Source organism: Neoarius graeffei, chromosome 12 (genome assembly GCF_027579695.1).
Source record: "Neoarius graeffei isolate fNeoGra1 chromosome 12, fNeoGra1.pri, whole genome shotgun sequence".
NCBI lineage: Eukaryota > Metazoa > Chordata > Actinopteri > Siluriformes > Ariidae > Neoarius > Neoarius graeffei.
Window position 1 is genome coordinate 15,228,260 of NC_083580.1, and position 249,732 is coordinate 15,477,991.

The 249,732-nt window shown below is 41.2% G+C and overlaps 6 protein-coding genes across 7 annotated transcripts; 4 read left to right on the forward strand and 2 right to left on the reverse strand.

Annotated features, from left to right (window-relative positions):
• Window positions 1-409: 409 nt before the first annotated feature.
• Window positions 410-102,864, reverse strand: scarb2c (scavenger receptor class B, member 2c). The gene is made up of 12 exons (XM_060935577.1): window positions 102,682-102,864; window positions 101,541-101,698; window positions 74,666-74,810; window positions 72,555-72,743; window positions 67,191-67,282; window positions 65,383-65,502; window positions 41,886-42,061; window positions 39,465-39,583; window positions 34,345-34,418; window positions 23,646-23,697; window positions 4,349-4,492; window positions 410-1,740 (listed from the first exon to the last, which is right to left on the reverse strand). The coding sequence occupies exons 1-12, from the start codon at window positions 102,796-102,798 to the stop codon at window positions 1,699-1,701; spliced, it is 1,428 nt and encodes a 475-aa protein (XP_060791560.1). The 5' UTR covers window positions 102,799-102,864; the 3' UTR covers window positions 410-1,698.
• Window positions 102,865-102,911: 47 nt separating this feature from the next.
• Window positions 102,912-104,942, forward strand: LOC132895780 (centrosomal protein of 135 kDa-like). The gene is made up of 4 exons (XM_060936613.1): window positions 102,912-102,915; window positions 103,970-104,129; window positions 104,399-104,572; window positions 104,738-104,942. Exons 1-4 carry the CDS (start codon window positions 102,912-102,914, stop codon window positions 104,940-104,942), a joined length of 543 nt encoding a protein of 180 aa, XP_060792596.1.
• Window positions 104,943-114,198: 9,256 nt separating this feature from the next.
• Window positions 114,199-144,344, forward strand: c12h18orf54 (chromosome 12 C18orf54 homolog). The gene is made up of 8 exons (XM_060935578.1): window positions 114,199-114,307; window positions 128,793-129,088; window positions 130,311-130,916; window positions 131,029-131,185; window positions 133,821-133,896; window positions 134,481-134,672; window positions 139,090-139,148; window positions 143,159-144,344. The coding sequence occupies exons 2-8, from the start codon at window positions 128,827-128,829 to the stop codon at window positions 143,232-143,234; spliced, it is 1,428 nt and encodes a 475-aa protein (XP_060791561.1). The 5' UTR covers window positions 114,199-114,307; window positions 128,793-128,826; the 3' UTR covers window positions 143,235-144,344.
• An 871-nt stretch (window positions 144,345-145,215) lies between these two features.
• On the forward strand, window positions 145,216-150,751 carry LOC132894871 (vitelline membrane outer layer protein 1-like). The gene is made up of 4 exons (XM_060934994.1): window positions 145,216-145,413; window positions 147,217-147,350; window positions 149,916-150,032; window positions 150,568-150,751. Exons 1-4 carry the CDS (start codon window positions 145,216-145,218, stop codon window positions 150,749-150,751), a joined length of 633 nt encoding a protein of 210 aa, XP_060790977.1.
• A 7,256-nt stretch (window positions 150,752-158,007) lies between these two features.
• Window positions 158,008-167,781, forward strand: LOC132895781 (vitelline membrane outer layer protein 1-like). Its single transcript, XM_060936614.1, has 5 exons — window positions 158,008-158,151; window positions 161,913-162,053; window positions 163,568-163,689; window positions 167,023-167,136; window positions 167,601-167,781. Exons 1-5 carry the CDS (start codon window positions 158,008-158,010, stop codon window positions 167,779-167,781), a joined length of 702 nt encoding a protein of 233 aa, XP_060792597.1.
• A 22,023-nt stretch (window positions 167,782-189,804) lies between these two features.
• On the reverse strand, window positions 189,805-244,771 carry wdr91 (WD repeat domain 91). 2 transcript variants are annotated; one of them, XM_060935579.1, is made up of 16 exons: window positions 244,696-244,771; window positions 241,654-241,784; window positions 239,547-239,726; window positions 229,725-229,932; window positions 227,176-227,258; window positions 217,227-217,333; window positions 214,985-215,150; window positions 214,614-214,760; window positions 214,281-214,468; window positions 207,916-208,066; window positions 205,726-205,820; window positions 200,239-200,398; window positions 198,566-198,674; window positions 197,122-197,234; window positions 193,734-193,931; window positions 189,805-190,557 (listed from the first exon to the last, which is right to left on the reverse strand). In XM_060935579.1, exons 2-16 carry the CDS (start codon window positions 241,774-241,776, stop codon window positions 190,393-190,395), a joined length of 2,193 nt encoding a protein of 730 aa, XP_060791562.1. In that variant the 5' UTR covers window positions 241,777-241,784; window positions 244,696-244,771; the 3' UTR covers window positions 189,805-190,392. The 2 variants fall into 2 exon arrangements, with proteins under 2 accessions (XP_060791562.1, XP_060791563.1); XM_060935580.1 differs by lacking the exons at window positions 227,176-227,258; window positions 229,725-229,932.
• Between the last annotated feature and the right edge of the window lie 4,961 nt (window positions 244,772-249,732).

A 249,732-nucleotide genomic window follows, 5' to 3' on the forward strand; every position in this document is an offset into this window, starting at 1 on the left:
GGCTCCAGCTTGCCTGCGACCCTGTAGAACAGATAATGAGATGAGATTCACTTCACCTTCGACGAATAATTAATCTCATCTCATTATCTCTAGCCGCTTTATCCTGTTCTACAGGGTCGCAGGCAAGCTGGAGCCTATCCCAGCTGACTACGGGCGAAAGGCGGGGTACAAACTGGACAAGTCGCCAGGTCATCACAGGGCTGACACATAGACACAGACAACCATTCACACTCACATTCACACCTACGGTCAATTTAGAGTCACCAGTTAACCTAACCTGCATGTCTTTGGACTGTGGGGGAAACCGGAGCACCCGGAGGAAACCCACGCGGACACGGGGAGAACATGCAAACTCCGCACAGAAAGGCCCTCGCCGGCCGCTGGGTTCGAACCCAGAACCTTCTTGCTGCGAGGCGACAGCGCTAACCACTACACCACCGTGCCGCCCGGTGAAGTGAATATCAGTGATTATTATACATACAGGACACTTTCAATGCAATAAAAACACGCGTTCTATTCCCTTTTAGCGGGTTTCGTTCGTGTGGTTTGATAGCATGCGATATTGTTAGCATATCGCTTATCCTACATGTATTACGTCACTCTACCCAATGGAAAATGAGCGTTGAATATGGTTTACGATATTGCATGGTTGTCCAGACGACATGATGTCATACATCGGAGATGTTTCCATCTTGCACTAGCGAGCGACTGTGAATTTGTAAACAAACATGGCCGGCAGGTTTGCTTCGTTAAATACGGAAGATTGAGAGAATTTTGAAACAGAACGACGCGCTGAACACCTGAAAGGAATGTGTATGTAGAATAACTCGTCTTCAACTCGTTCGGTATCATGCTAGCTGAATGGAATATATCTGATGTACCACTCAACGCAAGCTGATATTATTTAAATATTCACTGAGCCTGAGACGGATAATTGTTTTAGTATAAATATGCAGGTGATTATTATTTTTTTAAAAATGTATTTCAAACTTCAAAAGCGGCACGCAAACGTAATAATGTTGCGACGCAGACTTGCGTCACTTATCTACGCCGACACATAAAATACTTAGTTTTGAAATCGCTAAAATAAATCACAATTCCACCTTACCTTTGAATAGTTTTAGACCAAACTTCGTAGCATCTTTAGTGCTTTTAGGAACAGCGTTTTCTTTCATCATTTGCAATTCTTCCTCACTTACGGTGACGAAGCGATTGGCCGCCGTTTTGCCGAGTCGCTCGAAGTGATTATTGAAAAATAGTCCGAAACTTCTCAACCAATCAGTGCGCACGATTTCCTGATAATCACGTGTGTATTTATACTAAACACAATTATTTACATTAACATAAGTACTCAAGGAATTAATGCTATTACTATACTGGAAATGTATGACATATTAGAGTTTTACGACTATCAATATAGCCTTCATGGAAAGTCTAAGTGACTGTAAGCGATTGTATTATGGCAGTGCATGCAAACATTTCCTGACTAAAACATACATTAAAGCTATTTCTGCTTGGCTTAGTTGCCCGTTATTTAGTTTCAAAAATATTAAGTCAAAGTCTTTCTACTGTGACCCACAGGAGTGAACAATACTGCATTCGCTTGCATTACTGAAGGGTTTCATGATCGGTTCAGTGCGAAGCTACTTTCCGCTCACACTGCATTGACATCTGGAAAAACATCCACTTCCTGTTGTGTTACGAGCTCAGCAAAGGCTGGCGTTCATCAGGAGTGCTCCGCTGTGCGAGACACACAAAGACAAGAACAGTTCAGAATGACAGTGCGGTGCAAGGTGAGAAAAATCGGACAAGGGGTCGGTTTTTCTGTAGAAAAAGCCACAAATGTGATGGAGTAACATTCAATGATTTGAATGTGTTAACCCACAGGAAGCAAGTTTATAATTGTTTATTCATTTGTTTTTAAGTGAAATATGGAACACACTCCTCATCTGCCTGATTGTCAATGCAAAATGCTACAATTTATGTGGATTAATTTTTTTTAAAGAGATTTTTAACAATTTATATTTGAATCTTGCAACTTTTCTACAACCAACGTTACCTGATCAAAAACAGATGAAATGCTGTTACGAGTAATAATGAGTTTAAAAAAATGCTCAAGTAAGAAAGATGATTCCCCCCCCCTTTTTTGTATTAATTATACCAATTATATATACACACTATATTAAAAGGTTTATAGGCTGCAAGTCAATATTAATTTAAAAAAAAACAGAAAAACAAAAACAAGAAGACAGAGTCATCTCTATCCTCCGCCTTATATACCAAATATATACCAGGTTTCGAGATATTATTTGTCACATTTTTCAAGTTTTGCTGCAGGAAACCAACCCTACCACTTTAAGCCTCGGTCACAACCGGCTGTACGTGCTCCTACAGCCGGTCTACGTGCAAAAAACGCAAGAAACGCATGGAGGGCGCGCGTGTGACGTGCTGATTTTCGAGCCGTAGACTGGCCGCAGACCGGCTGCAGAGGTTCTTTGTCATGTCAAACAAACTCTACGGGCGCTTACGTTTTTTTCAGGTTGCAAGACAAACTTACGGCCAACGTGCGTCTTTCTCCACGAAAAAACCCCCCAAAAAACGTAGCGATTTGGGAAACGCCAAAAATCGCACGGCCAAAAAATCGTACGTCCGGTTGTGACCTAGGCTTTACACTGACCTCAGCAGCCCATGGGATAAACCCACCGGACCTTTGGTCCAGGTGAGCTAAAAATAAAAATTTCTTAGTATAAAAAGGCACATATACCAACTTTCAAGACCATACCACTCATAGTTTTCAAGTTCTGCTCCGGAAACAAAACCTTCCCCTAAGACTAACCTAAGAGACTAAGTCTGACATTGTTTCCATGGAAACATGAAAAATTTTAATTTCTCAAATTTCTTAGTATGAAAAGGCACATCTACGGTACATCACCTTGTTAAGATGTATACCAAGTTTCAAATCCATATCAGGAATAGTTTTGGATATATGCTCCGGAAACAAACATTGCTATTAGAAACTAATTCAAAATCTATTTATGTAAAAATTTGAAATATATATATATATATATATATATATATATATATATATATATATATATATATATATTTTTTTTTTTTTACAAAGTTTTATGAAGATATCTTCAGTAGTTTTAAAGATATCGCCTGGAAACAAAAACGTGACCGGACGGACGGATCACCCACCAAACTTCGTTTGGGCTGGGGATTAAAACCCCCAAGCACAGTGTAATTACTTCCAGTCATACTTTGTTTTTGTGGCTACTGCCTCATAGTGGCAGAGCCACTGCGTCATCGTGCTGTAAGAATGAGCGTAACACTAGCAAAACTTCGTAACCAATCAGCACTGCTTCTGATCGAGTTTGATTACCCGTTCTACTTCTTGATAAACTTCGGAACCAATCAGAACCAGAAACGAAATAAGAGAAACCTCGTTATAACTTTGTAGTATCGGAAGATAATCGGCAGATAAAAAGATAAACGAAATTCACCTCGTGGTTCGCCAAGGCTATTGATTCGATATCGAGTAAGTGGCGTTTATTTTAAGAAGATTTATCTTTTAATTATCACAGCTTTTGTTTGGTCCTTCTGAAAGGTCTTGTAAGTAGTTTTGAGCTTTTGGGCAGATATTTACGCCAAGAATTCCAGCCATTCAACAAAAACTCAAGAAGGCAGCGAAGACAAATCTTTTGAGCGATCCGTTCGGTTTGGTTTACACTTACAAAAGTCCCACGTGGGAATAAATCCACTCTTTCGTAGAAAATAAGAGTAAGAGTATAATTGGTCAAACTTCTGCTATTCTCTTTAATTTTTTTTTGTGTGTGTCTTTATAATACACTTGTGAAACAAAACGTGCTCATTAGTCCTAAATAATGCTTCTAAGACCATTCATGAACAAGTGCTTTCTTACTATTTTGAAAACGGATCTAGTTCACAGCACTGTGTTCTGAACAAAACACAGTCATCAAAATACTCCAAGCCCTGATGCTGCTCACAGCTTGGTGACGCTTGCAAGTGATGAGGCGAGTATCACTGATAACATGTACTGTATATACGCTATATTTACTGTAAGGACATGGGATCAGAAAACTATTTTATTTATAAGCAGGAGCCACATGGACCCATAGGGTACCTATTTTTAACACACAGTGCCACCAATGATTATTTAAGCTGCATTTTAAATCTATGAGGATCTATATGCTCGAAGTTATTATTACTGTTATTTTTTTCCCCAGTTAGTAGAAATCAGATATTTACATTTAGATTTTTTTTTTTACATTACAAATTATATATCTTATTTGTTGCACATATCGTAATGCACTTTATTTCTTACCTCCTGACGACACATGAATATGATGAAGACGGCACCTAATAAGATGCCGAGACCAATAATGAAGAAAGGCACGTTAATCACGACGTCGGCCTGGGTGACCATGCTTCGAAGCTTTTTGGCTGAATCTTCATCGATTAGGATGCTCTGATAAGTGGAAAGAAAAGGTGTGGGTCATAACTCTGAGATTTCTGAGGTCACAAATCAAGGATTCACTCTGAAAACAGACTGAGATAACACTGGGTGGAGAATGTACAATTAAAAAAAAATATATATTTTTTTGAAAACTATTTCTTTGCAGCATTTCAATCAGTTCACGCCACTACAGAATTAATTGTGCTTAAGTAAATAACAGGTGACTAACTGCAATACAACATTACTAACTACTTATTAACTGAGCGCGAAGTCTTGACAGTCTACAAAAAGACCTTGGTCTGATATTTTCTCATAAAGACCGAGCAAGCGAGGTTAATAATGAGTTTATTATACAGCTTTTTTTTTTCTAAGATTAAATAGACGGTCATTATAATGAGGCATGATGCTGCTTTCAGTCACGTCATATTCGTAACGTAGTTGAGTCACGCATGCAGAATAAACGACTTGTGGTTTCAAAACTGGATTTCTGTTAGCAGTTAGCGGTTTCTGAATGCTCTTTGATGCTCATTTTTTTAATAACTTAGTGACTCTTGTTTGTGTTTTAGCCGTTTTTAATTTCCAATTAATTAATCTTTTTTTTTTTTGTCATTTTGCTTTTTTGCAACACTGACAGCCGGCACCTTGGAAAGAAAGTCCGTAATCGCCCACAGGCATTACGGGAAAGTTCTGCCTGCCAAGGAACCAATCAGAACGCACGGTTTTACCTGAAGTAGCTCATGCCATATAATAATAATAATAATAATAATAATAATAGACATTTATCAGATAATCCATCACACCATCAGAATATTATCAAGTGCTTATGGGAACCAAATGAGACACCGAAACTAATGCAAGGTGATTATATTCTGTACGTTTTTACCGGTTCTGCACACTTCTTTTACAGCTATATGTCTTCTCTGCATTTCAGCAAGACCTCACTTCATCTCATTTCCAACTGGATAAATTCAAATAAATGCCAAATATCTGCTGGCTGTCTTGCAAAGTGAAACACTACACTGCAAAAAATTGAAAACGGAATTTGAGGAGAAACTTACTTAACACTTGTGAAATCTTGCTGCATGGACAGATATTTTTACTTGATAAGACATCTTCGAATAAGTTGGTTGCAATCTAGAACTAGGTTCAATAATCTCAGGAATGGTGTCTTGTTTTCTTCGAAGAGGAAATGCTAGATCGTTTCAACTATTTTCACTTGCTAAGAGATCATTATTTACAGTGTATGATTCAAAAATTTACTTTGCATGACTTTGTGTGCAAGGTGAATCATTTGTGTGGAATCGACTCCAAAGCTTTGGGGATGACTCTTAATTTTCAGTGCCTGGAATCAGTGAATCGACTTCGATGTGAACTGAAAGTAGGATGGAGACGTGTTGACACAAAATGTTTATTAAACATAGACTATATCTATCTATCTCTCTCTCTCTTTCATTTAAATGTTTCCCTTTAAACCACTCCAGTGTAGCTTTAGCAGTATGTTCAGGGTCATTGTCCTGCTAGACTGTGAACCTTCATCCCAGTCTGAAACCTCTGGCCAACTCAAACAGGTTTTCCTCCAGAATTGCCCTGTATTTAGTGCCATCCATCTTTCCTTCAGCCCTGACCAGCTTTCTTGTTCCTGCAGATGAAAAATCTCCCCACAGCATGATGCTGCCACCACCATGCTTCATTGTAGGGATGGTGTTCTCAGAGTGTTGGGTTTACGCCACACATGGCGTTTCCCATGATGGCCAAAAAGTTCAATTTTTGTCTCATTTGACCAGAGAATCTTCTTCTATGTGTTTGGGGAGTCTGCCACATGCTGATGGGCAAACTCCAAATGTGATTTTTTTTTTTTTAAGCAATGACTTTTTCCTGGCCACTCCTCCATAAAGCCCCATTCTATGGAGTGTACAGCTTAAAGTGGTCCTATGGACAGATACTCCCATCTCCGCTGTGGATCTTTGCAGCTCCTTCAACGTTATCATTGGTATCTTTGTTGCATCTCTGATTAATGCTCTCCTTGCCCGGTCTGTGAGTTTTGGTGGGCAGCCTTCTCTTGTTAGGTTTGTAGTGGTGCCATATTCTTTCCATTTTGCTATAATGGATTTAATGGTGCTCTGTGGGATATTCAAAGTTTGGGATATTTTTTATAACCCAACCCTGATCTATACTTCTCCACAACTTTGTCTCTGACCTGTTTGGAGGCTCCTTGGTTTTCATGTTGCTTGCTTAGTAGTGTTGCAGAGTCAGGGTCCTTCCAGAACAGGTTGATTTATACAGACATCATGTGACTGATCATGTGACACTTTGATTGCACACAGATGGATCTTGAATCAACTAATTATGTGACTTATGAAGTGAACTGGTTGGACCAGCTCTTATTTAGGGGTTTCATACGAAAGGGGGTGAATACCTATGCACACTCCAGGTTTCTGTTTTTTCATCTTAATTATTGTTTGTGTCACAATAAAACAACAATGTGCACCTTTAAAGTGGTCGGCATGTTGTGTAAATCAAATGGTGCTAACCCTCCAAAAATCCATTTTAATTCCAGCTTGCAATGCAACAAAACAGGACAAACACCAAGGGGGATGAATACTTTTGCAAGGCACTGTATTATTTAAATGAGAAAATGTTCGTTTGGTAGACGAATCCGTCATTGAGCACCATGATCGTTTTCAACCCATGAAGCTGTCATACAAATGACCAACTTTTGTTCCAACGTATCATGAGATAATGCTTTCTGACAGGGCAGGAAATACCGGTATAGATAAATATAATCATAAATGTGTGATGCAGCTGGAAAACCAGATAAGACAGGACAAATCAATATGCCACGGTTAATAAACATGGTTCAACCAAGGACACTGCACTTTCACTGTTTCTCACATTCCCACAAATGATTATAAAATGAAAATATGACTCACATGAAAACACAATTTACAGTCTCTCATAATGTAATGTAATGTACAGAGCTCCCATACTTTACAGAAGGTTGTAGCAGTTTCCAATCAAATCTCCATCAAACCCCACAACGTGCTTCATACAGTCCAACTAATTGATAATCAAATTTGTTGCCGATTGTTTTTACTTGAGAATTTTAATCAATCAATGAGTTGTTGCAGTAATAATCTTAACTAGACTGCATTTCCGCAGAGAAAATGCAAAGTGTGCTTGCTGAGCTGTAGCAGAACAGCTATCATGCTGGCATGCCAACATGCTAACAACTAGCATACTAACATGCTAACAGTTAGCATACTAACATGCGAAAAGCTAGCATGTTAACATTCTAATGCTAACATGCTAATAGATAACATGCTAACAGCTAGCATTCTAACATGCTAATGATTAACATGCTATTTGTTAAAATTCTAATACTAAGGCTAATACAGCTATCATGCTAACAGGCTAACATGCTAATGGCTAGTATGCTAACTTTTAGCATGCTAACACGCTGAGAGTGACATGCTAACAGTCAGCATGCTAACATGCTCAGGCGAACTCGCTAACAGCAAACATGCGAACTCTGCATGCTACCATGCTAATCCTAACATGTTAACAGCTCTCATGATAACATGCTAATGGTGAACATGCTAACAACTCGCGAGCTAACAGCAGCCATGATATCGTAATGGGTAACATGCTAACAGCTAGCATGGTAACACGTGAATGCTTATATGCTAATTGCTTGTGTGCGCGCGCGTGTAAGTATTCCTAATAAAGTGGCCATTGAGCTGAAGTTGATTTGCTGTCAAAGTCTCAAATGAGCAGATCCTCGCCAAATGCATCATCACCTATGGGGGAAGGGAGGAATGACTCAGTCAAGCTTCCATTGATTAGCGGCAAAATGGAGAAAAATGGACGGATGAAAGGCAAGACAAAGACGAGTGCGGGTCAGAACCGATATCGTGCGTGTGATGGTGATTTGGCCTGAGGTGCCGTATGAAGTTTGGTGGATGTGTGGTGAAGTGTTACTGAGCAAAACTCCATTCATTTGAATGGGGCCAAAAATCAATGGAAGCCTATGGAGGTAAAAAGAGATGCGTGAAAACCAAGGAAAAGACGAGTGCAGGTCTCAGATGAGGGGATGGATCTGTGCGGGGACTTGGCCTGAGGCATCAAGTGAAGTTTCTTGAAGTTTGGTCACTTGGTTAAAAAAATTGATGGAGAGTGACAGCTTTTCTCCTGAAACACCATTCATTTTCAATGGGGCCAAAAATCAATGCAAGCCTATGGAGGAAAAAGGGATGAGCAAAAAGAAAGGAAAAATATGAGAGCGGGTCAGAACCGATTGCATGTATGTGTCGGGGGAGTTGGCCTGAAGTATCACATGAGGTTTGGTGCATTTGCGATGGAGCGTGTCCGAGTAGGACGATTCGATTCATGAGCCCTATTCATTCTCTATGGGAAAAAACAAAAGAAAAATGACAAGAACAAGAGAACGGGCGCGTTGATCCAAAAGCTGTATACAAGCACACTACACCACTTCGGGCCAGACATCTCAGAGTTGGAACAGTGTCTCTATCTCGAACGCCCTAGGAGGAGGAGTGGATCCAAAAAACGTGTTGGAATAAGGCAGCAAAAGTAAACTTAAGAAGAATAGTGTGCTTGCCAGGCAAGCTGGAGCCTATCCCAGCTGACTACGGGCGAAAAGCGGGGTACACCCTGGACAAGTCACCAGGTCATCACAGGGCTGACACATAGACAAAGACGACCATTCACACCTACGGTCAATTTAGAGTCACCAGTTAACCTAACCTGCATGTCTTTGGACTGTGGGGGAAACCGGAGCACCCGGAGGAAACCCACGCGGACACGGGGAGAGCATGCAAACTCCACACAGAAAGGCCCGCGCCGGCCACGGGGCTCGAACCCGGACCTTCTTGCTGTGAGGCGACAGCACTAACCACTACATCACCGGGCAAGCACACTAATAATCAAAATTTTGAAGTCATAAATCTTACTGATGTACCGTTCACTCATTTCCTTATAGACTCAATTACCGGTTTTATTCACTCCTAATGAAACATTTACCACCCCAAATCGGAAAAAGTTGGGACAGTATGTCAAAACTGAAATTAAAACTGAAAAAAAAAAAGTTTGTAAACAATAACAATGACTTTATTTATCACACATACGCTTAAGTACAGTGAAATTCCTCTCCGCATTTAACCCATCTGAAGCAGTAAACACACACGTGAGCAATGAGCACACACGCATACCCAGAGCAGTGGGCAGCTATGCTACTACAGCGCCCGGGGAGCAGTTGGGTGTTCGGTGCCTTGTTCAAGGGCACTTCAGCCCAAGGCTGCTCCATGTTAACCTAACCACATGGCTTTGGACTGTGGGGGAAACCGGAGACACGGGGGAGAACATGCAAACAGAAAGGATGAAGCCCCCCGTCGACCACTGGGCTCAAACCCAGAACCTTCTTGCTGTGAGGCGACAGTGGTAACCACTACACCACCATCTCATAATCTCTAGCCGCTTTATCCTGTTCTACAGGGTCACAGGCAAGCTGAAGCCTATCCCAGCTGACTACGGGCGAAAGGCGGGGTACACCCTGGACAAGTCGCCAGGTCATCACAGGGCTGACACATAGACACAGACAACCATTCACATTCACACCTACGGTCAATTTAGAGTCACCAGTTAACCTTTGAATTTCTCGTTCAAATTTTGAGGAATAAATCTTATATTGCTCAACATTAAGCCTGTTCAGTTTCATTTACCTAGATTATGTAGTTTCTGGGATATTTACATCTCAAATAATATATATATATTTTTTAAACACCCTGTACATTACACACAGAGATGAATGGCTTTACACAATGATATCAGCAGTGTTGCTTTAGAACAGTAAAACCATGAAGAACTTAAAGAGAGTGTTAAAAAAGCAAAACCCAGCAGCTCTGGTATGTAGCATCAAACCAAAAAAGACATGCCCACACACATGCACACAAAAAGCTGGATGATTTTTCAGCATGTCAGTGTTATTATTATTATTATAACTGTTAGACGCTGTGGATAAGGGGATCCACCAAATGGCAATGTAAATATAAATGAGAAAGATTTCCACTTCTAGTCATACTTGAATGAATACTGCAGTCCTTAACTTTTCGTGTAAACCTCTTCAGTTACTGAGGTTCACCAAGTTCAATCAATTTATCATCAATTAAAGTGTCATTAAAATGAAGTGAGCCTTACCCTTAAAGCTCAGTGTAATTATGACTTTTCATTCCTGTACACACCGGTCTGAATAGCAAACAATAAATCCAGATATTCATCTCATCTCATTATCTCTATCCGCTTTATCCTGTTCTACAGGGTCGCAGGCAAGCTGGAGCCTATCCCAGCTGACTACGGGCGAAAGGCGGGGTACACCCTGGACAAGTCGCCAGGTCATCACAGGACTGACACATAGACACAGACAACCATTCACACTCACATTCACACCTACGGTCAATTTAGAGTCACCAGTTAACCTAACCTGCATGTCTTTGGACTGTGGGGGAAACCGGAGCACCCGGAGGAAACCCACGCGGACACGGGGAGAACATGCAAACTCCACACAGAAAGGCTCTTGCCGGCCACGGGGCTCGAACCCGGACCTTCTTGCTGTGAGGCAACAGCACTAACCACTACACCACCATGCCGCCCCGCTTTACCTCATTACTCAGTCTACATTGCCCCGCCCAAATGTCTCGTCTCATCTCATCTCATTATCTGTAGCCGCTTTATCCTGTTCTACAGGGTCGCAGGCAAGCTGGAGCCTATCCCAGCTGACTATGGGCGAAAGGCGGGGTACACCCTGGACAAGTCGCCAGGTCATCACAGGGCTGACACATAGACACAGACAACCATTCACACTCACATTCACACCTACGGTCAATTTAGAGTCACCAGTTAACCTAACCTGCATGTCTTTGGACTGTGGGGGAAACCGGAGCACCCGGAGGAAACCCACGCGGACACAGGGAGAACATGCAAACTCCGTACAGAAAGGCCCTCGCCGGCCACAGGGCTCGAACCCAGAACCTTCTTGCTGTGAGGCGACAGCGCTAACCACTACACCACCGTGCCGCCCCCGCCCAAATGTATTTATTTTTATTTTTTGAAATGTGTTGCAGGCCTAAAACGCAGGAATGGATGTATATTAACAAATGAAATGAAGTTGACCAGATAAAACATGAAATATCTTGGGCTCATACTGTCTGCACTGAAATACAAGTCAAAGTAAATTTAGAAAATCACAGCATTTTTTTTTTAAATTTGTATTTTCCCTACCATCCCAACATTTTTTCCCCTCAGATTTGGGGTTGTTGTTCAGTAATGATAGTTGTGCTGTGTCTTACTCCACCAAATTGACAGCTTCTTACTAAAAGTGCCAAATAATATACTTTGAATGGAGATTCAGGTCTACACCCCAAACTGCATCTGACACACCAAGCAGAATGGTGTTTAAATAGCAGTGATACCATTGGTGTACTAAAATACCATATTTCATCCGACAACAGAGCAATGAACCAAAGCACTGCTCCAAATATGCAAGACCTATATTTAAACCAAAAGCAGTCAGCTGGAATTCTGTCATGGATTAGCTAGTTCATCACCTGATCTCAACCCGACGGAGCTGTTGTGGGGGCAGCTTGACTGTATGGTACAAAAAACTTCACCCATCAATCTAATCTGACTCATAGGAGTTGCTTCAGGAAGCGTTGTGCAAAATTTCAGAGGGAGATTACCTCAGCAAACTGGCAGCTAGAATGCCAAAACGTCTGCAAGGCTGTAACTCCTACCAATGGAGGACTCTTTGATAAAAGCACCAAATTGTTAATATGAATAGAAACCATCATCATTTCTAAGCTTTTCAATGTCTAGACTACATTTTTTATTCATTGTGCAACTTATTTAAATGTTTTAACTTTTGATCAGTAGTGCATCTAATCTGAATGGTGTCAGGTCGCCAATTCCAACCTGACACCATTACACCAGTTCTGACTCCAAATACTGACTTTCTATTAAATAAATGTCACGGCGACATACGGTATTATACAGTATTTTATTTCTTCATTTTTTAACAACAGAAACATTTTTCTACAATCGTTTTAAAGAAGAACTGAAGGCAAATTTTTTATCATCAAAATTCTATTTCTCATTTTATTAAATATAAGAGGGCGGCACGGTGGTGTAGTGGTTAGCGCTGTCGCCTCACAACAAGAAGGTCCGGGTTCGAGCCCCGTGGCCGGCGAGGGCCTTTCTGTGCGGAGTTTGCATGTTCTCCCCGTGGGTTTCCTCCGGGTGCTCCGGTTTCCCCCACGGTCCAAAGACATGCAGGTTCGGTTAACTGGTGACTCTAAATTGACCGTAGGTGTGAATGTGAGTGTGAATGGTTGTCTGTGTCTATGTGTCAGCCCTGTGATGACCTGGCGACTTGTCCAGGGTGTACCCCGCCTTTCGCCCGTAGTCAGATGGGATAGGCTCCAGCTTGCCTGCGACCCTGTAGAACAGGATAAAGCGGCTAGAGATAATGAGATGAGATTTTGTCACTGTTATAGCAAGTTATGAGTGTTTGAAATATGCTATGTAATATATCAGTCCATATGTCAAAGCAATGGCCGTAAACGAGATGCGTTGAGACCTGTGTGAGACATCGTAGGACAGAAGTAAAACGTACAGCAAAAATCCAAGTGACCAACATCTGCCAGTGTTGTCAAAAGACGCGTGCGCCCTCTTTCGAATGCTGATGTAATCAAGCTGGAAGTTTTGTTTGTTTTGATAGCAATCAGGAAAGTTTGAAAAAAGTAGGCAGTAATCGTCATTTAAACTCGTTTTTGTGCAATATTTCGTTCGGAAAACAGTTTTCAAAATGGCGGCACTGACACCTGGTTGACACTTCACGTTTCGAAGTCTCACACAAGTCTTAAAGATCGTGCGGATAAGCGACGCCTGCCGTGGACCAAACGAACTAAATTCAACATGGCTAAAAACCGAATAGGGCGAAAAGTATAATATTTAATTGCAATTAGTTGCCAATACAAGTCACGATATAAGGTTACTAAAACCGAAAACGTAACTGACGAAAACATAATGACAATGCTTGTTTTTTTCCAGGACACTTTTTATGCACACACTTTTCAACCACATGTGAAGCTCTGCTGCAAATGCATCTGCTTCAAGTACTGTTTTTTTTTTCCTGAACATATTTCTTGAACATACAGTGGTGCTTGAAAGTTTGTGAACCCTTTAGAATTTTCTATATTTCTGCATAAATATGACCTAAAACATCATTAGATTTTCACACAAGTCCTAAAAGTAGATAAAGAGAACCCAGTTAAACAAATGAGACAAAAATATTATACTTGGTAATTTATTTATTGAGGAAAATGATCCAATATTACATATCTGTGAGTGGCAAAAGTATGTGAACCTTTGCTTTCAGTATCTGGTGTGACCCCCTTGTGCAGCAATAACTGCAACTAAACATTTCCGGTAACTGTTGATCAGTCCTGCACACTGGCTTGGAGGAATTTTAGCCCATTCCTCCATACAGAACAGCTTCAACTCTGGGATGTTGGTGGGTTTCCTCACATGAACTGCTCGCTTCAGGTCCTTCCACAACATTTCGATTGGATTAAGGTCAGGACTTTGACTTGGCCATTCCAAAACATTAACTTTATTCTTCTTTAACCATTCTTTGGTAGAACGACTTGTGTGCTTAGGGTCGTTGACTTGCTGCATGACCCACCTTCTCTTGAGATTCAGTTCATGGCCAGATGTCCTGACATTTTCCTTTAGAATTTGCTGGTATAATTCAGAATTCATTGTTCCATCAATGATGGCAAGCTGTCCTGGCCCAGATGCAGCAAAATAGGCCCAAACCACAATACTACCACCACCATGTTTCACAGATGGGATAAGGTTCTTATGCTGGAATGCAGTGTTTTCTTTTCTCCAAACATGATGCTTCTCATTTAAACCAAAAAGTTCTATTTTGGTCTCATCCATCCACAAAATATTTTTCCAATAGCCTTCTGGCTTGTCCACGTGATCTTTAGCAAACTGCAGACGAGCAGCAATGTTCTTTTTGGAGAGCAGTGGCTTTCTCCTTGCAACCCTGCCATGCACACCATTGTTGTTCGGTCTTATCCTGATGCTGGACTCATGAACATTAACCAATGTGAGAGAGGCCTTCAGTTGCTTAGAAGTTACCCTGGGGTCCTTTATGACCTGGCCGACTATTACACGCCTTGCTCTTGGAGTGATCTTTGTTGGTTGACCACTCCTGGGGAGGGTAACAATGGTCTTGAATTTCCTCCATTTGTACACAATCTGTCTGACTGTGGATTGGTGGAGTCCAAACTCTTTAGAGATGGCTTTGTAACCTTTTCCAGCCTGATGAACATCAACAACACTTTTTCTGAGGTCCTCAGAAATCTCCTTTGTTCGTGCCATGATCCACTTCCACAAATGTGTGTTGTGAAGATCAGACTTTGATAGAACCCTGTTCTTTAAATAAAACAGGGTGCCCACTCACACCTGATTTTCATCCCACTGATTGAAAACACCTGACTCTAATTTCACCTTCAAATTAACTGCTAATCCTAGAGGTTCACATACTTTTGCCACTCACAGATATGTAATATTGGATCATTTTTCTCAATAAATAAATGACCAAGTATAATATTTTTGTCTCATTTGTTTAACTGGGTTCTCTTTATCTATTTTTAGGACTTGTGTGAAAATCTGATGATGTTTTAGGTCATATTTATGCAGAAATATAGAAAATCTTAAAGGGTTCACAAACTTTCAAGCACCACTGTATTTATAAGAATGTATAAGAGACATTACTGCTGTAGGTAGGGCTGGAGCGTCCCTGTAAAATAAGGTATTAGAAACTCCAGCACACACACATACATACAGTGCCTTGTAAAAGTATTCATACCCCTTGAACTTTTTCACATTTTTCCACCCACGAACTTAAAATTTTTTTATTGAGATTTTATGTGATAGACCAACACAGAGTAGCACATAATTGTGAAGTGAAACGAAAATGATAAATGGTCTTCAAAATTTTAAACAAATAAAAATCTGAAAAATGTGATGTGCATTAGTATTCAGCCCCTCTGCGTCAATACTTTGTAGAGCCACCTTTTGCTGCAATTACAGCTGCAAGTCTTTTGTGGTATGTCTCTACCAGCTTTGCACATCTAGACACTGAAATTTTTGCCCATTCTTCTTTGCAAAATAGCTCAAGCTCAGCCAGATTGGATGGAGAGCGTCTGTGAACAGCAATTTTCAAGTCTTGCCACAGATGCTCAATGAGTTTTAGGTCTGGACTTTGACTGGGCCATTCTAACACATGAATAGTCTTTGATCTAAACCATTCCATTGTAGCTCTGGCTGTATGTTTAGGGTCATTGTCTTGCTGGAAGGTGAATCTCCTTCCCAGTCTCAAGTCTTTTGCAGCCTCCAACAGGTTTTCTTCCAGGATTGCCCTGTATTTAGCTCCATCCATCTTCCCATCAACTCTGACCAGCTTCCCTGTCCCTGCTGAAGAAAAGCATCCCCATAGCATGATGCTGCCACCACCATGTTTCACAGTGGGGATGGTGTGTGCAGGGTGATGAGCAGTGTTAGTTTTCCGCCACACATAGCGCTTTGCATTTAGGCCAAAAAGTTCAACTTTGGTCTCATCTGACCAAAGCACCTTCTTCCACATGTTTGCTGTGTCCCCTACATGGCTTCTTATGCCTGTCTTTCAACAATGGCTTTCTTCTTGCCACTCTTCCAAAAAGGCCAGATTTGTGGAGTGTACGACTTATAGTTGTCCTGTGCATAGATTCTCCCACCTGAGCTGTGGATTTCTGCAGCTCCTCCAGAGTGATCATGGGCCTCTTGGCTGCTTCTCCGACCAGTGCTCTCCTTGCTCGCTCTGTCAGTTTAGGTGGACGGCCATGTCTTGGTAGGTTTGCAGTTGTGCCATACTTTTTCCAGTTTTGAATGATGGATTGAACAGTGCTTCTTGAGATGTTCAGAGCTTGGGATATTTTTTTATAACCTAACCCTGCTTTAAACTTCTCCAGAACTTTATCCCTGACCTGTCTGGTGAGTTCTTTGGTCTTCATGATGCTGTTTGTTCTTCAGTGTTCTCTAACAAACCACTGAGGTCTTCACAGAACAAGTGTATTTATGCTGAGAGTAAATTACACACAGTAGGACTCTATTAACTAATTAGATGACTTCTGAAGGCAATTGATTGCACTGGATTGTATTTAAAGGTATCAGAGGACAGGGGGCTGAATACTAATGCACACCACATTTTTCAGATTTTTATTTGTTTAAAATTTTGAAGACCATTTATCATTTTCGTTTCACTTCACAATTATGTGCTACTCTGTGTTGGTCTATCACATAAAATCTCAATAAAAGACTTTTAAGTTTGTGGTTGTAAGGTGGAAAAATGTGAAAAAGTTCAAGGGGTATGAATACTTTTGCAAGGCACTGTACATACATACATACACACACACACACACACACACACACTCTGGACCTAGTTGATGTTGTTCCAAAAGACAAACCATGATTGTGAAACAGCCGATAAAACAGAAAGCGCTTTCAACTAACAGATCTTATTTAGATATTTTGCCAAATTAAACGTTCACTTTCACGGTCCTATGTATTAAATAAGCATGTGGATATGCTGATTATGACCATAAGAAAGGAGATAAATCATCAGGTTTATGATGGTATATAACATCTTTGTCCTGTGTAAATAGTCAGTTCTGGATTTGTTGACTTTCTATGCACAATTTTAACCTTGATGCACTTGGCAGTAAAGGTAAATTGTGACCTTGATGGGTCCAAATGCCTGGAAGAGCCCACCCTGTTCTCTCTGAAATACCTCAAACACTCCAGACAAGGAAGTGATGCCGGAAAGCCTGGACTTTCTGTATAATACAAAAACAGCTGCCTGAGTGTCTGATGGTGCAAGACAATTGACAGCACACAGGGTAAAAGACACATGTCCTTGAGCTTAGTACATAAACACTACAGGTATTTGTGAACAATTCTTTTTCAGAGAATTCAAAAAGGAAGTGCAAGCAGCTGGATCCAAAAAAAAAAAAAAAAAAACCCCACTACCAAAAAAAAATAATAATAATTTTTCAGGCAGTGAAACTAATACATTCTACTCAACCGATGCTTATAATTAAAGAATACATCATTTAAAGGTGATCCAAATCTTTTATAGCCATTTGAGAAATCTGGATCAAGTAGGGAATGAATCCAAATACAACACAACCCCCAATGGCGTCCATAAAACTCAATATGCTTCTGCAAGTGACTGCTTGGGGCATGATCTACGACAACATTTTTCAAATCGGGAATTTCTTCACCATAGTTGATAGCTTTGGTTTTGTAAAATAAGTCAAGGCAAGTTAAGATAAGATACTCTGATGATATTTGGCACTGTTCTAAATACTAAAACAAGCTCGCTAGCTCTACTGAGCCAGCTAGCTTACTAACTTCTGTTATATAATGTTCGATGCCATCCCTGCTTTCAGGTTTGGAAGGCGTCTCCAAATTAACATGATTAGGAAATGAACTGGATGAATATTCGGCACTGACCCATGAAAATATACACAGTGGTGCTTGAAAGTTTGCGAACCCTTTAGAATTTTCTATATTTCTGCATAAATATGACCTAAAACATCATCAGATTTTCACACAAGTCCTAAAAGTAGATAAAGAGAACCCAGTGAAAGAAATGAGACAAAAATATTATACTTGGTCATTTATTTGTTGAGGAAAATGATCCAATATTACATATCTGCGAGTGGAAAAAGTATGTGAACCTTTGCTTTCAGTATCTGGTGTGACCCCCTTGTGCAGCAATAACTGCAACTAAACATTTCCGGTAACTGTTGATCAGTCCTGCACACCAGCTTGGAGGAATTTTAGCCCGTTCCTCCGTACAGAACAGCTTCAACTCTGGGATGTTGGTGGGTTTCCTCACATGAACTGCTCGCTTCAGGTCCTTCCACAACATTTCCATTGGATTAAGGTCAGGACTTTGACTTGGCCATTCCAAAACATTAACTTTATTCTTCTTTAACCATTCTTTGGTAGAACGACTTGTGTGCTTAAGGTCGTTGTCTTGCTGCATGACCCACCTTCTCTTGAGATTCAGTTCATGGACAGATGTCCTGACATTTTCCTTTAGAATTTGCTGGTATAATTCAGAATTCATTGTTCCATCAATGATGGCAAGCCGTCCTGGCCCAGATGCAGCAAAACAGGCCCAAATCATGATACTACCACCACCATGTTTCACAGATGGGATAAGGTTCTTATGCTGGAATGCAGTGTTTTCCTTTCTCCAAACATAACGCTTCTCATTTAAACCAAAAAGCTCTATTTTAGTCTCATCCGTCCACAAAACATTTTTCCAATAGACTTCTGGCTTGTCCACGTGATCTTTAGCGAACTGCAGACAAGCAGCAATATTCTTTTTGGAGAGCAGTGGCTTTCTTCTTGCAACCCTGCCATGCACACCATTGTTGTTCAGTGTTCTCCTGATGGTGGACTCATGAACATTAACATTAGCCAATGTGAGAGAGACCTTCAGTTGCTTAGAAGTTACCCTGGGGTCCTTTGTGACCTCACCGACTATTACACGCCATGCTCTTGGATTGATCTTTGTTGGTCAACCACTCCTGGGGAGGGTAACAGTGGTCTTGAATTTCCTCCATTTGTACACAATCTGTCTGACTGTGGATTGGTGGAGTCCAAACTCTTTAGAGATGGTTTTGTAACCTTTTCCAGCCTGATGAGCATCAACAATGCTTTTTCTGAGGTCCTCAGAAATCTCCTTTGTTCGTGCCATGTTACACTTCCACAAACATGTGTTGTGAAGCTCAGACTTTGATAGATCCCTGTTCTTTAAATAAAACAGGGTGCCCACTCACACCTGATTGTCATCCCATTGATTGAAAACACCTCACGCTAACCTCACCTTCCAATTAACTGCTAATCCTAGAGGTTCACATACTTTTGCCACTCACAGATATGTAATATTGGATCATTTCTCTCAATAAATAAATGACCAAGTATAATATTTTTGTCTCATTTGTTTAACTGGGTTCTCTTTATCTACGTTTAGGACTTGTGTGAAAATCTGACGATGTTTTAGGTCATATTTACACAGAAATATAGAAAATTCTAAAGGGTTCACAAACTTTCAAGCACCACTGTCTATACGTTATGAACCAGCTCCAACTAAATCCAGTAAATTCACTAGTTTATACTGTGCCTTATTTTGCCAGTCACATTCTTGACAAGTGATCATATGTGCAAAATATGTGCCAAAGCATACATTTTAGGTTAAGTGCAGAATCGTTAGGTATGGGAGACTGGTCTCTGTTCACACAGCATTTTAAGTCATAAATTGCAACACTGCTTTATGTATAAATGTATAATCAACATGGTTCCCTCTGGGAAGTCGTGACCTAATGGTTAGAGAAGCAGCTTTGGGACCAAAAGGTCACTGATTCGATTCCCTGGACCTGCAGGAATAGCTGAAGTGCCCTTGAACAAGGCACCTAATCCCAGGCTGCTCTGGGTATGTTGTACGTCACTCTGGATAAGAGCGTCTGCTAAATGCCGTGAACGTAATGTAATGTTTCAAGCAATGGGCACATCTTTGGATGTCTATTCATGAAGAACAGCTGTAACTTCAATTTAATTTGACATACTAATCTCAAACGCGATAAAGTATAAACAGCTGACAATCATAATTCACAGACCAATGAGAGTAGAAAAAACCCAGAGAACATAAGATAAACAGTGAGGTTAAGCACATAAGCAGCTGTTTAGATTGTGGCATGATTAATTGCAAGGTTAATGACTTCTTGACCATCTAAAAAAACGCATTCACAGGCTATCAACTGAGCTGGCCTACAGCGTGTGGCCACCACAGTACAGCTACATCGTGTCTCGTTATTGTTTTAGGTGGTTAAATAGTTAAAATATTAATCTGGAGCAAATAAAAGTGCATCATTCCTTTAAGAAAAAATTAAAACGAAAAATAAATAAATTCCCATCCCATCCGTTTGTTTTGAGGAAATCTGTTTCATCTTTGTACTTCTGGCTTTATCTTGGTGAGACACAAGTGCATGTTTCCTGATTTTAAGTGGCTATTGTACTATATTTATAATCATTTATAATCAATCACAGTGTTGTTAAGAGTTAAACAGTTTGTTCCTCTGTACAGAAAAAAAAGAGAAAAAAAATCCATGAAAGGAACTGCATTTTATTTTAACAAAACTTCACTGTAACTCATACACTACCGTTCAAAAGTTTGGGGTCACTTTGAAATGTCCTTATTTTTGAAAGAAAAGCACTGTTCTTTTCAATGAAGATCACTTTAAACTAATCAGAAATCCACTCTATACATTGCTAATGTGGTAAATGACTATTCTAGCTGCAAATGTCTGGTTTTTGGTGCAATATCTACATAGGTGTATGGAGCACTTGCATGTGACGTCACAGCCGATCCAGATTGTGACAGACGCCATCTTGTCGGTCAAACGCCATATTTCCGCCTTCTACTTCTACCTTTTCTTCTGGAAAACCCTACTATATACCATTCTACTACAACAGCTGCGGCTACAAGCTCTCCCTACCTGTGCACGTTTTTTATGTTTCTTGTGTGTATTTTTGCGTGTTGTTCATCTGTACTGGACTTCAATATCCACTACAACTGTATGGACTTACTGGACATTGGTTTCCAGCAGAAAATGACGGTTTGTAGGGATTTCCATCGCATGCACAACATTCCGGACGAGGAAAAAAAAAACATTCCGGACGAGATAGTGAGACCAGCGGGGTCTCCGTGGATTGTTATCGGAAGCAAAGCGAAGGAGGCGGCGCCGGGAGCGGAAGCAAAAGCGAGGCTGCAGAGCCGGCCTGTTGACTAAGCTCAGAAAACAGCTACTCAAACCTCCACTGCTAAGCCTCTATCTCTCCAATGCCAGATCCATGGTAAACAAAACGGACGATTTGGAATTACAGCTGGAATTACCTTATTCTATTCTATAATCGGCTGGTCAGTGCAGTACTAGTAATACTTAAGTGACTTACCCATCCAGTGAGGATTATTTTCTTGTTTATAAGATGACAAATCCTGAATTTCTGTAAAGATAACTGTCCAGAGATTTATAAGCAAGCAGTGCTTCACCACTGAACAGCGAGGGAAAGTTGATGAGGTAATTATACACGTCTGGGTATTCCGCTGGCAGTTCAACATCCACTGACACGGTCGTGAAAACTCCGTCCGGTAAGCCATAAGGGTCACTAATCTGTAGATAATTTATTTTAGACATATATCTAGTTATCCGTTCATTAGAAAAATGAGCCGTGTAGTCTGTCGGTTGAAATTGATCCATTCTGTACACGAGTGCAGCAGTATTCAGCGGTGTTCTTTACCGACAAGATGGCGTCTGTGTACTTTCCGGTCACGTGACTGCAAGATCTCTATAGAGGCCCATTTCCAGCAACTCTCACTCCAGTGTTCTAATGGTACAATGTGTTTGCTCATTGCCTCAGAAGGCTAATGGATGATTAGAAAACCCTTGTACAATCATGTTAGCACAGCTGAAAACAGTTTAGCTCTTTAGAGAAGCTATAAAACTGACCTTCCTTTGAGCAGATTGAGAGGCTGTCCACACGGCAATGGATTCAGGTGAATATGATAAAATTGTTTATCGTTTCGGCCTGGCGTCCACACGGCACCGGCGTTTTGGGTGCCCCAAAACGATATTTTTTGAGAACGGGTTCCAGAGTGGAAAAATCTGGCAACGGCGCCGTTGCGAAGTCGTCTGGATGAGTAGAACGGATTTGTTTACGATGACGTCACAACCACATGACTAGAACAAGCAGCACTCTCGCTGTTTTGTATGAACCACTGCATTGCATTCACTTTTGTATACAGCTTTTCTTTTAAATAAACAAGTAACTGAACCATTTCTTGAATTTCTTTTTTTTTATTGGATAAGACTGCTTTTCAAAATGTTCACACACAATATAAAAAGTTATATAAATTTTATAAAAATGCTTTTCAAAATGTTCACACACAATAAGAAAATTAAGTTATATAAAACTATGCACACTAATAAAACTAATTTGTACACACAGAAGGCACGATTTCCTCGCGTAGTCGCAGCCATCTTCTTCTTGTTGTTGTGTGTTTGTTCCTGTGAGTGCTTCACGCCGGGTAGAAGAAGGGGTTTATGCGCATGCGTCCTACTCCTTCTATTGTTCTGGTGTCTCCGATGGGACCGTCTTACAGCACACGTAGAGGTGTGGCATGTGTATTGCATCATTTTCAGCAAGCGTTGCGTTGCCATATGTACCAGATATTTTACTGATCCGTTGCCCATGTGGACGCGATATTTTTTTAAATAAAATCTCGTTGCCGTTGTCGTGTGGATGTAGCCTGAGTTTCTGGAGCATCACATTTGTGGGGTCGATTAAATGCTCAAAATGGCCAGAAAAATGTCTTGACTATATTTTCTATTCATTTTACAACTTATGGTGGTAAATAAAAGTGTGACTTTTCATGGAAAACACAAAATTGTCTGGGTGACCCCAAACTTTTGAACGGTAGTGTACACACACACACACACACACACACTATATGACCAAAAGTTTGTGGACACCTGACCATCACACCCACGTGTGTTGATGGGGCTGAGGTCAGGGCTCTGTGTGATCCACTCAAGTTTCTCCCCTTCAGCCTTGACAAACCATGTCATCATGGAGCTTTGTGCACAGAGGCATTGTCAGGCTGGAATATGTTTGGGCCCCTTAGTTCCACTGAAAATAAACTAATTCGACAGCATACAAAGACATCCCTATCCAGCTGTGTGCTTCCAAATGTGTACGTTGCAACAGTTTGAGAAAGACCAACATATGGGTGTATTAGTCAACTGTCCAAATTCTTTTGGCCAAACAAACAGTGTATACAAAACACCTAACCTTTGGAATAGTTCAACTGCTAAAATAAAGATTAATGTACATAATAAAATCAATCAATTACTAAAAACATTGCTAGACATTAGTCGGTTATAAAAGTCTATTACAAATATTCTGAAAATTTTACCTCATTAATGTACATCACAGGATAAACCAAAGTCCTGACATCACCAGTTTGGCTGTAAGGAGAAAAAGAAAGTGTTTTTGTTTACCACATAATTTCATATATGTTCCATGTGTTGTTTCATAGTTTTGATGTCTTCAGCTTTGTTCTACAATGTAGAAAATACTCAAAATACAGAAAAACCTACGCAGGGGTAGGTGTCCAAACTTTTGATTGGTACTGTATATAAACCTGTTATGTTACAACCAGAACTACAATTATAAAAATTAATCAATTGCTGGGTTTCACATGACGTCACATCTGCCTCATTAGTTATTCAGAACCTTAGCTGGTGGTCTAACAAAGCTCAGTTGACAAAGCGTTTGTACGGAGAAGATGCATTGGTTGCATGAAAAACTCCTTACGCTTGCGTTGTTTTACGTTGCTCGAATCGATCAAACCATGAAAGTGATAAAAGTTTCTTCAGGGTTCACCGTGAACGAATAAAAAAGGGTGAACGAACACAGGATTTCACAAAAAGACGTCGAGAAAGGTGGCTTTTGAACCTCTCACTGAAATCGAAGGGAGCCGAGTCGAAGCATGCTCGAGTTTGCAGTGATCACTTGGTGAAAGGTTTGTATCTCCCTCTCAGCTACGTCCTTAGTGTTTTCCAAGTACTTTTCTTGCTATGTGTCGTTACTTTACGGTACTTTTTTATGCGCTAAAGTCCCCAGCTGTTTCTTTGTTTCCTCTTCACAAAGTCCATATGCATGAAGCTCGCGACAAAATTCTTACCCAGCCATACAGTTACAACGCGCCGTGATCACTTCTTCTCCGTCTTGTTTAACTAAGCTCCAGGTCTTTAAAGGGGTTTCTGATGATCTTTGTGAACAATTTACGTGAGAGATAAGAGCCAACACAAGTGGGAATCAAGCGACCTGTTGTTTGTTTACACTTCAACTTGCAGCACTTTGTTGTAAAGACGCAAACGAAAAGCTTAAAAAAAAAAGGAAAAATACTTACACTTGGAAAAACAATACAGGATTCATTCGGCAGCGACTTGATACTGAGGTCCTTTACCCAGCCACGTACAAAAAAGTTGTAAGCCTCCATACTCTTCCACGCTTTCATCTGTTTTGCGGTGTAGAAGGACGTCTGCAACACCAGATAGTTCGAGATGTTGGGGAACTCGACTGAAGGGTAGTTTTCGAGATCGTATGATAAATCCTTCTTTCCCAGACTGTAGGGGTCGATTCCATTGCACATAGCAATCTTCTGAATAGATCTAAAGCCAGCAGTGGCTTTGAGATCATGAGCATACTCTGATAACTTATCGCTAGTGGTTTGCACTACAGCAGCTGTTTAGACCACCAGCTATTTCGCTTCCGGTAAAACCACCAAGATATATATATAAAAAAAAAAAGTCACGTGACTGAAACCCAGCAATACCTTCTGATACGAGAATTGAACTGCACTGTGGTTAAATTAATTAACTGCATTAGCAAATTGTATGTATTAAATAGATTATTAGTGAATTATCTGCAAAAACAGCATTTCAGGATAAAATACTGATGGAACAAAAACAACTATACCAGAACAACTAAAATTTGGTTCATTTCTAACAATGCTTCGTAAGAAGCATTATGTTCTGTGAACAATTGCACGCTTTTTTTAAACCATATAGGATACTGTTATTTATTTGAAGCAAGTTATTAATAAAGTCACACTTTTATTTGTCATCACCCAAATGAGGATGGGTTCCCTTTTTTGTCTGGTTCATCTCAAGGTTTCTTCCTCATATTGTCTGAGGGAGTTTTCCCTTGCCGTTACCTTCCTTGCTCATTAGGGTTAAAGTTTATAAATTCATACTTTTAAATTTTACAGTACTGTGCAAAAGTCTTAGGCACCCTATTTTTTTTCCCCATACAAACTTTGCTATAGATTTCTATTTTATGACTTCTACATTATCGAGTCAGTACAAAAAATATTTTCGAGTTCCAAACGTTTGTTTTTCAGCACAAAATTAAATGTTACGGGGAAAAAAAAAAAGTTTGTATGTGAGAAGCATATTACATAAGAGACCACTTTTCAGATTAAAGGAAAACTGAAGGCAAATTTATCATAATCAAAATTCTATTTATCTCATTTTATTAAATTTAGGAATGCACTTTTGATCGCCATTTTGTAACTGCTATGGCAAGTTATGAGTGTTTGAAATATGCTATGTAATACATCAGTCCATTGTGACCCCTCACCGGATCCAGGGACACATGTCGGCCGAAACGAATCCAAGATAATCGCAAAAGAAGCTTTTTTTTTTTTTTTTGAAATTTGTGATTTTTGTTTTTTTCCATCATGTGCAAGTTGAGATCTTGAAGAATGCAATCAGTATTTCAGATAATAGATTGTTTTGTTGGAAAAGCATACATTTTTTGTTGCAAATTGTCTTGTTTTTGTCAGGACTGTAGCCTGCTGGGGGGTGTGGGTAAATTACCATATGGGCCATTCACATGATGATTTAAGTCTTTTGTTTTGTTTTTTCGCGAATCAGCTGTATGATCTGAGCTGAGCGCATGGCTACTTAACTGCATACAGGCATGTAATTTCACTATGGAATGAGTTACTAAACAGAGCGCAGAGGAGCCCCGCGAAGCAAACAGACGCACGTTATTTACATCGGAGATAACCATTTCTAGCAAAAAAAAACGCAACCTCGTTTTCCAGATTGAATGGAATACTTGAATGATCGGATGATACACGGACCGTTCTAGGATTACATTCCATCGGAGGCATTGGTGTGTGCAAGGCGCCGTTTCTCTTTCTGATGGGGTAAGTTTATTAATCTAAGGCTGTGTGGTTATTTTTGCATGTAACGGAGAGTGTTGTGGTTTGGTTAAGCCTAGGTCACAACCGGACGTACGATTTATTGGCCGTGTGATTTTTGGCGTTTCCCAAATCGCTGCGTTTTTTTTTGTTCATGGAGAAAGACGCGCGTTGGCCGTAAGTTTGTCTTGCAACCTGAAAAAAACGTAAGCGCCCGTAGAGTTTGTTTGACATGACAAAGAACCTCTGCGGCCGGTCTGCGGCTCGAAAATCAGCACATCACACACGCGCTCTCGTGCTTTTCACACGCGCGCTGTCGTGCGTTTCATGCGCGCTCTCCATGTGTTTCTTGCGTTTTTTGCATGTAGACCGGCCGTAGGAGCACGTACGGCCGGTTGTGACCGAGGCTTTACATGAAACTAGCATTGTGTTAGTTGTGTCATCATTGTGCTATCTTTCTTTCTTACGGTGTGAGTAATTTTTCAACCACAAAACGTTAAAGTATACTTTAGGACTTATTTTTGTACTTCATAATTGTGTTGGGCATACTTTGCATGGAAGGAAAATTGACGTGGTGATCTTTGTTTACATGAAAGTAGTATCGTGCTAGCTAGTAGGGGGTAGGGCTTTCCTTAATATCATGCAAATGAGCACCATTATGTGCCCGCCCTGCACCCAGAGTAGCTGAGATGAAAAACTTTGAGGGCGATTTTCTCCCTTTTCTGTTTTAAGAAGTATATATTTTCAAAAGGCCACACATTCTTCAACTATTGTCAGATCTCCACATGGAAGGCATCATTGGAAAGCTTAGAAACTGTACTTTCTGAATCTGTCAATAACTCAAAATGCCCCCGGGCAGACACGTGTCCCTGGATTCTGTGATCTGCCACGGTATGTCAAAGCGATGGCCATAAACGAGATGCGTTGAGACCTGTGCAAGACATCGTAGGACGGAAGTAAAGCGTACAGGCGGAAATCAAAGTGACCAACATCTGCCAACGTTGTCAAAAGACGCGCGCGCCCTCTTTCGAATGCTGATGTAATCAAGCCAGAAGTTTTGTTTGTTTTGATAGCAATCAGGAAAGTTTGAAAAAAGTAGGCAGTAATCGTCATTTAAACTCGTTTTTGTGCAATATTTCGTTCGGAAAACAGTTTTCAAAATGGCGGCACTGACACCTGGCTGACACTTCACGTTTCGAAGTCTCGCACAAGTCTCGTGAAGATCGCGCGGATAAGCGACGCCTGCCGTGGACCAAACGAACTAAATTCAACATGGCTAAAAACCGAATAGGCCGATAAGTATAATATTTAATTGCAATTAGTTGCTGATACGAGTCACGATATAAAGGTTACTAAAACCTAATTGAATAACACGTTAATTAAGAAATAAAGCAAGTTTAAAAATGACTTCAGTTCTCCTTTAAAAAAGAAAACATAATGAAGACTGCTGGGTTTTGGTGCAAAATTAAGACGCGAGTGTGACAAAGTGTCCAGAAGAACTGTGGCTGGTTCTGTAAGACGCTCAGTAAAACCTACAGCTCATTTCCTTATCAAACTGCACCCAAGACTACTATTTTTTTTTTTTTTTAAGCGAAGGGTCATCTTAAGGGACTTTTGCACAAAACTGTATACCTTTCTGTCAAGCTGCTTTTAAGCCGATGTCTATTGTTAAACACTATACAAATAAAATTCACTGACTATAGTGAAACTGTTGCAGTTACATGACCCTCTAGGAATTTGTATACTGGACATCGGGTCTATTTTCAGACATCAAACCCTGAGCTCGAGTAAGGGTTCGGGTTAAACACAACATTATGGGATATATTTAATCCTTGTTTGTGGTTAAACTTCTCTTCGCTGCTTTGTTTGCAGCAACACACTGAGCTGGTAATCCTTTGGGGGATTTCTTTTCATGAACACACACCTGAAGACTGGGTATTTTAAAAACTTCTGAAGTGAAATCAAACAGATGATCTCACATGTGTGGGCTATGCATGTGATATCATATAGCTCACAACAATGTTATGCAGGATATGGACGACCCACTTCCTGCGCACTTCCTCCCATTTGTTCTTTCGAATGCATGTTGTTGTTACAACATGCCTATATTCTCATTTTCGTTCTCTCCCACCCATACACACACCTTACAAAAACATGATATCCCTCACCCCACACACACACTCCTATACAGTAGCCCAGCAGTCTTTAAATATACTACTCAACACTTTCACTCCTTAAAAATCAGAGGTGGACAAAGTACCCAACTTCATTACTGAAGTCAAAGTACAGACCCCACTGGTCAAATGTTACTCCAATACAAGTGAAAGTTGTCCAGTCAATTTTTTACTCAAGTACCAAAGTACTCGCTTTTAAAAATATTTAAGTATTAAAAGTACATTTTCTGTCAACGCATTGTTGTATTATTGCCACAACGCTTACAAAACCTAATACTGTTACCAAAGACAAAAATGTGAATTCACAAAATGAACGCATGCCGTGCATCATGGTGGTTTAACGTTAAGCTAGCTAGTCAGTGAAACCCCACCTGACATGCTAGCAAACTCTTTTCAAACTCGAAATCATATTGGGTAGCTAATGTTCCTAGAAAAGAAAGATTTCTACATTTCGTTTATTTGGCAAGATTATGCTAAAACATATTTCTGAAAGGACTTCAGATAAGTTAACGTTATTCATGTTAGCGTAACTCCGTTTTTACATGCTAACTAAGAGTGTCCAAGTTAACTAGCTGTGTGTTAACGTTAGCCGTGGACAAGGCTATGGCAACTTGGCGGGAAAATCCATAGAAAGTCATTTGACTAACCAGACTGCATAGCTATTGCAACGTTATCACTCGTTCTAAAAGCACAGACAACTTTGTTGCAAGCTTTATCTTGGAATAAAACGTTTATATACCTCAATATGCTTCCGCAGGTTGAATGGCGAGTTTTTGTAGGCCATGATGTGGTTCGTTTTCGGCAAACATTTAAAACAAAATGAATCTTTAATCATATACATGTTAATTATATGTAGTAATCCTGTTATATTGTCACAAATTACATTGATTGAATGAAGTCTGAGGTATTATTCACATGTATTCTGTGTCTGAGTCGGAAATCTCGCCTTCTGCAGGCAAATCGTCCAGATACGGCTCAAAACGATAAGGCAAAATGCTTTGTCTTCATGTAATCCGACATGTCCAGTGTCAACCTCAAAAAGGGCCTCAGTTTCTGAAGACTGGTCAGAAAATCACTCTGTTTCGTCGGCCATAGCTGCATAGAAGGCCGAGCAATCGTTCTGCATGTGACGTCACGGCAAATATGGCGGCCACTGACAGCGGTTTGGTGCTTGGCCAGATTGATGCAGCTGCGCACAAAGAGTTTCGTTCTGTTGGTGGTTAGTTCGATCATCAAAGTGATCAGTGGTGTTTGTAGTTTTATTACAGAAACCTATTTTAGAACATAATTTTGCTGTCAGGTGCACTTTAAGAAAAACATTTAAGATAGAAGATTTCTACTATCGTTTTCTCTGCATCATGGCAAAATGATACTTTTTGAAGTATGAATTTCAAGACAGAGGAAGGAGAGAGAGCTTCAATAAGGAACGACTGTTTATAGCTATTACAGCAGAAGTGATTACCGGAACTGACTTGTTTCACAACATGTATTTTCAACATCAGCAATTAAACAGAATGAGGTCATTCATTAAAAACGCAATCTGGTACATGAGCTCATATATTTAGTTTCTCTTAACCAGTATTAATGCAGTCAAATATATAACTAGCTGAGCGTAGGTCATTTTATTACATTAGCTAGAGCCTTTTATTCTTGTCAATTAGGTCATACACTGGTGCTTGAAAGTTTGTGAACCCTTTAGAATTTTCTATATTTCTGCATAAATATGACCTAAAACATCATCAGATTTTCACACAAGTCCTAAAAGTAGATAAAGAGAACCCAGTTAAACAAATGAGACAAAAATATTATACTTGGTCATTTATTTATTGAGGAAAATGATCCAATATTACATATCTGTGAGTGGCAAAAGTATATGAACCTTTGCTTTCAGTATCTGGTGTGACCCCCTTGTACAGCAATAACTGCAACTAAACGTTTCCGGTAATTGTTGATCAGTCCTGCACACCGGCTTGGAGGAATTTTAGCCCGTTCCTCCGTACAGAACAGCTTCAACTCTGGGATGTTGGTGGGTTTCCTCACATGAACTGCTCGCTTCAGGTCCTTCCACAACATTTCGATTGGATTAAGGTCAGGACTTTGACTTGGCCATTCCAGAACATTAACTTTATTCTTCTTTAACCATTCTTTGGTAGAACGACTTGTGTGCTTTGGGTCGTTGTTTTGCTGCATGACCCACCTTCTCTTGAAATTCAGTTCATGGACAGATGTCCTGACATTTTCCTTTAGAATTCGCTGGTATAATTCAGAATTCATTGTTCCATCAATGATGGCAAGCCATCCTGGCCCAGATGCAGCAAAACGGGCCTAAAGCATGATACTACCACCACCATGTTTCACAGATGGGATAAGGTTCTTATGCTGGAATGCAGCGTTTTCCTTTCTCCAAACATAACACTTCTCATTTAAACCAAAAAGTTCTATTTTGGTCTCATCTGTCCACAAAACATTTTTCCAATAGCCTTCTGGCTTGTCCACGTGATCTTTAACAAACTGAAGATGAGCAGCAATGTTCTTTTTGGAGAGCAGTGGCTTTCTCCTTGCAACCCTGCCATGCACACCATTGTTGTTCAGTGTTCTCCTGATGGTGGACTCATGAACATTAACATTAGCCAATGTGAGAGAGGCCTTCAGTTGCTTAGAAGTTACCCTGGGGTCCTTTGTGACCTTGCCGACTATTACACGCCTTGCTCTTGGAGTGATCTTTGTTGGTCGACCACTCCTGGGGAGGGTAACAATGGTCTAGAATTTCCTTGATTTGTACACAATCTGTCTGACTGTGGATTGGTGAAGTCCAAACTCTTCAGAGATGGTTTTGTAACCTTTTCCAGCCTGATGAGCATCAACAATGCTTCCACAAACATGTGTTGTAAAGATCAGACTTTGATAGATCCCTGTTCTTTAAATCAAACAGGGTGCCCACTCACACCTGATTGTCATCCCATTGATTGAAAACACCTCACGCTAACCTCACCTTCCAATTAACTGCTAATCCTAGAGGTTCACATACTTTTGCCACTCACAGATATGTAATACTGGATCATTTTCCTCAATAAATAAACGACCAAGTATAATATTTTTGTCTTATTTGTTTAACTGGGTTCTCTTTATCTACTTTTAGGACTTGTGTGAAAATCTGACGATGTTTTAGGTCATATTTGTGCAGAAATATAGAAAATTCTAAAGGGTTCACAAACCTTCAAGCACCACTGTAAAACTCTGCTGCAAAGTCGTACATCATATTAATATGATTCAAGAATCTTTTTTTTTTTTAAAGCAAGACCGCTACGAAGAAAAAAAAACCTGTATGAAACTGAAATATCTCTGAATAATACTTGGTTTTTATTCTTCAAATTGTTGTAAATATATATTTCATACTCAAGCTAGTGTAGTTTCAGAAATTATTCTCAGCGTGAAATTTTGCATTTGGTAAAAACATCTCTCTTGGTTCACCAGATAGGGATGAAAGGGTTTGTGTTAATTCCCTCATTCATTTTAACTTGTACTGGAACTTATAATAGGCTAAGCCGTGTCAGATTCATCAAATCTCATTTACATCTTAATTTCATACAAATGTAATGTTCCTCGTTTTATTCTTTGACCTTGTGAATATACAAGTTCATATATTTGCATAACTGATGGAGTTATACAGTTCTTAGTAGAACACTCAAATAAGCAGGGATTATTTATTGGACTGCATTGGTCTGGATGTTGATCCACAACCCCAAGTTTAGTGTGCTGTAAATCATCAACTGTTTGAAGTTGTTCTGCCTTTCAGACCCTGGTTTATCACTGTAATGGTGTTCAGCAGTGGCTCTGATAAAATGCTCGTTGCACATTTCTGGCATGTCCGACTCCAGCATGGAAAATGACCTTCGACTTCTTCGACACCCAAATAAAACAGAGTGGCAGTGGTATGTGGGCGTTCGTGGTAGCTGGAAGCTGACTAGTCAGCACTGGGTCACATGCAAAAGCAGGTTTGACTGGAGAATTGGAAACACCAATCGTTTGGCTTATATGCATACCGCATACTGTATAACCCCGATTCCAAAAAAGTTGGGACAAAGTACAAATTGTAAATAAAAACGGAATGCAGTGATGTGGAAGTTTCAAAATTCCATATTTTATTCAGAATAGAACATAGACGACATATCAAATGTTTAAACTGAGAAAATGTATCATTTAAAGAGAAAAATTAGGTGATTTTAAATTTCATGACAACAACACATCTCAAAAAAGTTGGGACAAGGCCATGTTTACCACTGTGAGACATCCCCTTTTCTCTTTACAACAGTCTGTAAATGTCTGGGGACTGAGGAGACAAGTTGCTCAAGTTTAGGGATAGGAATGTTAACCCATTCTTGTCTAATGTAGGATTCTACTTGCTCAACTGTCTTAGGTCTTTTTTGTCGTATCTTCCGTTTTATGATGCGCCAGATGTTTTCTATGAGTGAAAGATCTGGACTGCAGGCTGGCCAGTTCAGTACCCGGACCCTTCTTCTACGCAGCCATGATGCTGTAATTGATGCAGTATGTGGTTTGGCATTGTCATGTTGGAAAATGCAAGGTCTTCCCTGAAAGAGACGTCGTCTGGATGGGAGCATATGTTGCTCTAGAACCTGGATATACCTTTCAGCATTGATGGTGTCTTTCCAGATGTGTAAGCTGCCCATGCCACATGCACTAATGCAACCCCATACCATCAGAGATGCAGGCTTCTGAACTGAGCGCTGATGACAACTTGGGTCGTCCTTCTCCTCTTTAGTCCGAATGACACGGCGTCCCTGATTTCCATAAAGAACTTCAAATTTTGATTCGTCTGACCACAGAACAGTTTTCCACTTTGCCACAGTCCATTTTAAATGAGCCTTGGCCCAGAGAAGACGTCTGCGCTTCTGGATCATGTTTAGATACGGCTTCTTCTTTAAACTATAGAGTTTTAGCTGGCAACGGTGGATGGCACGGTGAATTGTGTTCACAGATAATGTTCTCTGGAAATATTCCTGAGCCCATTTTGTGATTTCCAATACAGAAGCATGCCTGTATGTGATGCAGTGCCGTCTAAGCGCCTGAAGATCACGGGCACCCAGTATGGTTTTCTGGCCTTGACCCTTACGCACAGAGATTCTTCCAGATTCTCTGAATCTTTTGATGATATTATGCACTGTAGATGATGATATGTTCAAACTCTTTGCAATTTTACACTGTCGAACTCCTTTCTGATATTGCTCCACTATTTGTTGGCACAGAATTAGGGGGATTGGTGATCCTCTTCCCATCTTTACTTCTGAGAGCCGCTGCCACTCCAAGATGCTCTTTTTATACCCAGTCATGTTAATGACCTATTGCCAATTGACCTAATGAGTTGCAATTTGGTCCTCCAGCTGTTCCTTTTTTGTACCTTTAACTTTTCCAGCCTCTGATTGCCCCTGTCCCAACTTTTTTGAGATGTGTTGCTGTCATGAAATTTCAAATGAGTCAATATTTGGCATGAAATTTCAAAATGTCTCACTTTCGACATTTGATATGTTGTCTATGTTCTATTGTGAATACAATATCAGTTTTTGCGATTTGTAAATTATTGCATTCCATTTTTATTTACAATTTGTACTTTGTCCCAACTTTTTTGGAATCGGGGTTGTACATATAAAACACAAACAACACCCCCACCCCACATATAAAAAAACCACACAAACACACACACATACCTGAAGGCGGGAAGTTTCTCAATGAAGACGTTCACCTGAAGACGTTTTGCTGCTTGCACAACAAATCCAGTCAGCTTTGGAAAGAAAATTGATGCATGCATTAATAAATTTTTAGCAAGCGGTGACTACTTTCAAGAATCCAAGATGTAAAACATTTTGCTTTCTTTACACCTTTTTTTTTGCTTGCTGCATAATTCCACGTGTTATTTCATACTTTTGATGCCTTCAGCATCGTTCGACAATGTAGAAAAGAATAAAAAATAAATAAAACCATTAAGAAAGTGTATCCAAACGGCAGAAAATTTTTTCGAGACACCTTCTAATTCAATGATTTTTCTTTATTTTCATTAATTAAAAGACAATTCGTGTCTTAAAGTCTAGTCATGATGGACTGTCGTTTCTCTTTACTTACTGGAGCAGTTCTTGGCATAAAATTACTACAGGTGTCGAATACGGCTATTTTTATCGTTTACTATTTACTGATTGATGGTGATGCTGCCTTCCATAAATTTCAAATAAACATTCACTATGTCAACTTTTTCACGTGTGCCAAAATCGCTATCCGGGGCGAACAGGCCGAAAATTACCAATCCAAGATGGCTGCCGGTGGCCATATTGAAAATATTAATTTTTGAACTGCTCACCACAGAAGTATGTGCAATACCTCATTTTATGGGTTTTTGGGTATGGGGACCCGAGGTGGACAAAGTACCCAACTTCATTACTTAAGTCAAAGTACAGACCCCACTGGTCAAATGTTACTCCGATACAAGTGAAAGTTGTCCAGTCAAATTTTTCCTTAAGTACTGAAGTACTTGCTTTTAAAAATATTTAAGTATTAAAAGTACATTTTCTATCAACGCATCGTTGTATTATTGCCACAACGCTTACAAAACCTAATGCCGTTACCAAAGATAGAAATGTGAATTCACAAAATGAATGCATGCTGTGTATCATGGCGGTTTAATGTTAAGCTAGCTAGTCAGTGAAACTCCACCTGACATGCTAGCAAACTCTTTTCAAACTCAAAATCATATTGGGTAGCTAACGCTACTAGAAAAGAAAGATTTCTACATTGTTTTTTTGGCAAGATTATGCTAAAACATTTATGAAAGGACTTCAGATAAGTTAACGTTAGCGTAACTCCGTTTTTACATGCTAACTAACAGTGTCCAAGTTAACTAGCTATGTGTAAGCGTTAGCTGTGGACAAGGCGATGGCAACTTGGTGGACAAATCCATAGAAAGTCATTTGACTAACCAGACTGCATAGGTATTGCAACATTATCACTAGCTGTAAAAGCACAGACAACTTCGTTGCAAGCTTTCTCTTGGAATAAAACGTTTATATACCTCAATAAGCTTCCGCAGGTCAGACGGCAAGTTTTTGTAGGTCGTGATGTGGTTCGTTTTCAGCAAACATTTAAAACAAAACGAATCTTTATTCCATTCAGAAAACTGAACCATGGGTGCTAGCTATAGCCATGGGTGTTTGTGCATTCCTCAGAAGAACCGCCTCCTTCCATTCTGCCATCAACTGATCGTGTTAAATAACGCTGCTGAGAAATTATCGAACTTGATTTTATACAGTCTATGGACGTGACCCTAGTGATTACTGATAGGCTGTCTCAGTGTCACCTGCGAAAAACACCAATCACGTTTTAGAAAAGAAAAGAAAACAACATCCACTTTCAAAGCCGCTTCGTAGTCACGAGTAACGAGGACCTTGACAGAAATGTAGTGGAGTGAAACGTACAATATTTGCCTTTCAAATGTCGTGAAGTTAAAGTCATAAGTTGCCAAAAATAATAATACTCAAGTAAAGTACAGATACTCAAAAAGTGTACTTAAGTACAGTACTCAAGTAAATGTACTTCGTTACTGTCCACCTCTGATGGGGAATCCATTAGTGACAATATTTTCATGACTGAAGGAAAAAAGGGCACAAGCTATGGTCAAGGGTAAGGTAAAAAAAAAATAATAATAATAAAAAAAACACGCCAAAAATTGCAGTTTCACAGAAAACATGAGAAAAACAGAATAACCCTCATGATTTCAAACATGAAATCATGGAATTGGGAGACCTATGCACATAATTTAGGAGAGTATAAGAAAGCAAGCATTTGATTAATATAAAGAAATTGTATCTTCAGTCATACTATTATGATCAATGGAATGTCAAAGTGAAAAATGCAAAATAAAACTTATTTTAGTAGGTAGCAATATCCTGAGAGCCGAAATGTTTAACAGCCAACAAGACAACTTTTAACACCACATTATTACTGTTTGTGTGTCACATAAACCAGAGTCAGGAACATGAAAAATAACACAATAATAATAATAATAATAATACTGGCGGCCATCTTGGATTGGTAATTTTCAGGCTGTTCGCCCCGGATAGCAATTTTGGCACACATCCTAAGTTATTCCTTGGGGTCAAATGAGCCTATAACAGTTGAGTTATCCTCTTCTAAATGATGTGCATACACGTCTAAGCCAGGTCCTAGACTATGATTATCTATTCTTATTTTTTGAAGTAACATTTTGAAAATATTTGTTAAACTGTGTACCATACAAGCCCCTGTAAATTAGTCGTTATATTTACTTTTATTAAGTGAAATGAATGGAAGTGAATTAATTACTATAGAAATAATAAACATATTAGAGCAAACAATTATTATTATTATTATTCTTTTGGCTGCTCCCGTTAGGGGTCACCACAGCAGATCTGTTCCGCATATTTGATTTGGCATAGGTTTTACAGCGGATGTCTTTCCTGACCATCTATCCGGGCTTGGGACGGGCACCAAGTATGCACTGGCTTGTACAATCTCAGTGGCTGGGTATTTTATCTAACCTGCATGTATTTGAACTGTGGGGGACACCAGAGCAGAAACACGGGGAGAACATGCAAACTCCACACAGAAAGGCCCCCATCGGCCATCAGGTTCGAACCTGGAACCTTCTTGCTGTGAGTCGACAGCGCCGTGTCGCCCATTAGAGCAAAGACGGTAATATTGTGCATTTACAGTTTTAACTTTATGAATGAATGGCATCATACTTTTAAATACAAGCGTGTTCTTGTTACGTTGTATTAGCTATAAATAACTGTTCCTTCAACAGGCTTTCTTTTTTCATCCGTCTTGAAGTCTTTAAAAAAGCCTGCATTTTGTCATGATACAGAAATGATAAGGAGTGCATTAATTTACAGTCGACCTATGATTCTTCTTGCAGCCGGAACTACTACAGTAGTTCAGAACTACTGTCGGAACTACTATCAAACTAATTATTACATATGCTTATATATGATATTGAATGTCATTCCACTATTGTGCTCTTAGAACACTGTTAATATTTAACTACTAAACACACCTAAACAAGGATTGGTTACTAGGACAGCTGATAGCTTATTCTTATCACCTTGAGGTCCGTCTAAACTTGACAACAACCCGTCGACGGTTATGTTGACCATGTCAGTGCTTTTCATAAATCGGTACGTAAACAACCAAACATATCTGTGATTCCAAAGCCAAATACGGTATATTCCAGTTGAAATGACAGATAACCCACATTAGTAATACAAAACTGTAAGTACTTCCTGACAGTCGGTGATAAAATCCTATCTTCTTTCCTGTACACTGTAATGTAAAATACCATAATGACATGGCACACTGAGTGCTGATAAAAGTTAAATTGACGTAATATACTGACCAATCTCAAGACACAATAAAACAATTTTTCACACCAAGGTTCCTGTAATATTAAATAAAAAAAAAAATTAATATATTGCCAAGCTGGAACATGGTGGAGTTACTGAACAGTTTTGTGCACCAGCACATCAGATTAGGAAGAAGATTAAGATGACGATATATATATTATTTACCAGCTGAAGGTCGGTCTGTATCGTGAAATACCGTGACCGAGGCCTCTGGGCCGAGGTAAGTATTTAAGGCCAAGCTGGTAAATAATATTTATTTTTAAGCTGGTAAATAATATATTTATTTTTTTCTTTACCAAATTCTAACAGAAAATGAGAGCGCCTGAAAGGGAAACCATAGTCAGAACAAACCTGCTACAAGCTCGTTTTCGGCTTTCTCCTGAAATGCTTTCTTTTTTTTCGTCTTCATCGGGGTAGTAAAACTTGCTTCCGCTGTGAACACTGTCGTTATCGCTATCCATGCTGTAAAATTAATGCTATTATACCGAGAAATGCAAAAATAAATGCTGACAAAAAAAATTGCTACTATATTTGTTGTTGTTGTGAACGAGCGAGTTGCCAAAAGTCCGTAACCGGGGTACGGATCATAGGATTCCGGACCGCTCGCGAGCCAATCAGAGCGCACGATTTGATGGAAACCGGGCCGCGAAAAAAATAAACCATATTATGCTGGATTTAATTATTGGGTAATAATTTAGGTTTATGAATACTGGGGTGCAAAACAGTGCCAACAGTCTCATATTCAATGTTTCTTTTAAAATCTAATCTGATGAGTACAAAAGGGTACAAAACAAGGGGAAAAAAAATAATAATTGTAAAGCCTTTCTGTCAATTTCAATTTGTATCTCGAATGCTGCAAGAACATGCACATAATTATATACCGCCCTCTTGTGCTCAAAAAACGATGTACATTAGCTGTAGAACAGTAAAACGTTTGATGGAATGAAAATCTCTCTTAGGTCCCGATTTACTAAGATCGAAAATGAACAAGTGCTCGTTTGCATCCTGAAGTGATGAATCGTGTGCAGGCTGATTTGAAGCGGGACACGCCTACTGAAGCCATTTGTAGTGTCGCAATCTGAGCTGACGAATACGGTTTCCTTAAAAGCGCCTCATACTCATAAACGGCCAAGTTCAAGTATACTGAGTAATGTTAAATTTGAACTCAAATTATATAAAAGAGGTTAGAGTCTCGCTGTGACGCATAAGCTTTAGGACGCAGCATCTAGGTTTGCTCACAAAGCATGACAAGACACGGTGCTAATGTTAGAAAGCGGAGGTTGTGCAATGTACTAAATGCAGGGGTGCCAAAAAATGTTATACTTTTTTTTTTTTTAAAAAGGGGACAATTTTTCATAACCCGGTTTACCAAAAGATGCCAGTATCATAATACATGTACGTACTGGGTTAATGTCAATGGCTGTCTCATGCTCCTTTTTTGTGGGTCGCAACCCAATTATATCATCAGCAAACTTCTCATCAGCTTGATAGAAATGAGGAGAGGACATGATGATTGGCGCACCTGTGGAAAACAAGAAAGATAAAGACAGGCAAATGGAATAAGCGATAAATAAGAGATAGCCAAAAATGTCCTACATGCAAGTTTTTAAAAAATAAATAAATAAAAACCCACACTGTAGTGTCTTTGACATTGTTAATGGGTAAATGGCGTACAAGTGTAATATTTTTCTGTATAATGATTTTAAATATGTACTTATTTGTAACAATTATGCTATGTAATAATTTTATGTAATAATTTTAAATGACATCACATTAACCTACAGTATGCGCGTTAGGCCACACCAGTTTAATTAGTTGGTGCTCGGATTTTTTCAGGAAAAATATGAAGCGCGCGGGCGAAATAAAAATAAAATTTAAAAAAATGCTCTGATGGTAAAATTAGCGGTGGAAATAGACCAAACAATACAGGCAAACCAGTAAACAGAATTTCAACATACCTGTCAAAGATTTTACGCTTCTGTTCGCTGAATATCCTAACAATCACAAAACACAGGCTTTGCAGGATTCCCCTCCACAGGCATGCTTCTTCCACAAGTCTTTATCTAACGTGAAAGGGGCGATTTGATTGGTTTTCGGTGTCATGTGACCTTTTCTGTTGGCGGGAGTTTGATTTCGATTTTTTTTTTTTCATTTTGCATTTTTTTTTTCAAACGGCGATTCCGAGAACCAACTAATTAAATTGGTGTGGCCTTATGTGAATATATTTGTGCAGCAAAATACAATGAATTTTTCCACATGCACATTAACTAAACTCTTCTAAAAGCTACTTTGGTTAAGTTTAACCCCAATTCCAAAAAAAGTTGGGACACTGTTAAAAACAATGAATTATTTGCAAATCGTGAAAACATTATATTTAACTGAAAATAGTAAAAAAAGACATCATATCAAATGTCGAAACTAGAAATCTTATTGTTTTTTGAAAATGTATGTTCATTTTGAATTTAATGACAGCAATACATTTTTAAAAAATTGGGACGGGGCAACAAAAGACTGGAAAAGGTATGTAATGTTTAACTAAAAAAAAAAATTTAAACAACTAATTTGGTTAATTGGCAACAAGTCAGTAACATGACTGGGGATAAAAAGAACATCCCAGAAAGACTGAGTCTCTCAGAAGTAAAGATGAGAAGAGGGACCATCTGGCTTATCATCAGTGCACAGTTCAAAAGCCAGCATCTGTGATGATATGGGGTTGCATTAGTGCATGGGAAGCTACCATTAGCGCTGAACGATATACACAGGTTTTGGAGCAACATTCTGCCATCCAGGTGACACTTTTTTCAGGGAAGGCCTTACTTATTTCAGCAAGACAATGCCAAACTGCATTCTGAGCATATTACAACTGCATGGCTCCATAGTTAGAGTCCAGGGGCTAGACTGGCCTGCCTGCTTTCCAGATCTGTCTCCCATTGAAAACATTTGGTGCATTATGAAGCGCAAAATACGACAAAGGAGACCTCGAATTGTTGAACAAATGAAATTTTGTATCAGGTAAGAATGGGACAACGTTTCTCTTTCAAAACTATAGCAATTGGTCTCCTTAGTTCCCAAACATTTAGAGTATTGTTAAAAATAGAGGTGATATAACACAGTAGTAAACATGCCCCTGTCCCAATTTTTTTGAAATGTGTTGCTGATATCAAAATTCAAAATGAGCATATATTTTCCAAAAAAACAATAAAATTTCTCTTCGACATTTGATATGCTGTCTTTGTACTATTTCTAATCAAATATAGTGTTTCCACGATTTACAAATCATTGCATTCTGTTTTTATTGATATTTTAGCCAGCGGTCCAACTTTTTTGGAAATGGGATTGTATAATTAAAGAAAATATTTGGGCATGATTTTGTGTTTACGTTCATAAAACGTTGCAAAATAGGATTGCTTTAAAATGATTCAGCTCTTTGAAAAAACTTTCATCGATATATTCTGGTTTCTTCAAATGTGACGGGGCATTTGAAGACCCCAAATGTACCTTAATGACGCAATGACAAAAAGTCAGTATGCTCTTCATAAATATTGAAAGAAATTATTGATTTTGAGCCATGGATACTCTGGTTCAGTTTACCAATTGAGACTTTAATGTAATTGCATGGAAAATTCTTTAAAAAAAATTTTAATGGGGGAAAAAAAAAAAGGCTGATTGTACAACAGTGACTAATCGTACATGAATGCGTGGGGCTGTTTTCTGGTCAGTGGAAAAGGGCCATCTTTGGCACACATGTACAACAGTGACTAATCGTACATGAATGCGTGGGGCTGTTTTCTGGTCAGTGGAAAAGGGCCATCTTTGACACACACCTTGTTTGCAGCTGCTGACATTTAGCAGACCTGAAGCGAGACATTTTCCTCCCACGCAGAATCCAGCATTATCTGGATTAACTGTAATATTTGCAAAAACTTCACTGGGAGGGACAAAGCGGTAAGCAGGAACTCCCTTGACACTCCGCTCCAACTCAAACGTAGCATAGATTGACCTGAAAACCACATACACAACTCTGTTAATCATGTTATAATGAACTGAAGATAAACCTGCTTTTAAATGTCAATAACCAAAGTTATTCATGTGATAGAATCATACTTGATCCAATTAACTTAAAATAAATCGTACTGTGTTGTATCCTCGTTCATCAACGTTTCATTGTTATTTCTAAAAAAGCCGAGGTGTTTTCTCAGACTCAGTGCACACATTTACACAAATATCTTTCTGCATTTTCTTCATGCTCTTTGTAACGTGATATAGCGGCTCACGCATAGGCTGAAGTGTTAACTTTGCTGTAGCACTGCGTTTCTTTATTGAGTAAAGAACTTGAGTGATTTAAAAAAAAACACTGATCTATACAAAGTTAGTTTGCCTAATAATGAACAGATAGTAAAGAAAATAACCGGATATTCGTGAGAGATCGAGCTAACTGTGCAAACACCAAATAAAAACAGAATGTGATGATTTGCGAATCATGGAAACCTTGTATATGACAATCCTATACAGGGCTCGACATTAACTTTTAAACCCTGGAGGCAGTGGGGGTTAATTTCCACTTTCTCCCCAATATTATCACTTTCCCTCTATTTTGCAAGTACTACTTTTTTTTTCTTTAGGAAAACCATAGAATAGTTGTGAATTGCAACATAAAATGAAGATCACACATTGAGTTTAAGTTTGGCTATTGGTTACTTTTACTTGTAACAGACAACAATTTTATCCAAAATAGTTTTTCCTGCCTTAGTCGATTTTTCATTTCACTTGCGTGCAGCTGTTGTAAAGTTAAGTGTGTTTGTGTAGAACTCTCTCAGCTGTCTCTAGCGCTGTTGCCTCACAGCAAGAAGGTCCGGGTTTGAGCCCCGTGGCCGGCGAGGGCCTTTCTGTGTGGAGTTTGCATGTTCTCCCCGTGTCCGTGTGGGTTTCCTCCGGGTGCTCCGGTTTCCCCCACAGTCCAAAGACATGCAGGTTAGGTTAACTGGTGACTCTAAATTGACCGTAGGTGTGAATGTGAGTGTGAATGGTTGTCTGTGTCTATGTGGCAGCCCTGTGATGACCTGGCGACTTCTCCAGGGTGTACCCCGCCTTTTGCCCGTAGTCAGCTGGGATAGGCTCCAGCTTGCCTGTGACCCTGTAGAACAGGATAAAGCGGCTAGAGATAATGAGATGAGATAAATCTATAACAAAGTTTGTATGAAGAAAACAATAGGGTGCCAAGACTTTTGAACAGTTCTGCATTTGAGAATATTTATATATTTTTTTTGTTCTATCATCCACCTCTAGATTTAAAAAAAAAAAAAAAACACGTGCTGCGTTATGACAGGCAAGATAATGTTTGAGTTTAAAATTATTGTTTAGTGTGAAGGTTGTGCATGTTTTATACAGACCTGGCAATCTGCAACTGAATCAGTGCAGCTGGTCTGTCATGACGCAGCGCAGGTTTTTTTTTTTTTTTAAATAAACTACTTTGCACAGGGGAGCGGTCACGTGACCCGACGAAGATGGCAGCTTAGAAGTGAGGCTCTGATCATCCCTGCACAAAAATCTGTTTATTCCCCGGACAGTGGCTTGGAATTCAGATTCTCCACTCAGAGTTAAATATGTCGACATCTCACGCAACTAAGGAATGTGACATTTTGACCAGAGCTTGAAAACCAACCGCTCAAAACAAGAAAACGGCCCCGTCACCCGAGCAAGCAGATGCTAGTAACATGGCCGACATAGCGGATGTGCTAAGAGAGCTAAAGTCGCTCCGCTCCGAGTTCAGACTAAAACTGGATGGCATTAATACCCGCCTCGGAGAGGTAACCAATGCTATAACTGCATTAGAAGGCAAAGTGACTAAAGTTAAACAAGACGTGTCGGAGCACACTAAACGCATTCGAGAAGTGGAGGACCGGGTGATGGCGGCTGAGGAGGAACTTGAGTGTGCGGGTGGAGTTGGCTTCAACTGTAAAAAGGCTGTCATATTTGGAGATGAAGACCGACGACTTGGAGAACCGAGGCAGGAGGAAGAATCTGCGTTTGTTTGGTCTCAAGGAGGGTGCCGAAGGTATGTGACCTTTGCTGGATTTTATCCGAGAAATGTTACCGAAGTGGCTGGAGCTCACTGCGGAACAGACCCCGGTGTTGGAGCGGGTGCATTGCACCTTGGCGCTGGCAAAGCCTAACCAGCACAGAGCCGTCCTTATACGCTTCTGGAAATTTCAGGATAGACAGACTGTTTATCGTCTTTCATTACAGAAAAATATTCTACACGATGGAACTAAGCTCACTCTGGTACAGGACTTTTCAGCAGAAATGATGTGGAAACGTTGGGAATTCAACACGGTCAGAAAGTTGTACAGTGAGATGGGGGAATTTCGAGGATTCCAGTTAAATCCCTGCAAGATGAGAGTGGTTCATGACAGGAAGGTGTTCCTCTTCTCTTCACCGCGTGAAGCAGAGGAATTTCACCATGAAATTCAGCCTAAAGATGACCTCTTTCCTTCATAGTCAGCCTCTGATGACAGGTAACACCAGTAAGAGGTACAGTAACAGTGAGACGGACTAACGGGACTGGCAATAGGAATGTTATAAATGACCCGGCACTTTTTTTTTGGTTTACTAATGAAGGTATAAGTTCATTGTAAATTGTTTAAAATGAATAATCCATACGGAGTGTGAACCGGGTAAGGTCTTATTGAGCCCCCCCGTTTATTTTTTCCTTTCTTCTCAACTAAAGTTGTTAGTCTCATTGTGACAAAGACCAAGTTACTTTTTCTTCTTTTTTCTTACTTTGCTATTGAAGCTCATTTATGCAAAATGATTGCTGGAATGGGGGGGTAGGTAAGGGAGTAAATTTAATTTCAATTTATAATTTTTTTTTATATATAGACAAATCCGTCCCTTTGTGAACATCTGGGGAAAAACTATAATTTTGATTGTTGTAAGCGTTGTGCAGGGTTGGTGACGAGCTTAAAGACACACATTGACTAATTAACTGCTCCTCATGTAAATGTGGATCAGTCAGTGCGTTTACATGCACACAGAGAAAATCGAATTTCTGCCGTTGCTTGACTGAAATCGAAGTTCTAAATGGCATGGAAACACCTTAGCTCGGCTGAAATCGAACCGAACTTGATTTCTCGTAATCGAGCTACGCGACCTAGATTATGCGATTGTAGCCGAGCTACTTAGACTACGTTCAGACTGCACCCTGAAACGACCCATATCCGACTTTTTTGCCCATATGCGACCTGTATCCGATTTTTTCCACATGCGACCCAGGCCGCTTGGATATGTGGTCCTAATTCCGATGCATATCCAATATTTTCACATGCGACTGCAGTCTGACCGGACAGGTCGCATTCATGCGACCTACACGTCATCAACAAGAGACAAACGTCACTATTCTGCGTTGGCTAATCCCGCCTCTTTGGTGGAAAACAACAACATTTGTACAGTTTTCAGAATTTAAATAGACTTTTATAGAATTGATCAAGCTAATGGTGGATTTGGTAGGGACCTGGATGTTGATCTGTTAGCCTGATTAAATAAAACAGTTTCTATAACTGATTTATAACTCAAACCATCCTGTACCACATCGCCAGGTCTCGCCTCATCTCCATAGCAAACTGCACTGGTGTTTATGCACCTTGAGCCAGCGCTGAGAGAAGTTGCAGAATTCAGCTGGCTATACACAATCTAAATAAATATTTATAAAAATGTAGAAAAAGTTTATTAATATGACGAAATAAATATGTGCAAATTATTAAGCCTGAATTAAGAGTTTGGTAATACAGCGGCCGTATCCCAAATGACTGCCTACTGAAGCTCGAGTGCACTATATAGAGTTTAAAAATCCATTACTTCCTAGTAACATGTAGTGCACTTATATAGAAATTAGAGAGACATTTAGGAGTCAACCCTCGTTACCAGGCTACACGTTTTCATTTCAGTTCAGAAACAAAAACACACACGAGACCTCACACTTTAACACTAACCAGATAATTAAACAAACAAACAAACAAACAAACAAACAAGAAAATCATTAAAATTGAAGAGTGCGCTTTTTTTTTGTTTACGTATTAAGTAGATGTGCTTATTACGTGTCAATTTGCGCATGCGGGACACTTTTGGGTCGTTTTCCGTTCATATTGGAGATCGCATACAAGTCTCATATAATTGGTAATGTGAACGGCCTAACAAAAAAATCGGATTTCACAACAAATCGGATATGGGTCGTTTCAGGTTGCAGTCTGAACGTAGTGTATGTGCATGTATACCCTATCGAGCTACGTAGTCGAGCTACTTACTTCAGCACTGCCCCTTACGGAAGTGACGAGTGACGAGACCGCAAGCGGGAAACACGACAGCCTCGGTCGGCATGACAACAGTAGTAGCGAGCAGCAGAAGAGGTCAGGAGGAACAAACGAAGAAGAGAAAATGGCGAGCAGAAACGTGCACTTCTGGAGCAATGAGGAGACAGAGTTCATGCTCATTCAGCTTAAGGAGTTGAATATATTAAAATTCATGGACGGGAGAAAAACAAGCAATGGAGAACATGGAACTGATAACTTTGTTTATACTCTTGAATAGCTCTTCTTCATGACGACAACCGGAAGTGTACCAACACGATGGGGCGTGTAGCGCCACCTGTGGCTCGGGTGCACAATGTACCTCACACAATAGCTCGATTCCCTTGTGTGCATGTAGGATTGGATTTCTCTGGCACCCCTGCTGGGACCCTTAGCTCGATTACCGACAGTAGCTCGATTTGGATGTGCATGTAAACATACTGAGTGCTTCTCATTCATTTAGCAAAGATGGGAATGACGGGAACAATGTTCAGTGTTCCGATCTTAAAACACTTCAGTTGGGGAAGTGTGGGGGCGGGAAGTTGGGATATCTGGCATGGTATGCGGTTTGTTTTTTTTGTTTTTTGTTGTTTGTTTTCTTTTGTTTTGTTTTTTACACACTATCAAGGCTCCTATCAGCAGTGTCTTTGTTTACTTATTTACTCTAATTGGCAGGACAGAACTACATCTTGCTCATGAGACTAAAATACTAATATGTCTGAAATAAAAATTACTAATTGGAATGTTAGGGGGCTGAGAGAAATGACTAAATTGAAGCAAGTCTTAAACAGAATTAAACAACTTAAGTCCCAAATAGTTTTCTTGCAGGAGATACATTTAAGGGCAACAGAAATTGATAGATTAAAAAAAAAAAAAAAAAGAGAGAGATGGCCAGGTCAGGTCTTGTGTGCTCCATATAGTAATCATGCTAGGGGTGTACTTATACATAAATCTCTACCATTCCAAACCACTAATGTTATTTGTGATCAATATGGCAGGTACAGTGCAATGCAATAATGAGTACACCCCCTCTGAAAAACGACATTTTTCACAGTATTAAAATGAACACAAACAATATGTCCCAAACAGTTCCTTGATGATGTTTATTGCACTATGTTCTTACATTATAACTCAAGCAGAAAGGTGAAAAGATGCCTTAAATTACATATTTTTCTGTTTCCGTGAAAGTGGGGTGGAGCAAAAGTGAGTACACCCCACAACAAACTCAATTACATCCAGTACATTTAGTACTTTGTATGGCCTCCATTATTTGCAATGACAGCCCCAAGTCTCCTTGGCATGGAGTGCACAAGTTGACAACATTTGGCTACATCAATCTTTTTCCATTCTTCAAGGATGACATCTTTCAGAGCCTGGATGTTGGATGGAGAGTGAAGCTCAACCTGCCTCTTCAGTATTCCCCAAAGATGCTCTATAGGGTTCAGATCAGGTGACATACTTGGCCATGGAATCACTCTCACCCTGTTCCTCTTCAGAAAGTCAGCAGTGGCCTTAGATGTGTGTTTTGGGTCATTGTCATGTTGAAAAATGGCACGACGACCAACGGCCCGAAGTGATGGAAGCATCTTGGCTTTCAGTATAGAGCAGTACATTTGAGAATTCATGATGCCATCAATGAAATGCAGTTCTCCAACACCCGCAGCACTCATGCAACCCCACATAAGAACCCCCTCCATGTTTCACTGTGGGCACCATGCATTTTTCCTTGTACTCCTCACCCTTGCGACGCCAGACTGTTTTGAAGCCATCAGTTCCAAAAAGATTGATTTTGGTCTCATCACTCCAGAGTATAGAGTCCCAGTAGCCTTCATCCTTTTCAGCATGTGCCCTGGCGAACTCTAGACGGGCTTTTTTGTGACTGGGCTTTAGGAGAGGCTTCCTTCGGGGACGACACCCATGCATGCCATTCCGCTGCACTGTACGGCATATTGTGTCACGTGACACATTCACTCCAATTTCAGTCTCTACTTCCTTAGATACCTGTTGTGCACTTGCATGCCGATTTTCCTCAACTTTTCTCATTACAAGCCGCTCCTGCCTGGGTGTTAATTTTCTTGGCCGGCCTGTACGTCTCTGTACTTTGGCTGCAGTTCCATCTGTCTTGAATTTTTGGATCACTTTTGCAACCATGTTCTTACTGATAAGTAAGGCTTTACTGATCTTCTTGTAGCCCTCACCTCTCTTGTGTAAAGCAATAATCCGCTTTCTCAGATCCAGAGACATTTCCTGGCCATGAGGTGCCATTGCTGACAGCAGGAAATGGGAAAGGGTGGTTTGCTTTAGGTAACAGCCTTTTGTAGCCAACTGCCTAATTAACACCTGTGTAATGACTAATTAGACTCACCTGTGGTTAATTGTTTGTTCAGGTCCACATTGGTAGCCTAAAAAGCTGCTTTACTCAGAGCCCTTCAGTGGGGTGTACTCATTTCTGCACCACACAAATTTCACTAAAACTGAAATAAAAATCATTTAAGTTATATTATTAGCCTTTGTTTTGAGTTCAAAAGCTCAACAGAACCTGTGTTTAACTTAGTCTGGGAACATTTTGGAAATATATCTTTGTGTTCCTTGTCATATTGTGTGAAATGTTACTTTTCAAAGAGTGTGTACTCATTATTGCATTGCACTGTATATCATTATTCAAGGTAACGTATCCACATGTGGAATAAATTCGGTATGCATCTACGGTCCGAATGATGATATTCCAACATTTTTTCAGAATCTCTTCCTCACTCTGTCCACCTTGCAAGGTATGTACATTATCGGTGGTGATTTTAATTGTACTTTAGTACCCACAAAAGATCGCTCTACTAATCTTGACTCTACTCATGTACGAACAAGGAAAATATTATTGCAGTCTTGTAAAGATTTGAATCTGGTTGAAGTATGGAGGGAACTACACCCAGATGAAGTTGAATACTCCTGTTATTCGAGTACACATGGCACCCACTCGCGAATCGACTATTTTTTGGTCTCATTTGGACTTCTTTCAAAAATTAAAGGATGCTGGTATGATAGCATTGTCATTAGTGATCATGCAGCTGTATCATTAAACCTACATATAGATACATTTATCCATATCCCTAAGAGATGGAGATTTCCTGTTGAGTTACTGCAGGATGCAAAGTTTATAAAATTTGCTGAAGAACGCATTAACAATTACTTTGAAATCAGTCACGACCAGACTGACGCTTGTGTTAGATGGGAGGCATTCAAAGCATATATCAGAGGGGAAATTATTAGCTTTACGAAATCTAAAGCGAAACAACAACGTATGGAAATGGAGACAATTGAAAATCAAATTAGACTGTTGGAACAGGAATTGTATAATAATTACAGCCCGCAGAAAGCAAAGGACTTACAAATTATTAGAGCCAAATATAACAAATTATCCATAGAAAAAGTCGGAAAAAATTGAATGTGGCTTAAACAGTCTTACTATGATCAGGAAGAAAAATGTGGTAAACTGTTGGCTTGGCAACTTAAAAAAAAAAAAAAAGCAGTTGGACAGAGCAATCAACAGCGTCAAGACGCCAGGCGATGTGGCCTCAGAACCAGTGGAGATCAATAACATTTTTAGGGATTTCTATGAGGCCTTGTATACATCAGAGCGTTTAGATGATTTACACCGTCAAAATTCTTTTTTAGATCAATTGACGTTTCGGACTCTGTCAGAAAATGAGCGAAAGGAGTTGGATTGTAGTCTAACAACAAAGGAATTAGCAGAAGCCATCCAAAGTATGCAGAGTGGGAAAGCACCAGGGCCGGACGGCTTTCCAATTGAATTTTACAAGAGATTTGGGGAGAAACTTCTGGTCCCATTATCGGACATGTATAAGGAATCCTATATAGACCCCTTGCACTGACGTCACCCGAAACCGGAAGTAAACAAACCCTGCGCCATATTGGAAGACCAACAAACTCGTGATTAGGGGGAAATAACGGCAGCGGTATGTGAACCCACGAGAATAAAGTGGAGTGGCAAACGACTTAAACAAACAAATCTGAGCTGTTTTATTTATGATTTATTGGCCCAACAGTAGACTTGAAAGAAACCTGTGTGAGACTTGGCAAAAAACTGTGGATATAATGGATAAGTCTGTGCATGATCTGTGGACATGGCAGATTATTTCAAAACCCTGAAGCCTGCTGAAAGGAAGCGATATGTTGAGAAACTGACTCTGATTGATGGTTTTGTCCCTTGGCTGCGTTTATTACAGCCAGCCACTGACACATTTAGTGTGTCTAATGACTCGGGTGTTTTCGTTAGAATTTCATGCGCTTGGTTCATCAAACAACCTACAATGGTAAACTTTTGTGCTGTGTTAGGGTGTTCTACCAAAGCTGATGGGAAAGGTGAAAAGAAGTCTTTCTACAGAATACCAGCTGTGATTGAGACACAAGGGGAGCAAACCAAGGAGCTTTCTGCCAGGAGACAGAGAGAGTATTTAGCTGCTTTATGCAGAGCTGATCTGAATACTTCAAATCTACAACAGTAAAGAATACGTTCAGACCATTTTGTTACTGGTAAGTCACTAGGCTAGAGTGTTGTAGAACATTTTTTTAAATGTTTACTGAATAAAAACATCCTTAATTTTATCACATTTATGTTATATATTTCATTTCTTTCTTTTGTTTTAATTTTCCTCCCTCCATCCCTCTTTGGATTTTAAATATAGTTTTTCCCCATGTCCAAATAATTCAAAGATATATAAATAAAAACAGATAAGTAGTAAAAAAACTCTCGCTCGTAGTTTGTTTTATATTGTGAGTGAGTATGTATGTATGTATCCATGTATGTATGTACTTGAGGTCTTCCAATATGGCGCCCTAACAAAATCTCGCGGTACGGTGACGTCACGCGGTAGCCCTCTATAAAGGGAATACTCCCTCCGTCTTTGAGACTTGTGATAATAACTTTAATCCTGAAACCAAACAAACCACCAAATGAATGCTCCTCTTTCATGCCTATTAGTTTGATGGGGTGTGACATTAAAATACTTTGCAAGGCCTTGGCCAGAAGACTGGAGTCTTATCTACCCCATTTTGTTGACAATGATCAAAATGGCTTTGTCAAAAATAGACATGGATTTCGTAATATTCGGCGTGTTCTGAACATATTGTATGAAAAACACAACTCTAGAGATACAGCTGTGTTATCCTCAGACGCGCGTCAAGCCTTTGATAGGATCGAGTGGGGTTTCCTTTTTAATGTGCTCCCGCGGTTTGGAATTGGTGCTAATTTCCTGAGATGGATAAAGCTCTTGTATACAAGCCCAACTGCTGAAATATTGACCAATAATAATGTCTCTAAGCCATTTGCTCTCCATCGATCAACGCGACAAGGGTGTCCATTATCGCCTTTGCTATTTGTGTTGGCTACTGAGCCCTTGGCCATGGCCATAAGAGCTCATAAAGACATCACGGGTATAAGTATTGGAGGATATGAGCATCGCATAGCTTTATATGCGGATGACATGATTCTTTTTTTAACAAACTTAAAAGATAGTATTCCCCAATTATTACATTTGATGGAGACATTTGGAAACATATCAGGGTATGAAATAAATAATTCCAAATCTGCATTAATGTTCATCTCATCTTATTATCTCTAGCCGCTTTATCCTGTTCTACAGGGTCGCAGGCGAGCTGGAGCCTATCCCAGCTGACTACGGGCGAAAGGTGGGGTACACCCTGGACAAGTCGCCAGGTCATCACAGGGCTGACACATAGACACAGACAACCATTCACACTCACATTCACACCTACGGTCAATTTAGAGTCACCAGTTAACCTAACCTGCATGTCTTTGGACTGTGGGGGAAACCGGAGCACCCGGAGGAAACCCACGCGGACACGGGGAGAACATGCAAACTCTGCACAGAAAGGCCCTCGCTGGCCACAGGGCTCGAACCCGGACCTTCTTGCTGTGAGGCGACAGCGCTAACCACTACACCACTGTGCCGCCCCTGCATTAATGTTTTTGAATGAAAATGAAAGACTGCAACCTATTATAGATACACCGTTCACAGCCACTAAAGAAGGCTTTACATATTTGGGGATTAAAATCAGTCCTGATGTGAAACAAATAGTTTCTTTAAAATTATGACCCCCTGATGGACGGGGTGAGGGAGATGTTAAATCGCTGGACCAGGATGCCTATAACTATGATTGGTCGCATAAACATAATTAAAATGTTGGTCTTACCAAAGTTTCTATATCTATTTCAATCACTTCCGCTTCCTTTACCCAAAATCTTTTTTCTTAACATTATTAATATACTGAATCAATTTATCTGGAATGGTAAAAAGGCCAGGCTACAATTAAAACTATTATATTTACCATATGAAAGAGGTGGGCTTCAGCTCCCCAATTTAAAACCATTTCAGTGGGGTACTCTGCACTAGAGCCCTGCACTCCCGCAGGAGTCCCGCGGGACCCGACGCAAAGCAGTGCGGCGCGGGACAAATTTTGAAAGCTCATTGCGGGCGCGAGACGTGATAAGCTGCAGTCCCGCTAACTAAAAACGTGTTTAAAACAAAATTTATAAATTATTAATTTATGTCTATCATATATAATTTGTGCTGGATATTTTATTTGGCATTAATAAAAACATTTTAAGATGCCTAAATTTGCGGATGTGGTCTAATCTCGCATACGTTTCCGATTCCTTTCCGCTCTTCCGTGTTTGAGATCTCCGATCATGGCAGAAGAGCAGAGCTCCTCTAGTGAAGCTCACAGTGCTTCAGAAGTAAGTGCTGCTTTAAAAAGAGGTGCCTGGCAACGCCCACCCACGCTACATGCGCTAGGTGAAGGATCGGTCAGTGGAGAGCTCAGCTAAGCTCAGCATGTTTAATTCCCCAAGCCAATGACAAGAACTTTCGTGAGAAATAAAGCGAACGTCTGCATCATGCGGGATTTGCGGGCGGGAGCGGGACAAAATATGGCAGGCGCGGGTGGGAGCGGGACTGAAAATCATAATTCTTTGTGGGAGTGGGCGGGAGCGGGACTGCACAATGCGGGAGCGGGCGAGAGCGGGACTGAAAATTCTGTCCCGCGCAGACTTCTACTCTGCACACCAACAGGTTGTAGACACACCAACATTATCACAGTTTTCCCCTATATGGGGCAATAATTGTTTTACACCAGGGAGAGCAGATGGTGGATTTAGGATGTGGTTGAACAAAGGTGTTGCAAAATTTTTGGATTTATACACTACCGTTCAAAAGTTTGGGGTCACTTTGAAATGTCCTTATTTTTGAAAGAAAAGCACTGTTCTTTTCAATGAAGATCACTTTAAACTAATCAGAAATCCACTCTATACATTGCTAATGTGGTAAATGACTATTCTAGCTGCAAATGTCTGGTTTTTGGTGCAATATCTCCATAGGTGTATAGAGGCCCATTTCCAGCAACTCTCACTCCAGTGTTCTAATGGTACAATGTGTTTGCTCATTGCCTCAGAAGGCTAATGGATGATTAGAAAACCCTTGTACAATCATGTTAGCACAGCTGAAAACAGTTTCGCTCTTTAGAGAAGCTATAAAACTGACCTTCCTTTGAGCAGATTGAGTTTCTGGAGCATCACATTTGTGGGGTCGACTAAATGCTCAAAATGGCCAGAAAAATGTCTTGACTATATTTTCTATTCATTTTACAACTTATGGTGGCAAATAAAAGTGTGACTTTTCATGGAAAACACTAAATTGTCTGGGTGACCCCAAACTTTTGAACGGTAGTGTACGCAGAAGGTAGCTTGTTGTCATAATTAACTGTGTGAGAAATATGATATTCCAAGAAAGCACTTCTTTAAATACCTCCAACTGAAACGTTTTATTTTATCCACACATAAGCAATTGTCTGTAACCCCACTATCTAAAATCGAGGACTTGACTCTATCCCACATGGAGGGTAGAGGACAAATTTCACTGTTTTATGATTTACTGTTACAACATTCAAAAGAGTCATCTTGTAAAAAGCTGGAGGCATGGATAACTGATTTAAAGGAGGATATCCAGGAAATTGACTGGGAAAAGGCTTGTTTTAAGGCTCAGACCCAGTCGGTTAACACCAGATATAAGCTGCTACAATATAAGTGGTTAATGCACACTTATCTTACACCTTGCAGGTTGAATCATATATACCCTAATGTACCTGATATTTGTGTGAAATGCAGAGAAAAGGGTACGTTAATTCATTGCTTGTGGGAATGTTCAAAGATACACCAATTCTGGAAAAACGTATTACATTGCATCAGTCTCATAGCTGGTAGGGAAGTTCCGTTGCGAACCAAAATATGTTTACTGGGAATATACTCAGAGAACTTTGTTGTGTCCCAACGGCAATCCCTGCTCATTGACTTTGGACTCTTGCAAGCCAGGAGGATAACTGCATTATTGTGGAAAAGTACGGACGCACCTTCTATTGGAATGTGGACAAAAGAACTGATGTTCTGTCTCGCTTTGGAGAGACTTACATCTCATCTCATTATCTCTAGCCGCTTTATCCTGTTCTACAGGGTCGCAGGCAAGCTGGAGCCTATCCCAGCTGACTACGGGCGAAAGGCGGGGTACACCCTGGACAAATCGTCAGGTCATCACAGGGCTGACACATAGACACAGACAACCATTCACACTCACATTCACACCTACGGTCAATTTAGCGTCACCAGTTAACCTAACCTGCATGTCTTTGGACTGTGGGGGAAACCGGAGCACCCGGAGGAAACCCACGCGGACACGGGGAGAACATGCAAACTCCACACAGAAAGGCCCTCACCGGCCACGGGGCTCGAACCCAGACCTTCTTGCTGTGAGGCGACAGCGCTAACCACTACACCACCGTGCCGCCTAGAGACTTAGGCCCTGTCCACACGGCAACGGATTCAGGTGACTCCGATACAATTGCTTATCGTTTAGGCCTGGCGTCCACACGGCACCGGCGTTTTGGGTGCCCAAAACGCAATCTTTTTGAGAACGGGTTCCAGAGTGGAAAGATCTGGCAACGTTGCCGTTGTGAAGTCGTCTGGATGAGTAAAACGGATTTGTTTACGATGACGTCACAACCACATGACTGTGAGTGCTTCACGCCGGGTAGAAGTGTAACGAATATCACCAGGAAAAAGCCTTACAGAGCACTAGTGAGAGTGAAACACGAGCTTAGATATTATTATTATTATTATGTTCAGTGTTAGTTCACAGTAGTAATGCAAGAAGCAGAATAGTGACAGTAATAGTGAAGCAAAAACATGCAATTGTACAAACACTGCAGCTCTACAGCAAAATATTCATTTATGAAATGGTCTGATTCTTAACACCAGTAGTGCCAATGATCTTCTCATTGTGATGCGAGTTGTCAACAAATCCTATAACTTGGTTCATGAAACGCACTTACAAAATATTTTCACTGTGAATATTTATTGTGTAATGGTGCAAAGTGAGAGAGAGAGAGAGAGTCAATCCCGCCAGCAAAAATAGAGAAAAAAAGAGCAATCTCACCTCTTCAGATGTGGGTTTAAGTCCTACAATACATTCCTCAAAAAGGGCGTAGAAGAGCAAATTAATCATTATTTAATTAGCATTCAATTTATTCCGGACCATTAAAGACACCGCCTTCCGTGTAGAATCATAGGTCATCCTCGCCGCCATTTTGGAGAGGTCAAAGCGGAGAATAAAGATTAGCTGCGTTTAACTGTACCAACAGGTTTGCCATCCAAACGAGATCACATGAGATTACCTTTCACAGGTGAGACTGGAAAAATACTTTTCATTGTATTTTGTCATTATAATGTAATTTTACAAACAGATTTTCCTGACTTTGTGGCTAATATGCATCCTTACTTCTTCTATTGTTCTGGTGTCTCCGAAGGGACCGTCTTACAGCGCCCCTAGAGGTGTGGCATGTGTATTGCATCGTTTTCAGCAAGCGTTGCGTTGCCATATGGACCTGATATTTTACTGATTGTTGCCCATTTGGACGCGATATATTTTTAAATAACATCTCGTTGCCGTTGTCGTGTGGATGTAGCCTTACATATATTGTAAAAAAAAAAAAAAAGAATTTTGCTCACTTATGGAGACCTTATATGGACTTTCTGGAGACTCACAACCTTGAATTGTGATTAATTGCATAAGTTCTGCAATTTGTGCACTGCTGTGACCCTACTGAAATGTATTTTTGTTTTATTAATTATTATTACTTATTTACATTCATATAATTTTGTTTGTTTTATTTAATGTTTATCTGTTTTTTTTTTTGTTTTTTTCCTTTCTCTTATTATTATTATTGCCAGATTGGGGTATAATGTTTATGTTTAAATGTCAATGTGTAAATCAATGGAAAATCATAATTAAAAAATTTAATAAATAAATAAATAAATAAATAAGTGCTGTCAAGCGATTAAAATATTTAATCGCGATTAATGTCGCGACAGTCATAGTTAACTCGCGATTAATCGCAATTTAATCGCACATTTTTGTCACATAAAAGACCATTGTAATTCTCTTATCAGCATAAAAAAGTGAATGGGCTTGCTTTGTACCAATGTTTTGTTTTTTTATTACAAAGCATAACATGTCTTGACACAGCCACTGCAAAGTGAAACCTAAGCCGAGCACCGGCACGGGGCTAGCAAAAGAACCATGAGTGAAATGATCTACTGTTTGAGTTAGTCTACAACTTTTAATCAGAGAGACAGGTTACACAGTGACGGTAGGCTTGACATGCTTGATTATAATATAAAGTACACTATTATATTAAGTTTAAGTTGTTCGTTGATAAATATTGCATTGAATCTGATCTTTACTGTTTCAGCTCACTTAACACATTTTGTACTTTTACACTTTCTGCCTGTTGATGCGTCGCGCTGTCCAATCAGAGGCGGCCAAATTTGCATATTACAGGAAGGATTTCTGGGATAGCATTGAGTTTACAGTTCAGAGGGATCTGGCTTCTTTAGACGCTGTCTTCTTAAAACTGAATAAATATTTAAAAAGAGCCAAATGAGCCAGTCTTTTGAACGGCTCTTTTCAAAGAACGGATCACAAAGATTCAGATCCCATCAAAGAGCCATCAATCCCATCTCGACTAGCGCGCCCTGCCCGCGCTGATTCTCGGGGGGGGGGGGCAGAGGACTCTGGCTGTGCGGGGCATTACAGTCTAGCTGCTATCGTTTTGTCTCAGTTCCAAGTTCCTGGCAGTTTCAAAAGCTTATGAAAAACCTACATGTCACAGAGCGTTAATCTCGCGATAAAAAAAATTATCGCCGTTAAAATTGAGTCAAGTTAACGCGTTAATAACGCGACATTTTTGACAGCACTAATATAAATACTTTGCACAGGACTATGTTCCTCTGATAACAGAAACAAAGCTCCAGCTCTCTCTGCTCTTAATCTGTTCTGTTCTTTCAGGATTTATCGCGCATGTCGCTCTTTGTTGAGTTTTTTATGCCCGAGCTGTTTGAAACCAATCTGGTTTTTTTGGTGTCGAATAAGGAAGCGGCTTCAGCTGTAAGAAAATCAAAACACTTTCATGAAGGAGCTAACTTGAATGCGAGCAGAAAAAAAAAAAAAAACGAGATTCTTAAGCAAACTCTTCCATTTGTTTTTGGAAAATACATTTTAAATACAATCGTGAATTTCTCTGGAGTTTTCAGGCTGAGCTCCTCTCGTTGTATTCTGTAATCACTCATTTCCTCGTTGTTCTTGAAGCATTTGCTTCTATTTGTTAACATTTTTCTTGATAGCGGGGAGACGGTAATGCCTTTTATCTCTTTCTCTGTTTGAACAAGCAAAAACAGCGCAAAAATGAGCCATATTGAAGACAGATTAAGCCTTGCTTGCGTGAAAGACGGTGTCTGTCTGACCCCAGCTGTAATTATCACATGATGCATGACGTCATGCGCAAGGGATCTATAAACAGTAGGCGTACCATACAACAACAGCGGGGGTATATAAAATAACTTGCAAAGCAGTACATGAAACCGAGACTAAGGAAAATAGCCAAGACATAATGGCAGATACGTAGTGAGGCACGCTTTTAGGAACTGAAATAAAAGATCAAAAAGCCTCATTTTTGTGGTGCTAGTATGTAATATACGCTCATTCCAACTTGCCCCGTCGGGCACATCAGGGACATATCCCACTTGCCCGAATGCGTGTTTCACTTGCCCCAGGCAATCGGGCAGTCCTTAATGTCGAGCCCTGCCTATATTTAAGTGAAAATAGTTTGCAAATCACATTCTATTTTCATTTACAGTTGACACAGTGTCCCAAATTTTTTTTGGAAATGAGGGTGTAAATAAATAGGCCACAACTATCAAAAATAACCAGGGCTGTGATCATGTCTGCCACCTCGACTTGTCTGTGGGTTAGAGGTTGGTATTTTAGATACGATTTACTGAGTACATCAACGATTTGCAAATCAAACAGCAAAGCTGGAGTATTTTTTGTGAAATCAATACAGTAAACGGTAAATGCTTCTGAAATTAACACAGCACACTACCTGTACTCTACGCAGATCCTGTTATGCGTCAGTGACTGCTTTATTCACTCTCATACATGGTATGAGTGTGGCATATACATGGTATGGCATGGGAACTAAAGGCAAATTTTTTATCATCAAAATTCTATTTCTCATTTTATAAAATGTAAGAATGCATTTCTGACAGCCATTTTGTCATTGCTATAGCAAGTTATGAGTGTTTGAAATATGCTATGTCAGGGCTTTTCAAAGTGTGGGGCGCGCCTCCCCTGGGGGGTGCCAGAGTTCTTCAGGGGGGGTGCAACGTGAGGAAAAATAAACCAGAATAAGTTACTATTGCGGACATTTAGCGAACTTCAGCTAGCCTTTACCAGAGACAAAATGGATCGATTTTTAGTACCTAAAGCTACAGTGAGTGAGGAGACAGTCTGGGCCAAGCAAAAAAACAGAGCCTCCAGGATGTTGTGATTTGCAACTTCAGCGCAAATTCAACCAATCCCCGCGAATTCAGGGCGGTGTTGCAATTATATCCAATCACCGCAACTTTCCCGCAAATTTGACCAATCGTTGGCGTCGTCTTGAGGTGACGTCGACAAACTACCTTCCGCCTTACTTCTGTGTATACGTTCAAGAGAAACAGCATGCGCACAGTGTTGCCAGATTGGGCGGTTTCAAGTGCATTTTGGCGGGTTTTGAACATATTTTGGACTGGAAAACGTCAGCAGTATCTGGCAACACAGCATGTGTGAGTCAGTGTTTATATAGGCTTAAATTCTGTTATTGAAAGTGTGTTTTGTTTACAGTGAAGGACTGTGTGCACTTTACATTTTTTTTTTTACTTAATACAAGAAATTAATGGATGCCAACATTTTTGCCAAAATGGTATTTTATTTTCCATTGTTTAGGCAGCTTCAGCATCATACTGTGAGATTCTGTTCAAATTGTTTTTTTTCTTCTATGAAGCCTGAGCCATTTATTTTATTAGTTTATAATTATTGTTTAATTTAGTCTTCAGGAGAGACTGCCTGCACACAGTACTAGTATTAATAGTTTTTTTTCTTACATGAAAGCTGAGGCATTTATATTATATTTTAAAGTAACTTCATGTTGTGCTGTGAGGTTCTATGCACTTTAACTTTTGAACCAACAGGTGCATTTGGATCAGTAAAGCTTATTTTTCTGCATTTTTGTAGTCCTGGTAATCTTTTGTATTGGTAAAGTTGTTTATGGGACCATTTCTCAGTGTCTTTGTTTTTTTTATCAATAGTTTTTCAGTAATAACTTAATATTTAACATATCACTCAATTTTAATCACAAAAAGAGAAAACTGCAACAATTTCTCGCAACTTTCACTTCCTCCCGCAATGTAATCGCAACAAAAACCTAAAAAACACCGCAACTTTCAGCGCAATTTTTTGGAAAACCCCTGCAACATCAGACATTTTAGCCCGCAACAATCATAAAAAAGGCCCGTGAAATCCTGGAGGTACTGAAAAAAGAAGGAAGTATGACCATGATTATTTAAAGTTTGGATTTTCATGGACTGGATCTGAAGATGCTCCACTACCACAGTGTGTTGTCTGCCAAGAGGTGCTAGCTAACAATGCTATGAGATGTTTAAAATGTGTAAAACAAGATGTTTTAAAAAGCACAGATGTTTAAAATGTGAAAAAGAAAAAAAAATGTGTACAACAACCATTTTAAGTATAGCAACAACAAAAATTATAGGGGGGGGGGCGCTGTTGTTTATTTGCCCTCCGAGGGGGGGCTGACTCTCCCACACTTTGAAAACCCCTGCGCTATGTAATACATCAGTCCACATGTCAAAGCGATGGCCGTAAACGAGATTCGCTGAGACCTGTGCAAGACTTCATAGGACGGAAGTAAAACGTACAGCGGAAATCAAAGTGACCGACATCTGCCAACGTTGTCAAAAGACGTGCGCGCCCTCTTTCGAATGCTGATGTAACCAAGCCAGAAGTTTTCCTGTGTCCGAAATCGCTCCCTATTCACTATATAGTGAGGACGCCATTTTGTAGTGCTGTCCGAAACCTTAGTGAGGATTATTTACACCCTATATAGTGCACTCAAAATATCCCACAATGCATCACGAAAAGTAGTGTACAACCGATGGTCACTAACCAAAGCAATATATCCCATCATGCATTGTGGTCGCACTGAAAGAAATCAAATTAAAAGTCTTGAATTTGATTTAATAAAAGGCAGCAGCAAAGAAGAAAGGATTCAGCCTTGACTTAAAAGAACTGAAAGCTGCAGGTACTTTGTATTGATTAATGTGGGAAATGCGCTTAGTATAATATGGATTTATCACAAAAACACATACATGTATTTATTATTTTGAAACCCACCAGCCGACTGATCCGGCACGTTTTAATTATGCGACAGTAATGACATGAATACCAGCACGACGGACTAGTGTCCGAAAGCGTTTTTTTTTTCATTTAACCAAGGGTTCGAAGTCGTATGGAATAATCTCCATCACTGATGAAGCTGGCAAATCTCAAAATTAATCTAAATTGGAACGATATGGCGATCTGGCCACTGTGTAAACAGTTTTCAAAATGGCGGCGCTGACACTTTGCGTTTGAAGTCTCGCACAAGTCTCGGGAAGATCGCGTGGATAAGCGACGCCTGCCGTGGACCATACGAACTACATTCAACATGGCTAAAAACCGAAAAGGCCGATAAGTGTAATATATGCCAATACGAGTCACGATATAAGGTTAATAAAACCGAAAACGTAATTGAATAACACGTTAATTAAGAAATAAAGCAAGTTTAAAAATGACTTCAGGTCTCCTTTAACGAACGACAATATATGTAATCATGAGATCGTTTTCAAAGCTGATGGAAGAGCTAGAATGTAAAGTGTTTAATTTTTAATGCCATGCCCGCATCAAGAGCTATATTCACGGCACGAATAAGGTTATAAATAATGAAGGAATAAAAATGTATAAATGAATATATGAGTAGATAAACAGAAGAGGAGGCACACAAAACTAAACCAGCAAACAAATAAATTAACACAACTGAATAGGAGATATTTTAAAAAAGTACAAATTTAAATGCGTAAAATATTTCACAATGAGCAAGGTAAGTAGTAACATGGATTGTTTGAAAATAATTTGGGATTTAAAAAAAATAATCTAAAAAACTCTTTCTTGGGTGACCTTATCAAATACCACCTTCCCAAAAAACCTTTACTAAGTAATACCTTTGTTTGATGATATTAAAAGGTTTAATAAAAGAACAGTTCATGATTATTATTATTATTATTACAAATTTTTCATGTAAAGAAATATACTGTGGAATGTTACTTTGGAAATATTGCTGTTATCCTATCAACATTTTATTCTATCCACATTCACTGGATACGAGCAATCGTGCGCTCTGATTGGCTACTCTACTATTTAGTCTAGGACCTGGCTTAGACATGTATGCATATCATTTAGGAGAGGATAACTCAACTGTTATAGGCTCATTTGACCCCAAGGAATAACTTGGGACGTGTGCCAAAATCGCTATCCGGGGCGAACAGCCTGAAAATTACCAATCCAAGATGGCCACCAGTACTACGGTATTATTATCTCTCATCGCATTATCTCTAGCCGCTTTATCCTGTTCTACAGGGTCGCAGGCAAGCTGGAGCCTATCCCAGCTGACTACGGGCGAAAGGCGGGGTACACCCTGGACAAGTCGCCAGGTCATCACAAGGCTGACACATAGACACAGACAACCATTCACACTCACATTCACACCTACGGTCAATTTAGAGTCACCAGTTAACCTAACCTGCATGTCTTTGGACTGTGGGGGAAACCAGAGCACCTGGAGGAAACCCACGCGGACACGGGGAGAACATGCAAACTCCACACAGAAAGGCCCTCGCCGGCCACGGGGCTCGAACCCAGATCTTCTTGCTGTGAGGCGACAGCGCTAACCACTACGCTACCGTGCCACCATTATTATTTTTATTATTATTGTGTTACTCTTCATGTTCCTGACTCTGGTTTATGTGACACACAAACAGTAATAATGTGGTGTTAAAAGTTGTCTTGTTGGCTGTTAAACATTTAGGCTCTCAAGATATTGCTACCTACTAAAATAATAAGATTTATTTTGTATTTTTCACTTTAATCCAGCCACTGGGGGTGCATAAGCGTACGCTTGGTGCCAGTCCCAACCCCGGATAAATGGAGAGGGTTGCGTCAGGAAGGGCATCCGACGTAAAACTGTGCCAAATCTAACATGCGGATTGAAAAGATCCCCCCCCCCCCCCCCAAATCTGTCCCTCTGAGTTACGATGCTGACCTCTTCTGCTCCTCGGACCTGCCTGATCCATCCTGATGCCCTATGTCTGGCTGGAGTCTCATCACATCGCTCCTGTGGAAGACGGCCCCATATGGACAGTTGAAAGTCACACTTGGAAGACGCTCTAGACACTTACAGTAATGCTTTTATGGCTGAGGACTACAGTTGACTTGCTAACTTTAGGACTGCAGTTGTCATGAACAGTTTTGCGCTCAAGTTTCCATCAATGACGAGTTTATAACATCAACAAAACAGACTTCGTGTTAAAACTGTTAATGTTATAGTCATGTCTGTTGTTGCCCAAATGACAATGGGTTCCCTTTTGAGTCTAGTTCCTCTCGAGGTTTCTTCCTCATGTCGTCTGAGGGAGTTTTTCCTTGCCACCGTCACCACAGGCTTGCTCATTGGGGATAGATTAAGGATAAAATTAGCTCGTGTTTAAAGTCGTTCAAATTCTGTAAAGCTGCTATAAGCGGCAAGTTTGTTAAAAGCGCTATACAAACAAACTTGACTTTAAGTTAACATTCCATTGATCGTAATAGTATGACTGAAGATACAATTTCTTCATATTAATCAAATGCTTGATTCTTATACTCTCCTAAATTACGTGCATAGGTCTCCCAATTCCATGATTTCATGTCTGAAATCATGAGGGTTATTCTGGTTTTCTCATGTTTTCCGTGAAACTGCAATTTTGGCCAGTTTTTAGTGCGTTTTTTTTTTTAAATCTTGCCCTTGACCATAGCTTGTTCCCTTTTTCTTCAATCATGAAAATGATATCACTAATGGATTCCCCATACCCAAAAACCCATAAAATGAGGTATTGTACATACTTCTGCGGTGAGTGGTTCAAAATTTGATATTTTCAATATGACTACCGGCTGCCATCTTGGATTGGTAATTTTCAGCCTGTTTGCCCCGGATAGCGATTCTGGCACACATCCCAAGTTGTTCCTTGGGTTCAAATTAGCCTACAACAGTTGAGTTACCCTCTCTTAAATGATGTGCATACATACCTAACCCAGGTCCACTACTAATTAGGCTATCAGCTCATATACCGTGAGTAGAGAAAAACAAAATGGCAGCGCATGTTGCTGAACCAACCGAGAATGAAATAAAAACTCTACTCGAAAACAAAACACCAAAAAAGCAACAAAATAAAAGTATTTGATGGTAAAAACATATCTTTTTTTATTTTTCAAGAATTATTAGAGCATTTTTCATTTTTCATTTAGAGCCTGTTTGCCCCGGATAGCGATTCTGGCACACATCCCAAGTTGTTCCTTGGGTTCAAATTAGCCTACAACAGTTGAGTTACCCTCTCTTAAATGATGTGCATACATACCTAACCCAGGTCCACTACTAATTAGGCTATCAGCTCATATACCGTGAGTAGAGAAAAACAAAATGGCAGCGCATGTTGCTGAACCAACCGAGAATGAAATAAAAACTCTACTCGAAAACAAAACACCAAAAAAGCAACAAAATAAAAGTATTTGATGGTAAGAACATATCTTTTTTTTTTTATTTTTCAAGAATTATTGGAGCATTTTTCACAAATTGCTCCTGTCGTTTCACCGGTTTGTTTACATTCTAAGCGGAAATGATTTTGTCGGAAGTTTTGTATGAGGTTTTTATTTATCGAATTTGCTAAAAATAAAAACGCTCCGTTTCTCAAACTCCAGTGAATGTGGATAGAATAAAACAGTTATTCCACTCAATCTCATCATACACGGCCTCGTCGGCTATCAGCTCACGTACGACTTGATTTCATGGAATAACTTAAATATAATGCTAGTATAGATAATGGCATCATTAAAAAAAAAAATAGTACGTCCGCATGTTACTTGAAATGTGCGACAAGATCTTTAAAAGCTCATGATCCACGTTTAACAGAAATCTGTGACATTCCAAGGTGTCAAACGGTCACGTGATAATTACTTCTTTTAGAAAATGTGTACTCGTCTCACTTTATCTACGTATTTATTTATAAAGACGCCAACTTGTACACCTCGCACAAGCCCAAAACACAATGTTTTTGTTCTTTTATGACTTGCTCTCGCTTGTCTCTGGATTTACAAATTTAAACAGGTAGATATAAACTGCACTAGAGACGTGAAGACGATTATTACGCTTCAGTCTTCACCTGCAGAGATCGGATGAAAACATGTAGAGCTTCTCCGTCTTGGTGATGATCGGATGAAAGGTTGCGCCATTGGTCCCATTGATCATGTTGCACTCGTCTGTGGTCCACCAATCAAGAGAACTGCAAAGAGAGAAACAAGAAACACACAAGCAACAAATCAATCAGTGAATGCTTAGAAAACACACACACAGAAGCACTGGATTGGAATTAGTACAGCTGACTAAGAAAATTTGTGACCCCTCACCGAATCCAGGGACACATGTCAGCCGAAACGAATCCAAGATAATCGCAAAAGAAGCATTTTTTTTTTAAATTTGTGATTTTTGTTTTTTTCCATCATGTGCAAGTTGAGATCTTGAAGAATGCAATCAGTATTTCAGATAATAGATTGTTTTGTTGGAAAAGCATACATTTTTTGTTGCAAATTGTCTCGTTTTTGTCAGGACTGTAGCCTGCTGGGGGGTGTGGGTAAATTACCATATGGGCCATTCACATGATGATTTAAGTCTTTTGTTTTTTCGCAAATCAGCTGTATGATACGAGCTGAGCTCGTGGCTACTTAACCTGCATACAGGCGTGTAATTTCACTATGGAATGAGCAAGCTAAACAGAGCGCAGAGGAGCTGAAACACCGCGAAGCAAACAGACACATGGTATTTACATCGGAGATAACCATTTCTAGCAAAAAAAACGCAACCTCGTTTTCCAGATTGAATGGAATACTTGAATGATCAGATGATACACGATCAGATGATACACATCAGATGATAGAAGTTCTAGGATTACATTCCATCGGAGGCATTGGTGTGTGCAGGCGCCATTTCTCTTTCTGATGGGGTAAGTTTATTAATCTAAGGCTGTGTGGTTATTTTTGCATGTAACGGAGAGTGTTGTGGTTTGGTTAAGCCTAGGTCACAACCGGACGTACGATTTTTTGGCCGTGCGATTTTTGGCGTTTCCCAAATCGCTGCGGTTTTTTTTTTGTTCACGGAGAAAGATGCGCGTTGGCCGTAAGTTTGTCTTGCAACCTGAAAAAAATGTAAGCGCCTGTAGAGTTTGTTTGACATGACAACGAACCTCTGCGGCCGGTCTGCGGCTCGAAAATCAGCACGTCACACGCGCACTCTCGTGCATTTCATGCGCGCCCTCCGTGCGTTTCTTGCATTTTTTGCATGTAGACCGGCCGTAGGAGCACGTACGGCCGGTTGTGACCGAGGCTTTACATGAAACTAGCATTGTGTTAGTTGTGTCATCATCGTGCTATCTTTCTTTCTTACGGTGTGAGTAATTTTTCCAACCACAAAACGTTAAAGTATACTTTAGGACTTATTTTTGTACTTCATAATTGTGTTGGGCATACTTTGCATGGAAGGAAAATTGACGTGGTGATCTTTGTTTACATGAAAGTAGCATCGTGCTAGCTCGTAGGGGGTAGAGCTTTCCTTAATGTCATGCAAATGAGCACCATTATGTGCCCGCCCTGCACCCAGAGTAGCTGAGATGGAAAACTTTGAGGGCGATTTTCTCCCTTTTCTGTTTTAAGAAGTATACACTTTCAAAAGGCCACACATTCTTCAAATATTGTCAGATCTCCACATGGAAGGCATCATTGGAAAGCTTAGAAACTGTACTTTCTGAATCTGTCAATAACTCAAAATGCCCCCGGGTGGACATGTGTCCCTGGATTCCGTTATCTGACACATTTGATTAAAAAAAAACTTGAGTAGAAAAGCAGATCAAATCTTATTAAATTGTGGTTTTGTTTTGTGTTTTTTTTTTCATTTATTTGTAATTCTAGATAAGTTTACCTCTGGCCTCTCCATAAATCCACTCGAGCAAAGTCCTGATAGTTCTGTTTACCGGTATAAAACACATATTCGCCGTCGTCTGTGCCATTCATCTGAAGTTAAACACAAGTAAATCCAAATATTTTTGCAGCCAGTTTAACAAATGCAGTGTTAAAACAGTCAGTCGATCTGCTTAAAAATGTCTTACACCTTGCTCACACAGTGATCAAGTCGCTAGATAGTTACATGCCAAAAGTTTGGACACACCTATTCATACATGGGTTTTTCTGTATTTTTAATATTTTCTACATTGTAGAACAATACTGAAATAACATATGGAACACGTATGCAATTATGTGGTTAAAAAACAAAGTTTAATATTTTAGATTCTTCAAAGTAGCCAGCGTTTATCTTGATGATGCTTTGCACACAATTGGCAGTATCTTAACCAGCTTCATGAGGTAATCATCTGGAATGCCTCGTGAAAGTTAATTAGTGCCTTGTTAAATTTAATTAGCGTCGAATGAAGAACTCTATAGATAGACGGGCTGCTACAACATCATACAGGAAATTAAGCGCCGTCGCCTGAAATGCTTGGGACACGTTTTAAGAATGGAGCAGGGGCACATACCAAAGGCATCGCTACAGTGGACCCCTGCTGGGAGGCGTAGGCCTGGACGACCCAAAACAACCCGGCGAAGAACAGTCCAGACCGAACGTGAAGAGATGGGCCTTACATGGGGCGAAGCCCAAAAAGTAGCGAAGGATCGCCAAGAATGGCATCACCAGGTCGGGGCCTTATTTCCCACCAGGGAAGAAGAGGATAAGTAAGTAAGTAAATTTAATTAGTGCAATTTCTTGCCTTGTTAATGCATTTGAGAACAAACTGTAAATAATAAATAATAATACAGTAAATAGCCCTATCCCACAACCGCGAGTTGGCCTGGTGGTTAGCGTGTCCGCCTCTCGATCGGGAGATCGCAAGTTCTACTCACGGTCGGGTCATACCAAAGACCATCATAAAAATGGTACCTGCTGCCATCTGGCAAGGCACGCTGCAATACAGATGCGAGTGGGGAGTCAAACTCTCGCAGTTACCGGAGGACCCGCCCCCCGCTGTAACCCTAGCTATGTAATAGGCGAGAGGCCGAAGGCTACGGAAACGGAGATTGCCACCGCCCTATGCGCCACATGGCGTGGGAAGGGACTTTGACTTGACACAACTGCAGTAATCCATATTATGTCAAGCACCGCTCAACTAAGTAAAAAGAAACAACATCCATCATTACTTCAACACAGGAAGTGTCTTTTAATTAATAAAAACATTCAATCAGAAGGTGTGTCCAAACTTTTGACTGGTACTGTATATATACACACTGTAGCTCTGACATTATACAGTATAATATAACACAGACTTTCCTATACTAACATCCTGAAGTAATGTTCTACCACTAAGATCATTTTTACTGATTCCATACACACATGATCCATAAATAAAACACAAATCAACATTGAGATTTTCCAACCTTAGCCAGCGTGACCTTTAAAATACAGGCATTAGCACTTTTCTGACTATTAACTAACTTCTGCTTAGTAATATTTCTGCTTTTCAAAACATGCACCCTCACATGCACATGTTCTACAAGCACAAACTGTGTTTGCATTTATTTGCCTATATTAAAAAAAAAGAAGAACAATTTATACAACCCCGATTCTAAAAAAGATGGGACAAAGTACAAATTGTAAATAAAAACAGAATGCAATAATTTACAAATCTCAAAAACTGATATTGTATTCACAATAGAACATAGACAACATATCAAATGTCGAAAGTGAGACATTTTGAAATGTCATGCCAAATATTGACTCATTTGAAATTTCATGACAGCAACACATCTCAAAAAAGTTGGGACGGGCAGTCAGAGGCTGGAAAAGTTAAAGGTACAAAAAAGGAACAGCTGGAGGACCAAATTGCAACTCATTAGGTCAATTGGCAATAGGTCATTAACATGACTGGGTATAAAAAGAGCATCTTGGAGTGGCAGAGGCTCTCAGAAGTAAAGATGGGAAGAGGATCACCAATCCCCCTAATTCTGCGCCGACAAATAGTGGAGCAATATCAGAAAGGAGTTCGACAGTGTAAAATTGCAAAGAGTTTGAACATATCATCATCTAGAGTGCATAATATCATCAAAAGATTCAGAGAATCTGGAAGAATCTCTGTGCGTAAGGGTCAAGGCCGGAAAACCCTACTGGGTGCCCGTGATCTTCAGGCCCTTAGACGGCACTGCATCACATACAGGCATGCTTCTGTATTGGAAATCACAAAATGGGCTCAGGAATATTTCCAGAGAACATTATCTGTGAACACAATTCACCATGCCATCTGCAGTTGCCAGCTAAAACTCTATAGTTCAAAGAAGAAGCCGTATCTAAACATGATCCAGAAGCGCAGACGTCTTCTCTGGGCCAAGGCTCATTTAAAATGGACTGTGGCAAAGTGGAAAACTGTTCTGTGGTCAGACGAATCAAAATTTGAAGTTCTTTATGGAAATCAGGGACGCCGTGTCATTCGGACTAAAGAGGAGAAGGACGACCCAAGTTATCATCAGCGCTCAGTTCAGAAGCCTGCATCTCTGATGGTATTGGGGTTGCATTAGTGCATGTGGCATGGGCAGCTTACACATCTGGAAAGACACCATCAATGCTGAAAGGTATATCCAGGTTCTAGAGCAACATATGCTCCCATCCAGACGACGTCGCTTTCAGGGAAGACCTTGCATTTTCCAACATGACAATGCCAAACCACATACTGCATCAATTACAGCATCATGGCTGCGTAGAAGAAGGGTCCGGGTACTGAACTGGCCAGCCTGCAGTCCAGATCTTTCACCCATAGAAAACATTTGGCGCATCATAAAACGGAAGATACGACAAAAAAGACCTAAGACAGTTGAGCAACTAGAATCCTACATTAGACAAGAATGGGTTAACATTCCTATCCCTAAACTTGAGCAACTTGTCTCCTCAGTCCCCAGACGTTTACAGACTGTTGTAAAGAGAAAAGGGGATGTCTCACAGTGGTAAACATGGCCTTGTCCCAACTTTGAGACGTGTTGTTGTCATGAAATGTAAAAATCACCTAATTTTTCTCTTTAAATTATACATTTTCTCAGTTTAAACATTTGATATGTCATCTATGTTCTATTCTGAATAAAATATGGAATTTTGAAACTTCCACATCATTGCATTCCGTTTTTATTTACAATTTGTACTTTGTCCCAACTTTTTTGGAATTGGGGTTGTATGTATATGCGGTTATAATGTCAATATGCCACTGCTCTATGGTAGAAAAGGCTAAACTAGCTACATGGCGAAAAGATTTAAGAAAATCCGAATATTTCCGTATACTTCATTGTATTGTTGTCTTAACCCTTTGATGACTGACCCCTTGAAAATGGTTCCTCCAGGAACGATGATGTTTCATTTGTCAAGACAACGGAAAAACTAAAATACAAAAACAGAAAGATATGTCACAATGCTCTTGTGCACAAAACAAAATGCTCTTGTATTTGTATTTTAGTTTTTCCGTTGTCTTGACAACTGAAATGTCATGGTTCCTGGAGGAACCATTTTCAAGGGGTCAGTCACCAAAGGGTTAAACACTACATGACATTTACAACCTCATTTCCAAAAAAGTTAGGACGCTGGTTAAAAAAAATATATATATATATATACTGTATATATATATATATATATATATATATATATATATATTTTTTTTTTTTTTTTTTTTTTTTTTTAAATAGTACAAAGACAACATATCAAATGTTGAAACAGGAATCTTATGGTTGTTTGAAAAATATATGCTCATTCTGAATTTGATACCAATTTGACACGTTTGAAAAAAGCTGGGACAGAGGAATGTTTACCACCGTGTTGTATCACCTCTTCTTTTAACAACACTGTAAACGTTTGGGAACTGAGGAGACCGATTGCTGTCGTTTTGAAAGTGAAATGTTGGCCTATGTTTGCCTCTTATAGTATTCCAGCTTCTCAACAGATCGAGGTCTTTTTTGTCATATTTTTCCATTTCATAATGTGCCAAATCTGGACTGCAGGCAGGCCAGTTTAGCACCTGGACTCTTACTATGGAGCCATGCAGGTGTAATGCGTGTAGAATGCAGTTTTGCATTGTCTTGCTGAAATAAGTAAACCCTTCCCGAAAAAAGATGTTGTCTCGATGGCAGCATATGTTGCTCCAAAAGCTACCCATGTCATGTGCATTAACGCCCCCCCAATACCATCACGGATGCTGACTTGTGAACTGTGTTTCTACTTTTGATTCGTCAGACCTCAAGACACTTTTCCACTTCACCTCAGTCCATCATAAATAAGCTCAGGGCTCAGAGAAGCCAGTGGTATTTCTAGATATTGTTTATTTATTAGTTTTAACTTGTATTTGTGGATGCAGTGATGAACTGTGTTCGCGGATGATGGTTTTCGGAAGTGTTTCCGAACCCATACAGCGATTTCTATTACAGAATCATGTCCGTTTTCAACGCAGCGTTGCCGGAGGGCCTGTAGATCACAGGTATCCAATCTTGGTTTTCAGCCTTGTCTCTTAAGTAGAGATTTTTCCGGATTCTCTGAATCTTTTCATGATATTATCTGCTGTAGATGATGTGATCCCCACATTCTTTGCAATTTATGTTGAACATTATTCTCAATTTTTTTTTGCACTGTTTGCCCATGAAGTGTTTCACAGAGCAGTGAACCCATCCCCATCTTTACTTCTGAGAGACTCCGCCTCTCTGGGATGCTCTTTTTATACCCGATCATGTTACTGACCTGTTGCTAATTAACCTAATTAGTTGAGAGGTTTCACCAAATGTTTTGTTGTTGCTGCTGTGTTTTTTAGCATGACAACTTTCCCAGTCTTTTGTTGCCCCTGTCCCAACTTTTTTGGAAATGTGTCGGTGGCATGAACGTCAAAACAAAATAAATATCTTCAGTTTCAATATTTGATACGAAATATAGGGTCTCCATGATTTGCAAAGCATCACATTCTGTTTTTATTTAGATTTTACACAGGATCCCAACTTTTTTGGAAACGGGGTTATACCGTACCTTCAGAAACATTTCTGTCTTGCATCGAACTAAACAAAAACTCTAATTACTGGAAAAAAGTAGTTCAAATTCAAAAATTTCCTAATAATAATGTCTGTTAATACGGTTAACATTACATTACAGCTGGAAAAAAAAATTCTTGCAAGCATGGTTTGTCACTTAACAGGATTGTGAAAATCATGTTCCCATGTTGCTGTGATAAAATTAATTAATAAACCTTCAGTAGTTTATCATACCGTCAGTTTATCACAATACCTTGTAAAATAGCCCGAAGTTGGGGTCCAGAGAAAGATCAAACGTCTTAAGTTCTTTGAGTAACGGGTCCTCATAGCCCCAGAGCAGCTGTCCCACTTTCCATGTCCCAAAAAGTCTCTCATTTTTACTTTTCATCAAATCAGAGATTATACGGCTGAAGATGGAATTTTGAAACTTCTCCATCACTGTCTGGAAGAAAAATCACGCACACACCAAATACACAGTAACTGTGGTTTAATACAAACTGAGACCTCTGTTGGGTTGGAATTTGTGATTCATAATGAACATGAAGATATTGAGATCTACACTACTATACACTTTATTAGGAACACCTGTAGCTGTAAACCTGCTCATTCATGCAATTATCCAATCAGCCAATCATGTCGCAGTGGCGCAATGTCATGTTAATGTTCACGTCAAATGACCAAATGAGGAAAAATGTGATCTCAGGAACCATGGCATAGATTTTGGGACTAGATGGGATAGTTCATATATTTCAGAAACTGCTGATCTCCTGGGATTTTCACATAAAGCGGTCTCTAGAGTTTAGACAGAATGGTGGGGGGGGGGGGGGGGGGGGGGGCAAGAGTGCTCCGAGAGCACAATATCCCTCGGCCATAATTCTGCCATAACCCTGGCAAAATGCAAATGAATTGAACAAAATTGCAATATGCGTATTACCGACATATGACAAAGAACCTGGTCAAATTTCATGAAATTCCTCCAAAAAAATGTGAGAGGAGTTGATTTCAGAAGCCGAGTACCCTTCCCGGGACAGATGGACATCACCACGACATAATCCCCTTTCAGGCCTTTCGGCCAGCGGGGGATAATAAAAATTGAGAGGGAAGTTGATTTCAGAAAACAAGAACACCTTGATGAAATTGCCAAAGTACAAGTTTGTTAATAATCAAGGGCATAACTCTGGGAAAATTTGCCCAAATTAAATGAAATTTCAATATGTGTATAACCGTCATATAACAAAGCCTTTTGCCAAGTTTGGTGAAATTCCTCCACAAATTGTGAGAGGAGTTGATTTCAGAAGAACGTAGACCCTCATGAAATTGTCAAAGTACAAGTTATTTAAATCAAGGGTCAAAACTCTGGGAAAATTTTCACAAACTAAATTAAATCATCATATGCGTATTACCGTCATATAACAAGGCCTTCTGCCAAGCTTCGAGAAATTCGTCCAAAAATTGTGAGAGGAGTTGATGTCAGAAGGCGAGCACACCTTCATGAAATTGTGAAAGTACAAGGTTGTTAATCAAGGGCTGTAACTCTGGTTAAACGTGACCGAATTTAACGAAATTGCAATATGCGTACTAACAACATATAACAATGCCTTTTGCCAAGTTTGGTGAAATTCCTCCACAAATTGTGAGAGGAGTTGATTTCAGAAGGTGAGCACCCTTCCCGGGACGGACGGATGGACGGACATAATCCCCCTTCGGGCCTTTCGGCCAGCGGGGGGATAAAAAGCATTCAGTGAGCAGCAGTTCAGGAGGAAACACTGTGATTAAAGAGGTCGGAGGAGGTTGGCCTGACTGGGGTCAAAGGTCTACGGTAAATCAGATAAGCACTCTTTACAACAGTGGTGAGCAGAAAAGCATCTCAGAACATTGAACCTTCAGGTGGATGGGCTACAACAGCAGAAGACCACATAAGGTTCACTCCAGTCAGCCAAGAACAGGATTCTGAGGCTAGGAACAGGAGTTTCTCTCATCTTCAGCTGTACAAAAAGGCGTTTACAGATTTTATGTACTATTTTCCATAACCTCCTAACCTTTTCTGATTTGGGGTTGTGTATATAAATGCCAAATTGGGGGGGAAAAAAGTTCAAAATCAAAAGTTGTACAAAATCACAGTGTAATGATAGCTAGATTCATACAAACTAGTCTTAAACCCTAATCTTAACCCTAAAGAGACACTGAACTGAGCTCATAATACAGCTCAATCATCACTCGTTTCTTTTTTTAAAATTCTAGATTGTGATAAAACCACATCAAATATAGATTTACGGTTACACAGTTATCAACATGTGATAATGTAATAGCAACAGATGACTAAGCGTGAACTAAGCGGCATTTCGGACACTGCCAGTGTCTCACCACTGCTGGGATGTTGACAGTCCTGATGATGTCATCTTCTGATCCTCGGGACATGTTGGGCTCGAAAATGTATGTTTTTGGGTTAACTGCAGCTACTCTGGTGCCATTGTACATAAAGTTCACTCCTTCCATAGGTCGATACTCTCTTGGGTGAGGGGGAAGAAAAAGAAAAAGAAAAAAAAAGCAAGTCAAAACCAGAACACAGCACATTGTAACCTTAAAGTCAGCTTCAGCAACTTGGCATGTGATTTGGTGTTGATGATTTAAAATGTTTAACCTTTAACAGAGCTTCCACAAAAATCATTTTTTAATTAGAGAGAGAGAGAGAGAGAGAGAGAGAGAGAGAGAGAGAGAGAGAGAGAGAACACCATGAAATTACATAAGTGTATGTAAATTTTTTACCTTTGCTGACTTCAGAAAACAAAATAAATTAAGACTTGTGGAGCAAATTCTTGTTTTTTTTTCTATTAATGATGTATGTTGTACAATCATTCTTCAGTTCAAAGACACCACTGAAAGACCAATATTGCTGTGTATGCAAACTTCTGACCACAACTGCATGCGCACGCACACACGTGTGTTCACACTTACACACAGCGCCCTCCACAATTATTGGCACCCCTCATTAAGATATGTTCTTAGGCTTCTAATAAATTCTTTTATTTTTTTAATAATGTAGGACAACAATGCAAAAAAAAAAAAAAAAAGAAAAATCCAACCTTTAATTCAAGTGCATTTATTCAGTGGGGAAAAAAAATCCCACATTAAGAAATAATTATTGGGGGCGTTGTGGCTCAGGTGGATAAGGCGCCATACCATAAATCTGGGGACCCGGGTTCGATTCCGACCTGAGGTCATTTCCCGATCCCTCCCCGTCTCTCTCTCCCACTCATTTCCTGTCCTGTCTCTACACTGTCCTATCCAATAAAGGTGAAAAAAGCCCCAAAAATATCTTTAAAAAAATAATAATTATTATTATTTTACATGAAATCATGTGTGCCACAATCATTAGCACCCTTATGTTAATACTTTGTACAACCCCCTTTTGCCAACAAGACAGCACTTAGGTGGGGTTTACATTAGACCGTATCAGCGGATCATCAGATTAACATTTTTAAAACGATTAGCGTGCACACAGCAACGCCAATACACGATTCGCGTGCACACAGCAACGCCAATACACGGATACGCTCGGCTCCGCAGGCATCCTGCGCTCCAAAATCACTCCGCCCTGAACAGCGAGTGCCCTCTGGAGGGTGCGCACTCCGGCCCTGCGCAGCTCACAGAGCGCGCGAGTGAAGCGCATGAGCAGTGATTCGGGACTGAGCCGCTGTGTGTGTGATCCTAGTGCATATCGGGTATGCGCGTCACTTACCACTTGCAAGTGGAAGGATGGCAAGCCTAAAGACAATCATAACTACACAATGGGCAGTATTTGCATCAGTATTTGCAGTATTTTCATACTTTTATACTCTTTAATGAAAGGTGATACAAGGCGGAAGTCCACGCCGTTTTTCAGCAGTCGCGTCACATGACCAACGCCAGCAAATCAGGAAGGTGGATGTCACAGTGACGTTTCCAATGACGACGCCAGCTAGAGCTCAGCACAGCGTATCCGCGTATTCTCAATGTTTACACAGCACCGGACCAGACACGATCTGGATTGAATACGTGGACCCTGGCGGATTCCCGTTTCCCGGCGTTTCCAGGCGTTTTAATGTAAACGGACAGTGCATCCGCGAAGAAAACGAGAGAGATACGGTCTAATGTAAACTTGGCCTTAATCTTCTCCTATAACATTTCACAAGATGGGAGAATACAGAGAGAGGGATCTTCGGCCATTCCTCTTTACACAATCTCTCTAAATCGTCCAGAGTCCTGGGTCCTCTCCTATGCACTCTCCTCTTCAGCTCACCCCACAGGTTTTCAGTTGGGTTGAGGTCTGGGGACTGAGATGGCCATGGGAGGAGCTTGATTTTGTGTCTGGTGAACCATTTTTGTGTAGATTTGGCCACATGTTTAGGGTCATTATCTTGCTGAAAGACCCAGTGATGACCCATCTTCAGCTTTCGGGCAGAGGCCAACAGATTTTGATTTTAAAATGTCCTGGTATTTCAAAGAGTTCATGATGCCATGCACCCTAACAAGGTACCTTTGGAAGAGAAACAGGCCCACAGCATCACCGATCCTCCCCCATACTTCACAGTGGGCATGAGGTGCTTTTCCACATACTCATCTTGTGTGTTACGCCAGACCCACTTAGAGTGTTTGTTGCCAAAAAGCTCTATCTTGGTCTCATCTGACCAAAGCACACGGTCCCAGTTGAAGTCCCAGTACCGCTTAGCGAACTCCAGACGTTTACGTTTATGCTTGTAAGTGAGAAAAGGCTTTTTCCGTGCATGCCTCCCAAACAGCTTGTTGGCATGTAGATAGCGCCTGATGGTTGTTACGGAGACTTTGTGACCCCAAGACGCTACTCTTTGATGCAGTTCTCTAACAGTGAGCTTTGGAGAACTTTTTACTTCTCTTACCATCCTCCTCACTGTGCGTGCAAGATAATCTTGCATCCTCGTCCAGGCTTGTTTACCACTGTTCCAGATGTTGTAAACTTCTTGATTCCTCTGACTGTAGATTTGGGCAGGTGTAGGCGAGTGGCTATTTTCTTGTAGCCATTGCCTGACTTACGAAGGTCGACACATATCTGCCTTACTTGAACGGTGTGTTCTCTTGTCTTTCCCATGTTGAAGAGTGGATAAGAGAAATAGGCCTCTGTGTCACATCATATTTATACCTCAGAGAAACAGGATGTGATGAATTACTAATTAAAGGTTCCTAGATTAGAGGTGGGCAAACTACGGCCCGCGGGCCACATCCGGCCCGTTGGCGTTTTCTATAAGATCTATATTTAATTTTCTATAAGATCTTATTTCTATAAGATCTATATTTAATATATATAAGCTTCAGTGTTATCACGTAGACAAGTGTTCTAGAGATCCGTCTTTCCAGTCAGTCGTATTCATGCGAGATTACATTTGCAGAGTGGTGCAGCGCGTGCCATGGAAGTCATTCTGGCGCCCGTGCCACTGATGATCTCGAGAACACAGGATAAAACTTTACAGTGAGTGGTCCTAAAAAAAGAAAAGTGGACAGTGAGTGCAGGGTGTTCAATAAAGAATGGACAACTAAATATTTTTTTGCTGAAGTCCGATCAAAGGCTGTATGCCTTATTTGCAAAGAAACCATTGCAGTTTTAAAGGAATATAACATCCAACCGCACTTTTCCTCCAAGCATGCTAATTATGCTAACAACCAGTCAGCGCAAGAACGGACGAATACAGCTCAGCGGTTGCTAGCTGGTTTGCAGGCTCAGCAAAACACCTTCATCCGACAAACTGCCATTCAAGAATCAAGCACAAAGGCAAATTATTTACTCGCATTTAAATTGGCCAAATCCAGCAAGCCTTTCTCCGAAGGGGAGTTTATTAAAGAATGTATGATCGAGACAGCAGGCATCTTGTGTCCTGAGAGCAAGGACAAATTTGAAAAAATCAGTTTATCACGCAGGACAGTGACTCGCCGCATTGAACAGATTGACGATGACTTGGCTAGCATGCTGAATAAGAAAGCGGAGTCATTCACATTATATTCCCTGGCCTTAGACGAGAGCAATGACGTGAGAGACACCGCTCAGTTGTTAGTTTTCATCAGAGGGACTGACGACCAGTTTGAGATTACAGAAGAGTTTTTGGCCATGGAATCGCTAAAAGGGACAATGCGAGGAGAGGACCTGTATGGCAGTGTGTCGGGGGTCATCGAAAGGCTCAAGCTACCATGGAGTAAGCTCGCCGACGTTACCACAGACGGATCACCAAACCTAACGGGAAAAAACACAGGACTGCTAAAAAGAATTCAGGACAAAGTAAAAGCGGATAATCCTGAGCAAGAAGTTATTTTCCTTCATTGCATTATCCACCAGGAAGCATTGTGTAAATCTGTACTGCAGCTTGACCACGTAGTGAAGCCAGTTGTCAAACTTGTCAACTTCATTCGAGCGAGGGGACTTCGGCATCGTCAGTTCATTGCGTTTCTGGAAGCAACTGACGCCGATCACCAGGATTTGCTGTACCACTCCAACGTCCGCTGGTTAAGTTTGGGGAAGGTATGCCAACGTGTATGGGAGCTCAAACAGGAGATCATCTCGTTTTTGGAGCTGCATGGGAATTCTGACAACTTTCCTGAGCTGAGTGACACAGCTTGGCTTTGTGATTTCGCTTTTGCTGTGGACATACTGACTCACATGAATGACCTGAACGTGAAGCTACAAGGGAAAGAGCAGTTTGTTCATGAAATGCACCAAAACGTCATAGCCTTCAAAACCAAGCTTGGTTTATTCTCAAAACAAATGTCAAAGAAGTCATTCACTCATTTCCCCACACTGGCTACGTTGACAGAGGCCCCTCGACGTGTGAAGAAATACACGGGATTACTGGACGACCTGCATAAAGAATTCTGTCGTCGGTTCTCTGACTTCAACAAAATTGACAAGTCGCTTCAGATGGTGTCATGTCCCTTCACACAGAACCCCGAAACGGCGTCACAGGAGTTACATTGATCTTCAGAGCGACCCCGTCTTGAAAGAAAAGTTCAACTCAGTTACACTGCGTGAGTTTATGCTTCACTGAGTGCAGACACATTTCCAAACATCCTAAGGATGGCGCAGAGGATGCTGGTGTTGTTTGGCTCCACATACGTGTGTGAGCAAACTTTCAGTGTGATGAACATAAACAAAGCACCCCACAGATCCCAGCTGAGTGATGAACACCTCAGATCTGTTCTGAGACTTCCCACAACAAAACTAACACCAGACTTTGATGCGCTGGCAAAGAAGGGCGATCAACAACACTGCTCCAACTAAAAGTGAATGTGAGTTTTAACACTTTCTCTTTTTAAAACTATGTTGGAGCTGTAATAAGATGGTACTCACATGTTTACAGACATAATAATATAAAAAGTATAATTCTTAGTAATTTTGGTTGTTGTGGGTGGCTGCTGTAGTGCTGGTGTTTGTTTTTAAGTACAACCCTGATTCCAAAAAAGTTGGGACAAAGTACAAGTTGTAAATAAAAATGGAATGCAATAATTTACAAATCTCAAAAACTGATATTGTATTCACAGTAGAACATAGACAACATATCAAATGTCGAAAGTGAGACATTTTGAAATTTCATGCCAAATATTGGCTCATTTGAAATTTAATGACAGCAACACATCTCAAAAAAGTTGGGACAGGGGCAATCAGAGGCTGGAAAAGTTAAAGGTACAAAAAAGGAACAGCTGGAGGACCAAATTGCAACTCATTAGGTCCATTGGCAATAGGTCATTAACATGACTGGGTATAAAAAGAGCATCTTGGAGTGGCAGCGGCTCTCAGAAGTAAAGATGGGAAGAGGATCACCAATCCCCCTAATTCTGCGCCGACAAATAGTGGAGCAATATCAGAAAGGAGTTCGACAGTGTAAAATTGCAAAGAGTTTGAACATATCATCATCTACAGTGCATATCATCATCAAAAGATTCAGAGAATCTGGAAGAATCTCTGTGCGTAAGGGTCAAGGCCAGAAAACCATACTGGGTGCCCGTGATCTTCGGGCCCTTAGACGGCACTGCATCACATACAGGCATGCTTCTGTATTGGAAATCACAAAATGGACTCAGGAATATTGCCAGAGAACATTATCTGTGAACACAATTCACTGTGCTATCCGCCATTGCCAGCTAAAACTCTATAGTTCAAAGAAGAAGCCGTATCTAAACATGATCCAGAAGCGCAGACGTCTTCTCTGGGCCAAGGCTCATTTAAAATGGACTGTGGCAAAGTGGAAAACTGTTCTGTGGTCAGACGAATCAAAATTTGAAGTTCTTTATGGAAATCAGGGACGCCGTGTCATTCGGACTAAAGAGGAGAAGGACGACCCAAGTTGTTATCAGCGCTCAGTTCAGAAGCCTGCATCTCTGATGGTATGGGGTTGCATTAGTGCATGTGGCATGGGCAGCTTACACATCTGGAAAGACACCATCAATGCTGAAAGGTACATCCAGGTTCTAGAGCAACATATGCTCCCATCCAGACGACGTCTCTTTCAGGGAAGACCTTGCATTTTCCAACATGACAATGCCAAACCACATACTGCATCAATTACAGCATCATGGCTGCATAGAAGAAGGGTCCGGGTACTGAACTGGCCAGCCTGCAGTCCAGATCTTTCACCCATAGAAAACATTTGGTGCATCATAAAACGGAAGATACGACAAAAAAGACCTAAGACAGTTGAGCAACTAGAATCCTACATTAGACAAGAATGGGTTAACATTCCTATCCCTAAACTTGAGCAACTTGTCTCCTCAGTCCCCAGACGTTTACAGACTGTTGTAAAGAGAAAAGGGGATGTCTCACAGTGGTAAACATGGCCTTGTCCCAACTTTGAGATGTGTTGTTGTCATGAAATTTAAAATCACCTAATTTTTCTCTTTAAATGATACATTTTCTCAGTTTAAACATTTGATATGTCATCTATGTTCTATTCTGAATAAAATATGGAATTTTGAAACTTCCACATCATTGCATTCCGTTTTTATTTACAATTTGTACTTTGTCCCAACTTTTTTGGAATCGGGGTTGTACCATGTGCTTTTGGGTGTCTGCTCCGCCCCTCATTTATGTCCCTGTCTGCTATTATAGGTGTATTATGAGCAGCTGACCTTACTTCTGCTTATATCTGTTCCTGGACTTTTGCCTGTGGAGGTTACTCTGATCTATGAGTGGCCTTTTGGAATATGAAAACCTGTTTGGAACCTGTGTTTTGATTTTTTGAGGACTGGAAATATTTCAGTGAGTGACTTTGAACCTGAAAACCAGTTTGGAGTTTTTTGCTTTCTTGAGCTGTTTTGTTTGATGTTGTGGGCTGGATGGATCCAGTGCCAAACCATTGAACTGCAAACATGTTGGCATGGTGTGGTACCCAAACTGTTGAACTGCAAACATTTTGGAATGGTGTGGTACCTCTCCTACTAATGGTGGTTGGTTGTACTGGCAGGCTGGAAGTGGATGGTTAAAAAAACCACTCAGGTGTAAATCTACGAGTTCAGTGAAATGTACAAAAATGATATGTACTGATATGTAATTTAGTTCAATTTAATGATATGCAATTTAGTTGTATGTATAAAATGATACAAATATACAAATACACTGGCATCCTACTCATCCTGGCAGCTCAAAGATGTAATTTAAGAATTAAGTGTGCTACTTTTCTTACTGTCACGTGTGTGTGTGTGTGTGTGTGTGTGTGTGTGTGGATTACTTTTCTGGATGGATCCAGTGCCAATCTATTGAACTGCAAACATTTTTCTGCTCCGCCTTTGTTGACTGAGAACTAAAATAAATGTCAATCTGATCTGCATTTGGGTCTCTGTCAGTGAAGGCCTTACAACAACACTAAAGCTTTTCCAGTTTATGTTCGATATGTATGAATTTGGTGCTGGCCCGGCCCGCCTGGCAAATTTCAAAAGTCAATGTGGCCCCTGAGCCAAAAAGTTTGCCCACCCCTGTCCTAGATACTCTGATCAACTTTATAAACTACAGTAGAAATGACAGAAATGCTTCAATTACATTTATTTTCTAGGAATTGTTTTGGTGCCAATAATTGTGGAACAGGTGATTTTATGAAAAATAATTATTTCTTAGTCAGGGATTTTTTTCATTTTTTTTTTAAATTCACTTGAGTTAAGGGTTAAATTTTCCTCCAATTTTCAGTGTGAGATTATGCTTCTGCAATAAAAATTGAATTTATTTTAAGGCTTTTAACACATCTTAACCAGGGGTGCCAATAATTGTGGAGGGCGCTGTATATACACAGAAACAAATTTTTGAAAAGCTGAAAACCTGAGAAGCTGGTATTCTACACTGTTTCGTTAAACTCCCGAAGGCTAAAAAGTCAAGCAAATTTAAATACACATGATCTTAAAGGTAGACTGCCTTTCATATTCTTCAACTGTAGGTCAGAAAAATTAATTTTCCCCGACACCCAAGTATTTTTGTTTAGTGGACTGAAAGCTACTGAATTCGAATCACAGACTTTCAATTTTATTAGTTTTCTTTTAAAATAGAACAATTAATGAATTTAGCGCCACGTGGCCCTAAATTCTCCACTATTTTTTCCTGCTTCACCATGACCCGATACAAGATACTACCATAAGTCATGCATGACGTGGTGGGCTTTCCCCGTTCACGCAAGGCATTGTGGGATACAAATTTGAAACAGGAGAGAAAAATGCAGGACGTGAGTGTGCGAATGAAACGTGAAAGACCGACTACAGTAACAGAAAGTGAGAAGAAAAGATGTTATGTTATATACGAAGGAAAGGAAACACAGGACCAAACTAATAAATATCAGCGGTCAGCGAGCACCTCGGTGTGATCAGCTGTTCGTTTAGCAACAGAATGATGGAATTGTCAGTGCACGCTCAAAGGTAAACCTGTCTGCAACACTGTGGATGCCAGCTGCTGTAAAACCCCAAAGAAGAAGATAAACCTGCACATGTGCACACGGACTTCCTCTGTCTGCTTGACTGCACAAAGCAAGCGATTTCATGCACATTATTTACTCAGGATTCAATTTAAATTAAATAACTTCCCAGCCACAGAATGGCCTGGTTTTGTTTTGGGTTTTTTAGATACTGTATTACAGAAATAAACATATATCACAATGACCAAATTTCAGAAGGAACTAAATTTCATCGATTTTATGAAATTAAAAGTCCGTCTTGCTTTAACTCTTATGTTGAACATGTTTGCTTCAATAAATAAATAAATAATAAATCAACATTTCATTTTTTGGTGGTATAAACACACAGGGGGCGGCACGGTGGTGTAGTGGTTAGCGCTGTCGCCTCACAACAAGAAGGTCCAGGTTCGAGCCCCGGGGCCGGCGAGGGCCTTTCTGTGCGGAGTTTGCATGTTCTCCCCGTGTCCGCGTGGGTTTCCTCCGGGTGCTCCGGTTTCCCCCACAGTCCAAAGACATGCAGGTTAGGTTAACTGGTGACTCTAAATTGACCGTAGGTGTGAATGTGAGTGTGAATGGTTGTCTGCGTCTATGTGTCAGCCCTGTGATGACCTGGCGACTTGTCCAGGGTGTACCCCGCCTTTCGCCCGTAGTCAGCTGGGATAGGCTCCAGCTTGCCTGCGACCCTGTAGAACAGGATAAAGCGGCTAGAGATAACGAGATGAGATAAACACACAGGTATGGTACATTCAATGATATAAAGAAGAAACCAAAAGAGAATTTAAAAACAGGTTTCTATTGCAGTCGCAAATACAAGATGTGACTTGCTGCAAAAATGTTACACATGCAGCTGAGATCCAGCTCCTCTCTGAGGCTGGCTCTTATTCGGTTCCGTTTTCATTGCTGAAGACGGAAAGTAAGAGAGAGCAATATTCTTTAACGAGTGTGTGTTAACACTTTCTCAAACACATTGAACATTTGAAGTCTAGCACCAAACAACAAAAATCTTTTCTAGTCATGTCGCTTTAATTTTGATTATTGATTTTTTTTTAATTCACATGCATCATTTATTCATTGAGCGTGTAGCTTCATTTCTGTACTTTCTTACCATGAACAAGTATTTCCTATTTGGTTTGGTTTCACACTGCGAATAATTAAACAAACCAAAAAGCAAACAAAATAACATCGATGGAACTCTTTTGTAAATTACGCCAAGTGTACAAAGAAATTTAAAGAGACATCACGTCAGCATGGAGAACACTGATTCAGCCCTCAATAATTTACTGGATAATTAGAAAAATACCAGGTTTAAAAACTGTGTATAGAATCCAACATTTATTTTCTCTTTTTTTGCTCATCAGTCCAAATATCCAGAGCTCCCTGCATTTCTGCAGAGCTACAGCTCTGTCCTTTGGCTCAGTTTAGCAGCTCAGATCTATTAAAAATTGCTGCCTGCTACCCAAAATTCACAAGACTGAGAACATTGAGCTTTCTGCTGTTAGACCGGGTCTGCTTTCTAACCGGACTGAGACCGTGTCGCTCAGATGCTCTCAGATTGCTTTACCCAAGTGTAAACATTAAAAGCTAGACGGCCTTTCGATTTCATAAAAGCGGTGAAATTTAGTTCCCTCTGAAATTTGGTCATTCTGATATGTTTATTTCTGTAATATCTAAAAATAAATAAATAAATAAATAAAATGCCAGACCATTCTGTGGCTGGTAAGTTATTTAATTTAACTTGATTCCCGAGCAAATAACGTGCATGAAATCGCTCACTTCGCGCAGTCGAACAAACAGAGGAAGTCCGTGTGCGCATGCGCAGGTTTACCTTTGAGCGTGCACTGACAGTTCCATCATTCTGTCGCTAAACGAATAGCTGATCGCACCGAGGTGCTCGCTGACCGCCGATATTTATTAGTTTGGTCCTGCGTTTCCTTTCCTTCATATATAACATAACGTCTTTTCTTCTCGCTTTCCGTTACTGTAGTCGGTCTTTCACGTTTCATTCACGTCCTCCGTTTTTCTCTCCTGTTTCAAATTTGTATCCCATAATGCCTTGCGTGAACAGGGAAAGCCCACCACGTCACGTATGATGTAGTATCTTGAACTGGGTCATGGTGAAGCAGGAAAAAAAAAAAAAAAAAAAAAGAGTGGAGAATTTAGGAGAATTTACAGCCACGTGGCCCTAAATTCATTAATTGTTCTATTTTTAAAAAAACTACCAAAACTGGAAGTCTGTGATTTGAATTCAGTAGCTTTCGGTCCACTAAACAAAAATAATTGGGTGTCGGGAAAAGTTATTTTTATGACCTACACTTGAAACATCTGAAAGTCAGATCTTTAAGTTGCCGAAACAAACCGAACCAAAGAGGAACCCGGGTTTGATTCAAAAGAAATGCATGAAAAGGAGCCTTATACATGTTAAAACTGCTCAAGGAATTAAGTTTTATGTGTACAAAGCTGCCTTCCACGGGTCATGTTTAAAAGAAGTGTTTATTAAAGTGAAGCTGCTTACCAGATCTGTGAGGGTCCCCCCCACACACACTACTAATGGCCCTTTTCCACTACCCTTTTCAGCTCACTTCAGCTCACTTCAGCCCGACACGGCTCGCGTTTCGACTATCTCAAAACAGCACGACTCGGCTCACTTCAGCCCTGCTTAGCACCCAAAACTCGCACGGTTTTGGAGTGGGGCTGAAGCGAGCCAAACCGAGCTGAGTGAGGCTGGGGGCGTGAGCAGACACTCCCCTGTGCACCGATTGGTGAGGAGGAGTGTCCTCACATGCCCACACACGCCCCGCGAGTGCGCTGGGATCTGTAAACACCGTAAACCCGGAAGAAGGAGAATTACGAATTACGAGAATTTCTGAAGCCTTATGCACCTCGCCTCATCTATACGCTCTTGCCAGTATCTGTTGGCGTTGTCGGTGACAACAAGCCACAGCACCAAGACCAGCAACACTAACGACTCCATGTCCTCCATGTTTATTGTTTACTATCCGGGTTGTGAGACTACCGCTTAAAAGATCACTGATGTCACTGTTTGCGCCGCTTAACGACATCACGTGACGTCCACCCACTTTCGCTAACTCCACCCAATGTGTCCACCCACTTCCAGCCAGCACGGTTCAGCGCGGTTGTAGTCGAAATGCAACTCCAACAGCCCCACTCAGCTCGACTCAGCACGGCACGGCTCAGCCCGACTCAGCCGCGTTTGTAGTGGAAAAGCGGCATAACACACAACATCAAGGGTCATTTATATGCAACAGTATGAATAAAAACGAAGGGACAAGCCAGAAAAACACACAGGCTGTGTTACAGAGCTACCAATAAAAAGGGGTAATAAAGGGTTGTATAAAGCCGAGATAGTTGATCGGCAACTGAAGAACTCAAGGAGCCTTTATTTTTGTCCATCAAGACAAGTAAATAGACAGTAAACAGAACATCGTCTTTATGTCATAATGTCCAGAGGATGGTGGGGTAAAAGAAGTTTGACCATGGTCAGGCATAAACAACAACCAGTTCAATTTATATAGCATCTTTTACCAACCCAATTCCACTGCTTGGGTTCTGCAACCCTAAATGCCCTGGAACCCATGGTGGAGAGTTTAAATTTGGGGATGGACAACAGAGCAGAAGATGAAGATCTGAGACTGCGAATGGTAGAGTAGGGTTGAAGGATTTCCATTAGATATTGAGGAGTGTAACCATGGAGTGCTTTAAAAGTGAACGGAATAATTTTATCCTGAATGCGATATAGAACAGGAGTGATGGAGGTTCTGGAGGACAGGGGCGATGTGTGCCGAGTGTTTAGTGTGGCTGAGGACTCTGGCTGCAGAGTTTTAAGTATAATAAAGCCAAACAATGGACTTGGCTAAAAGCATTACAATAATCTAATCACCATGTAATAAAAGCGTGGATGTGTGTTTCAGCATCCTTGGTGCTGAGTGCAGGACGGAGACATGCAATGTAGCGAAGGTTAAACCAAGATCAACTGTGAGCTGCTGCTGCTCATTTACGTATCCCCCCGCTCTCGCTTAGATCAGAATGCAAGCAATGGAGCACTTGCATGTGACGTCACAGCCGATCCAGATTGTGACAGACGCCATCTTGTCGGTCAAACGCCATATTTCCGCCTTCTACTTCTGGTTCTGCTTCTACTTCTACCTTTTCTTCTGGAAAACCCTACTATATACAATTCTACTACAACGGCTGCGGCTACAAGCTCTCCCTACCTGTGCACGTTTTTTATGTTTTTTGTGTGTATTTTTGCGTGTTGTTCGTCTGTACCGGACTTCAATATCCACTACAACCGTATGGACTTACTGGACATTGGTTTCCAGCAGAAAATGACGGTTTGTAGCGATTTCCATCGCATGCACAACATTCCGGACGAGATAGCGAGACCAGCGGGGTCTCCGTGGATTATTATCGGAAGCAAAGCGAAGGAGGCGGCGCCGGGAGCGGAAGCAAAAGCGAGGCTGCAGAGCCGGCCTGTTGACTAAGCTCAGAAAACAGCCACTCAAATCTCCACTGCTAAGCCTCTATCTCTCCAACGCCAGATCCATGTTAAACAAGATGGACGATTTGGAATTACAGCTGGAATTACCTTATTCTATTCTATAATCGGCTGGTCAGTGCTATACTCAATACTTAAGTGACTTACCCATCCAATGAGGATTGTTATTTTCTTGTTTACAAGATGCCACATCTGAGTCGCTGACAAATCCTGAATTTCTGTAAAGATAACTGTCCAGAGATTTATAAGCACGCAGTGCTTCACCACTGAACAGCGAGGGAAAGTTAATGAGGTAATTATACACATCCGGGTATTCCGCTGGCAGTTCAACATCCACTGACACGGTCGTGAAAACTCCGTCCGGTAAGCCATAAGGGTCACTAATCTGTAGGTTGTTTATTTTAGACATATATCTAGTTATCTGTTCATTAGAAAAATGAGCTGTGTAGTCCGTCGGTTGAAATTGATCCATTCTGTACACGAGTGCAGCAGTATTCAGCTGTGTTTTTTACGGACAAGATGGCGGCTGTGTACTTTCCGGTCACGTGACTGCAAGATCTCTATAGGACACTGTGGGTGGTAGAAAAGGGCAACTGGACTTGCTTGAAGATTCTTGAAAACGTTTCACCTCTCGTCCGAAAGGCTTCCTCAGTTCTGTCTGACTAATAGGGATATCGTATCAAGAAAGCACTTCAGAATTGCGGTTATCCCAACTGGGCTTTCCTAAAGAGCATAAAAAGGAACATAACTGACAAGAACGATAACAGGAACAAACGCAAGAACATTGTCATTCCCTACATTTCTGGTCTATCCGAGAAACTCAGGAGGATCTTCTACAAACACAACATTCCGGTACATTTCAGACCCAGTAACACCCTGAAGCAGAAACTGGTCCACCCTAAGGACAGAATACCCAGACACAAACAGGACAACCTAGTGTATGCAATTCAGTGCAGTGATGATTGCACGGACTCCTATATTGGGGAGACAAAACAACCGCTATACAGGCGCTTGGCTCAACACAGGAGAGCCAGCTCCTCAGGCCAGGACTCGGCTGTCTACATTCATCTTAACAACAAAGGACACTCATTTCAGGATTGTAACGTACGTATTTTAGCCAGAGAGGATCGTTGGTATGAGCGAGGAGTTAAAGAAGCCATTTTTGTCAACCTGGAACGGCCATCACTGAACAGAGGTGGGGGTCTAAGACATCATTTATCAACCATCTACAATGCGGTCTTGGACACTCTTCCCAGACGGCTGGGTGTACGCCAGGACCCAGCTGTTTTCGGTGACTCACAGGAGGATAGAGAGAGTCAGATTTCCATTGATCACCCTAACGGGCAATCCTTTGATCACCCTAATGACTCGCTGTTCACACCCAGCCTCCAGTCAGTGCGTTTACATGCACATCCAAATCGAGCTACTGTCGGCAATCGAGCTAAGGGTCCCAGCAGGGGTGGCAGAGAAATCCAATCCTACATGCACACAAGTTAATCGAGCTATTGTGTGAGGTACATTGTGCACCCGAGCCGCAGGTGGCGCTACACGCCCCATCGTGTTGGTACACTTCCGGTTGTCGTCATGAAGAAGAGCTATTCAAGAGTATAAACAAAGTTATCAGCAGTGTTGCCAGATACTGCTGACGTTTTCCAGCCCAAAACATGTTCAAATCCGCCAAAATGCACTTAAAACCGCCCAATCTGGCAACACTGGCAGTTCCGTGTTCACAAGTTCCGTGCTCAAGCTGTTAGGCTTGCTGTAACAGACTGTATGGCTACAAACTGTCCTGCGCAGACCACTGTTTTGTAAGACAACTTATTTTGCACAATTGTATATTTTTCTAAAGTCCATTTTTTGCTTACAAAAAAATTTTTTTTTTTTGCTTACAAAAAATATTTTTCTAAAGTCCATTTTTTGCTTACAATTTAACTTATGTCTTAATAAACACACAAAAAGTTCAATTGTTTTGTTTTTAAAAGTGGAACGAAGTCTCGCTACCACAAGATAACACGCGATTTCATAAGACTCTTTACTGGCTGTGTGTGGTGTACAGTACGTTTGTAAATGTTATGCGTTCTTTTATCATCGTGGGAATTGATTATAGCTCTAAATAAATATTGAAGTTTTTTTTTAAAGAATCCGTATAACTTTATTTATACGCCCGTATACTACGTTTATTGAATCAAATCCGTATAAAATACGGACATTCCGTACACTGTAAAAAAAGAATAGTCGAGAATACTTGAAATTTCAAGGCAACAGTCTGCATTAAGAATTTTATGTTTTGCCAACGATGTATGCCAATGATAATCCAAACTATGATAACACTTATCTTTATTAAGAATTCTTAATTAAGTCAATTTTAAATTCCTCATTCTGCCAACATAGATTTCTCTTTTTGCTGAACAGTGGCATTCCCAGTAGTACAAAAAGGCAATTGAGGTTATCACAATTTTTTGGGGGGCTTTTTTTACCTTTATTTGGATAGGACAGTGTAGAGACAGGAAATGAGCAGGAGAGAGAGAAGGATCAGGAAATTACCTCAGGTCGGAATCGAACCCGGGTCCCCGGACTTATGGTATGGCGCCTTATCCACCTGAGCCACGACAACATGAGCTTCAACCGGAGAGAGAACCACATTGCCCAGCCCTTGCATTTGTGAGAGGAAACCCCGTGTCTTGGTCATTAAGAGCATGTGCTGAATAAACACCTGTGGCAATTATGTATTTTCAATTCAGATTATTCACTATTGCATATTTACACATCATTGAGGTGCACCCTATCAGTTTGATGTGGATTTTTCTGTTCGTTAATAATTATTCATATTTTCTTGTCCATTCAATTGTGAACATGGAATTACTTGAACAAAGCATAATTCTATTTTTTAGAATTATTCACATCAAGAAAAATCCACATCAAACTGATAGGGTGCACCTCAATGATGTGTAAATATACAATAGTGAATAATCTGAATTGAAAATACATAATTGTCACAGGTGTTTATTCAGCGCATGCTCTGAATGACCAAGACACGGGGTTTCCTCTCACAAATGCAAGGGCTGGGCAATGTGGTTCTCTCTCCGGTTGAAGTTCATGTTGTTGTGGCTCAGGTGGATAAGGTGCCATACCATAAATCTGGGGGCCTGGGTTTGATTCCGACCTGAGGTCATTTCCTGATCTCTCTCTCCTGCTCATTTCCTGTCTCTACACTGTCCTATCCAAATAAAGGTGAAAAAAGCCCAAAAAAAAATTGTGATAACCTCAATTGCCTTTTTGTACTACTGTGAATGCCACTGTTCAGCAAAAAGAGAAATCTATGTTGGCAGAATGAGGAATTGAAAATTGACTTGATTAAGAATTCTTAATAAAGATAACAGTGTTATCATAGTTTGGATTATCATGGGCACATCGTTGGCAAAACATAAAATTATTAATGCAGACTGTTGCCTTGAAATTTCAAGTATTCTCAACTATTCTTTTTTACAGTGTATAGGTTGACATGTATGTGTACAGATGTATTTGGTGATACAGTAAGTGAGCTAAATTTTAACAGTGCAAACAATGCCACAAAAAGAAAAGATTCATGCCGTTGTCATGCCGACCGAGGCTGTTGTGTTTCCCGATTGTGGTCTCGTCACTCGTCACTTCCTGAAGGGGCAGTGCTGAAGTAAGTAGCTCGAATACGTAGCTCAATAGGGTATACATGCACTAAGTAGCTCGGCAGAAATCGCATAATCTAGGTCGTGTAGCTCGATTACGAGAAATCAAGTTCGGTTCAATTTCAGCCGAATTAAGGTGTATACATGGCATTTTGAACTTCGATTTCAGTCGAGCAACGGCAGAAATTCGATTCTCTCTATGTGCATGTAAACGCACTGACAGACCCACACCAACATGATGCCTCAATGACACCTTAGATGAGCTGGTCATCAGAATTCTGATTCTGATTCTGATCCAGGAGAGGATAAATATCTGATACTCCCTATTAGTCAGACAGAACTGAGGAAGCCTTTCGGACGAGAGGTGAAACGTTTTCAAGAATCTTCAAGCAAGTCCAGTTGCCCTTTTCTACCACCCACAGTTTACTATGACCTGGATGATTGAGAATCTTCACAGACAAGCAATAGGACACTTATTAGGAATATTGACTTCAACAAATAAACCCTGAAACAAGTAAGTAAAGAGCTGTGTTCTCTCCTCAGGGATTTCAAATAGCATCCTGGTAAACGGTCATTTTGAAATCGTATTTTGCTTCTTGAAATGGCGTCAAAATCCACCCTGTATGTTTCGTAAATACATTCAGTCGGTAAACAGGAAGTCGATGTGCAACAGACCTGAAAACGGTATGTATGGCATAGAACCCTCAAGCTGAAGCTCGATACCAAATATCAAGCAGTTGTGATTTGTAGTTGCTGAGAAAAAGGTTATGAAAAATTTGTAAATCCACCCTATATGTTTCGTAAATAAAGTCAGTAAACAGGAAGTCGATGTGCGACAGACCTGAAAACGGTATACATGGTATAGAACCCCAAGCTGAAGTTTGGGACCAAGTGGCTACGATTTGTGGTTGCTGAGAAAAAGGATGTTTCGGACGGACGGAGATACGGACAGACAGAGGTAAACCAGTATAAACCGGGGCGGGGATATAATAAAAAAAAAGACCATTTTAGACAGGGAGTTTATGTGATTTTCAAAAGAGAGGGCAGGATCAAAGATAACACTGAGGTTATGTATAGTGGGTGAAGGTTTAATGACAGTGCCATCAATGACCAGATTAAAACTACTATTGGAGGAGGTGATTGATTTGGAACCTACCAGTATTAAGTTTTAAAAAAAGTTAGCATTCACTCACAGCTCGAGAATGAGGGAGGCAGGGCAGATGTAGAAGGGCTGCAGCTGATGGAAATTTGCACATCATTTGCATATCAATGAAAATTCAAACCACGACATGATCATCTGGCCCAGGGGTAGCACATAGATAGTGAACAGAAGAGGACCTAAGACTGAACCCTGTGGGACACCACAATTGACTGATACTATCAAAGATTTGTACTTGGCACTGGAAATAAACTGCTGTCTATCTGTGAGCAGGGTTTCCCCAGGTTTGACCACCATAAATTTAAGACTTTAAGACCTTTTTAAGACCACTTAAATGAGAATTAAGACCTACATCGCACCCATTACGCGGTCGTAGAACACCAGATCAAATTCCCAATAATGACAAATGTTTCAAGTAAAAATACTTTTATTATAAAAGTTAGATACTTAAAAGTCATTATGTGCATTGCTTGTCGAATCTTCACATTCAAGACAAAAAAAATAAGTCTAAACCTGGAAGAAAGGAGCACAACGTAGGGTCCAAGTCCATGGCCTTAAAGGTACACAAAAATGCAATTGAGGTATTTCACCTGACGTCACAGGGTCACGTGACGCCCCGGTGTCCGCCATTTTGAACGTCAAGCTACATACTAACGCTGCAGACAGAGAGGGAGAACCAGCTTATAAAAAAACACGTTACAGACACCTAGAATAGATTAATTTGTCAGTAAGCACTCTATAAATAACCATGGTGTTTGCTTGTTGTGCTGTGGGCTGCCACAACAGACAGGGACAGCGTGCAGGACGCTCCTTTTACCGGTTTCTAGTGATGGGAATTTCGGCTCTTTTTCGGGAGCCGGCTCTTTTGGCTCTTCTTACTATAAGGAGCCGGCTCTTTCGGCTCCCAAATGGCTCCTGAGATTTTATTTTTGATTTAATTGCTGCAATTAACTAGTTAATTAATTACATTATTATTTATATTTTATCAATAGGATGTTTTCCATTTTATTTTTTAGTTTTTGTAGCCATTGTAAAGCTTTGTAAAGTATAGCAGTGTAACAACGTTCTAGCTATAGAAATAAAACTAACTTACCAATTAATAAATTATTTTCTCACAAACATAATGCAAAACCGTGTTATATTACCAATATAGAATACACAGCTGATTTTCCCCTCCTCAGGTGCCTCACAGACTCCTCTCCCCTGCGCTCCACAGCTTTAAGCATTACACCAATTTTCGTATTTTCGCAGCTGTGAATGACATCAACCCCCCCAACCAAAAAAAAGTAGGCGTACACCATGCTACTTTTTTTCCTTTGAATGGTAATAGACAACACAAAGACGCAATCGGACAGCAACTTTTTTTGTGAAAGTCTCTCTCTGAGGCACCTAAGGACAAAAAACTAATTCGGCTCCCCAACTCGGCTCCCACCGAAGAGCCGGCTCCCGTCGTTCACTTCAAAGAGCCGGCTCTTTGAACCGGATCGTTCGCGACCGACACATCACTACCGGTTTCCTACTGACCCGGACAAGAGGGCCAAATGGATTGCAGCTGTGAAGAGACAGGATTGGGAGCCAACAGAGTACTCCAGACTTTGCAGTGATCATTTCATTTCAGGTTAGTTTATCAGTTAACGCAATTTTGATAAAATATATAGCAAAAAGTAAATGGGTCAGTGTTTGTTAACCCATCTGAGCAGTGAAACAAGGCAGTGTTAATTTGTCTAGGGTTGCATGTAGCAGACATCAGACATAAAACGCAATAACAGAGGCTAGAAAGAAACGGGACACAGAAATAGACAAACAGGGCTCCATACCAAGGCTGGGTACAGTGTTTGTGATAAAAGACAGATCCAATTTAACACGAATCACAGCTTACTTTCTTGTTAAAATGTGCAAAGGTCTCCACCATCTCATACCGCCTTGCACTGAAGGACTTAAGCGTGCCGTCCAAAATGGCTGCGTCACGTGACTTGGTCACGTGGGTGAAATACCTCAATAGGCATACCAACACATTAATGCCAAAGGTGTGCACTCACCAGTCAAAAAGCCAAACTGAGGGCCTAACTCGAGGCCTAAAGAACTGTCTCTGAACTAATTATGACCATGCACCCAGAGATGATACTTAAAATAAAAGTGATGTGGGTGTATTTTTTTTTTAAATAAAATATCAAAACATTCACAACACTCTAAACAGACAAACTCTTTGTCTTATGCCATGTACACACGTAGCCGGGTATTTTTAAAACCGAACATTTTCCTCCCCTCCGTTTATAAAAATGTTTTATCCACACCACCTCGTCTTCGAAAAAAATCCCTTCCACACATAACCGAACATCTGCGTTTTCAATCACATTCATAAGCATTCCAAACCTGTAGATGGCATTATTTCCCCAAATCTTACCCCCTAATCACATCGCCTGTGCTCTTGGAGCAGTAGTTGGGCTTCTAAAATTAAACATGTAAATAGCACCTGCACAATAATTAACGCTTTCAAGGCACTACTCCGATCCATTACTCTTTAGCTAGCCGCACACTACGCCGATTTTCAGCGTACCGAGCCAACTGAAGTCGTGAGTCAGGCGTAATGACTAGTTTTCGATGGTACCGACTCATCTCACAGCCGATTCGAAAAACTAATCGGGAGCCAGACTGATCGGCGAGAGTCGCTAGCAATAGCCAATCATATCTTTCGCATATAACACGTGACATCATTAAACACAATTTCTAGCGCGAGAAATACGTGTTGGTAGCACCTAATGCAGGTATATACTGTAATTCCATAGACTGAAGCTTTATCCATAGACACAGTGGGCTGGAAAGCCACTCTGCTCAAGTTGTGTGGCTGAATTCCAAATCGCTTTAACTCCCCTATATAAGTGCACTATTTAAGGTTGGAAATAATAGCTCATGCAGCCTAGATAGTGCGCTACATATTCCATGTTGTGTCATTTGTAATTCAGCCTGTAGCATCTTCAAGTGTTGGATTTAACAGTAACTATATCCAACAGCCAGTCACAAAGCTATTAAGTTGTCACGTGTCGCTTCAATCGTGACTGCACTCGTCAACAGTCGGGGGATATGTGTGTGCCTTGTCGGGAGTCGGCTCTGAAATGGGTCGGTTCGGTACCGCGTGGATCGCCGTGGTGTGCGGCTAGCTTAAGTCCATGCTTAATCTGGCTTCTGCAGTAAACAAAGGTTGCACGTTTGACGTCAGGGCAGATTTGTTGTCATTTTTTTGGCGCAGATTGTGACGTTCTAAAACGCAAAACTCCGGTTATCTCTGTCTACATGAAAAGGCATACACGGAGTTTTCAAAAATCTTCACTTTGCCCGGAGTTTTTTTAAATATTCGTTTTTGATGTGTTTTCATGTGGATGACAGGCCAAAACGTAGAAAAATATCTTCGATTTAGCAGATACCCGGCTACGTGTGGACGGGGTCTTAGTTTCCCAGCACTTACTTCAACCATTTTACATTTTGTACCCTTGTAAACAAGGGAGGGAGAGAGATACAGAGGGGCATAGATAGATAAGAAACGAGGGAGATAGATGGGGAGAGAGATAGATAGATGGATAGAAAAGAGGTAAGCCTAAAGTCTCTTAAAGGTGCACAAAAATGCAATTGGCGTACCAATACATTGGTACAAAGGTGTGCACTCACCAGTCAAAAAGCCAAATTGAGGGCCCAACTCAAGGCCTAAAGAACGGTCTCTAAACTAATTATGACCATGCACCCAGAGATGATAAACAGACGAACTCTTTTGGCCCTTTTCCACTACCCTTTTTCAGCTCACTTCAGCTCGCTTCAGCCCGACACGGCTCGCGTTTCGACTACCAAAAACCAGCACGACTCAGCTCGTTTCAGCCCTGCTTAGCCCCTAAAACTCGCACCGTTTTGGAGTGGGGCTGAAGCGAGCCAAACCGTGCCGAGTGAGGTTGGGGGCGTGAGCAGACACTCCCCTGTGCACTGATTGGTGAGGAGGAGTGTCCTCACACGCCCACACACGCCCCGCGAGCGCACTGGGATCTGTAAACACCGCAAACCCGGAAGGAGAAGAATTACGAATTACGAGAATTTCTGAAGCCTTATGTGCCTCGCCTCATCTATACGCTCTTGCCAGTATCTGTCCGCGTTGTCGGTGACAACAAGCCACAGCACCAAGACCAGCAACACTAACGACTCCATGTCCTCCATGTTTATTGTTTACTATTCGGGTCGTGAGACTACCGCTTAAAAGCTCACTGAATCAGTGACATACAGAGCATCGTGGACGAGTTCGCGGAGCGCAAGGCTCGTCGTATGCCCTTCAAATAATGCGCGCAGTAGGCTATTGATGTTTTATTATGAGCCATGTACAGTATGTCGCCTAATGTTTTTTTGTTTCTGAGTTACATGTTCGTTTGAAGGACTTAATGTACAAAATAACATAGTTGCACCCCGTAGTGTTGAAATTGGTAAACACAGTGCATTCAGTGAGGTTTGCACCGCCCTCCTTTTATTTCTGACTCTTCCTGTCACCGTTGCAACCTCTGAGCGCTCATTCGTATGCCCTTCAAATAATGTGCGCAGTATAGGCTATTGATGTTTTATTATGAGCCATGTACAGTATCCTAATGTTTTTTGTTTCTGAGTTACATGTTCGTTTGAAGGACTTGATGTACTAAATAACATAGTTGCACCCGGTAGTGTTGAAATTGGTAAACACCGCAGCTGCGGACATTTTGTAGCCTAAAATGATGTTATGATAAGCTTTAATAAAGGGCCCGGTCATTTGCCCCGCCCCCGGCCCGGCTCTGACTTGTTCCGCCACTGTCACTGATGTCACTGTTTGCGCTGCTTAACGACATCACGTGACGTCCACCCACTTTCGCTAACTCCACCCAATGTGTCCACCCACTTCCAGCCAGCACGGTTCAGCGCGGTTGTAGTCGAAATGCAACTCCAACAGCTCCGCTCAGCTCGACTCAGCTCGGCACGGCTCAGCCGCGTTTGTAGTGGAAAAGCGGCATAAGTCTTAGTTTCCCAGCATTCAACTTGCTTCAACCATTTTACATTTTGAAGAATAAAAAGAAATGTAAATACTCCTAGTAAACAAGGGAGGGAGGGAAGACATAGATGTGGAGGTGGATAGATAAGAGACACAATGAGATAAATAGATAGATAGGAAAGAGGTATACAGATGGATAAGAGATTGATAGGAGAGAGCGATAGACATAATATAGATAGATAACACAGTGGTAGACAGACATAAGAGATAGATGGGGAGAGGAGAGGAAAGATAAAAAGATATAGATAGAATAGTGAGATATATAGATGGATAGGACAGACAGAGTGGTAGACAGTTAAGAGAGAGAGACAGACCGACAGATAGATAGGAGATAGACAGACAGGAGAGAGCGAGCGATAGATATATATGAGAGAGAGAGGGATAGAGACAGATAGATAGGAGAGTGGTCCATTTGTTTACTTTTCGTCGTCTTGTTTAGACTTTCGTCGAACATTATGACGAATCCACCACTTGCCTCGTTAACGTCTTTGACCAACTCCTTCGTTATATAAGGAGCAAGACCGAATTTTGTTATGCAAGACGTTTTGTTTTTTCCACAGGAGAATGTTGTAGTGACTTCTGAGCCTTAAAGAGTTCGCTTATGCCCTCATTCGAGCTGTACGAGTGGTGTTCCGTAATTGTTTTTAAAATCCAGAGCACCTCTGCCCGAAGTGTCGGGGCTCCACCGACACCCATCATGCCACTGCTCGGCCCTTGTGTTGTTGCTAGCCTTGCCGATGATGTCTGGCTTGGCTGATGCTGCTGACGTTCGACAGTGGTGCTCGTGCCAACTCCAGGTGCATTCGGAGATTGAACCGTGCAGAACTGAGCGATGGGCTGGTGGCGGTGGAGGGCAGATGCAATGTGCTTTGAGCTCTTCATGTGAGACTCTAAAGCAAAATGACCTATAGTGGACAACTTGAAGGTCTTTCGACAAACACAGCATCTTGCTTCAACGCCGCTTCCAGGAACCTCTCTCACCCAATCACGATATCTTTCATCTGAAAGCCACTGCTGACCAGTGTTGGGCACGTTACTTTCAAAAAGTAATTAGTTAAAGTTACTAGTTACTTTTCCCAAAAAGTAACTGAGTTAGTAACGGAGTTACTTTGTCATTAAAGTAACTAATTACCAGGGAAAGTAATTATTCCGTTACATTTTGTTACCCCCCCCAAAAAAAAATCAATCAAATTCAATTAATCATAATAAAAGTGAATGTTAAATGTGTTTAATGACTGAAATGGACACTTAACAGAACTAATCAGTAACATTATCTACACTATATTAATATTTTTATGGGACAATGTGAGAAGACATCTATCAAATTTAATATTTTTTTGTAGTTATTAAAATTGTTACTAATTACTGGCCACTGACGAGGACAAACGCTTTGTTCCTCGACGTAATGTGCATTGCACGTACACATTTTTGCCTTTTATTTCAAGTAATGAAAAGCAATGGCTGTATTTCCAATTTGAAAGCGCAGTCTTGGGCTGACCGCTCGCCATCGCCGTGTCTTCTGATTGAAATTGTGCGCAGTAGTGCAGTAGGCGTGGCCTACCTACGTATGTTGTCCAAATCTACTCTGATTGGCTTACTGTGCCGTTGTCTCGTGTCTCCCCGCCCCACACTAAAGCAGAGTAAAGAAAGGCTGAACGAGCAGCGTGCCAGATGAAAACAGCTTTAATAAAGTAACGCATAGTATTTTATTGTAAGTAACGGGAACGGCGTTATAACGATGTAAAAAGTCATTAGTTAGATTACTCGTTACTAAAAAAAGTAACGCCGTTAGTAACGCCGTTTATTTCTAACGCCGTTATTCCCATCACTGCTGCTGATTAAAACGACACTTCCCCATGCTGCGATTCGCAGTCTCCTCTCCACCACGGACTCCGACGATTGCGCTGGCGCGAAAATGTATCAATATTGTTTCTTCCTTTGCGCATACTCCAAGAAATTCACTGATGTTACGCAAAACCCACGTTTTCACATTGTAGAATAGTATGAGTAAATTTAAGACCTTTGTTTAAAAAATTAAGACTAGTGGCCCTTTTCCACTACCCTTTTTCAGCTCACTTCAGCTCGCTTCAGCCCGACACGGCTCGCGTTTCGACTACCAAAAACCAGCACGACTCAGCTCGCTTCAGCCCTGCTTAGCCCCTAAAACTCGCACCGTTTTGGAGTAGGGCTGAAGCGAGCCGAGTGAGGCTGGGGGCGTGAGCAGACACTCCCCTGTGCACTGATTGGTGAGGAGGAGTGTCCTCACATGCCCACACACGCCCCGCGAGCGCACTGGGATCTGTAAACACCGCAAACCCGGAAGGAGAAGAATTACGAATTACGAGAATTTCTGAAGCTTTATGCGCCTCGCCTCATCTATACGCTCTTGCCAGTATCTGTCCGCATTGTCGGTGACAACAAGCCACAGCACCAAGACCAGCAACACTAACGACTCCATGTCCTCCATGTTTATTGTTTACTATTCGGGTCGTGAGACTACCGCTTAAAAGCTCACTGATGTCACTGTTTGCGCTGCTTAACGACATCACCTGATGTCCACCCACTTTCGCTAACTCCACCCAATGTGTCCACCCACTTCCAGCCAGCACAGTTCAGCGCGGTTGTAGTCGAAATGCAACTCCAACAGCCCCGCTCAGCCCGACTCAGCACGGCACGGCTCAGCCCGACTCAGCACGGCACGGCTCAGCCCGACTCAGCCGCGTTTGTAGTGGAAAAGCGGCATTGGACAAAGCAATTTAAGACTTTTTAAGGCCTTAATTTTGGAATATTAAATTTAAGACTTTTTTAAGACTTTTAAGACCCCGCGGCTACCATGGTGAGATAGGATTTTAACCAAAAGGTCCAAAAGAAGGAGTATAAAAGAAGGAGCCCAAGCATCAGCAGAGGAAAAGAGGTCATTAACTACCCTAAGAAGCACAGACTCAGTACTGCGAGATGAGGGAAAACCAGACTGATATAGTTCATAAAGATTATTAGTAGCAAGATGTGACTGTAGCTGTGTGGCAACAACCCTTTCAAGAAGTTTTGTAGTATATGGTAGAACAACAGAATGACAACAGAAGAGTCATCTTTTTATTTTAGCAATTTCCATTAACAAATTATTTAACTCAGTGGTATATTACATTTAAGTTCATCTTTTTGGATGGTGTGAAATCCTAATTAACGGTTATTCCACAAAATCGAGTCGTACATGAGCTGATAGCTGATGAGGCGTGTAGCGCCAGGTTGGCTATAAGCCATGTACAACGAGATTGAGTGGAATAACTGTTTTATTCTATCCACATTCACTGGATTTTGAGAAACGGAGCATTTTTATTTTTTTTGCAAATTCGATAAATAAAAACTTGATACAAAACATCCGACAAAATCATTTCCGCTTCGAAAGTAAACAAACAGGCGAAATGACAGTAGCGATTTGTGAAAAATGCTATAATAATAATAATAATTCTTAGAAAAAGATTCATTCTTCCATCAAATATTTTTATTGCATATTTTGTTGCGCCTTTTTTTTGTATTTTCTGGGGTTTTGTTTTCGAGTAGAGTTTTTATTTCATCCTCGGTTGGTTCAGCAAAACGCTCTGCCATTTTGTTTTTCTCTACTCACGGTATATGAGCTGACAGCCTAGTAGTAGAGTAGCCAATCAGAGTGTGTGATTGCTCATATCCAGTGAATGTGGATAGAATAATAACTATGATACTGCTTTAAGTTTCAATGTTACATACCAATTGCAGAGTCAAGGCAATAAACACTACTCCTACTCACACTGCTCTACGTCAAATACTAATAAAAGTCTCTCATATTGTGTCATTTAGTACACGGCTGTAAAAAAAAGTACAAACAGTCAAGATTTTATTTCCAACAAGTGGAAAAGCTCATCACGTGTAACACCCATGACTACTCATTACCTGTACGTGTACGGCCCGAGCTCAATCACTACAGGTCTGTCTCCGGACAGCACTTCCTCAGGATTGCTCAGATTGAAGAAGTAAAACTGCATGTACACAGGCGGAGGTGGATCATGCCACACCGCAAAGGCCTCTGTCCCGTTTTCCAGCACCACTTCCTGTAGGTGAAAAGTCAGCAAACTTTTATGCACGTGATTAATATAATGAATTGTCAGCAGAGAAAGCACGGCACACCAGCAAACAGACACTAAAAATATAATACTAAGAAAATATTAACCACGTACGGTATCTTTCATTCATGATGGAAGATATTAACATTCATCAACAACTCTGATATTACAATCCTAGTTAAAATCTCATCTCATTATCTCTAGCCGCTTTATCCTTCTACAGGGTCGCAGGCAAGCTGGAGCCTATCCCAGCTGACTACGGGCGAAAGGTGGGGTACACCCTGGACAAGTCGCCAGGTCATCACAGGGCTGACACATAGACACAGACAACCATTCACACTCACATTCACACCTACGGTCAATTTAGAGTCACCAGTTAACCTAACTGCATGTCTTTGGACTGTGGAGGAAACCGGAGCACCCGGAGGAAACCCACGCGGACACGGGGAGAACATGCAAACTCCGCACAGAAAGGCCCTCACCGGCCATGGGGCTCGAACCCAGGACCTTCTTGCTGTGAGGCGGCACGGTGGTGTAGTGGTTAGCGCTGTCGCCTCACATAAAATATAAAATATAAAACATCAAATATTACGCCAAATCCTCTCTGCTTCTGAAAAACAGACTTGCTTAAGGATCTGATTTTAACAGTTTAAATGAATAAAGGTAAATAGTGTATATAGTGCCCTACTTGTGTAACAGATATTACACAATAGCTATGGAGAAGCATAAAGGTTAGAAGAGCAGCTTTGAGATCAAAAGGTCACAGGTTCGAGTCCCTGGACCAGCAGGAATGGCTGGATAAGAGCTTCTGCTAAATGCCTGTAATGTAATATTTGATATTCAGTTACACGTGCTGTGATATATTCAATCAAGTTGATGTTAATCTACAAATGGATTTATTTATTACACAATGAATACCAAGTGCTATAACAAACTAAACACTACAATCCCTATAGCTGTGATTTACTTACCCTTTTTATCTTGTTGTACAATAGGTTTTGGAAAACCTGAGCCAAAACCATAGCAATTCCAGCAATTAATATAAGAATAGCGAGCACCCCGGTGCTGTAGAGGCAACAAGACTTCATAATTATTGCAAGGTTTACAAACAGTATCAGCTCAAACACCCTGTCTGTTGTTTCGGTTCAGCAAACACTGGTCACAGCCTAATCCTTACTGCGCATGCGCACCATTTACACGCATGCGTATTGAGGCGCTCATCTAGCTCAGGACAGCGGCCATGATCATAAGGTCAATAGGATAAGCTAAACGTCCACAATATCTATCGCAGAAAAATATAAAAATGACACAAAACAATTAAGTTTAAACTCTGAATGCAGCCGTATTTAGCGATGATCAGTGCATTACTGTCTGAATTATGGGTGGACGTCATAACAGGCATTCAAAAATGAAACCAAAATGTCTGAGGCCCTTCCGGAACAGGCTCATTTAACTTTTGTGTCCTCCCTGTCATTACTAATAGGAGTTATTTGATGATTGTTAAAAAGAGAGTGATTGATGAGGTGATTCACACTTGGGTTGGGCTCGAAATGATAGTCGTGCCTCATACATTACATTGCACACATATATATATTTTTTTTCAATACAGACATATAGTAACAGCCCTGTGATGACCTGGTGACTCTAAATTGACCGTAGGTGTGAATGTGAGTGTGAATGGTTGTCTGTGTCTATGTGTCAGCCCTGTGATGACCTGGCGACTTGTCCAGGGTGTACCCCGCCTTTCGCCCGTAGTCAGCTGGGATAGGCTCCAGCTTGCCTGCGACCCTGTAGAACAGGATAAAGCGGCTAGAGATGATGAGATGAGATGAGATGAGACATACAGTAACAGCCCTGTGATGACCTGGCGACTTGTCCAGGGTGTACCCCGCCTTTCGCCCGTAGTCAGCTGGGATAGGCTCCAGCTTGCCTGCGACCCTGTAGAACAGGATAAAGCGGCTAGAGATAATGAGATGAGATGAGAGACATACAGTAACTGCCAACTTTAGATTTACAGTGTGTACAGCTTTACCAGTTCTGTGAACAAGTGGATTGGAGTGAAATATTCAGTTTGTTGACATTAAAATTTCAATCTAAAGAGGGAGCTTGAGCCAATTAATAATAAATATTATAAATATATTTATTAGCATGATATAATTGGGGATATTTTTTATGAAGATCAATAGTTACACCAGGGTCCAGCTTCTGAACAATTGATGTACAAATGTTAAATTATTACATTACCGAATATCTTTCTAGCTACAGGAATCAACTGTGCAGGGAATAAATGTTATAGACTGACTGCAGTTTGTCTACTGCTGACTGCAGTCACAGTGCTGTGGATCAAAGTCACCATCCTAACTACAAACACCAACCAACTACAGACCAGTTACAACACCCTGATTATAGAGAGAGACCAGTTACAACACCCTGACTATAAAGAGAGACCAGTTACAACAACCTGACAATAGATAGAGACCAGTTACAGACCAGATACAACACCCTGACTATAGAGAGAGACCAGTTACAGACCAGATACAGTACAACACTTTGACTATAGAGAGAGACCAGTTACAGACCAAATACAACACCCTGACTACAGAGAGAGACCAGTTACAGACCAGATAAAACACCTTGACGATAGAGAGACCAGTTACAAACTAGATACAACACCCTGATTATAAAGAGAGACCAGTTACAGACCAGATACAACACCCTGACTATAGAAAGAGACCAGTTACAGACCAGATACAACACCCTGACTATAGAAAGAGACCAGTTACAGACCAGATACAACACCTTGACAATAGAGAGAGACCAGTTACAGACCAGATACAACACCCTGACTATAGAGAGAGACCAGTTACAGACCAGATACAGTACAACACTTTGACTATAGAGAGAGACCAGTTACAGACCAAATACAACACCCTGACTACAGAGAGAGACCAGTTACAGACCAGATAAAACACCTTGACGATAGAGAGACCAGTTACAAACTAGATACAACACCCTGATTATAAAGAGAGACCAGTTACAGACCAGATACAACACCCTGACTATAGAAAGAGACCAGTTACAGACCAGATACAACACCCTGACTATAGAAAGAGACCAGTTACAGACCAGATACAACACCTTGACAATAGAGAGAGACCAGTTACAGACCAGATACAACACCCTGACTATAGAGAGAGACCAGTTACAGACCAGATACAGTACAACACTTTGACTATAGAGAGAGACCAGTTACAGACCAAATACAACACCCTGACTACAGAGAGAGTGTTAGGACTTGGACTGTTTTGGCCTCTAGAGGCCGCTGTTATTTCCTTTTCGTGTCTTGTTTATTTTGGCCTCTAGAGGCCGCCACTGTTCCTGTGTTTTGTGTTTTTGTTAATTGCCTGTTAGTCCTAATTATCTTCACCTGTGTCCTTAATTAGTTTGTGTATTTATACCCCTGAGTTCAGTCCTCTTGTCACGGAGTCTTTGTGCTGTTATGTTTATCTCCAGTTTCCTTTGTACTGTGTTTTGTGGATCTTCTGAGCTTTTGCATTTTTGCCTTTTTCTTTTTGAATTATACTCTTTGTTTTTGTTTTTTGTTTTTGTTTTGCCCTGGATTGTATATAGTGTACATAGTATAAATAAACCTTTTGTTACTTTTTCTACTTCCGCCTCACGCCTCTGCATTTGAGTCATTCCCCTGGTGGCCTAGTGGGGGTTTGCTGGATCATCACACCAACGAACCAGGTTCGAATCCCAGCAAAACCCTAACAGAAAGACTCCGTCATGACCGACTCAGCAGAGGCTGCTTCAACTGTCTACCCGGCCAACCTTCAGGGAATTATGGCAGCTCCGACACGCTTCGGAGCGACCATGGACGCTCATGGACGTACGCTCACCAGCCAACGTGAGGCCCTTGCTCGCCACGAGGAACTGCTTCAGCAAATTGGGAAAACCCTGGCACAGCTGACATCTCTGCCTGCATCTCCTGCTCCTGATCCTGATCCAGCTCCCACTCCTGCTCCAGTGCCTCCTGCCATGCTGCCTTCTTCACCTCGCGAACCCAGCCTTCCTGCACCACAGAGGTATGACGGCAAGCACAGTGAGTGCCGAGAGTTCCTTACCCAGTGTCAACTCACCTTTGAGCTTCAGCCTACCACCTACACTACGGATCGCCGCAAGATTGCCTTTGTGATCACCTTATTAGCTGGTAAGGCGCGAGCCTGGGCTACTGCTATCTGGCAAAGACAGGGACCTGAGTGCTTTGATTTCCAGCTGTTTTCTGAAGAGATGCTTCGGGTCTTCGATCAGGCAGACATCAGTACCGACGCAGCCCGAAAGCTCATGTCCATCCGGCAAGGAGGAAGCGTCGCAGATTACGCCATCTCGTTCCGAACACTCGCAGCAGTAAGTGGATGGAACGAGACTGCCCTGGTGTCAGCCTTCCACCATGGTCTGTCTGACCCCATCAAGGACGGTCTGGCCTCTATTGGATGCCCAAGTGACCTCGAAACCCTCATCTCACATGCTATTCGTCTGGACAACAGGATGAGAGAACGCCACCAAGCCTTGAGCCCCCCCAGCCTCCCTACCTCTACCTGGAGACCATCTACCTCCTTCAGTGACTGTCCAGAACCCATGCAAGTGGGTCGTACTCGCCTCTCCGCATCTGAGAGGGAGCGCAGAAGGAGGGACAAGTGCTGCATCTACTGTGGCAAGCCTGGTCACTTCCGAGCATCATGTCCCGAACTCTTGGGAAAAGGACCGCCCCGTCCAGCCGAGGGAGGGTTGTGACGGGGCCTACCCTCTCTCCCGGACTCCCTGGTCAAGGAATCTACATCCCGGTCTCCATCTCCTGGGGTGAGTCTGTCCACTCTTGTCAAGCTTTGATAGACTCAGGGGCGGCTGGGAACTTTATGGATATTCACTTCGCCCAAAGCATCAATATACCTACTGCACCTCTTGAAGTCCCTCTGTCTGTGTCTGCCATCGATGGCCAAGCGTTAGGTGATGGAAGAGTCACCCAAGTTACTTCTCCAGTCTTCCTCCAGTCTCAAGGTCACAAGGAAGAAATATCCCTGCACCTGATTCCTTCACCTGAGTTCCCAGTTATTCTAGGCCTTCCTTGGCTTATTCGCCACAACCCTCGCATAGACTGGGTAACAAGCCAGGTTGTGGAATGGGGCCCTGCATGCCATGCCTCTTGTCTGCTCTCTAGCTCTCCTGTGTCTCCTGCCGAGCCCCCTGATCTCACCGAGTTATCTCAAGTTCCCACAGAGTACTGGGATCTCAAGGAAGTATTCAGCAAGAGCAGGGCCGCCGTTCTTCCTCCGCACCGGGCCTACGACTGTGCCATCGACTTGCTCCCTGGGACTACCCCTCCTCGTGGCAGACTGTTTTCCCTCTCTCAGCCAGAATGCAAGGCTATGGAGGAATACCTCAAAGACGCCCTGGTCTCTGGGTTCATTCGACCCTCCACCTCACCTGCTGGTGCCGGCTTCTTCTTTGTCGGCAAGAAGGATGGGGGGCTTCGACCATGTATTGACTACAGGGGCCTGAACAAGATCACTGTGCGCAACCGATATCCCCTTCCGCTGATGTCCACTGCTTTCGACCTGCTCCAAGGCGCCACCGTCTTCACCAAGTTGGACCTACGGAACGCATACCACCTCATCCGTATCCGACAGGGAGACGAGTGGAAGACTGCCTTTAACACCCCGTCTGGGCACTACGAATACCAGGTGATGCCCTTCGGACTCACCAACGCACCAGCTGTTTTTCAGGCCCTAATCAACGACGTCTTAAGGGACATGATTAACCTGTACGTCTTTGTCTACCTCGATGACATCCTTATCTTTTCCAAGACCATGCAGGAGCACCGCCACCATGTCCGCCAGGTTCTCCAGAGGCTGCTACAGAACAATCTGTTCGCCAAGGCCCAGAAATGCGAATTTCATGTTCCCGAGGTCTCCTTTCTGGGATTTATTGTACGGACAGGCCAACTCCAAATGGACCCTGCCAAGACCCTGGCCGTCCGGGACTGGCCTACTCCCAAGTCCGTTAAGGAGGTTCAGCGGTTCTTAGGATTCGCTAACTTCTACCGCAAGTTCATCAGGAACTTCAGTTCTGTGGCAGCACCCATGTCAGACCTCACCAAAGGGACAGGTGGATCTTATGGCTGGTCTCCTCAGGCAGAAAAGGCGTTCAAAGACCTCAAGGCCCGCTTCTGCACGGCACCCATTCTGGTCCTCCCGGACACCTCCCAACCATTCATCGTGGAGGTGGACGCCTCGGACGGTGGTGTCGGCGCGGTACTCTCTCAACGTTCGGAAGGAAAGCTGCACCCCTGCGCTTACTTCTCCCACCGCCTGAGTCCTGCGGAGTCCCGGTACGATGTGGGGGATCGAGAACTGTTAGCGGTCAAACTGGCCCTTGAGGAGTGGAGGCACTGGCTGGAGGGAGCGCAACATCCATTCCTGGTTTGGACTGACCACAAGAACCTGGAGTACCTCCAGCAAGCCAAGAGACTGAACCCTCGACAGGCTAGGTGGGCCCTGTTTTTCAGTCGGTTTGACTTCACCCTCTCGTACCGTCCCGGCTCCAAGAACACCAAACCTGACGCACTGTCCAGGCTGTTCTCTGCCACTAACAGGGAGAATGAAGTTGGGCCTATTATCCCGGTGTCCCGGATTGTGGCCCCTGTCCGCTGGGGTATTGAGGAGGCTGTTCGACGAGCCCAACGCCAGGACCCCGGTCCTGGGACGGGGCCACCGGGCCTCTTGTACGTCCCACATCAAGCCCGGGCCAAGGTTCTCCAGTGGGGTCACTCTTCCCCTCTCACCGCCCACCCGGGAGCTCGGAGGACCCTGGACTTCCTGAAAAGACGCTTCTGGTGGCCTAACATGGAGCAGGAAGTAAGGTCATTTGTCCTGTCCTGTGAGGTTTGCACCAGAACCAAGAACCCACGACAGCGTCCCCAGGGTCTCCTGCATCCTCTGACCATTCCCCGGCGTCCCTGGTCCCACGTGGCAGTCGACTTCATCACGGGTCTCCCTGAGTCACAAGGTAACATGGTCATTTTGGTCATTGTTGACAGATTCTCCAAGGCCTGCCGCTTCATACCTCTGTGCAAACTCCCCTCTGCTCTTGAAACAGCGAAACTTATATCTAATCATGTCTTCCGAGTCTTTGGTCTTCCACAGGACATCGTCTCAGACTGAGGGCCCCAGTTCTCCTCCCGAGTGTGGCACGGGTTCTGCAAGGTCATCGGAGCCACTGCCAGCCTCTCCTCTGGGTTTCACCCACAGTCCAATGGTCAGACGGAGAGGCTCAACCAGGACCTGGAAACCACCCTGCGAGGCCTGGCTATGGATAACCCGACATCGTGGAGCACCTGGCTGCCATGGGCAGAGTACGCCCACAACACCCTGCAGTCATCGGCCACCAAGCTGTCGCCATTCCAGTGCCAATTCGGGTTCCAGCCACCTCTGTTCCTGGACCAGGAGGAGGACGCGGGGGTGCCCTCGGTCAACCAATATGTGAGACGGTGTCGCAAGACCTGGAGCAAGGTCAGGAAGACCCTCATACAGACCTCCAGAACCAACCAGACTCAGGCCAACCGCCACAGAAGACCTGCACACACTTTCCGCCCTGGGCAGCGGGTTTGGCTGTCCACTAAGGACCTTCCGCTGCGGGTGGAGAACCGCAAGCTTGCTCCTCGCTACATTGGCCCCTTCAAGGTGGTGTGCAGGGTGAACCCTGTCTCCTACCGGCTCCAGTTGCCCCGGACTCTGAGGATCAACCCCACTTTCCATGTTTCCCTGTTGCGGCCTGTACTGACGTCTACGTATGCCCCTGCCCCTAGGAACCCCCCACCCCCCCGCATCTTCCAGGGGCAGACTGTGTTCACTGTGCATCGCCTGCTTGACTCCCGCCGGGTCCGCGGCGGGTTGCAATATCTGGTGGACTGGGAGGGCTATGGTCCTGAGGAGCGCTGCTGGGTTCCTGCTCGGGATGTCCTAGATAAAGAACTGTGTCGGTCCTGTGGGTCCTGTTAGGACTTGGACTGTTTTGGCCTCTAGAGGCCGCTGTTATTTCCTTTTCGTGTCTTGTTTATTTTGGCCTCTAGAGGCCGCCACTGTTCCTGTGTTTTGTGTTTTTGTTAATTGCCTGTTAGTCCTAATTATCTTCACCTGTGTCCTTAATTAGTTTGTGTATTTATACCCCTGAGTTCAGTCCTCTTGTCACAGAGTCTTTGTGCTGTTATGTTTATCTCCAGTTTCCTTTGTACTGTGTTTTGTGGATCTTCTGAGCTTTTGCATTTTTGCCTTTTTCTTTTTGAATTATACTCTTTGTTTTTTTTTGTTTTTTTTTTTTGCCCTGGATTGTATATAGTGTACATAGTATAAATAAACCTTTTGTTACTTTTTCTACTTCCGCCTCACGCCTCTGCATTTGAGTCATTCCCCTGGTGGCCTAGTGGGGGTTTGCTAGATCATCACACCAACGAACCAGGTTCGAATCCCAGCAAAACCCTAACAGAGAGACCACACTGTAAAAAATGATTTGTTGTTTTAACTTAAAGTTAGTGCAAGGGTTGCCTTAAGGGCTGACTTAAAATTTTGAGTTCACTGAAATTAATATAGTAAGTTCACAACAATTTAACTTACTATGTGAATTCCTGTGAACTCAAAATTTTAAGTCAGCCCTTGCACTAACTTTTTTAAGTTAAAACAACAAATATTTTTTTTACAGTGCAGTTACAGACCAGATAAAACACCTTGACGATAGAGAGACCAGTTACAAACTAGATACAACACCCTGACTATAAAGAGATACCAGTTACAAACCAGATATAACACCCTGACTACAGAGAGAGACTAGTTACAGACCAGATAAAACACGATAGAGAGACCAGTTACAAACTAGATACAACACCCTGACTATAAAGAGATACCAGTTACAGACCAGATATAACACCCTAACTATAGAGAGAGACCAGTTACAGGCCAGTTACAACAACCTGAATATAGAGACCAGTTACAGACCAGTTACAACACACTGACTACAGAGAAAGACCAGTTACAGACCAGATACAACACCTTGACAATGGATAGAGACCAGTTACAGACCAGATATAACACCCTGACTATAGAGAGAGACCAGTTACAGACCAGATACAACACCCTGAGTACAAAGAGAGATGTATCATGGACAGGCAGTCAACTGACTTCATTTTATTGCCACATAACATTGCTGAGTCTAGACCTGACCAACTGAAGCAACTCCAGATCATAACACTGTGTAAAAACCAGTGGGTGTGGAAATGCTCTTGCCTTCATGATTAAACATAGTCATGAGTTCTGCAGTTGATTTTTAAAAATACACTTTGACTTCACCAAGCATTTAAGTTATTTCTGATTACGGTCAGTCAAGATTTTTTCCGACCACATTTCTTTCTTGAAGTTGATGGTTCACCACTGCCCTTCCAGGTTTTAAGAATGTGTTGGACAGTTCTTAACCCAATTCCAGTAATTTCAACAATCTGTTTAGTAGTTGTTGTTTTTTAATTTCTTGATACAGGCCAATAATTTGACCCTTCTGAAACACAGTAATGATCTTTTCCATGAGCACGGGATCCATCTTCCAACATGGCTGTTAAAGAAATGAGAAGCTACTCATTGCATCAGTTAGGGTTAAAACAATTGTTTCCAGCTGACACTTATTAGTCACTGCAGTAATTATCCAATCAAAGGCCCTTAAATATTTGCTTATTTAAATCCAAATGGCAATTCTTTTTTGAACAGGCAGTGTATTTACATAGAACTGTATGTTATTCACTGGGCTTTTATTCATTTACTCAGTTTGTCCATTGCAATATACTTCTGTGTTTTTTCAGGTACTGGTCATGTGGAAATGCTTTTTAGATATTGAGGACTGTTGTAAACAAGTATGCTGGAAATGATGGATGGTTTGACAGAAACTTATGACTGAATCAATGAATAACTGGCCTTCAGTAACAACATGACTTTCATTACAATTACACATTTACACATACACCAACGGTAGCCATGCTATTGCATTCATTATTGTTTTATGAGTAAAACAAATGTATGTATTATCTCCTTTGCAAAATAAATCCAGTCACCTCCAGAATTATTGGCACCCACCATGAAGAAAAGGTTGTGAAAAAAACTGTCAAAAAAAAAAGTGGATCAAACTCACACTAGAAACATGAGTGAAATCTAATATTTAACCCTCCACTGTATGAATTATGGGCAGCATGGCGGCTTAGTGGTTAGCATTGTCGCCTCACAGCAAGAGTGGCCTGTAGTTCGAGCTCAGTGGCCGGCGAGGGCCTTTCAGTGTGGAGTTTGCATGTTCTCTCCATGTCTGTGTGGGTTTCCTCCAGGTGCTCTGGTTTCCCCAACAGTCCAAAGACATGTAGGTTAGGCTAATTGGTGGCTCTAAATTGACCGTAGGTGTGAATGTGAGTGTAAATGGTTGTTTGTCTCTGTATCAGCCCTGCAATGACCTGGTGATTTGTCCAGGGTGTACCCCACCTCTCGCCCATAGTCAGCTGGGATAGGCTCCAGCTTTCCTGCGACCCTGGAAAACAGGATAAGCGGCTACAGATAATGGATGGATGAATTATTACCAATACATTAAAATGTTTTAATGTATTTTTATTACTTAATATGGTTTAAATAAAGGTAATTTTGAAACTGGGGTGGTACGGTGGTGTAGCAGTTAGCCCTATCTGGGTTCGAGCCCAGCGGCCGACAGCGACCTTTCTGTGTAGAGTTTGCATGTTTTCCCCATGTCTGCATGGGTTTCCTCCAGGTGCTCCAGTTTCCCCCACAGTCCAAAGACATGCAGTTAGGCTAACTGGCTTCTCTAAATTGTCCATAGGTGTGAATGTGTGTGTTTCCCAAACCCAGAAATGGGAGGGTGGTGGCAGGGAGGGCATCCGGCGTAAAATTATCTCATCTCATCTCATCTCATCTCATCTCATCTCATCTCATCTCATCTCATTATCTCTACACTGTAAAAAATGACTTTGGGGTGTTGTAAATAAGCTATAGTTAAATGTGTATAGTATACATAAAATTACAACATTCTGTCAGCTTCACTATAATATTACATAAACTACACTCAGTTGCCTAATTTTATTATGTAAAACATACTTGGAACGACACACGTTATTTATCATTAAATTCCTTGCAAGTTATATGCAGAATGTTAAGTATCCGGTGAAATGTATCCTAAATTTATATGTAATCAGTAGACATGCGCATTTGGCATGAACTAACGTTAGGCCCAGCACTCAAGTTCTCTGACTGAATCGAGAGAATTGAAGCCAAAGAGCAAGAGCTGTCACCGAATCATCATGTCATGTCATGTCATGTCATGTCATGTCATCGTGTCATGTTATTACATTACTGTATTGTTATTATAAATTCATGTTGAAAAAATTTGAAGCATGTTAGGTTTGAGAACAGGGAAAGATTAGTAGAAAAAAACATAATTTTAAAGGATTCATTAACATTCAGAAAGCTAGAAAAATGTATGTAAAAAACATTCGTAAGCTTTACATAAAATATTATAGTAAAGGATATTTGGAAAACAAACGTAAGATTTACATAAGAAAATTACGTGGAAATTGTTGCCACAATTTTTTTGCGTAAATAAGGTCATTTATTTTTTAGAGTGTAGCCACTTTATCCTGTTCTACAGGGTCGCAGGCAAGCTGGAGCCTATCCCAGCTGACTATGGGCGAAAGGCGGGGTACACCCTGGACAAGTCGCCAGGTCATCACAGGGCTGACACATAGACACAGACAACCATTCACACTCACACCTACGGTCAATTTAGAGTCACCAGTTAACCTAACCTGCATGTCTTTGGACTGTGGGAGAAACCGGAGCACCCGGAGGAAACCCACGCGGACACGGGCTCGAACCCGGACCTTCTTGCTGTGAGGCGACAGCGCTAACCACTACACCACTGTGCCACCCGAAAGGACATTTCAAATATATTAATTAAAAACACAACTTTTTTCTTGAGAAATCTTAATAAAATTCATACCCAAATATATACACTGCTAAAATAATATAAATCCAACTGTAATTTGGCTGTATGGTAAAAATAACATGGTAGTGACACAGTTCCAATTACTACCATATTTCACAAATATTTATGTGCAAGCTGGCAGAAATTACAAATACAAATATAAATAGTTGTTTTTTTACTTCAAAATTATGAAAAGTTATAAATATATTTTTAAAGTGTCCAATTTCATGGAAACCAATGGACACACTTCGGGTAGGTACATAGGTATTTACACGTTGTTGCCATGGAACTGAAGAAAATAAATACAATCCAGGAAAATTCTAGAAATTATTTTTTATTGAGAACGTGCGTGTACGGTGCGTCACGTGACCTTAGCGCATGCGCGTTAAGGCGCGGTAAACTCAGCTGATTCGATTTTTACTAGCAGTTTTGCAAACAAGGCTGTTGCTAAGCGAGCTAACTTTTGACACTTGTTTTTTTTACGTGCAAATAAACTTTGTAATACTTTACACAGGACTAAAGGTAAGCTCTGTCCAAAATATTCATAATTCGTATTACAGTTTAAAGTGTGTAATAACACCTTAATTAGGGCCTTAAAAGCCGTTAGCCTGACAACCACAGAGCAAAACAGTCGGATTAAAGATGCTAACTGTGTGAACTGAGACATTCATTAACCAGGTAATAATAACAGTACAGACTTTGTATCGAGTATTAATCATACAACCCCGATTCCAAAAAAGTTGGGACAAAGTACAAATTGTAAATAAAAACGGAATGCAATGATGTGGAACTTTCAAAATTCCATATTTTATTCAGAATAAAACATAGATGACATATCAAATGTTTAAACTGAGAAAATGTATCATTTAAAGAGAAAAATTAGGTGATTTTAAATTTCATGACAACAACACATCTCAAAAAAGTTGGGACAAGGCCATGTTTACCACTGTGAGACATCCCCTTTTCTCTTTACAACAGTCTGTAAACGTCTGGGGACTGAGGAGACAAGTTGCTCAAGTTTAGGGATAGGAATGTTAGCCCATTCTTGTCTAATGTAGGATTCTAGTTGCTCAACTGTCTTGGGTCTTTTTTGCCGTATCTTCCGTTTTATGATGCGCCAAATGTTTTCTATGGGTGAAAGATCTGGACTGCAGGCTGGCCAGTTCAGTACCCGGACCCTTCTTCTACGCAGCCATGATGCTGTAATTGATGCAGTATGTGGTTTGGCATCGTCATGTTGGAAAATGCAAGGTCTTCCCTGAAAGAGACGTCGTCTGGATGGGAGCATATGTTGCTCTAGAACCTGGATATACCTTTCAGCATTGATGGTGTCTTTCCAGATGTGTAAGCTGCCCATGCCACATGCACTAATGCAACCTCATACCATCAGAGATGCAGGCTTCTGAACTGAGTGCTGATAAGAACTTGGGTCGTCCTTCTCCTCTTTAGTCCAAATGACACGGTGTCCCTGATTTCCATAAAGAACTTCAAATTTTGATTCGTCTGACCACAGAACAGTTTTCCACTTTGCCACAGTCCACTTTAAATGAGCCTTGGCCCAGAGAAGACGTCTGCGCTTCAGCATCATGTTTAGATACGGCTTCTTCTTTGAACTATAGAGTTTTAGCTGGCAATGGCGGATGGCACGGTGAATTGTGTTCACAGATAATGTTCTCTGGAAATATTCCTGAGCCCATTTTGTGATTTCCAATACAGAAGCATGCCTGTATGTGATGCAGTGCCGTCTAAGGGCCCGAAGATCACGGGCACCCAGTATGGTTTTCCGGCCTTGACCCTTACGCACAGAGATTCTTCCAGATTCTCTGAATCTTTTGATGATATTATGCACTGTAGATGATCATATGTTCAAACTCTTTGCAATTTTGCACTGTCGAACTCCTTTCTGATATTGCTCCACTATTTGTCGGCGCAGAATTAGGGGGATTGGTGATCCTCTTCCCATCTTTACTTCTGAGAGCCGCTGCCACTCCAAGATGCTCTTTTTATACCCAGTCATGTTAATGACCTATTGCCTATTGACCTCATGAGTTGCAATTTGGTCCTCCAGCTGTTTCTTTTTTTGTACCTTTAACTAGAGCTGTGCAATATATCGTATTTTTATCACGATATCGATATTGGTGTCAAACGATATCAAAATTCATAATATCGATATGAAACGATTTTTTGTCATTTGTCGAAAGGGACGTGCACAATATTTCTACAATGGCAATAAAACAACAATAACATTGACGTGACAGTAAGGTAAAACGAACCCTTCTGTCCCCTAAGGCACACCGTAGCCTTGCATACGTCATCCATTCTACTCCCGCGATATCTCCGCAACAGTAAAAAATCAGTTCTTCTGTTTTCATGCGTGTCGGGTGATTTGATATATTGATTTGTTAATATGTTGTTTGATTTGCTTGCTAATAGTTATAATAATACAATTAACATTATATTTACGTCATATTTTTGGATGTGGGACTGGGTAATGTAAAAATGGCATCTACGGAAGAAAACAAGCACAACAATATTAGCACATATCCAGCTTGCTAGCTGTGTTAGATGTGTTAAACCATGTGGATTTAAGTGGAATAATTGCGAGTCGTCCTGTGGTCAAGGCAGCGTTTTAAGGTAAGGCAGTTTGGTTATTAATGTTGCCCGCCGCGGCATGTTTACTTGGGTTCATTTGATTTTGACTTGTGCATCTGCAGCTAGCATCATGCTTTGAAGTAGGTTCTGCTAAGGACGGGTTTATTGCGCGATGTAGACGGACTCAGATGTAATTACATTGTTTTTAAAATTCCGTGCGCTTAAAACGGTGTCCCCCTGCTAATCATGTAGCCCTAATCATGTGTTGCTTTTACTTTTCGAGTGAAATATCTCTGCAAATGGTATTTCAATGCTGACATGCCAAAAAGATAGCGGAGTCCACATTTGGAAGATGAAGGAAGAGAAGCCTGATGCTTGAAAATAGATCGCTTAATCCACAACGCATATCTGTATTTGAGACATAACCTGCAACTAGTGGGGATGTTTTGGAATGACTGTGCATAGGGTGTTTTTGGCCACAGAACACTAACCCACAGTAGTAGGAGGACTACTGGGTTCGTGGATTTTGTCTGTTGACTGAGCGAAGCATGGTGTTTGCCTTGTGCCATTTCACGTAGCATCTAGCCGCAGTGCCACCTACACTTTCAGGGAATGTTTACATGCCGCTGAGCTATTTTCATGTATGTTAATTCTTAAGGACTTGTCTCTATATTGTGCGTGTTCACACACGGACTGGCCATCGGGAGTAGCGGGAGTTTTCCCGGTGGTTCAGTGTGGGCCGGCGGAGAAAAAAACAAAACAGTTGCGCGCTGGCCTTTAATATGATAAGCAATGTTAAGTTTCTTAAAGAAACTGTTAACATTGCTTATCATATTAAAGGCCAGCGCGCAACTTTTTTTTTTTTTTCTCCGCCGGCCCACAAACTCCCGCTACTCCCGATGGCCAGTCCGTGTGTGTGCGTGTTTAATGTTGGTGTCTTAACAACACACAAGCTTACGTTGTAGTGTGTGTGTGTGAGAGAGAGATTTTATCCTTGGTTGGCTACGAGCCAGTGTGGACGTTACGCAGTAATCACTGGTAATACCAGCGCTGGCTCCATCCTCTGTGATCGGAAATGTTGAGTGAGGAGAACGTGAGCCTTGTGCAGGCTATAGGACCTATGCAAAGTACGCGCTTGCACAGTAAATAGTTTAAGTAAAAGGCGTTTCAGGGTACAACGGGAAGGATTGACAGGTAGCCTATGAGGCCTGTACTATAAAAATGTGGCCCGGTGCCTCAGGTGTTGATGATCAGGGCTTTAAAAAAAGGTGTATAAATATCGTTTTAAAAATCGCGATATCGATATTTACTGAAAAAATCGTGATATTGATTTTTTCCAATATCGAGCAGCCCTACCTTTAACTTTTCCAGCCTCTTATTGCCCCTGTCCCAACTTTTTTGAGATGTGTTGCTGTCATGAAATTTCAAATGAGCCAATATTTGGCATGAAATTTCAAAATGTCTCACTTTCGACATTTGATATGTTGTCTATGTTCTATTGTGAATACAATATCAGTTTTTGAGATTTGTAAATTATTGCATTCCGTTTTTATTTACAATTTGTAGTTTGTCCCAACTTTTTTGGAATCGGGGTTGTACTATAAAGAGCAATAAACCGTAATAAATAAAACAAAGTCAATATTTGGTCTGAGACAACCCTTTGCTTTAAAAAAAAAAATAGTAGTCTGAGGTACAATCAGTGCAGTTTGATAAGGAAATGAGGAACTGTAGGTTTTACTGAGCATCTTACAGAACCAGCTACAGTTCTTCTGGACACTCTGACTGTCACACTCGCTTCTTCATTTTGCACCAAAACCCAGTAGCCTTCATTATGGGTTTTGTTTTGTTTTGTTGTATGAAGTGTCTCTTATGTAGGGGCAGCACGATGGTGTAGTGGTTAACACTGTCACCTCACAGCAAGAAGGTTCTGGGCTCGAGCCCAGTGGCCAACGGGGACCTTTCTGTGTGGAGTTTGCATGTTCTCCCCGTGTCTGCGTGGGTTTGCTCCGGTTTCCCCCATAGTCCAGAGACATGCAGGTTAGGCTAATTGGTGGCTCGAAATTGACCGTAGGTGTGAATGTGAGTAGTGTAAATGGTTGTTTATCTCTATATTGGTTGCCCTGTGATGATCTGGCGACTTGTCCAGGGTGTACCCCGCCTCTCGTCCATAGTCAGCTGGGATAAGCGCCAGCTTGCCCGTGACCCTGTACAGGATAACAGGGCTCGACATTAACTTTTAAACCCCCCCCCCAATATTATCACTTGCCCCCTATTTTGCGAGTACTACTTTTTTTTTTCTTTTTTTTTTTTTAGGAAAACCATAGAATAGTTGTGAATTGCAACATAAAATGACGATCACACATTGAGTTGAAGTTTGGTTATTGATTAAGTTTATTATTAAGTTTGGTCATTGGTTATTTTTACAACCCCGATTCCAAAAAAGTTGGGACAAAGTACAAATTGTAAATAAAAATGGAATGCAATAATTTACAAATCTCAAAAACCGATATTGTATTCACAATAGAACATAGACAACATATCAAATGTCGAAAGTGAGACATTTTGAAATTTCATGCCAAATATTGGCTCATTTGAAATTTCATGACAGCAACACATCTCAAAAAAGTTGGGATGGGGCAATAAGAGGCTGGAAAAGTTAAAGGTACAAAAAAGGAACAGCTGGAGGACCAAATTGCAACTCATTAGGTCAATTGGCAATAGGTCATTAAGGCTACGTTCACACTGCAGGCTGAAGTGACTCAAATCCGATTTTTTCGCCCATATGTGACCTGTATCCGATCTTTTATTGACAATATGAACGACACAGATCCGATTTTTTTCAAATCCGACCCAGGCCGTTTGGATATGTGGTCCTAATTCCGATCCCTATCCGCTCTTTTCATATGCGACTTTAGTCTGAACCGCCAGGTCGCATTCATCCGACTTACACGTCATCAACAAGCCACAAACGTCACTATTCTGCGCTGAAGTAGGCGGCGGGTCTCTCAAAAAAAGTTACAACAACATGGCGCATAATCACGGGCGCAGATAGAGGGTGGGACTCGTCCCACCCAGATTTAAATTCACCTCGTTCGGTCCCCTCCACTTATAGGGAGGAAAAAACGTCTATGCCGTCTTTCTTTGCATAAGGCAAACCTCACGGAAAAATCAAAAGACTAATTACCATTCGGTTTATTGAGGTGCACAGCAGTGTATACATACTTGCAACAACTCACATAAAACAAAGACTGATATTCGGTTGGTTGAGCTGCGCAGACTGCACAGGTTGCGAGCTCGAGCTTGGTTGCTATGGTAACCCACAACAAGTTTGACAGGCATATCGAGGTTGGGGTTGGTTTGCTGGCAGCTTTGTCCCCCCCAGTTTTTTGTCCCCCCCAGTTCAAAAAACGTATCTGCGCCCCTGCGCATGACATCAATGCGAGGGACGCTTCGGGCTGTGAAGGTTCTGAATCTTCTCAATGGAAGGACGCAGAGGTTAGGGAGCTGATTTCCATTTGGGGGGATACAGCTATTCAAGCTAGATTGGATGGGTCATACCGCAACCGGGCGGTTTTACTTCCGTAAACACTGGCCATGCTCACTGCGTGTGACGTCGTCGTATCCTGCAATGCGCATGCGGAACACTTTTAGGTCGCTTTTCGTTCATACTGAGGATCACATACAAGTCGCATATATTTGTTAATGTGAACGACCTCACAAAAAAATCGGATTTCACAAAAAAATCGGAATTGAGCATTAAGCCTTGCAGTGTGAACGTAGCGTATGAGGATGTCTCACAGTGGTAAACATGGCCTTGTCCCAACTTTTTTGAGATGTGTTGTTGTCATGAAATTTAAAATCACCTAATTTTTCTCTTTAAATTATCCATTTTCTCAGTTTAAACATTTGATATGTCATCTATGTTCTGTTCTGAATAAAATATGGAATTTTGAAACTTCCACATCATTGCATTCCGTTTTTATTTACAATTTGTACTTTGTCCCAACTTTTTTGGAATCGGGGTTGTACTTGTGACGGACAATAACAATTTTATAATTGTTTTTCTTTTTAAGCAAACTCTTCCATCCTCACTTCCGACTTTCTGTTTTTGTAAAATACATTTTAAATACAATCGTGAATTTATCTGGAGTTTTCAGGCTGAGCTCCTCTCATTGTATTCTGTAATCACTCATTTCCTCGTTGTTCTTGAAGCATTTGCTTCCATTTGTTAACATTTTTCTTGATAGCGGGGAGACGGTAATGCCTTATCTATTTCTCTGTTTGAACAAGCAAAAACAGCGCAAAAATTAGCCATATTGAAGACAGATTAAGCCTTGCTTGCTGGGGTATATAAAATAACTTTCAAAGCAGTAAATGAGACCGAGACTAAGAAAACAGCCAAGGCATAATGGCGGATATGTAGTGAGAGACGCTTTTAGGAACTGAAATAAAAGATCAAAAAGCCTCATTTTTGTGGTGCTAGTTCGTAATATACGCTCATTCCAACTTGCCCAGTCAGGCATGTCGGGGACATATCCCACTTGCACGAATGCGTGTTTCACTTGCCCCGGACAATCAGGGCGTCCTTAATGTCGAGCCCTGGATAAGCGGTTACAGATAATGGATGGATGGATTATATGGACACCAGAATCAGAATCAAGTTTATTGCCAAGTACATTCTCACATACAAGGAATTTGCTTTGGTGATTGGTGCTTGAACAGATAAAATAGAATAAGTTAGCAAAGACAAAAGTAGCTATCTACATAGTATAAAAATAGAAGAATCTGAAATATACAAATTTGAGAAGTGAACATATTTAGGGGTGTGTGCATGAGTTGTTGAAGTCCAAGCTGTACAGTATGTCCAGAATATGCAAAAATAGGTCACATGATGAAGATAGAGAAAAGACATGTTCAGAGTGCATGAGAGGAAAAGAATATGTGCAGTGGGTTAAATAAATAAATAGCCAAGCTGTACAGTGCGTGCCGGAATGTGCAATAAAGTTTCACAGAATGAAGTTGTATGACACGACCTTGAAATGTGCAGAGACGAAGTGCATTAAGACAAAAGAACTGGTGGTGGACTTTCGCCGGCGCAGAGCCCCTCCCATTGTACCCTTGAATATTCAGGGTGTAGAAATTGAGATTGTGGACTCTTATAAATACCTGGGTTTCCACCTCAACAAGAAACTTGACTGGACTGCTAACACACAGGCACTTTACAAGAAGGGTCCGAGCAGACTCCACCTGCTACAGAGGCTGAGGTCTTTTGGGGTGCAGGACACCCTTCTGAGGACCTTCTATGACTGTTGTCGCATCTGGTATCATGTATGGTGTGGTGTGTTGGTGCAGTAGCATTACAATGGCAGAGGCAAAGAAATTAAACAAACTGGTCAAGAGAGCTGGCTCTGTCCTGGGCTGTGGCCTTGACCCTGTGGAAGTGGTGGGGGACAGGAGGATGATGACAAAACTGTCGTCAATCCTGGGTAATGTCCACCACCCCTTGCATGGCGCAATGGCAGCCCTGGAGAGCCCACTGAGCAGCAGCAGGCTTATCCACCCACATTGTAAGACTGAGAGGTACCGCAGGTCTTTTCTTCCTTCTGCGGTTAGACTGTTTAACAACTCTTTGCGGTAGCCATGGTGATGATGATGCTGTGGGGGGGTTGGGTGGTAGGGGTGAGGGGGTTTGTGATGAGGGTGATGATGATGATCTTGTGCTGTTAGGATTTTTTATCCCCTCTTATGCTGCTATATGACTGCACTGTCTGTGTATTTTTTACTTTTTATTTATGTACTTATTTATTTATTTATTTATTTATTTATTTATTTAGTCGATTAGTAATAACACTTTTACTTTCATAACATCCCCCCTCTTGTATTTATCTTGTATATATCCTTTTAGTTTTAACTTTGGTCCTGTGTTTGTACGTATGTTGTCTATCCTTGGATACATGTTGATTGTGTGATGTACTGCTGCGACACATGAATTTCCCCACTGTGGGATAATAAAGGGCATACTTACTTACTTACTTAATGTTACAGATTGAAAGTGTGAGGTTAGTCAGTGGGAGTCTCTGACCTTATTGGTGAGACCAGCTGCAGTGGGGGAAAAGCTGGCCTTATGGCGTGAGGTTTTGGGTCTAATGGACCGCAGCCTCCTACCAGAGGGGAGTGATTCGAAAAGTTTGTTTCCGGGTCGAGAGAGGTCAGCCACAATCCTTTCTGCTCTCCTCAGGGACTCGTACAGGTCCTGAAGAGACGGAAGGTCCCAGCCAATCGTCCTCTCAGCAGAGCGAATGATGCATTGCAGTCTGCTCTTGTCCCTGGCAGTGGTAGCAGCATACCAGACAGTGATGGAGGAAGTGAGGATAGACTCGAAGATGGTGGTGTATTAGTCTGGCTAACGCGACTTCAAAGCTCTGCGAGCATTTGGTCTGGCAAAGATATTAAGCCCAACCGTTTCCCAAAGGCGTGGTTGACTCGCCTCCCTGAAATGCCTCAGTTTGCTACTGGTCGAAGCCAGAAAAGGCTGTGACGAAGCTTAAACCAATCACATCACTCTTTCCTCTGACGTATGTGACGCGACGGAAACTGCTTGAGTAACAGGAAGAAGATAAATACCTCCAGGGCTGCTCTTTGCTCCGTTTTCAATGAGAACTTCCCGTTGAATGCTTTCAATACAGCATCTACCGCTGTGTCAAAGGCTTGCCCCTGCTCCATGTTCGTAATGTTTCTAGTGAATGAAGCGTTTCCGGCATAGATTCTGTAAACAATCTATGGCTTCCGGTCGCAGTTCTACTACGTCACTGCCTTGAACACGCCTCTACCCAGGGCCGTTAGAGATGCTCAAAGTTGATTGGCTCCCGATTTTTCGGGAGCTTGGAAGAGCTGGAGATAGCTTGCCTTGCCAGACTAAGCTCGCAACAGACCCTCGTGTTGTGTCACACTTAGGATGGGCGGGCCCAGGCTAGTGGTGTATAAGTGCACCATCATTGTCTTTGGCAGGTCGAACTTTTTTAACTGCCGCGGGAAGTACAGTGGATGTAAAAAGTGTACACACCCTGTTAAAATGGCAGGTTTCTCTCATCTCATTCTCATCTCATTATCTGTAGCCGCTTTATCCTGTTCTACAGGGTCGCAGGCAAGCTGGAGCCTATCCCAGCTGACTACGGGCGAAAGGCGGGGTACACCCTGGACAAGTCGCCAGGTCATCACAGGGCTGACACATAGACACAGACAACCATTCACACTCACATTCACACCTACGGTCAATTTAGAGTCACCAGTTAACCTAACCTGCATGTCTTTGGACTGTGGGGGAAACCGGAGCACCCAGAGGAAACCCACAGGGAGAACATGCAAACTCTGCACAGAAAGGCCCTCGCCGGCCACGGGGCTTGAAGCCGGACCTTCTTGCTGTGAGGCGACAGCACTAACCACTACACCTCCGTGCCGCCCACAGGTTTTTCTGATGTAAAAAAAAAATGAGACCACGATAAATAATTTCAAAACTTTTCCCACCTTTTAATGTGACCTATAACCTGGACAATTCAATTGAAAAACAAACAAATCTGTTCGGGGGGGAAAAAACATGAAAAATTAAAAAAAACATACAATAAGCCGGTTGCATAAGTGTGCACACCCTTAAACTAATACTTTCTTGAAGCACCTTTTAATTTAATTACAGCATTCAGTCTTTTTGGGTTCACACTTGCCATCAATTAAAATGACTCTGATTCATGCCAAATAAAGTTCAGACATTTACTCAGTTGCATCCTCCAGCAAAAGCCAGCGTTCACAGAGAGCTTACAAAGCATCAAAGGGATCTCGTTGTTGAAAGGTATCAGTCAGGAGAAGGGTACAAAAACATTTCCACGGCATTAGATATACCATGGAGCACAGTGAAGACCGTCATCAAGAAGTGGAGGAAATATGGGACAACAGTGACATTACCGGGAACTGGACGTCCCTCCAAAACTGATGAAAAGACAAGACGAAAACTGGTCAGGGAGGCTGCCGAGAGGCCTACAGTAACACTGAAGGAGCTGCAGGAATTTCTGGCAAGTACTGGTTGTGTACTACATGTCACAACAATCTCCTGTATTCTCCGTATGTCTGGACTATGAGGTAGGGTCAAAGAAAAACATCCAGGCCCGGCTAGATTTTGCAAAAAAAAAAAACATCAACTCTCCCAAAAGCATGTGGGAAAATGTGTTATGGTCTGATGAAACCAAGGTTGAACTTTTTGGCCACAATTCCAAAAGGTATGTTTGGTGCAAAAACAACACTGCACATCACCAGAAGAACCCCATACCCACGGTGAAGCATGGTGGTGGCAGCATCATGTTTTTGGGTTGCTTTTCTTTGGCTGGAACAGGGGCTTTAGTCAAGGTGGAGAGAATTACAGTATGAACAGTTCTAAATACCAGTCAATTTTGGCCCAGAACCTTCAGGTGTCTGCTAGAAAGTTGAAGATGAAGAGGAATTTTATCTTTCAGCATGACAATGACCCCAAAAAAGTTTTGGAATGGCCCAGCCAGAGCCCAGGCCTAAATCCAATTGAAAATCTGTGGGGTGACCTGAAGAGGGCTGTGCACAAGAGACGCCCTCGTAATCTGACAGATTCGGAGCGCTTTTGCAAGGAAGAGTGGGCAAATATTGCCAAGTCTAGATGTGGCAGGCTGATAGACTCCGACCCAAAAAGACTGAATGCTGTAATTAAATCAAAAGGTGCTTCAACAAAGTATTAGTTTAAGGGTGTGCACACTTATGCAGCCAGCTTATTGTATGTTTTTTATGCTCCCCCCCCCCAACAGATTTGTTTGTTTTTCAATTGAATTGTCCAGGTTATAGGTCACATTAAAGGTGGGAAAAGTTTCAAAATTATTTTATGTGGTCTCAGGTTTTTCTGATGTAAAAAAAAATCATTTTAACGGGGTGTGTACACTTTTTTTTTTTTATATCCACTGTACATCCTCTCCTGTGTTTTCTTGGTGAGAGAGCAGATGTCTCCCACTTAAGGTCCTGAGTGATTATAGTGCCCAGGAAGCGGAAATACTCCACAGAGGTTACTGAACATATTGGCTGGCTTATTTTCTTCTATATCAGATATATTTCATTCAGCTAGCATTATATTGAACGAGTCGAAGACTATTCTTTTTCAAAATTCTCTCAAAATCTTCCGTATTTAACGAAGCAAACCTGGCAGCCATGTTTGTTTACAGATTGTCACAGTCACTTGCTAGCGTAGAAGTTTTACATCTCTGACGTGTCGTCATGTCTTGACAACCATGCAATATCATAAACCATATTCAACGCTCATTCTCCATTGGGCAGAGTGACATAATACACATAGGATAAGCAATATGCGAACAATATTGCATGCTATCAAACCAAATGAATTAAACCTGCTGGAAGGGAATAGAACACGTTTTTATTCCATTGAAAAAGTGTCCTGTATGTATAATAATTCCCGATATTTCACCCCGATGACATCACTCCCAGTGTTTTTTCCCACTAACTAGACGCATGTTGTCAAAATGGTGAACCGGTTCAAAATTAAAATTCTTTTTGATTAACTTGCGTGTTATTATTTTTTTGGATGTATCCATATAATATAAAGAATGTTACACGGTGGTGCAAAGATATGAAATTTGTCTTCTCATGTTGAAAATATATTTACTCGTTCGCTTCACTCACTTGTGAATATGTTCACCATACGAAGATAAACTTCATATCTTCATGCAACCATGTAATATCCTCTATATATTGACCTGATAATGTAGAAGTCACTGAACACATGCGCACAACAACTTTATTATAATATGTAGTACTGCATGCTGATGAAATTTGCATCATGCACACTATGTGTGGACCATGTCCGCAGAAGTACACTTCAGCCTGAAGACTTTCACACAGCACTGTACATTGGTGGTTAGTGGTGATACAACCCCGATTCCAAAAAAGTTGGGACAAAGTACAAATTATAAATAAAAACGGAATGCAATAATTTACAAATCTCAAAAACTGATATTGTATTCACAATAGAACATAGACAACATATCAAATGTCGAAAGTGAGACATTTTGAAATTTCATGCCAAATATTGGCTCATTTGAAATTTCATGACAGCAACACCTCTCAAAAAAGTTGGGACAGGGGCAATAAGAGGCTGGAAAAGTTAAAGGTACAAAAAAGGAACAGCTGGAGGACCAAATTGCAACTCATTAGGTCAATTGGCAATAGGTCATTAACATGACTGGGTATAAAAAGAGCATCTTGGAGTGGCAGCGGCTCTCAGAAGTAAAGATGGGAAGAGGATCACCAATCCCCCTAATTCTGCGCCGACAAATAGTGGAGCAATATCAGAAAGGAGTTCGACAGTGTAAAATTGCAAAGAGTTTGAACATATCATCATCTACAGTGCATAATATCATCAAAAGATTCAGAGAATCTAGAAGAATCTCTGTGCGTAAGGGTCAAGGCCGGAAAACCATACTGGGTGCCCGTGATCTTCGGGCCCTTAGACGGCACTGCATCAAATTCAGGCATGCTTCTGTATTGGACATCACAAAATGGGCTCAGGAATATTTCCAGAGAACATTATCTGTGAACACAATTCACCATGCCATCCGCCATTGCCAGCTAAAACTCTATAGTTCAAAGAAGAAGCCGTATCTAAACACGATCCAGAAGCGCAGACGTCTTCTCTGGGCCAAGGCTCATTTAAAATGGACTGTGGCAAAGTGGAAAACTGTTCTGTGGTCAGACGAATCAAAATCTGAAGTTCTTTATGGAAATCAGGGACACCGTGTCATTCGGACTAAAGAGGAGAAAGACGACCCAAGTTCTTATCAGCACTCAGTTCAGAAGCCTGCGTCTCTGATGGTATGAGGTTGCATTAGTGCATGTGGCATGGGCAGCTTACACATCTGGAAAGACACCATCAATGCTGAAAGGTATATCCAGGTTCTAGAGCAACATATGCTCCCATCCAGACGACGTCTCTTTCAGGGAAGACCTTGCATTTTCCAACATGACGATGCCAAACCACATACTGCATCAATTACAGCATCATGGCTGCGTAGAAGAAGGGTCCGGGTACTGAACTGGCCAGCCTGCAGTCCAGATCTTTCACCCATAGAAAACATTTGGCGCATCATAAAACAGAAAATACGACAAAAAAGACCTAAGACAGTTGAGCAACTAGAATCCTACATTAGACAAGAATGGGTTAACATTCCTATCCCTAAACTTGAGCAACTTGTCTCCTCAGTCCCCAGACGTTTACAGACTGTTGTAAAGAGAAAAGGGGATGTCTCACAGTGGTAAACATGACCTTGTCCCAACTTTTTTGAGATGTGTTGTTGTCATGAAATTTAAAATCACCTAATTTTTCTCTTTAAATGATACATTTTCTCAGTTTAAACATTTGATGTCATCTATGTTCTATTCTGAATAAAATATGGAATTTTGAAACTTCCACATCATTGCATTCCGTTTTTATTTACAATTTGTACTTTGTCCCAACTTTTTTGGAATCGGGGTTGTAGATGTAAGGGTTAAAATCTAATAAATAATCAAATCACTAGCTTGATAATGGAACTGTTAGGGTCGAGCAATGCATTAAATCACTCGGTCTTATCAATGGCATGATAAGAAGGATAATATAATGAGCTGTTACACACACACACACACACACTTGAAAGCAGATAGTCAACTGTATTCATAATTTTTTTTTTTTTTTATAATTTCAAGTCCGGCGGCATGGTGGTGTAGTGGTTAGCGCTGTCGCCTCACAGCAAGAAGGTCCGGGTTCGAGCCCCATGGCCGACGAGGGCCTTTCTGTGCGGAGTTTGCGTGTTCTCCCCGTGTCCGCATGGGTTTCCTCCGGGTGCTCCGGTTTCCCCCACAGTCCAAAGACATGCAGGTTAGGTTAACTGGTGACTCTAAATTGACCGTAGGTGTGAATGTGAGTGTGAATGGTTGTCTGTGTCTATGTGTCAGCCCTGTGATGACCTGGCGACTTGTCCAGGGTGTACCCCGCCTTTCGCCCGTAGTCAGCTGGGATAGGCTCCAGCTTGCCTGCGACCATGTAGAACAGGATAAAGCGGCTACAGATAATGAGATGAGATGAGAAATGAAATCTAAGGGGTGTTTTACTCTTTATAATCAGCTGACATGACTGTCACTGATGAGCCCGTGTGAATAACCATCTCTGAAAGAAAATATACATAAAAACACTTGAAGCCCAGTGTAAAAATTTATTGTTCAAAGAACGCCACTGTGTCAGACCTTCTACCTTAAAATCATTTTAATTCAGAATTAATTTTTCTCTCTAATTTCCTGTGGTAATACAGTCAAACCACAAAAATGAACTTATAATTTGAATTTTGTTTTGTTTGGTTGTTAGAGAATCCGGATAATGGTGATACACTGCATGGATCATGGCGTCTGTAGATGGTGTCCCATCTCCGGAGTCGACGGTCACTTCGTTGATGGCCAGTTCAGGACGACTGAGAAGCTCTTTGCACCCCGAGCCACTTCACACTATCAAATACAAAGACAGGCGTTACGAGTCGGCCTCTGATGCTCTGGATGCTTACATCGCTGATTTTCAATCATCTGTGTCCCCAGTGGGGCAGCTAGAGCTTCCGAAGGAACAGAACACACCTCGCCTGCTGAGCTCAGGATATAGAAACCGAGATGGTGGAGTAGATTATTGAATACTCAGAATTATTCATTATTTTTTTTTTTTTGTAAAAGCAGTGTGTTATATACAGTATGTTAAAGCTAGACGGCCTTTCGATTTCATAAAAGCGGTGAAATTTAGTTCCCTCTGAAATTTGGTCATTGTAATATGTTTATTTCTGTAATATCTAAAAAAAAAAAAATCAGGCCATTCTGTGGCTGGGAAGTTATTTAATTTGAAGGGATTCCCGAGCAAATAATGTGCATGAAATCGCTCACTTCACGCAGTCAAGCAGACAGAGGAAGTCCATGTGCGCATGCGCAGGTTTACCTTTGAGCGTGCACTGACAGTTATATCATTCTGTCACTAAACGAACAGCTGATCACACCGAGGTGCTCACTGACCGCCGATATTTATTAGTTTGGTCCTGCGTTTCCTTTCCTTCATATATAACATAACGTCTTTTCTTCTCGCTTTCCGTTACTGTAGTCGGTCTTTCACGTTTCATTCGCGTCCTTCATTTTTCTCTCCTGTTTCAGATTTGTATCCCACAATGCCTTGCGTGAACAGGGAAAGCCCACCACGTGATCTTGTATTGCGTCATGGTGAAGCAGGAAAAAGTAGCTGAGAATTTGGGGCCACATGGCTCTAAATTCATTAATTGTTCTGTTTTTAAAAGAAAACTAATAAAATTGGAAGTCTGTGATTCAGTAGCTTTCGGTCCACTAAACAAAAATAACCGGGTGGAAAATTCTTTTTATGACCTACACTTGAAAAATCTGAAAGGCAGTACAGCTTTAAATATGTTTTGTTACTTATATCATAAGTTATACAATAGTGACATGAGCTTTGTCAGTGAAGCTGCGCAAGATCTGATGAACTTTGTGGTATTTTCTATTCATAATTTTGTGAGATTTTATCATATAAATGTAAAACTCATGATCAGAAACTAATGAGATGTGTATGTTTTCGTCCCTTTTTACCTTACTAATTACATAAGTGAGATTATCTCGTATGAAGTCCAGCCACTCTGCTATTTCTCATTCTTTTCATCGCTTAGAAATTAGTGAATTAAAAATACTCACTATTACCACATGTAAACTACTGATGCTACACTAAAATGATGTATATAAAATACTAAAAAAAAGGAAGGCTGAGAGAAAAGGAAAGAAAGGTGCTATATAAAGGAGTGACATTGCTACTCGAATGTTTTTAATAGTTTTCTTGTTTTCTTTACAGTGCTAAGAGAAAGTCTTACAGACCAAGAGTTGTACTTCTTGAAGCTTCCCACTGCTTCAAAACGCAGGGAATCGGACCCTATCAGCATGACCACCGATGATCTGCTGCTACTTCCCGTTGACGGTTCTCTTCCTGTGACCCGCACTTCAGCTTTTCTCTCCCGATTAGAAAGTTCCAGGCTTGGGAAAAGCACTAACTCGAGTGCCTGGTCTCGATCCAGGCCTGCTGAAGCCCCAAATAAGTCATCAACTTGTTCTTCTGCATCAAGAACTCTGTGTGTGGACGATTTACTGATGGGAAGTTTGAAATTTAAGCATGAACCTCTCCACTCCAACTCTTTTATGTCCACAAAAACAAAGAAACAGCACTCTATTTCATCCCATCACCTTCCAAGATGGATGACCAGTTGCAAGTCAGAGATGGAATGTTCTGGCTTGACTAGCATTCCTGATCTGAAGTACCCAGCCTGGTTGGATGAATATGACGTTGATGTTAGGGCTCAGTGGGTAAACAAGCTGGAGCAGGACACTGGTGAAAGTCACGAGGAGCTGAAAAATCAAGAGAACCTCATAGGTCAAACTGGTGAAAATGGAGAGCCTTTTAGAGGTCTGTGAGATGAGGTGTTTTCATAATTAAAAACTATTTATTTGCCAAATGTAAAGTGCAAAATGTTTTGTCTTCTTTGTTTTTCTAATGAAATCTCTGCGCCTCTTCTCAGGCGATAAGATCGGCTCACTTATTCAAAGGGCGGAAGATGTGTTGAAGTCCCCTTCTTTGGGTTTCTACGGTTCAGATAAAGAGCAGCATGGCAGTCCAGGAAACACAGAGGAGCTTTTAGAGGCTGAGCGCTCATGGGACAATCTTCCAGTCACGTTGTAGGTCAATTTACACTGTCTTTTCAAAACATATGGTAATATATTATATGGAAATGGGTGTTTTACTGGGAAATACACCACTCGTATTTTAGTTCAATATCATGCTAGTTGAATGGAATATATCTGATATACCATGACAAAAAGCCAGTCGATAATATTATTATTATTATTATTATTATTATACATTCCTTTCGGGTGTTCAACATCATTCTTTTTCAAAATTCTCTTAAAATATTCTATATTTAACGAAGCAAACATGGTGGCCATGTTTGTTTACAAATTGTCACAGTTGCTCGCTAGCAGGGAAGTTTTACGTCTCCGACATGCGATGTCATGTTGTCTTGACAGCCATGCAATATCATAAACCATATTCAACGTTCATTCTCCATTGGGTAGAGTGACATAATACATATAGGACAAGCGATATGCTAACAATATTGCATGCTGCCAAACCAATTGAATGAAACCCACTAGAAGGGAATAGAACGCATGTTTTTATCCCATGGAAAAAGTGTCGTGTACGTAGAATAATTCCAGATATTTGACTCCAATGACATCACTCCCAGTGTTTTCCTACTGATTGGACACGCGTTGTCAAAATGGCAAACCAGTTCAAAATTAAAATTCTTTTAATTAACTTGTAGGGTTTTTTGGTGTGGATTTGTCCATGTAATATAAAGAACATTACACAGTGGTACGAAGATATGAAGTTTATCTTCTCATGTTGAAAATATTTTCACTTGTTCGCTTTGCTCACTCATGAATATATTCACCACACGAAGATAAACTTTTATATTTTCGCGCAACCGTGTAATGTCATATATATCAACCCTTACATTAACACTACTTAGACCTGTGTGTTGTTTTATATTATTGCAGGGCTTTTCAAAGTGTGGGGCGCGCCCCCCCCTGGGGGGCGCCAGAGTTCTTCAGGGGGGGCGCAACGTGAGGAAAAATAAACCAGAATAAGTTACTATTGCGGACATTTAGCGAACTTCAGCTAGCCTTTGCCAGAGACAAAATGGATCGATTTTTAGTACCTAAAGCTACAGTGAGTGAGGAGACAGAGTCTGGGCCAAGCAAAAAAACAGAGCCTCCAGGATGTTGCGATTTGCAACTTCAGCGCAAATTCAACCAATCCCCGCGAATTCATGGCGGTGTTGCAATTATATCCAATCACCGCAACTTTCCCGCAAATTTGACCAATCGTTGGCGTCGTCTTGAGGTGACGTCGACAAACTACCTTCCGCCTTACTTCCGTGTATACGTTCAAGAGAAGCAGCATGCGCAGTGTTGCCAGATTGGGTGGTTTCAAGTGCATTTTGGCGGGTTTTGAACATATTTTGGGCTGGAAAACGTCAGCAGTATCTGGCAACATTGCATGATGTGTGAGTCAGTGTTTATGTAGGCTTAAATTCTGTTACTGAAAGTGTGTTATGTTTACAGTGAAGGACTGTGTGCACTTTACATTATTTTTTTACTTAATACAAGACATTAATGGATGCCAACATTTTTGCCAAAATGGTATTTTATTTTCCATTGTTTAGGCAGCTTCAGCATCATACTGTGAGATTCTGTTCAAATTGTTTTTTTTCTTCTATGAAGCCTGAGCCATTTATTTTATTAGTTTATAATTATTGTTTAATTTAGTCTTCAGGAGAGACTGCCTGCACACAGTACTAGTACTAATAGGTTTTTTTTTCTTACATGAAAGTTGAGGCATATTATATTTTAAGGTAACTTCATGTTGTGCTGTGAGGTTCTATGCACTTTAACTTTTGAACCAACAGGTGCATTTGGATAAGTAAAGCCTGTTTTTCTGCATTTTTGTAGTCCTGGTAATCTTTTATATTGGTAAAGTTGTTTATAGGACCATTTCTCAGTGTCTTTTGTTTTTTTTAATCAATAGTTTTTCAGTAATAACTTAACTTAATATTTAACATATCACTCAATTTTAATCACAAAAAGAGAAAATCGCAACAATTTCTCGCAACTTTCACTTCCTCCCGTAATGTAATCGCAACAAAAACCTAAAAAACACCACAACTTTCATCGCAATTTTTTTGGAAAACCCCCCGCAACATCAGACATTTTAGCCCGCAACAATCACAAAAAAGGCCCGCGAAATCCTGGGGGGACTGGAAAAAGAAGGAAGTATGACCACGATTATTTAAAGTTTGGATTTTCATGGACTGGATCTGAAGATGCTCCACTGCCACAGTGTGTTGTCTGCCAAGAGGTGCTAGCTAACGATGCTATGAGATGTTTAAAATGTGTAAAACAAGATGTTTTAAAAAGCACAGATGTTTAAAATGTGAAACAGAAAAAAAGAAAAATGTGTACAACAACCATTTTTTAAAAATACGAATGGAACATTAAGTATAGCAACAACAAAAATTGTAAGGGGGGCACTGCTGTTTATTTGCTCTCTGAGGGGGGGGCTGACTCTCCCACACTTTGAAAACCCCCGTATTATTGAAAACTCATTTTTGGTCAAAACAGTTTTTCATAATTTTGTTTTTTGGCTTTTTCTATAATTGACATTCTGCCTCACATTTAACCTTTAAAATGCACATATTTTATGTAGAATGGTCACATTTTAATTATCCATTTTTATTATTTTCTCATGTTGCAGTAAGTCTCCAGTACCAGTAGGCTGCACTGTGGAGCAAATAACTGCTGATGAATCTCAGATGCATAAAAAAGAGAAGGTAAAAACAAATCTGTTGGTCTCTGCATTTCATAGCCTTGTTTATTCCCGTATGTAAGGACTCAGAAGGGGGTGTCATCTGTGTCAAAGAATTATGCACTTGCAACACAAGGGGAGGAATCATACTGTGGTTAAAATGGTTCCGTGGAGATGTACTCGATTTTCTTTACAGAACTGTATCAGCTTCTAGTCAGAAGAATAAAGTAACAAAATTCCGCTCAGAGTAAGAGTAATAAAAACAATTTAGACGGAGTAAATGGTACATTGTTTACACATATAAACAGCTTCATCTGCTGTTTTATGTTGTTCAGAAAGGAAATTTGGTTAACTCACAATACCGTTTGTAAAAGTTCTACTCCAGAAGTCTACACGGTTTCTTGCGAAACAAACCTTACTCAACTTTATAAAACAATGTAAGAGCACTTAAAATGTTGATTCAACTAAAGGGCAGGAACCTTACCAAGGCCATGTTAAAATAGTTTGGATGTGACCGATGTAAATTCTTAAATCAGCATTTTCAAGGTTACTGATCTTTTTATAATGATAATACATACTCAAATTCCTTTTTCCTAATGTGTCTCTCAGTCTTCAGGCTCATTCTCTTCAGGCTACAGCAGCAGGAAACACCCTGGTCCAGTTGAAGCCCTAAAACAAATGCTGTTCAACCTCCAGGCTGTGGAGCAGAGAGTAACACAACAAAAGGATGAAATACAAAACATTTCCAGCAGACCTGTCTCAGATCACCAAATACAAATCGAAAACCCTGACAACGATGAGGTACAGAAAACTCTACAAGTCCACTACCAAAATATAAGTGAATTTGAAAATGAATTTTACCAAACTGATTAAATTAATGAGTTAATTAGCGTATATAGCTATCACGTAAGGGGTATGTTGTCTTAACCCCTTCAATGCCCTTGGACGAGTCACGTACGTCATGAAATCTTTGCCCGCTGCGCCTTATGACGGAAGAATGTTTTAGGCAATGACTGTAATTCGTACAGTGGTGCTTGAAAGTTTGTGAACCCTTTAGAATTTTCTATATTTTTGTATTAATATGACCTAAAACATCATCAGATTTTCACACAAGTCCTAAAAGTAGATAAAGAGAACCCCGTTAAACAAATGAGACAAAAATATTATATTTGGTCATTTATTTATTGAGGAAAATGATCCAATATTACACATCTGTGAGTGGCAAAAGTATGTGAACCCCTAGGATTAGCAGTTAATTTGAAGGTGAAATTAGAGTCAGGTGTTTTCAATCAATGGGATGACAATCAGGTGTGAGTGGGCACCCTGTTTTATTTAAAGAACAGGGATCTATCAAAGTCTGATCTTCACAACACATGTTTGTGGAAGTGTATCATGGCACGAATAAAGGAGATTTCTGAGGATCTCAGAAAAAGCGTTGTTGATGTTCATCAGGCTGGAAAAGGTTATAAAACCATCTCTAAAGAGTTTGGACTCCACCAATCCACAGTCAGACAGATTGTGTACAAATGGAGGAAATTCAAGACCATTGTTACCTCCCCAGGAGTGGTCAACCAACAAAGATCACTCCAAGAGCAAGGTGTATAATAGTCGGTGAGGTCACAAAGGACCCCAGGGTAACTTCTAAGTGACTGAAGGCCTCGCTCACGTTGGATAATGTTAATGTTCATGAGTCCACCATCAGGAAAACACTGAACAACAATGGTGTGCATGGCAGGGTTGCAAGGAGAAAGCCACTGCTCTCCAAAAAGAACATTACTGCTCGTCTGCAGTTTGCTAAAGATCACGTGGACAAGCCAGAAGGCTATTGGAAAAATGTTTTGTGGATGGATGAGACCAAAATAGAACTTTTTGGTTTAAATGAGAAGCGTTACGTTTGGAGAAAGAAAAACATTCCATTCCAGCATAAGAACCTTATCCCATCTGTGAAACATGGTGGTGGTAGTATCATGGTTTGAGCCTGTTTTACTGCATCTGGGCCAGAACAGCTTGCCATCATTGATGGAACAATGAATTCTGAATTATACCAGCGAATTCTAAAGGAAAATGTCAGGACATCTGTCCATGAACTGAATCTCAAGAGAAGGTGGGTCATGCAGCAAGACAACGACCCTAAGCACACAAGTCGTTCTACCAAAGAATGGTTAAAGAAGAATAAAGTTAATGTTTTGTAATGGCCAAGTCAAAGTCCTGACCTTAATCCAATCGAAATTTTGTGGAAGGACCTGAAGCGAGCAGTTCATGTGAGGAAACCCACCAACATCCCAGAGTTGAAGCTGTTCTGCATGGAGGAACGGGCTAAAATTCCTCCAAGCCGGTGTGCAGGACTGATCAACAGTTACTGGAAACATTTAGTTGCAGTTATTGCTGCACAAGGGGGTCACACCAGATACTGAAAGCAAAGGTTCACATACTTTTGCCACTCACAGATATGTAATATTGGATCATTTTCCTCAATAAATAAATGACCAAGTATAATATTTTTGTCTCATTTGTTTAACTGGGTTCTCTTTATCTACTTTTAGGACTTGTGTGAAAATCTGATGATGTTTTAGGTCATATTTATGCAGAAATATAGAAAATTCTAAAGGGTTCACAAACTTTCAAGCACCACTGTATGTGCCACTGTGAAGTAAAAGTAATGTGCCATGTAAGGTACATAAAAGGTGTTTATGACGAGTAGTGTACGTCACAAGGCACAGCGGTAAAAGATTTCATGACATACGTGACTCGTCCAAGGGCACTGAAGGGGTTAAACATGCCCCAAAGCATGTATTGAAGTGTTTTATTAGCCAACGCTGACGATGTGTTATTTGTTAAAGCACCACGTACGTTTTGTCCATTTATAGTTATGTGGAACATCCAGGAAAAAGTTAGTAGTTGTTATCGCTTATGTAATAGCAGCTATAAACTGTCCTTCCTCAGTAGCCTTTTTCTCTCGCATCTTGGAAACCTTCAAGTTACAGCTTTACCTCTGAGTGTTACAAAGCTCTGACACTGGAGACTCCTTCCAAAATGTTACATACCATATAAAGATGTATTTGCGTCGTAATGCAGAAAAGGAGTTCATCGTAGCTCGCAGTGAAGTCAACATGCCTATCTCCAGATTCTCAACTATGTGTCAAAACTCAAGCCATAAAAAAGCACAAAAGAAATGTAGAATAGCTGTTCTAGCATTTTGAGATATGAAGATGTGCACGAAGAAAGCAAGATAAAGTTCTCCTTACAGTCCAAAACACATTATTTTACACGTTATTTGAAAAACAGCATGTTTTTCTTCTGTAGGAATTAACGTAATACAAAAAAGATCCTCAAGTTCAGTATAGATTTTATTCTTCTTTATCCAATACAGCCCTTTACTTTTACTACAAACTAGACTTTCTTCTTTGTTTTATGTTTTCTGTGCATCCTTGTTTGGTACGTGTGACACCGCCCCCTACTGTGCATATTTATGTCATCCATCCATCCATTATCTGTAGCCGCTTATCCTGTTCTACAAGGTCGCAGGCAAGCTGAAACCTATCCCTGCTGACTATGGGCAGGGTACACCCTGGACAAGTCGCCAGGTCATCGCAGGGCTGACACATGTACCCCTTTTCCACCAAATCAGTTCCAGGGCTGGTTCGGGGCCGGTGCTGGTTCACAACTCGTTCAACTTGCGAGCCAGCTGAGAACCAGTTTGCTTTTCCATAGCTTGCGGTGCTAAGGGAAGCCACGTCATTACGTCGCTGTATATGTCAGTTACGTCGCTGTATACGTCAGTTACGGCGCTACGTTTACATAAACCTTGGCGCAAATATCAAAGCAAAACCAACACGGAAGAAGCAGCAGCAACAACAACAATAATAATGGATGACTTCGCGTTTGTACAGCTGCTGCTTCTCGTCGCTTAAAAATGGCGATCTTTCGCGGTCTTGTTATTGTTGTTGGTCTTAACAACTCTGCCCCCCCGCTGACGTAAGCGGTTCTTTCCTCTGGCCCAGCAGAGAGTTGGTGCTAGCCTGGAACCGGTTTTTCTGGCCCCAGAGCCAGTTCTTTGTCAGTGAAAACAGAAAACCCAGTTCCAAACTAAGCACGGGCCCCGAACCAGCCCTGGAACTGCTTTGGTGGAAAAGGGGCAATAGAGACAAACAACCATTCACACCTACGGTCAATTTATGCCGCTTTTCCACTACAAACGCGCCTGAGTCGGGCTGAGCCGTGCCGTGCTGAGTCGGGCTGAGTGGGGCTGTTGGAGTTGCATTTCGACTACAACCGCGCTGAACCGTGCTGGCTGGAAGTGGGTGGACACATTGGGTGGAGTTAGCGAAAGTGGGTGGACGTCAGGTGATGTCGTTAAGCAGCGCAAACAGTGACATCAGTGAGCTTTTAAGCGGTAGTCTCACGACCCGAATAGTAAACAATAAACATGGAGGACATGGAGTCGTTAGTGTTGCTGGTCTTGGTGCTGTGGCTTGTTGTCACCGACAACGCGGACAGATACTGGCAAGAGCGTATAGATGAGGCGAGGCGCATAAGGCTTCAGAAATTCTCGTAATTCGTAATTATTCTCCTTCTGGGTTTGCGGTGTTTACAGATCCCAGCGCGCTCGCGGGGCGTGTGTGGGCATGTGAGGACACTCCTCCTCACCAATCAGTGCACAGGGGAGTGTCTGCTCACGCCCCCAGCCTCACTCGGCTCGCTTTGGCTCGCTTCAGCCCCACTCCAAAACCGTGCGAGTTTTAGGGGCTAAGCAGGGCTGAAGCGAGCCGAGTCGTGCTGGTTTTTGGTAGTCGAAACGCGAGCCGTGTCGGGCTGAAGCGAGCTGAAGTGAGCTGAAAAAGGGTAGTGGAAAAGGGCCATTAGAGTCACCAGTTAACCTAACCTGCATGTCTTTGGACTGTGGGGGAAACCGGAGCACCTGGAGGAAACCCACGCGGACACGGGGAGAACATGCAAACTCCGCACAGAAAGGCCCTCGTTGGCTACTGAGCTCGAACCCAAGACCTTCTTGGTGTGAGGCGACTGTGCTAACCACTACACCACCGCGCTGCCTGATATCACAATTATTTAAAGAAAATTAAGCACATAGTGTGTCAGCCAGATGTTCAAATGCGGACTGAAAATAGACTTTCAGAGCATACACCTGAAAGGAAATGCATACAGCTCAACTACATATGACACTAACATCGTCTGTTTTTGTTTTTTTGTTTTTTTCCAGGTTCCTCAACCAGGTATTGAAGATTATGATTTAGCTCCTGGTGGACAATCATTAAAAAGGTCAGTTAAGTGTTTTGAATGATTCATTCTATTTGCATTATAGCACAACACTGGTGAATGCTTGATACTGATTGGTCAGAAGATGAATAATTTAATAGCAGCTTGGACAATAGTGCAGGCTGTACGTTTTATATTAATGTGCTCATCGTTTCTATAGTAACAAATATAGAAAGGATTTGTTCTATATTGGATGTGGACGCAATTTTATGTAAAGAGATGTTTATTAAGCATTTTTGGAAAGAGTCTCTGGTGTCAGCACTTTATAACAGTCAGAGGTAAAGCTCTAACTTCATGTTTTCTGATATTTTGGGGGTTTTTTGTAATACGACAAGCTGCATTTTTGTCTTTTTAAAGGCTGGTTGATGGAATGACTGTTTAGCTGTTATAATGTAACTTATGACAAGACCTTGTTTCTTGAACGTTCCACATTAAACTTTAAAATAAACTTCTAAAACATCTAACATTTTGTTCTACATTTTGAGTGTTGATTAAAAATTGCAGTTGTATAAAAAGAATAACAAGTGGACAGAGTCATTTCTATCCCCCGCCCTATATACCAAATATATACCAAGTTTCAAGATATTATTTATCAAGTTTTTCAAGTTCTGCTGCAGGAAACTAACCCAACCTCTTTACACTGACCTCAGCAGCCCATAGTATAAACCCACTGGACCTTTGGTCCAGGTGAGCTAAAAATAAAAATTTCTCAAATTTCTTCGTATCAAAACGCACATACTAGTGCATCTCAAAAAATTAGAATATTGTGAAAAAGTTCAATATTTTCCATCAGTTATTTAAGAAAGTGAAAATGTTATATATTATAGACTCAATACACATTAAACTAAAATGTTTCAAGCATTTTTCTATTTTAATTTTAATCAGTATGGCATACAGTACAAAAACATAAAAAACCCATCTCAAAATATTAGAATATTTCATTTCGAGTTTGAGTAAAACAGTATGAACACAGTGTATCTCTTGGTCTAGTTCAGTACACCCAACCACAATCATGGGGAAGACTGCTGACTTAACTGTTGTCCAGAAGATGATCACTGATGCCCTCCACAAGGAGGGTAAGCCACAAAAGGTCATTGCTGAAAAGGGTGGCTGGAAAAGGTGCACAAGCAACAGGGATGGCCGCAGTCTTGAGAGGATTGTCAAGAAAAGTTGATTCAAGAACTTGGGAGAGCTTCACAAGGAGTGGACTGAGGCTGGTGTCAGTGTATCAAGACCCATCACGAACAGACGTCTTCAAGAAAGGGGATACAACTTTCGCATTCCTAATATCAAGCTACTCCTGAGCCAGAGACAATGTCAGAAGTGTCTTATCTGGGCTAAGGAGAGAAAGAAATGGACTGTTGCTCAGTGGTCCAAAGTCCTCTTTGCAGATGAAAGTACATTATGCATTTAATTTGGAAATCACAGTTCTAGAGTCTGGAGGAAGAGTGGAGAGGCACAGAATCCAAGGTGTTTGAAGCCCAGTGTGAAGCCACAGTCTGTGATGATTTGGGGTGCCATGTCATCTGCTGGTGTTGGTCCACTGTATTTTATCAAGTCCAAAGTCAACACAGCCATCTACCAGGAGATTTTAGAGCACCTCATGCTTCCATCTGCTGACAAGCTTTTTGGAGATGCTGATTTCCTTTTCCAGCAGGACTTCGCACCTACCCACAGTGCCAAAACTACTACCAAATGGTTTGCTGACCATGATATTACTGTGTTTGATTGGCCAGCCAACTTGCCTGACCTGAACCCCATAGAGAATCTATGGGGTATTGTCAAGAGGAAGATGAGAAACACCCGACCCAAAAATACAGATACGCTGAAGGCCACTATCAAAGCAACCTGGGCTTCAATAACACCTCAGCAGTGCCACAGACTGATCACCTCCATGCCACACCGCACTGATACAGTAATTCATGGTAAAGGAGCCCCAACCAAGTATTGAGTGTATAAATGAATATACTTTTCAGAAGTTGGACATTTCTGTATTGTAAATCCTTTTTTTGATGGATCTTAGGGAATATTCTAATAATTTGAGATACTGGATTTCTGATTTTCATGAGCTATAAGCCATAATCATCAAAATTAAAACAAAAAAGGCTTTAAATATTTCACTTTACATGTAATGAATATAGAATATATGAAAGTTTACCTTTTTGAATTAAATTATGAAAAAAAGGAACTTTTTCATGGTATTCTAATTTTTTGAGATGCACTAGTATATATTACTTAATCAACACATTTACCAACTTTCAAGACCATACCACTCATAGTTTTCAAGTTCTGCGCCAGAAACAAAACCTACCGCCAAGACTAACCTGAGAGACTAAGTCTGAAATTGTTTTCAAGGAAACATGAAAAATTAAAATGTCTCTAATTTCTTAGTATGAAAAGGCACATCTACATCACCTTGTTAACATGTACACCAAGTTTCAAATCTGTATCATGAATAGTTTTGGATATATGCTCTGGAAATGAACCTTGCTCTTAGGAACTAAGTCAAAATCTATTTTCTATGTAAAAATTTGAAGAAAAAAATTGTTGGTTTCTTTTTTTCAAAAATCCAAAGTAGCAAAAGGCACGAGTTTACATGTTGCTTGATATGTATAGAAAGTTTCATGAAGATATCTTCAGTAGTTTTAAAGATATGGCCCGGAAACGCAAACATGACTGGACGGATGGAACTAGGCTTGGCACAGTTATGGGAAAAAAACCGAACCGTACGATACGCCTGTTGTGGTGCAATACGCGTATAAACCGCGGTACCCCTATTTAAGACGTTCGCCAAAAAAAAAAGCCGAATGCCCGTATGAAACCACGTGGTTCTCTTTCGCGCGAACAGGGGTGATAGCGTTCCGGCGCCGCGCCGGATTTCCGGCGTACCGCGGCGCCCGGAAAAAAAAAAATCTAGTTCGCCCATTATTCTGTGTCATTCTGAGATGCGCAGATAGACAGTAAAGGGAATTCCGAATTCCCTTTACTGTCTATCTGCGCATCTCAGAATGACACAGGATAATGGGCGAACTAGATTTTTTTTTTTCCGGCGAGGGGAGGGGAGGTTTGTTTTAAACAATGCAGTGATTGGTTTTATTGCAATATTTTATATTGGCTGTGTGTATTTTGTTATAAATCGTTCTAAGAATACAGTGGCACTTTAAGATTAGATAAGAAATCCAGCCATACGTTTCAAAACACTGCACTTTAATTTCAAGTGAAAAAATACATCCTCACTCTCAGGGATTAGAAGAGTTTTTGATTCGGTTTTTGTATATAGGTGGTTGGTTGGTCGCCACATAAAAGTTTAAGTTTTAACACATCTGTTCAAAAGTAAGCTTTAAGAACTCATTTTTATTTCTTCCAATTATGAAAACTCTGTATGTGACAAAAGACACCTGGTTCCTCTAGATGCCACAACATGGCAGCAAACACTCCTGACACTTTGTATAAATACTGTAGTAAATAAAAAAAGCTGTTGAAATCATCCATGTCTTCCCTCTTGCTGTTTCAAAATACTACCTGGCTTTTCATAAAGATTGTTCATAAAATGTGCTTATGTCAACTCAAACTCAGTTTGTGCATGATTATTTCATTGTAACTATAATTTTAACCTCTCTTAAATGCTGTATCCTAAACTATGTTTACTTAAGGTAAATAGTAGGCTATATGCCCAAATACAGAGTACTTAAGATTTTTAAAAAAAAACGCAATACGTATCGAACCGCAGACCTCAAACCACAATACGTACCGAACCGCGACTTTTGTGAACCGTGCCACCCCTAGATGGAACCCATTTCTATATCCCCCGCCAAACTTCGTTTGGGTGGGGGGATAAAACTCTTCTCCATATGCTGTTACTGAAAAATAATCAATGCCGCCTCGTCGCTGATTATTTTCTATAACAGCACATGGCCAAGTATTTTATTTCATTCCTTATTTCACACATCAACTTTTTTTTTTTTTTTTTAAGGTCTTGCATGTGTTGATGTTTTTACTTTCTTTGATTTTAGAGCCCTGCACCACCTTGGAAGGCTGAAAAACCTTGTGGCTGAAATGAACGAGAGAATGTCTGTAGATGGAGTATAGCACAAATGTCTTGTGATTTCCTCAGGGAATATCAAACTGACTGTTTCTATATGTGGGTCACGTTGAGTCTGATATTATGATTATTTAGTTTATTTATATTACTTTAACTGCAGTGCCTTATGATGACTTGTCTTTAATTAACCTCACTATCTCATGGATAGTACTGTATTTTCGAAACGTCTAATGTTCTGTCGTTTGCTATTGAATTACAAGGCATCATCGTGAGTGCAGTGTATTCTCATCCAGTAACTGATGATATTTTTAAAATATACAGTAAATATGGACTAATGGGTGAGAATACACTGAGTGATAGTTATGAGAATGACTAATGATAATTATCATTGATAAATTGTGTTCCATAGAATTTGTGTGTGTGTGTGTGGGGGGGGGGGTTAACACTGTTTTTAAAACAGTAGAGAGTTCATTTATATGGGATCGTAAAAAACAGTAAGCGGAATAGGAATTGTATGCTGTGAAAATAAATAAGCATTTGTTAGTACAACCTACAATATCTGTTCTACTTCACTTAGTTTTTAAGGCATGCTTTTTAAGTAAAGTTACCTAATTAGAATTTACAGTGTATATCAGAAATCTACATTATTTATTTATTCTACACACCTCTTAAGTGAATAATAAGTGGACGCTTCAGTCAAAACACTTAAGAGGTTGGTTGTTGATTTTTTTTTTTTTTTTGACATTTTATTTTTATAGCTAGATTTACCTAGCTAATAGCACATGGAATTTAAATAGCACATAGCACTGTCAGGAAGTGTAATGACCCTGAAAAAATAAAACCGTTACACGATAAAGTTAGAATTGTGTTCAGAGTAAGAAGACTGTTCTCACAAACACCCTGAGCTCCAGGAACTCCGGTTCCCAGAATCCCCAGTCCATAACCAAGTCCCCGCCCTGTTCTCCGTGTTTCATCCGTTACGTATTCATTCACTGTAGCGCTTTTAGTTCATTTCTACATCTTGTTTGCCTTCTGGTCTGTTTACATGTTTAATTTTTACTTTCATCCATTGGTTATTGTTCTCTGCTTATTATATACCTTTGTGCCTGTTTTCTTACTTTGCTTCCACCTGCTGTTTTTGTCTCATCTCATTTTTGATAATAAACCACTGTTTTATATCAACCTGCACGTGTCACCTCTTGCTTTGTCAAAACCTGGCAAACGCAGGTTACCGGTAAACAAAAATAGTTAGAAAACAATTAGATACTTTGCATAATACATTGAGAAGTAATATTTAAATATCTTTAATAAATTTAAATCAGGGAATTTCTTCTAGTGCATTTTTTTGGTCCTCCCATCTACACTGTGCATAACAAGAAAAGCAGAAAAATAAACTGCTTCTACTGGATAAACATGTGAGTATGTTGATTTTTCGCTGTGTTTACAAATGCTTAGTGATTAACTCTGAAAGCAGCATATGAACTCCTTTATAATAAATAAATATATATATATTACAAAACCCATACTTGGCATTCTGTCATAATATGAGATGTTAGGTGAAACCAGCTATTGTTTACGACAATTGTTTAGTAGATGTTTTAAGCAGGACATTTATTCCATGTGAGTAGCTAGGTTCTGACTACTGGCTAGCTGAAATTAGGTCTAATCAACACACACACAAAAAAAAAACTGACAGAAGGCACAGAAATTCTAAATCAATAATGTAAACAATATAAAATAACGGAGAGGTTCTGCGTTCTAGTATTTGGTTTAACACTAGATATGAGATATAATTACTTAAAGGTTTCAAATCTCTTTAAGGACTTAAAGTTTAGGATCAAAGTCTCTGTTTGTGAACTGTGTCCTCGATCAAGGTTTTCAAAAACAGTTCAGCGAGAAAAATCAATAGACAAAATATGATATGGCCAAAGTGTGAGTCAGAACCTCTCTAGACTACAAGGAGAGAGCTAGGAAAGGAAGAAAGTACAGCCGAGTAATCAACCAAGTAAATCAGCCAAGGCAGCACCAATGCATCGGCTAGTTTGCAGTACACTGATTGTTTTTCTGGCATTATTTGGATGCCATGTAAAGGGAGAAAGAGCTCAGCGAAGTGCCGACAGGCCCTATGAATCACTGTTATTTGTGGATAATGGACAACGCTGGGGCACATGGGGTCTTAAGGAAATGTGTCCAAGGGGTTACTATGCTGCAGGCTTTAGTCTTAAGGTGAGTGTTCAGTGTTTAGTTTTGTTTTGCCACTAAACACAGGTTTATTTATCAAATTACTTTCCATTTTCTCACCAATTACAACAGAAAAACTGTTGATATTATTTTCTTGATGCTTATTACAATTTTGATTGCCTTTTTAAAAGAATTTAGTCAACAACATTGAAATGCAACTTTAATGGGCAGCTTTAATGCAAATTTGTTACTAAATCAATTCTTACAACGCATACAATGTAACCATTAGTTTTAAAAGTGAACTATTTTTCTGTATGCCAAATATTGGGGACCAAGCAGCAAAGCTGCATCGGCACCCATGGTGTTTCTTTTTCTTCTTCTGGCTAGACAAGGGTGTCTATGGCAGCCTCTAGAACTGTATAGTAAAAAGTTTTGAAATTTGGGACACTGACTGGGGATGGTCCCATGATTCTTTTCACCAAGTTTGATATTAGACCCTTGAGCGCTCTAGCACCACCAACAGGTCAAGTTTGGAGGTGCCTGTATGCACGTAACTTTTGAACCATATGCCCAATTTTCAAAACCATTGGATTCCTTGGATCAAGCCGAATTCAATGCACCCCATGATGTCATTTTCTGCCATATTGGATTTTATCAAAAACCCTGAGAAGTTTTCACAGGCCACAAATTTTTTCCAGTCCTCACGAAATTTTGACCAAGCCTCACAAAATTTTTTTTGCTGTCTTGATGATTTACGAAAGCATTCACCCATTACAGCCAATCAAAATTAATGGCAAAGCTGCCAAACAGGAAGTGAAGTCATATCTCAGCAGCACTTTGATGTATTAAAACCAAACTTGGTACATGGACTCGGATCCCGATTTTGAAGAAGCACAAAAAATGTCATTTAACAAAAAATGCATTTTGGCTAATAACTGTTGATGTGTTTGCCTTTTAAAAAAAATGTGTCTGGTAATACCATGGGAGGTTCCAAGGCCAAGACATGGCAATTTATCATGTCAACCTAATTGATGCAGCTGCCATATTGGATTTTATCGAAAGGAATACAAAAATTTCACAGGCCACAAATTTTGTCAAACCTTCACCAAATTTAGCACAGATGATCTTTGGACCAAACCTCACAAAATATATCAGCTAAACCTATGTTCAAAAAATGTTTTGGTCATTTGACCACTGGGGGTATGCTGCAATAAGCAAAAGCATGTTTTTTCCCCCCTAATACCTTTTAATGTTTTGGCCTTATAAAAGTGGCTTTATACCTGATGATGTCTTAAGAGATCACAAGGACAGGACATGATAACCAATCATGTTGACCAAGTTTATGTGGCTGGCATATTGGATTTAATCAAAAACTTTAAAAAATTTTCAGTAGTCACAAACCTTGTTGAATCGTCACCAAGCATAATGCAGATGATCTGTAGACAAAGTCTCACGAAAACTATTAGATGAGGGTTTTTTTTTTTTTTAGTTTTAAAACCATTCGTCCCTTACAACCTATTGAATTAGGCACTGAAGCTTCCAAACAGGAAATGAGCTCATATTTCGGCCAACCTTTGGTCATTTGACATGAAACTTGCTGTGAAGGCATACAGTGATGACCTTGACAAAATGATGTAAAGTTTCCATGGCAACTGTGCCCTACTGGTCTGCTTGGCCACTTGCATCGGTGCTTGCAGCTACATTGGAATATTCATTCATTCATTCATTCATTTCCTTCTGCTTTTGTGGGTTGTGTGGGTTGCAGTGACAACAGGCTGAGAAATATATAATATTTAGTATAGAAAAATACAGTTAATAATATTTTCTATCGTAAATATGTGTTTTTAGGTTGCAGGTTACTGGGAATCTCTGCTAATTGGTGATAACACTGCACTAAATGGAATTCGTCTTCATTGCATTAATTCACCTAAAGGGTCAGGACCATACTCTGACTATGCCACAGTACAATCAGACACTGGAAGGTATGTGTTTTAAATCCCATTTCATTCTGTATTATCCCTGAGAAGTCTGGCCTTTTCCATTTCTTTGTTATTAAGTTTCTAACAATGACATTACAAAAGACAGTCTCTTGTCATCGAACCATAGTTGCATACACAACTAGTGTTCAATTTCACCCCTCCTAACTATCAGGCAGTGAGAATCACCTGGATGATGTATTGGAAGCATGTTCAGAGATGAACACTACAGTGTGAGAGGTGATAATTTTATAGGATCTGGAGAAAGTGCACAGTGGTGCCTAGTTAGCAGCAAAGCAGAAATCCTGGGTGCCCCTGAGGAGCAAATGCTCCTTGTTGGGTGGCATTTCCACCATAGACTATGGTGCTACTAACCAGTGGGCCAGCCTCTGGATAGACAAGGAAGACCTTCATGTCTTTCCTCCATAAAAGGTGAACAGTTGGTCAGAGTTGGCCACCATCTGGTTTAAATATTGTTTGATGCATTCTGGCCACAACAAGGAATGCTCTGCTTGCTTGCCTTCATAGAACACTGCAAGGTCTACTACTTCTTCTTCATCTTCTTCTGCTTCTTCTTTCGGCTGCTCCCATTAGGGGTCACCACAGTGGTCCGCATGATCCGCATATTTGATTTGGCATAGGTTTTTACACTGCATGCCCTTCCTGATGCAACCCTCCCCAATCTATCTGGGCTTGGGACTGGCACTAAGTATGCACTGGCTTGCGCAACCCCAGTGGCTGGGTATTTTACCTGCAAGGTCAATCAATCGATTTACAACAAAGGTCAATCAGTTGGGTTTGGTGGCCTTGGGAAACCATAAGATCACTTCAGAGTCATCTGGCCACCAATACATACAAGATGAGCTTCTTTCCAGAGCATGCAGTTTTCCTACTCTTTTTTGCTAAAGTGATTGCTAGCAAAGTGCACAGACTCATAAGGATGGGTCTTAATGGAGTCCAGCACAAGGTAGATCCCACAACAAGGTCTTAGTGGATTGTGGTGGATAGCAGCTCCGTGTCCCTGTCCGAAAGGTTGTAATTAGTTTATGAGCCCAAGCTGCTGTGTCCGTGGTGCTGATGTACTGCAGTGGTCACCTGTGAAAACAAAGCCACATCGAGGTCACTTCTCATTGTCACAAAGACGTATAGTAAGCAATGAGATCAATGATTGGCCAGTGCATCCTGTATCACTCTGCCACAATCAGCAAACCACAATCAACAATGGGTTGACTTAGTGTCAACAACAAGGTCCAATTGCACCATGTGAAACCTTTCCCAGATTTGGAACACCACATCTTGTGTGCAGATGCTACTCTCTTGAATGGCTACTGTACCAACGTACATCCCTTGTAGATGTGTTGCTCTCATGGATGGACCAGAAAAGCTTTTTTGGATGTGTAAAAAGCTGTCACACCTCATTCCATCCTAATGATTGATATGTCTGACTGTCACCACACTGTCTGAGAAGACCAACATGTGATAATGTGTCCAAAGTTACTACCACTGTGGCTGCCACAGTGCCAACCGAGGAAACAATCCTAGCATCCTCAACAGGAGGTGCACCTCTCAGAAGGCAGGAGAGTGTAGGAGTGGTGGCAGGGTTATGTTGAACCACTGGAGATGGTGGTTGCTCTGTTTAGGCAGAAGGCGTTGTAGATTTCCTCAAGAGCCAGGAGCTGAGTTCCAAAGACTCTTTGTGCATTGCTGACAACTCCTTCCAGGGCAGTGCAGCTGGTGTATCATGTTGAGATGCAGTAGCCAAGTATACACTTGATATTGTTTTCTTTAATGTAGATTGGAGCAGGTTCCTCACTACCTCTCCTGAAGTTGATAATTAAGTCCTTAGTTTTGTTGGTGTTGAGAGACAAACTGTTCTCTGAGCACCACATTGCTAGGCTCTGAACTCCCTGTAAGACGATAAGATGATTCATTATTGTCAGAGATCCCTTTGACTGGGGTGTCATCTGCATACGTTATGATAGTGTTGGTGTTGTAGACAGGAACACAGAGTCACGGAGAGCACTAGTGTTGAGTGCTAGAGTGCAGGATTGATGTGTTCAAAGTCTGAATGATTGATGGCATTTTGTCAGGAGCCATTTGTAAGGCCTAGGTCATGGAACTTGGAGACCAGTTTACTTTGGATTATTGTGTTGAATGCTGTACTTCATTTAGGGGAACGGCATTCTGATAAACATTTTCTGAAGGTGGGAAAGGGTAGAATGTAGAACAGAGGAGATAGCATCCTTTCTTGGCTTGGTTTGCATACTGGCGGTAATCGAGGGTGACATCGTACTTTTGATATATATCTGTGTCAGTGTCTTAAAGCACATTATGGTCATGCGGGTGATGTGGACTGAGTCACTGATGCTTTTGATGGCACTGGTATTATAGTGGCTGTTTTTCACATTTCACAACAGCCGTGAAATGTTTCAATAAACATAGTATTACAAATCACTACTTAAAGTATTTGGCTGGATTTTTTTTTCTTTTCAACCTTAACATTTTCAGATTTCAACAACCAAATACAGGAAAACATTTAACAGTATACATGTTTGTGTTGTATTTTTCCAGCTGGGGTACATGGACAGATATTAAGTGGTGTAAATCTGGGATGTTAAACAGTTTTCAACTACGTGTGGAACCTTACCAAGGAACCTTCTGGGACGATACAGCAGCAAATAATATCAAGTAATCACATGATCTTGATATTACACAATAATTTTAGCACACACATCTAGGCAACCTCAGCAAATTACATCTCAACAACATCATATGCAGTTTGTTTGCGAATGGAGGGAGAGTCTGGGTGCCGACTTGCCGCACTGTGCCGAGTTTCCCAAAAAGCATCATAGCACAAAGATCATCGTTAAATGGTAGCACGAGCAGCACAATGAACACTCTCTCTCCTAGTTAAGATGCTCTTAGCATTAAGAGGCTTTTGGGAAACCCACCCCTGATAGGTTTCATCATATATTATACTCAAAGATGACTGGCTAAAAGGAGCATATGAAAAAAATGAACACGCAAAAATGCTGGCATTTTCCCAATATACAGTACAAGCAACCTGCATGTGATGGTAAGATTTGTGCAATAAATTGCACATGATTTAATCCCACTTCTCCTTTTTAAATACTTTTCTCATGTATCACTTTTCTCAATATATCATCACATACAACTATTGTATATTAGACTAAATATATCAAACCTGCTTATTATTTACCAGGTTTAAATGCAGTAGAGATGATGAGGAAATAAAAGGCAAAGGAATGTCTTGGGGTGACTGGGGCTCATGGAGTGACCCGTGTCTAGGAATAGGCATCTGTGGAATCCAAACAATCGTAGAGGAACCAAAAGGCGTGGGAGACGACACAGCACTGAATGATGTGCGATTCTACTGCTGCGAATAAAGTGCAAAGCGGTGTGTGTGTGTGTGTGTGTGTGTGCAATGATTCTACAAATCTCTGGAGCTGTATTGAAGGGATATAGACCATTTTTCCCTGAAAGATTTTGTCTCAATGATGGTCCAAAATCACATTGGTCCAAAATCTCTCAAAGATGTTTAACTGGGTTGAAATCTGGTGACTGCCAAGACAGTTAAAGGTTTTTTCTTTTCATTTGTCATATTATATTCAGAAACTGCAGATGCTACTAAGTATTTTGTTAATCAGTTTCTTTGGGTGTTCATTTATTATTTCCTCTGAACCAGTGTGTGATGAGACAAAAAATAAAAAATAAACTAACAAAAGGTGGATCCAATATGTATGTTTCTTCATATTCTTTTCTTTCACTGCTCTCTTCAAGTACTGGCGCTAGAAGATCTCATCTCATCTCATTATCTCTAGCCGCTTTATCCTGTTCTACAGGGTCGCAGGCAAGCTGGAGCCTATCCCAGCTGACTACGGGCCAAAGGTGGGGCACACCCTGGACAAGTCGCCAGGTCATCACAGGGCTGACACATAGACACAGACAACCATTCACACCTACGGTCAATTTAGAGTCACCAGTTAACCTAACCTGCATGTCTTTGGACTGTGGGGGAAACCGGAGCACCCGGAGGAAACCCACGCGGACAACATGCAAACTCTGCACAGAAAGACCCTCGCTGGCCATGGGGCTCGAACCCGGACCTTCTTGCTGTGAGGCGACAGCGCTAACCACTACACCATTGTGCCGCCCAAGATTTAGTTTTCACACACACACATCACATTATCTCTAGCCGCTTTATCCTTCTACAGGGTCGCAGGCAAGCTGGAGCCTATCCCAGCTGACTACGGGCCAAAGGTGGGGCACACCCTGGACAAGTCGCCAGGTCATCACAGGGCTGACACATAGACACAGACAACCATTCACACCTACGGTCAATTTAGAGTCACCAGTTAACCTAACCTGCATGTCTTTGGACTGTGGGGGAAACCGGAGCACCCGGAGGAAACCCACGCGGACACGGGGAGAACATGCAAACTCTGCACAGAAAGACCCTCGCTGGCCATGGGGCTCGAACCCGGACCTTCTTGCTGTGAGGCGACAGCGCTAACCACTACACCATTGTGCCACCCAAGATTTAGTTTTATCTGTATTATTTCTTTCATCATTTTATTTCAAATTAAAACCAACATCACCATTCAAAACCGGAAAGTTTATTGACTGTGAGTATATTTAATGGGGTACCCCCACAGTACCCAGTTTCTGATACAGACCCATATCAGGGCTTTACATTAGCACCCGCCCACCCGCCAAATGCGGGTAAAATTCGGCTTTGGCAGGTAATGACTTTAGTCTCACTATCCACTTTGGTGGGTGGTTTATTCTGTGGTATGACAATATATTGTAAATGTAGTTTTCTCTGAAGGCATCTGATATAATAAACGCATTGCAATGTAATATTACGTGCCTACAACTCCCATGAGCACCTGCATAAACATTCTGACAACATGTTAGAATTGTTTAGAACGTTCGTTAACGTCTCAGATAAAATCAATGATACGGTAACCTGCGGTTAATGAACGAAGCAACAAAGTTGCTGACGACTGACAAGTGCAGTATGTGGCGGCATATAGCTGGCGGCATATAGCTCAGGTGGATAAGGCGCCATACCATAAATCCGGGGACCCGGGTTCGATTCCGGCCCGAGGTCATTTCCTGATCCCTCCCGTCTCTCACTCCCGCTCATTTCCTGTCTCTACACTGTCCTATCTAATAAAGGTGAAAAAAGCCCCCAAAAAAATCTTTAAAAAAAAAAAGATACCCTAACCATGTAGCCTATGGAACTAAGATACATTAACAATCTGGCATCCGTTACACCTACACAAAAAAAAATTCTGGGAAAAAAATCAGTGTACACCACCATGTTTTAGGCAAAGTTATCCAAGGCAAACATAACTTTAAACTTTCCACTCTATTGCTTTGGCTTATCGAATGATTTATTTTTAAAATCACAAACAAGGCAGGCTACAACTGCGCTGCTTCGAAAATGTCAATTTAACAGCTTCATGAAAGTGCGCTGATGGTTACCATGGAAACCCCATGTCTCCTGCACTGTGTTCCTCCACCGAGTCGCGCGCTCATTCGCTTTTGTGTTCTTGGTCTCAGAGCCGCGTGCACCAAACACACAGAAGACAGAACGTTTAACATAATTAACAATGCACTTTTTACGGAGACGTTTTAATGTTATTCTTTATTTTTTTATCCAGTTGAATATTTAGCGTACAAATGTATTTTCAGCTCTTAAAAATGACCGAGGTCTGGACCGCGGGGGCCTCAGAGCTGGCTACGGCTATGGAGATGAACAAGATGCTAATAGGAAGATAAGACAGTTCAATGACAAATGGAAGTTAGGGTGAGATTGGCTAGTTCATAGCAAAACCGAAAATACTATGTACTGCGAAGACTGTAGAAAGTCTGGCAAAGACAGGCACCAGCAATTTTAAACTTGAAACTATAAAGGACCATGAAAAATCAAATGCACACATCGGTACTATAACATCAAAACAGGCGAAGACGGCTGGTTCACTACAGGACAGCATTGCTTTCAGTCCCTGGCTGTCATGACGTTGGCTGAGCTGGGGAGGATGGAGCTGCTGTTTAGAAACGTTCACGCGATTGGAAAGAAGTTGATCTCGCCCCAGCTATCAACTTATGGCCTGCTGGAAGCTTCAGGTCACGAAGACCATTTTTCATGGACCATTCAGATGTTAGGCTTTGTGACTATCTTGGCCTCTAGAGGCCGCTATTATATCTTTGTCATGTCATGTTTGTTTTGACAGCTAGGTGGTTTGTGTTTGTTTTGACAGCCATGTGCTTCTTTGTTTTGAATGTCATGTGCCTTGTGCCCCACCTATTCTTAATTGCCAATTATGACCTGGTCATGTGTTCAGTTACTTTGGATATTTATACTACCCCATTTTGTGTTTCTAGTCACTAAGTCTTTGTGCTGTTTGATTGTGAGTCACTTTTGTACTGCGCGCCTTTGCCTGGTGACTTTTGTTTTTGGAATATTGCTCTTTTGGGACATTTTGACTATTTTTTGTTAACTTGGGACTTTACCATTTTTTGTATCTTCTGAGTGTTTGGATTTTTGCTTTCTCTTCCTTGGTTTTGGATTTTTGTGCTCTTGGAACTTTTGGATGTTTTTTTTCTTGTATCTTCTGTTTGTTTGGATTTACCTGACTGGAAGAAATTTTACCTTTTGTGGATTTTGTTTTATCACAAGCTGTGGATTTTCCTGGACTTCTGAGCTTGGGCAAATAAACTTTTATTGAACTTTAGCTTTGATCTCCCTCCTCTGCACTTGAGTCATTCCTCTGCTTAGCCTAGTGGGTGTTTGCTGGGTTTCTACACCAGTGACCTGGGTTCAATGCCCAACCTAACATCAGACTCATCTGATGATGAATGTCATGAGGACATTTAATGTCTCTCTCTACACATGTTCACATACACACTATTAATAGATTATACTTGGTGATACACAATACTTGCATATCAAAACATCAAATGTTTTGAGTTAGACTTTTAATATTAGAATCAGTTCAGTTGTCATCTCATCTCATTATCTCTAGCCGCTTTATCCTTCTACAGGGTCGCAGGCAAGCTGGAGCCTATCCCAGCTGACTACGGGCGAAAGGCGGGGTACACCCTGGACAAGTCGCCAGGTCATCACAGGGCTGACACATAGACACAGACAACCATTCACACTCACATTCACACCTACGGTCAATTTAGAGTCACCAGTTAACCTAACCTGCATGTCTTTGGACTGTGGGGGAAACCGGAGCACCCGGAGGAAACCCACAGGGAGAACATGTAAACTCCACACAGAAAGGCCCTCGCCGGCCCCGGGGCTCGAACCCAGGACCTTCTTGCTGTGAGGCGACAGCGCTAACCACTACACCACCGTGCCGCCCAGTTCAGTTGTACTGAATGTAATTTTTCATATGATATTTCATATTGTAAGGGGCTTGAATTTGAGTTCAATAAACAGAATACTCTATTTTTGTCTGAATTGGTTGCATGTTTTCATATAGGGAGCTACCTTAACAGCACTGAATACTTGACTGCTACTGTAGAGATGCATTATAAGCTGCCATTCATAATTAAATCTAGATCTTCCGAACTTTAACATCATGCTGAAGAAAAAACTGCAATTTCCTGGCAACAAAATTGTGGCTAGTGAAAAGGCTGAATGGCTAGTGACTCAGGAAAACCAGTGGCCGGTGAGCAAAAAAGTTAATGTAAAGCCCTTTTATATATATATATCTTAGAAATTAAAATATTTTAGAAATATTTAGTTTTTATTTGTATAATTCTTATATTTATTAGCTAGATATGATTGATTATATACATGCAGAACCTCTCTGAAAAACACCATGGTGATGAGAGCCTCCTGGATAAACGCTGTTATAAATAAAACATAAGATGAAAAGATATTTTTTCATTTGAACAAATTTTCCTTAATAGAGAAAATGTTTAAATTAAATTAGTTTTGTTGCTATTTATATTTCATCCATCCATTACCTGTAGCCACTTATTCTGTCCTACAGGGTTGCAGGCAAGCTGGAGCCTATCCCAGCTGACTACGGGTGAAAGGGGGGGGGGGGTACACACTGGACAAATTGCCAGGTCATCACAGGGCTGACACAGACAACCATTCACACCTACGGTCAATTTAGAGCCACCAATTAGCCTAACCTGCATGCCTTCGGACTGTGGGGGAAACCGGAGCACCCGGAGGAAACCCACGCGGACACGGGGAGAGCATGCAAACTCCACATAGAAAGGTCCTTGCCAGCCGCTAGGCTCGAACCCAGGACCTTCTTGCTGTGAGGCGACAGTGCTAACCACTACACCACCATGCTGCCTCTCTTTATATTTCATACAAAGGTAAATAAAAAATAAGCTAGACAAAATACTGTTTAGTATTTCAGTAATATTTTTCATATCGTTTGACATAAACCTAGTTGATGGTATCAATTTGAGTAGTTCAGGATCATATAATGGCTGGAATGAATAAATTAAAACGAATAAATTGACATTTTATATAACTTTAATTCAACCTTGGTGTTTTCCAGTCTGTGTGAAAGTGTATGCAAAGAACTACAGCTCATTAAATAAACAAGTTTCTGTGTTTTCCCAGAGTATTTCTGGGAATGGATGTTTGAGTTTTAATTCCTTCAGCCCAAGGCCGCCCCATGTTAACCTAACTGCATGTCTTTGAACTGTGGGGGAAACCGGAGCAAACCCACACAGACACAGGGAGAACATGCAAATTCTAAACAGAAAGGCCCCCTGTCGGCAAGTGGGCTCGAACCCAAAACCTTTTTGCCGTGAGGCGACAGTGCTAACCACTATACCACCGTGCATAGTAAGTTTGCAGCCACTTTATTTTTCACAACTGGTTTGTTAGTGTTGCTAAATCTGTTGCACAAGAACCCAAGCAGCAGAATGAGCCAGTATAAAGTATACTAGTACTGTCGGGCAAAATAGCAGACTCTCCACTCCTCTCTATCCATCATTAGGGTCTTCAGTTCAGTGGTGTCGACCACTCCAGCATCTTCTGCTGTCTCGTCTGTCTAGTGTCTATACTTTTGAGAGACTCTCTCCGCACTGCTCTCCAAACTGAAAACCATGCAATTGATAAACTGGTCTCTTCACGCAATTGACACAATCTTCTCGACGAGAAGCCTGGGTTCGGGGGAACCAGCCTGTCCTGCCGGAATGTTCGCAGCTGGCTACACAATGGCTGCGTGGGAGCGGTGGCGGGTCGTGTGCCTGGCGGTTCTTTCTGTGGAGGACACTGAAGACATCTACCTATTCGTAACCATGATTACAGGACTTTTGCTGATTGGATTAGGCATTGCCCTGGTTTATTGAGGAAATCAGAAAACAGTGACAGCTGTTCAAAGCCCCATAAAGCTGCCCGACATGATTGAAGCAGGGGGCAGAGCTGTCAGCACTCAGACTGTGGCTATTCAGAACTTGAACCGCAACATGGATAACATCTTGGAGAAGCTTTTGGCTTTGCAGAGGAAAATGGATTCTAGAGACCAGTGTGGACAATCGGAGTAGTCGTGTAAAGGAATGCGTCTGCTCGACCCAAAGACCAAACAAGCCCAATCTTATCTGCTTTCAGCTCTCCCAGACAGCACTGGCCTTGGCCAAGGCCATTGCTGGGGAAAACAATTCCCCCCGGAGGTCACTGCTGTTAGACTCTCGTATTCCTCCCCCCTCTTCCCGCGGTCGCTGCTTCACCCCCAGTGTGACAAGCGGGTGCGTGACCAGCGCCATCATGGCTACAGGAGCGGATGGTTGCTTGCTTGTGCTGGGTTACCTCTACCTCCTCCCCTCCCCCTCCTACCCCCCTTTTTACCCCCCCACCCCTGATCGCCCCCCCTCAAGTCCCGAGTTTTCATGTTAAAGTGTACTTGTGTTATTTTGTGCTGATGTGCTGAGGATTTTTTTTAATGTTCCCACACTGTACTCCTCACAGGAACATAGTGTGGGGGTTGCTTTTTTTTCTCCTCCCCTCTCCTCATGTTACTCCATATTTTTTTCTTTTCATCCCTGTCTTCCTGTCCTGTTACTCCCCCTCTGTCGATTGTGTGTATGTGTGTATGTAAGGACAGGTTGATGGTCAATTTCGCTGGTACTTGTGACTGGTGATAATAAAGGGTTCATTCATTCATTCATCTTCTTTGAGGACATCCACCACTGTTTTGAGTGGCCACCCAGGGCCTCTTCTGCCATGTGTGGGCTCCCACAATACCGTTACAAATGCTGGGCTCTCTGGATGTCGGAGGCAGTGGCCGGCTAGCCTGAGACGCCTTGCTGCTATTTTGTCTGAGACCCTAGGGAGGTCTCCATACAATTCTTGATTGGTGATGCTTTGCTGCCAGTTGATATTTTGAATGGCCCTAAGCATTCTTGTATAACACCCATCTAGAGACTTGGTAAGGGGAGTGGTCAGGGTCCAGGCCTCACAGCCATAGAGCAGGATGGATTCAATGGCTGCTGTGAATATCCTGGCTTTTAACCCTCTTGATAACTTGGATGTCCAAACTCTTTTCAGGTTGTGGAGGGCTCTCCAAGCTTATACCTTTCTCCCTTTAATGTCCTTCTCTGTGCTCTCCATCCTTGAGCCAAGATATTTAAAGTTGCTGACCTGTTGAAGATGATCACCACTGCTAACTTTGAGGGGAGTCAAGGACGTTATATTGAAGGCCATGAATTCAGTCTTCTTGGCATTGAGGTGCAGGCCTGTCTTCCTGCATTCAGACTCAACCCTCATCAGGAGAGACTGGGCATCCAATATAAAGTATAAATATAAGAAATCGATCATTGAAGTCATCACTGTAAATCATAGGGCTATAACTGAATATAAATATATTATTTGGCATGCACAGATATACAGATGTGTTCACAGATACAAATAGATTTTTTTTCACAAGGCATCTTGTTAAGACTAGAGGTGTGCATCAGGAATGGCATCTTGTGGGATGCAGCAAAACAAAGTCACACCAGTGAGAGATTTGTACTTCTATGCAGTGTGCAGGAGCTCATATACAGTGTGTGGGAAGAAGAAAACCCTGTTAATAAACATGATCTCAAGTGATGTAGCTGAGTTTGAGGAATTGTCAAAGCTAGAATTCACCTCCAGGTTTTAATTATACTGTTTTCCAGTGTTTCTGGTTCAGGCCACACCCACTTTGGAACACTAAACAGATACAGATAGTGGCAATGTGTTCCACCCCTAGTGACACTTTGCACTGATTGGCTAGGTGTATGGTAAGTTGTAGTGTATATAAACAGGTGCATCCACAATCAGCAGTGGCACTTTTTTTTTCAGGGAGAATCATTCTGAGAACCTGATATCAGTTTGATTTTATTTTCAGCTGTATCAAAAAGAATGTATTTTGTAGTCCGTGTTCTTTTGCCTCTGCTCATTCTCTCCTTCAGGGAGTGTGAAAATGTCAACAAAACACAAAGCGGTATTGCTGACCCGTGTCCTAGTATGATTACCATGGATAATGGACAGATGTGGGGAACATGGGGACATATACAGAAGTGTCTTTGGGCACCTATGCTACAGGCAAGCTGGAGCCTATCCTAGCTGACTATGGGTGAGAGGCTGGGTACACCCTGGACAAGTCGCCAGATCACGCAGAGACAACCATTCACATTCATGGTCAATTTAGAGCCACCAGTTAGCCTAACCTGCATGTATTTGGACCCGGAGCACCCAGAGGAAACCCACACAGACACGGGGAAAACATACAAACTCCACACAGAAAGGCCCTCATCAGCCACTGGGCTCGAACCCAGGACCTTCTTGCTGTGATGCAACAGTGCCAACCACTACACCACCATGCCACCTGAAATAAAACATGTCTATCAGCTTAAGTTTTTGTGAATTTTCTTTTAGTTTTTCTTTGAAATCTATTGTTCTTGATAAATTAGACCTGTTTCAATGTTGTTTCAGTGTTGACCACCAACAAACACAGTGGTCTACCCAATAAAATTTGCAAGACACATGCCAACTGGCTATAATGACTGCTACTCAAGAAACAGGCAATAGGTATAATACATGGAAGACTGCCTTTCTACATATCATATTATTTTCAAACCAGATATTATCTGAGTGTAAAAAACAGATGGTTTATGACCACAAGCCTGTTTGAAATATGCAATTGTACATTCCGGTTTCTGACAGTTCGTCCATTTTCATATCAGCGGAGTGACATATCAGTTCAGGGTCCTTGCCTTTACATTCACTCTGGCACCCAGGGTGTTCTTAAAGTGGATATAAGCAGTGTGTCTGTGCACTTCCTTATCCCCACAGTAGGAAACAAATTGCATGAAGGTCCTGATATCTGATATTCCTGATCCTGATTCTGATAGATAATTATTTATGACAATGTCTGTAATAAAGCAAGACCATTTTAGGACCTTAGTAAAAGAAATATTCTGACAAATTGTGCATTTTAATACGGCTTCTCTGTTGAGATGTTTTTGTCACATGGATTCAAGATTTTTTTTATATTGTAACTGTCGTGGAAGTCTGTAACTCAAAAGTAGCCAAAAAATATACTTACACGAAAGAAGTTGCCTTAAATGCTTTTATTGTACAGACCCAATACAAGTGTGAGTGAATCCCAGGAGAACACTGAGGTTTGAATTTCTTCCATTTGTTCTTAAGTCGGGTCCCTTTTTGGGAGACCCACCCTAGGACCTCCCCAGGACCACCCAAAACAAAATGATGGTTCCTATTAAAATCACTATAAAAGGATTTTTTTGTTTGAAACACAGGCTTCTGATTGGCTAAAACATTTCCTGCTATTTTTCAAAAGAAAACAGACATACTAGAGTTTTTGTTAAACACTCTGATGTCCATAATTATAACACAAGAGTAATGAATATCTTCATATCGTGAAAACAAACTCAAAATCAGGACTCAGGACTTTTGCTTTTTCAACTGCCATGTTATATAATTCTCTGCCCAACTATGTTAAAAACTCTGAGATTACTAAGACATTTAAAATTAACTACTGGAAACACTTTTCTGGTATTTAGATACAAATTTTATTCATTATTAATCATAACAATGCTTGTCTCACAATATTGTATATTACTGATTTTCTATTAGTTATATTATATAGTTTATGAATTTAATAATGTAGATATAGATTATTAGCATAAGTTTATACACATCTCCAATGAAAACCAGTGTCAGCTGAGTGGCTCTTGTGTTTAATAAAGCTATCCAGCTATCTATTTAGCATTTACCATATGGCCTTCTAAGGGTTTTACTACTTAATGACAAGTCTATGTTTGTCACACGAAATGCCTTTACAATGATAATCAGTGCTGGCGAAGACAAGATGATCACATATACATGAGGTCCTTTAAACATTTACTTCCCAAGTATATCAATCATAAATTCATGCTAAATAAGACAACAATTTCACCATGCTCTCAAAAAAATTATTGTAGCAAGCTAAAAGACTTTGTGTGTGTGTCTGTGTCCAATGTTGACTGGAGGTGTGAGGCCCATACAATATTGAAATGGGAGAGCAGTCTTTCTAATCTAGTCAAAAATGGATTAAAAAGATAACTGTAGCTAGAGACAGAGATCTTCACACCTTTTGGTGCCTCCAGAGACAGAAAGTCTATGGGAATCCCAACACATCTCATCTCATCTCATTATCTCTAGCCGCTTTATCCTTCTACAGGGTTGCAGGCAAGCTGGAGCCTATCCCAGCTGACTATGGGCAAAAGGCGGGGTACACCCTGGACAAGTCGCCAGGTCATCACAGGGCTGACACATAGACATAGACAACCATTCACACTCACATTCACACCTACGGTCAATTTAGAGTCACCAGTTAACCTAACCTGCATGTCTTTGGACTGTGGGGGAAACCGGAGCACCCGGAGGAAACCCACGCGGACACGGGGAGAACATGCAAACTCCGCACAGAAAGGCCCTCGCCAGCCCCAGGGCTCGAACCCAGGACCTTCTTGCTGTGAGGCGACAGCGCTAACCACTACACCACCGTGCCGCCCCATCCCAACACATTCTGAAGCTTAAACCCCTAGCAAAGGACACAATTCTCTCACATAACACAGCACTGGTGTTACTTGAGTTTGATGAAATATTTGGGTTTGGATTGGGAGATAATACCATTTAACTATTATCTATCTACTGTGGTTTTATACTTCTAACTCTCTGTGCTCTCTTCTACAACAGCCAAGTTCAATATTAGATCAGTGTCCTGTTTCAAAAGTCTGGACATGTAAAAGTCCAAAGGTAGATAGGTTATTTCTGTTCACATTATTTATTTATTGATTGATTGATTGATTGATTGATTTATATGCACTTCCTGTCATGCGCCTCCTTTAACCGAAAGAGGAGGAACCTCAGGCAACCAATATCATTTTGTTGAAGTGACAACAGCATATAAACCGTAAGCAGTTAGTTCTTCAGAAAGAAAGACCCATTTTTATTTAGGTTGATCAGAAAGCATGGATTTTGTGCTCAGTATTGTTTTGCCTCTATTTGTTCTTTCTTTTGGGCAGCTCATAAGTGTCAGCAATGGAGCGATAATTGAGAGGCAATATTCTGGCAAGATTGAGGTTAATAATGGACAGACTTGGGGCTCATGGGGACATCGAGAGATGTGCCCCGTCGGGACCTATGCTACAGGCTTTAGTCTTAAAGTATGTACAGTTCATCTCATTTTGTTGGATTAATAATAAGTGCTGAATTTGTCATTTCTAAGATGGCTTAAATGCTGAAATAATAATTTATAAGCTGTTCTACTTATGTATGTACTCTCTCTCTCTCTCTCTCTCTCTCTCGCTGAAGGGCATCAACAGTTGGTGTTTTATTTGGGGCATGTCCAATAATCATTGTCATAATTCAAGGTGTGGGTAAAATCATGCGCAACATCAGAAAAGGATATGCTATAATTATAAATGAGAAGCAGTGAAGAATTGAAAAACTGGAATAAACACAGGGAATATAGAGCCTTCGTCAAGCTCGGGTCCTCTACCAGAGGCCTTGGAGTTTGACGGTTCTGCGCAGTATCTTAGCTATTCCTAAATTCGCATTCTTCTGGACAAATGTTGTAACTGACCTCAGACCTCTCCACTGGGGCCACTTTGGACTTTACCTTCCACATCTGTTCCAGTTGCTCTTTCAGTCTGGTACTTCTTGATCTTCTTCTGCTCCATCTCATGCACCTCATGCTACTGTCAGCTGGGATTGCCACATCTATCACAACTACACTCTTCTACTCCTTGTCGACCACCAATATGTCTGGTTGGTTAGCCAGCACCTGCTTGTCAGTCTGGAAGTTGAAGTCCCACAGGATCTTAGCTCTGTTGTTCTCAACCACTTTTGGTGGTATGTCCCATTGGGACTTGGGGATTTCTAGTCCGTACTCAGCACAGATGTTCCTGTATACTCTTCCAGCCACTTGCTTATGCCTCTCAGTGTACGCTGTCCTAGCTTGCATCTTACACCCTGCTACTTTGTGTTGGACTGTCTCAGGGGCATCTTTGCACAGGCTGCACCTTGGGTCCTGTTTACTATGGTAAATACCTGAGTCTATGGACCTAGTGCTGAGGGCCTGTTCTTGTGCTGCCATGGTCAGAGCTTCTGTGCTGTCCTTCAAGCCAGCCTTCTCTAGCCACTGGTAGGACTTTGTGATGTCAGTTATTTCCTCTATCTGCCGATGATACATCCCGTGGATGGGGCTTGGTCTTCCACAATTTAGAGCACTGTGTGTTCTGACATCTTTCTATCATACCCAGCATTAACTTTTTCAGCAATTTGTGCTACTTCTGCAGGATTGGACCAGACAGGCTAGCCTTCGCTCCCCATGCTCATTGTCCTTCTTTGGACCACTTTTGGTAGGTACTAACCACTGTATATCAGGAACACCCCACAAGATCTGCCGTTTTGGAGATGATCTGACCCATCTAACCAAAGTCAAAATTGCTCAGATCCTTATGCTTGCCCATTTTTTCATGACTGAAGTGAAGCAAAAACAAAAAACAAACAAACAAAAAAACTTTTAAAAAAGACAGTTCAAGTGCAAATGAAACAAAATGGATCAACCATATAATTCACCAATATGAATAATTATTAATATTGATTAGTAATGACATTTGTCTGCAAGTTTCTTTACATTATATTACATTTATAATAAGTTTAATTTTTCTTCCAGGTTGAACAAGCAATAGATGGGGATGACACTGCCCTCAATGGAATTGCCCTTCGCTGCACTAAGCCTATTGGATTCCTACATACAGCTCTGACCTATTCTACAGTACAGTCTGATGTAGGAAGGTAAAGCTTCTTGCTACCAAAATCCTTTATTTTACATTTCATACTGTCATTATACTGGACAAAATCATACTTGATGCTTAAAGGATATATATTTTAATAGTCATGTTTAGAAGGCAACACACTGGGCATCAACTTCACATCTTTTATTGCTGTCCAAAAATGAGCCCAGAAAGCAATTCTAATAGTCCTGAAGCAACCTTAAACGTTCTGCATACAATAAAATGGCAAGTTGTAAAATGATACAATTATTGGTCAATTATCAATCATAAGGCTAGATAACAAATACACCAGTGTTAATGTTAATATTTAACAATTATTCACCAAAGGTGAAGTGAATATCAGTGAATAATAACTGAGATAAAGTTGAGGCTATTATTCACTGAGCCTGAGACAGATAATTGTTTTAGTATAAATACACAGGTGATTATTAAAAATATATATATTTATTTCAATCTTCAAATGTGGCATGCAAATGTAATGCACGCAGACTCGTGTCAATTATCTATGCGTACTCGCATAAAATACTTTGTTTTGAAATAGATAGAATAAACCCCATTTCCACTTTATCTTTGAATAGTTTTAGACCAAACTTTGTAGCATCTTTAGTGCTTTTATGAACAGCATTTTTCCCCTAACTTATAATTCTTCCTCACTTACGGTGACGAAGTGATAGGCCGCCATTTTGCCCAGTCACTCAAGGTGATTAACGAGAAACAATCAGCAAGGGGAATTTCCTATAATCACCTGCATATTTATACTAAACAGTAATAGCAAAGTAATGCCTTGAACACGGTAAATAGTTGAACATGGTATTAACACTTTGCTTGCCTTCAAATCTCAGGTTTTCTATTGTAAGAATTTTTATTAGTTTAACTGTTTTTGCCTTTCTTGAAGGATTTGGATGGTGTTTATCAGTTCTCCTCGCAAGCAATTCTACTCATCTTTCTATACATCTCAGTGCAAATACATAGTATTACATACATGGGATGTACAGTATTATTATCCCCCACCGTCCGAAAGGCCTGAAGGGGGATTATGTCATGACGATGTCCGTCCGTCCCAGGAAGGGTACTCACCTTCTGGAATCAACTCCTCTCACAATTTTTGGAGTAATTTCACGAAACTTGGCAGAATTCTTTGTTATATGTCGGTAATACACATGTTGCAATTTTGTTCAATTCAGTCACATTTTATCAGAGTTATGGCATAGTTGCCAGCAGGGGATATTGTGCTCTCAAAGCACTCTTGTTATACATCCAGGACACTTTTTCGATGGAATAAAAACGTGTTCTATTCCCTTCTAGCGGGTTTCATTCATTTGGTTTGATAGCATGCAATACTGTTAGCATATCACTTATCCTACGTGTATTACGTCACTCTACCCAATGGAGAATGAGTGTTGAATATGGTTTACAATATTGCATTGTTGTCAAGACAACATGATGTCACACGTCGGAGACATAAAACTTCTGCGCTAGCGAGTGACTGTGACAATTTGTAAACAAATTGCCACCAGGTTTGCATCGTTAAATACAGAAGATTTTGAGAGAATTTTGAAAGAGAAAGACGCATTGAACACCCGAAAGAAATGTGTATGTATAACAATAATAATAATAATAATATTGGCTGGCTTTTTTTGTGGTATATCTGATATACAGTACCACAAAAAAAAGCCAGCCAATATTATTTAAATATAGTCTGTGTTAGATCAATTTTATCCAACACAGCTTACAATATTGAGCCATGCAGTCAGTGGCGTGCACAGATAGACACGAGGTGGTGCTCAAGCACCTGCCCCTCTGCCCTCTGTCCAAAAAAGTGCCCTTTTGAATTTTTTTTTTTTAAAGTTTACTGAGGCCAATGTCGACATGATCTTTTAGAAAAGCCGCGGCATTAAAAGCGTGTGTGAAAATAATGTCCCGATGTGTGCCCCCTCCGCACACACACCGGACCTCTGTCTCTCTTGCTCTGTCACGTGAACAAGCGTGCAGTGCATTCAATGTGAGGTTGCAGCAGCATAGCGTCCTGGAAGCCACGGCCTTGTCGGAGCGCAGACAACGCATCGGGCAGTCAGTCAGCTCTTCCTCTGCCCCACCAGCCAGGTAACACATGAATCGAGTGAAAATGTATTGTTTGCCCTCTAAGCCCAAGCTGTAATTCTTTTGTCGTGAAGTAGCCCGTCGCATACAGAAACAACTGCACATAAGTATTATATTTTTTGCTAGACCATTTTCAGATTTAGGAAAACAAAAATTTCTTTTTTTTATTTTGTTCAACTAGAGATTCCTGGCAAAGTCAAAAAACCTTGATGTAATAAATTAACATTAAGTGGTCGTTTTACACCTTTAAAAACTAAAACGGGTCAGTGGCGACCCGAACACAAGAGGAGGGTTAAATCTCAGACTTTTATAATAAGGTGTTCCACATGCGCAAAAAAGTGCCCTTTTTTCCCCCCAGAGCACTTGCCCCCCAAAATGTCTGTGCACGCCACTGCATGCAGTTCAAGGTTAAAGGCCTTAATCAAGACCCCAACAGTTGTAGTTGGGCAAGACCAAGATTGTCCGGGGCGTAACTGTTGAGTCAGCATTACCCCACTGCTGTGACAATCACATGTTCCACTGTTGATTGGAATAGGCAGATCTATTTACAAGTCAGGAACTGACTAATAAGGTTAACAAGATAAGGGATCAGTTATTTTCACTGATAGTACAAGCGCTAATAATAGAAGCATTGATTTGTTTCTAAGATGACAGGACCCCATTACCTTCAAGACCTGCAACATAGATGACCTACTGTGTGTTCACATTATCTTAAAACTTCATGAAACTTTGACACCTAACTTTGCATACTATATATCATCTCAACATGCCTGACCTTAAACTTTGAACCACTAGCTTGAGGAACCAGTTGTCATTATTGTTGTTCTCATTATCTCTAGCCGCTTTATCCTGTTCTACAGGGTCGCAGGCAAGCTGGAGCCTATCCCAGCTGACTATGGGCGAAAGGCGGGGTACACCCTGGACAAGTCACCAGATCATCACAGGGCTGACACATTGACACAGACAACCATTCACACTCACATTCACCCCTACGGTCAATTTAGAGTCACCAGTTAACCTAACCTGCATGTCTTTGGACTGTGGGGGAAACCGGAGCACCCGGAGGAAACCCACGCGGACACGGGGAGAACATGCAAACTCCGCACAGAAAGGCCCTCGTCGGCCACGGGGCTCGAACCCGGACCTTCTTGCTGTGAGGCAACAGCGCTAACCACTACACCACCGTGCCGCCCATTATTGTTGTTATTATTATTATTTTCTTCTTTTCTTTAAGCTGGGGGACTTGGACAGGGAACACCTGGTGCACAAGTGGAGTGTTGACGGCATTTCAGCTACGAGTAGAAGGTGCTCAAGGACAAGGTGATGATACAGCTGCTAACAACATAAGGTGACCAACATCTCCTAATTACCTGTAATTCAGTATTAAAAGAAAAAAAGCAAAAGATAACACTATAAATTCTTATAACTGTTCATAATTTGTTAACAGTGTGTTGTAAATAATTTTATAAACTGTAATTATGGCTCATTTTTAAATGCTTAAACATTTTAAAGCTGATTTTTACCTCTACCAATTTTGTTGGAGGAGATTATGTTTTCACCACCATTTGTTTGTCTGTTCCGAACGTAACTCAAAAAGCCTTGAACAGATTTTGATGAAATTTGGTGTACAGCTTTAGTATTATCCTAGGTTGAAATGATTTGATTTTGATGTTGATATGTTGCTTGGCTGAGGTATGCGCTCTACTGAGTGCCCTTCCAGTTAAGCATGTTGTAGCTGTTTTAATCTCCAGTGTCTTTCATGAACAGAAGTGGCTTAGAAGAATAATGCAGAGTGATTTCTTTAAACTCCAGGTTCTTATGCACTGGAAAGGAAATCTTGACCGGCAATGGCATGTCCTGGGGAGAGTGGGGACAGTGGAGTGATTCATGTCCTGGAAAAGGGATTTGCGGAATCCAAACAAAAGTGGAGTTGCCACAGGGTAGAGGAGATGACACTGCTCTTAACGACGTCAGCTTTTATTGCTGCTCCTAAGGTACACTTTATAAGGTTGGCAACCTCATAAAAAATGATTTTCCTTACATACAGTGTCTTGCAAAAGTATTCACCCCCCTTGGTGTTTGTCCAGTTTTGTCGCATTACAAGCTGGAATTAAAATAGATTTTTGGAGGGTTAGCACCATTTGATTTACACAACATGCCTACCACTTTAAAGGTGCACATTGTTGTTTTATTTTGACACAAACAATAATTAAGATGAAAAAACAGAAATCTGGAGTGTGCATAGGTATTCACCCCCCAAAGTCAATACTTTGTAGAGCCACCTTTTGCTGCAGTTACAGCTGCAAGTCTCTTAGGGTATGTCTCTATTAGTTTAGCACATCTAGCCACTGGGATTTTTGCCCATTCGTCAAGGCAAAACTGCTCCAACTCCTTCAAGTTAGATGGGTTGCTTTGGTGTCCAGCAATCTTCAAGTTATGCCACAGATTCTCAATTGGATTGAGGTCTGGGCTTTGATTAGGTCATTCCAAGACATTTAAATGTTTCCCTTTAAACCACTCCAGTGTTAGCCTGGGAAATCCCATGCTGCTTTGCACAGTCGTTCCGATCTGAAAAGACAGCATGGAAACTATGGTCTAAAGGCTCGCCTGAGTTAGGGAGCCAATCAGAGAGTGGGGAGGGGTGGAAAGACGGTGACGCGTACTACTTGACAAACGGAAGCTTGTAGTTTATTTGGGACTGTTTACGGATCACATTTAACATGGCGGTGAGCGATACGAACCAAACTTTCGATCAAGCTTTAGACACTGTTCTGAATAGTTTAGAGCGAAAGTTTGTTTTAAAAAAAGAACAGCGTTTGGCATTTCAGTCTTTCTTCGCCTCTTCGTCGCTCTAACTACGTCACCGGGTACAACTGCCATGATTGGCCATGGGCTACGTATACGCCAAATGATAGACATTCGCAACGTCCAATAAACGGCCGTTGACAATCGGAAACCACACCTCCCCTACGAGAAATTCAATAGGCGGATTCCAGACCATATTTCACTTGTGATATGGTCTGGTGTTAACCAGACTACTCCAGTGTAGCTTTAGCAGTATGTTTCAGGTCATTGTCCTGCTGGAATGTGAACCTTCATCCCAGTCTCAAACCTCTGGCTGACTCAAACAGGTTTTCCTCCAGAATTGCCCTGTATTTAGTGCCATCCATCTTTCCTTCAGTCCTGACCAGCTTTCCTGTCCCTGCAGATGAAAAATCTCCCCACAGCATGATGCTGCCACCACCATGCTTCACTATAGGAATGGTATTCCCAGGGTGTTGGGTTTGCGCCACACATGGCATTTCCCATGATGGCCAAAAAGATCAATTTTAGTCTCATTTGACCAGAGAATCTACTTCCATGTGTTTGGGGAATCTGGCACATGCTGTTGGGCAAACTCCAAACGTGTTTTCTTAAGAAATGGCTTTTTTTCTGGCCACTCTTCCATAAAGCCCCACTCTGTGGAGTGTACGGCTTAAAGTGGTTCTATGGACAGATACTCCCATCTCTGCTGTGGATCTTTGCAGCTCCTTCAGTGTTATCTTTGGTGTCTTTGTTGCATCTCTGATTAATGCCCTCCTTGCCCGGTCTGTGAGTTTTGGTGGGCGGCCTTCTCTTGTCAGGTTTATCGTGGTGCCATGTTCTTTCCATTTTGCTATAATGGATTTAATGGTGCTCCGTGGGATATTCAAAGTTTGGGAAATTTTTTATAACTAACCCTGATCTATACTTCTCCACAACTTTGTCTCTGACCTGTTTGGAGGCTCCTTGGTTTTCATGTTGCTTGCTTAGTCATGTTGCAGAGTCAGGGTCCTTCCAGAACAGGTTGGTTTATACAGACATCATGTGACAGATCATGTGACACTTTGATTGCACACAGGTGGATCTTAATTAATTAATGATAATTATGTGACTTATGAAGTGAATTGGTTGGACCAGCTCTTATTTAGGGGTTTCATACGAAAGGGGGTGAATACCTATGCACACTCCAGATTTCTGTTTTTTCATCTTAATTATTGTTTGTGTCACAATAAAACAACAATGTGCACCTTTAAAGTGGTAGGCATGTTGTGTAAATCAAATAGTGCTAACCTCCCAAAAATCCATTTTAATTCCAGCTTGTAATATGACAAAACAGGACAAACACCAAGGGGGATGAAAACTTTTGCAAGGCACTGTATGTTTATAGAAAAGGATCATTCTTAAACACAAGGTACTTTTTCGCCATCATTCATTAGCAAAACAATGTAGATGTTTTTCAAGTACTTTAAAATATTTTGAGAGGCATGTTTGTGACATGGTTACTTATATACTGCTATAGCTTAATATAAAAATAGTTATTTCAGCTGTTATCAGTGGGAGGAAGAGGTTTTAGTGTGTCATTCATTTTCAAACCAGAGACAGGCAGAGGTGAAGGTTAAAGCATGTAGTAATGTCATTAAGTAAAAATACTGCATGACTCACAATTTATAAGTGTAATGTATTTGTGTAAGTTTTTCCAAGCAATGAATACTCCTCTAGGAACACCTGTACACCTGCTGATATAGACGCGGCCAAATTTGTTGGTACCCTTCCACGAAAAAAAAGAACCCACAACTATCTCTGAAATAACTTGAAACTGACAAAAGTTAATGGCAACCGTCATTGTTTATTCCATGCTTAATACAAATCACACTTTGCTTTTGATTTTTGATTCAACTGAATATTTTACATCACGAAACAAATGAAAATGGCATGGATAAAAATGATGGTACCCTTAACTTAATATTTTGTTGCACAACCTTTAGTAGCAATCACTGCTAACTAGCGATCTCTGTAGCTCTCAGTGAGACTTCTGCACCTGCCAACAGGTAGTTTGGCCCACTCTTCCTGAGCAAACTGCTGTAGCTGTCTCAGGTTTGAAGGGTGCCTTCTCCACACTGCATGCTCCTTCCAGAGATGTTCGATAGAATTCAGATCAAAGCTCATAGAAGGCCACTTCAGAATAGTCCAATGTTTTGCTTTTTTGCCATTATTGGGTGCTTTTAGCTGTGTGTTTTGGGTCTTTGTCCTGTTGGAGGGCCCATGACTTGCGACCGAGACTGAGCTTTCTGACACTTGGTAGTACGTTTTGCTCCAGAATGCCTTGATAGTCTTGAGGTTTCATTGTGCCCTGCACAGATTCATGGCACCCCGTGCCAGATGCAGCAAAGCAGCCCCAAATCATAACCAAGCCTCCTCTGTGTTTCACGGTAGGTATGGTGTTCTTTTCTTTGAAAGCATCGTTTTTTCTTCTGTTGACTTGCCAATAAGCTTGAGTTTTGTCTCATCTGTCCAAAGGACATGCTCCCAGAAGCATTATCGCTTGTCAATATACATTTCAGTAAATTCTAGTCTGGCTTTTTTCTTTAAGTTTTTCTTTCAACAATGGAGTCCTCCTGAGTCTTCTTCCATTGAGCCCACTGTCACTCAAAAAGTGACAGATGGTGCAATCAGACATTGATGTATCTTGACCTTGAAGTTCAACTTTTGTCTCTTTGGAAGTTGTCCGTGGCTCTTACCATTGGCACTATCTTTTTTTTCAATCTGTGTTCGAGTTTCCTCTTGTACTCATGTCCAGAAAGGGTGGCTACAGTCCCATGGAACTTAAACTTCTTAAAGTGAATGTAATGCCTTATTGAAATGCTTTAAAATGAAAAAGGCAGCCTTGCCCCAGGGCTAATCTCACATGACGTCACACGTGGAACCCCGGTTATCTGGGTCATTTCAGTTCATCTGACTCCGTGCTTGTTTACTCACTGAAATTGGATATTGTTGTTGAAATCTTACAAAAATAACAATAGGAAAGCACTGTGTTGGGTTTGGATGTTCAAATTCATATAGAACAGGACATTCAGTTCACAAATTTCCGAGAAATGACACCAATCTAAAGCAACAGTGGGTGAGGTTTGTGCAAACAAAGCGGGCAGATTTCGTGTCGCCTACTAGTAATACTGTACATCTGATTCATCGAGTGTTCATCACCACCAGAACGACCACACAGGAATTATTCAGAGGTGAACAAAGTACCCAACTTCATTACTTAAGTCAAAATACAGATCCCACTGGTCAAATGTTACTCCAATACAAGTGAAAGTTGTACGGTCAAATTTTTACTTAAGTTAAAGTACTGAAGTACTTGCTTTTAAAAATACTTAAGTATTAAAAGTACATTTTCTGTCAACGCATCGTTGTATTATTGCCACAATACTTACAAAACCTAATGCCTCTGAAGCAACCGACTGGATTTACCGACTAGCTTGTAGAACCTGCAGAATAAACGACTGGCAGAATGTTGCAAAATGAAACACAACTGAATTGAAAAAGAACCACTGTCATTTTCTTTTTAATTCTAACACTCCTCCCCACCCCCACAAAGCAGCATGGTAATGTTCTGACCCAGCTCTGGAAGTGTGTGCACATGTGCATGTGTATGTTAATCAGGAAGACAGTGGAATAGCTGTAAATGCAGCTTGCTCAGAAAATAAAAATGACAGTCCAACCTGCTTAAAACCCAGATCCTCACCTCAAGCTTAATAACTGCCCAACAGCAACACTGCTTTCAGCAAGACAAAAAAAAATGCAAGACCATCATCTGACATCAAAACAAAAAATGCCAACAATTTGTTGTGACTGACTAGTACAATACTGTCCATCTCACAGGTCTCGAATGAGCGCGCACGCGCAAGTGTGTGTATTCATGCACATATGAATCTGCCTGTGGAATCATGGTGGTTTAACATTAAGCTAGCTAGTCAGTGAAGCTCCACCCGACATGCTAGCAAAATCTTTTCAAACTCAAAATCATATTGGGTAGCTAACTGTGGCAGCGGGGGCGTGGTCAAGTGTCGGTCTGTGAATGGAGGGCAGAGTCAGGGAAGGTAAGTAGTGGAATCACTGCACCTGATGGGAATTAACCTGTGTTTGTCTGTCTTCCCCAGTGACCGTGCCCTATAAGAGGAGAGGGAGAGCGGAGGAAGGGAGCTACTCCCCAACCTGGATACTTGTGTGCGTGCATGTGTGTAGTTAAAAGCTGAAAAGCTACAATAAACGATTTTGAGAACTCAGTTCTGGCCTGCCGTGCTTCTGTGCTCCACCCACCTAGAACACTTGCTACACTAACGTTACTAGAAAAGAAAGATTTCTACATTCTGTTTATTTGGCAAGATTATGCTAAAACATTTCTGAAAGCACTTCAGATAAGTTAACGTTATTCATATTAGCGTAACTCCATTTTTACATGCTAACAGTGTCCAAGTTAACTACAACCCCGATTCCAAAAAAGTTGGGACAAAGTACAAATTGTAAATAAAAACAGAATGCAATAATTTACAAATCTCAAAAACTGATATTGTATTCACAATAGAACATAGGCAACATATCAAATGTCGAAAGTGAGACATTTTGAAATTTCATGCCAAATATTGGCTCATTTGAAATTTCATGACAGCAACACATCTCGAAAAAGTTGGTACAGGGGCAATAAGAGGCTGGAAAAGTTAAAGGTACAAAAAAGGAACAGCTGGAGGACCAAATTGCAACTCATTAGGTCAATTGGCAATAGGTCATTAACATGACTGGGTATAAAAAGAGCATCTTGGAGTGGCAGTGGCTCTCAGAAGTAAAGATGGGAAGAGGATCACCAATCCCCCTAATTCTGCGCCGACAAATAGTGGAGCAATATCAGAAAGGAGTTCGACAGTGTAAAATTGCAAAGAGTTTGAACATATCATCATCTACAGTGCATAATATCATCAAAAGATTCAGAGAATCTGGAAGAATCTCTGTGCGTAAGGGTCAAGGCCGGAAAATCATACTGGGTGCCCGTGATCTTCGGGCCCTTAGACGGCACTGCATCACATACAGGCATGCTTCTGTATTGGAAATCACAAAATGGGCTCAGGAATATTTCCAGAGAACATTATCTGTGAACACAATTCACCGTGCCATCCGCCGTTGCCAGCTAAAACTCTATAGTTCAAAGAAGAAGCCGTATCTAAACATGATCCAGAAGCGCAGACGTCTTCTCTGGGCCAAGGCTCATTTAAAATGGACTGTGGCAAAGTGGAAAACTGTTCTGTGGTCAGATGAATCAAAATTTGAAGTGCTTTATGGAAATCAGGGACGCCGTGTCATTCGGACTAAAGAGGAGAAGGACAACCCGAGTTGTTATCAGCGCTCAGTTCAGAAGCCTGCATCTCTGATGGTATGGGGTTGCATTAGTGCGTGTGGCATGGACAGCTTACACATCTGGAAAGACACCGTCAATGCTGAAAGGTATATCCAGGTTCTAGAGCAACATATGCTCCCATCCAGACGACGTCTCTTTCAGGGAAGACCTTGCATTTTCCAACATGACAATGCCAAACCACATACTGCATCAATTACAGCATCATGGCTGCGTAGAAGAAGGGTCCGGGTACTGAACTGGCCAGCCTGCAGTCCAGATCTTTCACCCATAGAAAACATTTGGTGCATCATAAAACAGAAGATATGACAAAAAAGACCTAAGACAGTTGAACAACTAGAATCCTACATTAGACAAGAATGGGTTAACATTCCTATCCCTAAACTTGAGCAACTTGTCTCCTCAGTCCCCAGACATTTACAGACTGTTGTAAAGAGAAAAGGGGATGTCTCACAGTGGTAAACATGGCCTTGTCCCAACTTTTTTGAGGTGTTGTTGTCATGAAATTTAAAATCACCTAATTTTTCTCTTTAAATGATACATTTTCTCAGTTTAAACATTTGATATGTCATCTATGTTCTATTCTGAATAAAATATGGAATTTTGAAACTTCCACATCATTGCATTCTGTTTTTATTTACAATTTGTACTTTGTCCCAACTTTTTTGGAATTGGGGTTGTAGCTATGTGTAAATGTTAGCCATGGACAAGGCGATGGCAACTTGGTGGGCAAATCCATAGAAAGTCATTTGACTAACCAGACTGCATAGCTACTGCAACATTATCGCTAGCTCTAAAAGCACAGACAACTTCATTACAAGCTTTCTCTTGGAATAAAACGTTTACAGACCTCAATATACTTCCGCAGGTCAGACGGCAAGTTTTTGTAGGCTGTGATGTGGATCATTTTAGGCAAACAAAGCAAACATTTAAACCAAAATGACTCTTTATTCCTTTCAGAAAACTGAAACATGGGTTGTAGCTATAGCCAAGAGTGTGTGCATTCCCTAGAAGAACCGCCTCCTTCCATTCTGCCATCAACTGATCGTGTTAAATAATGCTGATGAGAAATCATTGAACTTGATTTTATACAGTCTATGGATGTGACGTGACCCTAGTGATTACTGACAGGCTGTCTCAGTGTCACCTGGGAAAAAAAAAATCACATTTTAGAAAAGAAAAGAAACATCCACTTTCAAAGCCACTTCATAGTAACGAGTAATGAGGACCTTGACAGAAATGTAGTGGAATGAAAAGTACGATAGTCTTCTTTCAAATGTAGTGAAGTTAAAGTCATAAGTTTCCAAAAAGTAATACTCAAGCAGAGATGTATAAAGTACTGGAGTAGAGGAGTGGAGTAGAAGCACAAGTACTATATCAAAAAAGTGACTTGAGTAGAAGTTGAAGTGTTCTTTAAACACCATACTTAAGTGGAAGTACTAAAGTATTCAAAATGTTTTCATCTCATCTCATCTCATTATCTGTAGCCACTTTATCCTTCTACAGGGTCACAGGCAAGCTGGAGCCTATCCCAGCTGACTACGGGCGAAAGGCGGGGTACACCCTGGACAAGTCGCCAGGTCATCACAGGGCTGACACATAGACATAGACAACCATTCACACTCACATTCACACCTACGGTCAATTTAGAGTCACCAGTTAACCTAACCTGCATGTCTTTGGACTGTGGGGAAACCGGAGCACCCGGAGGAAACCCACGCGGACACGGGGAGAACATGCAAACTCCACACAGAAAGGCCCTCGCCGGCCACGGGGCTCGAACCCGGACCTTCTTGCTGTGAGGCGACAGCGCTAACCACTACACCACCGTGCCACCCCTCAAAATGTTTTGTACCAAGTATTGCAAGGAGAAGTATTTTAAAAATTACTACTCAAGTACTGAACGTAAAAGTACAAGTACAAGTACAAGTATTGTGTATATTAAAGAAAGCAGTCAAAAGTTTGAATATCATGTTGTTTATATTATTTCAAACATTTCAAGTTAAGGGCACAATTTCTTTGGCTGAAGCAGCAGTACAAGGACATAAAAGGCCATACGAGTGTTTATGAAAAAAAAAAACACTATTAACCCTTTGATGCAAAACATATGCACACCCCTTCTAATGCACAACATGGGTCAAAAATGACCCGCATTCATTTTCCAGGTTATTTCATGCTGACTGAGTTTTTCTTTGCTCTATCTTTTGAAATCAATTTATTTTATGATTGAATATTCCAAGTATTCTTTAAATATCTTGATTTTAATTACCACAAATCATTCATTTAATTTTTTCTTTCCTTCTTTATGAACAAAAATACTTTTTATATTACTACACATGGGTCATCCAAGTGTGATTTAAAATTAAATGTCTTAAATACTATAATAATAATTTGTTTCAAGCAATTACTTTAGCAGTGAATGGGGCCAGTTATTTATTTATTTATTAACTATGTAGTTAGCTAAGCCAACTACAATAAAATTAGCTAACTAAAGTAGAATATGTCAACAGCTTGGTAGCTAATAGTAATTACTTGTAACTTTCTGACAAGTAATCTACTCACTCTCAAGGGAACCTAAACATAATCAATTTTTTTCTAAGGTAATGTTAGAACAATTGAAAAACATTACTTGCATGTATTAGATGGGCAAAGGGCGCTGTGCTGAGCTGTGAAATGTCTGACACGAGTACAATTCACAGTTCCCACCAAACGCTGGAGTAAATGCATGCGGGTCGTTTCTGACCCATGTGTGTAAACTTGATGTAGAAGTACAAAAGCTGTGCTTGTTCATAACTTAAGAAAATAAATATAAAAATGATGATTTGTGCTCAACAAAAACAAGATATTTACTGCATATTTGGAAAAGTAAATGACAAAATGAATTTATTTCAAAAGTATATCATAGAAACACTCAGCCATACATGAAATAACCTGGAAAATGAATGCAGGTCGTTTTTGACCCATGTTGTGCATTAGAAGGGTAGTGATACAAAAAGGGGTTTTATTCAAAAAGTAAGAAAGGAAAAAATAAAATAAGGATGTATGATGATCAAACACAAGTTAATTGAGGAATACCTTGAATACTGAATGATGGAATTAATTTATTGCAAAGATATAGAAGATAAAAACTCAGCCGGGTCACTTTTGACCCATGTTTTGCATCAAAGGGTTAAAACACCTCAAAAGGCCAGAGGGGTATTCCAAGAATACGGCTAAGTGACAAACCTGGGTAAGTTAAGCCTAATGGTAAACCTTATAATAGAACAGCCTGGAAGCATCCTTCTCACAAAGCCAAAGGGCTCTTCCATCATCAGGTTAACCACTGCCTCCAGGTTTACTTACTCAGGTTTGTCTCTTAATCAACTACTTGCAATAGCCCCCAGTAGGCCACATACAAGTATCTCTCATGTAAAAACACACGAGTAGAGCACCTTACAACTAGCCTGGCAAGCCAGACTAAATGTGAATATTTAGTCTGGCCTCGATCCGTAGACATTTCCGAAGCGGGTAGGAGGAACAAACCGCTGTCTTTCAAACTGTCTCTGTGCGTATAGGCCAACGCTCTGACCAATCAGCGCAACAGTGACTGTGACGTAGTCAGAGCGACAGAAAGCAGTGGGGGAGGCCTTGAAATAAATAATTTTTCAAAATGCGTATTAATTAATAAACAGGTTCTAGATATTAAGAAGTTTGGAGATAATGACCACAAGTTTGGAGTCTGTACCACATACACATTTTTTTCCAAGTGTTTTTCAAGGGTTTGCTTAAACTGTTTTTGAGAGTTTTTATTTAGTGGTGTTTGGTGAAATAATTTCCCTTAAATTTAAAATAACGGGAAAATAAGAAACAATCAAAAAGTAATGTTTCAAAGCTGTTTATTAATTCTTCGTACTGCACAAACTAGCCCCATCCTTTTGGCTACGAGCGGAGCCAGCTGGTAGGTCAGACTTTTGCCATAGCCGGTCAGCAAAACAGCGAAAACGTCCTTCTTGAAAAGGAATGAGCGGAGAGCCTCTTCCTGCTCATGTTTCAACGAAAACTCCAAGTCTAATTCTTCTAAAACTGATTCCAAAGCGGAGTCAAACGCGCGCTGTTCACTAGCCAGTAGCCATCTTCCCTGTTGCGCTTTCTCCAGCGTCGCGCAGCTTTGTCGTCATTCCTGCAAAAGCCCGCCCAAAGAATCCAAACAAAAACCTTGCGTTGTGATTGGCGGGCACGATTTGATGCCCAGGGTGTTTTTGTTTATATGGTGCGAGGCTAGACCCATTCGCTAGGCAAAAAATTTTTTTGGCCGCTAGGCGGGTGGGTCTAGTTTACTAGGCTACCTTACAACACCTGAGCTCTTTGTAAACAAAAACAGATCCCCCCACAGCATCCCTCCCTTCTCTTCCCTGCTTGTGCTTTTTTCCCCTCCACAGTGTATTCCCTTCTTAAGCTGGTATGCATAAAGCAGTCAGTTAGGGAGTTAGAAATCTTTTGTTTAATCTCAAAAGTAGTTGGTTTTCAAAATTGGAGTCATTCAGTCTCGCTCTTCTTTGGCTAAAGACTAATCCTGCGATACTAAAAAGCCTCTCGCAGGCTGCTGATGCTGGAAGGGGTGTGTTTAACCTAACAGACATCTTACACACAGCTGGAAAAGACTTGAGCAAGTCCATGTTATCTGCTGAACAGGACAAGTACGCATCTAGTTGTTTGGCGCCATCTTGTGCCTTTGAACCCCTCATGCCAGAAAAAAGTCGTCTTCATCAGATGAGCTCGACCTGTTGACCTCACCAGACTGCAACGAGAAGTCTTCAATGTGTTGTTTGATATAGTCCATTCCTAAAATATAAGAGTACATTATAAACAATGGGCGGCACGGTGGTGTAGTGGTTAGCACTGTCGCCTCACAGCAAGAAGGTCAGGGTTCGAGCCCCGTGGCCGGCGAGGGCCTTTCTGTGCGGAGTTTGCATGTTCTCTCCGTGGGTTTCCTCCGGGTGCTCCGGTTTCCCCCACAGTCCAAAGACATGCAGGTTAGGTTAACTGGTGACACTAAATTGACTAGGTGTGGTGTGAATGTGAGTGTGAATGGTTGTCTGTGTCTATGTGTCAGCCCTGTGATGACCTGGTGACTTGTCCAGGGTGTACCCCGCCTTTCGCCCGTAGTCAGCTGGGATAGGCTCCAGCTTGCCTGCGACCCTGTAGAACAGGATAAAGCGGCTAGAGATAATGAGATGAGAGATGAGATTATAAACAATAATAGTTTCAACCAGTCATGACAGTAACCACAGATTTAACATGACAACATTGTCAGTAAGAAATAATGATTTTAATGGAAGTGATGGCTTTATACAGGCTAAGAAAGGGCTAATGCACTACTAATATCCATGTCAGTAAGCACTTGGTGTATGATTAATATGCGAATCTTAATTGAAAGTGTTCCCTTTCTTACCTATTTTGATTGTCTCATCTTCCTGTGTCCAATTTGTCCGGAACTTTGGAAGCAGAATAGCAGCGGCCACCAGCTCTGGGTCTTCCATCATAGGGCCAAAGCGATCCTCAATGCCCACCTGCAGAGCATCGACAAGGGGCTTGCAGTATTTTAGCAGCAGCTTGATCCTGTCCAGCTTAATTTTCAGGAGCTTGATGGTTGGGAGCAGCCACCCCATCTGGACATTGGTTTCAGCTTGCAAGATGTTAGTTGCTTGGGCGACTGGAGTCATCACAACAGCAAACTCTGACAGGAATGCAAGTTCGGCTGGATTAAACCTGTGATGAAGACAAGAACATATTTCATTAACACACAGGATTAGGTGTTAGGTGATTAGGTGGAACAATAAGAGACAAAAAAACAGCATTGCTACATGATCGGCTCATTATCATGCAATGGAATGGTTCATCGTTCAATGTTAATCATTCAATTCAATTGTTGTACAAGTAGACAATATGTACCAGAATTGAGCTTGAGAGAAAGAGTACAATATGATTTTTTTTTTAAACTTACATTGGAACGTTCAAATCTGTGCAGACAACTCTCATGGCTGCCTCTCCCTTCTCTTTGACGATCCTGAGCAGTCTCTCCACAGCCATGAACACAGAGTTCCACCTTGTTGCAACCGGTCGCACAAGCTGGAGGGAGCAAGCATCTTCCACAGTTTCAGCTGCTATTGAGGATCTTGACCACTTATTCCAAAGTGCATTGCACTTGCCAAATGTTGAATAGTATAATTTCTTGTATGTGTCATTGGACACTGCCTTGCTGGCATTGGTAGTGGCTATTAGGTTAAGAATGTGGCATGCACAATGCTGGTGCTTTGGAAGCTGGAACTCAAAACCATCATCCTCATCCAAAAGTGAAGATACGTCAACAAACTCTACCTCCTCCTCATCTTGGTCTGCTTCTTCCTCCTCCTGAACTTGAGCACCAGCATTGTTATTTTCATCTTCAGCGAAGACTTTGATGAAGTTGGAGCCATTGTCCGTGGTTGTTGTGACTACCTTTCCCCGAATTTCAAACTCAGCATGGATATCATTAAGTGCGTTTGCCAGAAGGTCAAAAGTGTGACAGCCTCTTAATCTTTTACAGGCCAGGGCCACAGAGACCCTTTTTAAACTTTCGAGGTCCAGCCAATGAGCCGTAACTTCAATGAAACTACGCCGCCTGGCTGACCAGCAGTCAGTGGTTGTTGTGATGTGGTCCACAGTTTTCATGGCCTCAATCATTTTGATCTTCATTTGTTTGGCAGCATCATCAATCCTAGATGTGAGTGTGATTCTTGACATTATTTTGGTATTTGGCACCAGGTCGAACACAAAGTCCCGGAAAGGTTCTTGCTCTACGATGCTGAAAGGCTGAAGTCCTCGGACAACATAATTCACAATGGCCTTGTCAACGGATCTATGGGGCGCTGTCCAGCTCTCTAATAATGTGGGCTGCTTGATGGAGGGGGAGGGAATTGCAGTCTTCCTCATTCGTTTAACTGATGTGAGGACCTCATATCTTTTCAAGTGGCAGTCATGCTTGCTCTGAAACAAGACAAACATATATATTATAGCTTTACTTTCTCAGAATTATATCATGAGCAACATAGGTGACTGTAGTGACTGCTGTGATACTATTGATAAAAGCAAAATTAATTAAATTTAAAGGGATTTATCCACTATAATTCTACATTAAAAGACTTAAGCAAGCAACCCCATAACCAAAAATCCATCATTGGTACTCTAATAATCTGTCTACTTGCAAAACCCTGTAGTGCTAGGCCTAACTTGATACATCCAACAATGCATCATGAGAAACGGGAGTGCACGAGGACCACTTGAAATGCAGACTAGTTGAGATGCTTTGTTCGTCATCACTTTGGGTTCATTACCAAAAAAGTCGGAAAAGAAATGGTCATAAATTGACCTAGGCTACATGCATCACAAAATGCCCAAACAAGCCATTAGCCAAATAGCAAATTATAGCAGAGTAACAGAATGTAGCTGCTAGCAGGCTAAGGTTCAAGGTCACATTCACGGCATGTCGGGGCATGCTGGTCACACGAACGGATAACGTCAAGTCAAGAGGCTACATTACAAATAGTAAAAACAGAAATTCATTAATAGGCCTACTGCCCTGCGTTTACCCACAGCAACTGTGCAACAATCAGTTAAATTCATCTAGCATTAGTTATGCCAGTGCCACAACCATTAGCTAACCCTATACACTATAAAATAATGGACTATGGGCATGTGATTAGGCAGCGCGAAAAGAGACATGGTCCATGATTTATATTTGGCAACAGTAGGCTATATGCCATAAAATAAGAGAAAGTTGACATTAGTGATGTGTCAATAATAACGCCATTCAGCGTGGCACAGCTAGTCAGCCAGGCTTGTTCTAGTTAACATTAGCTGCTACGTGCTAAGTGAACACCGCAGAACTGAACCTCTGTTAGCTAGCTGCTAGCGCTTACTGATAGCTCAAACTGATGTGTCATTACGTTTATTAGCTATATTTGTAACTTACCTTGATATGTTTCTTCAAATTCGACGGTGAATTTTTGAAGGCCATTATTTCGCAATCTTTCAGGAGGCAGAGTAGGCACTTCATTCGATACGAATTGTCTTTTGGTCCGACAAAGGAAAACATGGACTCTAAGTAGGGCCAGGGGTGGTCGCTTTCATCACCCTCGCCACGATCATTCGAAGTCGAAGAACTTGGTGTTGATGGTGGTGTTCCTGGGTCTTCTTCCATCTCAAAATAGAGCAGTAGACTGACACTAAGTGTTCCCAATGCATTCAGGCAGCAGTGCGAAAGGTGGAAGGGGAGCATGCGGTCTTTTTATATACAGCTTGATCGCTTGAATCGCCCAATGATGAGCCAGCTTCATCAAACCTGGTGACAGAGCCATCTACCGCTCTGGCATTGATACTATGGGTTTGGTATGACTCGTAAAGTTTTTATAATAGTAACGATTCAGCACATGAAAAATGTATCGGAGTAAAAGTATTAAATTCATCAAAAATATGTAGTGAAGTAAAAGTGGAAGTAGGAGAAAAAAATAATACTCCAATAAAGTACAGATACTGCATTTTAGTACTTAAGTACAGTAATTAAGTAGTTCCACTTCGTTACTATACATCCCTGGATCTGAGTTCGTCGATTCCCCTATTATTGCCCACTTCATATTTTCTTTCAATAATTACAGTGAATAAGTGTACGTTTTAAAGATTATATTTCTGCATTTATTGAGGTACAGTACATGTAAATATTTTCCCTACATTTTACAGTGGCCAGCTTAGAATAAAAATCCACAAACCAATCTGTGTTTCCAGTTCTCTCTGGCTGGTGGTGCGCTATCAGTGGTGAGCAGGACTGTCGTGAACTGAGTGAACTGGCATCTGTTCGAGCCCCCAAGATGAGAAAAAGAGAACCATTTACTCTGGAATATCCTTGATAATCTTCTGCCCCTTCATCTGACAAAAGAATCCCAATCACTATCAGAATTCTCTCCAAAACGTGATTCCATATCGAGACTGGTCTAACCACTGCTGTGCACATGAACGAAATTGATACCTGGATTGTTACATATGTGACATCACACGCCCTTTTGGAATCTTCTGGATCAGTCTCGGCAGATTCCGTGAAAGTCAGCAATCTTATTGATTTTCCATCAATTTACGTCCTTTTGGAGCAGCTATGGTTCGAAAACACATGGTCAATCAACATAATGATTGCTGCTTTGTACAAGGAAAAAAGTGTGGTTTAGGGACATCAAATTCGCCTTAATAACATTTGCAACTGTAGTCACAGGAACATCAAGCTGCTTGGAGATGGTCTTATAGCCTTTGCCTTTAATGTGTTTGTCTATAATTTTCTTTCGGATCTCCTCAAACAGCTCTCTCCTTTTCTTTCTCTGGTCCATGTTCAATGTGCCGTACACGACGATACCAAACGGCGGAGTGATGACTTTTCTCCATTTAAATAGACTGAATGACTGATTACATGACTGAAGACACCGGTGATACTAATTAAGGTTAAGCAATTAGTTTGAAACATCACTATATTCAATTATTATTTATTTTTTCTAGGGGTACAAACAAATATGTCCAGGCGATTTCAGAATATCTTTGTAAAATAAACAATAAATAATTTCTCTCATCTCATCATCTGTAGCCGCTTTATCCTGTTCTACAGGGTCGCAGGCAAGCTGGAGCCTATCCCAGCTGACTACGGGCGAAAGGCGGGGTACACCCTGGACAAGTCGCCAGGTCATCACAGGGCTGACACATAGACACAGACAATCATTCACATTCACACCTATGGTCAATTTAGAGTCGCCAGTTAACCTAACCTGCATGTCTTTGGACTGTGGGGGAAACCGGAGCACCCGGAGGAAACCCACGCGGACACGGGGAGAACATGCAAACTCCGCACAGAAAGGCCCTCGCCGGCCACGGGGCTCGAACCCGGACCTTCTTGCTGTGAGGCAACAGCGCTAACCACTACACCACCGTGCCGCCCTAAATAATTTATTTTCACACTTTTTTTTTTTTGCTCTACTTTATGACATACCAAAGGTATGCAAGTATAAATGAGAAAATTGCTTTTAATTTCATTACTTTTCAGGAGGAATAAAGCATTGCTTCAATGAGCTGTAAGGCTACCAACAAATTTGTCCACGTCTGTATTGTATTAATGAGTATTAACATTGTAGTGTATATGGAATAGAAGGAAATCTGAATTAATTATTAATAATACTCTACAATTGCATGAATATCCCCAGAAAACATGAACAGCGTGTACAGTTGTGGTCAGAAGTTTACATACAGTGACATGAATGTCATCTTGGATATGAATGTCATGGCAATATTTGGGCTTTCAGTAATTTCTTTGAACTGTTCTTTTCCTGTGTCAGAATGATTGTACAGCATACATATTTAATTTAAAAAAAACACTAGAATTTGGTGCACAAGTTTTCATTTTCTTTGGGCTTTCTGAAATCAACACAGGGTCAAAAATATACATACAGCACACCTGATATTTGGGTAAAATGTCTCTTCGCAAGATTCACCTTGACCAAACATTTGTGTTTACCATGAACAAGCTTCTGGCAGAATTCTGGTTGGATATTTCACGACTCTTCATGGTAGAATTGGTAGAGTTCAATTAAATTTTTTTTTTCTTGACATGGACTCGACTTATAAGCACGGTCCATAAATTTTCAACAGGGTTGAAGTCAGGACTTGTTTTAAGCTTAATGTTAGCCTGCTTTATCCTTCACAACCAGCTCTGATGCGTGTTTGGGTTCATTGTCCTGCTGTAACTCCCAAGTCGTGTTCAAGTTTCTGATGGTTTATGCTGAAGAATTCTGAGGTCGTCCTCCTTCTTCATTATTCCACCCGCTTTGTGCAATGAACCAGTTCCACTGGCAGCAAAACAGCCCCAGAGCATGATGATCCTACCACCACCACCAGCTGGTACAGTGTCCCTCTGTACATGGTGGTCATTGTGGCCAAACAACTCAATCTTTGTCTCATCAGACAATACAACTATCCTCCAGAAGGCTTTTTCTTTGTCTGTGTGGTCAGCTTCAAACTTTAGTTAAGCTTGAAGGTGTCAAGTTTGGAGCAGGGGGTTATTTCTTGGATAGCAGCCTCTTAGTCCATGGTGATCTGAGCTGTAAACAGTAATCCATCAGCTTCCAGTTCATGGCAGGGCTGTGCCATGGTGGTTCCCAGCAGTGTTGCTTTCGTTAACGATGACGAAATGATTTCGTTAACGCACCTTTTTTCATGACTAAAACGAGACAGTGACGAGCTAAACATAACTCTTTGATCACGAAAATATGACGAGACGTATCTGTTGTTTTCGTTGACGAGACAAGACAAAAACGTTAGTGGGTTGGCTATAGGACTATCAAAATGCATGGCGTTTCCTCCAACGGTGCATGCAACCTGTCTGCCAAATGCTGAAAATATCAGCAATGCACCTGTATCCGGTCCTTGTTTGGTCACGCCTACCACCAGGCATGTCTGGGCACAGTGCACACCGGGGCAGCCACACACAGTTCATGGACCATTGGCAACGCCAGCAGAAGGGCTTGGTGGGCAGAAAAGACGCGATGATTTATGGACATACTTTACACATAATCAAGCAGAAAATAAAACGGAATGCCTTGTAGTGGGAGACAGAGGTGCACGCTGTGGCTATAAACTACGTGGCAAGAATACGACCAACCTCAAGAGGCATCTAAAGGCTCACCATGCTGCTATTTCTGCGACGGTAAGTTAACGTTACAAGAAGTCCTGTTAACAGATCATGTACACGTTTGCTGGCTTTGGTTAATGTCACTCAACAATCGGTCTGTGATGAATTTCCTTTGAAGTTTTCCAAAATACCGTGACCTGGCGAAAATGAATGGGACCGCTAGCTTCATGCTAAAGTTGGCTTGGTTAAGCTAACTTAAATTCAATTAACATGTCATGAGTAAAACATGTCCTGCAGGGATTTTTGGTGGAACAGCAACTGAATGCTGTGTCATATATTGACCTATATTTGAGTTATTGTGAAACATACGGGGGGAAATGTAGCTTTTCAGACCTGTTGCTGTGCCTTAATATGTCTAAATGAGCAGCAGCACATCTGGCTACTCTAACATTAGCAGCATGTTTAGCCATCATATTTACATTAATGGACAGCGTGGTCATCTTCTAGTTGTGTGTTCATCATGGCATGTTTGTGCTCTATCAGCGCATTGCGACATGTTAAACGGAGGCAGAAACACAAGTCTGTGAACAATGGAGCATACACACTAGCAGACATCCCAACCTGCAGAAACTCATTTCAGGGAGGTGTCGTGACGCATGACTTTTTTCCCATCGGGGGGGGGTCACGACACCTCCCTGAAATGAGTTGGGATGTCTGTAAACCAATCAGGATGCTCTTTGTCTAGCATGCGCTACATGAACAGGCACACATGCAGTCTCTCTCGCTCTCCCTCGCGCACTCCGTCATATGCATGATGCAGACATTAATGTTTTGCGTGCACGCTCTTGCTCGCTTGCTCTAGATTCCGGGAGATATTATCCAATTTGCGGGCATCAGGGAGCTACTATCAATATGCGGGAGACTCCCGGAACTTCCAGGAGACTTGGGATGTCTGCACTAGACAGCGTTTTTGTAGAGAGCATGCACACTAGACAGCGTTTATGTAGAGAGCATGCACACTAGACAGTGTTTATATAGAGAGCATGCGCACTAGACAGTGTTTATGTAGAGACCGTGCGCACTAGACAGCGTTTATGTAGAGAGCATGTTATGCACAACCTGTCAACCTCGATTACAATTTCCTATCTCTGTATTGGCCTAATTTAATGTTTTAAAGTAATTATTTTTTCGACTAAAATGAATGACTAAAACTGGACTAGTTTTCGTCGACTAAAACTAGACCAAAACTATCAAGGATGGAATTGACTAAAATGTGACTAAAACTAATAAGCATTTCGTCCAAAAGACTAAGACTAAAACTAAATAAAAAATGGCTGCCAAAAACAACACTGGTTCCCAGGTTGTTCCTGACCATCCAAACCAATTTCCTTTCAGCTGAGGGTGACAATTTGGGTTTTCTTGAAGGAAAGTGACTTGGCAAAGTGACTACACCTCACAATAACTTGTATACTATTGTTTGAACTGATTTTGGAATTTGCAGTTGTTTAGAAATGGCTCCAAGAGACATTCCGGAGTTGTGCATATTTGCGATCCTCTTTCTCAGATCTGCACTGAGCTCCTTGGACTTTCCCATTGTATTGTGTGTTGGCCAATCCAATGAGTGCTGTAAACAAACCCTTTTTATGAAGGCACAGAGAAGCTACCAGCTGTAGTCAATCATGATCACTAACAGGAAGTTAAGAGACATCGGCCTTGACAAGACAGACATTTTGGAAGTTTCAGCGCCTCTGAATTAGTGAGTGTATGTAAATGCTTGACCCTGTATGTATAATTTTGACCCTGTGTTGATTTCAGAAAACCCAAAGAAAATGAAAACTTGTGCACCAAATTCTAGTGTTATTTTTTTTTTAATTAAAGATGTATGCTGGGCGGCACGGTGGTGTAGTGGTTAGCGCTGTCACCTCACCAGTTAGAAGGTCTGGGTTCGAGCTCCGTGGCCAGCGAGGGCCTTTCGGTGCAGAGTTTGCATGTTCTCCCCGTGTCCGCGTGGGTTTCCTCCGGGTGCTCTGGTTTCCCCCACAGTCCAAAGACATGCAGGTTAGGTTAACTGGTGACTCTAAATTGACCGTAGGTGTGAATGTGAGTGTGAATGGTTGTCTGTGTCTATGTGTCAGCCCTGTGATGACCTGGCGACTTGTCCAGGGTGTACCCCGCCTTTCGCCCGTAGTCAGCTGGGATAGGCTCCAGCTTGCCTGAGACCCTGTAGAACAGGATAAAGCGGCTAGAGATAATGAGATGAGATGTATGCTGTACAATCATTCTGCCACAGGAAAAGAACAGTTCAAAGAAATTACTGAAAGCCCAAATATTGCCATGACATTCATATCCAAGATGACATTCATGTCACTGTATGTAAACTTCTAACCAAAACTGTGAGAAGACTCTGATGAACTCTGACATGTGTTTATATGTGTTACAGGATACATGAAGGTGACATGAAGAGAACAACGACAAATGTTTTCTTCTTTCTCATGAGTTCGCTCTTTCAACTTTATGATTAACAATTCTTATTGTTTTAAATAGATCAGAGAGACAAAATTATACTTGTGTTGCTCAACTTAGACTTGAAAACATCTCATTTTAAATAATTTTTTTCCCCCCAAGTGCTGCTACTTTGCCCATTTCGGCCACTTATTCTTCAAGTTTAAGTGTTTTTAATATCCTCCATCCCATAAAAGTCATTTTCTTGTCTATAATTATACTGGTTTTGGATTCAATTCTTTAAGTGTCCATGTCTGGAACATAAAAATGACTCTAGAACCAAAAATTAAACTTGATTATATAGAGTAGATCTAAATAATGAGCTTGTTCAAGAATATGTAATGCGACAATAAAAAAAAAAAAAAATGCTGATTTACTTTATGGCTTTATTTGTCTGTGAGAGAGATTTTCTGTAATTTTCACATTATTTGATTGCTCTGTTTTTAAAAACTACTAGAACATGATATATCTGTGGTCCAGGGTTGGATTTGTCAGTAGCTCAGGCACCTGGGATAAGTTTTTGAGTGCAGCAGATGAGTAGCTTGGTGGTGTTGTGGTTAGCACTGTCGCCTCACAGCAAGAAGGTTCTGGGTTCGAAACTCATAGCTGACAGGGGCCTTTCTGTATGGAGTTTGCATGCTCTCCCAGTGTCTGTGTGGGTTTCCTCTGGGTGCGCCGGTTCCCCCCACAGTCCAAAAACATGCAGTTAGGTAAACTGGTTACTCTGAATTGTTCATATATGTGTGAACAGTTGAGAGGAGAAAGCTTCTATAATAATCCAGTAGAAGGCAAAGGGAAACTATTACTGTAATTTTCCCTAGAAACTTTGACGGCTGGAAGAAAAAAGCATCCAAGTATCACTATAGCGATATGCCAAATAGAGAGAGATGAGGAAATTGTCATATAATTCACCACAGCTCATTTTGTTTGACTTTTTAAGGGGTTTTTTTTTAGCGTTAAATTGTTACTACTGCAGCATTCTTTCTTACCAGAAAAAAATATGATTGTGAGTAACAGGAATGAATATTAGGGTACGTTAGGTCTTTTAAAAATCAGTACTGTATTTAGATGCACATACAGTACGTGCCCAGCTTTTATACAATCTAGCTATCATTTCTGATATGAAACGAGCTCATTAAACACATTCAGAGTTCAGCAAGAAAAACAGAAATTTCTCGGTCCATTTACTTTTGCTCATTTTTAATTTCCTGACAACATTTGAGTCTGTGTATAATAAAAGAAGTCAAGAAAATGAACACAGAAAACATGCTGATCCACTTACTGAATATGTATTTTCATATCCTTAATTATAAATCCGGGATAAATAAAAAATGTTGAAGCCTTGTGCTGGCAGAAAATGCATTATGTCCATTTCAGGTTGTTTACCCCACCCTTGGAGTACGTTACTAACAGAACGTCGTGGGGTTTTTTTTGGGCTGCTGTTCTGTATTTTTGAAATTGAAACTTGTTTATAAATCAGGTGAGACTGAATAATTTGAGTCCTGTGCTCACTTGATCTGTTTGTTTTCCGTTTTTTTTTTTTTTAATTCTCTGGTCAGGGTTTTAGCTCGTGTGCTCATACTATCCAGTTTGCGTCAAACCTTTTTGAGAGGCTGAAGACAAAAATACACAAATTATCACCAAACACTTTATTCTATCATATCAAACAAATCCAATACTTGATATTTACTATTTAGGAATACAGTCTTTAAAATGGTGTCAGAACCACTGGCAGCTGTTTCCGAAATCCTGATATGAACACTGTATCTTGTTCTTACGTATTTACTTTTTTATTTTCAATAAAAAGATGAAACAATTTAAAGGAAAAGCTGTGGAACTTGTAGTCGAAAATGCGAGTTCAAGAACTATGATGTGTGTATTAATTTGATACTGTATGTAAGGAGAAGAAGAAAAAAAAAAAACACTGTCCTTCAGGTGACTGAGACTGTTAATGCATTCTACTGAACATCAGATGATGATGAAAATAATCTAAGTCACATGCTACGGCCTTATGATCACCTTCACTACTTTAGTAACGTAACTGTTATTCACTTAAAGTATGATGGAACTTTATTTGAAACCTGCAAATTTTAACAGTAATAAAAGTCGACTAGGATCAGTAATCTTTACCCAAGCTATGATGAGAAGGTGATAGAAAATGGAGAAAGGTGTGATATAATAATTATCATTACAATGACGGACGATGTAACCACTTTTTCTCGTCAGGGTTTCTGTGCGAGGAGCGTGCTCAGTTTGATTTTGCCATCCATCGATGCTGTAAGGCAGGTTCCACAGTCCACAGCTGAACACCAGTCCACCGTTACCACAGGAGCTTTATGCCCTCCCAAAGACAACACACTCTCCAGACCTGCGTCTCCCTTATTCAGCTTAAGACACAAAACACACACAATTACGTCAACCATTAGTCAATCAGTACATTAAAATATACATTATAGTGTACAATATTTATTCTGAGAATTTAAACCAGGGGTCACCAAACTTTTTTCTCTGGGGGCCACATTGTCATTCCTGACTGTGATGGGGGGCCGGGGTCGGGTCAGCTATATCACAGAATTGTATGACCCAGACAAATATGACTACCAGCAGGCCTCATTGTGTAGTAGAGATTACTAGCCTGGCACAGCCATCCCCACTACTATATCCCCACTACTATATCAACACTTGATTCCTGGCACATATTTGTTTATCTTTACTAGTGGTTTGCAAAAGTAGTAATCGAGTCTTCACACTTTGTTTTAATTTGAAATACCACTGATATTCCATTTATTTATTTTCTAATAAAAATAACATCAAAGATGTCAAGGTAAGAAACATCTGCCTAGTTGAGGTGATTGACACTGGCAAAGGTGAGTGGAAAATTATAAATTGTAGGTAGGCCTGTTGATATTATTAATAATATTAATAATAATTGTGTGCAGCACTTAATAAAGGTCAAATAAATAGGCCTATAAAATAAATACATTTTTAAAAAAAAGGTGAAATTATAATAATATGACCAGTAGATCAATAGATCACAGCAGTTGCGCTGTGTCCTGCATGTCATTGCTCTCATCCATGGCCAAAGCAAAAAACTCGAATTCTGACGCTCTCTCATTCAGCTGGTCATACACGTTGTCCCCCAAATCTTCGGTTCGCCTGGTCATAGTAGGTGTGGAGAGACTCACCGCGTCGAGCGCATCCTTCTTGTCGGGACACACCTCCTCGGCCACAGCAAGCATGCATACTTTAACAAAGTCCCCAAGAAATCCTGTCTTCTCTTGTTTGCCCTCGCAAACTAGCATACTCTTTGTGGCGGGTTTCGTAGTGACGATGCAGATTATATTCTTTGAAAACCGACACATTTTCTTTACATACAAGACAAACTGCACGGTCCTTACACCGAACGAAAAAATAATTGGTGGTCCACTGTTCTTTAAAAACTCTGCACTCTCTGTCAGCTTTTCGCTTACCGCTAGCCATTTTGCTGTCCTGAACACTGACAGTTCTCTGCGCATGCGCTGCCTGTCACTGCTTGATCGCGAGCATATGACGAAAATTCGGAAAATATGAATAGTTCATTTTATAACTAAATATCAATTTGAATTGATAAAATCAACAAAATACAAGATGCAGACATGTTATTATTTGCCAAAAAGCAATTTAAAAAAATAGGCCATGACCACTTTTGGGGATTGCCTCATAGGGCCGGTTCAAGTGGTGGGGGGCAGAGGGGCCGGTCAAAGGGGGGTGGCGGGCCGGAGTCGGCCCGCGGGCCGTAGTTTGATGACCCCTGATTTAAACTGTCTGAACAAACTGCTAACTTTATACTTTTTAAATATGAAGCCTTTACTGCAACTTTTGGCAATGAACAGACCGAAGATAGACTGAAAATAACTCAGAATTTAAACTAATCTTCATTTTCAGGCAGAAATATAAAAGATTCCTTTTCAACCAAAACCCCCAGTAAATATTAAATTATCCTGTAGATTGGGTTACACTGATCTTTTACGACACAATGTTTAAAGCTGTCTGCAAACTCATACATGTCAACCTATACGGAATGTCCGTATTTTATACGGATTTGATTCAATAAATGTAGTATACGGGCGTACAAATAAAGTTATACGGATTCTTTAAAAAAACTTCAATATTTATTTAGAGCTATAGTCAATTCCCACGATGATAAAAGAGCACATAACATTTACAAACGTACTGTACACCACAGAAAGCACAGACAGTCAGTAAAGAGTCTTATGAAATCGCGCGTTATCTTGTGGTAGTGAGACTTCGTTCCACTTCTGATCATGCGCACACCGCATTGCGAGAATCCCGCCAACCGGGAAGTAACATTTTGTTTGAAACGCGTATTTCCACCTGAGCGGCTTTCACTAGCGACTGAAAAGATTCTGAATGGGCACTCCGGCAAGATCAACACAGACACTTGCTGTGACATGCAGCCTAGTGAGGTGTTGGTGCAGAGTGCTAAAAAAGCTGTCATGGAGTACAATTCAGAACATTAGAGTGACACTTTGTGTTTTTGTCAAACATTGGAGCTTTGTATTCATTCTGAAGGTTTATTGTTATTAATATTGAATAAAAAGTAACTGGGATATATCATTGTTAATCATCATTCAAATTTTAGATAAATTATTTTAATTTGCATCTTATACGGATTTTATAAGGGAAATACGGATTTTGGAGGTTGGTTATACAGGTTTGATTGACCAAAGGTTGACATGTATGCAAACTTGACAACAAATTAGCAAATAATAATAATAATAATAATAATAATTTACTGCACCGAGTTAATGCAGCTGAAATTAAAGACCAAGAAATTAGAATTTGCTAAATTAGGTATTCACTTGGCATGTAATGATTCACCTAATTCACAATACTATTCAAGATACTTAAAAAAAAGAAAATGAATTAAACCATTACCAAAAAAAAAATTTGCAAGATTAATTTTCCTATTCTTTATCAACTTAAATATTCCTTTTGTTAAATTACAAAAAAACAAGCTCAACTGTGAGCTACTGCTCACTTGCGTACCCCCCGGCTCATATTAGAATGCAACCAATCGAAGGAATAGGACACTTATTATGAATGTTGACTTCAACAAATAATTAACCCTGAATCAAGTAAGTAAAGAGCAGCGTTCTCTCCTCAGGGATTTCAAATAGCATCCTGGTAAACTGCCATTCTGAAATCGCATTTTGCTTCTTGAAATAGCGTCAAAATACCACCTTATATGTTTCGTAAATACATTGTCGGTAAACAGGAAGTCGATGTGGGACAGACCTGAAAACGGTATACACGGTATAGAACCCCAAGCTGAAGTTTGGTACCAAATATCAAGCAGTTGTGATTTGTAGTTGCTGAGAAAAATGTTACGAAAATTTTGTAAATCCACCCTATACGTTTCGTAATTTTTTTTTCCAGCCCTACTAAAAATCATATTGTATGACGTAGGTCTTCTGAATAAAGATTCTTCCTACTTCACATTATAAAACACATTTGCTTTCATGGAGCTGACAAATGTGATAAAACTTGTGTGCGCGCTCACCCGATGGATGACTCCTCCGTTACTGGAGCAGGTTAGGACGTGCTGTCCCTCTGAATCAAAAGCGAAAAGTCGTCCACGAGGCACCTGGACCTGCTTATATCCACTGTACCCAGACAGCACAAACGGTCCCACGGCATCCTGCGATAACAAGTACTCTGACTGTTTCACTCCAGAGCGGTGGATGTTCCACTGGATGAACTGGAGCACAAACACACATAGAAAGTGTACTTTATTCAACACTGACTCTCAAAGAGAGAAGGGAATTAATTCTTCAAGTAGTAAAGAATGACTAAACTATATTTAAATAAACTTAGCTGATAAAATCCTTGATAGTAGATTTAACACATACACACCTAGTATAGTACATACCTATATACAGTGGCATGCAAAAGTTTGGGCACCCCTGGTCAAAATTGCTGTTACTGTGAACAGTTAAGCAAGTTGAAGATGAAATGATCTCCAAAAGGCATAAAGTTAAAGACGACTCATTCCCTTTATATTTCAAACAAAAACAATTTTCATCTTTTACATTTTCAAAATGACAAAAAAAAAGGAAAAAGGCCCGAAGCAAAAGTTTGGGCACCCTGCATGGTTAGTACCTAGTAACACCCCCTTTGGCAAGCATCACAGCTTGTAAACACTTTTTGTAGCCAGCTAATAATCTTTCAGTTCTTACCTGCGGGATTTTCACACATTCGTCCTTGCAAAAGGCTTCCAAGTTTCTTGGGCTGTCTTGCATGCACTGCTCTTTTGAGATCTATCCACAGGTTTTCAATGATGTTTAGGTCAGGGGACTGTGAGGGCCAGGGCAAAACCTTCAGCTTGGGCCTCTTGAGGTATTCCATTGTAGATTTTGAGGTGTGTTTTGGATCATCGTCTTATTGTAGGACCCATCCTCTTTTTAACTTCAACTTTTTTATAGATGGTGTGATGTTTGCTTCCAGAATTTGCTGGTATTTATTCAAATCCATGCTTCCCTCGACCAATGAAATGTGCCCTGTGCCACTGGCTGCAACACAACCCCAAAGCATGATCGATCCACACCCATGCTTCAGAGTTGGAGAGGTGTTCTTTTCCTGGAATTTGGCACCCTTTTTTTCTCCAAACACACCTTTGCACATTGTGGCCAAAAAGTTCTATTTTGATTTCATCAGTCCACAGGACTTGTTTCCAAAATGCATCAGGCTTATTTAGATGTTCATTTGTAAACTTCAGACGCTGAATTTTGTGGCTCGGACGCAGGAACAGTTTTCTTCTGATGACCCTCCCATGAAGGTCATATTTGTTCAGGTGTCGCTGCATAATAGAACAGTGCACCACCACTCCAGGGTCTGCTAAATCTTTCTGAAGGTCTTTTGCAGTCAAACAGGGGTTTTTATTTGCCTTTCTAGCAATCCAACGAGCAGTTCTTTCAGAAAGTTTTCTTCATCTTCCAGACCTCACCTTGATCTTCACTGTTTCTGTTAACTGCCATTTCTTAATAACATTACAATCTGAGGAAACAGCTACCTGAAAACACTTTGTTCTTGTAGCCTTCTCCTGCTTTGTGAGCATCAATTATTTTATTATTTAGAATGCGAGGGAGTTGCTTAGAGGAGCCCATGGCTGTTGATTTTAGGGACAAGTTTGAGGAGTCAGAGAATTTATCCAGCTTTGAAATCTGCATCATCTGACCTTTCCTAACGAAGAATTTGAACAAGCCACAGCTCAATAAGCTAATTAAGGTCTGGAACCTTGGTAAAAGTTACCTGAGAACTCAAATGTATTGGGGTGCCCAATAGGGTTGGGCGGTATCCAAATTTTGATACCTTTAAACTGTCTCTGTGTTTTCCCGGGGTATACGGTATTACCGAGAAAAAAATATTTTGTTTCGGCCTACTGTGTAACGTGCGCCTATACCGGCGGACCTTGTCCAGACCTGCGCCTATGCCTCAAATGTACTATTTAAAAGCAGCATAGCGAATTATGTGCATTGTGGTATGGATTACGCAGCAAAGCGAATTTTGTGCATTGATGAATGGATTAAGAGATATTTCAAAGCATCACGCAACTCTTCCTTCATCTTGAAAATAGCATTCAACTGTCGTTTACACATGTCTGCGTTGAAACGCCATTAGCATCACTATTTCACCTACTCCATCAAAAAAAGTACACGATGAGCAGGATCATACCCTTTCAAGCATGGGAAATAAAAAAAGAAAAGAAAAAGAATCAACCAACACCCAAGTCTGTTTAGACTGCGCGATAAACCATATTCTTCAGCGCAAATGAGGCGAACCTAATTCAAATGCGTGATAGCTGCACAAGGCAAAATCATATGGGCCCACGTCATGCCATGGCGGGGAAATTAATAATCAAATGGCCTTACCTTGCTTAAAACGTTGTCTTGATCACATAACTCCTTACAATTATTCCACTTAAATCCATACGGTTTAACACACCCAACAAAGATAGCAAGCGCATTGCTAATTCCCACCAGAAACCGAACAGTTTACGCTACGATGTTTTCTTCCGTTTCTTCAGTAGATGACATTTCAAACGTTTATTACCCACATCCCAAATGTCATACGTTATATTATTTTACCTTGTTGTTACTCATGTAACCTACTCAAAACACAACTCATTGGAGAGATCTCGTGGAAGTGGAGTACCCCAGGCTATGGTGTGCCTTAGGGGACATATTAGCATATTAGATTTTTTTCGATTTTGCGCGGTCATTTACATTATTGCTGGCTCTTCCTTTTCGTTTGGTTTGAAACCAAAATATTGCCACACTGCCGATGTTGTATTTTTTTTTTTTGCCACTAACTCGTTATCTTGACTTGCCATCTTTCAACCGCGGTCTCAGTCTCTTGCGAAGCTTTCTGTCAGACTCCAAATGTCACGCAGGGTTGCCATGGTAACGACATAAACAACCCTGCACGCGATGAGAACTTCTTTAGGAAATTGATAGAATTAGTGAAAATACGATCACAGTTATTCGGGATGATCTTCAATTTATTATTTTATATTATGACCTCATGTACTCCATATTTATTTAGATATTATTATTTTTTTTTAAATGACGGTAATGAGACCGATACCGTTGGTACTTTTGGATACCTCGGGATACCTTCTTACCGTAATACCGCCCAACCCTAGTGCCCAAACTTTCGCATGGTGTTCCTTTTCTTTTTTCACTCTCCAATTGTACAAAACAAAAATAATACACAAATCTTGCAGAAAACGCTGAAAAGAAATGTCTCGTCTTTACCTTTATGCCTTTTGGCGATCAGTTCATCTTCCGCTCACTTAACTATTCACAGTAACAGACATTTTCAGTAAGGGGTGCCCAAACTTTTGCATGCCACTGTACACCTAGTAGACAGACACGCACAGACACACTTACCTTCCCGTCCTCTCCAATACTGAACACAGTGTTTTCATCATAGCTGAACTCAACACTGTACACTTCACCATCATGAGCCTTCCAACTCATAACACTTTCATACTTCTGCATGTCTGTATGGGACGACAGATGAGATGTGTTACAGTATGTCAAGGACTGGACATATTACAAAGATATTAAAGCTAGACTGCCTTTCGGATTTTTCAAGTGCAGGTCATAAAAAGAATTTTCCCGACATTTAATTTTTTTGTTTGTTTAGTGGACCGAAAACTTCTGAATTCCAATCACAGACTTCCAATTTTATTAGTTTTCTTTTAAAAACAGAACAATTAATGAATTTAGAGCCATGTGGCCCTAAATTCTCTGCTATTTTTTCCTGCTTCACTATGACCCAATTCAAGATGCTACGTCATGCATGACGTGGTGGGCTTTCCCTGTTCGCACACGGCATTGTGGGATACAAATTTGAAACAGGAGAGAAAAATGGAGGATGCGAATGAAACGTCAAAGACCAACTACAGTAACGGAAAGCAAGAAGAAAAGACATATCATATATGAAGGAAACGAAACGCAGGACCAAACTAATAAATATCAGCGGTCAGTGAGCACCTCGGTGTGATCAGCTGTTCGTTTAAGCCAGTATCTCACTGGGCTGCGACAGCTTGTGACAAATTGCGAACGTCATTCACGAGGGAGTTTCAAAAGTGTCTTGAAACATTCACGGGGCTTCTCAATTTCCTCACGAGTCGCAAAGTGTCGCTCCTTTGTCGCTGAAATTTTGAACATGTTCAAAAAATTCGTGCGACAAAATTTCTCTCAAAATAGCCGCAAATGCGTCGCTGGTGTCGCAAAACCGTCATGAACCCTTCTCAAGTCAGTTTCCTTGGGACAGGAAGTGCGAGTGTCAGTTGCAATAAAATATGCGAATATCAATTCAGTGTGATTCCAAGTGAAAATTGTCGCTAATTCGCATATTTTATCGCAATTGTTGTGTCTCCAACTAGTCGCAGGCTGTCGCAGCCCAGTGAGATACTACCCTTAGCGACAGAATGATGGAACAGTCAGTGCACGTTCAAAGGTAAACCTGCGCATGCGCACACGGACTTCCTCTGTCTGCTTGACTGCGTGAAGCGGGCGATTTCATGCATATTATTTGCTCGGGAATCAATTTAAATTAAATAACTTCCCAGCCACAGAATGGCCTGATATTTAGTGAGATATTACAGAAATAAACATACATCACAACGACCAAATTTCAGAGGGAACTAAATTTCACCGATTTGATGAAATCGAAAGGCCGTCTAGCTTTAAAATATTGGCTATAGAGTAATACTGTAAAATAAATTGAATAGGAAATACATGTCTGACATAATACATTCTACTTTAGTGTCCACATTTTTCAAATTTTCTAACAGCGATGATAATAACTGAGCAATAATCTTACCAAACAGGCGTATGATACCGTCAGCAGCTCCAGTTACTAGAAGATTCCCGTTGTGGTTGAACGCAATGCAGTTTACCGCTACAGGCCCTGGCTCTAGCGCAAACTGCAGCTATTATAAAAAATAAAAAATAAAAAAAATCACACCCACACCAATCAACAATACAGAATCACAATGTGTACTATAGCATCACACACACTGTAAGGCATTGTATACAACCAAATCTCTTGGCTCCAAGTAAAACAGCAGCTACACAACATAACAGACATCGTCACACTCAAATAGTATTATATTACATCATGACATCACAAGATCATACAATAAGACTGGAAGAACTCAACACAAGCTACCACCAAACCTCACTATAAAACACTTAAGTTTTAATGAATATGAATGCGTGTGAATAACATGCACAATACCGAGAAGCAGGGGTGTAGTGGGCGTGGTACGTGGGGGTACGCCGTCCACCCACTTCTCCCGAGGTGAGATTAAAAAAAAACAAAAAAAACCTGTCATTCAATGGCCTGAGTTTATATGCTCTACAGTAAGTGACACGTGCCTTTGTGCTCATCATCAATGCCCCCTCCCCAATCGAAAGTTACATAAAACGTAGCGACGCAAAGTAGAATGCATTCTAAACGCAGCCGAGATGTGTGTGTGTGTGTGTGTATGTGTGTGCGCGATTTCCGGGCGTTCATGGTAGCAGCACCGAGAGGGCAACAGAACTGATATAATCGCCTGCCTGGTCATCCTTACGCGGATAATTTCACCACATACTGTATTATATATACGATTTGAAATTCATAATCTTTGTGGCCTTCCTGTTGAGTGTTTTGTTGTACATCCAAAAATGTGAAATGACAATAAATTTAAAGAAATACTCAAGTCTTTAAGAAGGAGTGCATGGTAGGGCTTAACCCAATGGCTGCATGCCATGTATTTTGTATACGCAGGTGCCTCAATCGCGCCAGACTAAATGCTTGATTTATTCGATTGGTGCCTTTTATAATAAATTTCAGCCCATTGCTGGTTTGTATGCGATGTGAGTGAGTGACGTGACTTTTTTTGAACTTCTGGACACATGCTGTAGCTGTTGCCACGGCAGTAAGTAGGCTAGTAAAAATATCGAATTCCGAATGCAGCTCGGCTCAAATGAACATGAATCGAACATGAACAAAGGTGTTTGTGTATCAATTTCCAATATTTTGGCTTCACGCCTGATAGTCCATGTTAAACCTATGCAAGGTTTATGTTGAGTTCCAGCAGCAGAGTGGTGCTGTCTACGACGATGCATTCGGAAGGAGAAGGCGAATTTGTTCCTCTTTAGCCATTTCGGCATATTTATTGGAGACAAAATAAACCGCGGCTTTTCGCCATAACAGTTGGGCTGTACTGACAAACACGAATGAAAATTACACACATAAAAATGTCTGAAAAAAAAGTGTCTTCTTGTGCCCTCGTGTTGTTAAAAGAACGTAACATTTATACAAATCATTCATACCAAAGGCTACCGCTTCTGACATGATATCAAATCGATGACGTGACGAATCGCGTACCCCCACTTTAAAAATCTCCACTACACCACTGCCGAGAAGCACATGGTCTTGAAAAAGAACATGATTCCACAACACAGCCCATTATAGTGCAACACCAGAACAAGAACCGCAGTTTTTACCTGTTGTTTGACAGTCTTAGTGTCCCAGAGCAGCAGCTTTCCGGAGGTGGGCTGCATCAGATGTGGCGCTGTTTCTGACATGCTGCCTGAACGAGCCACAGGAGCTGCTGCTGAACACACAAACGATGTTCCACTAGGACTGCAGGTTAGGGATAGTATCCTGAAACACACACATACATAAATATACTGTATGGGTGTGTGTGTGTGTGTGTGTGTGTGTGCGCGCATATATATCACACTATATAATTTATTATATCCACATTCACTGGATATGAGCAATCATGCGCTCTGATTGGCTACTCTACTATGAGGCTATCAGCTCATATACGGTGAGTAGAGAAACCGAGGATGAAATAAAATCTCTACTCGAAGACAAAACCCCCCAAAATTAAAAAAAAAAAAATGTAAAAAATAAAAATTTAAAAATGGAAAGAAAAAGTGTTTGACGGTAAAAAGTCTAAAGTCCTTCCTGTGCCGCGCGTTGGGCAGCACCAATCTCCATTTCCATAGCCCTCGGCCTCTCGCCTATACAGCAAGGGCTACAATGGGGGATGAGTCCTCTGGTAACCGTAAGAGTTTGACTCCCCACTCACATCTGTATTGCAGCGTGCCTTGCCAGACAGCAGTAGGTACAGCGCCCTCCACAATTACTGGCACCCCTGGTTAAGATGTGTTAAAACAAATTCAATTTTTATTGCAGAAGCATAATCTCACACTGAAAACTGTAGAAAAATGCAACCCTTAACTCAAGTGAATTTAAAAAAAAAATCCCTGACTAAGAAATAATTATTTTTCATAAAATCACCTGTTCCACAATTACTGGCACCCATAACAATTCCTAGAAAATAAATGTAATTGAAGCATTTCTGCCATTTCTACTGTAGTTTATAAAGTTGATCAGAGTATCTAGGAACCTTTAATTAGTAATTCATCACATCCTGTTTCCCTGGGGTATAAAATATGATGTGACACAGAGGCCTATTTCTCTTATCCACTCTTCAACATGGGAAAGACAAGAGAACACACCGTTCAAGTAAGGCAGATGTGTGTCGACCTTCATAAGTCAGGCAATGGCTACAAGAAAATAGCCGCTCGCCTACACCTGCCCATATCTACAGCCAGAGGAGTCATCAAGAAACAACTGGAACAGTGGCAAACAAGCCTGGACGAGGATGCAAGATTATCTTGCCACCACGCACAGTGAGGAGGATGGTAAGAGAAGTAAAAAGTTCTCCAAAGCTCATTGTTAGAGAACTGCATCAAAGAGTAGCATCTTGTGGTCACAAAGTCTCCATAACAACCATCAGGCGCTATCTACATGCCAACAAGCTGTTTGGGAGGCATGCAAGGAAAAAGCCTTTTCTCACTTACAAGCATAAACGTAAACGTCTGGAGTTCGCTAAGCAGTACTGGGACTTCAACTGGGACCATGTGCTTTGGTCAGATGAGACCAAGACAGAGCTTTTTGGCAACAAACACTCTAATTACATCACAAAAGATGAGTATGCGGAAAAGCACCTCATGCCCACTGTGAAGTATGGGGGAGGATCGGTGATGCTGTGGGCCTGTTTCTCTTCCAAAGGCCCCGGGAACCTTGTTAGGGTGCATGGCATCATGAACTCTTTGAAATACCAGAACATTTTAAAATCAAAATCTGTTGGCCTCTGCCCGAAAGCTGAAGATGGGTTGTCACTGGGTCTTTCAGCAAGATAACGACCCTAAACGTGGCCAAATCTACACAAAAATGGTTCACCAGACACAAAATCAAGCTCCTCCCATGGCCATCTCAGTCCCCAGACCTCAACCCAACTGAAAACCTGTGGGGTGAGCTGAAGAGGAGAGTGCATAGGAGAGGACCCAGGACTCTGGATGATTTAGAGAGATTGTACAAAGAGGAATGGCCGAAGATCCCTCTCTCTGTATTCTCCCATCTTGTGAAATGTTATAGGAAAAGATTAAGTGCTGTCTTGTTGGCAAAAGGGAGTTGTACAAAGTATTAACATCAGGGGTGCCAATAATTGTGGCACACATGATTTCATGTAAAATAATTATTTCTTAAATGTGGGATTTTTTTCCCACTGAATAAATGCACTTGAATTAAAGGTTGGATTTTTCTCTTTTTTTGCATTGTTGTCCTGTATTATTTAAAAAAAAAAAGAATTTATTAGAAACCTAAGAACATATCTTAACGAGGGGTGCCAATAATTGTGGAGGGCGCTGTACATTTTTATGATGGTCTTTGGTATGGCCTGACCATGAGTAGAACTCGAGATCTCCTGATTGAGAGGCGGACACGCTAACCACTAGGCCAACTCGCGGTCATTTGATGGAAAGACTATCTTTTTACAAATTGCCACTATCATTTCACCGGTTTGTTTACATTCATCTTTAAAGGAGAACTGAAGGCAAATTTTTTATTATCGAAATTCTATTTCTCTCATTTTATTACAACCCCGATTCCAAAAAAGTTGGGACAAAGTACAAATTGTAAATAAAAACGGAATGCAATGATGTGGAAGTTTCAAAATTCCATATTTTATTCAGAATAGAACATAGATGACATATCAAATGTTTAAACTGAGAAAATGTATCATTTAAAGAGAAAAATTAGGTGATTTTAAATTTCATGACAACAACACATCTCAAAAAAGTTGGGACAAGGCCATGTTTACCACTGTGAGACATCCCCTTTTCTCTTTACAACAGTCTGTAAACGTCTGGGGACTGAGGAGACAAGTTGCTCAAGTTTAGGGATAGGAATGTTAGCCCATTCTTGTCTAATGTAGGATTCTAGTTGCTCAACTGTCTTGGGTCTTTTTTGCCGTATCTTCCGTTTTATGATGCGCCAAATGTTTTCTATGGGTGAAAGATCTGGACTGCAGGCTGGCCAGTTCAGTACCCGGACCCTTCTTCTACGCAGCCATGATGCTGTAACTGATGCAGTATGTGGTTTGGCATTGTCATGTTGGAAAATGCAAGGTCTTCCCTGAAAGAGACGTCGTCTGGATGGGAGCATATGTTGCTCTAGAACCTGGATATACCTTTCAGCATTGATGGTGTCTTTTCAGATGTGTAAGCTGCCCATGCCACACGCACTAATGCAACCCCATACCATCAGAGATGCAGGCTTCTGAACTGAGCGCTGATAACAACTTGGGTCGTCCTTCTCCTCTTTAGTCCGAATGACACGGCATCCCTGATTTCCATAAAGAACTTCAAATTTTGATTCGTCTGACCACAGAACAGTTTTCCACTTTGCCACAGTCCATTTTAAATGAGCCTTGGCCCAGAGAAGACGTCTGCGCTTCTGGATCATGTTTAGATACGGCTTCTTCTTTGAACTATAGAGTTTTAGCTGGCAACGGCGGATGGCACGGTGAATTGTGTTCACAGATAATGTTCTCTGGAAATATTCCTGAGCCCATTTTGTGATTTCCAATACAGAAGCATGCCTGTATGTGATGCAGTGCCGTCTAAGGGTCCGAAGATCACGGGCACCCAGTATGGTTTTCCGGCCTTGACCCTTACGCACAGAGATTCTTCCAGATTCTCTGAATCTTTTGATGATATTATGCACTGTAGATGATGATATGTTCAAACTCTTTGCAATTTTGCACTGTCGAACTCCTTTCTGATATTGCTCCACTATTTGTCGGCTCAGAATTAGGGGGATTGGTGATCCTCTTCCCATCTTTACTTCTGAGAGCCGCTGCCACTCCAAGATGCTCTTTTTATACCCAGTCATGTTAATGACCTATTGAGTTGCAATTTGGTCCTCCAGCTGTTCCTTTTTTGTACCTTTAACTTTTCCAGCCTCTTATTGCCCCTGTCCCAACTTTTTTGAGATGTGTTGCTGTCATGAAATTTCAAATGAGCCAATATTTGGCATGAAATTTCAAAATGTCTCACTTTTGACATTTGATATGTTGTCTATGTTCTATTGTGAATACAATATCAGTTTTTGAGATTTGTAAATTATTGCATTCTGTTTTTATTTACAATTTGTACTTTGTCCCACCTTTTTTGGAATCGGGGTTGTAAATATAGGAATGCACTTTTGAACGCTATTTTTGTCACTGGTATAGCAAGTTATGAGTGTTTGAAATATGCTCTGTAATATATCAGTCCATATGTCAAAGCAATGGTCGTAAACGAGATTCGTCGAGACCTGTACGAGACATCGTAGGATGGAAATAAAACGTACAGCGGAAATCAAAGTGACCAACATCTGCTAACGTTGTCAAAAGACGCGCGCGCCCTCTTTTGAATGCTGACGTAATCAAGCCAGAAGTTTTGTTTGTTTTGATAGCAATCAGGAAAGTTAAAAAAAAGTAGGCAGTAATCGTCATTTAAACTCGTTTTTGTGCAATATTTCGTCTGGAAAACAGTTTTCAAAATGGCGGCACTGACACCTGGCCGACACGTCACGTTTCGAAGTCTCGCACAAGTCTCGTGAAGATTGCGCAGATAACCGACGCCTGCCGTGGACCAAACGAACTAAATTCAACATGGCTAAAAACCGAACAGGCCGATAAGTATAATATTTAATTGCAATTAGTTGCCAATACGAGTCACGATATAAGGTTACTAAAACCTAATTGAATAACACGTTAATTAAGAAATAAAGCAAGTTTAAAAATGACTTCAGTTCTCCTTTAAGCATTAAAATTTGTTGATTTTTTTTTTTAGACTGGTTCAAAAGCTCAAAGAAGTTTGAAACTTATAGAACTGAAATGTCCAAGGAAGAATTAAATAAACGTATAAACCTAATCTATACCTCGGCACGACTGCAAGACGGAACTTTCTACAAAAAAACAACACTAAAGTCAATTTGTGCCGCCAGTGATAGATTTTTTCAGAAGTCCGTCTAAGTGGAAATGATTTTGTCGGACGTTTTGTATAAACGTTTTACTGATTGAATTTACAAAAAATAAAAATACTCTGTTTGTCAAAATCCCGTGAATGTGGATAGAATAAAACAGTTATTCCACTCAATCTCATCGTACACGGCTTATAGCCGACCATTTCGTGTATACATGTTAAAATATTTATACCACAGCACGGCTGAATGCTTGGTTCTGAATGATCCAAGTATAAGAAGGTAGCTCCTTCTTATACTTGATCGTTTCTAGAGTAACAATTTACACAAGGATTTGGTGTGGCGCATAAACATGGTGCACATAAATGGATTAAAGAAAGTCTAAGTGTATACACGGTGAAGTTTTCTGTGAGGTAGAGATTCTTATTTAACATTTTTGGAAGTGTTGGTGCTTTGTAGCAGTCAAGTAAAGCTGTAATGAAGTTTTACAAGATAGGAACTTCTTCAGGATGGAGAACGTTGCTCTTTGTGGTTACTGAGTAACCAACTGCGGTTTCTGTCTTATTAATTTCACCAGAGAGAAGAAAATCTTGGTCTAATTTCATCAACGGCACTTTTTAAAAAGATCTTTCATACATCTCACGGAACTGAAAAATCAATTCACTTACCGCGGATGAGCTTCGTCTATAGACATTTCATATAGGTTTTTCTTGGCTTCAGTATCATACAGCTTCACTGTGCCAACCCCACTGCCCAACAACAGCTGCAGAGAAAACACAGCGGACCTTATTCACGAATGCTGTATCCGACCAAACCTGATCTCAAAACAAGCGTAACCACACCTGGAACAAAGCTTTCTTTCTACATCGCAAAGTACAAACTGCTAAAATCAATTTGAACGACTAAGCCTTTAAATTTACACTACCGTTCAAAAGTTTGGGGTCACCCAGACAATTTTGTGTTTTCCATGAAACGTCACACTTTTATTTACCACCATAAGTTGTAAAATGAATAGAAAATATAGTCGAGACATTTTTCTGGCCATTTTGAGCATTTAATCGACCCCACAAATGTGATGCTCCAGAAACTCAATCTGCTCAAAGGAAGGTCAGTTTTATAGCTTCTCTAATGCCGCTTTTCCACTACAAACGCGGCTGAGTTGGGCTGAGCCGTGCCGTGCTGAGTTGGGCTGAGTCGAGCTGAGTGGGGCTATTGGAGTTGCATTTCGACTACAACCGCGCTGAACCGTGCTGGATGGAAGTGGGTGGACACATTGGGTGGAGTTAGCGAAAGTGGGTGGACGTCACGTGATGTCGTTAAGCGGCGCAAACAGTGACATCAGTGAGCTTTTAAGCGGTAGTCTCACGACCCGGATAGTAAACAATAAACATGGAGGACATGGAGTCGTTAGTGTTGCTGGTCTTGGTGCTGTGGCTTGTTGTCACCGACAACGCCAACAGATACTGGCAAGAGCGTATAGATGATGCGAGGCGCATAAGGCTTCAGAAATTCTCGTAATTCGTAATTCTTCTTCTTCCGGGTTAACGGTATTTACAGATCCCAGCGCGCTCGCGGGGCGTGTGTGGGCATGTGAGGACACTCCTCCTCACCAATCAGTGCACAGGGGAGTGTCTGCTCACGCCCCCAGCCTCACTCGGCTCGCTTTGGCTCGCTTCAGCCCCACTCCAAAACCGTGCGAGTTTTAGGGGCTAAGCAGGGCTGAAGTGAGCTGAGTCGTGCTGTTTTTTGGTAGTCGAAACGCGAGCCGTGTCGGGCTGAAGTGAGCTGAAGCGAGCTGAAGTAAGCTGAAAAAGGGTAGTGGAAAAGGGCCATTAAGAGCTCAACTGTTTTCAGCTGTGCTAACATGATTGTACAAGGGTTTTCTAATCATCCATTAGCCTTCTGAGGCAATGAGCAAACACATTGTACCATTAGAACACTGGAGTGAGAGTTGCTGGAAATGGGCCTCTATACACCTATGGAGATATTGCACCAAAAACCAGACATTTGCAGCTAGAATAGTCATTTACCACATTAGCAATGTATAGAGTGGAGTTCTGATTAGTTTAAAGTGATCTTCATTGAAAAGAACAGTGCTTTTCTTTCAAAAATAAGGACATTTCAAAGTGACCCCAAACTTTTGAACGGTAGTGTATTTCATGATTAATTTGAGACAGGGAGACTGAACGCACACTTCTCTGTCTGATCATCTTTAAATATTCTGTTTTCATCCTCCTTTATTAAAAACTAGCCACGTTATTGGTTCACTAATGAGACCAAAGGGAATAAACAAATAGAGTCAAAATACTTTGCTGGGTCAGCATCCGGACTACAGTCTGCCAGGTGAATATCCCTGCTGGATGCAATTTAATGAGGTGAAGGACAGATCCTTGGGGTTTAGAAAACTCCTACATAAATTAGTATTACAGCTGCTGGAGGCAAATCTTGTGCAGCTTCTACTGTATCTGAGGAGGCACTGCTTCCTATTTATCATTTCACTCTTCAGCGTTGAAACCTTTGGACCCAAGAGCTGGATGAAGTGCACGTTTCCAGCACTAATAAAGAGTCACAGTGTCTGTATTTCTTGCTCTGCCTGCTGGCTGATACATTTGTAATATCCGACACGCTCAATAAGGAGAGGGACACATATAGGATATAACAAGTTTATATTAATCTCCGAGTTGCCGCCACTGAAATTACTCAGATTTGTCACTCTCCAACATGCAGTTCATTAATTATTCAATAACGGCTCAGAGATATTTCATTAAGTTTCCAATTCATTTTTATTATCTGAAATTTGAGCGCTCTACTGTTCTTCGTTTATGCTGCGATGTGAAAAGAAGTACGTTCTTTCTCACCAGTCTGTCTGGTTTTGTAGCCCATTCCAGTGAGAGCAGAGACGACTTGGACATAATGGTGGCTTTCGTCTGCATAATGGGGTTGAAGGACCAAACTTTCACTACGCCATCCACATCCAGACTTGCCACTTTCCGACCTGAACTGTCCACCCTGTTTAAAAAAACAAATAATTAATTAGGGCTGTCAATCAATTAAAACATCTCATCGCGATTAATCGCACATTTTTAAAAATCTGTTCTAAATGTACCCAAAGGGGATATTTTTCATGTTTTTGGCGAGTGGGAGTAACAAAAATAGGGGTGTTCACACGGCACATATTTGCATCGATGCTGCACCGATGTATTTTGTTGCGATATATCTTACACCGGTGTAAATTTTGTGAAGCGTTCACACGTCACAAACCTGCTTACTAGAGAGAAGCGTGTTAGCACCGATGCAGCCCCACTTGCGTTCACACGGCAGTTTTTGCGACCGTGCTATATGATAGTAATAATGCGGAACTGAAATATGCGCATGCATGAAAATGTACTTCCTTTTCCCGGTTGTCATGGCATCACCAAGCGCCGGGAAAACAACATGGATGAAGACACCAGTGTTGCCAGATACTGCTGACGTTTTCCAGCCCAAAATATGTTCAAATCCGCCAAAATGCACTTAAAACCGCCCAATCTGGCAACACTGGAAGACACGCAGTTCTGTTGTTGTTGATATTCGCCATTTTGGAAGCGCAAAATACCAGGATGCAAATTATGCAATGCCCGTATGTAATCAACTCTCCTCACGCGTAGCGAGTCTACCCCTGTAGCGTTCAGACGTCCCATTTTATATCGGTGCTGCCCCGCAAACTAGCATTTACGCTGGAGTAAATTTCTTAAACCACCTCCCGAGCAGGGTTAGATTTGCACCGGTTTAAGCAGCTTTCAGGGGCTACAGCGGTATAAGTTTGTACTGTGTGAACGCTCTACCGGGGCAGCCCCGGTGCTACACCGGAGTAAAAGTTGCCATGTGAACACCCCTTATGTTTGCTTTCTGCAAAAGTATGTGGCCAGGTCAGGAAGGATAAAGCAGGACAGAGCAAAAATTATTTTTGTGGGTATTTTATTTCCCACTGCCTTTAAAAAATAAAGCGGCGTTAACGTTATAATTTTGAGGGTTTCGCACAATTCAGTGTGAATAAAACTATCGTATTTTCCTCTAGTTCTGTCCTTAACTTCCAGCCTCAAACTATGCAATAAAATAAACTCGACAAACTCAGTGATGTGGACTCTAGACAGACAACAGTCATGGCTATATTTAAATAAAGAAAATAAAAATACAAAATACAAACAGCTCATAAAGATGTTTTCCAGTCAAATTCAATAACTCACTGGTAAATATCCAGTACAGTGGTGCTTGAAAGTTTGTGAACCGTTTAGAATTGTCTACATTTCTGCATAAATATGACCTAAAACATCATCAGATTTTCACACAAGTCCTAAAAGTCGATAAAGAGAACCCAGGTTTGCTTCAGGTCCTTCCACAACATTTCGATTGGATTAAGGTCAGGACTTTGACTTGGCCATTCCAAAACATTAACTTTATTCTTCTTTAACCATTCTTTGGTAGAACGACTTGTGTGCTTCGGGTCGTTGTCTTGCTGCATGACCCACCTTCTCTTGAGATTCAGTTCATGGACAGATGTCCTGGCATTTTCCTCTAGAATTCGCTGGTATAATTCAGAATTCATTGTTCCATCAATGATGACAAGCCGTCCTGGCCCAGATGCAGCAAAACAGGCCCAAACCGTGATACTACCACCACCATGTTTCACAGATGGGATAAGGTTCTTATGCTGGAATGCAGTGTTGTCCTTTCTCCAAACATAATGCTTCTAATTTAAACCAAAAGGTTCTATTTTGGTCTCATCTGTCCACAAAACATTTTTCCAATAGACTTCTGGCTTGTCCACGTGATCTTTAGCAAACTGCAGATGAGCAGCAATGTTCTTTTTGGAGAGCAGTGGCTTTCTCCTTGCAACCCTGCCATGCACACCCTTGTCGTTCAGTGTTCTCCTGATGGTGGACTCATGAGCATTAGTATTAGCCAATGTGAGAGAGGCCTTCAGTTGCTTAGAAGTTACCCTGGGGTCCTTCCTTTGTGACCTCACCAACTGTTATGCCTTGCTCTTGGAGTGATCTTTGTTGGTCGACCACTCCTGGGGAGGGTAACAGTGGTCTTGAATTTTCTCCATTTGTACACAATCTGTCTGACTGTGGATTGGTGGAGTCCAAACTCTTTAGAGATGGTTTTGTAACCTTTTCCAGCCTGATGAGCATCAACAACGCTTTTTCTGAGGTCCTCAGAAATCTCCTTTGTTCGTGCCATGATACACTTCCACAAACACGTGTTGTGAAGATCAGACTTTGATAGATCCCTGTTCTTTAAATAAAACAGGGTGCCCACTCACACCTGATTGTCATCCCATTGATTGAAAACACCTGACTCGAATTTCACCTTCAAATTAACTGCTAATCCTAGAGCTTCACATACTTTTGCCACTCACAGATATGTAATATTGGATCATTTTCCTCAATAAATAAATGACCAAGTATAAATTTTTGTCTGATTTGTTTAACTGGGTTCTCTTTATCTACTTTTAGGACTTGTGTGAAAATCTGATGTTGTTTTAGGTCATATTTATGCAGAAATATAGAAAATTCTAAAGGGTTCACAAACTTTCAAGCACCACTGTAAGTGTTAGCATTATAAATAAAAAAATAAGCCTGTTATATCAACAGGGTGACGACTTTAGTCAGGTCTGTGTATATATAAAACTTCAGTCATTATTATGTCTAGTATTATAAAGCTCTGTCTTGGTTAGGTATGAATGGGTGATCACTGGGAGATATTAGGATTCAGAATGTTCTTGAATAATAAATTTCAGTTTATTTACCTCTACCAACATTGTTGGAGGAGATTATGTTTTTGCCTCCATTTGTTTGTCTGTTCCCAGTGTAACTCAAAAAAAGTAGTGAATGGATTTTGATGAAATTCTGACCAAAGGTGGGCCATGGTCCAAGGAACAATCGATTAGATTTTGATGCAAATCCGGAAATGTACGTGGATCCAGGATTTTTATTGTCGATTCCCAATGTAACGCAAAACATAGTGAATAGATTTTGATCAAATTTGGTGTACAGCTTTAGTATTATCCGAGGATCAAGTGATTTGATTTTTATATTGATAATATGTGGCTTGGCGGAGGTATACACTCTACCGAGTGTCCTTCCAGTTAGATCCTGTATTCAGCAGGCTTGTAGTACTCGAGTCCGACTCGTGCCCTAATTTTAAGGACTCGTGACTTAACTCGGACTCGTGCATTAACTGCATTCGGACTCATAAATTGGAGACGAGGACTCGGATTTTTTCTTTATTTTTTGTAACATGCCGTAATAATCTGGCATAAAATATTTATATATCTACATTAATTTTATACTAATTCCGTGCAAGAGAACGCACATTCACCTGTTTATACGTTATGTTCAGGGACAAACTAACGTTAATGGCGCCAAAATGCCTGGAGAGAACGCCCCTAGGATTGTCTGCTTTGCTTATACAGACTTCTCGTGCAGTGGGGAAAAAACGCACTGCTATGTGTTCCATATGTAGAAGAACTATTGAGGAGACGACGGGGACAACCTCGAATGCAAAGCACATAAGAGTGTTATGTTTGTGACGTGGATGCTTAACATTAGTGCCACCATCATTTTCCTAAATATTCCTGACAGAAGACTTTTTTTTTTTTTGTGAATTTATTGTTGGCTATGGTATGGGACATAAATCTTCACACTACTCAAAGTTATCAATGTGTTTTGGAGAGAGAGAGCGCGCGCGCATGTGTGTGTGTGTATATATACAGGGTGCGATTTGTCAAAAAAACAGAAGGGGGGATGTTTTTTTTTTAATCATGAAACGTCACAAAATTAAGGTAACAATAGGCTAACAGCTCAATAACATCCGATGATATCAAATGAATAACACTAAATGAAAACACTAAACCAGAGATCGTAAATTCATCTTCCTATCTCTCTGACTAAATACACGAACACTAACACAACAAAGTTCGCATTGCTTGTCGCGTTGCTGTGATGTTTCTCTCCCTCCGGATTAAATGGACAGTGACTCGAAAATCACTAAAATACATGAATACTAAATGAACAGTTTGCTCTGATGGCGCAGTTCACATTGTGCCCAGCTTTCCGATTTAAACTTTTTTTCTCATCCTTATACTTCCTGTTTCATGGACTGTAACGGATTTGCTTATTTAGTAATTTTAATACAGAATTTACTTTGAAATTATAATCAGACACTCCAATGCCTCCCCCCCCAAAAAAAAAAACACGGCCGTGAAAAAGGCGGCATCCACCAAAAGGCGCGCTGATTGCATCCCTGCATAGAACGCAAAGATACTGTTATTATCTACAATGTATCGATTTGCTGGGGACGTTTGTGAACATCAAAGCTGCCACTTCGGGTCATTTTGAAAGTGAGTGCAATGTAGACCATAGAAAACTGTGTCACAACATGCCTGTCATGTCAACTTTTTTTTTGGTTTGTTTGTTTTATTGACGGGGTTGTCCCCGAGGATTTTTTTTCAGCAGAGATAGAAACCAGAGGCGGGGATGATTCCCACCATCCCCCCCAGCAAATCACACCCAGGGTGTGTATGTATGTATATATGTGTGTGTGTGTGTGTGTGTGTGTGTGTGTGTGTGTGTATATATATATTATATATATATATATATATATATTAGTGCTGTCAAAAATGTCGCGTTATTAAACGCGTTAACTTGACTCAATTTTAACGGCGATAATTTTTTTATCGCGAGATTAACGCTCTGTGGCATGATGTAGGTTTTTCATAAGCTTTTGAAACTGCCAGGAACTTGGAACAGAGACTTTGGTTAGAAAACCGATAGCAGCTAGACTGTAATGCCACGCCCCGCACAGCCAGAGTCCTCTGCCCCCCCCCAAGAATCAGCGCGGGCAGGGCGCGCTAGTAGAGATGGGATTTATGGCTCTTTGATGGGATCCGCATCTTTGTGATCCGTTCTTTGAAAAGAGCCGTTCAAAAGACTGGCTCATTTGGCTCTTTTTAAATATTTATTCAGTTTTAAGAAGACAGCGTCTAAAGAAGCCAGATCCCTCTGAACTGTAAACTCAATGCTATCCCAGAAATCCTTCCTGTAATATGCAAATTTGGCCGCCTCTGATTGGACAGCGCGACGCATCAACAGGCAGAAAGTGTAAAAGTACAAAATGTGTTAAGTGAGCTGAAACAGTAAAGATCAGATTCAATGCAATATTTATCAACGAACAACTTAAAGTTAATATAATAGTGTACTTTATATTATAATCAAGCATGTCAAGCCTACCGTCACTGTGTAACCTGTCTCTCTTTAGTTGTAGACTAACTCAAACAGTAGATCATTTCAATCATGGTTCTCTTGCTAGCCCTGCGCCGGTGCTCGGCTTAGGTTTCACTTTGCAGTGGCTGTGTCAAGACGTGTTATGCTTTGCAATAAAAAAAAAAAAAAAAAAAAAAAAACATTGGTGCAAAGCAAGCCCATTCACTTTTTTATGCTGATAAGAGAATTACAATGGTTTTTTATGTGACAAAAATGTGCGATTAAATTGCGATTAATCGCGAGTTAACTATGACAGTCGCGACATTAATTGCGATTAAATATTTTAATCGCTTGACAGCACTAATATATATATATATATATATATATATATATATATATATATATATATATATATATATATGACAGCTGTGTTGTTCGTTTCAGACTTGACTCGGATCAGTAGTGGACTTTTCTTTAATGACTTGGACATGAACACTGGGGACTCGAGACTGGACCCGGACTCGAGGTTTAGTGACTCGACTACAATGCTAGCATTCGGATCCAGATGTGTAAAGCTGATCTCTATGTCAGAAGATTTGCAGCTGGAATTGCAACCAAAGGTGGTTCTACCAAGACTCAGGGGAGTGGAAACTTGTGCAACCAACAAATTTGTACTTTTTTTTAAAAAATTAAATCACAAGAAAACATCACTTGTACCTTCAAATGTTAGAAATAATGTATAAATCAAATTGTAATGATCCCAACTAATTCCATTTTACTCTACACTACAGAATGTGGAAAAGTTTAAGGGGGTGAGGACGAGAACGAGGTATACTTATGCACGGCACTGTAGGTGTACATATATTTTATTAAATCAGCCTAGGATCTAGATTCCACTCTAACCGCTCCAAGATACTTTAATTTCAAATGCTAGCACCTGGGATACACTCACTCGCAAAGTTTTTATCTCCACCCACCTGCAGTGCATGATGGAAGAGTGATGCTCTCCATACTCCTCCTGACTAAGTTTGATGAACGGTTGTTCGGCCCCGGAGCCGGCCCCTTCGCTGCTAGCCTGAGCCTGTTTGGTTGGCGAGTCAGTTGTGTCGATCTGGCCCTCGACTTGACCCTCGGCCTCGGAAACCTCAATTTTCTTTTCAAAACTCTGTGAAAGAAAACACACGCACATGAACACAGGTTCTAAAAGTCTCTCCCCCCCCCAAACTTGTATAAAGCCAGACTATATGATCACATAGTATACGTTATCATTCCTACTGCATTATATATGTAATAAATTATTAATAATAGACCTGTGCTGCTTGTTTGGAGAAAAGTTCTTTTCTCTCTTTCTCATGATCCATCTGCTTCTTTTGCCGTGCACCCGTTTCTGCTGAAGCAGCAGCCATGGACGCCATCTTGGACTCTTTTGAGGTTGTGGGGTCCTTTATTTTTACTGACTACGAAAAAAAGACAGAATTTAAGCATTTCTCAAAACAAAAATACATTTGTGTGTCTAGATGTGATAAATTGGTTGTCAGGAACCAAGCCCAGAAATAATAATAATAATAATAATAATAATAATCTAAATTTTACAATCATTTAAAGACCTTCACTGCAAAAGTGTTGATGAAAACAACCAGAGGACCAATCAGGAGTTTTTGCATCTCCTCAAAAATTAAACCTGACTGGCCGAGGTTTCCTTCCTCCCGAGGGTGGCCTGTGTGGGGGAAGAGCTCGTTGCCACTTGAGACGTTCGCACTGGGGTTCTTCTGCCCTGAGGCAAAAACGAGAAGAAATTCCTTGAAGGAGCGGCGGGGTTTACGACACGCTGGCTCGACACCAAGTCCCTGCGACAAAACACACATGCACGCCTCATTCTCCTCCTCCTCCATCCTACAGTCTATAAATAAATCTCTTTGGAGGAATAAATCAATACACCGCCTTAAAACCGAACAGGAAACAACAATAAGGCTTGTGTAAGGATCACTGTGTAAGCAGAGGTACTGCAGAATGGTAAGACTGTCTTAGGACTAAGAAGAAAAAGAAGCTTGGCTCACTTTTAGTATAATGGAGAAATAAAACAATGATGGAAAAAAAATAGAAGCGTTACTAAGTCAGTGTAACGTACTGCTTTTAACGTTTTATGTTTTTCCACTTGTGAATGCCTCGTGGTGAAAGAAGGATCAGAACGTCTCATAAGTTACCAACTATGGATGGCTTGTTTTGTTGTTTACATGTAAAAACTAGCCAATGTACAGTTTTACAGTATACACGGAAAATTAAATTATGGAAACATCCAGATATTAAGCCAAGACTACGATTATGGCTTTACACAAGATTTACTTGCTGCTTACGACTAATTCCATTTAATCCAAATAACCAAAACAGAACAAGACAAAAATCACAGGAATTTTTATTCCTTGTTAAAATTCCGGTAGCACTACAGCAGGCTCTAAAACACTGAGTCCACTAACAAAAACTGTTTTGATTTTACTCGGTTATCAGAGAACTAATTCAATTCCAAACTGAAATCTGATGCTGTTTATTTCATTCACGTAGACAGACTTATCTGTTAACTGCAGGGCTTTTGTGGTTTTATTAATTGCTTTATCAATCAATTTCTATTTATTTTATTTGCATGCTGTTACATTTACTGGTATTTACCAGTATCGCTAAATCATCACCCAATACTATTTAACAATTATTCCACGAAATCGAGTCGGACATGAGCTGATAGACGATTGTTTTATTCTATCCACGTTCACTGGATTTTGAGAAACAGAGCATTTTTGTTTTTCGCAAGACTTGATACAAAACATCTGACAAAAACATTTCCACTTAACAAACCAGCGAAGCAATTTGGAAAAATGCTATAATAATAATTCTTGAAAAATAAAAAATACGTTCTTACCATCAAATACTTTTACTCCATATTTTGCTGCTTTTTTGGGGGGGATTTTGTTTTCAAGTAGTTTTTATTTCATCCTCGGTTGGTTCAGCAACATGCGCCGCCATTTTGTTTTTCTCAACTCACGGTATATGAGCTGATATCCTAGTAGTACAGTAGCCAATCAGAGCGTGCGATTGCTCATATCCAGTGAATGTGGATAGAAAAATAAGAATTATTTTATTAAATGGAGTCTAGATTGATATGAAAAAAAAAAAAAGTTTAATTGAAACAAAATGAAGTAGACGATCCTTATGGATGGAAAACAGGCTACGCTTTTGACTGTGCCTGCACCTTGGTTATCTTTCATTCCATATCAGTAGAACCTTTTAATTTGACAAGCTACAATCATTTGCCACCAGATAGTCAATACTGTCGACACTCCACATAAACCAATTTAAAAAACACAGCATGTGTAGTCATTGATATGGTGAAGGTTTATTTTGCATTTTTGGAAGGAGGAGTCTCCAGTCTTTACGTTTTCAGACATGGGTAAGTCTTCAGGACGGAGAGGTTTGCGCTTTCCCAGTAACATCACAAGCTGCTTTAAAAAAAAAAAAAAAAAAGTCTTCTGAAGCATAACATTTCACTGAAATAACCTACACACATCTTGACTTTGCGCAAGGTTTATGGTGGCGTGAAATTTATTCTAACTGCTGCTGTTATATCTAACAATAGTCACACAGATTGCGCTTTATCATGCTGTCCAAGTTAGAGGATAGCTGTAGTGTTACCACTAACTACATTCAAATAAATAAATACATAAAACAAAAAACACAACAGGTTTTGGATTTACATCAACGAACCATGATGTAATCCTGCTAGAAATACATCACTTAACAAAATTAGCTTCTGGTAACTGATTCAGTTAAAACAGTTCTTGTTAGTAGACTCAAAACAGTATCTTTTAGTTAAATTTTAAAAACACCACTACTGCAATAAAACTGTTGACTCGGTTCCAAAAGTTGGCCCTCACAGCTCTGTATCTCCGAGTCGATCCATGTGCTGGACGTAAGCAGGGAGTTTGTGATGCAGCATCTGCTCGGCTTTTCTGGGCTTCGATTCTCCTTGAAGTGCAAATAACTGGGAGGAGAAAAAAAAAAAAATCAGCAGCACAAATGTCAATCATTAACTTAGTGTATAAGCACCTTAGACCAATCTACCACCCATAAATAGGAGCAGTACGTTATTACACATTACCATCTTTGCGACTCACTGTCCTCAGCACCAGTATTTGCGGATGCTCCGTTTGCTCAACTAGCTATATGTTTTACATACTGCTAATTAAAGGGGTACCAAATATAATATATACAGTTGCTGATGTGACAAAGTAACGTATTCTTAAGTATTCTATCAAATTTATATACTAGAAAACAACGAAATATCTTGGTAATTGTAAATAATACTTTATACGCTAAACCGCACAAGAGTCGCCATTTTTAAAAGACCGTGACGTCAGCGCTACCCACTGCACTAGCGGAACTCTCCGAAATAGAGGAGAGAAGCGTGTAATCATGGCGTCGGGCGCATCAAGTGAAAGCGACAGCTCTGTCGAATCATACGAAGAGATCCCGCAAGACACACTGCAAGCAGGCTATGGCTTAGAAGGGTACCAGTTTGAACCTAGGAGAGGTACTGTGTAGTGGAAGTTCATTATGTCGAACTATTAAAGCTATTTTAAGTTCGTTTCTTAAGACAAGGATTTTTTAAGATGTTACCTTGACAGTTTCGGCGAGAATCTTCCGCCTTCTTCAAAACAGTCACCAGATATCGAGTGGTGACGTGCCTTATCAGCTGACGTTACGCTACGGAGGCGTGAACGTCCCGCCCAATTTGACAGGTAGTTCACGCCTCCTGCTGTCAGGTCGCTCCCCCAGGACACATCTGGTGACTGTTTTGAAGAAGGCGGAAGATTCTCGCCAAAACTGTCAACAAGGTAACATCTTAAAAAATCCTTGTCTTAAGAAACTAACTTAAAATAGCTAGGAGAGGTACTCTCGACTCCGGTGATGAAATAAGAGAAGAAAGCTCGGATGACGGCGAGGATGAGACTGATGCTGACCATGGGCATGGCGAGCGTGGGGCAGAGCGTCTGCGTGCAGGTGACACGGCGTGGTGCTCGTGCGGAAAATGTAACGTGGAGTTGCTCACGAGTCCAGCAGAATTTATTTGCTGCAATGAGATAGGCGCCACCCGTGGACTTGCGAAATCGTCGCAAGAGGCAGAAACAGGTATTTCACACGTGCTATTCCCAACCTCAATGAGCCAACACAACTGGGCACATACATACGTCATGAGTGTTACGCAGAGAAAATGAACGTGCATTCTGATTGGATAAAATTAATATCATGGCGGGCTGTTCAAACTGCGGAAACAGTTTGCTCGAGCTACTTTCAAAACACTATAACTTTCCAACCTTAGAACAAAAAACTTTTGTAAGTCTTGAATAAGGTTCGTTAATGTGTGTTTTGTTATATTTACTCTATATATTGCCCTCTGTTCCCCTTTAAGACAGTTTATGATTTCATACAACCTGAAGTCAGTTTGTTACGCTTTGCACACTCATGATGCTCCTATAATCATCTACAGTTACTGTGTATGAATTAAATTACTTTCCAGATTTTCACAATAATTAAGCTGCATAAAGCTATGGTCACACTACAGCTCACGATGCTTTGCAATGGCTATGAAAATGAGGCATTTTGGTGACGATGCATGGCGATATACAGCTATCATGCCTTTGTGCGCTCGAGCAGCCACGCTCGCTCACACGACCCAGTCGTTATGGGAAATACCTGATGCTGATTTGAGTGCAATCAGCACGCGCATATAAGGACAAAGAGGCTTTGCAAAGTATTGTCATCACGGTCACGTTTGTTTCTAGCCATGACTCTGCTTTCGGTTTCGTTCATGTTTTTGTAAATGTCACGCCTGCTAATAAACACTCTTCCTGCACTTAGATCAGTCTACCGCTGCATACCTGACAGAATACTTGCAGTATCCTGTATGAAAACAGCGTCCTCGTATGTGTGTGCTGATTGTACTCAAATCAGCATCAGGTGTTTCCCATAACACCCGGTTACCCAGCACGCACACAACGCGCTCTGAAGTTTCCCTGAATGTAAATGAACTTTTCAAGTCTCGGGGAAGGTTAGGCTATGCCAAGCCGCTGTGTTGACGAGGCTCTCGTGAGCATCAGGTACATGGATTTGAGACAAATATGTCTCAAGAGGCTCGAAGGAGGTTCCCTAAGCGCCAGGAAATATTCCCAAACCCATCTGCGGGTATTCGCCGCTTAGTTTGCCGATGAAAACATCGCCACCAAATTTCAATACATGCACTGAAATTTTCATCTCATCATCTGTAGCTGCTTTATCCTGTTCTACAGGGTCGCAGGCAAGCTGGAGCCTATCCCAGCTGACTACGGGCGAAAGGCGGGGTACACCCTGGACAAGTCGCCAGGTCATCACAGGGCTGACACATAGACACAGACAACCATTCACACTCACATTCACACCTACGCTCAATTTAGAGTCACCAGTTAACCTAACCTGCATGTCTTTAGGTGGGGGAAACCGGAGCACCCGGAGGAAACCCACGCGGACACGGGGAGAACATGCAAACTCTGCAAAAAAAAAAAGGCCCTCACCGGCCACAGGGCTTGAACCCGGACCTTCTTGCTGTGAGGTGACAGCGCTAACCACTACACCACCGTGTCGCCTGCACTGAAATTTTCCGTGACGTTTTTGGCCACTCACGAAAAAACTATTCACGAAGCTCAGAGAACATTCGCTGTGCATGATTGGTGGCGAAGCTACCAATTTTTCCATCGCCAAGTATTCGCAAACCCATCGCAAGCTGTAGTATGACCAGGGCCTAAGAAAGAAAAAAGAGTTAATGCTGAGGAAGGGGGTTGGGGTTGGCAGTCAGGGGCCACTGACTAACTATAGGGCGTTAGCATTCTTTTTTTTTTTTTTAATAAAAACGTCTACTTTGAGAAGTACCAAATGGCCGACTTTACATCAGCATCGGCCTTGCAAGTTTCAGGATGATTTTAACCAGTAGATGGTGTTGTGAGCCATTTTCAACCCATAAAAATGCAGATTAAAAAAAAGAAAGTAATTTTATCAATACTAACGCCGGCACTGATGTGTTTCATCACAGAACAGCCATATAATTTAGTTTGCAGCTCAAAAAAAGGGGGGGGGGACTGAAGGCAAATTTATCATCAAAATTCTATTTCTCACATTTTATTAAATATAGCATTTTTGATCGCTATTTTGTCACTGCTATAGAAAGTTACGAGTGTTTGAAATGTGCTATGTAATATATCAGTCCATATGTCAAAGCAATGGCCGTAAACGAGATGCGTTGAGACCTGTGCGAGACATCGTAGGACGGAAGTAAAACGTACAGCAAAAATCAAAGTGACTGACATCCGCCAACGTTTTCAAAAGACGCGCACGCCCTCTTTCGAATGCTGATGTAATCAAGCCAGAAGTTTTGTTTGTTTTGATACCAATCAGGAAAGTTTGAAAAAAAGTAGCCAGCAATCGTCATTCCTGTCACGTGGAAGACGTCGTGCCTCATTCCAGTTCCTAAGAAAACACATCCAAAGGAACTGAACGACTACAGGTCGGTCACCTTGACACCACACGTGATCAAGACCATGGAGCGACTGCTGCTGAACTTCCTCAGACCCCAGGCCCACCATGCTGAGGACCCACTGCAGTTCGCGTACCGGGAGAAGGTGGGAGTGGATGATGCCATCCTCTATCTTCTGCACAGGACTCACTCTCATCTGGACAAGGGGAGCGGCGCAGTGAGGATAATGTTTTTTGACTTCTCCAGCGCCTTTAACACCATCCAGCCCCTTCTACTGAGAGATAAGCTGCAGGAGATGGAGGTGGACACACATCTGGTCTCCTGGATCACAGACTACCTCACCGGGAGACCACAACACGTCAGGATCAGGGACTGCATTTCTGACACTGTGATAAGCAGCACAGGAGCACCACAAGGGACTGTGCTCTCTCCAGTTCTGTTCACTCTCTACACATCAGACTTCAAATACAACTCGGAGTCTTGCCACATGCAGAAGTTCTCGGAAGAGCCTGCAATTGTGGGATGTGTTCATGATGGACAGGAGGAGGAGTACAGGAGCCTGATACAGGACTTTGTGTTGTGGTGTAAATCCAACCACCTGCAGCTGAACACTGGCAAAACAAAAGAAATGCTTGTGGACTTTAGAAGGTCCAGGCTGACTCTGCAGCCAATCTCTATTGAGGGGGTCGATGTGGAAATGGTCAGGACCTACAAATACCTGGGTGTACATCTGGACGACAAGCTGGACTGGACAGTGAACACTGACACCCTCTACAGGAAGGGTCAGAGCAGACTCTACTTCCTGAGTAGGCTCAGCTCGGGTCCTTCAGGATCTGCCGAAAACTGCTGCTGATGTTCTACCAGTCTGTGGTAGCCAGTGTCCTCTTCTGTGCTGTAGTGTGTTGGGGAGGCAGCATTAAGAAGAGAGACGCTGGATGGCTCGACAGGCTGGTGAGGAAAGCTGGCTCTGTGCTGGGAACTGAGCTGGAGTCCCTTACATCAGTGGCAGAGCGAAGGGCCCTGAGCAAACTGCTCTTAATCACGGACAACGTTCACCACCCTCTGCACGGCGCCATCATCAGGCAGAGGAGCTCGTTCAGTGGCAGACTGTTGTCCCTGCCCTGCACCACGGACAGATTCAGGAAGTCTTTTGTCCCTCAGGCCATTAGACTGTTCAACTCCTCCCGGCTCAGCAAAAATAAGACTCTGTGACTCTGCTGTACTCAGGACTAGTTACACTGCTCTTTTCATGTCCATTGCGCTTCTCTGCTGCTTACATAGATGTACATTATATGTGTAGATGGGTATATACAGATATTTGTAGATAAGGTGGTATGTTGTACTTTACCTTATTATATACTTTATTATTATATACTGTTATAATGTACGTACTTATTATATGTACTGATATATATAAGTGCTGTCAAGCGATTAAAATATTTAATCGCGATTAATGTCGCGACGGTCATAGTTAACTCGCGATTAATCGCAATTTAATCACACATTTTTGTCACATGAAAAACCATTGCAATTCTCTTATCAGCATAAAGTGAACGGGCTTGCTTTGTACCAATGTTTTTTTTTATTGCAAAGCATAACACGTCTTGACACAGCCACTGCAAAGTGAAACCTAAGCCGAGCACCGGGGCTCTTCGTCCCGAAGGGCGGGGCTAGCAAGAGAACCATGAGTGAAGTGATCTACTGCTTGAGTTAGTCTACAACTCTAATCAGAGAGACAGGTTACACAGTGACAGTAGGCTTGACATGCTTGATTATAATATAAAGTACACTATTATATTAACTTTAAGTTGTTCGTTGATAAATACTGCATTGAATCTGATCTTTACTGTTTCAGCTCACTTAACACATTTTGTACTTTTACACTTTTTGCCTGTTGATGCGTCGCGCTGTCCAATCAGAGGCGGCCAAATTTGCATATTACAGGAAGGATTTCCGGGATAGCATTGAGTTTACAGTTCAAAGGGATCTGGCTTCTTTAGACGCTGTCTTCTTAAAACTGAATAAATATTTAAAAAGAGCCAAATGAGCCAGTCTTTTGAACGGCTCTTTTCAAAGAACGGATCACAAAGATGCGGATCCCATCAAAGAGCCATAAATCCCATCTCTACTAGCGCGCCCTGCCCGCGCTGGTTCTTGGGGGGGGCAGAGGACTCTGGCTGTGCGGGGCGTGGCATTACAGTCTAGCTGCTATCGTTTTTCTAAGCAAAGTCTCTGTTCCAAGTTCCTGGCAGTTAAAAACCTACGTCATGTCACAGAGCGTTAATCTCGCGATAAAAAAATTATCGCCGTTAAAATAGAGTCAAGTTAACGTGTTAATAACGCGACATTTCATTTGGGGCATTATGGTCAAAATCTAATTTCACTTTTTTTTTTGCATTTACCCAACACTCAATGTTTCTTTTGCCATGTTTAATAAGAATAAAGACAGCATCTTGCTTTATCTGGCCTCCACTGCAGACATTTTTTTTTTATTACAATTCAAATGCTTTTGTAAAATTGATTTCCATATAAAATAACTACATCATGAAGAATTAAAGCCTCGCCTTTACAGATGAGTGAAAATACTGAATAAATTTCCTCTTTTTGATTGCTTGGGTTAAAAATGCCAAGTTATTATGACTGAATTGATTATTCACTTAAATATGAATAATATGATACATTTTGGGTATTTGATATGGCGAAACAGGGCACAATGGAAAAATCAAGAACACACCAGAAAGATGAGAATAACGGCGGCGGTAAAAGAACAGCGACTGTACCGGCTGAAGGTCACGCGGGTCTCTGCTGCGGCGCGCGAGCAACGGGACATCACTACCGCACCAGACGGAGCACAAGGCGGGGGCGGGGCAAAATGACTGGCCGTAGATTCTATCAAAAGTTCAATCTAAATTGACCATGGTTGCAAAATATTTGCGTATTTTTGGCCAACACTACGAAATATGAAAGTAAGATGAAAAAGAAACATTCTATTGCCTTATACTGCAAGACTAAAACAAAATAAAACTGTCAAAACTCACCTTTTCAGTGATAACGTCCGAACAGATCACTCGCGTAACAGAAAGACCGCAAATGGAAGCACGATCAACTTCTAACTGTTGGAGTGGAAAATTCCATTCTACACATGCAAATTGTTAACGTGTGTCCTTCCCCGCACACAAATAACACGCTACGGTAAAAAATAGACCACAACTCATTTTATAGCTCAGAAATTCATACAAGACCAGCTACCATCGTAACATATTCTGTAAGAAACATATTCTATACCTAACTTTTCAGCTTTCGTTTTAAAAAACAAAATCGCAGATTTATAACTAAATTTTTATATGGCGTAGTGATTTTAAGTTACTACTTTTGGTGAGGTAGTGACCTCGACCCTGAGGCTTTCCGTTTAGATCAAAACACATGATCGTATTGGTTTTGGGTCTGCGGAAAATGGAGTTACAACGGAGATCAAATATTTTGCATGATGTTTTATTACGGTTATGATTATTCTGTGAGCGCACCAATCCTTAGGTGGATAAAGTTACAACTTAAAATACAATTAGTGATAACTGTAGACTTTTCAGTGGACTACAACCTTTTTAAGGGAATGCGATGTAGTCAACCATTTATCATGTCCCAGATCAAGCCGCCATTTTTCCACAAATTTGCGGAATTTTTGCCAAATTCTGACTAGAGTATTCACATCAAAGATTTAGTTTTATCTGCATTATTTCTTTCATGATTTTATTTCAAATTAAAAACAACATCACCATTCAAAACCGTATAGTTTATTGACTGAGTATATTTAGTGGGGTACCCCCACAGTACCCAGTTTCTGAGACAGACTCATTTTTTATATATATATTTTTTTAATATATGGGCGGCATGGTGGTGTAGCGGTTAGCGCTGTCACCTCACAGCAAGAAGGTCCGGGTTCGAGCCCTGTGGCCGGCGAGGGCCTTTCTGTGCGGAGTTTGCATGTTCTCCCCGTGTCCGCGTGGGTTTCCTCCAGGTGCTCCGGTTTCCCCCACAGTCCAAAGACATGCAGGTTAGGTTAACTGGTGACTCTAAATTGACCGTAGGTGTGAATGTGAGTGTGAATGGTTGTCTGTGTCTATGTGTCAGCCCTGTGATGACCTGGCGACTTGTCCAGGGTGTACCCCGCCTTTCGCCCATAGTCAACTGGGATAGGCTCCAGCTTGCCTGCGACCCTGCAGAACAGGATAAAGCGGCTAGAGATAATGATATATATACACACACACACACACACACACACACACACACACAAACTTAATATTTATATACTAAATATTATATATCGTATACTATCACTATTACATACACTATATGTACTGATATATACTTTAACTATACCTATCATGTAATATACTATGCTTTTTATCCACCATATACCACTAAACACACTGCACATGTATGTAACTGTCCACAAAGTATTTGCACTGCTCATTACACGCTTATTTGCACTGTGACTGGTTACTGCCAACTGCACTACCTCACGACCTCCCACACTGAGAGCTGTATATTTTATTACTTGCTCTTATTGGTAATGTTTTATTTCTTTTGGTATTTTGTTTTTTTGTATTTTAGTTTTTTATACGTATAATGCTATTTAGTTTTTGTATTGATCTTGTGCAATGCGGAAATGTTACTGGATACCTTGAATTTCCTCTGGGATTAATAAAGTATCTATCTATCTATCTATCTATCTATCTATCTATCTATCTATCATTTAAACTCGTTTTTGTGCAATATTTCATTTGAAAAACAGTTTTCAAAATGGTGGAACTGACTAGCCTGGGCCCGCCCATCCTAAGCGTGACGCAACACGAGGGCCTGTTGCAAGCTTAGTCTGGCCAGGCAAGCTATCTACAGCTCTTCCAAGCTCCCGAAAAATCGGGAACCAATCAACTTTGAGCATCTCCAACGGCCCTGGGTAGAGGCGTGTTCAAGGCACTGACGTAGTAGAACTGCGACCGGAAGCCATAAATTGTTTACAGAATCTATGCCGGAAGCGCTTCATTCACGCTTCCGCATCTATTACGCATAGATGCTGTATTGAAAGCATTCAACGGGAAGTTCTCATTGAAAACGGAGCAAAGAGCAGCCCTGGAGGTATTTATTGAAAGGAAAGACGTTTTCGCCTTGCTCCCGACCAGCTTCGGTAAGAGTTTAATCTACCAGTTAGCCCCGTCGCGTCACATACGTCAGAGGAAAGAGTGATGTGATTGGTTTAAGCTTCGTCACAGCCTTTTCTGGCTTCGACCAGTAGCAAACTGAGGCATTTCAGGGAGGCGGGTCAACCACGGGCTCTGGGAAACGGTTGGGCTTAATATCTTGGCCAGACCAATAGCTCGGAGGGCTTTGAAGTCGCGTTAGCCAGGCTAGGAACTGACACCCTTCATGTTTCGAAGTCTCGTGAAGATCGCGCGGATAAGCGACGCCTCCCGTGGACCAAACGAACTAAATTCAACATGGCTAAAAACCGAATAGGCCGATAAGTATAATATTTAATTGCAATTAGTTGCCAATACGAATTACGATATAAGGTTACTAAAACCAAAAACGTAATTGAATAGCACGTTAATTAAGAAATAAAGCAAGTTTAAAAATGATTTCAATTCTCCTTTAAGTGTGGAGTACCTCTTTAAGGAATTAACCATGTCAGCAGGTCACACTGTATTTTCTTCCTTAGTTAACAATTACACCAATCTCATACTTCCAGGCAGACAGATTACCTCAACTTGTACTGTATATCAACCTCCAATTATACTCACAATGTTTTTAAACTAACGTGGGATTCACTCAAAATTCAAAAATAAGAGCTTGGATTTGTGCTTTGTTTGGAAATATAAGAAATCTGATTGAAACTGAAAACTGGTCAGAGTAACAGGCTCATCAACAAAACCTGCAGGCCGCAGCATGTGTAAAGCGACTGCAAGTATACAGAAGAAAACAGATTGATGAGAACTAAGCAACAATGCAGCCCCCTCTGAAAGTATTGGAACAGCAAGGCCAACTCTTTTGTTTTTGCTGTACGCTGAAGACATTTGGGTTTGAGATTAAAAATGAACGTGAGACGATAGCTCAGAACTTCAGCTTTCGTTTTCTGATATTTACATCCAGATGAATTAAACAACTTCCAACATGGCACCTTTTGCTTGAACCCACCCATTTTTCCAAGTGATCAAAAATACTGAAACATGTGACTGACAGATGCTACGCCACTTTCTGAGGAGACTGCATATCTGTGTGTTCATTATTTACACTGAAAACTAATAGAAATACAAAGACTTTACCACTTGGTGCAGTTGTTCATTCTCCTCCTGGATACTGATGTTTCTCTGAACTTCAGCATCAAAACTCAGAAGCACAGGCTGGGGTGAGCATGTTAAGGAATGTCACGGCACATCGCCATACTAGGAACTAAAAGTTTTGCAGGTTTTTTTTTTTTTTTGAGGACAGATGATTACGCAACTGCAACTTATTAAAAAAAAAAAAAGATTTTAGCAAAGTGTCCCTATGTTTTTATTATATCAATTGTTTCATGATTATTTCGAAGCAATTTATTAAACAGAATTTAAAAGCTTTTACAAATACAGTTTTTACATGAAAGCAGGTGCGCCGTTTCCTCCCACAGTGATAGTTTGGTGACCTACCCAGGATGTGTACCCTGCCTCTTGATTGGGATTGGCTCCAGCTTACCCGCGACCCTGACGGATAAGCGGTATAGATAATGGATGGATTTGTAAGGAATCCTTGACCTGCAAGTGATGTCAAAGCAAAATAGAAACCCGGATGTCGGCCATGTTGGTGGATAAACAAATGCGGGGTCAAGCGACATTCCGTACAAAACGCAGTCACGCGTGCACAACTCTCTTTGTTTTTCCACTGCTTTAAGCGTTCTTTTACGGTAGCTCTGCCATATCTTTGTGCCGTATATCGTTCTGGTCACAACGGTACTCGTGACCGTGGCAAGTTCTGATTTTTTAGAATTCAGGCCGTGATTCGGAAAGAGGGCGAGGAAACTCTGAGGCTTAGTACGAAGAGGAGACGAGCACGGCTGAACAACATCGGCAGGGCTGATCTAACAGAGGCCAAAACCAAAACAGCTTGTGTTTGCGGTAATCATTTTATCTCAGGTGAGATTCAAAAGCTTTCTTGAGAATATTGTGGAAGAATTTTATTTCGTGTTGCTAGAATTTTGCTATAAAATGAGCGTTCTGTTGTCATGCTTCACTCGGTTGTTGTTATCATTTTAAGACGTGTATTACCATTTCGCCAGCAAAATTATACAATAGAAACAATCCAGACTGGGCACCCATTCAGAAAATGGGCTATGTTTCGTCCAAGGTCGGACTTGATTCTTCGGCAGCCAAACCAGATAGAACGCGATATCTGGGTACTCGATGGTCTTCAGAAAAGTCTGACTTTTTTAAATAATATGGGTCAAAAAACCACACATATCTAGCTTCTCTTTGTATCGAATCTTCGCTCGACCGTTCAAATCGTGGTAATACTGAGAAAATTCAGCATTGTTTACAGACGCGCTTTCAGCGGCTGCCGTCTTAATTGCTTTGTATATCCACCATCATGGCGGACGCTCATGACGTAGCACGTTTTGATCACGTGGTTGCAAGTCATCTATAGACCCCTTTCACATGACGTCACCATGCCGCGAGATTTTGTTAGGCGCCATATTGGAAGACCAAGTACATGCACTCAATATAAAACAAAGTACAAGTGAGAGTAAAGTGACACGATGGATGATAATTCGGGTTATGTGAGTACATTACCAGCTGCAGAAAGGGCACGGTATGTGGAGAAACTGGCCGTGATTGATGGGTTTGACCCGTATGATAAGACTCGCGGCAAAGGAGAATGGAAACATAAGGAGGACCCGACACCAATTCTGCCATCTGTTTGCTACCCAGACATTGTAAACTATTTGTTGTTTACACCCAGTGCCTACACTCAGTGTTCAAAGTATGCCGATATTTTCGGGGGGGTCCCTTTTTCCCTGGGGGGGCTGCGCTTGTCTCGGAGCGCGGATCTCCAAACACATGAGAAGCCTATCTTACGCACATATCACGCGGACTCCACACCTCCACACACGCATCGCGTCTGAAGTCATAACTCATCAGGGGAAATCGTGTCCGCATTGGCATGTTCAAAAAACAACCTCACGTCAGTGATACCACACGCAAGGAAAAAAAAAAAGTCAGGCTACTCAACAACCAACCTGGCAGCAGCGAGCAAGCCCCAAACCATCCTAAATTATTATTATTATTAAATTGTAGAAGTCTGGGAGGCTTGCTCCTCATACAGTTATCAACTTGGGGCCAATTTAGCATGTTTTAAATCTGAATTTCTTGCGTTTGCTTACCTCAAAGTGTCCGCAGATCATGCACAGACTTATCCATTATATCCACAGTTTTTTGCCAAGTCTCACACAGGTTTCTTTCAAGTCTACTGTTGGGCCAATAAATCATAAATAAAACAGCTCAGATTTGTTTAAGTCGTTTGCCACTCCACTTCATTCTTGTGGGTTCACATACTGCTGCCATTATTTCCCCCAATCACGAGTTTGTTGGTCTTCCAAAATGGCGCAGGGTCTGTTTACTTCCGGTTTCAGGTGATGTCAGTGAAAGGGGTCTATAGTGTCTCTGAAGGTCAAGACAAAATATAATAGGAATTATGGACAGAAACCTTAACAGTTAGAACCTTATAATTTGGCAGATATCAGCGATATTTTCAATGTAAAATACTAAAACTGATATCAAGTGACTAGATATCAGCTAGAAGTTCCATCCTTGAAATGTCCTTAAGCAGAATACAGTAAGGATATGCATACACCGGAAAAGAACACTGAGGAAGTTGTGGAGGGAAACGAGGAAAGTATCAGCCCACTGGCGGGAAAAATACGGAGAGAAGCTCGGATTTTGCTCTGGTGCTGAAATAAACGGCAGGATGAACCAATCACGCCATTCTACCTGGCCCTGAAGATCAAAAGCCTGCTTCTGGAAAAACTCTTGAGTCTTCTCCAGATTCTTTGACTGAGTAAGAGGAAAGGAATACGTGAGGATAAGAGGTCAACACAACAACCACCACCCGAAATCAGAAAACGCTGGGACGGTATGTTGAAATCGAAATTAAAACTGAAAATTATTTGTAAATAATCTCTGACCTGTACTGCACTCAAAACAATACAACAGCACATTACTTGACGTTGTACCTCACAAACAAACTTTTTTTTTTCCCCAAAAAATAACCACTTATTACAAATTTGATTTTTGTAACACATTTCAAAAAAGTTGGGACAGTAAAGCATTTACTACTTTATAATATTGCCATTCCTTCACACAACGTAGGGCTGCGTACCGGTACTGTGCCATGAAAATCGATTTGGTACAGGTCCAAAATACCGGATCATGAAGTACCGGTACTGTACCGATATAAATTTACACCAAGTATCTGCTTATTTTGTGACTGAAGATGCGTAAATCCTACCACAAAGACGAAAATTTAGCACTGGAAAAGACATAAAATGCCGCGCTGAAATTTGAAATCAGAGCCATCTTTGATTTGAGATCCTCTCGCCACAGTCTCACGAGACATTGCGAGAGCTTGGCTGATCCAGCGTTCTGATTGGTCAAAAAGACTCAAAAGCAGGTCAGCCATTTTTCCTTTGCTGGCATCGGCGGCCTTTGCTGCTTTGTGTAATTTTGCCGCGTAAGTTAAAGGCCGCGGACTGCGCGTAGTCTGTAGTACTCTAGTGTAGTCACTTCTCGCTGCGAGACAACTTATGACTTTTTGCCCCAAGTTAACTATAGGGTGACTGAGAAGTGAGGTAGGAAACCTAGTTATGTTTGGTTTTCTTTGAATAAAGATACTGACAAGTTGTCAACAGTTTATTAATGTTTCTGTCATTATTGAAGAAGTTCAGAAGAATTTGTCAAATCGTTCAGGTACAGGTACCTAAACCTCTGTACCAGTACCTGATGTTACGTTTAGGTACGCAGCCCTAACACAACGCTTAAAAGATGTTTAGGAACTGAAGACACCAAGTGATGAAGCGTTTCAGGTGTCATTTTGTCCCATTCTTCCTGCAAACTAATGCCGCTTTTCCACTACAAACGCGGCTAAGTCGGGCTGAGCCGTGCCGTGCTGAGTTGGGCTGAGTCGAGCTGAGCGGGGCTGTTGGAGTTGCATTTCGACTACAACCGCGCTGAACCGTGCTGGCTGGAAGTGGGTGGACACATTGGGTGGAGTTAGCGAAAGTGGGTGGACGTCACGTGATGTCGTTAAGCAGCGCAAACAGTGACATCAGTGAGCTTTTAAGCGGTAGTCTCACGACCCGAATAGTAAACAATAAACATGGAGTCGTTAGTGTTGCTGGTCTTGGTTCTGTGGCTTATAGTCACCGACAACGCCAACAGATACTGGCAAGAGCGTTTAGATGAGGCGAGGCGCATAAGGCTTCAGAAATTCTCGTAATTCTTCTTCTTCCGGGTTTACGGTGTTTACAGATCCCAGCGCGCTCGCGGGGCGTGTGTGGGCATGTGAGGACACTCCTCCTCACCAATCAGTGCACAGGGGAGTGTCTGCTCACGCCCCCAGCCTCACTCGGCTCGGTTTGGCTCGCTTCAGCCCCACTCCAAAACCGTGCGAGTTTTAGGGGCTAAGCAGGGCTGAAGCGAGCTGAGTCGTGCTGTTCTTTGGTAGTCGAAACGCGAGCCGTGTCGGGCTGAAGTGAGCTGAAGTGAGCTGAAAAAGGGTAGTGGAAAAGGGCCAAAACAGGTCTTAAGGTGTGCAACAGTATGGGGTCATCTCTGTCATTTCAAAATTCACCACACATTCTCTAATGGGCACAGAGGGGACAGGCACCCTCTTCTTCCGCAGCCCTGCCTTTGTAATGTGTGCAGAATGTGGTTTTGCATTGTCTTGTTGAAATTTCCCTGGAAAAGACGTCGTCTTGAAGGCAGAATGTGTTCATTCAAAATCTCAATGTGCTTTTCCGCATTAATGCTCCTTCACAGAAGTGTAAGTTACTTTGCCAAGGGCGCTGACACAACCCCATACCATGACAGACCCTGGCTTTTGGACTTGTCCCTGGTAACAGTCTGGATGGTCCTTTTTTGTCTTTAGTCCAGCGCACACGGCGTCCATTTCTTACAAAAAGACCTGGAATACTGATTCGCCTGAACACAATACACGTTTCCACTGTGTGATGGTCCATCCCAGATGCCTCTGAGCCCAGAGAAATCGATGACGCTTCTGGACACCGTTAACATAAGGCTTCCTTTCTACACAGTAAAGTTTTAACTGGCATTTGTGGATATAATTCTCCATTTTGGTGCTTGACAAAGTAATCCTGAGCCCACATGGTTATATCAGTTATAGATGAATGATGGTTCTTGATGCCATGCCGTCTGAGGGATCGGAGATCATGGGTGTTCAGCTTAGGCTTGCGCCCTTGCCCTTTATGCACCGAAATACCTTCAGATTCCTTGAATAATTTAATAATATTATCCTGTGTAGAGGGTGAACTATCTAAATCCCTTCATATCTTATTTTGATGAGTGTTTTTTTTAACATTACAATTATTTCCTGACACATTTGTTGACAAACCGGAGATCCCGACCCATCTTTGTTTCTCAAAGTCTAGGCCTTTCCTGGATACTGATTTTGTACTAAATCACGATTACAATCACCTGCTTCAAATCACATCATTATTTAATTGCTTTACCTCATTACTAGCCCTAAATTGCCCCCGTTCCAACTTTTTTGGAATGCTTTGCAGGCTTGAAATGCAGGAATGGATGCATTTTAACAAATGAAATGAAGTTGATCAGACAAAACGTGAATTATCTTGAGTTCATACTGTCTGTAATTAAATACTAATCAAAGTAAATTTAGAAATCACTGCTTTCTTTTTCTTAAGTTGCATTTTCCATACCGTCACAACTTTTTCTGATTTGGGGTTTTAATAATACATTTCTACTAGGCCTACTGTGTAGACCAAAACATTGTGATGGCTTGTTACTTAAAACAATGAAAAAAAAGGCGCCACTGGGCAAAATAAATATTATAAATACGTTATGCAGGAACAGAACATAGAGGTGATGGGAAAGAAATAATGGGTGGTAAAAGAGAGCAACTGGGCTTCCTTGAAGACGTTTCACCTCTCATCCGAAAGGCTTCTTCAGTTCTGTCTGACAAATCCCAACGACTCTCTAGGCCGTTCATACCCAGCCCCCAGTGACCCACACCAACAGGATGACTCAACGACACCTTAAGGCCTCTGCATGCTCTTGCGACAAGGCTTTCGCAGATAGCTTTTCGCAGACAGTTGTAATTTACTGTTGAGCGGGGAGTAATTGAGGTATTTCACCTGATGTCACAGGGTCACGTGACGCCCCGGTGTCCGCCATTTTGGACGGCAAGCTAGCTAATGTCAACAACAGTAGCTAGTATGTTACTGTAGCAATGTTTATGTTCAGTCATTTGGATGACTGTTAAAACCTTTTAGTCTCAAGTTTTTCCTTTACTGGATTTACTAGTTTACTGAGCTAGCGCGCGTCGGCCGGCTGGCCGGCTAGCGCGCGCTAGCTCCCGGCTTGCCCGAGCGCGCTAGCTCAGTAAACTAGTAAATCCAGTAAAGGAAAAAAACTTGACTGAAAGGTTTTAACAGTCATCCAAATGACTGAACGTAAACATTGCGACAGTAACATACCACCTATGATGTTGTTGACATTAGCTAGTGCTAACAGCTAGTTGCTAATACACTGCTACAACTACACCGACCCTAATAATACAGTTCTTAGTCATTGCCTGGTAACAGCAAATTTATAACGGGCCATGTCTCAACAGACTAAGAAGTTATTTCAATGACATTTAATAACATTTTGTTTATTCTGAGGACCGAAAGTAAATGAAAATGTGAACAAACCTTAGCTGTAATAAGATGGCGACCACCGGCTCCAGGGACGACCCGCTGATGTAGGCATGTTACCCAGCCTGACACAAAATATTTGTAGGTATCCAAACTCTTATACGCTTTCAGATCAATACCTGTGTATGGCGATGGGTTTTTAACGACATAGGTATACAGATCATGTGGGCCGAAGTCAGGTAAAGACGAGGGCTTCGTGTACTTCCGTACGTCAGTGAACAATCCTGGTGGAAGCAGGTAAACGTTGTTCTCTAAGCCTGCTAACCTCAATTTTTGCAAATACCTCTCCCTCTGCTCGCCCTGTAAATGCCCTACGTCGCTGGATAGTGAAGGTGTTTTCTGCATCTCGCTCCTTTTTCTTTTATGTTTTTCGTTTGTCGCCTTCCTCGCATTCAAACTGATTCGAGCCGTGACGTCCAAAATGGCAGCATCACATGACTTGGTCACGTGAGTGAAATACCTCAATAGGCGTGCGCGAGGTTATTCACCGCCACAACGCAAGGGGGCGCGAAGTCGCTAGGAGTAGTTGGTGGGTGTGGTTAGTGGAGTGTTTATCTCCAGTTACTTATAATGACTAGAACTTTTTTTTTTTATAATGACTAGAACTGGAGTCGTATAGATGTACGTACTTCCTCACTTCCTCAATCAACCGCTCTTCATGCTGCTCCATCTTCGCTCGTGTTTTTAAAAATGGCGGTCGTGAAAACAAAACAAACCGGGAAAGTAGGGAAGCGGAAGTGCGTGTACAGCGGATGTAAAGTGGACCAATCAGAGCCCTCTTGTCTGCGAGGCTTCTGCGGTAGTCACAATTTTTGGGAGGTGCGCGCAGAGCGTCTGCAAAGGTGGGGGGGGCTACGCAGACGCTATCTGCGATACCGTCTGCGAGGACTGGGTTGTCAGCATAAATTGGTCTTTAGGATTGCTTTTCATCCATGAGAGGATAAATACCTGATACTCCCTATTATACCCTGTCCACACTAGGGATTTTGTACCGATACGATACTACTTTCGTACCGCAACACCTGTCCACACTAGCAACTATACCGGTACTGTAGCGGTATAACTGTATCGGTACGAAACCCACAAATGTATGGGTTTCGTACCGGTACAGTATCGGTACTGTAGCGCTTCGCTGTAGTGTGGACAGATGAAGCGGCTCTGTATCGATACAAATATAATGCGCATGCGCAAAGTCACACACCTCAATCGATGTCTTCGCTGAATAAAATAGTGAAGAACGGAGATTCGTTTTCTTTGTTTCTTTCTCAACTGCCTCGCACGTTTTATACGATTTGACTGAATAAATGACCACCAGAAATACAGACTGTACATTGACAACAAAAAGCACACACGCGTTGTTTCATCCGCTGGAAGGAAGTTACTCGGTAACCACGGAAACATTTCGCGCACGCGCATTTCAACTACCGTGAAAGAAAACCGCAAACATTTCTCGCTAGTGTGGACAGATGCACTAAACTGTACCGGTATACTTTGTATCGATACAGTTATACCACTATCGTACCGGTATAAGTGTGAACACAGCTTTAGTCAGACAGAACTGAAGAAGCCTTTCGGATGAGAGGTCTTCAAGAATCTTCAAGCAAGTCCAGTTGCTCTTTTTTACCACCCACAGTTTACTATGACCCGGATGACTGAGAATCTTCACAGACATGGGAAAGAAATAATATTTTAAATAATACTACCTTTTAAACTTTTATTAAACAACCATTACAAAAGCATAATAAATACATAAGCTTTATTATTTTTATGCTGGTGATTTAAAAAAAACAAAAAAAAACAACAACTGTATAACAGTGTAAGAGAAATTATATATTTCTAACATGATACAGTAATCATCATACAGATAAATAGCACAATAATTGAAGATACTCTGCATAATAAAGGTAGTAATTTCTGTTATGATTATTAAGTATTCTTTCTCTATGTGGAAAGTTGTACGTCGTATTTACTGGAAAACACAGAGCAGCTATGCAAGGACTAAATAGGCATGTAACAATTCACGACTCAGTTTTCCTAGAAAATAAAATAGATAGCTAGAAGAAATTTTTATTACCAAAAAAACCTGCAACATTTATTTTCCTATTTTTCATCAACTTCAATCCTTTTGTCAAATTAAAAAAAGAAACTTATTTCATTTTCTTAAATCACCAATAAGAATTATTCACCCACATTTGTAAAGGTTGGAGTAAAATAAAAACAGACTATTAACTGAAATATTCCTTTGATTAAAAAAAAAAATAGGCCTTTTCGTAATAAACCTTTATGAACATTTTACATCTCTTTTCTTTAGCATATGTAGCCTGGTATTAATCATGATACATTTTTTTATTCCATCGAATCATCATAAATTTGTATCACGATTATAAATTTGGATCAGGTTTAAATGTCATAGTCATGGCCTAATGATTAGAGAAGAAGCTTAGGGACCGAAAGATCACCGGTTCGATTCCCTGGAATGGCTGAAGTGCCCATGAGCGAGGCACCTAACCCCCAACTGCTCCCCAGGCTGTTCTGGGTATGTTATATGTCGCTCCGGATAACAGCGTCTGCTAAATACCATTAATATAATGTATATTGTAAAGTTTATTTGTTTTCACAGATGTCTAAAGAGTTTCACAGACCTGTTAAATATAGCAAACAAAACGTAACCACAGGAAATTTACACTACCGTTCAAAAGTTTGGGGTCACCCAGACAATTTTGTGCTTTCCATGAAAAGTCACACTTTTATTTACCACCATAAAAGTTGTAAAATGAATAGAAAATATAGTCAAGACATTTTTCTGGCCATTTTGAGCATTTAATCGACCCCACAAATGTGATGCTCCAGAAACTCAATCTGCTCAAAGGAAGGTCAGTTTTATAGATAGTTTTCACATGACGTCACAGAGTCAGGGATTCCCTGGTGGCGGCCATCTTGGAGGGCAAGCTTACCGTACGGGTCACTGAGCACACATTGTAGCGCACGAGTTACATTCATTTATATATTATTTACATTTATTTAAAGCTAGCAATGGTGCAAACTTGTTGTATTCACGGCTGTCGTAATAGGTCAGATGATGAAGTCAAGCGGAGCTTTTATGGAATTCCCACTGTACGGGAGCATGAAGGCGAGCAAACAAAGAAACTCAGCGTACAAAGGAGAAATCTATGGCTTGCGAGAATCAACCGCAAGGATTATCAGCCTTCCAAACACAGCAAAGTCTGCTCCGATCATTTTATAAGTGGTAAGCTGTTTAAATAAACAAATCAATTGTGTTTAAGTTTGTTTTTGGAAACCAAAACATCATGTGAACAGTCTCTGGAGAATGCCTAACTGGAACCGCTGAGTGTACGTTTACACTGTAATGTACACTGAATATCGCTCGTTTGTCACGTTTCTATTTGAAACTTGTCACTTCACTCACGCAAGGGTCATTTTTGAAAAACATTTTAGGTCTATCCTGTAGTCCCGAGCGGTGTGCAGGACTGCGCAAATGTGCGCAGCTTCCCGATTTAAACTGTTTTTTTCTCATCCTTATACTTCCTGTTTCATGGACTGTAACGGATTTGCTTATTTAGTCATTTTAATACAGAATTTACTTTGAAATTATAATCAGACACTCCAACGCCCCCCCTAAAAAAAAAAAAAATCGGATCTGCGCGATTCAGGCGGCATCCGCCAAAAGGCGCGCTGTGAATATATAAAGTTGTATATATCAGACAGCCTTTAAAGTTTGATGAAGTCAGTTTCAGGCTTTGGAGCAGGCTTTGGCAGTTTCAGGCTTTGGCAGCCCTGCATAGTCACTCAAAAATGCATCTTTGTCCACTTCGTAGGGGTCAATTCCCCCAATCAAGGCCAGTTTGGCTGCATACCGTGAGATGTGTATCTATAGACTTCTGTTTGCTTGATTTTGCCGACATTGATCTTTATTTTAAAAAACTGACTATATAACTTCATAAATTCGTCCGAGATAATGTAGCCAGTAGTGGCGATGGTCCGTTTTGTTTGCCCTCCAAGATGGCGGCTGGGGGGCGTTCCCCGGAATGTCGTGACGTCAGTGAAAACTATCTATAGCTTCTCTAAAGAGCTCAACTGTTTTCAGCTGTGCTAACATGATTGTACAAGGGTTTTCTAATCATCCATTAGCCTTCTGAGGCAATGAGCAAACACATTGTACCATTAGAACACTGGAGTGAGAGTTGCTGGAAATGGGCCTCTATACACCTATGGAGATATTGCACCAAAAACCAGACATTTGCAGCTAGAATAGTCATTTACCACATTAGCAATGTATAGAGTGGATTTCTGATTAGTTTAAAGTGATCTTCATTGAAAAGAACAGTGCTTTTCTTTCAAAAATAAGGACATTTCAAAGTGACCCCAAACTTTTGAACGGTAGTGTATGTATATTTTTATCCTGCATTTGTTAGCTTGTTTTTTTTTCTTGCTCTCCACTCAAACAGCTAATTCTGTAATGAATACATACTAGGGTTGGGTATCAACACATGCCATAATTCGAATCGATTCGGATTTGCAAGCTAACGATTTGATTCAATATCATTTCAATAGGAATGATAAGAAATATTATCGAGCAAAAGTCAACCTGAGGGTGCAACGGCTAGTAATTGCCTTTAATATTAATCAGAACCCGTCTATTTAATTATCTGGGTATGTAGAATCATAGCTGAAATTAACCTAAAAAAAATTTACCCCCCAATGCATATTAGCCTAAAAGACTGAGTCATAAATGTTGCGGATCAATATCGAATTGGGTGAATTTTAGAAACCTATTAATCAAACAAACAATATTTTTGCACACCTCTAATACATGCAGTAGTTGCGTGTTTAAGCTAAGCAGCTAGCAAGTGATTGTTAGTCACTAAAGCATCGTTAGCTGGCTGCATTATGCTGTGTTCACACTTATACCGGTACGATAGTGGTATAACTGTATCGATACAAAGTATACCGGTACAGTTTAGTGCATCTGTCCACACTAGCGAGAAATGTTTGCGGTTTTCTTTCACGGTAGTTGAAATGCGTGTGCGCGAAATGTTTCCGTGGTTACCGAGTAACTTCCTTCCGAGAATATGGTGGATGAAACAACGTGTGTGTGCTTTTTGTTGTCAGTGTACAGTCTGTATTTCTGGTGGTCATTTATTCAGTCGAATTGTATAAAACGCGCGAGGCAGTTGAGAAAGAAACAAAGAAAACGAATCTCCCTTTCTCCCCCCTCACTTTCTCCCTCTTCCCCTCCCTTTCTCCCTCTTTCCTTCTCTTCCCCTCCCTTTTCCCCCTCTCCCTTTCTCCCCCCTTTCTTTGCTCCATGTAGCTCCACGGTCGTTTTGAGCCATTCTGACGTTTTATTTACAGCTGGAAAGCGCGTGCGTATTGTACTGTATGAATAACCCGGAAGACGTAGGAATGGTTCATTGTGCATGCGCATTATATTTGTATCGATACAGAGCCGCTTCATCTGTCCACACTACAGCGAAGCGCTACAGTACCGATACGAAACCCATACATTTGTGGGTTTCGTACCGATACAGTTATACCGCTACAGTACCGGTATAGTTGCTAGTGTGGACAGGTGTTGCGGTACGAAAGTAGTATCGTATCGGTACAAAATCCCTAGTGTGGACAGGGTATAAGTCAGGTAATACTTTAAACCATCATAAAACATTATCATAATATGAAACTGTCATAGTCGCCTACCTGAACAGTGTACACAAGGTAGTAACGAAAGAGGCTCGTCCTCAATTTGTTAACAGTGGGTCTGTAAACATCCTCCAAGCGGCTGAAGAGTCTGTGGTCCAGGTAGCGCCAATATTCCTTCAGTCCAGGAAGGTCATAGGCCTGAATGAACTGCTGAAGCTGCTCGATTATTTTATCCACCTGGGTTTTGAAGTGCGTATTAGTATACACATGACTTAGCAATTCTGCACCACACCATTACATCCCTGACTATGATAAAGTCGTTAATGAAGATGGATAAATGAATAAGGAGTCGGATGAGACAGTGAAAAACGCCAGTGTAACTGTGACATCAGCAGGGCACATAACCACTACATTCTCATGAGAATCGCAAAAATACAGCCAGACATATCAGCACCAGAATCTCTAAAGCATATTTATTGTGTTTCAGGATGGAACTTCCCTTTAAGTTAGCTTTAAGACAGGAGCGAAAAACATGTATTAAGTTTGAGGTGATTTAACATGGTTACATTGTGCTACTTGTGATTCTGTATGTGAACGCAATGCACTACCTAACTTCCTTATAACACTGTGGTGTAATGGTTAGCACGGTCGCCTCACAGCAAGAAGGTTCTAGGTTCGAGCCCAGCGGCTGACAGGGGCCTTTCTGTGCGGAGTTTGCATGTTCTCCCCGTGTCTGTGTGGGTTTCCTCCGGGTGCTCCGGTTTCCCCCACAGTCCAAAGACATGCAGGTTAGGCCCCGGTCACACCGCCCGAACTTTGCTGGAGCGGTGAAAAAAATTCATCACCGCTCGTAACCGTTCACCACCGTTTAACAAAAGTTGGCCCCCGTTAAAGCAACGCCGTATACGCTCGGCCACCGCTGATGTTTCTCGAGGGGCCCTCTTACCGCTCCGAAAGTTTTGAGCTGCACAAAATATTGCGAGCGGTGAGGAGGGGGCAATTTTCCGCCCCGGCAAAGTTCACCCCCGCTCCACCAACGCCCAGTCAAAGTTTGGCACCGCTAGACGCAAGTTCGTGGACGCTTGGGTCCGCTAGGCCAACGCAGAAATCTTGAACGCTGGACCACCACTGCTTCGCCAGCGTTGCCCGGGCGGCGATTAAACTTTGCACAAACTTCGGTGGAGCGGTTGTAAGCGTTTTACGAGCGGACACGGGGTTGCTGGAACGGTGTCGGGCGTTGAAGCAGCTATCCATGGCGGCGATGAACTTTGGTTTGGCGTTGGTATAGAGGTGTCGGAGCGGGACCAGAATTTGGCTATAAATACAGGGAGAAATGGACCAGCAGCTCATTTGGAATCGAGCTGCCATTGAGTTCAGACCTCATCTATATCGAATTTGCTCAAAGTTACAGTAAAACTATCACCATGGATGCTGAGAGACTTGCTATGATTGGTGCTAAACCAACTTTATACCCCCGCCGAGCCAAAGCCCGCATGCGCAGAACGCCGCTATACCAACGCTCGCGTCACCGCTAAACCAACGCTCGCTACCGATAAACCAACGCTAAAGCAACGTCGGCTTCAGCGGTGCACCGCTAAGCCAACGCCCGTGTTTTCGATTTTTTTCCCCATTTTGTGCGCGGTGACGAGCGTTGTCGAAATTCGGCCCCCCCTCCCTATCGTTCAAGGAACGCTCCAGCAAAGTTCGGGCAGTGTGACCGGGGCCTTAGGTTAACTGGTGACTTTAATTGACCGTAGGTGTGAATGTGAGTGCTTCAGATGGGTTAAATGCAGAGAGGAAATTTCACAAGTGTGTGAGGAATAAAGTTGTGCTTTCTTTCTTTCTTTCTTTCTAAATCATAACAGAGACTTTATGAAATTTAATGCTTCTACATTTAAAAAAACACTCTAAATGAAATGAAACAAGTCAATATTTGGTGCGATAACCCTTTGTTTAAAAAAATAAATAAACAGTCTCAAGTAAAACGTGTGCAGATTTATAAGCAAATGAGCTGTACATTTTACTGAGCATCTTGCAGAATCAGCTACGGTCCTTCTGGAGACTCGCTTCTTTTTATTGCAGCAAAAATATACGTAAAGTAAGCGACGTCATGACTGAAAAAAATAACACTGATCGATCAGTTACGTTACTTTGAGATACTTACTCGAAATCCTTTCTCTTTGTCAGCTTTGATTTCAGCATCTAGATGTTTGAGTGTGCTTGTAAATCCACGGTAGATTAAATATTCACGCACGAGATCATCCGTCCTCTCCACCGCTGAGGCCATCCTTACATCTGCAGCCAACAAGAAATATATATTAGTCTATTGTGAAATGAGTTTGTATCAGAAACTGGGTACTGTGGGGGTACCCCACTAAATATACTCACAGTCACCCCACTAAATATACTCACAGTCAATAAACTATACGGTTTTGATTGGTGATGTTGGTTTTAATTTGACATAAAATCATGAAAGAAATAATACAGATAAAACTAAATCTTTGATGTGAATACTCTAGTAAGAATTTGGCAAAAATTCTGCAAAAGTCTACAGTTATCACTAATTGTATTTTAAGTTGTAACTTTATCCACCTAAGGATTGGTGCGCTCACAGAATAATCATAACCGTAATAAAACATCATGCAAAATATTTGATCGCTGTTGTAACTCCATTTTCCGCAGACCCAAAACCAATACGATCGTGTGTTTTGATCTAAACGGAAAGCCTCAGGGTCAAGGTCACTACCTCACCAAAAGTAGTAACTTAAAATCACTACGCCATATAAAAATTTAGTTATAAATCTGCGATTTTGTTTTTTAAAACGAAAGCTGAAAAGTTAGGTATAGAATATGTTTCTTACAGAATATGTTACGATGGTAGCTGGTCTTGTATGAATTTCTCATCTCATCTCATTATCTCTAGCCGCTTTATCCTGTTCTACAGGGTCGCAGGCAAGCTGGAGCCTATCCCAGTTGACTACGGGCGAAAGGCGGGGTACACCCTGGACAAGTCGCCAGATCATCACAGGGCTGACACATAGACACAGACAACCATTCACACTCACATTCACACCTACAGTCAATTTAGAGTCACCAGTTAACCTAACCTGCATGTCTTTGGACTGTGGGGGAAACCGGAGCACCCGGAGGAAACCCACGCGGACACGGGGAGAACATGCAAACTCCACACAGAAAGGCCCTCGCCGGCCGCTGGGCTCGAACCCAGAACCTTCTTGCTGTGAGGCAACAGTGCTAACCACTACACCTGTATGAATTTCTGAGCTATAAAATGAGTTGTGGTCTATTTTTTACCGTAGCGTGTTATTTGTGTGCGGGGAAGGACACAAGTTAACAATTTGCATGTGTAGAATGGAATTTTCCACTTTAACAGAAGTTGATCGTGCTTCCATTTGCGGTCTTTCTGTTACACGAGTGATCTGTTCCGACGTTATCACTGAAAAGTTGAGTTTTGACAGTTTTACTTTGTTTTAGTCTTGCAGTATAAGGCAACAGAATGTTTATTTTTCATCTTACTTTCATATTTCGTAGTGCTTGCGTGTTTTTGGCCAATATTTTGCAACCATGGTCAATTTAGATCGAACTTTTGATAGAATCTACGGCCAGTCATTTTGCCCCGCCCCCGCCTTGTGCTCCGTCCGGTGCGGTAGTGATGTACCGTTGCTCGCACACCGCAGCAGAGACCCGCGTGACCTTCAGCCGGTATAGTCGCTGTTCTTTTACCGCCGCCGTTATTCTCATCTTTCCGGTGCGTTCTTGATTTTTCCATTGTGTCCTATGTCGCCATATCAAATACCCAAAATGTATCATATTATTCATATTTAAGTGAATAATCAATTCAGTCATCATAACTTGGCATTTTTAACCCAAGCAATCAAAAAGAGGAAATGTATTCAGTATTTTCACTCATCTGTGAAGGCGGGGCTTTAATTCTTCATGATGGAGTTATTTTATATGGAAATCAATTTTGCAAAAGCATTTGAATTGTAATCAAAAAAAATTTCCACAGTGGAGGCCAGATAAAGCAAGATGCTATCTTTATTCTTATTAAACATGACAAAAGAAACATTGAGTGTTAGGTAAATGCAAAAAAAAAAAAAGTAAAATTAGAAAATTTATTTTTTGACCATAATGCCCCAAATGAGAGACCAGTTTCTGAGACGGACCCAAATGAGTTACATGATTTAGATGCAGGTTGTTCCCCATGCAGGCGGCACGGTGGTGTAGTGGTTAGTGCTGTCGCCTCACAGCAAGAAGGTCCGGGTTCGAGCCCCGTGGCCGGCGAGGGCCTTTCTGTGTGGAGTTTGCATGTTCTCCCCGTGTCCGCGTGGGTTTCCTCCGGGTGCTCCAGTTTCCCCCACAGTCCAAAGACATGCAGGTTAGGTTAACTGGTGACTCTAAATTGACCGTAGGTGTGAATGCGAGTGTGAATGGTTGTCTGTGTCTATGTGTCAGCCCTGTGATGACCTGGCGACTTGTCCAGGGTGTACCCCGCCTTTCACTCGTAGTCAGCTGGGATAGGCTCCAGCTTGCCTGCGACCCTGTAGAACAGGATAAAGCAGCTACAGATAATGAGACGATTGGTCAGAAGGTGTTTAAGTTTCTATAACAGCAACTTTGGCAATAGCTCAGACTGCAAACTTGTCTTATGGACTTTCAACATCACACTGTAACTACGTCATGGATGACGTCATTCAGTAATAAATACTTTTTTTAACTTTTGTTGGCAAATCGCTTTGGTGAAAGATGAATAAACACAGTGGGACGTGCTGTTATATGAAAATAATCAACGCTGAAGTGATAACAGCATCACATCACCCTGTCGTTGATTATTTTCCCACAGCAGACCGTCCCAAACTGTTTACTCCTTACAAAACACTTGAACACTACCAAAGGCATGTCATGTCTGCATTTTGTCTAACTATAGGCTGCCAAGTAAACACAAAGATCTACTTTATGCTGTTATACCACAGACTTTACACACATTTTATAAAATAACCAATAAAACGTGTAACAAAGTGAAATTACGAAACATAACGGTCAAATTAGCTAACGAGCTAATACAGCTCTTTACAGTCATACATTATCATCATTATCATGTGTGTATTGTACCCTATATTACACCTAATAAATAATTACATAAAATAACTGCAAACACAAAGTGAATTATCTTAATAAAACAGCTTACCGATACACAACTAGAGTTTAGAAAATCTCTTCCGGTTTCCTGTTTTCGTGCCTCGGGCTGGTCACATGATTTCACTTTAGGTCAGCTGACAAGCACGTGCATTAAAATGTCCAGAAGAGGGCGCGCGATCTTTGTGCAGTATTTCCCTGTATCCGAAATCGCTCACTCGTTCCCTACTCCCTACTCCCTACATAGGGAATTACTACATAGAGGACTATATAGTGAGCTAATTGGTAAAATGGAAAAAAAACCGCTTTCGGACACTACTCCGTCGCGCTGGTATTTACGTCATTACTGTCGCACAATTAAAACGTGCCAGAAAATAATAAATCCATGTATGTGTTTTTGTGATAAATCCATATTATACTGAGCGCATTTCCCACATTAATCAATACAAAGTGCCTATATTTTTCAGTTTTGTTTTTTAAATCACTTTCTTCTTTGCCGCTGCCTTTTCTCATCTCATTATCTCTAGCCGCTTTATCCTGTTCTACAGGGTCGCAGGCAAGCTGGAGCCTATCCCAGCTGACTACGGGCGAAAGGCGGGGTACACCCTGGACAAGTCGCCAGGTCATCACTGGGATGACACATATGGCCCTTTTCCACTACCCTTTTTCAGCTCACTTCAGCCCGGCACGGCTCGCGTTTCGACTACCTCAGAACAGCACGACTCAGCTCGCTTCAGCCCTGCTTAGCACCCAAAACTTGCACGGTTTTGGAGTGAGGCTGAAGCGAGCCAAAGCGAGCCGAGTGAGGCTGGGGGCGTGAGCAGACACTCCCCTGTGCACTGATTGGTGAGGAGGAGTGTCCTCACATGCCCACACACGCCCCGCGAGCACGCTGGGATCTGTAAACACCGCAAATCCGGAAGAAGAAGAATTACGAAAATTTCTGAAGCCTTATGCGCCTCGCCTCATCTATACGCTCTTGCCAGTATCTGTTTGCGTTGTCGGTGACAACAAGCCACAGCACCAAGACCAGCAACACTAACGACTCCATGTCCTCCATGTTTATTGTTTACTCTCCGGGTCGTGAGACTACCGCTTAAAAGATCACTGATGTCACTGTTTGCGCCGCTTAACGACATCACGTGACGTCCACCCACTTTCGCTAACTCCACCCAATGTGTCCACCCACTTCCAGCCAGCACGGTTCAGCGCGGTTGTAGTCGAAATGCAACTTCAATAGCCCTGCTCAGCTCGACTCAGCCGCGTTTGTAGTGGAAAAGCGGCAATAGACACAGACAACCATTCGCACTCACGGTCAATTTAGAGTCACCAGTTAACCTAACCTGCATGTCTTTGGACTGTGGGGGAAACCGGAGCACCCGGAGGAAACCCACGCGGACACGGGGAGAACATGCAAACTCCACACAGAAAGGCCCTCGCCGGCCCCGGGGCTCAAACCCAGGACCTTCTTGCTGTGAGGCGACAGCGCTAACCACTACACCACCGTGCCGCCCTGCCGCTGCCTTTTATTAAATCAAATTTGAGACTTTTAATTGGATTTCTTTCAGCGCGACCGCAATGCATGATGGGATATATTGCTGGGTTAGTGACCATTGGTTGTACACTACTTTTCGTGATGCATTGTGGGATATTTTGAGTGCACTATATAGGGTGTAATCATCCTCACTATCGTTTCGGACAGCACTACAAAATGGCGTCCAAACTATATAGGGAGTGATTTCAGACACTGGTTGTATAAGGATGCTTCTGGAAAGCTTTCTGTGGGAACTGGACCACTGGAAGTGCACAATTTTAACTAATGTTTAAAAAAAATACATACATAGAGTCTAATAAATAAAAAAAAAAAAACTAGAAGGGCACACAGTAGAGTGCATACCTCTGCCAAGTTACATATTCTAATTGTTTAAGATATTTTTTGGGGGGTCTTTTTTCACCTTTATTGGATAGGACAGTGTAGAGACAGGAAATGAGCAGGAGAGAGAGACGAGGAGGGATCAGGAAATGACCTCAGGCCAGAATCGAACCTAGGTCCCTGGATTTATGGTATGGCGCCTTATCCACCTGAGCCACGACACCCCCGTATTCTAATTGTTTGAGGTGTGTGTAGTGGGTGGCACGGTGGTGTAGTGGTTAGCGCTGTGGCCTCACAGCAAGAAGGTCCTGGGTTCGAGCCCAGCGGCCGGCGAGGGCCTTTCTGTGTGGAGTTTGCATGTTCACCCCATGTCTGCGTGGGTTTCCTCCAGGTGCTCCAGTTTCCCCCACAGCTGGGATAGGCTCCAACTTGCCTGCTACCCTGTAGAACAGGATAAGCAGCTACAGATAATGGATGGATGGATTGGGGCGGCACGGTGGTGTAGTGGTTAGCACTGTTGCCTCACAGCAAGAAGGTCCTGGGTTCACAGCCGGCAAGAGCCTTTCTGTGTGGAGTTTGCTTGTTCTCCCTGTGTCCGTGTGGGTTTCCTCCAAAGACATGCAGGTTAGGCTAATTGGTGGCTCTAAATTGACTGTAGGTGTGAATGGTTGTTTGTCTCTGTGTCAGCCCTGAAATGACCTGGCGACTTGTCCAGGGTGTACCCCACCTTTCACCCATAGTCAGCTGGGATAGGCTCCAACTTGCCTGCAACCCTGTAGAACAGGATAAGCGGCTACAGATAATGGAGATATATATGAGAGAGAGACAGAAGACATTACACAACCACACAAAGATATGAAGTTTATCTTCGAGTGGTGAACTCGTTCGCTTCGCTCACTCGTGAAATATTTTTCAACACGAGAAGATAAACTTCATATCTTCGTGCCACCATGTAATCTTCTTTATATTATATAAAAATATGCAATTTAATCAAAAGAATTTTAATTTTGAACCAGTTCGACATTTTGACAACGTGCATCAAGTCAGTGGGAAAACACTGGGAGTGACATCATCGGAGTGAAATATCAGGAATTATTATACACACAGGACACTTTTTCCATGGAATAAAAGCATGTTTTCTATTACCTTCTAGTGGGTTTCATTCATTTGGTTTGATAGCAGCATATCACGCCCTAGGCTATTGCGATCTTGGCTCTGAAATAAAAATTAATTTAACAGTACATACACTTAAAGAATAAAAACCAAAACTAATATATTCAAACAAATGTTTTCAAGTCGTAGTCCAACAATTGAGAATTGTATCAAATATGCCAAACCAGGTAGATATATGTGCAGTGAATGCTACAAATCAAAACCAGATTCAAGTCAAAGTCTCTCTCACGCCAGAATCTGGTCTTCCCAGGCAGTCTCCTGTCCCAGTACCAACCAACTCTTTAAGGCGTATGGGTACGGTGCCTATCTCTGTTTCTATAGCCAGCTCGGGTTACAGTAGGGGGCTAGTCCTCTGGTAAGTGCAAGAGTTTGACGTCCCCACTCACATCTGTATTGCAGCGTGCCTTGCCAGATGGTAGTAAGTACCATTTTTATGAAGATCTTTGGTATGATCCGACCGCAATCTCCTGGTCAAGAGGCGGACACACTAACCACTAGGCCAACTTGCGGTCCAAAACCAGATTAGGGAACAAAACAGAGGTGTAAAAACAGGTGTGCACAGGAAGGATAAAACCATGGACGCAACAAAGTCGAATAACTTGAAGATGTACACAGGAGTGATGTAAACACTACACTGTTGTTAGTGCTAGCCTATGGTTTCATTAACACCTAAAGCTCAGTAACACATATTCACTGTTTACACTTTTGTTGACACAGCTTTATTTTTTTAAATCATATGCAGTTTCTAGGGAGTTTCGGCAGTCTGTCTGGGCATGCAGCCCTTCCTTTTCTGTTTTCAGTAGCCATTCGCTGTGACTGCTCAGCATGGTTACTGCTCCCAAGCAAGTTCTTGTGCCATGCTTCTACTTGGGTGGGTGTGCTTCTGTTTGTGTTTTGGGTGCTGTCCAGTATGCTGCTACTATTGCTGTCTAGTGCTGATCCAAGGCAGCCTGGGGGCAGTGATAATCCCAATGAGATCCAATTTCATTCTCCTTCCTTCCTTCCTTTGGGTACTACACTCCCAGGGCAGACTGACTGAGAGGGTCTATCTACAAGGCAAAGAAGCACTTGGTGATTTGGCAACTGCTGTCCATTGAGAAGCTGCATGACTCATTAACCAGGGTGAGACAGGGATGTCCTGTCTGGGAATGATGTACTGTAGTTCCTGCACTGCTCACTTGATGGTCAGTGCCTCCTACATGGTGTTGGATGCATCCATTTGTAAGATTGATACTTGCCTGAAGACAGGGTTGACTAATACTGGCTCCAATGTCAGATTCTGTATCAGCCAAGTCAATGGGGGCCATTTCACCTCCTCCAGCTGGCCTTTCGTTGTCAGGTCTGACAAGAGGATGTTCCACGTACGGTAGGCTGTGGCATAACTAAGTTTATTCTATCCACATTCACTGGATTTGTGATTGGCTGCTCTATGACTAGGCTATCAGCTCATATACTGTGAGTAGAAAAAAACAAAATGGAGGAGTGTGTTGCTGATTCAACCGAGGACGAAATAAAAACTCTACTCGAAAACAAAATCCCCAAAAATACAAAAAATATGGAATGAAACTAAATATGGAATAAAAGTATTTAACGGGGGGCAGCATGGTGGTGTAGTGGTTAGCGCTGTCACCTCACAGCAAGACGGTCCCGGTTCGAGCCCCGTGGCCGGCGAGGGCCTTTCTGTGCGGAGTTTGCATGTTCTCCCCGTGTCCGCGTGGGTTTCCTCCGGGTGCTCCGGTTTCCCCCACAGTCCAAAGACATGCAGGTTAGGTTAACTGGTGACTCTAAATTGACCGTAGGTGTGAATGTGAGTGTGAATGGTTGTCTGTGTCTACGTGTCGGCCCTGTGATGACCTGGCGACTTGTCCAGGGTGTACTCTGCCTTTCTCCCGTAGTCAGCTGGGATAGGCTCCAGCTTGCCTGTGACCCTGTAGAACAGGATAAAGCAGCTAGAGATAATGAGATGAGTATTTAACGGTAATAACGTATCTTTTTCATTTTTCAAGAATAATTATTATAGGATTTTTCACAAATTGCTAGTCA

Excerpts from the sequence above, each read along its gene's own strand:
- LOC132894871 (XM_060934994.1), top strand. The coding sequence starts at position 145,216 with ATGCATCGGCTAGTTTGCAGTACACTGATTGTTTTTCTGGCATTATTT. Across the intron at positions 145,414-147,216 it reads CTGCAGGCTTTAGTCTTAAG|GTTGCAGGTTACTGGGAATC; the intron begins GTGAGTGTTCAG and ends ATGTGTTTTTAG. Across the intron at positions 147,351-149,915 it reads GTACAATCAGACACTGGAAG|CTGGGGTACATGGACAGATA; the intron begins GTATGTGTTTTA and ends GTATTTTTCCAG.
- LOC132895780 (XM_060936613.1), top strand. Across the intron at positions 104,130-104,398 it reads CTGATTATAGAGAGAGACCA|AGACCAGTTACAGACCAGAT; the intron begins GTTACAACACCC and ends GATTATAAAGAG. Across the intron at positions 104,573-104,737 it reads CTGACTATAGAGAGAGACCA|AGACCAGTTACAGACCAGAT; the intron begins GTTACAGACCAG and ends GATTATAAAGAG.
- c12h18orf54 (XM_060935578.1), top strand. The coding sequence starts at position 128,827 with ATGGCGTCTGTAGATGGTGTCCCATCTCCGGAGTCGACGGTCACTTCG. Across the intron at positions 134,673-139,089 it reads AAAACCCTGACAACGATGAG|GTTCCTCAACCAGGTATTGA; the intron begins GTACAGAAAACT and ends GTTTTTTTCCAG. Across the intron at positions 139,149-143,158 it reads GGTGGACAATCATTAAAAAG|AGCCCTGCACCACCTTGGAA; the intron begins GTCAGTTAAGTG and ends CTTTGATTTTAG.
- wdr91 (XM_060935579.1), bottom strand. The coding sequence starts at position 241,776 with ATGGCCTCAGCGGTGGAGAGGACGGATGATCTCGTGCGTGAATATTTA. Across the intron at positions 239,727-241,653 it reads ACAAAGAGAAAGGATTTCGA|GTGGATAAAATAATCGAGCA; the intron begins GTAAGTATCTCA and ends TTCAAAACCCAG. Across the intron at positions 197,235-198,565 it reads CGGTATCATACGCCTGTTTG|ACATGCAGAAGTATGAAAGT; the intron begins GTAAGATTATTG and ends CGTCCCATACAG.
- LOC132895781 (XM_060936614.1), top strand. The coding sequence starts at position 158,008 with ATGATCACCACTGCTAACTTTGAGGGGAGTCAAGGACGTTATATTGAA. Across the intron at positions 158,152-161,912 it reads GACTGGGCATCCAATATAAA|CTCATAAGTGTCAGCAATGG; the intron begins GTATAAATATAA and ends TCTTTTGGGCAG. Across the intron at positions 167,137-167,600 it reads ACAGCTGCTAACAACATAAG|GTTCTTATGCACTGGAAAGG; the intron begins GTGACCAACATC and ends TTTAAACTCCAG.
- scarb2c (XM_060935577.1), bottom strand. The coding sequence starts at position 102,798 with ATGAAGTCTTGTTGCCTCTACAGCACCGGGGTGCTCGCTATTCTTATA. Across the intron at positions 34,419-39,464 it reads CAGCCATTGACATTAACCCA|CTGACTGGATTTGTTGTGCA; the intron begins GTACGTACATGT and ends TTCTTTCCAAAG. Across the intron at positions 4,493-23,645 it reads CTGTGATGTACATTAATGAG|AGCATCCTAATCGATGAAGA; the intron begins GTAAAATTTTCA and ends TCCACTTATCAG.